The sequence below is a fragment of the Microcebus murinus genome, chromosome 15 (genome assembly GCF_040939455.1).
Source record: "Microcebus murinus isolate Inina chromosome 15, M.murinus_Inina_mat1.0, whole genome shotgun sequence".
NCBI lineage: Eukaryota > Metazoa > Chordata > Mammalia > Primates > Cheirogaleidae > Microcebus > Microcebus murinus.
Window position 1 is genome coordinate 17618604 of NC_134118.1, and position 288358 is coordinate 17906961.

At 39.2% G+C, this 288358-nt stretch overlaps 1 protein-coding gene and 1 long non-coding RNA gene across 5 annotated transcripts; both read left to right on the forward strand.

Moving 5' to 3' along the window:
* Nucleotides 1-2995: 2995 nt before the first annotated feature.
* Nucleotides 2996-166232, forward strand: RNF144B (ring finger protein 144B). Of its 4 annotated transcripts, none has more exons than XM_076010492.1 (8): nucleotides 2996-3125; nucleotides 98970-99170; nucleotides 128481-128585; nucleotides 140299-140359; nucleotides 154882-155086; nucleotides 157323-157467; nucleotides 161049-161138; nucleotides 162626-166232. In XM_076010492.1, exons 2-8 carry the CDS (start codon nucleotides 99006-99008, stop codon nucleotides 162764-162766), a joined length of 912 nt encoding a protein of 303 aa, XP_075866607.1. In that variant the 5' UTR covers nucleotides 2996-3125; nucleotides 98970-99005; the 3' UTR covers nucleotides 162767-166232. The 4 variants fall into 4 exon arrangements, with proteins under 4 accessions (XP_075866607.1, XP_012608993.1, XP_075866608.1 ...); XM_012753539.3 differs by lacking the exon at nucleotides 2996-3125 and adding an exon at nucleotides 70316-70414; XM_076010493.1 differs by lacking the exon at nucleotides 2996-3125 and adding an exon at nucleotides 70746-70814.
* Nucleotides 166233-228673: 62441 nt separating this feature from the next.
* On the forward strand, nucleotides 228674-234178 carry LOC142876327 (uncharacterized). The gene is made up of 3 exons (XR_012923221.1): nucleotides 228674-228828; nucleotides 231463-231625; nucleotides 233557-234178. It is a non-coding gene; the product is annotated as an uncharacterized LOC142876327 (long non-coding RNA).
* Nucleotides 234179-288358: the final 54180 nt, after the last annotated feature.

Below are 288358 nucleotides of genomic sequence, written 5' to 3' on the forward strand. Positions count from 1 at the left end.
CTCTGGAGACCCCAAATACAGGGAAGAACAGGAATTGCTGATTGTATTCAACTCCCAGTTCCAAATTGTTGAGGAAAGGCATGTGTACCCACGCCTTTGGCCAAGTGCTAGCTCTGTTGTTACCACTAAGCAATTTGGGCGAAGAGAAGTAAAGAGTGAGTTAAAATAAAAAGAGATGAAATGGAAATGAAATTATATGAAGGAAAATTGAGAAGAACCAAACTGAAATGAGAGACAGAAGGTAGCAAATGATCTGAAAAAAAAAAATCATGAAGAGAGTGATTTAGAGGTAAAATGTTTGGCTGGCCTCCTCTGGCTCTGCTCTCCTAAGGCCAACTAGCCTTTCCCCCTTCCTTTCACCTTTGCCCATTTGCTGTCAGGGTCAGGTGGGAAGATTTAGCAGGGGAGCTCCAGTGGTCCCTCCTAGTGGCCCTAGCACTTGCACTTTTCCTTAGGTCTTCTGAGTCCAGCCCACCATGGTTACAGAGAAGTGACTCAGCTCTCAGGGGCAGCCAGAGCTGTGTAGACCTTAGCAAACTTAGAGAGCATGGCCTAGTGGAAGTAGTGTGGACTTTTTTTTTTTTTTTTTGAACAAGAGCAGGTTACAGGAAATGTGGACTTTGATTTCAGACAGATGGGTTCAAATTGAGGAAGGTCATAAAATGATTAGATGGCAGAGTGAGTGATAATAGAAATAAAATGACTCTCAAAAGGAGAGGGAGCAGGGGTAGGATCATGCTAGTTTGCTGTTACATAGTAGGAAATTGGGGATATTAAATTTCCCTTTGATTTCACTACTCAGTTACAAATCAACATTCTTTTTATCCTTGAACTGGGTGAGATAGAGTCACTATATAAATATTTAGTAAAAAAATAAAGCCAACTTTTCTCTATCTCTAATTTCTATTTACCTCTATTGTTTCTTAATTGTTTGCCCTCACTGACCTTCCCCCTCCACATCTCCCTTCTAGGAAGGCTTGTCTCTTAGGGACTTGTTGCGGGACTGAGCTTAGAGCCCACAAAGGCAGGAGGATCTCAATGTTTGTTTGCTTTGTCCTTGTTAGAGCTCTTCTCCCTGATTTGTCCTCTTACTCTTGTCCCTATCTCCCATCCTCATTAGTTCTCCACCTGCAGCCAGTAGTCCTTTCTCAAACAAAAATATGATTTCATTATTACTTGGCCTATAAAATTTCAATGCCTCCCCACCATCTATGGAATAAAGTGCAATTTTTAAAACATGGCCTAGAAGACTCTACGTGATCTGGCCTCTGCTCTCCTCTCCAGCCTTGTCTCTCCATTCTTCCTCCAAGTCACCCCCCCCCATTCAAGAAAGGGTCCTCCAGCCATAGTGAACCTCTTTAAATTGCCATATTCTTTCTTACCTTTGGCTTTCTCTCCATATTGTTCCCCCTACTGGAAAACTCCTTCTTCTCCTGCTCTCCTGTTGCAGGCCAAATTCTACTTCCTCTTCAGGTCTCATGCATACTCCCCTCCCATGTGTGCCATCCTCCATCAGATTAGCTACTTTTAATGGCCTGTTTCTTGTCTACCCCCCTCCCCATTCAGCTTGTTGGGCAGGGACTTTGTCTTTCTGGTAGCTCTTCCACTCCCAGCACCCAGGAGTGTCATGCACTAGGAAGTGTTCAATAAATGCTGGCAGAAAGAATAAGAACACTAGCGCCTTCTTCCTACTTATCACCCCTCTTCCCCTTCACCTCTGCTCATATCAGCTCCGTTGGTCCTCTCTGTTGCGATGACTTATTTGGTAAGTTTATCTTCTAATACCTACCTCCTACCCAGTAGAGAAACCGGACAGTTTTAGTAAGTGCCCATTTTTTTTTCAGCCCTCAGATTCGAAAGTTATTTGATAAATTTAGAAATGAGAGTGGATTAATATGGAGTCACTTTAATACATATTTGCATTTTTCAAGGCTCTGGTCCAAACTGGTTAAGAAGTTAATTTCTATCAGCCTTTAAATCATAACATGACTGACTGTGAATAGTGCTATACTGCCTTTAACCCATTCTCTCTCTCTCTCTCTGTGTATATATAATTGAATGAATGAATGATTGAGAGAATAAGTGGAGTGCCATTTAACAGTTCACCTTCCACAGTCCCACTAGGGATTGTGTCACTGCCAGCTCCTGCATGTTAGCGATACGGTAATGGTTCCCAGATCCCTTCCTATCCTTATCTTCTATATTATTCAGCAAGCTCTGCCCATGCTAGTTCGTTCTCCATTAGAACGCTCTCCTTTGAACACATCCACCTGCTCCTACCCAGAACCCCAGCCTCAGAACCGAGTCTCTCCCAAGTGAGAACGGAGGCTCCCGGGCATGTTCAGTAACCAAAGCCAGAGTGTAATTAACCGCTCTCGTCCTGACTCCGGGGCCCTGACGACAGGTGGCAGGTATCAACAGTGCTGGCAAAAAAATAAAATAAATAAAAGACTTGCCAGGCCTTGTGCGGCTGAACGTATCCTTCCCGAGGAGGCCAATCTACCGTCCTGGCACCCGAAGTTCCAATAGTGGGGATGTCTGCATGGTACAAACACTAAAATGGAAGGAGTTATTTTGGACAAATGAAAGCGACTGGTTGGAGAGTCTCCGAGCTCACTCTCTGCATGCCTCTCAAGTGTTAAAAATGATGTTGTGGTCAAGACAAAAGAGGACAGAGGCAGGGGATGAATGTAAATGCTGCCCTACTTTGAACGTCCTTGGGCAGATCAAAGATTTTTTTTTTAAAAGGGCTTTCTAAAGTTGCCCGGCTCGGAAGAATTTCCAGGACCGCGTTCGCAGCGCCCTTCCCGAAGGGAGCGCGTTTCTGGGGGAGGCGCGCGCGCGCGGGCAGGGAGGCGGCGGCGAGGGGCCGCGGCGCTCGGAATAAACAGCGGCGGGCGAGGCGCGGCGGCGCTCGCGGGGAGGAGGGGAGCGGGGCGGAGGGCGGCGGGGCCGGGAGCCTGAGGCGGGAGGGCAGCCGGGGCGAGGGGCTGGTAGCTAGGAGACACGAAAGCCTTTGATACCTGAAGCCGCTGCCGGGAGAAGCTGGCGGCGGACCCGAGCGGGCGCACGCCCTGCCGCGCCCGGGTCCCCCCTCAGCTCCATACTCCGACCTCGCGCGCAAGGTAAGCAGGGGCGCGGGGTGCCGGGCTCGCCCTCGCGCTGCCGGGGCCCGCCGTGCCGGGGTCCCGCTCGGCTTCCCCACGGCTGTCACCTCCTCACCTCCTTCTGTCCCCCTCGCCCCGTCTCAGTCCTCACGACGCCGCGCTGACGCCCCGGCGGGCGGCCAGCCCGCAGGGGCTGCGACCCGCGTTTCCGCGCGGCGGCGGGCGGAACCTCCGCCTGCTCTCCACGCCCCACCCCTCAGTTTCTCCCCTCTCCCGGGGCAGCTCCCGGAGCCCCGCGACCCCAGCTCTGGGGGCTGGGGAAGGCGCTAGGTCCTCCACCTTCTCCAGGTTTGTGGCTCAAACACGGACTCACCTATTCCTCCTAGGGTCTGCAGTAATTTCCAGGCTGAAATGTCACAACTACTCTCCTTCCAGAACATACCTTTCTTTTTTTTTTCTTCCTTTACTATCCTAACTTTGAAAAGAATTTTGGCTATTGATCAAGGTAAATGTACCATCTTATTTTTTTCTATTTGCACCGGTTGAGGTTCTTTTAAGTATTGTGAGAAGTTTACAAGGATTTCAGGGTGACTGGTTGCTAGAACATTATCACAGGTTAAAGCAATAGCTAATACTCAGGAGCTGGGGGGAAAAAATCAGGCCCTCACCCTGAGATCCTGATTCAGAATTCTGGGGTTTGGGTGTGGGTGTGGGGGCGCGCACAGGTCTGAGCAAATTTAAAACACCTCAGGTGATTGTGATGGCTCCCCCTGCTCTAGTATCTGTAAAGTCCACGAGGGAGTGAGAGGGGCAGCCAATTTTGGTAAGCATCACTTGGAAATGTTAGTGTGAATAGAGGCTAAAAACAGAGTGAAAAGAGCGATAGCCAGTTCCCCTCAAGTTGATCAGTTTGGTGTGTTATCTTTGGTTCTGGGAGGGAAATTTTGGGAAGGGAGGGTTAACTGTTAATTTGAAACTCAAATGTAGGCTGGGGAGAAATGCCATACTTCTGGGAGACCTGGTTAAAGAGTTAGCTCTTGAACATCAAATTTTAAAATGTAAGAATTCCTTTACAAGTATTCTGGCGATGAGAAAGGACTGAGGCCTATTCTCATGAGAATCAGAAAATCTTCCTTCACTGCTCCCTTGACTGAGGTTTTGTTAATAATCTAATGCAGGTTATTGGCATTTTTATGTGTTGCTTACCTTAAGGCTGAAGACTCAAATAAATGGACTATTATCTCCAGGAACCAAGAGGAAGAGTTTTCATATGAATTAATTTAGATCCTGTTTGCACTCTTAATTATTTGAACCAAGTTCTTCTATCCTAAATTGATTAAGAGAATCTGTAAATTATATTGTATTTACACAAATACTAATGTTTCTCCATCTTGCCCTTTGTCATAGATGCACATCTGCTGCTTTTCATGTATCCATGTATGTACCTGAACCATATGTACCTATCAAACTATCAAAGGGTAACTACCAGGGAAAATAAAGATTTTTATTTGTCTATCTTTTGAAAAATTGAAGTGAAGGACTAATTTTAAAAAGTACCATAAAGTAGGCATAATATTAGAGTGTATTTTCCTTTTTGTGAAACCAGATGCCTGTTATGAAATAGGGATGATATTCAGTACTTGCTTTCAAGGATATTAAGGACAAGCTGGAGCCTGTCTGTAAAGTATTTTGAACTTTTAAGAGTCACTGTCTAGTTATTGAGTCAATGTGATTGTTTTCCTGGCAAACTTTTTCTCCTTTCTAAAATTAACTTTCCCCCAGGAAAAATAGTACAGATGCACATGATTCAGCCAACCAAGTCCAGCAAATACTGTTTGAATTTTTAAAGTGATACTAATTCATCCCTATAGATCTAGGGTTTGCAACGTATACCACAAAATATGCAGAAATACTCATTGCTTGCTGACCATTGCAAAGTGTTAGCTTAACAAGGGTAGTTATGGAAAGGGCATGATATTATGTTATACATTTTATTGTTTTAGGCAAAGCTATTATTATTTTCCTAAGATTTTTGTGTACGCATGTACACTGGATCTGGGACTTGCATAATTATATATATTAAAATATATATATATGTAACACATGTTTTCAATAGGAACAAAATCCACAATATTTTTCTCTGTGGTGGAGCATTAGGTTTTGATTACTTTTTCATAGAAATTTTAATATGACAGAACTAAGAGCTTCAAGGAAATAATTCCATAAAGATCTGTTTGGAACTAGAAGTCCTTTTTTAAAAAAAAGTTGTTTGAAGCCCTTATTTTACATGCTCAACCTACATAGAACAGTTCTTTGTGAATAAGGGTAGTAGATCCAGTTCTGGCAGCCTCAGACAGTGGATGATTAGACCCTGCCACTCTTCTCCAGACCTTTAATTTGGTCTGTAACTTGATGCTTCACTGACCCTACACTCTCCCTGCCACTCTAACTCACAGAGGAATTGCTGGCACTCTGGGTTGAATTTTTTCCCCTCCCATCAATTAGAACATGTTTGCATAGGTTGCAGAATGCAGTTACATTTTTAGCTCAGTATTCTAAGAAATACCTTCAGCCCTGAAGAGAGTGGTCTTAGTGCAGCCTACATCACAAATTGCCTGTTTCATTGAGTGATGTTAATTTCCCAGTGATTCAACTATATATAAATAATAGAGTTATAGAGTACTAAAATTATAAGGCACTTTAAAAGTCATCTAGATTTTAATCATTTCCTCCTACAGATGGAATATTGAAGTGCGTGCTCATAGCCATAATCCAGACTTTGGGAATAGATATTAAATTGTATGTTCTTTCAAGTTTTTTTTAGTGATGAGGATTTTGTTCATTTGAGGTGAATTTATTTATGAGTTCAGTAACGTAGCAATGATAGCAAAGTCGGTTGCAAATTTCAGCTGGTTTTCCAACGAAGAGTGTGGCTTTCAGGGCAATGCAGGTCATTCACAAAGGCAGTGAACTACTGTAAACTAGCATCCTAGGTTTTTCATTATGTTGGGTGGGGACTACTTGAACTGAAAGACAGAAGAGGAGTACCCTAAGACAAATGAGTGTAAAGAGAGAAGAAAGAGTAAAGTAGTGGGTATGTGAAGAACATGACTTACTAAATGAGCAAATCATTCAGGAATGGTTAGCCTTTACAGCCTGCCTTAGAGATTGTCATCTGAAATAATGGAAACCATTACTGGAGGTTCTAGCCCTCAAAACCCTACTTCAATAAGGCTTGCCCTTTGGAAGTCTGGTTTCTTGATGCTTTTATCTTTCAAGATCTTCTGTGTTGAAGATCTACTTTCCCAAGATTCTAGTGGTGAATATTTTTATTTTCTCACTAGTTTTATCAAAGAATTTGTTCTCATACATGGGCACTGAGAGAACTGAATTCAATTCAAGAGACTATATAGAAATAGAGAAGTATTCTTGCTATTACCACAACTTGCTACCATTTATTGAGGTACTTTACATACATTAAGAAAATATCTTCACAGCCTTAAGAGGTCGCTATTATTATCACCTTTTTATAGATCTGTGATTCACATAAGTTACCACTTCTATCAAGGACCTGTACCTCTTCTTAACACTACACTGTTTCCCTGATGAGTGCAAGCTGTTGAGTATGAGTCTGTAGATGATGAAATGGTCATTTCAGATATCTGAGATACTTCCTAATTCTGAAAAGACTTTATAAAAGTCTTTATATGTTTTTATATTTTAGTTTAAATGTATTTAATGTGTGAAACTAAACAGTCTTACATTGATTTAATGATCAAAGACAACTGGTACATTTAAAATATGTGTTCCAAAGTGGAATTCATCCTGAATAATCAAGTATCTTTAAAAACAAATTTTCTTTTTTTTTTTTTTTGTTTTATTTCGGCATATTATGGGGGTACAGATTTTAAGGTTTCAATAAATGCCCATTTCCCCCCTCCCCCAAAAGTCTGAGTCTCCATCATGACCATCCCCCAGATGGTACACATCTCACTCATTATGTATGTATATACCCGCCCCCCTCCCCCCTCCCACCTGCCCAATACTCTATTACTGTAGTACCTATGTGTCCACTTAGGTGCTACTTAGTTAATACCAGTTTGCTGGAGAATATATCTGGTGCTTGTTTTTCCATTCTTGGGAAACTTCACTTAGTAGTATGGGTTCCAGCTCTAACCAGGAAAATATAAGATGTGCTATATCACCATTGTTTCTTAGAGCTGAATAGTACTCCATGGTATACATATACCACATTTTATTGATCCATTCTTGGATTGATGGGCACTTGGGCTGTTTCCACAGCCTTGCAATTATGAATTGTGCTGCTATAAACATTCGAGTGCAGGTGTCTTTTTTGTAGAGTGTCATTGGATCGTTTGGGTAGATGCCCAGCAATGGGATTGCTGGATCAAATGGTAGATTCACTTGTATCACTTTAAGGTATCTCCATAGTGCTTTCCACAGAGGTTGAACTAGTTTGCAGTCCCACCAGCAGTAAATTTTCTTTTTTTTTTTTTTTGAGTCTTGCTCTGTTGCCCTGGCTAGAGTACAGTGGCATCATCATAGCTCACTGCAACCTCTAACTCCTCGGCTCAAGCAATCCTCCTGCCTCAGTCTCCTGAGTAGCTGGGACTACAGGCATATGCTACCATGTCTGGTTAATTTTTCTATTTCTTTATAGAGATGGGGGCTCGCTTTTGCTCAGGCTGGTCTTGAACTCCTGGCCTCAAGTGATCCTCTTGACTTAGCCTCCCAAAGTGGTAGGATCACAGGTATGACCCACTGCACCTGGCCCAAAGCAAATTTTCTTTATAATTTCATGAAATTTTGGTGATTCACAAGACTTCTATAATATGACTAATTAGCACACTCTCCATTGCTCCCTACAAGTGATTCTCTACTACATGATAACTTTTCCTTCAAGGCTTTTTAGAAGTTCTGTTTTTAGTGTCATCATCCTGCCAGAGCAGTTGTAAATTAAAATGTATACTACATTATTCAAATTTACTTTATGTCTTCTTTATATTACTTTTTTTTCTTTTCTTTTTTTTTTTTTTTTTAACAATAAATCTTGGTGAGAATTCTTTATATTACAGTTATAGTGTTGTATTGCTTTTTTTTGACAGTATGTATGTATTTGGCTATATTTTCTATGAATTTCATTTCAGAATAGGAAAGGGGTAGCTGCAAAATGTGTTATAAAAGTGAATATTAGTCTGAAGGGTTGAGTCATTGCTCTATATATTTCTAAGTCTGAGACAAATATAATTTAGCAGTAGAAGTTTTGCCTTTCATTTTATGAATTTATACATTTTAATCTGTTTCTTTTGGCTTTTGTTATTCTGCTTGATTGACATTCAGCCTTTTTACATAAAGAGGTGAATAGTTGCTTTAACCGTAGGAGTGAGTCTCGCACCCAAAGAAGGCTCTTTCTTTCATCACCATTCTTCCATTGCATTTATCTCCATATCCCTAAAGGCAGAGACTGTTCTCTGAATTAGGAGGTTCATAGAAAACTTTTGTGAACACTTTGAAAGGCCCCAGGTCTAGTTACATACAGCCCATGGCCACACCCTTGGCATGGTCCAACTTGCAGGTCTGCAGCTTGGGAATGTGACCAGAATGTTAATCCATACTTTCCCTTCACTCCCTTTTAGAAAGTGTATAAATGCCTCATGAAATTTTGCTTTAAATTTTCAAGCAAGTTCTTGTAACCTAATACTTTTCCCCATAATATTAAATTAGCCCAGATTTTTTTTTCTTTTAAAAGTCAAACTCTCCATTAATTAATATACTTTAATACTTTCTCACTATTTAAATGTTTTCTGTGAAACCATATGAATATAAAGAGGTAGCAGTATTTGGGGTATTGTATTTAAATTTGTTTATATTTAAGTTTATAAATAGGTTTATGAGAAGGGTTAAGAAGCATGTCATACATGTACCTTATTTTACGTTTTGGGTTGGGGAAATACAGAGGAATAGAAAGATGACTAACAAAACTACCTCCAAACCTAGGGATAACCACATCTAACTGACTTTTGTAGTTTTTATTATTTATTTATTTGTTTTTTTGAGACAGAGTCTCACTCTCTTGCCCAGGCTAGAGTGCCGTGGTGTCAGCCTAACTCACAGCAACCTCAAACTCCTGGGCTCAAGCAAACCTTCTGCCTTGGTCTTCCAAGTAGCTGGAACTACAGGCATGGGCGACCATGCCCAGCTAATTTTTTCTCTATATATTTTTAGTTGTTCAGCTAATTTCTTTCTATTTTTAGTAGAGACGGGGTCTCACTCTTGCTCAGACTGGTTTTAAACTCCTGACCTTGAGTCATCTGCTCACCTCGGCCTCCCAGTGTTAGGATTACAGGTGTGAGCCACTACGCCTGGCCCCTAATTTTGTAGTTTTTAAACTGTGAAAAAGTGTGTGAGCATATATGTGTTCAAGTTTTGTTGTTACAGAATTAAGATTTTTTTTCCTATGCATTCTTGTTTTTGACCCACTTTAAAAAAATTTAACAATATATCATTAGAATTGGCCATGCTATTGAGAATTTTTTTTTCACTATCTGGATTATACTATTTTACTTGCTCACTTTTCCTTTGATAGTTTGGAAGGTATATATCATATTTTTAAAATCCACTACCGCTGCCTTTAAGGTTTTCCCTAATCAATATATGCCTGTTTTCCCTAATCAATGCCAAGAAGAAATTGTATTTATTAACTTTCTTTCTCTAAGATGGGAAATTTGGCATATTTTCTACATCTTTTTTCCACCTCCCACATTTCCTAGTTTTTTGTTGATATAATCTAGGATTATTAAAATGAAATTTATAATTGTTATTAATAAATGCTGAAGTCATGCATTTTGTAGTTAAATAACTTTAGACAGTTTCTTGAAGCCTTATGCCCATACGGGTCAAGTTTATTTAGACTTAACTCTGTTTAAGTTGTTTGTTTCACTGCTTACACCAGTTTTTTTTTGGAGACAGAGTCTCACTCTTGTTGCCCTGGCTAGAGTGCCCTGGCATCAGCCTAGCTCACAGCAACCTCAAATTTCTGGGCTCAGGCAATCCTCCTGCCTCAGCCTCCCGAGTAGCTGAGACTACAGGCATGCACCACCATACTCGGCTAATTTTTTCTGTATATTTTTGGTTGGCCAATTAATTTCTTTCTATTTTTAGTAGAGATGGGGTCTCACTCTTGTTCAGACTGGTTTCAAACTCCTGATCTTGAGCGATCTGCCCACCTTGGCCTCCCAGAGTGCTAGAGTTATACAGGTGTGAGCCACCGCACCCAGCTTACACCAGTTTAAAAATATTACAATTCCTTCATCCATAGGTTCATGTCAGAACTCGTTTAAGTATATATCCAAGTCACTGTTTTAGGAGGCCATGAGTAGCTGAGAATGTCTTTAAGAAAATTTTTTCAGGATCCACTGTATAGATTAGAATGTTTTCCTATTTTTTTTACTTTATATTATATAAGATACTTGAGTCACAGACTTTTACCTCAATGTTTTCCATGTATTGCTCCATGGAATTCTATCAATTAGGGTTGCAGAAGAGAAGTTTGAGGACTGTCTGGTTCCATTTCCTTAGTAGTTAATATTTTTTTCTTCCTGGATACTTAAGGCATTATTTTCTTTTCTCTAAAAAAATTCTTTAAAATTTTTTATCAGACCATATTGTGGTGATCATCTGTTTTATTAATTTTTCTTGATACTTTTTGAGTAGTTTAGCTTTGAAAATAGAAATCTTTTTATAATCTTAGTATTCAATTTTTCTGATTATTCTTTTATTGATACTTTTCTTCTTGGAGTTATGTAGACATATACGTATTTATCTTCCATGTCTTTTATTAATATTTAGCAAATTTAATCTTTTTTTACCTTTTCTTAGAATATTGGTAGAATTTCCCAAGCTTATCATCTACTGTGATTAGATTTTTAGTCATTTCTGATCTGCTACTCACTACCTCTATTGCAACTTTTTACTTGGCAATGTTTTTGGTATCCAAATAGTCTTTCCACTGAGTCCACTAAGTAGAAAATCTGTAAAAGTTTATACTGTGCAGCAACTTTATTTTAGCAGACACCCTTTGTGGTAATTCCTTACAAACATCTCCTTCTTTTGAAATATACTGTTTTCATACACCTAGTGTTTGTTGTCTGTGTACTCTATCTTAGAGAGGTAATGTCTGCTAGTCCAGAATAAGGAGTTAAGATGGATACAGTGTGGTCCCCTGGCTGACTCCATGGTCAGATGAAAGGAGAAGAAAAAATTGAAATGTGTGGTTTGCTTTACTACTTTAGAGAGAGGGGAGGAAGAGCAAGAGACAGATGAGATTAGCGGAGGGATCTTGAACTCTACAAAAGTTTCTTTACTTTTAAGTGCCTGAACTTCATTAAAATAGAAACCTTTTGTTCCAGTGTGCAGACACTTTTATACATGATCTTATTTTATCCTTAAAACAGTTGCTTTAGAGTCAAAGAACCATGACCTTTAGATTCAGAAGGCTGTGGAACGGATACCTTCCTAGCACTAATAATGGAACTTTTTGCAAATTACTTTAGTTTTCTTAGTCTCATTTCTTTCACCTAGAAATCAGGGTTTGAACTCCCGGAAAAGGTAATATTTACCCCCATAGAGCTATAAAGATTACACAGGATAATTATATAGGAATTGTCAGAACACAGAATGATGATAGTAGCATTGCATGAGATGGCCTGGAGGGAGTGCGGAGCAAGGAGAGGCTTTCAACAATGAAACCCTGAGGACATAGAGAAGTCAGCTGAAGGAGACTCACAAGCAGTGGCCAAAAGGTAGGAGGAAGAGCAGGAGAGAGTGGAGTGGGGAATCAAAGGGAATATAGAAATTTAAGATGAAAAGAACAGTTATTTGTGCCATGTGTTATAAGGACAAAGAAATTTCCATTGGATTTGGCAATTAGGAGCTTAGTATGACCTCAACCACCATCAGTTTTAGTGGAGAGAAGTAGAGAGATAAAGGTAGAGAGAAGACTATAGTGGAGAGATTAATGACTGTAACTAAGATAGGAAAGTGTAAATAACCAATTAAAAAAATATTTCCTCCTTAGGAGAAAGGGAAAAGATAGGGAAAGGAGAGAGAGAGGTCAGTAGCTAGATAGATACTCAAGACTGGGGAATTGAATTTAGATTTGGAGGAATAGCAAAATTAAAAAAAAAAAAAATTAGGGACTGAAAGTTGCCAAGTTTGAATTTTTTTCAAGTAAGGATATTTATAAATATTACTATCTAATATTATTTTATTTCAGAAAAGAAACAAAATATTTACAATAAAAAGCTAAATAATTTTATGAGAAAGTGTCTCAGGGAAGTTTTTCTTTTCCTGCTTAAGATTTGTCTTTTTTCCTCCTGGGTTCAAGGTTCTATCTCTTCTTCTCCTTTAGCGGGCTGGCTTCATCAGTTGTTTACTCTTGCAAATATTTTCAACCTCTTTTTCTCTGTTGACGCTTTTCCAATGGCATATAAGTCCTCTTAAAGGAAGGACTCTTAAAAGAAGCATAGGTAATGAAGACCTAAGTGAAAGTAGTGGCAGAGGGGTGGGAGGAGAGGCTAGATGGGAGAGATGTTACATAAATAGCGTTAATAGGACTTGGTGACTGATTGGATATGGCAGGTGAGAGAGAGAAGGAAGAATCTAAAATAACTCCCAGGGATCTGGTTTGGGTGATTATGATACATGGTGCTCTCATAGAAAACAAGGACCAGAGCTGGAAGAATGAAAACTCATGACTTCGGTCTAATGTGCTGCAGGGTGTATAGGTCAGGAACTGTGACTCTGTCTTTGAGTCCTCCTCCTACATCCTAACTGGGCTCCCATCTCACCTCAACACCTCTAACCCATTGTTATTACTCTTTTTCATGGTTGGTGCTTAAACCTTGATTTCTGGAGTTATTTAACTATTGGGTGTTCAAACCCTGCTTCCTAGAGTTTGTAAGCCAATAGCATGCATATGTGTATGTGTGTGTGTGTGTATTTTCTTTTACTGAAAAAAAAATGTGTGTGTGTGTGTGTGTGTGTGTGTATATATATATATATTTTTTTTTACTGAAAAAAATGAGCCACTTGATAGAAATATGAGTATATATGTAATAAGATGTTAAAATGGGAGCTTTTTAGTTTCAGTTTTAGCTGTGGCTCAAGATAGTAGAGGTCACATTCCAAAACCAGGTAAGCACTCAATATACAGACTTGGAAAACGAAGCACAGGAGAATCAGCTTCAAGAACCAGGTTAGCTCATTGATCACTTCCAGCCAATAAAAGAGGTTGGAGAGGCCAAGAAAATCATGATTAGAAGTTGATTTTACTAGAGTTGATGATGGGTTTGAGTCCCCCTTCCTGGCCACCATGAGAGAAGCATGTGAGGTACTTGCCCCTTCAGCCGAAGTCTAGAGAAAGGGGTTTTATGCACCATTTGGAGTGTTTCATGTGTATCCCCCCACAGATTGGGAGGCATAGGGGAACAGTGATTCAGGCCTGAGAAATCTAAAGAACAAGAGATTGGTTGACTAGCTCCTCTGACAGTGGAACAAAAGAGATATAGTGCATTGTCCCATGGTTTGATAGAGCACAGTGTTCAGAGTTGTTTCCTAGGGACCAAATGTAGACCATATTGGAGAGTGAAGTGGCCTGGGGTCATCTCAGGTCATGTGGAAGGGCCTCCTGGACCCCAGCAGAGTAAACTGAAGAAACCCATAAGAGACCATGTGCAAAAAGGATCTGCAGGGGAAAGATCCCCAGGGATGGGGTGGACTCGGAGGGTCTCCGCTTCCCTTCCCCATCGCTACTATCTGACCCAGGGCTCAAGAGAAAAAAGTAAGTTTTAAGTGTGCCAAGCACCACATCATGAGCCTTAGATGATTGCATTTGTCTTAGTTAAGGAAGAACTTTCCTGCTGCCTCTTCCTCCCCCAACCTCATCCTCAGAATGAGGGATTGGTTTCTGATAAAATAAATAAATTAGCAATTTGCTAAAGAGAAAAGGATCCTTCCTTGTCCACTTTTCCTGCTGGTGCATGTGGCCAGTGTTCAGCAGGCTATCACCAAAAACAGAAAGAAGTTTAACTTTACATCAAGTTGGAAGAGTTTGAGTGCTATATTAGACTGGACACGTTGACTACAGAACTGATTGATTTTTGGCCTTGGAGATACCTGAAGTGTTTTCATTATTTAAGAAAACCATAGACTAGACAACTATTCTGAATTCTATACAAGGACAAGGGAAGAACCATCCCCACATAATAAAATCAAAGAGTGTATTACGGTTCTTCAGAGAAACAGAACTGATAGGAGATACACACACACACACACACACACACACACAGATAGATAGGTAGGTAGATAGATAGATAGCTATTTAAGAGGAAATGTGTTATAGGAATTGGCTCACATGATTATGGAGGCCAAGAAATCCCACAGTCTATGGTCTGCAAGCTGGAGAACTGGGGAAGCTGGTGGTATGTTTCAGTCTGAGTTAGACGGTCCAAGAACTAGAAGCTCTGTTATATGAGGGCAGGAGAAGATGGATGTCCCAGTTCAAGAAGAGAAAGAATTTGCCCTTCCTTTACCTTTTGTTCCATTCAGGCCCTCAAAGGATTGGATGATGCCCATTTATATTTCTGAGGATCTTGTTACTCAGTCTACTTATTCGAATGCTGATCTCTTCCAGAAACACCCTTATAGACACAACTAGAAAGAATGTTTTACCAGTTATCTGCGTATCCCTTAGTCATGTTGACACATGTGGATAACCATTAGAAAGAAGCAATGGAGAAAGCAGATCAAGTATTAATAATTTTCTTATTATACCCCACAAGTTCTGGTTGTACACATATGTAAAACCACCTGCAGTTTTTCGGGGATGTGTAACCACCGAAAGGAGAGAAGGGAAGGGCATAGATGGTTATTATATGAATTAAATTTATTCACAGAAATGTTACAATAACTCTTTTCTTAAAATTATGCTATCAGCATTTTAATCAGCCAATTAAAATATATATTAGATAATTTTAAACGAGGTTTACAGTTTTTTCCCTGGCTGGGGAAACGATCTGAGAGATTGCTTGTGTATAATAAGTACATAAGACATTTTCCCCTTCTGTTCCAGAGAGCCACAGAAGCAGTAAACAGCTAAGATTAATTGTTCACCATTTGTATTCTGCCATTGATCAATTGAAAAAGAAACCCAACAAATGTGTGTGTTCCTGTAAAACAGTAAAGATGATGCCCATAGCTAATAAACTCTAGAATAAACAAGAATGCTAATGGATTTCTCTTTTCAGCTTTTCAGAATTTTAAAAGGGCTTTATATTAGCTTTCAGATTACCTTCCCAGAATTTGCGATGTTGTTATTCAGTCAAAGTCTTTTAATAGTGAAGGAGTGACAAGGCGACAATCCAAATAACATGTCTATTAATGTGTTCCTAAAAGTTGAAAAGACAATTTGAAAACCACATGAGTTGCACATAAAGTATTTATAATGACAGAATGTGTGCAATTTATTCCATAGAAGTGGAATTCGGACCCAGAGATAGGATATTTGATTGGTCTAAAAGAGTGAAAGAAAGGCAATGATGTGGCATAGAGAGGTGACTCAGCCTTCTGTGGCTCTAAGGAAACCCTTGCTGTGCCTTTAGGATGCCAAGGGCAATGCTGTGTTGCCCTAGTGCTCTGCTGAATGCTGGGTACCATCCTTTTGGATGGTGGTAAGAGCAAGAGTGCTAGAGGTGGCCTGCTAGTAAGTAGTCCCCCCAACTAGTAAGTATGACTCTGGCATATACTGTCTTCTACTATTGCTTTTTCCCTGTGATAGACAAAATGCCAAGGTGAGACCCAAGATTCCTACCTGCTGGTGTACATGCCTTGTAAAGCAAGGGTCCCCTTTACTGTGAGTGGGACTTGTGAAGATGATGGAATAGCCATGATTACGTTCTATCACGTAAGACTCTGTCAAAGTTCACTGAAAAGAGATTCTCCTGCTGGCTTTGAAGGAGCAAGCTGCCATGCTGTGCGAGCCATGTGACCAGGACTCTAGAGCACTCATTAAGTTAGCGGTAAGTTGTTTTATGGCCACAGAAAACTAATACATCCCCCATTTTCTCCAGTCTACACTCTCAGATTTATTATAAGCATCACTGGAAATTCTCATTCTGTTTTTGTGTCCCTTCATATATTTCCCATTAAATTTTTTTTTTCTCTCTGTATTGTATCCTGAGCTTCCTTCAGATTAATCTTTAATTTCATGAATTCTCTCTTCAGCTGTGTTGATCAGTTTCTGTTTTGATAATACAGTATAACAAACAACCTGGAAATTGTTAGGGTGGAAAGCTTAGGTGCTCTTGGCGCTGGTGGAAAAAGGTTTATCATGCAGAGATTACATTATAAAAGTAAAAAAAAAGTTTATTCTTCTTAGAGGAGAGAGAGAGAGAGAGAAGAAAGAAGCGGGGAAGAGAGCAGGGATGTGGCGAGGCATCCCAAAGAAAGAGAAGGGGGTCCCAGCAGCGAGGCCAGTGGCTCACTGATTTTAAGGAGGACAAAGAGAAGAAAAAAATAGTGATGGCTGTCAGTTGATAACAAAAGCAGCAGCAGGTAGACAACAAAAACTGCAGGGATGTCAAAGTCCAACAGCTGGTTTCCTGCCTTCTTGGAGAAGGGATTATTACAGGAGATGAGACTCTGTCCTTGAGATATGGCTGAGGCTGTAGCTTGTTCTTTTGCTGTTAACTCAGGAACTCTGTAAAAGCAGATTCTCAAAACAAAAAAGAAAAAAAATACCAAAAACCAATTTTGAAGGAGAGAGATTTACATCTCTTTTCTGTTCATTCAACTTTTTCAGAGGTTGTGCAAAACAAAACTCCTGCAGGGTCCCTGTTAGTTAGATAACTCGTGGGATTGATCTTTAACCATTACTGGGGAAATTGTAGGATTAGGTGTTTTTTCTACGTGGGATTAGGTGGGATTAGGTATTTTCCTGTTGTTTTTGCAAGGCCTCCCCTTTCAGAAATCTCAGTGGCTTACAACAGGTATCCATTTCTTGCTCACGTGGCAGGTCAGTGGCTGCAGGTTGAGTGCAGTGTCTCTGCTGAAAGGCTGAGGGAGGACCGCCGCTCCTGTCTGGGATGTGAGGTTCTCAAGGTACACAATAGGGCTGAACAAAACTCACCATGCTTCCTAAAGCCTTTGCTTAAAACTGGTGTGCTTGTCATTTAGGCCGTAGTCCAACAAGTCAGTGGCCGAGCCCAACATCAATGAGATGGAGAACTAAATTTCCCCCAGGGGAAGATGAAAGGAATATTTTTGACTAATAATAAAATCTATTATAATTGCCTACTTTTTTCCCCCATTAACAGTATTTTTAGTAGATCTATATCTCTAATTTTCTTTGTGATCTTGTTTTTTTATTTCATAATGTCTCTTTCTTGATTTATGTGTTCTATTCCATCCCTGTCAAACATTTTAAAAACATTAAAATTCGTAGTGCTCTGTTATCTGGATTTTCAGTGGAGTAAGTTCTCTTTTTTGTTTCATCTCTAATCGCCCCTTTCTCAGGCTGGTTTATTTTGCTTTTGTGCCTTTTGACTGTGAGTTCATCAGCATGTGAGTTCTGCATATCCTGGGTTGCCGTGGTGTTCCTGTGAAGCAGTTCTGCATTTCCTCTGTCGAGTTGTACCTGTTTTCTCAGTTTTGGATCCAGTTTCTTATGTAGTTAGGATGCATTTGAAATCCTTCCTCCTCCCTTGAACAGGCTTAAATCTCTTATTTCTCATGAGTGTTTCTTTTTCCATTTATAGCCGAGGGTGCATGGCATGCTTTTGTCCTGTTTCTCCTGAGAGGAAGGTGGTATTTTTTAGTCCTTCCTCCCTCCTGACTTTATGTAAGGTGCTTAATTCCAGCTCCATGTGGTACATAAATCCCACACAAAGAGATGAATATCCTATTGCTATATTTCTTCTATGTCTTCAATTCCTCGTCAGCATTGTGGATTTTGAGTTTTTTGTTTCTGGAGGATTGCCCTTTCTAGCTTCCTACCCATTTAAAAAGATTTTGTTATATTTTATCCAGAGCTTATATGTGTTAGCAGAGATGGATGTGGGATGGGTGGGGATAAGGTGGGATTCCCAGATCAGCTCAGCATGCCTTATTGACTAGAAGTCCTTAAATTCGTTTTGTGACTCCTCCCCCCCAAATTCTATTTATTTTGTATCAGATCTACAGAGTACTTTGGAGGGAATTTGCATATTTAAAATATTGAATCCTCTCATCTATGAATCTGGTGCATATTTAACCTATAGTGGTAGCACTTTGGGAGGCTGAGGTGGGAGGATTGCTTGAGGCCAGGAGTTCAAGACCATCCTGAGCAAGAGTGAGACCCTGTTCCTGTCTCTACAGAAAATAGAAAAATTAATTGGGTGTAGTGGTGTGCACCTGTACTCCCAGCTACTTGGGAGGCTGAGGCAGGAGGATTGCTTGAGCCCAGGAGTTTGAGGCTTCAATGAGCTATGATGATGCCACTGTACTCTAGCCTGGGAGACAGAGCAAGACCTGGTCTCAAAAAAAAAAAAAAAAAAAAAAGACTTCTTTTTAGTGTCTTCCTGAAATTACTGAAATTATGCATTTAAAAGATAGGTACTGTATACTAATTTAGTTCTAGGTTTTATACTTTGTTCCTAGGTATTATTCCTGGCTTATTGAATAACCATGAGCAAATTATCTAATCATTTGGTTGAACTGTTTAATTACTATTATTTTACTCAATGGCTCAGTGAGTATAAAGCAACAAACTTAGTGGATAATTGATTTGTTTAATATTTTTATTTATAAGCTTAGTCTCAACGTATTATAGTGCAGAGATTTAAAATATACATTTATCAAAATTATAATGCATAGAAGTAAAACTTTATCTTATTTTACTTTTTTTATTTCAGCATATTACAGGGGTACAGATGTTTATGTTACACATATTGCCTTTGCCCCACCTGAGTCAGAGCTTCAAGTGTGTCCATCCCCCAGACAGTGTGTACTGTACCTGTTAGGTGTGTATATACTCATCCCCTCCTCTGCCCTCCCATCTCCCTGACACCCGATGAATGTTACTACTATATGTGCACTTAAATGTTGATCACTTAATACCAATTTGATGATGAGTACATGTGATGCTTGTTTTTCCATTCTTGTGATACTTCACTTAGTAGAATGGGCTCCAGCTCTATCCAGGATAATATAAGAGGTGCTAGATCACCACTGTTTTTTGTGGTTGAGTAGAACTCCATGGTATACATATACCACATTTTATTAATCCACTCATGGATTGATGGGCACTTGGGTTGTTTCTATATCTTTGCAGTTGTGAATTGTGCTGCTATAAATATTCTAGCACAGATGTCTTTTTTATAGAATGTCTTTTTTTCCTTTGGGTAGATGCCCAGTAATGGGATTGCTGGATCAAATGGTAGTTCTACTTGTAACTCTTTGAGGTATCTCCATATTACTTTCCACAGAGGTAGTACTAGTTTGCAGTCCCACCAGCAGTGTATGAGTGTTCCTATCTCTCCGCATCCATGCCAACATTTATTGTTTTGGGACTTTTTGTTAAAGGCCATTCTCACTGGAGATTAGTGATATCTCATTGAAGTAAGTAAGAAATATAAGTAAAAATAGAAACACGAACAGAATAGTAAACTAAATTAATATATACGATTTCGTTACTTGATGCATGCCAGAATCAGAATTTGTAAAATCATTGCTTGAAAGCAGGGAATTATGGAACTCTGAGCACGTCTGTTGCTAGACAGGGAGCTCAGCTTTAGGCAACAGACATTAAGTGAGCTGGGTGATCTTCACTGTTAGGCGATGGTAAGAGTCAAAAGCACAACTGAAATGTTAAGTTTCCAAAGAGGCCTTGCAGAGGCATCAGCGGAGACTCTGGATCAGAGGCCATCCCCCTTTCTAAGCAAGATATCTGTGAAATACTGTACAGATCCAATATTAAAGCCTTCTCACCAGCTGTACCAGAAGACGGAGACCATGTGTAGATCTTTCACTACAGTGCCACTATGTAATCAGTAAATTATTATTGCTTACAGAGCCTCATGGATTCAGTGCTATAGAGCTCTTTTCTCGTTGGCTCCATTTTTTAATGTAGTCACTTAGAGCTAGAAGGAAATGGAGAGATTTAGAATTTACAAAGTAAAGGTTTATATCAGAATCCTTTTTTGGAACATTTTCTTTCTTTTTTTTTTTTTTTTTTTTTTTTTTGAGACAGAGTCTCACTTTGTTGTCCAGGCTAGAGTGAGTGCCGTGGCGTCAGCCTAGCTCACAGCAACCTCAAACTCCTGGGCTCTAGCGATCCTTCTGCCTCAGCCTCCCGAGTAGCTGGGACTACAGGCATGCGCCACCATGCCCAGCTAATTTTTTTATATATATATCAGTTGGCCAATTAATTTCTTTCTGTTTATAGTAGAGACGGGGTCTCGCTCTTGCTCAGGCTGGTTTTGAACTCCTGACCTTGAGCAATCCGCCCGCCTCGGCCTCCCAAGAGCTAGGATTACAGGCGTGAGCCACAGCGCCCGGCCTTGGAACATTTTCAAAATACACATGACACCTAATTTAGTGTGGACGGGTTTGTATGTTTGGAAAAATTTCTTGGGTAATCTGATGTAGTCTTCTGATTAGGAATCATTTCTCTGGTCTAACCGCCTTCATTGTGTAGATGAGAGAGTTTACTTGGAAGAAAGAAAAATGCTTCTAATTTTTTTTTTTTTTTTTTTTTGAGACAGAGTCTCATTTTGTTGCCCAGGCTAGAGTGAGTGCAGTGGTGTCAGCCTAGCTCACAGCAACCTCAAATTCCTGGGCTCAAGCAATCCTTCTGCCTCAGCCTCCCGAGTAGCTGGGACTACAGGCATGCACCACCATACCTGGCTAATTTTTTTTTTCTATATATATTAGTTGGCCAATTAATTTCTTTCTATTTATAGTAGAGATGGGGTCTTGCTCTTGCTCAGGCTGGTTTCGAACTCCTGACCTCTAGCAATCCGCCCGCCTAGGCCTCCCAGAGTGCTAGGATTACAGACGTGAGCCACTGTGCCTGGCCAATGCTTCTAATTTAAGATTGCCTTGGTTAATATGGGTAGTTAGAAAAATTTAAGCTTTAATGATTCTATTCCTCCAGTTCTTTCTGAGCTTATGTTTCTCCACCATCAAGTTGTAATTTAGTTTCTGATTTAATGACTTGGGGATTTAGGTAGACCTTTATTTTCAAAACAAATCTCTGTTTTTCTATAATGTAGATGAATAAGCAATGCTCTACACTGTGTTTTGGGTTCCAGAATTGTGAGATGGTCTTTAATTATAATAATTCAAGTTGGTTGTTAACAGCTGCAGCAGAGAGACAACAGACTGACCTGCTCACTCCAATGCTGGAAACCATACTAAAGTTTGTACAGTGTCCATGGGGCAAAGACTTACCCCTAGCAGGAAAATAATTTTAAGACCCAGTAAGTTAATTTTATGTTCACTTATATCTGAAGTAATGAACAGCATGTGCAATTTACAACCTGGAATCATCCCCCATCCTGGACATGTTTAATGACTTTTCAAGTCAGATTTTGGAAACATGGTTCGTAAGTTTTGAGGCTTATGCATATATAAAAGTTTACTTTTTTTCAGAAAGGTAAAGCAGGCTCCTGTAGAAAACTGGATAGTGAAAGTGTCCTTTCCTTACATTGAACAGTGGGAAGAAACCCCAGAGAGAAATCTGTCATTTGTGAAAGAGAAAATAGTATGGTTCATTTTAACCTTAGTTCAGACCATCCACCTTAGTTTATTAGTAGCTAACCAGGGCTGTTTTTTCATTCATTAGGCCCCATGTTCAGCTTCCTTAATGCACAGATCAAGATATTTCATAACATAGGATCTGAATAAAGTATTTTGGATTCAAGTGACCTGCTTCATAATCTTCATAATTCTACCTTTTATTAGAATGGATTCACTTTTTAAAGGAAGTCATATTTTATATTTCACATTTTCTTTTATCAAAGAGGAGTTTATACTATTTTCTTTCCATATTATATAAAATAAAAGAAATTTCTATTAAGATTAGCCTTAATGATCAGGAATAAATGAATGCCCATGTCTCATCAGCTGGTTAGATAGAATAACCTTAGTTTAGGTAAAGTGTATGAGCTGATTCCTAAAATATTTATATAATTAATATAATAATACATAAAAATATTTATATAATTCTACACTGTTTTATAGAATTTACAATTCTCTCAACACTGTTAAGAAAAGAGACAAATATAAGCAGAGAGAAATAAATAACAAAAAGATGTGCATATAGACTTAGTAAAGCATAGTCAGGTCTAGAATGAACAGAAAACTTTTGCTTTGGTTAGGGAAGCTACTTCTAGATGTTAGTGTAAGATTCTTTGAGCAAGACCTATGCAAAACTACATGCTGTCATTCTTGAACAAGGTGAGATTTTCTGCTTCTGTGACTGTTAACAAAACCACAATAAAACAAAGCAAACAAAACAAAGACAAACCAACAAATAATCGTTTTTTAAAATTGACTTCTATAATTGAATGTTGTATTTTTTTTTATATCATTGAGTGTTGTATTTTTAAGAGAAATTATTTTGATTTCACTATTGCTAATGCAACCAGTGAAGAGTCCTCCTGTAAACACTCATAAATTCATGTAAGTTAGTACTGTAGGTCTTTTTTTTTTTTTTTTTTTGAGACAGAGTCTCGCTTTGTTGTCCAGGTTAGAGTGAGTGCTGTGGCAGTCAGCCTAGCTCACAGCAACCTCAAACTTCTGGGCTCAAGCTATCCTACTGCCTCAGCCTCCTGAGTAGCTGGGACTATAGGCATGCACCACCATGCCCGGCTAATTTTTTTATATATATATATATATATATATATATATATATATATATATACATATTAGTTGGCCAATTAATTTCTTTCTATTTATGGTAGAGACAGGGTCTCGCTCTTGCTCAGGCTGGTTTTGAACTCCTGACCTCGAGCAATCCGCCCGCCTTGGCCTCCCAGAGTGCTAGGAATACAGGTGTGAGCCACCGCGCCCAGCCTAGTACTGTGGGTCTTATAAGGCTAGATGAGACCTCAGAAGTCATCTAGTCTCACCCATTTTTTATTTTACAAATGAGCAAACTGATTGACCTGTTTAGGTTATCAGTTAGCTGGTGGTTGAACAAAGATTATTGTTGGAAGTTCCTGATTCTCAGTGACATTCTCTTTAGCTTTTTTGGCTTAAGATTAAAAAATTAGGCACTTAATAAACTGTTGTATATTCAATCAAAGAGGGTCAATGTCTACTTTTTTATGTTTCAAAAATATGGAGTGTGAAAGACCAATAGAACAGAATAGAGAATTCAAAAATAAATTCATATACCTACAGTGAACTTATCTTTGACAAAGATGCCAAGAACATACAGTGAGGAAAGGACAGTCTCTTTAATAAATGGTGCTGGGAAAACTGGATATCCATATGCAGAGTGAAACTAGACCCTTATCTCTTGTCATATATAAAAATCAAATCAAAAATGGGTTGAAGACTTTAAGACCTAAAACTATGAAACTACTAAAAGAAAACATTGAGGAAAATGCTCCAGGACATTGGTCTGAGCAAAGACTTTTAAAGTAATTCCCCCAAAGCACACACAACCAAAACAAAATTGGAAAAATGGGATCACATCAAGCTAAAAAGCTTCTGCACAGCAAAAGAAAATAACAAAGGGAAGGGGCAACTCACAGAATGGGAGAAAATATTTGCAAACTACCTATGTGATAAGGGATTAATAACTATTAATAGAATATATAAGGATCTCCAACAATAATAAAAAATCAAGTAATCCTATTAAAAATGGGCAAAGGATCTGAATAGACATTTCTCAAAAGAAGACATACAAATGGCCAACAGGTATATGAAAAAATTCTTGATATCATTAGTCATCAGAGTAATGCAAATCAAAACTACAGTGAGATATCATTTCCTCCCATTTAAAATGACTTTTATCAAAAAGACAGGCAATAGTGAATGCTTGGGAGGATGTGGAGAAAGGGGCACCTGTGTACAATGCTGGTGGGAATGTAAATTAGTGCAGCCACTATGGAGGATAGTGTGGAGGTTTCTCAGAAACTAAAAAAAAAACAAACGTATGACCCAGTAATCCCACTGCTAGGCGTATCTATCTAAAGGAGGGGAAATCAGGATCTTGAAAGGATATCTGCACTCCCCGGTTTATCGTAGCACTGTTCACAATAGCCAATATTTGGAATCAACCCAAGTGTCCATCAGTGGATGAATGGACAAAGAAATTGTGGTACATATACATAATGCAATATTTTCTAGCCACAAAAAAGAATGAAATCTTGCCATTTGCAACAACATGTATGGAACTGTAGGACATTATGTTGAGTGAAATAGGCCAAGCACGGAAAGACAAATCTCACATGTTCTCATTCATATGTGGGAGCTAAAATATTAAAAACAATTGATCTCATGGAAACAGAGAGTAGAATGATGGTTACCAAAGGCTGGGAATGGTAACGGGAGATTGGGGTATAAAGTGGGGGTGATTAATGGGTACAAAAATATAGTTAGATAGATAGTTAGAATGAACAATATTTGATAGCACAACAAATACAATTAGTGAGGGTATACCTTGAAATAACTATTAATAGAAGAGTGGAAGTAGAATGTCCCTAACACAGAGAAATAAATGTTAAATGCTTGAGGTGATGGATACTCCAATTACCCTGATTTGATTAATTCACATGTATATCTATATCAAAACATCACATGTACCCTATAAAGATATATAATAATTATGTACCCATAATAATTTAAAAAGAAATATTGTGTGTGGTAGTTATTAGTGCCATTCTCCAAATATTTCTGGCTTTCTGCCTTCTGATATTTCATTTCCTGACTCCCATGTGGTTAGATGGGATCTTGTGTCCAATTTGATTAAATTATTTGGGAGCAGAATTATGTGAAACTTCTTAGTAGGAGTTTTTTATTTTTTTAAATTGACAAAAATTGTATATGTTTATCATGTATAACATGATGTTTTGTTATATGTATATATTGTGTAATGCCCAAATCAAGCTAATTACCATATCTTGAGTAGGGGTTTTTAATCCTTGATATGAAACGCCCTAGGGCTCTGTGTGTGGTGGCTCTTCCATTGGCCCATGTCCCTGAGTAGTGATGTCATCATGCTCTGTTGAACCAGAATGGATATTTAGCCTGAGTGAGAAAGCCCTTTTTGTTTTAAGCCACTGAAAATTTGCGGTATTTAGCAAGTTACAAACCTGCTAAAGGGTGTTTTCTTGAAAGGAAGACAATGCTTCTAATTTAGACTGTAGCGTTAAAGGGAAATGAAGAATTTAGGAAGCATATTTGGCAATTTAGGGCAAAAAGAATGATATAAAACTTTTTGCTTATTGAGGGTATCTTTTTGTGGGATGTGTTTCTGTATTATTATTTTGATTCTCCACTTTTTAAAAATCACCTATGGTAGTAAAGTGTGCATTGAATTACTGTCAGAATCAATCTCAAAATCTTTTCAACTATTGTCATTTTAAATTACAGCCAGGATTCAGTAAATTCAACAGAGTCTAGGAATCTGGGTCCTAGTTTTCATCTTGACACCGCATGACCTTCAACCTGTCTGGGTCTCAGGACACTCACTCATCTATAAATAGGTGTTGAAACAAATCATCTTGAATATCTTTCTGGTTCTGTAATTCCAGGAAATCAAAGTAACATGCTTCTAGCTATTTTGGGTGAGGGATCTTAAACACAACTTTAAAATATAAGAACCAGGCTTAAGTATGTCTTGGTGTAACAATTTCAGGAATAATCAGTGCTTAGACTAAAATTTCAACTGTCCCACAACATGATATACTGTACTTTCAGAGTCCTATTTCTTTCGTGAGTACTAGCCATGATTTTTAAAAATATACTTCCAGGTTTTTCTGATATTTAAACATATTTTGTTGTGTCTACAACAACTTCAGTTCAAATCCGAGTCATGGCACCAAAAAAAAAAGAGAGAGAGAAAAAAAGAAAAATCGTATTTTCCTTGTACTTAAGAACTTTTTTCTTCATTAGCCTTCAGAAAAAGTTTCTCAAAGATGTAGCTGAACTGTGCTTCTCTTTTGTTTAACTTGCTTGTTTAGTATTTCCAACATTTCTTATAGAGATGAGGATGCCAAGATCTTTACCACTTTTTCACGAGATTTGCCAACTTTGTCTAAATTTACCTTTCTTTCTGAGTTCTAAGATTCTGGAAAAATACTGACAAGCTCAGCATTCGCCTCTTTTTGATGGAAGTGCAACAATGGCTGCATTTAAAGATCCAGCTATCAAGTCTTTCAGAATTATTTGTTTGCAGTCAACTTTGGGTGGAAGGTTCAAGTGACAAAGTCTTTAGGCTCAGTTGCCACGTGCTCTAATGTGTCACTGATTTTTCACTCTGTCTTTTTAACTTCTGTCTTCTCAGCCCAAAGTAAGCTGGCCACAGAGCCACAAAAACATAGCCCTTGGCCAACAGGTGCCCATGTAAATTATAGTAATTTCATTGTTAAAGGATTGGTAAAAGGACTAGATGGTCAATGAAAGCCAGTCCAGTTGTTTCCTTTTATGTGGACACTCTTCTGGGCTATTCGTTTTTTGCTTATTTTTGTACTGCAGTTCACTAATGTAGTTAGTATTGTAGCATGATACTCTATCTTAGGGAGATATTAGATGAAGAAACTTGCTCATAAGGATTATCATTCTTCTTGGTTATAAAATATACTTTTTACAGACTCAGAAACTGCCTGAAAATATAACCCTGTTCAATTTTACTGAGCTCCCACACCGTGTTTTAATTCAATGGCAAATGAAATGCTCTTTATGTAAAACTCAATTTTTAAGAAAGCAGAGCTGTGACATTTTGGCTGGTGTTACTTATTTTGCATCCCTCAAACATTATTTTCCTTTTCTGCCTCACCTGAGTCTTTATATATAAAGACAGTTTCAGTATACCTACCCAGAGAAATAAAAGTGACCTAACATGAATAACAGACATTATTCAGTCACAAGACTACTTATTGAGCTTAAAGTCCCATGTACAAAAGTACCACTCAGTGCCTTAAAAAGCCGGAAATGGTGATCTTAGAGATAAAATCTTACCATCTTAGACTCATCATCCTACCTGATCTTAAATAGTGACTAGTATGGTACAGTGCTCTGTTGGAGAAGGTGATTCAGCATCTCCAGATTTCGGTTGACTTTGATGAATGTACAAACCTCCAAGGCCAAGGTAATATACTATAAGCCTTCTGTATATTTGTGAACCACAATCTTCAGATTTCTGGATAGGTATGAGAGGTATGTGAGGTCAGGTATTTTAGTGACTCCTCTATGCCACAGCACTCAACCGAGCTAAGCCACAATCTGCATGTCACAACTTGGGTGGCTTAATCACTGAGGCATGCGAATGGGGGTGGGATGCAGTCACAGAGAATGTCCTGAAAAATGTCCAGGTTTGATGGTATGAGAGAGACATGCATTTTGTATGATTTTTTTTTTTCCAGAGGAACACTTGCTACTTTACACATGCTTCCTTAGCTTTCTAATAACCAGTAGTGTTTGCTGGATTTGTTATCGTAGCCATTTATCCAAGTCCAATGAATAATATCAAGAAAATCCTAATAATCACATTACTCTGGGCTTTCAGTTAATAAACCTGTAGGATTTCTCTTAGCAACTATTCACAAAAGGAATGAGCTGTATTCTTACAGTAATTAGTATTTGAGGTAAGTGCAGATTCTTTTCGTATACACTTGGGAGGCTTTACAACACACTTAAGTAACTGTACCTAGCATGCCCTAAGGGAATGTTGACAATAATAGGTCTGATGTTTGGGGGAGAAAATGTTTGAGCTCATTAAAGTAAAAGCAAATAAATGAGCAAGGAAACAATCATTCTTGCATAAGTGTTCTATTAACTTGTCTATGTTGGGCTCTGAGGGCAAGAGTGAGCCGATCTCCTGGCTGAGTGCTGGGTGCCAGCTTGCACCTGCTCCTCCTGCTAAGTGTCAGTTATGCAGAGCTCCTGACCCCTTTCCATTTTCAGAACAAGAATAGGACTAATTGTAGCATCAGGATGCAATGCATTCCAACATATATTTACTCTGAAGCAGTAATCTCTTCCACATCCTGCAAAGCATCCAAGGGGGACATATCTTTTGTCACATAGAGTATTTTTGACATTGGATATGAAACTCTAAACCTCAAATGTGCTGAAAAAATATACTTCAAATAACCCAATTTGTGTATAATTCACATATTTTAATAATGAACTCTGTGAGACATGCACATTATCTTATTACAGTGGAATTATGCTATGTTACCTTGTACTTAAGAAAATCAGTTTTAGAGAACATCTTCTGATAATGGTATTAAATATAATGACATTGAGTCTGAATCCACATCTGACCCTAGCCCAAATCATAAACTTGGTAAAGTTTGTATCTTTTTTCTTCTTTGTATTTTTTCTTTAAGTTTTCTCTTCTGTTCAGAAGTCTTTGCCCTCATTCCTATAAACTCCCAATATTGGACAAAGTCCCTCCTTAGCCACGTTAAAAAATCTGATCTCAAAATATCTGCACCTCCATGTTTATTGCAGAAACTATTCACAATAGCCAAGATATGGAATCACCATAAGTGTGTATCAACAGATGAAAGAATAAAAGGAAAATGTGGTATATGTACACAGTAGAATACTATTCAGCCATAAAAAATGAAATCCTGTCATACTTGGCAATATGGATGAGCCCGGAGGACATTATGTTAGTGAAATAAGTCAGGCACAGAAAGATAAATATTGTATGTTCTCACTCATATGTGAAAGCTAAAAAAATTGATCTCATAGGAGTAGAGGGTAGAATAAATAGTGCTCACTAGAGGCTGGGAAGGAGAGGATAGTCAGAAATTGATAAAAGGATACAAACTTATAGCTAGATAGAAGGAATAAATTCTAGTGTTCTGTAGCACCATAGAATGACTATAGTTACCAGTAACTTATTGTATGTTTTCAAACAACTAGAAGAGAGGATTTTGAATGTTCCCAACACAAATGATAAATGTTTGAGGTTATGAATGTGCTAATTACTCTGAATTGATCATTATACATTGTATATATACATTGAAATATCGCTTTGTGTCTCATAAATATGTACAATTATTACATGTCAGTTAAAAAATAAAAACCCAAGAATTACGTGGACAAACAGAGCTCAATATGGCTGTTTAAAAAATCTGACCTTCAGAAGGAATGTAAAACTAATACATGCAAAGGTGTAATTAACCAGTAATAACGAGCAGAAATAGAAAACTTCTAACTTTGATGCCTCGGGACTGACTTCATCTAATAGGGAAGTTTTCATAGTTTCTGTAGGACTTGGAGGCGCAAAACCTGAGTCTAAGTCCTGACTTGGTCACTCCATCTTCTCAGCTTCAGTTTATTACTTGGAGGCTGTCATGATTCTATGAGATGGTATGGGTTGGAGTGTTTTGTAAAACACGAAGCACTCTTACTCTGCAAGTGTTTCTAAAAATTGCTTTTAAATCATACAAGGAAGTCTAACTAGGAGGTCAAAAGTCTTGGGTTTAGTCCTGCTTTGCTACTCCCTAACCTCTGAGAACTAAGAAAAGTTTTCTAACCACGCCAGGCCTGTTTTCTTGTCACAGAAACCTCCAGGTTAAACCAGAGTACCTCTAAAGTCCAGTTCCATGAAGTAAAATCCTTTGCAAAGAACACACCATGACACCTAGAATCTGGAACATAGAAGGTGGCATGAGTTTGAATTAGGAGGTAAGTAGTGGAATAAAGGAGGTGATGATAACCAGTGTTGTCTTCCCAGAGGGGTGCTGATGGGAGCTACAGAACAAGTGGTAAGGGGGTCTGTGTGGCAGGCCCCTTAAAATGTGGAGGTGTTAGTTTGGATGAGTTCATGTTTTGGGGTGACGGTTGCAGGAATATCTGGGAGCTGAGTGAACAGGGATTATTAGACTTTGGTGGTGGAGAGGGTGCAGTGTTGTCATGTGGGGCTGCCAGGGATTTCAGTGGTCAGCAGCTGCAGGGGTGAAAGTGGCAGGAGGAGGAGTAGACCATGTCCGTGAATACAAAGATGACCTTCTTACCTTCTACCTTTTCTCTCTCCTGAATCCACTGGGCAGTGAGAGCAATCAATGTTGGTAAAATGTGAATCGGATGACTTCTCTCCCCTGCTTAAAATCCTTTAATGGCCTTCCTTTTATTGAGATTAACATATGCATTCCTTTTTTTTTTTTTTTTTTTTTTTTGAGACAGAGTCTCACTTTGTTGCCCAGGCTAGAGTGTCATGGCGTCAGCCTATCTCACAGCAACCTCAAACTCCTGGGCTCAAGCAATCCTCCTGCCTCAGCCTCCTGAGTAGCTGGGACTATAGGCATGTGGCACCATGCCCGGCTAATTTTGTGTGTATATATATATATATGTGTGTGTATATATATATATATTAGTTGGCCAATTAATATCTTTCTTTTTATAGTAGAGACGGGATCTCCCTCTTGCTCAGGCTGGTTTTGAACTCCTGACCTCGAACAATCTGCCCGCCTTGGCCTCCCAGAGTGCTAGGATTAAAGGGGTGAGCCACCCACTGGCCTCATATACATTCCTTATTATTAGCTTTCAGGCCCCCAAAGGAATTGGCACTTGTTTGTCTCTCTAATAGCCCCTACCTCTCTGTTCCATTCTACCTCTTTCTCTCTGAATTCCAGCCACTCTGGGCAGTTTGAAGTCACCAAGGTATACCTGCATTAGGCCCTTAGCATGTGCCATTGTTACAAGCAAATGGTCTCACCTTCCCATATGCACAGAAGTTAATACCATGGTACTGGCCTTTTGAGAAGAAAAAGGCTTTACTGCAAAGCCAGCCAGCAAGGAGACAGGAGGCTGGCCCAAATCTGTATGCTTGATTTGGGATCTGGGGCAAGTTTATGGGCTCAGAGGGCAAAGGAAAGCATTTAGGAGCATTGACTCGGCAGGGTCTGATTGGAGGACCATTTACAGGAAGGTACACTGAGGTGGATTTTAGCCTCAGATCTTTTGGGCCAACAGACCCCTCCCTTCTGGAAGAGTTCTTGTGTCATGTCCTGGTTTTCTTGGTTCTGAGGAGTAGAATCATGGGTTCTGGGTGTCGTTAGAGCAGCAGTCCCCAACCTTTTTGGCACCAGGGACTGTTTTCATGGAAGACAATTTTTCCATGGACTGGGGGTGGGAGGGGTGGTTTCGGATAATTCAAGTGCATTACACTTACTGCGCAGTCAAACCTCCCTGCTAATGATCACATCTGTATCTGCAGCCGCTCCCCAGCACTAGCATCACCGCCTCAGCTCCACCTTGGATCATCAGGCAGTAGATTCTCTTAAGGAGCGCAACCTAGATCCCTTGCATGTGCAGTTTATGGTAGGGTTCATGCTCCTGTGAGAATCTAATGCCGCTGCTGATCTGATGGGAGGTGGACCTTATGTGGTGATCTGGGTGATGGGGACCAGCTGTAAATACAGAGGAAGCTCCTCTTGCTTGCCCACCGTGCACCTCCTGCTGTGTGTCCCAGTTTCTAACAGGCCAAGGATCCAGTACCGGTCCATGGCCTGCGGATTGGGGACCACAGTGTCCCAGCTTTTTCTGTTGCACATGTCCAGGCTACATGACTTTCAGTTTTTGGCTCTGTTCTACCTACAAGGTAACTTGACATTTTATTACCAACAGAGTAGGCCCAATTTGGGTTGGTCCCATGGTTGCATTTTTTTCTCCACTGTCTTCATAGGGTTAGCTGTGATTCTTTGGGAGCTTAGCTTGACTGTTTCTTTTATTTATTTAAGTGTATTATGGGGGTACAAGTGTTAAGGTTACTTATATTACCCATGCCCCCCTCCCCCCTCGAGTAAGAGCTTCAAGCATGTCCATCCCCCAAACGTTGCACATCTTACTGTTGTGGTTGTATACACCCATCCCCTCCTCCCCCCTCCCACCCTCCCGACACCCGATAAATGTTACTCCTATATGTCCACTTAGGTGTTGATCCGTTAATACCAATTTGCTGGTGAGTACATGTGGTGCTGGTTTTTCCATTCTTGAGATACTTCACTTAGTAGAATGGTTTCCAGCTTTATCCAGGAAAATACAAGAGGTGCTATATCACCGTTGTTCCTTAAAGCTGAGTAGTACTCCATGGTATACATAGACCTCATTTTATTAATCCACTCCTGAATTGATGGGCACTTGGGTTGTCCTGCATGTAGTACTCTCTACCCCTTGTGTAAGCCCTTTGTTTCCTAAACAAGCTCCACTATAGTCTATAATTACTGTACTCTTACACAGTGTCTGACTAAAGAATTCTTTGTCAAATGATTGAGTAAATGAATGAGGAGTTGACATTCTTTTTTTTTTTTTCTTTTTTTTTTTATTTCGGCATATTATGGGGGTACAGATTTTAAGGTTTGAATAAATGCCCATTTCCCCCCCAGGAGTTGACATTCTTTTTTCCATTTTCTCTTCCTCTATCTTTTCTCTACTACTTATTTGGTTTTTTCCTGATTTTTGTCAAAGTCAATATAACTCACATAATTTTTTCTGATTATAAAAGTAATACATATCCATGCCAAAAAATTAAGTAATACTTGTGTAAGGAAGGAAATGAACATCACTGAAATTCCATCATCCAGAGAAAATCAGAACTAATATTGTATATGCTTCTAAAGTTTTTCAGTACAGATTAAAAATATATATATATACACACACACATAAGATGTGCTCATCACATACATGTTCTTTTGTAGTTTCTTTCCCCACTTGGTAACACATATGTATCATTTTGCCCCCTTTTGTCACACTTATTCCACTTCCATGTAGCTCAAATGTGAAACTAAAGTGTGTTTTGTTACCATATTTATTGAAGAATTTTAAAATCTGGTTCTTAATTTTCGAAAGCAGTTGAGAGCAATCCAAACGCTAACAAAACTAAGTTGCTTTTTTTTTTTTAAAAGGCTTTCAATTAGTCAAGTCTGCGCGTTATTCCCAGAAAGCTTTTCCTGCCGTTCATATTGGTGGCCTTCTTCTCTGCCTATGAGCGAGGCTCACCCTGCCTTTTCCAGGCATCATCCGGTATTTATCTTTGGTATAAAAAGTAACTGTTATTCTTGTCCTTCACTCAGCATTGCAGACTGGGCATTTAAATGCCTTGGATTGTGTGTTTGGAGAAGCTAACAGCTGCATGTGCTATTTCCAATACTCTTTAAGATCCACCCAGGATGTGACCATAGGAATGTTTATCATTTTTTTTTGGAGAGGGGGGGATAGATGTAAAATTGGTGAGTGATGTGCTGAGGTGAAAACTAGGTGAGAAATTCTTCAACAGATTGTAGGCTTACCATCTGATATTTAGAGAAAATTGCATTCCTTTGAGCAGCTCTCAGAATGCCCATCTGTCTGAATTTGGGGGCAGCCACGGAGAAGGGAGTATTTAGGACGCTTAGTAAGTGACATGGGTATGTCCCCAAGACAAACAATGAAGCAAACAAATCCCAGTCTCTCCTGCCTCAGGTATATACTGGGGAACAGCACTGTTGCATAGTCTGTAAATTATTAACCAGCCAACCATTCGACAAACAGAAACAAATGAAAAATCTCGATTTTTCTCTTTAAAAATGTTTGGATTGGTTAGGGAGCAATGGATAAATCCTTCCTTTCCTTGAGGCATTGAAATATACAGCTGAATTGTGTTTCTGGGTGCTTATATGCACCTTGAGCTCAATCAATAAATGATTCATCGGCCTTATTTTGACAGGATCTGGCTGAGAAACCTTTGTTATATTTTAATAGGGCCAATTTCACGGATTTTCTCAAAATAATTTGCAGCCCAAAGCCTAATAGAATATTAAATCTTCATTTCTGTTCTTTTCATCTAATAATATATTATTTTATGTTTCAGGAATTTTTTCTTTGGCAAAGGATGCTTAAAAGGAGAACTATTTTTCTTGGCTATACTTACCCATCACTGCCAGGTTTAGACCCTTATTTGTTTGTTTTGTTGTGGGTTGGGGGGGGCAAGCAGTTAGTATGTTAGCATTTTCATAATTACTTGATATAAGAATATATTTTAGGCTTGGAAGGATGTAGCAGATGCTATTAGTGCCCTGCCCACTTCCTTGAAGACTTTATTATTTGATTGTGCTTGAGAGTTCCAACTGCTAATATCTGGAAATGCTGGGAAATTAACACCAACCCCCAGAAGTCTTCAAGCAGTGGTTAAGGGGAGTTGGGGTGTAATTACTCCAGATTCCTCACCCCTTGAATGGGATGATTGTAATGGCAGTGTTTGCCTTCAGAGTTTCCTGCTGAAGTTAAATTCTAGTCATTGGCTTAACAACACGCCCTTAATTAGCAATCTTCCCTTTCCTGCTCCCCTACCAGGCATCCCTGTACTTCCCTACTGAGCTATTTGCAATCAAATCTTTGCCCTCAAATCAAATAAAATCTGTGGTTTGGGAGATACCTAATCTAAAACAAATCTCTTACCTTTCAGTAACATTTTAATCTATTATCCTGGGTAGATAAAAAAGAAGTCTTGGTTTAATCTACGTAACAGGTACTTTATATATTTTCACTATATGGTAGCACAGATTGCTAATTGTCTACTACAAATAACAAGTAACTACTGTCTTTGTTATTTTTCTTTTTGAAGGGAAAGCTTTTGTACATATAAAACATAATTGAAACAATTGAAATACAGTGAAAGCATCAGAAAAACAAGTACTAGGTTAAACACAATAGTATGATAAGAGTTCATAGGCTCAGTAGTGACATTTAGAGACAGAGAATATGTACCAAGTGCTAAATTTAGTGACAAAACTTACACTTTTATCGTTGCATTTCATAGCATCTTCTATATTATAAGATAGAGACTTAAAGAATTTGTAAATTTAGTGAGGTCTGAGGTCAAATACTGTTTCATTCACATTAATGCAAGAGCTGTACTTTATGATTTGCCCCTTAGTGTCCAGGATACCATTTAATGCAAAATAAGAGATTTTGCAGAACTGGAGATTACACAGACAAAAGGCTCATGCACTTGGAAAGACATGGGGTAAATGTGACTCTCTTAGGTTCTGTGGGGCCAGTTAATTGTTTGGATTTGTGGCTATAGTCTGGCCTCCAGAATGTGCTGGTTCTCCTGAAAATGCACAACCTTGGCCACATGGGTGATGGGGTGAGAGGTCATAATGGAACCAGATCCATGATCACTAATTGGAAACACATTCCATCTATGGTGAGTTTATAGCATGTCCTATTAATGTAGGGAAACACACAGCAGAACATGCCCTAGTGGGGAGTATGGGCTAAGACAGCCTGGGTGCAAATTCTTACTCTGCATGTACTGTTGTCTGGTGGAGGCTTCTGTAAAATGAAGATAACAGTATTTACCCTTAAGGGTGGTTGTAAAGAATGAATTGATAAAGCAATTCAGGCACAGTGCCTCATAAAGTAAGCTCTTGGTAAATGGTAGCTGTTATTAGGGTCATTTATTTTCCAAACCAGTACATTTCAAATATGAAAGTGGGTGCTAAAATAATACATATTATATAATTTGTATATTTTAAAATATAGTTTCTAAATTATTTACATTGACAGATAAATTAGTTTTACTATATGGCTAGGCCTATAAAGTAGTTCTATTTAAAAACTCTTGAAAAAGAAGTTCTTTCCCCAAAATAAAATAACAAATATCTGTGTACATTAAAGCAAAATAAAAAATAGAACCTTGATATTGTCTTATCTGAGTAATAAAAATAACAAATAGAATGATTTTTTTTTTACATGTTTACATGTTTAACCAGTTTTTTACTCATCTCTGTTTCTAATATGTCATTTTTCTGTCCCTGGCATTTTTTTGAAGAATGCATTTTTTCCTAGTATAGACTTATTTATAATTTTTCACGCCTGGAGTCTTTTTTGAAGTTGTACTTTATGTGAATAAAATTGCAATTGACTCTTCTCTGCAAACCGTAATATTTTTACTTGAGAAAAATTATCTCTCTATAAGAGCTATCTAGTGAAAATGGAGTGAATTCTGCTAAAAGGAGAGTATTCTCAATTCTAATATTTTTTGTATTAAAATGTGTAATTGGCTGAAATATAATTCTTGATTACTGTTTTTCTGTTTGTTTGTTTTTTGGCTTCCATTCAGAGTACCTTTCTTTGCTTTGACAAATATTTCTAGAAGACAAAGCTCATCAAATAAATTGTCTCCATTTATCGTTCTTTTGATGTTTCCCCAAACTGAAATGCTACAAATCATAGGCCTTCTTAATTTTGTTCTATTCCAGTGAACAATATAAAAGTTTCTCTCCCCTACCCCCCAGACAAATGGATATATTCCAAAGAGCAATTCTGGAATTTCAAAACTAAATCTTTTACAGGATTTGAGGGTGCATCATTGAACTTATTTCCTTCTTCCTTTATTGTAGTTGAGATGTTTCAGTGTCATCTTTGCAAGTTTTATTCTCAATAATTGTAATTCTCCAAAAGTTGAAGTTTTTCTGTGCTCCTTGAAGTCTTTGATTAAAATTTCTAGCTGATATTGAACATAATGTACTCTAAATCTAAAAGATTCATTTATGAAAAAGTTCAATATCATTTATAAAGGACACAGATTGATTTACTAAGTAGTTCCAACTCAGTACTGCCATGCTGAGTTGTTTTCTTTTTTAATTCATTATTAGCTTACAAAAATTTTGTTGTTTAGGCCAGGTGCAGTGGTTCACACATAGAATCCCAGCACTTTGGGAGGCCATGGATGTAGGATTGCTTGAAGTGAGGAGTTTAAGAATAACTTTGCAATTTAATTACTCAGCATATTCACTTTGTAAATTTTAACAAGTACAACTGCTGTTGTAATTGATACAGTAATGTGACTTCTTTGAATAAATTATGACTTCTGTTTATACTGTAAGCAATTCCATTTGCTCCATATCTTAATTTTAAAATGAGATACCTTAATTTAATAAGGTGTTATTTTTACCAAGATACCATTTTTTACCAAGATACCAAGAAATTCCACCAAAATTTTTATTTATATTATCACTGCAAAAACACTTTTATTTTAAATGTTGATATTTTAAACTAAATTTATAGTAAGATTCACAATTACGTAAAATGCTTTATCTTAGACTAAATTTCCAAAAGCTTTATGTTGATTCCATGAATTGGATTAAAAAATCAAACCATTATTAGAATTAATTGATCTTTATAGGTGAAGCTTTGATAACATTGACATAAAATTAGGAACAGTGAACTTTTCATAAAATTCTTCCCTGTCAGCATCAACATATTACATCTTTTGCTTCACTTTTTGTACAGGAACACAAAAACTTGAAATAAAAAATTGATAAAGTCAATTTAGAAGAACAATTACTGGATCTCAATGTTATGTATACACCTTCTACAGCTGCCTGTGATAAACCATAAACGACAAGTACATAGTTCTCAAAATAGGTACTAATTTTCTATGTAGATTATAATGCTGTTTCAGCAGATTTTGGGGTTTTTCATTTGGTTATTGATATCACTTTGCCCCCCATGGGTCCCCCTTTGGCAAGATGATCAATTTTGCATTCATCACCAACTTACTCGAAAATCGGAAATTCAGTACTTAATAATTTAGTAAGTGTAAATGCTCACTTTTGTGCTCATTGCTGTTGAAAGAATTTACTGCAAAAATAAAAAAGCATCATTAAACAATAACAACATAGTTGTAGATGTACATCATAGAAGAAATGACCAAATCATTATGGCCAGACTGGTTTCTCTATGTTCTAAGGCAGCACTCTCGGCCTCTTTTCCCTGCAAACGTTCCACATACCCTAACCCATAATTTCTCACGTATCTCACTGACCCCACCAGCTGTGCCTTGGCAGGTCGGTGCATCCTATAGGCCTGAGCACGGGCTATGGCAGACCTAGTTGGTACGTCCAAAGGGTGCAGGGCAGCAGCTGCCAGAGAGCTCTCTCCCTACCACAAGTACTGTCCTTGGATACAGAGCTGTTGTTGGAAGCTCCTCTCTGAGGGTCATTTTCTTTTATGAGCAAGGGCCCTGCTATCCTTGAAAGAAAGGTGTATTCCATTGTGTGTGGAAAGGATTGGGGGAAATAGAGATGGGTTAACACTAGCCATCTTTCAGATTTAATGACATGTTACAGTGACATCTTTGCTTTCTGCTCACGTGAGTCTTCATCCTAGGCAAGACCATGGTGGAAGGTGGAAATATAAAGCAGAGGGCGACTAAACCAATCCCAGCTTATTTGAGTGCAGCTATTAATGGTGATCCTCCATTAAAAGGAAAAAAAAAATCCAGGGGAATGTTAAACCAGACAGGATGGCAGAACAATAGGCCTAAAACAAGACTGTCCAGGGCAAAAAGAGACTGGAATTATTACAAGGATGGCTCATTATCTTAGAAGAAGTTTTTGCAGAGGGACACTAGAGGGCGCTTTAGACTATAATTGAGAATCTTCCTTTGATTTACATAAGGAAGCACATACTGCATCAGATTGATGCTATAAATTTAAGTAGTGAATGGTTTATAGAATCTTAGGTAAATCCACATCTAGGAATATCATTTGATATTCCTAGAACATGAACAAATTCAATACAAATGTATTGGTGTTTCCCCTCCCCATGCTGGAGTGGTTGTGATAATCCTATTTTTGGTTTACTTTAGATTTAAAAAAAAAATTTCAGAAGTGCACTTCAATGAACAAAACTGTCAAACATAGGGAATAAAAAAATGTCACACATTGGCAATGAGCAATGAAAATTGATTATGATAAACTGATTCAGATAACCTAAATGGTTCATTATGTTCTAGGTATGTTTCCTAATCCTTTTAAGTGTAACACATTTAATTTTTGTCACAGTCCTGTGAGATAGGCATTACTTTTATCTCTACTTTGCAGGTGAGGAAACTGAGGCACTGGGAGTTGAGAAGACTGCCCAGGGTCAGATGTCTAGAGCACAGAAGTTTATCTTCAGAGATGTGCTCTTAACCATTATACCATGTAATACAATTGTATGGCATAATAATTAATGAATAATATCTCTATGAATGAATGAATGAATATTGTGTTGCATAGATAATAAACATAAAGGAGGAGGGAAAATTTCATTTCATATTTTTTTTCTAGTGGTTGGCCCATTTATTTGATGACTCCCATCCCAGGACCCCAGAGTCCAGGGGAGGCCCCTCAGGTAATAAATTGGTAATAGATTTGCTGGCTCACCCCAAGGCTTACCTGAAAATAGTGAGTGGGGCTCCAGGCCACTCAGCAATCCAGTCCTTGAGAGTTTGGCCCAGGGATGGGATAGCGGAGCATGGGGAACAAGAATGAGGGGGAGTGGGGTCCACTTTGGGAGTAAACAGGAAAAATGCAAGGAGGAAAAGTTACTTGAGCTCCCTGGTAGTCTTATTCCGTGAGATAAAATCAGGAGACAGTTGAGGCTCTCTGTGTCCCTCTAGGGACTTCTCGGGGAGCCATGCCCCCTTGGGGTGACAAATGTGTCCACCCCTCGTGGAACCAGATGGACAGACACTGAGTTTCTAGGACTAAATCTAGTTGTACTGAGGAATGAGGTGGGGACTGGGGAGGAGTGCGTGAAGTTGTCCCCCTTGGTTAAAATTTGTTATATTTTTCTTTTTGTTGTGGTAAAATATACATAACATAACATTGACAATTTCCCCAGTTTCACCTGTACAATTCAGTAGCATTAAGTAATTTACAATATTGTGCAATTGTGTTATATTTTTCTTTTTGTTGTGGTAAAATATACATAACATAACATTGACAATTACCCCAGTTTCACCTGTATAATTCAGTTGCATTAAGTAATTTACAGTATTGTGCAACCATCACCACTGTCTATTTCCAGAACTTTTTCATCATCATCATAAATAGAAACTCTCCATTTCCCCCTCTCCCCACCGTTCTGCTTTCAGTTTCTCTGAGTTTGACTACTCTAGGGACCTCTTGTAAATGAAATCGTATAGTATTTGTCCTTTTGTGTTGGACACAAAATGTCAAGGTTCATCCCTGTTCTAGCATGTGTCAGAACTTTTATACCTTGTTGATGTTAGAGGACTGGGGAGGAGGTGGGATGAGGTGGTTCGGGCTTGCAACTCCTTTGGTGGTGGTGAGAGAAAATAGAGTAGGCGTGGAATGCCTTTTTCCTGCCCTCAAGAAATTCCACGTTATCACCTGGTGCTTCCTCCCAAGGCCAGCAAGCGGTGTGGTTGATCACGCAACAGAAAAACAACCCCCCCGCCCCTCAACCTGCCTCCAATTCCTTCTCCATACTGCCTAAAATACACAGACTTGGAGATTGGTTTGATTTAACAAGGAGAGAGAATTGGGGAATTGAGGTGGGGAGAAGATGCTGTCAATTACTGTATTATTACTTTATTTATTTATTGTTTGAGGCAGAGTCTCACTCTGTTGCCCCTGCTAGAGTGCCGTGGCATCAGCCTAGCTCACAGCAACCTCAAACTCCTGAGCTCAAGCAATCCTTCTGCCTCAGTCTCTCCAGTAGCTGAGACTACAGGCATGTGCCACCATGCCTGGCTAATTTTTCTATGTATTTTTAGTTGGCCAATTAATTTCCTTCTATTTTTAGTAGAGACGGGGTCTCACTCTTGCTCAGGCTGGTTTCGGACTCCTGACCTTCAGCGATCCACCTGCCTTGGCCTCCCAGAGTGCTAGGGTTACAGGCGTGAGCCACTGCGCCCGGCCTGTATTATTACTTTAATGTGAAGTCGAATAATCAGATCGTTTTCCAGCCGCACCCTTCCACTGAACTAATTAAATAGGAATTATGGCATTGGAGTGGAAAGTAGAGAAAGGATGAGGTTTTGGAGCACATCAATGGCAGGCCTACATGATACCATGTGAGCCCCAGGTATCTGGGGAGAACGGAGGACAGAAGGAGAGAAGAGAAACCTGGTATTTTGAAAGCCCCCAGCTATACTGGGTTCTAGTACCAGAGCGTCTAACAACCTTGCCCTAAGGGAAATGAAGGGGTGCTGGACGTGGGTGTTTGCAATGTGCCTTTTACCAGATACTTCTCCCTGGAGGTTGGCCTAATGCCTAGTGGTCTGACCCTTAACCGGGGAGTGGGGGGCCTCACATGGGAAACTTGTTTATACTGGGAAATGCTGTGTGGCCCTTGTCTGACCTGTGTCCACCTGACCATCAATCACTCTGGCCCTAGGAGCCCATCCTTGTGTCTCCCTGCTGTCCCTGGGAAAACCTTGGCCTGGGATAACCCCCTAGTTCTTTAGATGGGACGCAAATTCAATATACTGCCACTATAAGAAGTTCAAAGATTTTTGCTAAAACAGATCCTGGTCAGGGAGGGCTCAAGGAATTCAAGAGGGCGGGACTCTGTCCTTGGGGCAGGCAAAGCTGTATCAAAGGCCAGGCTGGGGGCAGGGGGAGAGGAAGGGAGGAGCCCCGTTTGTCCACTAGGTAGAAGAGATGCCTCTGAGTTCTTATCTCTGGCCACTGGCTTGAGCCATGTGGGTGTGGTGTAGAAAAGAGAAAGGGCAGAGGAGCCAGCTTTGCTCCTGCCAGTCTTAATCAGGACCAGGTGTGACACACCCCTCACTCACCCAGCTGCTGTCAGTAAATGCGCTTAAGGTGCCTGGCCCACCTGGAGATTTGGAAGGAATAGGGAGAGCTAGATTTCGCAGCCTCCCTCCCTCCTTTGCAGATTCTCTGATTATAGAGACGTGGGAGAAGTTTCTAGGTCTGACTCTGAGTCAAGCTGTATAAAACAGAATTTCTTTGTGGAGACAGTTCATGCTTTATTCAGCTGTAAGTTACTACGGCCACGACTCTGCAGCCTTGCCTCGCAGGTTCATATAATTTGACACCCTCATAGAAGGAGGGGCCTCCTCTCACCTGAATGTTGTTCTTTCCTAGCTTTTAAACATTGGATTGGTGGGTGAAAAGGAGCCAGTGTGGAGCTGGGAGACAGGAAGGAGGTTTCCAGGTCTGTGTTGTTGACCTAATTCTGTGTTATGTTTTCAGAAGTTGATGACCTAATTCTGCATTATGTTTTCACTGAATGAGTTAATTATTTTTATATCCTTTTCTGGTAAGTGAATTACCTTTACCACTTTCAGTTTTTCCATCTCCCAACTTCCAGTTCCTTACCACATTTTACAAGGACTCAAAAATTCACCTTTTAAGCTATTTTTCACTCTTTCAAGCAAGTAGGAACAATATTGCCTGCTTATTATTTGAACAGCAGCATTGCTGGTGGTATTATAAACACCCTGGTCTTGTAATTTGTATGAGGAATAAGTTAATATTTCTTGTTAAGGCATTGAAGGGGCTGTGTTCTCGGTGTTGCTTTTTAATATTTAATGTACCAATGGAATCTTTTTACTTTTATCACCTTCCTTGGGTGATTAAATATGCATCATCGGACCTGGCTTGCTTTCACCAACGCTGGAAACTAGTTACTTGTTTCCTAATGTTACATTCACCAAGTACTGTGATTACTGGCATTGTTTGTGTTTCAATTTCAATAAAAACATTAAAACAAATCACTTTAAAAATATATATTCTCTTTACATTTTGAAACTGTGAGGTTGGCTTGAGCATTTGAGAGACATTCTGAGTTCAAACTCTTGGGCCTCATGGTTTTTTGTTTCTAAAACTTGCCTAATTATGCCCAATTTCCACTGGTATGACATATTGAAAAGACCCTTTTGTCCTGTGTAAATTTGTTTTTTGTGTCTCTTCCCTGCTTTTCAGTACTAAAGATTAAGGATTAAGTGGTAATGGTAACCAGATTAAGCATGGCTTTTTAAAATTATAAGCAGAACATCATTGCCTGAAAATTATTTCCAAAGTCAGGACATTCCAGAAAGAATGATTCTGATGGCAGTATTAAGCTCTTGTTGGTACACGTATTGTGAATGCGACTGGTTTATTTGTGTGTGTGAAAACATGTTAGATGTAAATAAGTATATTTAGTGAATTTTAAAAAAAACAATTACCCCCCTCCTCCAAGGATAGGTCTGTTTTATAAGAAGTGATAAAATGAATACTTGGTAAGAAATTTTAAAACATTTAATGCCATGATTTTTGCCACATTAAATATAAAAATATGGTATTTGTGTTTTCCTTTTCCTGTTACTAAAGAGAAAAATAACTGTAGTGGAGAAAGCAGAAGAAAATTTATTTGGTATCTGCTCTTAATTGTATTTCTTTACTGTAGCTATATTAACTGAGTAGATTGCTCTAATTACATAGTTCATCTTTGCAGCAGCCTTAACTAATTCAGTTTAAAATCAGATTAAAACAAAACTTTCTTCTCCTTGTGTGTTCAAACCCATAATTTAGTCTGTTCTGAACTTTTAAAAGAGTGCTTAGCCTAACCAGTCTTTTTCTCCAACCACAATTTGATATAATTTCCTTAGAAAGCAAGAAAATTGTACCACATTCAAAGATCCTAGATTTAGTTGTTTAGGAGCTGTTTTTCATGATGGGGAGAATTAAACGGACCACCATGTAATATTTTCTTTCACCAAGTAATGGAGAGAGCTGGGGCTGGGAAACTAGGGGTTAGTCTTAATCAGCTCAGCAGGAAGAGTTAGCAAAGTTGGGATTTCCCCAATCTCTGACCTTAGCATTTCAGTGGGTCTTTGTTTTCATATGGACTTTTCCCTCTCCCCTATTTCCTTCCCTTCTTTTCTTTATACAGATGTTTAAAGAAATTGGTAATATTTAGATGCCTTCTGAACTTTAGCAAAGACATTTTCTTTGGGTTCAGTCCATTGGGCGCATTTAGTTCTGCTGTATATTCATCAGAAAAACCCTAAGTGGAACGAAGCATGCAAAGTCTTAAGTTATCTCAAATTCCTTCTTGATTTATTTCAGCTGTAGAGTTTCTCTTCCTTTAGCTAGTTAGAAAATTGGGGTCTTTGGCATCGGGAAGTCCCCAGGCCACGAAAAACTCCAAGTCCTGCAAACGAAACATCTTTCTACTTCCCCATATCGTTCCCATATTTGCTTTATGATTTGGTAACTATGGGAAGGAGGGGCTTTGGCTTAAGCAACTAGGAGAAGGAAACTCAGCTCTAGTTCTGCAGCATAGTGAAAAGGGAACATAACTATGTCAACTTGAAGATTTTTATAAAACAAGGGTTTGGGATATATATATATGATTTATAAAGAGGAAGTTTAGGGCCTAGTTCAAAATCTGGCTGAGCCATTAACCAGCCAGATGACCTTGATCTACCTAAGAATTTTTCACCTGTAAAAATAATAATATTTAATGTTTAGGGGGTATTGCAGGACTAACATACCTGTTATGATGTCTAACATAAAGTAAGTCCTTGGTAAGTGATCATTAATTCATAAATGTGTTTATTCATAAATAATTTGTCATGTGTGGGAAAAAGCAAGAAATAAACATTATAAATTTCTTTGTGGTTGTCTAGTTGAAATAAGAATGATGGATATTGTCTTCAGTATTAAACGGATAATTTGGTAGTATTGATACACTGGCGGCAACCGCCCTGCCTCCTGCCTGGTGAACTCCTGTTTGTCCTTTAAACCTTATTCTTTGTCACTGTCCCTGATTTTTCCAAGATAGCAATCATTCTTTCCTCGCCTCCATGTTGCCCTTGTTCTCAAGGCCACTCTTCTGCTGTTACCTTTATCTCGGAGTTCCTGCAGTCTCCCCTTGTGGACTGTGAGCATTTCAAGACAAGAATTATCTAATCTTCCCACCGCCTACCTCACATAGGGCCTAGCATAGAGGTAACTGTAGTTGGATTGCAATGGATTGAATTTGATTGAATCAAATACCCATGTAAAAAACATGGCCATGCCAGAATATTTGGGTACCAGCCAACTCTTTGAGGTACCTTATCTTACAGTCTGTTGATTCCAGGTGCCCAGTCTCGGTTTAGCACCAGATTGCACATCACATTTGATTTTTTTCAGAATTCTAATTGTCACTGCAGACAAACAATGTGGTGATATTCAGCTGCCAGCAGATGTCAGGTTTCTTGAGGTTTTACAGTTGGATTTGCTGTTCTCTGGGATACGAACAGCTGTATGGTTTAGCTTTCTGGAATTAAGAAAAGTTTGCCAATGTGACAATAGGGGACAAGAGCTCAGGTATAAGCTCAGGAATTGTGCTCAGATGTCAGAGGTTTCCTGGTGAGAGTGTTCAAATGGATTTAATGTTTTATCTTTAACCTGTCAATAGGGGTATCTTTATTTTTCAGCCTCTATTGATGCACAGGATTACTTTTGTGTCCTTCAGTATCGCTTTTAAGAAAGTGGGAATAAGTTATTCCACTTAGGTGGCAGTCAAAAGTAAGCAGCATTTTTAAACATGAGAAAAACCCATGTGCCATTTTTATGTACAATTTTTAAATATAATTGCTACATCTGTTAATTAGATTGTAGTTAGGAATGGTACCCAAACACTTGGGGTTTTAGTCTGGATGTTGGTTTTATTATATTATTTGCAGTCCTTTGGCAGACTTTGGTATTCTTGCAAGGGAGGTATAATTTGAATATATGTTCTTCTGCGTGGCTCTTTACTCTCTTTTTAGTGAGTCTATATTTCTTCTTTTATTCAAAAATTGACTTAACACTCATTTTTTACTGTCTGTGACCCACCAAGCGTGGGGCACTAGGCATGATCTCTCCCAGGTGAACACAATTAGTGTTGCATTGTCTGTATCTTTTTTTTTTTTCTTTTCTGACAACAAAGTCCAGGACAAGATCTGTATCGTTTTAAAACAATAGTAAAACTGACTAAAAGTCAGTCTACTTTTTAATATCAGCATGTACTGGCAATTCCAAACAAATGTCAGTGATAATATACTCTTCCCTGAGAAAACTCTTTTGTTGGCCTAAGTTCTAAACAATGCCCATGGTTACTATTGAGGTTTTTTAGTTTTTCTGGTTTTTTGTTTTTTTTTTTTTAGTTTTTTGAATTGCCAGAGCTAGAGTGCCATGGCATCACCCTAGCTCACAGCAACCTCAAACTCCTGGGCTCAAGTGATCCTTCTGCCTCAGCCTCCTGAGGCAGAGAGCTGGGACTACAGGCATGCATCACCATGCCTGGATAATTTTTTCTATTTTTAGTTGCTCAGCTAATTTTTTTTTCTATTTTTAGTAGAGACAGGGTCTCCCTCTTGCTCAGACTGGTCTTGAACTCCTGAGCACAAGGGATCGTCCAGCCTCAGCCTCCCAGAGTACTAGGATTACAGGCATGAGCCACGGCGCCTAGCCATGTTGAGTTTTAATAATGTGTGAAATCTACAAATGAACACATTTGTACCCTCCCCTCCCCTCCCCTCCTCTTCTCATCCTGTTGCCTGGGTTAGAGTGTAGTGGCTTCATCATAGCTCACTGCAACTTCAAACTCTTGGGCCCAAGTAATCCTCTTGCCTAACCGTCTAAGCCTCCTAAGTAGCTCAAACTACAGGCACACACCACCTCACCCAGCTAATTTTTCTATATTTTGTAGAGACAGGATCTTGCTATATTGCCTAGGCTGATCTTGAACTCCTAGCCTCAAGAGATTCTCCCACCTTAGCCTCCTAGAGTGCTAAGGTTATAGGCATGAGTTACCTTGACTGGCTCAATTTTTTTTTTTCCAATCATGAACATTTATTATCTCTCAGTTTCTGAGGGTTGGAATCTGGGAGTAGCTTATGTGTATAGTTCTGGTTCAATCTTTCAAGCCGTCACAGCCAAGGTCTTGGGCTGGGGCTGAGGGGCTGGAAGATCCTGTTTCCACTGCAGTCTGCAGCTCCTCATTGGCTGTTGGTTGGAAGCCTCTGTTCCTGGTTAGTTGAGCCTCTCCCTGGAGCTGTTCATTGTGGCATCTGGCTTCCTGCAAAGAGAGTAATCCACATGCATTTGTTTTGAGAGGAAGTTCCTAAAAGGTCAGAATTGTTTGAGCTCACTGCAGGTGTAGTTCTAGTCTCTGACCTCTATGTTTATTTAAACCATAAATTTGAAATAAACAGTGGTAGGAGTGATTGGACAGGTAAAGAAATCAGCTTTCTTCACTTCTGTTGCTCTTTGTGAACATGTAGAGTTTTGTGTTTAAAAGTTGAAACAGTGAAAGCAGAGTGTAAAGTCAGGGATAGAATTCCTATTGGTAAGTGTAAGTTTTAGCTCACACGGGACATATTTTATTGGATTTGAATAATGGCTTTAAAAGGAAAATGCATTTTTCTTTTCAAATTCTTGTTTTAAAGCAAAAGAAGGAATAAGAAAATAAAATATTTCATCAGTATGATTTAGTAGTTACCTAAATTATAAATTTTTTAGATATTTCACTTTTTTTTTTTTTTTGAGACAGAGTCTCACTTTGTGCCCAGGCTAGAGTGAGTGCCATGGCGTCAGCTTAGCTCACAGCAACCTCAAACTCCTGGGCTCAAGCAATCCTTCTGCCTCAGCCTCCTGAGCAGCTGGGACTACAGGCATGCGCCACCATGCCTGGCTAATTTCTTTCTATTTATGATAGAGATGGGGTCTCGCTCAGGCTGGTTTCGAACTCCTGACCTTGAACAATCCGCCCACCTTGGCCTCACAGAGTGCTAGATTACAGGCGTGAACCACTGCACCCGGCCGATATTTCACTTTTATTAAAATTTACTTAGTGACTATAATATTCATTATATATAGATAGATATTCATACTCATTATTCATATATCAAGATAGGCCTATATAGAGATATAAGTTCTTACCTCTTTATTCCAAAAATACATTAAAGTAATTAAAGATATTTACCTATTGATCCATAACTTTCTCCTTTTTTTGAATGGTAACATTTATTTTCTTTTTTATTCTTTGTGTTGTATGATTATGTGTATTGAATTTGCTAAAATAAAAGTGTCCCTGTCTATGCCTTTTTTCCTGACCCTTGTCATTGTTTCCTTTTATAATTATAATAAAAATAAGTTTGTTATATAGAAAAGGGTGGTGTTAAAAATTGATTTATGCTAGGTCAAATTTTCTAGGCATGCTACTGCTTCAGATAAAATTTTCCTCATAAACTTCACCATCTCTAATAACTTTGCTTGCACTCCTATATTTAGTCGAGTAAACATAGTCCTGCTTTTGTGTAACGTGTTTCTGGAAAACCTGTATGTATTCAGAATCTTTGGAAAACAGAGATATTTAAGTATACTTTTTGAATATGTAAGTTATCCATTTTCTATTAAACATGCTTACACCCTATTTACCTTCTCTCTCCTTTTACTCTTTGTTTTTATTTCAGCATGTTACGGGGGTACAAATGTTTAGGTTACATATGTTGCCTTTGCCCCACCTGAGTCAGAGCTTCAAGCATGGCCATCCCCCAGATGGTGTGCACTGCACCCATTAGGTGCGTATGTACCCATCCTCTCCTCCCCCCTCCCACCTGCCCGACACCCTATGAATGTTACTACTATATGTGCACTTAAGTGTTGATCAGTTAATATCAATTTGGTGGTGAGTACAAGTGGTGCTTGTTTTTCCATTCTTGGAATACTTCACTTAATAGAATGGGCTCCAGGTCTATGCAGCATAATACAAGAGGTGCTAGATCACCATTGTTTTTGTGGCTGAGTAGAACTCCATGATATACTTATACCACATTTTATTAAATCCACTCACATATTGATGGGCACTGGGGTTGTTTCTATATCTTTGCAATTGGGAATTGTGCTGCTATAAATATTCTAGTGCAGATGTGTTTTTTATAGAATGTCTTTTTTTCCTTTGGGTAAATGCCCAGTAATGGGATTGCTGGATCAAATGGTAGTTCTACTAGTAGCTCTTTGAGATGTCTTCATATTACTTTCCACAGAGATAGTACTAGTTTGCAATCCCACCAACAGTGTATGAGTATTCCTATCTCTCCACATTCATGCCAACATTTATTGTTTTGGGACTTTTTGATAAAGGCCATTCTCACTGGAATTAAGTGATATCTCATTGTGGTTTTGATTTGCAGTTCACTGATGATTAGAGATTTTTTTTGTTGTTTCTTGGCCATTAGTCTATCTTCTTTTGTAAAGTTTCTGTTCATGTCCTTTGCCCACTTTTAAATGGGGTTGTTTGATTTTTTTTTTCTTGTTGATTTTCCTGAGTTCTATATAGATTCTAGTGATCAACCCTTTATTGGATATGTAGCATGTAAATATTTTCTCCTATTCTGTAGGTTGTCTGTTTGCTCTCATGATAGTTTCTTTGGCTGTGCAGAAGCTTTTTAATTTGATCAGGTCCCATTTATTTATTTTTGTTGTTGCTGTGATCGCCTTTGGGGTCTTCTTTATAAATTCTTTCCCTAGGCCAATGTCTGTAAGAGTTTTTCCAAAATTTTCTTCTACAATTCTTATAGTGTGATTCCTTAGGTTTAAGTCTATACCATGAGTTGATACCATGAGTCTATACCACCATGAGTTGATTTTTGTGAGAGGTGAAAGGTGCAGATCCTGTTTCAGTCTTCTACCCATGGCTATCCATTTTTCCCAACACCATTTATTGAATAAGGATTATTTTCCCCAGTGTACATTTTGTCTACTTTGTCAAAGATTAGATGGCTATATGAGGATGGTTTTATATCTGGGTTCTCAGTCCTGTTCCATTGGTCTATGTCTTTGTTCTTATGCCAATACCATGCTGTTTTAGTTACTTTAGCCTAGTAGTATAGCTTGAAGTCTGGTAAATTGATGCCTCCCAATTTGTTCTTTTTGCTTAAGATCGTTTCTGCTATACAGGGTCTGGTTCCATACGAAGTATAGAATTATTTTTTCTAGATCTTCAAAAAATGATGTTGGTATTTTAATAGGGATTGCATTAAATCTGTAGATCACTTTGGGTAGTGTAGACATTTTAATGATGTTGATGCTGCCGACCCATGAACATGGTATGGTTTTCCACCTGTTTACATCCTCTGCTATTTTCTTCCTCAATATTTTGTAGTTCTCCCTGTAGAGGTCTTTTACCTCTTTAAATATATTCCTAGGTATTTCATTTTCTTTGTTGCTATTGTGAATGGTATTGAGTCTTTGATTTGGTTTTCAGTTTGACTGTTGTTGGTCAAATAGGAATGCTACTGATTTCTGTACATTGATTTTGTAATCTGAGACTTTGCTATAATCAATTCCAGTAGTCTCATGGCATCTTTGGGGTTTTCTAGATATAAGATCATATAATCAGCAAAGAGCAATAGTTTGACCTCTTCTGCCCCCATTTGGATGCCCTTGATTTCCTTCTCTTGTGTGATTGCCCTGGCTAGGACTTCCAGCACTGTGTTGAATAGAAGTGGTGATAGAGGGCAACCTTATCTGGTTCCAGTTCTAAGTGGGAATGCTTTCAAATTTCCCTGTTCAGTATGATGTTGGCTGTGGGTTTGTCATATATGGCTTGTATTATCTTTAGGCAAGTCCCATCTAGGCCTATTTTGTTAAGCTTTCTTATCATAAAAGGGTACCGAATTTTGTTGAATGTTTTTTCTGTGTCCATTGAGAGTATCACACGGTCTTTGTTTTTGCTTCTATTTGTGTGGTGATTTACAGTTATAGATTTCCATTTGTTGAACCATCCCTGTATCTCTGAGATGAAGCCCACTTGGTCGTGATGGATTATTTTTTTGAGAAGCAACTGAATTCAGTTTGCTAGGATTTTGTTGAGAATTTTTAATCTATATTCATGAGGTATATTGGTCTGTAGGTTTCTTTTTTTGTTGCATCCTTTTCTGGTTTTGGTATGGGAGTGATATTGGCTTCATAAAATGTGTTGGGGAGGATTCCTTCCTTCACAGTGTTGTGGAATAATTTCTGCAGGATAGGCCCCAGTTCTTCTTTGTAGGTCTGGTAAATTTGGATATGAAACCATCTGGTCTGGGACTTTTATTTTTAGGAAGGTTTTTTATTGCTGCTTCAATTTCGATACTTGATATTAGTCTGTTCAGGAATTCAGTTTCTTCCTGATTGAGTCTAGGGAGGCTGTGTGTTTCTAAGAATTTGTCCATTTCCTCCACATTTTCAAGTTTATATGCATAGAGGTTTTTATGGTATTCATGGATAATATTTTTTATTTCCATTGTATCATCTCAAAGAATTGGAAAAGGATGAACAAACCAACCCCAAACCCAATAGAAGAAAAGAAATAATAGATCAGAACAGAACTAAATGAAATTGATAACAAAAAACTATGTCGAAGATTAATAAAACAAAAAGTTGTTTCTTTGAAAAAATAAATAAAAGGGACATGCCTCTTTTTAAAGGAGAAAGAAGCAAGAAGCTCCCTTAAAGAGATATTCTGTGTTCTGAGCAAAAAATGTTAGATGCTTTTCCTACCCACCATATTCCTTGCTCTGAGCAAGAGAAGCATAGCTTCTTTTAGCCCTGCAATGAGTTTGTTCCAGCCTCATGGGTGCTTTCTGGTCCTACAGACAGTTTTAGAGGATGTTACATATCAGCACGTCAGACCTCTGCTTCCCACAACTCTGAAGGCTACCTAGCTAGAACCAAAACAATGAAAAGTTCTCTGCCAACGACCATCCAGAAACCAATCAGGCCAAAAAACACACTACTACCCTGATGTAGCCTGGGGATATGGTAGATGCATATCATACCTATTAACAGGCAAATAATATGTATGTGAATAATATGTATTTATTAAATGAATGAGCTCTTCACTGTTATTGTTTAAATCAACAAGGAATTTCTGAATGTCCCTTAGATTTGTTCCTAAGGCACAGTGTCATCAAGTTCTTGCAGTCCTTTTATATCTACAGTCTTGGATATGTTCACGTATTTACTTGTGAATTTTCCCAAATGTATTTTCAGAAGAACTCTTCTAATAGAATGGTTTGGGTAGAGTTTCTTTATAATTCAGTCTATTAATTCAGATTATGAAAATAATACCTATGATGGGTGCTTTGACACCTGGATATCACTATCATCCTGTCATAGGACAGCCCCACCCCCTATCTTTTAATTTCTCTGCTTTGTTTGGCACAGGTGAAATATCCCTATCCTTTGGCCTCTTCCCATAGTCTACTTTCTGCTGGATGGCAGGAAGAGTTAACCAGATATGCTCATGTGAGCAAATGTATTAGCCAAAGTGTGTGGCAGTGTCTCACATAAAACAAAGATACTCCCTGAAGGTGTTTACAGAGAACAAATAATGGTATGAATTTCAGGCTGGGGTCGGGGGAAGTTGTATGGTATTTCCAGAGAAAGAATTCTGGCTTCAGCATTAGAAAAGATCAGGGTGTAAATCCTGGTTCCTTAAATTTATTCACAGGTGGTCTTGGGCAAATGACCAGTGCCTTTGAGACTCAGTTTCCTCATCTCAAAAATGGGGATGATAATTCTGATTGGCAGGGTTGTTTAGATTAAGTGGATAACAGGTGGTAGAATGCCCAGCACTTTTTAGATTCTATTAATTGGCAGGAATAGTTGTGGTGTATAGAACCATTTTTAGGCTTCTCTGAAGTTACATCCTATATGTGAGTTTTTTGCCTAGAAAGATGATACAAAGTACTGGTTTCCCTTGGGTTAAGAGGAAAACTCTTTCAGTTGGAAATGGTACCTAAACACTTGGGGATTATTAGTCTGGATATTAGTTTTTATTATTTGCTTCCTGTAGGTTTTATTATTCTAAAATTATCTCCCTTTGGATTTATTGGCTTCTCTTCCAGTCTGTTACACTGATCACAGAGTAGTTGGATGGCTAAAGGGATGGGGCATTCAGTTGGAGCCAGGAGCTTTTCCCTGAAAGGAGGTCAATATTTACCTCTTAAATATAGGGTTGGTTTTATGTATGATCACAATAAAGGTAAGAAAGTATTACTATATTTTGGATGAGTTTCTTACATTTGCTTGTACTGGGTCCAATGACTACCCCAAAAGAGGCACACAATTACAAATGTGAATATATGTTAAAATGGTAAGCCTTAGGTTTTTCAACTTGAGGTAGTGGTGGGAAGGCTTTTACTTTCCCTTACATAAAAACATCCAATTGAAATATTAAGGAACTTTATTTACTTATTTTTAATAATTTTTATTTCAAAGTATTAAGGGGGTACAAGTGTTTTTTGTTACATCGATGAATTGTATAATGCTAAAGTCAGGGCTTTTAGAGTGCTCGTCACCAGAATAGTGTACGTTGTACCTGATAGTTAAGTTTTTATTTCTCCCCCTGCCCCTCTTAGTTTTCAGTGTCCTTTATTACACCACTTTATGACTCCCAGATTGACTGTTATTAGTACATGTAAATGCTACTGATTTATGTACACTGATTTTGTAACTTGAGGCTTTGCTGAATTTATTTATTAATTTTGTGAGTCTTTTGGTGGAGTCTTTAGGGTTTTCTAGATACAAGATCATACTGCCAGTAAACAGGGATAGTTTGACCTCCTCTTTCCTGATTTGGGTGCCCTGAAATATTAAAGAGCTTTAGAAGCCTCTGATAAAGACCCTGAGAAGATGATCTGGGCTGTTTATTAACCCACTAATCCAGTGTATTTACTTTCTTTGGGCTAAGGAGGAAAATTATTTTTTTCCTTAAAAAAGTAATATCTTCATTAAATGAAACAGGCTCTGGTATCTATTTTTAATTCATGGTTTTCTTTTTTATTTCAGCATATTATAGGGGTACAAATGTTTAGGTTATGGATATTGCCTTTGCCCCACCTGAGTCAGAACTTAAAGCACGTCCATCCCCCAGACAGTGCACATCACACCCATTATGTGTGTTTATACCCATCTCCCCCTCCCACCTGCCCAACACCCAATGAATGTTACTACTATATGTGCACATAAGTGTTGATCAGTTAATATCAATTTGATGGTGAGTACACATGGTGCTTGTTTTTCCATTCTTGGGATAGTTCACTTAGTAGAATGGGCTCCAGCTCTATCTGGGATAATACAAGAGGTACTAGATCACCATTGTTTTTTGTGGCTGACTAGTACTCCATGGTATACATATACCACATTTTATTTTTCCACTCATGGATTGATGGGCACTTGGGTGGTTTCCACACCTTTACAATTGTGTAATTCATGATTTTAAGTGAATGAATATGAGAGCTGGAAAAGCCATTTAGTTTGCCCCTGTGTTAGTTTCTTTCTCTCTAAAATGAGGGAATTGGACCAGGTGCTTGGACTTCTTCTGCCCTTCTGTTCTCTGATTAGGAATACAAATTGTAAGGATTAAATAACTCTGAAACATCTGTCAGTCACTCTGTACTCTTCAGATGAAGGTTGTCTGGCCCTTTGGAAAATTGTACACTTCTAATATTCAAAGGAAAGAAGTTGTTTACATTTTTATAAATGAAGGAAAAAAGCAGCAAAAGAATTTTGGTTTTTCACTTTTTTTCCCTTCTCCACCAGTAAATCATTGCTGATTCACTGAAGTTAAAGAAATGTTTCTGTGGGGTTTTTCCGGGTGACTTCCCTGGATGTTGTGCTTTGCTCTGATAGAATGTGCTATGTTAAAAGCTTTTTGGCCTTTCTTAAGCTATGCCCACTGGCAGCCCCACCACACTATTTCTGTAGGTTTTACTACAAATTTGCTTCACAAAGCTTAAAAAGGCAAAGCTCAAGTAGCCTGGAATTTATTTTTAAGTGACATTTAAGTTTAGACTTTCTATCAAATTTGACTTTCTTTTCTATTCTTTCAATTTCACTTAGTTTTTGCTAGATATTTTGGTGGTGACTTTGAGAGAAACATATTACCTCTTCCAAGAATTTACAATTAAGTTAACACATATGTCACATTCTAACAGTTTATCAAGTGCTTTACTCATAAACTCATTTAATCCTCAGTTAAACCAATTTAAGTCTCACAACATGTTTATAAAGTTAAGCATTGTTATAATTATCAAGTTTTTAGAGATTAGGAGACTGAAGTGTAGGAAGGTTATGTTAAAAGAAAAACTTTAGACAAATTAAGTTTAGCAGAGTTTAATTGAGCAATGAATGATTCCAGAATTGGGCAGTCCTCAAAATCAAAACAGATTCAGAGAACTCTGGCCTGCAATGAGGTCAAGCAGCATTTATGGACAGAAAATGGAAGTGAGGTACAGAGACAGCTGGATTGGTTACAGCCACTGTTGGCCTTATTTGAAGATAGTTTGGTCAATTGGCTGCCTGTGATTGACTGAAGCTTGGTCCTGTGGTTGGCTGAAACTCAGCTATTTGTTACAAAGGTCTACTATACAGAAAAGGAAAATGAGTCTTAGAAAGTTCAAGAAATTTCCTAGGAAACTGCAGCTGGTATGTGATGGCACAGTGATTTGCTCTGTAGTAACTCCAATAACACATTCCCAGATTTCTTAGATGTGTGTCATTAAGTTAAATGGCTTGCTTACATGTCTTCCTTTCAACTAAACAAGAAATATAAATGCTAGATGAATGTAAATGTAAAAAGACATGTAGGTGTTTGAGAGCCTAATCAAATTCCTTTATTTTTTTTTATTTTTTATTTTTTTTCTTTAACAATAAATCTTGGTGAGAAAAATTCCTTTATTTTTTATGGCTTGAGACAAAGATGTTTTACAAATGCATGTAAGTTTTATTTTTACTTTAGGCAACTTCCATTCTTTTCATAAATGTTTATAGAGCATTTGTTATGTTCCATGCAGTGTATTAAGCACAGTACTGAACAAACAGTGAGGGACATAATGAAATAGATCTTTCAGATACCGTGTGCTGTTTGCTATTATGGGGATTCATCCAATTTGGGGAAAGGTTAATTTAATTTCCTTAAGCCGATAAGTGTTTTCCAAAACATTTTTTTTTTTTTTGAGAATTCACCAGGTTTATTGCTCATGGATGCACATCAAATAATTCTTAGAAACAATAAGCATGTCTTTCATTTGGTACGCCTGAGAATGTACTAAACATTTGGTGGTGTTGCTTGCTTTGAAGATTCAGTGGGTTGCATGCAGGTATTGCATTGTTTGCTAACAGAGAAGTCATTATTAGTGTAGCACAGCGGTCTCTAACCTGTTTGGCACCAGGGACTGTTTTCATGGAAGACAATTTTTCCATGGATGGGGGAGGGGGGTGAGGGTTTGGGATGATTCAAATACATTACATTTATTGTGCACTTTAATTCTATTATTACATTGTAATATATGATGAAATAATTATAGAACTCATCATAGGTGGGGGACCCCTGGAGTGTAGCACATAAAAGAGGTTATGACTTTATAATGTATGAAGGAAAAATAATAGGTATGGATTTTAAGTAGGTTACACCAAAGGTGGGAAATGTGAGTGCAGTCTGCCTTGAAGAAATGTTAAATTATAAATGCTGTACACTATTTCCTGGATGGAGGAAATAAAAAAAAAAAAAGACTATCTAATTCCAAGTTGCCTGGTATGCATATTTTACTCAGCCCTACGTGCCCAGGGAAAATAAAACACATAGTGAAGTTTTGAAAAATAATAAAACTCTTCAATCAGGCTTTTAATAAACAATTTGATAATGCTTGCTTTGTACATTTGCAGATAAATCATGGTAGGAGCTCAATGAAAAAAAAAATGAAGTATTGAATGATTTTAAATATTTGCTTTTTATTGCTGTCAGTGAACATCCCTGCCTGTGTTTCCTCTTATTCAGTGGACTTTCTTTTAGGCATGACTATACATTACCTCCTTACCTGTTGCCCTCACTCCTGTGATGCTGTTACTCACACTTACCTAACTCACCTGCTCTTGGCCTTGTAAAGGGATACATGTCTCATAGCAATCCTAGCATCTCCATCTCTGTTTTGGTTAAGGGTGGGATTCACCTGCAGGATTTTGCCTATCTGCCAATTCTAGGTAATGCTTTTGGGCTCAGAGCTGTCCCAAGCCCACATGGAAAGACCCAGTGGCTTATATTCTCTAGGATCGGAGCTGTATAATCCTGAATATTCATGCTGCTGATGCAGGTTCTTTGCCAGCCTGTCTAGACCTTTCTGCTATGGTCTGAATTTTCATGTTCTCCCCAAAATCATATTGTTGAAATCCTAAACCCCAAGGTGATGGTATTCGGAGGTTGGGCCTTTGGGAGGTGATTAGGTCATGAGGGCAGAGCCCTCCTGAAGGGGATCAGTGCCTTTATAAAAGAGACTCCAGAGAGCTTGCTTCTCCTCCATTCTGCCATGTGCAGACACAAGCAGTCACTGTCTATGAGACAGAAAGCGAGCCCTCACCTTTCACCAGACACTGACTCTGCCTTGATCTTGGACTTCCCAGCCTCCAGAACGGTGAGAAATAAATGTCTGTTGTTTATAAGCAACCCAGTCTATAGTATTCTGTTATAGTAGCCTGAATGGACTAAGACTGTCCCCTTCTTAACTTCTCTAGAATTTGTCTTTGTGCATCTAATGTGGTTTCTTTTAGACCCTTTCTGTTTAGCTGTTAGGCATAGAGTTCCAGTACTGCTAAGGCCTCATTGTGTGCCCCAGGTCCTGGTAAACAGCATTGGACCACAGGAACCCTGAAGGTCAGGCAGATTTCCTTGAAGCTGAACTATAGCGTGGCTGTTCTTAGATGTGTTGTTCGGGATTGGCATTGTGTGGTGTCCCTAAACAGAGAGAGATAAGAAAAAGCAGCCACTCATCATTGTTTCCCCTAAAGACACAGTCTTTCTGGGCCACTGGCCAAATGATTAAAGTCGTGGGAGTAAGGCTTTGGGTTTGCAGCCCCTTTCTGCCTCCTGTACGCCACTCTTCAGGAAGAAACCTAAGGCGGGACAAAGAAACTGCTGTTGTGCTTCCCTGCACAAGTTAGAGACGCCAGATTTTCTTCAAAGGTGGCGTCGTGTCTTGTCATTCCTCAAAGTGTGTGGACGTCAGCCATTTGTCCTGACTTGTTGAGATTTGCCCTGAGAAGCAGTGTGTCTGAATGAAACTCCTGTGACCCTATGAGACCACAGGAAGCCCTGTCCTTTCTCTGAGCTAGAGATGTCCCCAGCTCAACCTCTTTTAGGTATCTTTCCACAGCCAGCCTCAGACACCCTCTGTCCAGCCTCTCTCGCCCCAACACGCACCCCCACAACTGGCTCTCTCTTCAGTCTCCAGCCTGCCAAATCCACTTGGAAGCTTTCTTTGGCTGCTCTCTTTGTTTTTTGCATAGCACTGTATAACAGTTTGATTCTTTCCATCACTGAGTAAGGCAGTGTAGCGTGTCCATGACAATGGGGATTATATCTGGCTCTCAGATTAAGTGAAATAATATTAGTATACATAAAGCCCAAACCCAGCAGTTGGTACACATGGTAGGGATGCAATAAACACTAGATTGCTTGATCCTTTCTGTTTTTTTTTGTTGTTGTTGTTGTTCTGGCAGCAAGCTATGTGTGAGCAGGCTCTTCAACTTTTGCTTGGTGAGCAGCATTATAATGTTATGGTTAGGAGAGTGGACCTGAGTCCATCTACTGTTTGGGTTCAAATTCATCCTCTAGGTGACTTTGGGTAACTTAGCCAATTTGCTTAACCTCTGTGCCTCAGTTTCCCCATCTATAGAGTTAGCACTTAAAACAGTTCCTATTCATTTGTGAACATTAGTTATATATTAAGTGCATTTAAGACCACATGGCTATTACACAGTGGTAAGTAAATATATATATATTTTTATTTTAGCATATTATGGGGGTACAAGTGTTAAGGTTACGTATATTGCCCGTGTTCCCCTCCTCCCTCAAGTCAGAGCTTCAACCATGTCCATCCTCCAAATGTTGCACCTCTTGCTCATTGTGTTTGTATATATCCATCCCCTCCTCCCCCCCCCCACCTGCCCGACACCTGATAAATGTTATTCCTATACGTCCACTTAGGTGTTGATCTGTTAATACCAATTTTCTGGTGAGTACATGTGGTGCTTGTTTTTCCATTTTTGAGATACTTCACTTAGTAGAATGGGTTCCAGCTCTATCCAGGAATATACAAGAGGTGCTATATCACCATTGTTTCTTAAAGCTGAGTAGTACTCCATGGTATACATATACCACATTTTATTAATAGTGGTAAGTAAATATTAAATCTGGGAGAAATATCCTGTTATGTTAGTAATAAAAGCAGGGCTGCAGAGGTTACAGCTTTATAAAGCTGTGGGCTTTTATTGCTATGCAGCATTAAGTGAGTGAGTTCCTTCTCTCTTTCTTTGGGAAAACCCAGGTCAGATGTGAGTTAAATTTGTGGAATGCGGGCTCCAAAACTAGGGTCAAAAATCCCTTGATGCAACCTTGCTGCTGCTTGAAGTTTCTGACTCAGCTGAGAGAGAGACATTTTTCCAACCCCATTATAAGAATCACCTGGGGCACTTGTAAGACACACAGAGTCTGAGGCCGTGCCCCAGACTTACTGAATCAGTTTTCAGGGAGGGACCTTGGAATCTGATATCTAACAACCCAAGCAAATAGTACCACCTGGAAACACTACACACTGAACACCTGGGAAGCTTTAAGAAAATGCCTGATGCCTCGGTCTCACATACTAGATATTCTGATTTGATTGTTTTGGGGGTTTTGGTATAGAAGTGTGAGGACTTTTTAAAAGAGCTTTTCATATGTTTCTAACGAACTGGGGTTGAAAACCACTAAAATATATATATATATAGAAAATATCAGACTTATGTCAGTATTTTTCAGTATCAGGGTGAGTGTTAAAAATGCCATTTTTTATAAGCCCCAGCCTGATGAATTGGGCTCTCTGGTAGCATGGGTGGGGTGAGGGTGGGAGAAAGGGGAGTGAGGCCCTGGAATGTGCATTTGAAACTGACTTTCCATATCATTCTTCTGCACGCTGGACTTTGAGAACTACTGGCTGAACACTGTTTTCCCTTAGTAGGGCATGTGTGAAAGTAGCTGAATGAATAATGACACTGAGTCATTACAGTACCTCCTTTTCTTCTACACCAATCTGTGAGAAACATGCTTATTCATGTCCTGAAGGTAAATTCAGTATTTTCTCTTTTGATTGGTATATGGTTTCCAGGTGGTTGTCTCATTTTTAGTACACATTGATTTGCACTGGCAGAAATTTATGGGAGTTCTTTTTGGTCTTTTGCACAGTCACATGAACATAACAGGTCAGATAATGAAACCAGGTAAACGTGCTGCGGAACACAGTTGACTGGTTGAGCAGGTTCAGTGCGGGGTGGCCGTGTTCTCAAGGCTGTTACGCCAAGGCTCCGAAGTCACTGGGTGCCAGCAGTGGGTTGACCTCTATTGTGCAGAAGGATGCATCAGGCAGCCGAAGCCTGATGGCATTAAACAGTTCCACGTTCAACCTCTCTTTGATCTAATTCATATTCGACTCACCAATCAACTCTGATAGTTGGGTTTCCCATGTAGCTTGTCTAGACTCTTGCTATTTAAAGTGTGGTCTTCTAACAACTAGGAGCTTGGCAGAAGTGCAGACTCTCAGGCCACACCCCGCCAAGCCCAGCATGTTGGGTTTGCCTGACAGTGTGGCATTCTGTTTTCCTATATCTTTCTCACTGATGTCTATTAGTATTTGTCAACGTGGGTGAATTTGACTAATGAAGTCATTGCTGAGCCTGTGAGGCTGAGAGCTGACCTTGGGCAGAGGTGAATTCATCAAGAGAATGTCACTAAAGGCGTGGCTGGTTAGCCTTCTTCAGGAGACCTCCCTTCTTGTGTGGTGCCCTTTACTTTCAGCACTGATGCCTCTATAGCTGCGTGGGGCTAATGTCCATTCTGGCACGTGTATGGCAATGAACTCGCCTCCTGTCCGGCTGCATGAGCACACTTCCTCAGGGCACTGTGCAGCCAGCTTGGACTTCAGCAGTGTCTGGGAGTCTCTGCAGGTGGTGCAGAAGGAGCTTTCCTTTTTGAAATTCTATAAGTTACTGGAATTTTCTTCATTTTAAAGAGTATTTGCGCAAGTTTAGGTTTCTAGCACAATTGAGAAAATGGTATAGAGTATCCCATACGCCCCCTGCCCCCACGCACGCATAGTCTCCCCCATTATCAACATTCCCCACCAGCTCTGGTGCATTTATTTTATCATGTTTTTTTTTTTTTTTTTTTTTTTTTCTCTGAGACAGAGTCTCGCTTGTTGCCCAGGCTAGAGTGAGTCCCGTGGCGTCAGCCTAGCTCACAGCAACCTCAAACTCCTGGCTCAAGCGATCCTTCTGCCTCAGCCTCCCGAGTAGCTGGGACTACAGGCATGCGCCATCATGCCCAGCTAATTTTTATATATATATTAGTTGGCCAATTAATTTCTTTCTCTTTATAGTAGAGACGGGGTCTCGCTCTTGCTCAGGCTGGTTTCGAACTCTTGACCTCGAGCAATCCGCCCGCCTCAGCCTCCCAGAGTGCTAGGATTACAGGCATGAGCCACCACGCCCGGCTCATTTATCATGTTTTAATTAACCGAAGTACATACTTCATTCAGAGTTTCTTCGTTTTTACCTAATATCTCCTTTCTGTTCCAGGATTCCATCCAGGATACCACGTTACATTTAGTCATCATCTCTCCTTAGGCTGCTCTTGGCTGAGTTTCTCAAACTTTCTTTGTTTTTGATGACCTTGGCTAAGGAGTAATTTTTAAACCTTTTTAGATTGTCCCTCAGTTCGGATTTGTCTGATGTTTTTCTCATGATTACATTGGGGTTCTGGGTTTTTAGAAGGCAGACACAGAAGTGGAGTGCCTTTCTCATCACGTCGTAGCAGGGGCAGAGACTTCCTCTTGAAAGACCATATTTTCAAATACAGCCACATTCTGAGGTACTAGGGGTTAGGATTCCAATGTGAGAATTTGGGAGGAGCATCAGTAAGCCCATAACACTCCTTAAAGGAGTCTTGGCTAGATACACATTGTTTCCAAGCATTAACTAGAAGGGACAATCATTGGTCATGCTCTTTAGTTTACCTTACTGACACTACCATCATTGCCCTGTGGCAATAGTGTGCCTCCTCTAGGACTGTGTAAGACAGGTGCTTGGGGGAAGGGACTTGGAAATAAGCCACTTTGCCAGGGGAATGAGACCACTGGGTACCCAAATGTGTATGGGGGAAGTGAGAGGAGTTTCAGGGCAAGCCGTATAACAGAGGCAGTGGGACATTAAATAGGGAGTTTGTAATAACCTACTTGCTGTGCAAGATGGCTCTGCCTGTTGCTGAAAATCATCATACTTGAGCAGCTTGATCATAAACAGAGTCTATAAGAATGACCTAAGAGTCAAATATATGTAAGAAAATCAGATGACTTATATTGCAAGGATGACTACTTTGCCTACCTGTCACTCAGTGTGAGGTAGAAGAATCTGTCTCTATTCTTAGCTTAGGGTTTTGTTATAAAAGACCTCCTGGCTTGATGCATATGTACTTTGCCTAGGAGGGGTATGAGTATTGTGCCTGAATACCTATCCCTTGATCCTAAGCCCAATCTTTGAAGCTAACTAAGTTCATTATGACCTTATAGACAACAGATCTTGTCAGTGAATATGTTTCAGTGTCTTCAGTTTATTCAACCACGGCAGAATGTAATGGTGTTGTGTTTTAGTACTTCATGTTTCGTGTTATACACTTGTCCTCTAAGGCCAGTAACAGCGTGGAACACCATACAAAAACGAGGTCGATTTGAGTGAAAGAGTAAAGGTTTGAATAGAGAGAGCCTGAACTACGTGGCTTTCTTCATTTGTGGTAGCTACTGCTATTAATAGTTACTTTTCCAGATTCCATTTTCAACTTGTCCTATAGCCACAGAACGGTAGCCCAGTGATAGGGCATACTTCCCAGCCTCCTTCGCAGCCAAGCGTGTCCACGTGATTACATTCTAGTCAATAAGATGTCGGTAGAAGTGTGGTGGGAAATTCCAGAAAGGCTATTGAACTGGGCCCTTCCAGAAAAGGTAGACATCCTTCTGTTTCTTTCTCTTTTATTCTTTCTTCCGGTTTCTGCTATGGTGGCTGGAGTTCCAGCAGGTGTAGTGGACTGTGCAGAGATCTTAAAACAGAAACCTGATGTCAGAATCACAGAGTAGGAAGCAAAACAGACTCAAGTCCTGAATGATTCAAGGAGCTGTACTAAATGCAGACTTGAAAAAAAACTCTTTAATATGAGAGAGAGAGAAAAAAAAATCCCTTCTATCTTAAGACATTGCTGTTTTGTTTTTTTTTCTTCTGTGATTTGCAGCCAGACCTAATTGTTACTTAATGAACCTTGGGTACACATTGAAATCATCTGGGGAATCTGTTTAAAAATACTACTGCCTGGACCCCACCTCTAATGAGATTCTGATTTTACTGGTTTAGCGTAGGAACCAGGCAAGTGTGGTTCTTAAAAAGCACCCTAAGTGATACTCTGTCTCCTCCAAGTAACTATTCTATTTGAAGAACTGTGGATTCTAATACCACTGCGGCACTTGTTCTATTTCTGTAGCTCTGTGAAGAACAGGAACAGTACCAGGGATAACCTAAAAGAGGACTAATTTGAAACAGTTTGTGTTTTAGCTATTGAAAACAATTTTGGGGATTTGAATGAGACTCAGAAAGCATAAAGATAATGATGCTATCCCTGAAGGCTGCACAATATGGCTTTACTTCTGAGGAAATGAGCGAAACTCCAGCCTTCCCACATTTCCCTTTTTTCCACCAAATTCAACTGTACCTCTCCTGGAGATTACAATGGGTTTAGCAGCACAGGGCTGGAAGGTAAATAAATATGCCTCTACAGGTAAACTGCACCTGAGCTGGATTGAGAGGGAACAAGGGCACCTTTAGATTTTTATTTTCCATGAACACAGTTAATGCTTGGATGTCAGAGGAGGATTGATGGGGAATAAAAGCCCAACCTGTCTTCTCAGGCTATGAATTATAGCTACTTGACAGTGATATCTCCCTTCCCTATCATGTTTTGTTAGTTCCATTCCTTTTGTCAATGTCTTACTGTGCTAACCTCTAATTTTATTTTATTAATATAATGCATAGTGATTATAGATCATTGCCTAATATTCATGACTTCATGTTTGTCAATAGCAACATCAAATTTTGTCATATGATAAGAACAGTCTGAGATATGAATATGATGTCAAGATTTCCTTTTCCAATTTCTTCTGGGTTATTTGGTACAGTGTTTTCTGTGGGAAGTCATGAGTAGGGAGAAGTAACTAGGAAGTGTGTGATCAATTCCATTGTGAATGTTGAAGAAAGTTGACATACTGTGTTTCATTCTTTCAGCAGCAGTTTCCAATTAAGCATCTTAATGATTTAGAAATAATTAGCATTAACTGATACAGATATATTATTACATTAGAAATGATCAGCAAGTTAGAAATGTACTGCTTTGGAAATATCAGTAGGTTAGAAAGAATGAGCAACTGTTGGCTGCAAGTAACAGAAGCATGGGTGAATTTGCTTTGTGCGAAAAGGAAAACTGATTAGGCCACATAATCAGAAGTGCAGGTGCAAGGTGTTTTAGGGGGTGATTAATTTAGCAATTCAACATTGTCATCAGGGACCCTGGATCTTTCCATTCTCCGCCCTGCCATCCTTAGCATGATGGCTTGTGTCTCCTTATGGTTGGTTGGCAAAATGGCAGCTCTAAGCAGCATATTTTTATTCAGCCATGGCCAGAGGCAGCAATATGGAAGTGGTCACATACTTTTCCCTTCTATCCCCTACAAGACTTTCCAATAAGGCCTTCAGCTGGTTTCCCTTCATAGTTCTTTGGCCAGAATTGTGTCACTGTCTTATTCCTAAACCATGGAGTGGCAGGAGGGATGGAAACACTGATAGAGGTGTACACTTCAGGTTTCCCCTTTCTTCTTTCCCATGCTAGGGAGGGGCCAGGCTTACTGGAACCCAGGACTATGGATGCCTGTAACAATTATGATTCTGTTGGCCACTGGTCACTAGCACTGATGAAGAATATTCATGGAGATAAGAGGATGCATGATTAAGCATGACATATTAATATTGAGACTATCACATATGTGCTTATGTTAGTGTAGCCTATAATTATATGCATGATAAGACATAATATGTACTATGTAAAATTATGCATACACAGTACTAGGATATATATTAATGGGAAAGGCAGATGAAATGACAGGGAACTGGACGGTGGGCTGTGGTAGGGGCAGAACTTGGGAAGTGACCAGGCTCTGAAGCCTTACCATGTGTTCCCAGCACTGTGGATGTTCAGTCTGCTTCAGTGTCATGGATATATATGCCAGCATCATTTCCTATTAAGACCCAAATTATTTCCAATGACTGTTGGTGCATATGTGAGTCTGCATAACTGTGTGTGTCTATAGGTATGAAGAAAGAATGGAGAGGGACTCATTTCATTAATATTTCACATTAACAACTATTTCTGAAAGATATTAAATGTAACTTCTGAAAAGCACCAACTTTTGTACATAATATTTTCTCCTACTGAGATTGATAGTTTGTGGGAAAATTTGCTTTGACTGCCATTTAGTAATTTATGTTTGTAAAAGCATCTATGTTGGCTTGTTTTTTTAATTGAACTACATCCATTTAATTCTGCTCTTTTATTTAAAATGCTCTAGTTCCTCCTTGTCTTTCAAAAGCCATTAAGTTTATTAGTAGCCTAGCTGTAGGTATATATCTAGATTATGTTGTGTACTCTAATGAAAATACAGAATCATTTTCATATTTGATTTGATCATCTAATGTAATTATTCCTCCAGAGTCTATCCAGTTAGCAAAAACAAGCACAATTTTGAATTATCAAAAGCTTAATAAAATATTTTTTCTGTTGCAAGTTCAATTATTTTTTTGTACTTTGCATTGAATAACTATTTAGGTTTCCTTAAAAAAAGAAAAACATATCAGCACATTCATAAGCTGGACGTACGCCCCAGGACATTCTAGGTTCTTAGAAAATGAGATCGGAAGTAGAACAAAGGAAGTTTTTCATTAGACCTGCCTCTTACTGGTTCCATGAAAGGGATAAAAAGGAGTACTATTTTACCCAGTTAGTAGCAGACTCTAAAACTTAGTTTGGGTTAAAATATAAATAAACTAAGTTTGATAATTATTATGTGAGAGATTTATTATGACTTACTATGGAAAAGTAACATTGCTAACATTCAAAATTGAAGTTGAAGTGGATACAGCCTCACTTAACTTTCAAAGAGGCTACATTTTGAGCCAGATCGAGTATGACCAATTTTTCCAGTTTGCCTGGGACTGAGAAGATTTCCTGAGACATGAGGTTTGGTCCTATCAGCAACCAGCGCCCATCCTGAAGCTATCTAAGGGCTCACTGAGAGTAGCCTCATTAGAACAAAAGACACTCCTATCACTTTTATCAAGACATTCCAAGAGTTTTTGGATTTCTGTGCCAGGACCCAGGGACAAAGAACAAATATTTAAGGCAAATTATACATTTGAACTCAGGGTTCAATCCCTTCCCTTCCCTTCTTTTCAATGGCCTTGTACTATAATTTGTCCCATCTCTCTCCAGTATCTTCTATCTCTGTTTTTTTACATTTCCTCTTAAATATGAATTAAAAACACATTTGATTGTTTCCACATCCCTCTCTAGGTACCAGTCTGTCTCCTCATCTTGCACAGTTAAGCTTCTTGGCCGGTTGCCTGCTTGCTATCTCCGTTTTCTTGTCTTTAGCTCACTTTTCAGCCCATTTCAAGCAGACATTCATCTCTTCTCATTTCTGAAACTTCTTTTGTTGACGTCGTCAACAGTGACTCCTAGTTTCACCAATCCAAGGGACCCTTTCTGTCTCTACCTTGCTTGAACTTTTACAACCGTTTGACTCTGTTCTCTTTGCTTCTCAGAATTTTCCTTTCCTTGGTTTTCATGTGCTACGCTCATTTGGTCCCTTGTTTTTCTTTCTACCATTCTGGCTTTTTAAAAAAATCCTTTTTTTAAATCTCTTTCTCTTCTGTTCATTTTTGTTTCTAGAAGATTAGGTTCTAAGCTTTCTTCATCTCAAGCTTGCATTACTTTGTAGGTTAAATCATTCACATTCATGGCTTCAGTAACCATAAATAAACTACTACTAAATTAGTATTTTCACAGACTTGTCAAAGAGCCTACATTTTCACTGTATAATTTATTTTGAATTCAGTGTACTTAAGTCTAGAGTCGTGTTTTTCCTCCAAAACCATCCACCCAATTGCTTTTGGAAGTAAACACTGAGTTATTGAACTCCCACACTTCCAACATCCTACAAATCCCCCATTCCTAGCCATTCTCTCTTTAGTAACACGTGCAGCTATTTACTTCTCTCCAACCCCGTTGCTACTGCCAGCATCATCTCTCACCTGTACTGTATCAGCCTCTTACCTAGAAGCAACTGCATTCAATTTTGTTTCCCTTTAACCTATTTCTACGTTGCAGCCAGGGTGATTATTTTAAAAATACAGATCTGGTAATGTCAAGTTGCCTAAAAAGGCTTTCCATGGTCTTTTAGTTCAACTGTCTCCTCCGCTCCCCCCCCCCCCAAAGAGACATGGTCTTGCTCACCCTGTCAAAACTTGACTGGGTGGAGTGCAGTGGTGTGATCATAGCTCCAAGCCTGGAGTGCAGTGGTGTGTGTGATCGTAGCTCACTCTGACCTCAAACTTCTGGGCTCAAGCCATCCTCCTGCCTCAGCCTCCCAAATCGCTGAAATTATAGGTGAGTGCTACTGCACTTGGCTAATTTTTTATTTTCTGTAGAGACAAGGTTTTGTTATGTTGCCCAGACTGGTCTGAACTCCTGAGCTCAAGCCATCCTCCCCGCTCTGCCTCCCGACGTATTGGAATTACAGGTGTAAGTCACTGTGGTTGGCCTTAGTTCACCGCTTAAATTTATAAATTCCTCCTCTATCATTGGGCCAACACCTTCACCCTAATCTCAAAACACTCTTCCTCAGCCTTTCTACAATCCAGCCCTGTTGAAGTCTTTAAATTCCTCAAACACGCTGTGCTTTTCTGCCTTACGCCTTTTAAACATGCAGTTTTCTCTGCCTTGCAACTCTTTTTTCCCTATTTTCTGACTTCTACTCATCCAGATCTCAGCTTAAATGTCAGTTCCATGGGGAGATCTTTCCTCACCCTGTGGGCTAGTAGTTGTCAACTCTTGGCTCCACATAACACAATCAGCTGGGAATTTCTTTTAAATCAATGATCCAGTTTAGCTGCTCTGGGATGGGATGTGAATCAGAATCACCTGGAGGGCTTGTTAAAGCCCATCACCAGGTGATGCCATGCTGCTGGTCTGGGGACCACACTTTGAAACCGTTGCTCTGGGTTAGACTAAGTTTGGACTCCAGGGAGGTGCTTCCGTAGCTTGTGAGCATTCCTTCTCACAGCACTCTTCACACTCTATTATTATTGCTTTTTAAAAATTGTCTTCCTTGCTAGAAAGGAAGGGCAATTCTTTCTTTGTGAGGTCAGGTGCCTGGGCTTTCTCATTTACCTTTGTATCCCTAGGGTCTAGGTCTGCCCTGGTAGGGTTGTTGTAGATTGACTTATTAATACATTTTTGAGGAATGCTCTGAAGTAGATCAAAACCCTTTTCTTGCCTGCCCTGCACATTTTCTGGAATTTATTTCTTGAGTGAAAGATCAGTATAAATCATAGTTTGTATTTATAAAATATGCATATTTATTATATATCAGTTATTGACTACTTTCTTTATGAAGCATAATCCTAGAAATGACAGATTTTCTGCCCTCATTCACAGTTTAACATGGGAGAGAGGCAAATATGCCAGTGATTGAGACAGAGTTGAGTCAGTGCTATAGCAGAGCATGGAAAGAAGACTATCTTGGGCCTACCCAAGTCCCCCTTCCAGACTGGCAGGGGCCTGCTGTGTTGTGTTTCAGCAACACCATTAGCCTCGGTGGTGGTGTAAAGAAGTATATTAGACTGTTCGATCTTTGAGGATTCATGGATGAGGTTCATCAGGCCCATGCACACCAGAAAATGTGCAAAATTTCATGTATACATAGTTTATGTATAAATGTGAATCTTTTGAGGCAAAAGCTCATAGTTTTGTTGTGTTTTCAAAGGGGCCTATGATTTCCATAAGGATTAGAACTATTGCCCTAATGAATAAATTGATGGAGGAGGGAGATGAACTGATAAAGAAGTGATCCTCTGGCCAGTTAGAGTCGTACTGGGGTTTCCCTGGGCCTTCCCCTATAAACACAGAAGTAATCTGTGGTAGATGATGCATTAAAAATATATTAAAGTCAACCCATATTTTGCATGTACAAAGATAACCCAGTAAAGAAACTTGGGTTGAGTAATTTTGGAAAGTAAGGAATTTAAGAAAGACAACTTTGTTATAAGTTCCGGTTTTTGTATGTAATCCTTCTATTAAGATATTTATAGCAATACCACTACTGCCGTCATGACTACTACTCCAGTGAATTCTACTAGAAGTTATGATTCATGCTTATTTCGTGCCAGAGGCTCTATGTATATTTTTCTGATTTTCTCAGCAGTTATACATGGTAGTTATTATGTATATTTTATAGGTGAGGAAACCAAGGCTCCAGTGGGCTAGGAAACTTACTCTAGACAGCTTGTATTCAGTTGGGAGGGGTGGTGCTACGATATGAATCTAGCATCGGCAGATTCAAAAGTCTATGCTGTCTTCATTGCATAATCCTGATTTACTTTCTGGTAATGTGGTTTAGTGAAGGTGTTCCTAGTTTCAAATAACTGAAATAAATTTGAACTAGCTTTAAAAAAAACCCAGGAAAATTTATTATAAAGACAGTGTTTTGAGGAACCTAAAGATAGAAATCCAGCTGGCTTCTAGTAGGAACTGGAACTGAGAACTAACTGAAAAGCCATAATTCCCTTTCTCTGACTCTTATCTTACTTCCCCTCTTGCACATCTGCTTTATTGTTCTCTCTCTGGCTTTTTTCCACTGCTTGTATAGATGATGGAATATGGCTGCTGCACAGCCTCAACCAAGCACAGAGATTAGCTGTCCCTAAATCTGAATTCCAAATTCCTGGTAGAGAAAATCTGATTGGCGCTGCTTCAAACAGACATCCATCCTGGGTCCAATCAGCTTTAGCCAAGAAGGCAGAATTACATCATCCAAACATGGCTGCCACAGGATTTGAAGGCACCATCCTTTACTGGTAGGAACGTCTGACTCTTGCCTTTTCTTACTCATCTGTTTTGGCTGTGGCCCAGTCTGTGTATTCTAAGTTACGTGGAGAAGTCTAAGAGTTTCCTTCCAGGTTTGACTCCTGATTTATAGTTTTTTCAAGAGTAAACAAGACCGGGACAGGATTGACTAATACATTGTCATGTCAGTGAGTCTCTTGAAGCACATCTTCATTATACCCCCGATCTCATTCCTTACCAGCCCAGTTGTCTTCGCTCTCTCTCTCTCACTGTCTCTCTGTTCTCTCTTTCTCTCACTCTCTTACAGGGGTACTGTTAGACTATCTTCTCAGAAGGAATCACCCACCTCCTCTGGAGCTCAACTTTTCCTTGGGCTACAGTGGGAATAGCTCCACTGACTCCATTTACCGTGTAAGTGAGTATATTCACTTATTCACTCCCCAACCCTGTTGTGCGTACTCTCTCTTTATGATAAAGTAGAGAGCCCTTTTCCCAATTGTCACTACTTATCCAGAGGCAGGTCCAATTACTCTCATTGGGCATACTGGGAAGAATAAATTCAGCCAGGGCTCTTAGGAACAAATGGTGGTCACCAACTCTTTTCTCAACTGAAGTAGTTCTAAAGGAATGAGGTCAGAGTTCAACACCCGGTTCTATACATGTATACTTTCCATAATATCTTTTCTGTAGCTATAAAGAAAAACAATGCAAGGGAAAAATTTGTTACATTTTTTTTGTAGGTCCAAACTTATGAATATTTAGTGTTTTAAAAGTTTGTTTTCAGGTCAGTTGTTCAGAGTGTGGAACTTATTTGACTCTGGAAACAATACTATATTTGCTAGTTGAGGTTTCTAGCCAAACTGTAAATGATCATTTGGCCTACAACATAGCAGATATGGTAATTGTGACCTTGGAATTTTCCTTACCCTTATAATTGGAGTCTGAACTCTTCTTGTCAATAGCCCTCAATTCATTCATTTCCTGAATAGTTATTCCCCTGAGCCTCTCTAAAGTTGGTACTTCCTGGAACTTCTGTTTTCTTTTACTCTAAAGGAGGTAGGGAGAGACATGGAGGTATGCAAGTGGACTATGGGTATGGGAGCCAAATATTGAAAGATGCAGGGATGGTAGAGGGTACAAAAGGAATGATAGGGCCGAGTAGAGAGCAATGATGTTTTTTGTTTTTTGGGGGTTTTTTTGTTTTTTGTTTTTTGTTTTTGAGACAGAGTCTCCCTTTGTTGCCCAGGCTAGAGTGAGTGCCATGGCGTCAGCCTAGCTCACAGCAACCTCAAACTTCTGGGCTCAAGCGATCCTCCTGCCTCAGCCTCCCAAGTAGCTGGACGACAGGCATGCACCACCGTGCCCGGCTAGAGTAGTGAGTTTTATGTCTTTAGTGATTCTCATAAAAAAGATAGAGGAGGCTGGAGAAGAGGAGTAGCGAGGGAAGAATGGCTGGCTGCAATTTTTGCTTAAGTGGATATTGTCTGCATTTAAAATATTTATTACCTTTTTGGTATGTAATTCTTTGAGTTATACTTCCCCTCCATTAATCTGCAGTGAATGAAGAATGAATTTTACAGCATTCCTCATTTGCTTAGCTGGATCTCTGAACTCACCTCCCTGGGATAAGGCATCATGACAGCATTGAAGCCCAGCCAGGTAATGGGAAGTTGTGAGCTGGCCTCTCCTAGCAGGGCTGTGTGATATAATCGCAGCGTGCCTCCTGCTTACGTGGCTTTAGCAGATGAGTTCATCCCCTTTCCTGACTTGGAACCAGACAAGTTTACATTCTCAGCAAACAGATGGACAACAAAATTGAAATAAGATCTTGTACTGAAATAGCCCTTGAGTCATACTCTTTGACTGCTCATTCCTATAGGAAACTTGCTCCTTCCTTTTTGCAGAAAGCCAGTGCTGAGAATTCAATGTACTCAACTGTTGGCCTCTCTTCTCAATGTGCGCTTCATATTCTTCTTCTTGATCAAGATTGGAATTCTGCTAATATAAGAATATTGTCTAATTTGTTTTGGCAGAACACCTGGCCTTTGCCTTAAGCAGATGTTTAAAAATAGAATTGAAAGTTTTGCATCAACCTTCTATTTTTGTCCTCCTTCCAAAAAAGGTCCTGACATGAGAAAAAGGGGAGCTTTGGTTTCACCTATAAATTTATTTTGGGAAGTGAGGGTTGAAACTCATTCGACTTGGTCATTGGGTTCTAGTGCAGGTCATGCCAGTCACTGTGTGACTTCAGTAAAGTCATTTCATTTTTTTAGTGCTCAGTTTCCTCATCTGAACAATGGGAAAGACAAAACCCCAACTGCAGGTTTGTGAGTATTAAATGAGAAGATGTTCATCATAGTACTTAGCTGAGACAACATTGCTGTAATAACATAGATTTTGATTAGTTTTCAGAGATTCAAACCATCTTTCCTCTATAACAAAATAATTCATATTAAGCAAGGAGTAATCAATTTACTTAAAAATGTACTAAACCAAGTGTATTGTGCTCAATGCCTTTCATTCAGTCCTTGCTAAAAATGAGTAATAATGTTCCCTCCTTTGTGATTTCATTCTCCATTTGATTTTGCATCTACCCAAAAGAACAAAAGACATTATATAAAAAAGACATCTGCACTAGAATGTTCATAGCAGCACAATTCACAATTGCAAAGATGTAGAAACAACCCAAGTGCCCATAAATACATGAGTGGATTAATAAAATGTAGTATATTCATACCATGGAGTTCTACTCAGCCACAAAAAACAGTGGTGATCTAGCACCTCTTGTATTATCCTGGATAGAGCTGGAACCCATTCTACTAAGTGAAATATCCCAAGAATGGTAAAACAAGCACCACATGTACTCACCATCACATTTGTATTAACCAATCAACACTTAAGTGCATATATAGTAATGACATTCATGGAGTGTCAGGCAGATGGGAGGAGGGAGGAGGGAATGGGTACATACACACCTAATGGGTATGATGTGCACCATCTGGGGATAGACACACTTGAAGCTCTGACTCAGGTGGGACAAGGAAATATACGTAACCTAAACATTTATACTCCTGTAATATGCTGAAATAAAAAAAATGTAAAAAGAAATAGCACCTCCAGAGGTTAAAAATATATACTATAGTCTACTTCAGGGCATGGTGTGGATCACAATGCCTCATCCCACACATTTGGGGGTATTTATTGCCATCATGCTTTCTCGTAAGAGATATAAGCTGATGTATGTCAGGAATATCACCAGCAATCTGAACTGTTGAACAGAAACAATCGGCATGAACTGGGCAGGCAGCCACCCACATGTACAGTGTTCTTTTGAGGATGATTATATCTGATTTCTGCTTGCTTATCTGTCTCCAGTTTTGACAGCCATAGGTATGTACTGCAACATATATGTTGTCCAAGGTCTGATAGACATATGTGTAAAAATTACAGGTTGAAAAGACTGGAATATATTTTTTTAAAGAATTCAGTAACACTATGTAATAACATTGTTCACTCTCAAAAAAGTTTAGTCTCTGTTGGTCAGCTCATGGATTACTTCCACCAGAAATGGCTAATCTTTTGGATTGTTTATTTTTGACATAACCACTGAGAAGGAGAGCTTCAGCCTGTGTGTGTGCCTTAGGTGACAGGAAAGGAGGACAGACACTTGACAAGGGCCCTGCAATTCCAGTAGAATTATCTGGGAACTTTGCACCAAAGTTTCTGTTATTTTTCTTGAGTTGTTCTCACCCTTACGTGGGGAGGTGACTGAGTCTTCTCTTCACGTCACCATTTCTTAGTTTACTATATTGATGTCTTACATGACTGAACTATTCATCTTTATTCACAGCACTTTTCAGAGGAGTCCTAAAATACTTATTTTGTCTTTTGATAAAATTTGGAAGTTTATATGGTAAGCTCTTGAGCCTTTTTGGGTTTAAGAAAGTACTTGAAATTAATAAACAATAAGGAATAAAGTTGGGGTTGACTTTCCATGATTATCTTTTATTAGAGCCTAAAAACGTTTATAAATTAGTAGTTTTAAAGTTTTTTAAAAAATTGAGTGCCTTGGTCGGAGAAATTTGTTTTCTGCTATCAGGAAAGCTTACCTCTTATCCATATCTCTAACTCTGATCATGCAGTTACTTATGCCTAGAAGGTCTTTCTTCCTCCTCCTTCCTGTTGATTTCCCACACTTCTACCTATTAAGTTCTCCTTGGTGATTTTAAACAAGAGTTCCTTTCTCACACCTGTAATCCTAGCACTCCGGGAGGTCGAGGCGGGTGGATTGCTGGAGGTCAGGAGTTCGAAACCACCCTGAGCAAGAGCGAGACCCCATCTCTACTATAAATAGAAAGAAATTAGTTGGCCAACTAGTATATATAGAAAAAATTAGCCGGGCATGGTGGTGCATGCCTGTAATCACAGCTACTCAGGAAGCTGAGGCAGAAGGATCGCTTGAGCCCAGGAGTTTGAGGTTGCTGTGAGCTAGGCTGACACCACGGCATTCACTGTAGCCTGGGCAACACAGCGAGACTCTGTCTCAAAAAAAAAAAAAAAAAGAGTTCCTTTCTCAGATGTGCTCATTTTGTGAGTCTTGTATCACCGAGGCTGATCTCATTTGAGTACAGAATCTTCAAGCCTCGGTGGGACTATACATTCTGGCAGTACTTTTATTTAAAATTGTTCTGGTCCCATTTACCTCAAGGGTTCAGTGCATCATGCTGAGTCCTTCTTGACATGAGAGATAAATCATTTTCTCTTGAAATTGTGAGTGGGCAACAGGTCTGCCTGAGTTACTAATGCTGCAGAGGAATTGAGATGCCAGGTTGGAAAAAGGAAACTGAAAGCAGGTTTTTGCTGTGCACAATTGGTTTATTTTGATTAAATTCCAAGGTGATACAATCATCTGACTATTAAAAATAATTAATTGCCTTGTTTTCTACCCAGAGATGTAGTGGTTCCAGATTTGCGAGTTAGAATGCATTTTGCAATGGGACGATGAAACATGAGCAACTGTTATTCTGATTTAATGTTTAGGGGATCAGGGCAGGTTACCTGTTCACATCACTGCAAGACATTTCAGGGAGCATTTCTTTGGACATTTGCAGTTTTCAAAACCCCAATGACTGGAAAAATCAAATTATTAACCTACTTGGCTAAAATAAAGTAAAACTATAACAAATACAAAAAGTAGAGATTTTATACATGATATTCCCTCTTCATAATCCAATTAAATTAGAAATCAATAACTAAACATAAAACCAGAAAATATCTACTTGGAAGTTAAGAAACACTTTCTCAGTCAAACCTCAGATCAAAGAGAAAATTAAAGAAAAATGATAGATCTTTTTAGAGAGCATTAAAAAAAGTATACTTTATACCCAAATCTTCAGGGGATAGCATTACCCAAAACTAATACTCAGAGGAAAATTGATAACAGTAAATATCTGTTTTATTCATGAAGAAAAGACCAGAAAAACACCTGCCTGCCCCCCTCAAAAAAACCTCCCAAAACCAAATACACAGAAACACACACAAACTAGTAAGAAGAAATGATAAAGTTAAAGATTAGAATTAGTGGAATAGGAAGAAAAGGTTAAAATAAGACAAAACACTGGAAAAAGTAAAAATATACAAGAGTAGGAAGGAGGAAACAGACACAATCACAAATGCAGGAGAGATGGAAATAATTATAAGAATTATACATGAAGAGTAGGTATAAAACTCTGTGGAAACAAATTTGAAAATATGGAAGAAATGGATAATTTATAAGCCAAATATAAATGACCAAAATTTATACGAGTAGCGAATTCAAACAGATTAATTATATATAGAAGTCCTAGCCTCTTATGTCCCATTTGACATTTGCAGTGGGTTTTTTATTTTTAGGAAAGTAGTGCTACTTAACGACGCATTAAAATAAGATGGGATGGTGGTCCTCCATCATACATATCAAGTTTTATTGTGGTCATGTCTAATAGTGTGTATGATGCTTGTGTTGTGAAGATTGTTTTTCACTTGTGCTTAAATTTGAAAGATGATGAGTATAGCCCCCTTTTTTCCCCTCAGTTCTTTCAAAGTGCAAGTTAACTGACACGTCCCTTTAAAGAACAGCATGCTGCAAAGTGCTTGCTGATAAAATGAAATATGTTCCTACATTGGTAGCTAAGGACAGCTAACTCATTCCAGTCCAAATGGCGGTGGGAGAAGTACTCCATGCCCTGTTGGCTACTTGGTGCACCAGTCAGTTGCGCCATGACCCCCACTGGGACCTGCAGAAAGTGGGGAGCATCCAGGCTGATCGTTGGTGGTTATCAGTTGGAAGTGTGTGAAGCCCGAATGCTCTTGGTACAGTGGTTTTGCCATTTTTTTTTTTTTTTTTTGCATGGTGTAAATCTATAGCTATTTATTTACTGTCTAACAAATTTAAAGTTTATTTTGGAATAATCTCTTTTGGCAGAAAAAGAGCTAAAAGGTGCAAATGTAATGAAAAATTAAGTGTGAAATCCCTGTTTCTCAAGGAGGTTGCCAATGGATGTGTAATTTACAAATCTATGGAAGCAGCATCAATATCTACTTCAAATGTTTGTAATTGTTTTAAGAATACTTTGCCCAAAGACAGTGATTTAACACATGCAAGCCACAGGAGGCATCATTACATTTCATTCCGTGAAGCATGACTTTTCATTTAGATCAAATGATTCTTCTACATCTGTTTTACCAGTTTTCAACTTTAAGTTTTCTTATGCATATATGAAAAGTGAAGTGATAGCTGTTAATGTGGTTGGTTCCACTAGCAGAAGAGGAATTTGCACACAGTTATGCTAGTTTTATATAATTATTATCAGAAGCTTCAAATAGAAATTCAGTTAAATTTATTACCTAAATGGTTTAGTTTCATCTAATTTATGGAATCCAAGTAATATTTTAGAAAAATCATCCCACTGAAGTTTAAATGTTTAATATCTTTGTGAATTCCATTGTCAATTTGGTTTAAAAGTTTGTCATCAAAAATAAAATCTTTTTAACAACTTTATTGGGGCAAAATTTACATATTAGAAATTTCACCCATGTTAAGCGTACGGTTTGATAGTTTATACAGGTGTATAACCATCACTACCATCCAGCTTTAGAGCACTTCTGTCACTCCCCCAACTTTATCTGTTGTCCCTTTGCAGTCAGTCCCTACTTTCACATCCAGCCCCAGGTAGCAGGTAAACTGAGTTTTTCAGGGAAAATGCCAATAAGCATTTTGGTAGGCACAATGTCAGAATATAAGCAACGGAATGGGTAAAGAAAGAAATCTATGCAGCAGAAATGTGCATATATAACTCATCATTTCTTTAAAAAAAACTGCAATAGAAATAGTTGCCAAAATTGACAACAAAATTGACGGTTGAAATTTATTTTTCTATATATGCTACATAGTTGAACTACAAAATTTTTGTGATGAAGCTGATTTGAATACAAAAAAATACTTAATGCAGTATGTGTTTTCTCTCTTTGAAACCAGATTTTAGAAATGTTTTGAGTCTTTGAAGAACTATGATGTTGCCAATCAGTACCTATTAATAGTATTGACCTGTTCCCCCTGCAAAGGAGTCCTCTACATTTTGGTTGTGTTTTGTTTAAAATAAGTTGGAAATTTGTAGTTGTAATAAGCAGGCAAAATGTTCAGCTTTTGACATTTTACAAGTTGCAGTTATGGAAAACAAGGCTTTCAAAGAGGAAGGTGTTAGAATTTATCCTTACAAACGCAAGGTAGGACCTGAGCAAATTAAAAGATAAGAACTCCAAACACAGACTATATGCAGGATTTAATTTCGAAATTATATAGTTGCGCTTGGAAAATCTGGACTTGTAGGAAGCATCTTTTGGTGGAGCTACTGTTTTTAATAGGATAGATTTATGTTTTCTGCCAGAATTCAAAATAGGCTGAAGTTTAGAAGGCCTATGATTTAAAGGTATCTAAATTTGGTGAAATAGCAAAAATAATCATGAATAGGCAATTTATTTGATGAGTTTCATTTGTGTAATTTTTCTAAAAAATACAGTATCTTTGAAAATACTGTGGCTTAAATATTTATATACAGTTGACGCTTAAACAATGTGGGGATTAGGGATGCCAGCCCCACCCTATGCAGATGAAAACCCATGTATAACTTTTGACTCCCCCAAAACTTAACTACTTTTATAATATTCTGTTGACTGGAAGCATTGCTGATAACATAAACAGTTGATTAACACATATTTTATATGTTGATGTGTTATGTGCTGTATTTTTATAATGTAAGCTAGAGAAAAGAAAATGTGAAGAAAATCATAAGGAAGAGAGAGTATGTTTACTATTCATCAGTGGATCATCATAAAGTCCTTCATCCTTGTCATCTTCACGTTGAGTAGACTGAGAAGGAAGTAGAAGAGGAGGGGTTGGCCTTGCTGTCTCAGAGGTGGCAGAGGCAGAAGAAACCCTGCACATAAGGGGACTTATGCAGTTCAAACCTATATTGTTCAAGGGTCAACTGTATTTCAATATAAAAGTAGGAAAATTAAGAATATACTCCATTTAGTAGAGTTTTCTCTGCATTTGTTAGGTACTGGAGCACTGAAGAAAGAGTATCTTAGAAAAGAGTCACTCGAAGGTGGAACCCATTTTAAATTTATTATTAAGACTATGAAGTGTGCCTTTGAAATAGATGACAGGAATACTTGCTTAAAAATTAAAAATACTATATTGAAAATATAACATTCTTCATAAAAATAGCAGTGGCTCAGTATCAGTGATAAAGTACTTGAAGATTTGCCAAGGATAATTTACCTTGTTATATTTTTAAGATTAAGTTAAATCAGTATAGAAAGTTTTTTAAAAGTTTTATTATGGAAGATAATTTTTGAATTGATCTATCTTCTCAGCCCACCAATATAATAAAACCAGTTATTTTGAAAATTAATGTATATTTTTAAAATTCTATCATTTTCAGTATTTGTTAGCATCTTCTTTCATTTTCAAAATGTCCTGGTTTGAATGAAAAATTTATGGTCCATCTTTAAAAGTCAGTTAATTACAGTGTTATTTAACCTCTTCCAGATCATAGAAAGAGATAAGTGTCCCCCCCAATTCACTTTATAAAGTCAGCGTACATTTAGTGCCAGTATAAGACCATACAATATGATCAAGAAGGTATTATTTTAGGAATGTAAAATTTGGTTTAATATCAGGAAATCCAGAAATTTAGTCCCTTAAATTGAAGCTTTAAAAGATGAGTGACATATGATCATATCAATAGTTGCTGAAAAGCCATTTGATAAAGTTCAGTACTATTCCTAATAAAACTCTTAAGGAGGAATAGATGGAAACTACTTAAATTCATAAAGACATCTGTGAACAACAAACTTTATTATGAATGGTGAAACACTGAAACCAATTGAATAAGGATTTAGATGAATGCATATGATCAGGATTTTAATTTATCATTATCTTTTGTGTTCTAGCAAATGGAACAAGATAAGAAGTTATGTTACTGATAATATTTACTGGAAAAGAAGAGATAAAACATCTTTTTTTGGTGTTACTGATATGATTGTGTATACACCATCAAACAGACTAAATTAAAGAAAAAAGCCACTCTAGAATTAATAAAATGTTTCGGGAAATGCCTAGATGCAAGATAAATGGATAAATCGGCATCTCTTCTTTATTTTACTGATAAGCACTAAGAAGTGGGGGTAAAATTTCCCTTATATAATATAAAACCATAAAAATATACATAATATATGAATTTCTTGCAATTCACAAATAGAATAGCAGCTTGAGTTTTCAAAAATTGCATAAAATGCCCATAAACTTTTATACTGTAAAAGAAATTAACAGTATTCTATTATATTCAAGAAAAGTATGAAAAATAAGAACACCATAAAGTCAGTATAATCAAGATAGCATTGGCCTAGCAGTAGACAAATAGACATTAGAACAGAATAGATTCAAAAATAGATACTTCAGAATATAGATGATATTTGATACATGTTGCAGTCCAATTCAGTGGAAAAATCATGGGTTTCTTAATAAATTCTTTCATAGATCTCTGGTTAAATTATAACAGGACTCATCTTAATGATATGAAGTTAATCCATTAATGGATTAAAGATAAATTTAAAAAATAAGACAATAACCATTTCATAGGAAAATCTAGGAAAACACACATATACAATCTAAAGTCTGGGAAACCTTAAGATGGCAATCCCAGATGCTATATAAGAAAAGACAGACATATCAGATATATGCAATCAAAAACCATTAGATGGAAAGAGTAATTTAAAATAAGTCAATAGACTTCACCTGTCTGGATGTCTGGAAAAAGTATTTGTAACATACACGAGTATTGCAGGAAAAGTGCTAATCACTATAATTTACAAAGAGCTCTTACAAATTGACAGGAAAAATATAAGCTATTCGAGAGCAAAATGGACAAAGGATGAGAGTAGATGATTGACAGAGCTAAGATAGATGGTGTGTGTGTGTGTGTGTGTGTGTGTGTGTATCTACCATACATGGATATGATTAAAGGGCACAGAGAAAAATGTTTAGAACATCCTAGGCTATTAACTTTGGTATAGGGGTTAGAGAGGGCCTCCTGTGAGTGGGAAGTGTGAAAAAGGTGACATTCTTCTCACGGACTACTGAGGGAGACAGACATATATTAACAAATAGAGTGCTTCATAAGTGCCACAGTTGAGGAATAAAGAGAGCTGGATTAGAGGAGGAAGGAAAGGCCTATGCATTGTTTTTATTTTTTTAAATTTTTATATATATTTTTTATTTCAGCATATTATGGGGGTACAAACGTTAAGATTACATACGTTGCCCTTGCCTCCCCTCCCCTCTCAAGTCAGAGCTTCAAGCGTGTCCTATGCATTGTTGATTTCCAAGATAATTACTTCCAACAAGTGACATAGTGACTTTATGAGATTAGTATAGGTCTGTTGGTTGGGCATAATATGAGGGTTTTTTTTGAAACAGAGTCTCGCTGTGTTCCCCGGGCTAGAGTGCCATGGTGTCAGCCTAGCTCACAGCAACCTTAAACTCCTGGACTCAAGCAATCCTCCTGCCTCAGCCTCCCGAGTAGCTGGGACTACAGGCATGCACCACCATGCCCAGCTGATTTTTTCTATATATTTTTAGTTGTCCAGCTAATTTCTTTCTATTTTTAGTAGAGACAGGGTCTCACTCTTGCTCAGGTTGGTCTCGAACTCCTGAGCTCAAATGATCTGCCTGGCCTGCCTCTGCCTCCCAGAGTGCTAGGATTACAGGCATGAGCCACCACGCCCAGCCCCATAATATGAGTTTAAAAGTTATTGTGAGGCCCATGGAAAAAGGTGCTTTGCAAAGACATGTAACATGACTGCAATGGTTGCTTATTTGAACCAACCATCATGTATTTAATCTGAATAGGATCCCTCTGTGGGGGAATGGGAAGGATCTGCTGCAGGAATGCTGTTGTGTAAGAAGGCCCTCTCTGAGATTCCATTTTGTTGGAGATGCAAGCAATGTGGTTGCATGGTTGTTGCTACAAGTCTATGGTTGTTGCTACAGGAGCTAAGCCCCCCAGGGGTGCTCCCTGAGGACCATCATGTGGCATGTGCTGTGGGCAGGTGTACTGAAACAACAGCCAACCCTCTCAAGATGTTCTCAGGAGCATATGGAGGACTTCAGATAACCAGTGGTAAATGAGGAAGGGAAATAGACTTTGCCAGCAAAGTCTATTTTTTCTCATGTAGGGTCCAGGACAGGCTCCCGTACACTGGAGGCACCTGCATTTCCCCATTCCGCTGCTCTCTGATCCTCAGATACTTCACCCAGCCCTGCCTTCCATGCCTTCACTTTCATTCCTTTGATCTGTTGCAGATGGTAGTATTTGCTAGCTCCATCTGGCTCCTGGTTTTACTGGGGAGCCAGGGACTTGGTGATTCACTGTTTGGTGGGAAGAGGGAGCAGATGGAGGGGAGGAAGGAGAGGGTAGGAAAAGAAGGGAATCCGCCATCTATGTCATAGAGAAAACTTAAGTTTTTAAAGGTATTTTTCAAAATAAAGTCCCATTGGAAACTTAACATCTATAATATTCCTATCTGTGAGTCATTTGGTCTCTGTTGGGTGGAGTCTTAATTTTAAGAATGAAGTTCCCCATCTGTTAAGCCAATAAATATTTTGACTTTTAATTCAGGGGAGTCCTTTTTTTCCATGTTGGATGTGGATGCACAGTACTGAGTGCTTCATTTCCTATAGACCGGTTAGTACCTTGGCTGGCATGACAACTTTGGGAACATTGTTTGAAGATTCCCCCCCAACCCCCGTCGATTGTCTTATGCAGGAATTTACAAAGAGCTCTTATATATTGACAGGAAAATTATAAGCTATTCTAAAGCAAAATGGACAGAGGATGAGTAGATGGTAACAATAGAAGGCTGTTCTACTGTATTACATACAAGCCTTGCAAACATAAGATTCTTAAGACTTTATTAACTGAATTTCTTATGGAGAATCTTAATTCAGGGCTATTGTGAAGTCCTTTTTTCTAGAGGGAGTTAGACGTTGAACCAGGGTGCTAGACTCCCTTTTCTCATTGGCCCTTAACCAAAGGTTGCTAGTGGTGTTATATAGGATGTTAAGGCTTGGGCAACTGAGTCCTCTGGAGGATTGCTCTCTCATTCAGCTCTCCATCCCAAGTCATTATAGGCTCTTGTGTGGCATAATGGCCATGGCAGTTTGAAATTATTCTGGTTTTTCCTGTTGGGTTCCAGTTGGTTTCAGCTTGCTCTGTAAGGTGTTGAGATGCCTCTTTTACATATGAAATAGAGCACAAATGACACATCTCAAGCTTTGTGAAACTTTTGTTATCAAACCCCAGGTAACTGGCCAATGTCTTTTGGGTCATATTTTGGTTTTCCTTATAGTTTGATGTCAGTTCTTTGATTGCCATGCCACCCTGAATGTATCTCTGGCATAGTTTCTATTATATTATTTTGTAATGTTCTTAGCCTTATTTTATATTGTGTCTTACTCTTAATTCTGTATGCAATGCACTCAATAAATGTTGAAAGAATGGTTAAGATGAACCCCATTAGATGCAACAAAAATGCAAATGACATTGTAGTAGCTGTTTGGAAGTGAAAAATGACCAAACTGTCAGTGGCAGAACACCACGACCTTTGCCTTACATCTGTTCCCATGGAAAGGGAATTGCACCTATTGCAGAAGCTGTTTTCCCAATACTTGGGTTCTTCTATCTGATTTATCAAAGTGGAACAAACCATTTTTGAAAAAAACCTCACATTTTAATGACAGAATATAATATGTCAAGTAAAAGGTATGTGTTAGTAACTCACATACTAAGGTCTAATAGAAGAGTAATTTCAAAAACAAATCTTGATTTTTCTTTATATTAACTAAAGAAAATAATTTTCCAAAAAAGAAATCTTACTTGTTGATTCTTTTCTTATGTAGGACTATAATGTATTTCATAATATATACCTGTTAAGTATTATATATTACATAGTATAGTATATGTTATTTCAGTATCTTACACATATAATCTAGTAATTATGTATATATTTTTTTGCCCCACATGCAGGGAAAACTATATGCTTTGGATTTATTTTGATTTTGCTCTTATATGACTTTAGGTATGTTATTAACTAATACAATTTGTATTATTTACCATTAATGTCAAGATTTTGCATTCCTTCTCTTTAGGAAGTTCTGGAATTCAGATTAGAAAATGATTCTATATTATAATGAAGTTCAAATGATTGCAATCTCTGGTGAACAATTTGTAATATTATATCATTGCCCAGAATTTGCTAAAAAATATTTTTATAGATTGTAGTGTCTGGATTTTATACTTCAGTCTGGGATATCAAATGGTACATTTATTTTTGTAGTCTAAAAGAAGCAATTCTTTCTTAGGCTTATTTGAGGACTCTCCTATTTTACCTACTCTTTAAATACTGCTATTCCTTTGGGTTCTCTTTTCTGCTCCTTTCTTTTCTGTTCCCTTCTTAGATGAATAACACTGAGTTCCTACTGTGTATCAGGCCAGGGCCATAGTGTACAGTGGAGCAAGTTGTGCACTGCGCATTCCTAGGAGGTTGTATTCACTGCCCCACTCCCCTAAGACTTGTGTAGGCATTTCTGTCTGTCAGACACTGTACTAGCTACCTTATGAACCTCTCATTTACCCTCACAACAACCTATGAGATGAATATCCATCATCATTCCTATTTTATGGATGAGAAAACTGAGTTTTGAGTATGTTAAATAACTTGCTTGAGGTTACTTAATGAGTGGGTAGTAGAGTTTGTCTATGTCCAAAGCCTTGGCTTCCCTCTGCAGCATCCACCATTTGTGGGTGATCTTAGCTCTTGGTAATCTCACCCATGGCCACCACCTGAATGCTGTCATTCCTAAATGGCTCTCCACCCCAGATCTCTCTCTGTTGATGGCCTACCACACAGGTCTTCCGGTATACCCCAGAGGCACCTCAGATTCTGTAGGACTGAAATTGAATCATCACATGATTTTCCTTACCACTTCTTTTCTTTCATTCCCACACTTCATGGTACCAGCAACCTGGGCTATTCTTTCTCTCTCACCCGCCACATCCAATCAGATACCAAGTCCCATCAATTCTGTTTCTGAACTCTCCATTGGTTTCCCTCCTTTGCATGCCAATTGTCACTACATTAGTTCAGGCCCCTATTCATTTCTTCTGAATGCATCAGCTCTGAATGACGAAAAGCTTCACCTAGTCTCATGTTTAAGCTGCTGTACTAGCTGTTTGCTCTGCCAGGTTCATCCTTCTTCACCATCCCCACTTGCATACTTGAAGCCTCAGATTTAAATCACCTTCTCAGAGAAGCTTCCTTTGATTTCTTTTCATCAGCTCCCTTCCTTTAGTTGAATTATTCTTCTCTATGCTCCCATGGCATATCATGTCATTTCACTCTCACGCATCACTCATCACCTCATCCCACAGCTGACAACTAGCAGTACCCTGATAATTGATTTGCTTGTCTGACTCCTTCCTGGGTTGAGAAGTCTTTAAGGAAAGAGACCTTATCTAACTTTATCTTCCTAGCACCTAGCAGCTTGTCTGGGAGGAAGGAGATCAATAAGTGCCCAAGGGAATAAACATTCCTTCACACTGCAGACCCCTTAGGCAGATCTGTAACAGCTGTTTGCTTGATAGTATAGCACTCAACATGTTTAGTTTTATTAAATTTTGACTGCAATTAAAAAAATTTTGCATGGTTGAAAATAATCAGTGACAAGGTTATTCAGTTTACAAAATGTTTGTGACAACAGGCAGCGTGATTATTGCTTAATCTATGTTTTTATCCATGTTGGCAGCAGCTTCTTCCCTTATCCTGTTAACAAGAGATTATAACTTAATTGACTAGTAATTTAAAAAGTAGACTCTGTACTGAACTTTGGTTTAAGCCTCTGAAGATTTGCATCAACACTAATAAATAACCACTTCAAAGGTGCTTTATTTATTTTTCCTAGTTCCCTTCCCCCAACAATGGTTACTATACCAAGAAAATTCCTTGAGGTAGATTATTTTAGAACCTAAACCTAAACCACTGCTAAATCTGAAGTTATACATCCTTCAGGGTGGTTTTCATTAACATGCACCTTTCTCATGTAACATATAATAGATTAGTTTTCACTCCAGCTCTGCCCCTGTCTGGTTTGGGCCAACCACTGAAATCTCCCTGAACATCAGTTTCCTTATCTTTAAAATTAGGTTGTTTGGGCTGAAATCGCTAGAAGGACTTTTCAAGCTCAAATATCCTTTGATTATGTTACTTTGAGTCCCTACTGTGTGGGTTCTCTTACCCTTTTATCTCTCCTAATCTTTTCTCTTCCTTCCCCACTAGTGGGCTGGTCCTAGCATCACACACATAGATACACTGTGTTCTTTGGCACTTAGCTTTGACCTAGAAGTTTTCTTCAACTTGGAGAGCTGAGAAGCAGTTTGCTTGTGTCGCTTGGAACTGTGCCTGCTGCAGCTACTTCTCTGGCATGCACAGATCCTTTTCACAAAGGGCTTGCGAGTCCCTTCCTTTTAGGAAGCACATTCCTGAGAGTGGTTGCAAAAGTAGAGTGAGGGTGCATAGTGAGCACAGAAAGATTCCTGTGTCAGAGTAGTGACATTTCTAAATTGCAACATTGGACGGATTTAGGTTGGTGATTGTGATCTGTGCGGGCTGGGGGAGTATGGGTTGTTATAAAGGCACTTGGCTGCAGCTCAGAGCTGCTTCTGGGTGATTTTGCTACATTCTCTTTAATTGAGGGTACAGCCAGGTAAATTACAGAGGACTTCAAGGGAAATCATTGCTTCATAAAGACGGGCCTGTATTTTACGAAGTAAACAAGACTGTTCCTGATTCGACTCACCTGCATTAGAATTTTTATCATTAGAAGCAAAAAGGACAAAATCAGATACAAGCCGTGTTTTCGATGGGCAGTGTCTTTATGAGAGTTTTCTGGGGAGGTGGGAAGTCAGGTCTGGGCTGTCAGAAGTAGAAGGAAGAGATGGGAAGGGGTGGGAAGAGGGGTGGCCCGCCGCGGAGGCAGGATACGCGCACAGGACAAGAGAGGCGGCAGGCGCTGAAGGCCAAGAGCTGTGAACCGTCCCCGTCCGGGTAGGCTGCAGGGCACCAAAGGCTGCGGCGGGGACACGCTGCTCGGGATTCCTGCAGCAGCCGTCCCAGGAGGAGAGGGAGGTCCCGGCACGCAGAGCGGGCGCCTGGGAGGCCTGGGTCGCGCCGGCGGCCGGGTTGGGACAGGGTTAAGGCCATCACCTGCGGCTCAAGTGTGACCCAGATGGGAAGTAGGAAGTGCGGCGCCTGAGCTTCCTGTGTCAATAAACGCGCTGCCGCCGCCGCTGGCTGCGCCCCACGCTCGCTCGCGCCGCGAGGCTCCCGGGCACCGCAGCTGCCAGTCACGGCGAGGAGGCGGCGAGGGACTCCTCCTCCTCGCGGCCAATAGGTCCGGGAGCGCGAGTCCTGTGGCAGTCCTGCATAGAGTAAAGCTGTCCGCCGCAGAGAGCTCGGAGGCAGAGGGGGAGAGAGAATGGAACGGCTCCTCTTCTTTCCCGGTGCGCGCCAGGGAGGCTGCTGAGACGCCCGGCGGTCCCCGCGGAGCACAGGTCTCCTGCCAGGTAGGTTGGGCGAGCCTTTTAAAAAGGCTGCAGGCATGGCAAGACAGGAATGGTGTTGGACGAAGGGAAGGGAAAAGGACGGGAGACTAACTGTGACACGGTGATTTGGGGCTTTATTTTCTGCACCCCCCCCCGCCCCCCAGTGCTTTAAACCTTACAGAATTGAATTCGTCCCTAATGCCTTAAACACCTGTTAACTTTTAAAAAAAAAAAAAAAACAGATGCCTTCGTGAAGGTAAACAGAAAGCAGCTTCATGTCTAATAAAACCGTCTCTATGGAATGGATTGTAAAATTCTAGATTAGACCACACATCCCTGTGTCTTAAGGGGAGACCAAAAGTTGGCATAATCTCGGATTATGCCAAATTACCTTTTGTTATTTGGAAATGCATAGTGATATGTTGACACACATAGCTATAAATAACATGTTAATCGTGGAATCTTGGCCATACATTAGAGAGATTATTTCATCAGGTAATTGCTGATAAAACAGAGTGAAACTCTGATTCTATGAGGGTATTCCCAAATTTAAGTTAAAAGGAAATTGAAGATTGCTGTTTAATAGTGAAAAGGTATCTTTTGATTATCTGTTCTAGGGCACCTTTGGCTTTTCTTATTAGTTTCAGGGATTCTGCTCTAAAGTCCGCTCCTGATGTGTCCACTCCTCACATTCAGATTTCTCAACAGTTAATTTCCCTCTCTGGGAAAATGTTCTTTATTCAGGTTTCCACTACAGACTGGCACTTTCTTATTGCTTTCCGCCACATGTATCTTATCAAATCATTAGCTCTGGGTCTCCTAATAGGATTATCAGTGTTTTTCTGATTTGGCATTTCTGGGTGTTTGTTAGAACACTGAAGATTTGAATTAAAGGACAATGTAACTAACATTTCTGAAGCAGCAGATTAGGGGTGTCTATGCCCAGAAGCAAAATAAAAGAATTTTGGGATGACTCAGTTTTTAGGGTGTGGGTAAGACGCAGAAGGAACCCAGCCAGTCTTAACTGAGTTTCTGGCTAATTAAAGTACTGGCTGCAACAGCTTTCACTGAGATGAACCTCTTGATCTCTGGTCCCTTTCCACATCTAATTTCTCTGTGGGTCCCTCCATCTCCTTATTTCATCCTTCTTTCTTAACCCTGGTCCTTTTCGTAAGTAGTAGTCCCTTCAGTATTTCTAAAACTATCTTGAGGATGACAGAAGGGGAGGAAAAGAAAACTCTATAGCAGATCCACAAAGCTACTTGGACATAATTGTATTATGAAATCCAAGGTCACAGTTTCACACAACTCCTGCCCCTGTCCTTGTACACCTTTGACTCGTGTTTTATTCTTTGTGGTGGGCATAAAGTTAGAAAAATGGTTAAAAAAAAAAAAAAGAAAGAAAGAAAAGAAAAATGCCTCTGTTTCAAAAGTAGCCTGTGATTAGTTGACTGTCTTGATGAGTGAAAAAATACAAGGCAAACATGTATAGTGAATGAGAAAAAGATGTCAAGTAGCAGAATTGGGTTGCTTGGCTTTTTATTTAAAACAAACAACAAAACTCAACCAAAAAACCCCAAACCAATCACCCTAGATAACTTGTTCCTACACTACTGTGCTGGAAGTAAGGTTTGACTGTGGTCAAACACTGTCCATTTACCCAGAGTTTTACAAATATTTACAGTCATCGATGCCAAATATCTTTGTGCTGAGCTCCGAAGAACATTCTCAGCATTCAAAAGCCCCATTCTCATGAATGGTTTCATTTCATTGGCAATTTGAAGGCATCCAGGCTTTCAAACTAGGTCAGCTTAAGACATGTCTTTTTAAAATAATCGGTTTTTGGGTCTCAGATTTATGAACCAGGTTTTTGGAGCCAAACTCTACAGAAAAAGTATGCTCTCTCTAGAAAGAAAAAAGAAAAGCTTATATTATCTACTTAGTAGGGCCATTTAGCTTCCTGGAAAACATTTTTCTCTTCAACAGTATGAATACTTTTAATCTGAGAAAGTATATTTAAATTTCCATCTTGAAAAGTAGGTGTTTTAGACGTGTAGAAGCATTTATGTGTATGTCAGAATCATTTCTCTGAAATGTTTCTGCTAATCCTGGCTTCCTTGTTTCCCCTGGCCTTGACTTACAACATTACTTTCTTGTTGAGTGAGGTTCTTAGTGTTTGAAATCTCCAGTTTGAGGTAGAGGTCAGAAATCATGCTGAACCCAGATGTTGGTGGAGGAACAAAGTCCGAACAGTTTTGGGAATAAGCCTACTTTGTGCAATTGATTATTTTGGATGTGGGAAAGGGGCCAAGCTGCCACACAAGTCATGCTTTGGTCTTCAGAGAGTATCTACAGCCATTGCTCCTCGGTACTGAGACATTTCTTTCAGGAATGCCTACTTTAATTTACAGAAGCTCTTTAGATACACCAAATTATCAATATTTTCAGCTTTTGAATGGCTGGAATGGAATATAGATGAGAACCAGGCCTTAAATATTTTCTGTCCTCCATGTACAATCAGAAGAGTTATCCACTCTACTTACTGTTGGGTGACTATTATTTGCAGGGTGCTATGCTAGATGCTGGGGATATAAAGATATGATATGGTCTCTGTCCTAAAGGAATTCTCATAAGCTTGGAAGTGACTTTGGACTAGAGTGGTAATTCCCAATTCATGTTGTTTTACCAGAGTATGAAAACTACTTTGATGTTTGTTATCTTGGTTCTTTTCTTTTCCTTTCCTTTCCTTCTTTTCTTTTCTTTTCTTTTCTTTTCTTTTCTTTTCTTTTCTTTTCTTTTCTTTTCTTTTCTTTTCTTTTCTTTTCTTTTCTTTTCTTTTCTTTTCTTTTCTTTTCGTCATGTTTTCCTGATGTCACTTGAACACTAAATAATTTGAAGAGGCATAAGAGCACATAAGATTATTTAAATATTTTAATTTATTTTTCACCTTTAGGTACATGTTCGGAGGTCTTGGACTAGTGTTTTATTTTTATTAACTTTGGCATTTGCTATTTACTTGATCCAGGAGTACTTCTAAACCCAGTGCATCGTATCGTCATATTTATTAAAAAACGGAAAACTATACATTAAAGAAAGTAAAAGTGACAATGCTTCTGCAACATGGAATGAAAAACTTCTGATTTATGGAATGAAAAACTTCTCATTTATGATCGGATCCCTTTCTTGAATTGAAAACACAACCTAAGTGAAATACACTTATTTACAGCTGGAGATACTTCTGAACTCATGGCTTGTAGTGTCTCTTAAGAAAATACTTAGAAAATAATGTCTCATTGGTTTCTAATTCCTCTGAAGTCATGAGTTTGAGTCCTAGCCCTTAGTCAACTTGTTCTTTGTCTTTTCTGGAAAGACAGAACATGACTTTTATCTCTTTGCTGGGCTTGTGGCTGAAGCCATAAACCCACAAATTCTCTTGTATATGATTATGTGAAGTCATCTGTTGACAGCTTCAACTAGTTTATCCTTTATAAGAAGGGACTGGGTTTAATCACCTAGCACCTAAAGTATGAAATCTGGGTCTTTGTGGGTCGACTTTGTTTCCTGCATTACAGATTCCTGTTACAAGAAATTGATTTGGCAAGGACATACAAAGACATACACACCCTGCACCTTGCTCAGCATGGGGTGGAGGAGATTCCTCTTCCAAACTGACTTTAAATTTGTGTCTAGTTGCAATTTCATTATGAAGCTCTTAACTTTCATAGGAGGGGGTAATATTTATACATACTTTTATTCATTTGGAGAAAAAATTTTGATTTAGGTATTCATGCTTTAGTGACTGCAGTTTCCAGATAATGTCTTAACCCAAGAAATCAGCCTGTCTCTAACTCTATGAAGCTCTCTGAAATACCACTTCTTCATCTATTAATTACATCATTGTCTGACCTGCCTCTGAGCGGTGTTTCTTTCTGCATCTGAGCTTTGTTGTTTTGCCAGGCAGGGGGAAGAAAAATATTCAGCAGGACTGTGGGAATTATTGTGGGAGGCAGGGGAACCACTGATTTAAAAAGGAGTGGGCAGGGCGCAGTGGTGTTGTTGAAGAGGGAGCCACCATGATGAATGTAAAGTTGCAATGCCAAAAATATCATTGAGCTGTTATTCTCATATTCACTCCTACCTTCTTTGATAAGTTTGTATTATTAGGAAAGCTGAGAATGGATTTCCACCTCTTGAGCCTTACCCTATGGTATATAATGAGAACATGGAAAGAAATATGCTTTTTAGAAAAAGGAACAGCATTTTGCAAATATTACAGTGACATCCCAGATGCCCTGTACTCTGTAGGGTTTGGAGTTAGGTTATCACAATGTCATGTACCTTGTTGGCCATGTTAGCATATCTCCTCCAATATATATTTTGTAGGAAAACATTAAAATAGTTGTAATGGACTTTATTCATAACCTAATTTCAAGCAGCAAAGAGACTGTTCAGAAAACAATTCTTGCTAATATTGAAGATGCTTCTCCTTCCTGTTGGAGTGTCTATTTTTTTTTACCCGCAAAAAAGGTTAATAGGGAAATATTTGCATATTAGTTCCATTTTTAGAAGATAATAGTCTCCAAGTCACAAAATTATTGCCATCCTAGAAACTGTTGAGAGGAAGATGTTAAAACTAAGGACTTGTAGACCCAAGTGCTTTTTCATTTCTTCCTTTCCTTTGAATGAAGCTGGGAAACAGTGGAGAAAACAGAAGTCCCCTCTCCCATCATGTGAGGCAGAGTGATAAACAGTGTTTCATAACACTGCCACCTCACAGGGCCTGAGGAGGTAAATATTTACTTCCTCCCATCTAAGAACTAAATATCTCCTAGGTTTGCCCATGCTAGGGAATATTTTCGAATCTATTTTATTTTCTCAAATAATGATAGAATATTGTATGTGTGATGCCATGTATGTACTCATTGGCCTTGAGCATTATTCTTTTAAAAAGTGATTACATAGATGTAAAAATATACTTGAACAATTGCATTTTTTCTGACTATAGGCGACGCTGCCTATGCTTCCATTTGCTCAGGTCTGACCTCTTACGGTACGTTTTTAACTGTTGTGCCCTGGTTCATCTTGTCCCCAGATGGCCAGAGAGCTGGTCAGAGATGGAACCAGGGAGTAGAACCCCAGCACTGTCCAGTAAGGAAGGAGGTCTGCCATAGGTCCTTGCCTTACTTCACACCAAAATGCAATGTTCCCTCTTGCTCCTGCACCATTCAGCAGGTCTCCCTCCCATTCCAGATTGTGTTGAGGGTAGAACTCCAGCAAATGGCTCGTGGCTGATGATGGTCAGCACTTTATTAGACGCAGTAGGTACCATTTGGGTCACTCGTAGTTTCTGTTAGGAACATGAACCAGTAGCTAAATAAACCAGTCCACTGGGCCGAAGTACCAAGATCAACACAATACTAATTTTCAGATTGTGTTGCGTGAAAGCTGCTTGCCTTGCATGTCGTCTTTTAGGTGGTGTTGGGAGAACTTTCTGAACAAAGCAGAGGTGACACCTTTAGATTGCTGCTTTTTTCTGCTCTATTGGAATATTAGACAATATTTTTCCATTGTACAAGGCAACACTTCAGCTTCACCTCCCCACCACTTACCCTTGCTGAAAACTCTTCCCTGTGCTAGTTCCTCTCACGGTCACACGTTCATGTCTGCTGTTCCAGCTACTTCACAGCCATGGCTCAGTGTCCTGCGAGGGCATAGAAACATTTTGAGAGTATTCATGTGTCTCCTCTTCTGTTTTTTCCCTTGAGTAACTCTTAGTTAGAGTCTTAGAGCATAGCCTGGAATTAAGACCTCAGGGCGGATCATCTGGATTTTTACTTATTTAACATTTTGTTACATCAGTAATATCCAGTGGATTCATTTTGGTAGCTTTCTGTTTCTCTTAGTCTCTTTAGTTGTGCTTTAGCAATTTTTCTGAATGTTATACTTTTTGCATAATGATGTAAAAATTCCTAAATAACTAGATACATATCCTAATAAAACATTATCCTTTCAAATTCCATCATCCTTTTGTGCAAGGGAATAACTGTTTTGATTTTGGATAGTCAAAATAGGCCTAAACTACGCTAGTTTAAAAATACTTTGAATGTTAGCTCTCCCACCCTTGCATTTTGGGAGCAGATTGCTTTTTCAGGCCGCCAGCAGAATATGAAAATTCCTTATACATCCTGTGCTTCCAGCACAGCTTCTGAAGTATTCCTTTCTTTGGCAATTCTAATGAAAACACATGAGGGGAAAAAGTGACTCTCCTTTTCCTTCCTATCAGATAGTACTTCTTGTATAATGAGCACTTTATAGTTCAGCAGACACATACAACAGGTAGAACTGCTGGTTCTCTCTTCCTGGTGATTTGGTGCAAAATCAGATTTTTAGAGTGGCGTTCCTTCCTTATATGACCCAGCCAACCTGTCCTGATTTATGGTTAGTGTATATGTATGTAAGCAAGTGACACCTGCCACCGACCTTGGAAAGTTTAAAGCTGAGGGCAGCTGTCAGGTTTCTCTTCTTTCCAGCATACCCCTTGCATTCTCTGCCCAAATTCTTTTCCCAAGAGGTTCTTAACACCCAATGAGAGGCACAGTCACATCTGCAATAACTGTAAGAGCCATTATGATTGCTACCTTTTAAAAGCAAGTGGTAAGGTGGATAATTCAAGTCGCTTTCTTATTTTAGATAAAAATGTGAGGTATGAGGAGGAACGAGTTGAGCAAGCCCCAGTGAGAGGGAGTTAGCATCTCTCTGGAATGAAGACTTTTCTCACAACCTGGAGGGGAGTGGGTGGGAAATGCCTGTGCTCCCTTGAAGGTGTGGCCCCATTGGAGGGACAAGAGGAGCTGGGAGCAGTCACCAGTCCTCCGAGTTTCACATCATTTACTAAGAAGTTTGGGTGAGGGGTAAGGGGTAGGGTTCTGTTGTGGTTTGATTTTGTAGGTACTGGGGGACATAAGTGAAGAAACCACGAGGAGACCTCGGAGCTGTCCACAGACATCTCAAGTGTGGGAAATTCATTAGAGGCTGTTGGGATTCTCCTGTCTACTCCTCGAAGAGCTTGATTTCCAATCAATCAGTGGTGGAAGGATTTCTTGTTTGATATTCCGTTTTGAAGAAGTGTTTGCTGTGGGTCATCCATTTTGTTCAACATGCATTGTTGATTTTGCCCAAAGTGAACAACTAAAGGGCTGGTTTTCAATTTGTGCATCATGAAGCCTTGGGCCTCTGTGATGATAGCCAGGAGGCTGCTGGGGGGGAAGGGTCAAGGGGTGCTGGCACTGTGTCTCCCACTATTGAGCCGGCACTAGGCCATCTTAATCTCTTTTCTGCAGTGGCGGATTGCCTGAGATTTTTGTTCTTATAAAATTTCATTGCTGAAAATTGTTGGAAAGCCATCACTTTAGGGAATTGGTGTTACTGTACACAGAAAAATAAATCTTCTTTTTGAAGATTCGTTTTGGATTGTTCACATTTCAGAGATGAAATATGGGACTTCTTTCCTCTGTCTCACGGTCACAAGTCCTGCCTGTAGGAATGCTTGGAATTTTTTAAAAACAAAATGCGTCTCTGCTATGTAAAAGGTTTTAATATCATGAAAATATTTTTTCACATAAAATACATATTTTTGTATTTTTTATAATTTTGATTTCATAGCCTATTGGCATGCAACTCACAAACTAAGGAGTGTAAACCCTTATGTATATGACAAGAGACAAGATGATGTTTCAGATGGCCTTTATTAACACAATTTCTAGGTCTGCCTTAAAAAGACAACAATTTCTAACAGATATCTCATTATAAGTATCCAATTGTGGATAATAATTGAAGTAGTAATACAGGTATCCAATTATGTTTCTGCTTTTCAAGAGTATCCAATTAATTTCTAAGAGGTATACAGTTATGCCTTTGATTTTCAAGAGCACATTAAAAATTTGACCTGTTTAATGTCTCCTTCTAAAAAATAATATAGAGTGAGACTGTGAGAGACACTTGGCTTTCTTGAAGAGTACCCAGATCTCTTGCTCGGTTGGAACAGCAGGATTGGCAATTCACAGCAGCTTCCTCCAAAGGGCTCTTCAGGGTAATTGATGTTTGGGTGGGGTGCTTCTGGCCTGTGTCATTTCCCATCTTCCCTACGCAGGAAATATTCACTGGCTACATTTCTTCTTGTTTCAATTGGGATTTCTCTTTTTTGAGGGAAAGATATTAAATAGTTCAGAATATATTTTATGAGAAGTGTTGAGAAGATAGCAATTGGGTGAAGTTGGTATGTGCACTATGAACTGGGGAGTCTTGGAGAAACAACTAATGATGGTTGTCTGAGCATCAACTGGGAAGAGAGAAGAGGTAAAAATCATTCATTTTTACTCCTAAGTTGACCCTAAAGACAGGTCTTTTTTAAAAACTCAAAATCCTGAATTTGAAGTGCAGGTCCATTTGAACTGAATTTGCTCTTGGATGTTAGCTCCTCAGTAGTTAATGGAAGAAGAACACTGTCTTAAACATTACTGGGCCTTTGCCAAGAAAGATCACATCTTCCACATGGAAACTAATCACTGGTTAGTGTCCTGTTGCTATTGAGAGCTCGGCACTTGTCCACGAGGCTGCCAGAAGAACAAGGACATGTGGTCGAGGAGAAGGAAAGAGAAGTTTATTACTTTGCCAGCAAAGGAGGAAAATGGTAGACTCTCATCTCAAAATCCAAATTCCTATACATAAGCAGAAATACAGAGCTTTTTAAAGGGAAGGCCCTCAGTTCTAAGCTATTATTAATGAATCTAATTGTCCCATCCCTGCCAAAGACAAAGCCATGATCTCTGCCCACCTGGGAGGCCGACCCAGACCTCTGCTGGCCAGGTGCTGGGCCCGGGATGGAGCCGACAGTTCAGTTGAGCTATCTCCTGTAACACAAAGAACAAAAGACGTTCCCCTGTTCTTCCCAACTACTTGCCAGAAGCAGGGAATGCAGACCTCAGTTCCTAAAAAGAGTGGGGGGAGTTTTACAGAGACAGAAAACATCTTTTGCCATTTTTTTCCCCAGGCCATTCCCTCTGTTTCATATTCCCCGCTCTCAATTTTATGCATCTATATCTATGGGAGCAGGGGCGACTACTCTGTCACACTGTTTAATTTATTTTGAATCACATCTTCTACTGCTATTCAGGGAGGAGGTAGAAAACCTTAAACACTTTGGGTTACTACAGTTAGTAAATATTGACTCTTTCAGGTATGACATTAAGAAAGTTAATGCTGGCCAGTTGACAAGTAAAGATGTCATTGGTTTTTTCCCTTTCTTTTTCAACTAATCCAATTTGGGGTTTCCCCCTTGTTTTAGTACTTTCATACCTATATATTGAGACTAAAGCCAATGTGGGGCTTATGTAAAGTAATTTCTTTTGTCCAAAAATTGAGAAGAAGAGAATCTGGTTTTTGTTAGGGGAGGGATATTTGCAATGATTTCTATGGCAGAATTTATTAGAATTGGCCAAACTCCTTAATAATGTAAGAACTTTAGGATTTTGCTTTTATTTAACCAGAACATGACATTTCCTGATGTGATATAAAATATGAATATGCAGGAAGATTATTTTTATAATTATTTCACTCCTTTTAAAGATTCTGAATAAAAATAATCTAGTAGAAGGACTTGGCTATAATTTTTATTTTCCAGTATAAAGATATCTTTTCCTATGTCATGCCATGTGTGGGGACAAATTTTATTCCTGTACAACTTCAGTGACCTCAAAGATAGCCATAGTCATGGATTTGCACTCTCATTCTTTCTTTCTCCTTCTTTCTTTTCCTGCTTCATCCCTCCTCCTATAGTATTCACTCCTGAGGCAGCTCTGGAGGGATGGATCAGGCACTGGGTTTGGCCTCAAAAGATGGAGGTTTGTGCTCTGTTATGCCATGTACAAGTTCTGGGAACCTTGGCAGATTACCTGACTTGTCAGTGCCTCAATTTAATCTATAATGCGAAGAAAATAATTATGGTTGCAAAAGTTTAAATGAAATAATATATGTGAAGGAACACAATGAACACTAACACCCTACTTAAAAAATTATTTGGGGGAAATATATATAAAATTTATGATTTGAGTCATTTCAGGTGTATAGTTCAGTGATGTTAAGGATATTCACACTGTTGTGCAACGATCACCACTGTCCGTTTCCAGAACTTTTTCATCATCCCATGCAGAAACCCATTAAACTCTAACACTTCATTTTCCCCTCCCATCAGCCCCTGGGAACCTCTATTCTACTTTTTGTCTCTATGAATTTGACTGTTCTATTAACAGGTACTTCTTATACGTGGAATCATACAGTATTTATTTTTTTTTTCTGTGGCTTATTTTACTTAGCATAATGTCTTCAGAGTTCATCCATGTTGTAGCATGCGTCAGAATCTCCTTTTTATTCCATTGTATGTATGTAACACATTTTGTTCATTCTTCTGGCGATGGACATTTGGGTTGCTTCTACCTTTTGGCTGTTGTGAATAATGTTGTTATGAATTCGGATGTACAAATGCCTCTTTGAGACCCTGCCTTCAATTCTTTTGGCTGTATACACAGAAGAGGAATTGCCGGATCATGTTGTCATCCTTTGTTTAACTTTTTGAGTGAGACTATATATTTAAATATTTTTTGAATCTGTCAAATTTGGTGTTACAGTGATGAAAGTCCTAAATGATGTGCTTATTCATGGTAGTATTTCCCCCACACCCTCTTTATTAAGATATAATTGACAAATAAAAATTGTATGTATTTGTGGTATATAATGTGATATTTTGATACATCTATACATTGTGAAATGATTAAATCAAGCTCATTAACATATCAGCACTTCACATTTTTTTTTATTTTGTGGTAAGAATGTTCAAAAATCTCTCAGCCATTTTCAAGAGTACAATTTATTATTACTAACTATAGGCACCACATTTTTTTTTGTGGTAAGAATGTTCAGAATCAGCTATTTTCAAGAGTACAATTTATTATTACTAACTATAGGCACATGCTGCATAAGAGATCCCAAGAACTTACTCATCTCATCTAACTGAAACTTTGCACCCCTCACCAACATCTCCCCATTCCCACTGCCCCTCACCACAGTGGTCTTCTAATTTCCATAGCACATGTGATATGCATCAGCACAGTGAGGTCACCTTTCATTTCGGGACTTCAGGAACACCTTACCAAGGTAGCAAGCTCTGTAGCCCATGGGTCTCAGAAATGCATTAGCTATACATTTGGAGATCACTGAGGGTGAGAATTTTCTCTGCTGGCACCTACTTGTGTTGGTTAAACAATAGCTCTATCAATGGCTATAATATTTTCTGCTTTGGATCTTTCTGTAGGGTCTGAGGAGACTGAAGAAGGCTGAAGACAGGCTGATGGGCACAGTTGGTCGGCTCCCCTGTCCCACCATGACTGCCGAAAATCCCGCGCCTGGAGACCTGCCTTTGGCCCCCCTAGTCACTTGCAAACTCTGCCTGTGTGAACAGTCTCTGGACAAGATGACCACACTCCAGGAATGCCGGTGCATCTTTTGCACAGCTGTAAGTTTTCCTGAATGCTTTCATTATGAGCAAATAACAAAGGGAAAAATTATGAAAGTACAAGATACATTTCTGTGGCATACTGAGAAGCCAGAATTGGCCACGATGTGAGCCTGCTTTGGAAAGGAATCCGCATTTGGGTATGTTTCCAGATAGTATCCAGAATGGTAAATCCAATGTTTTCTTGTTGTTAGTAAGCATAATATATGTTTAAAATTTAATTATTGGTTGCTTAAATAGTCTTTCTGCTCTTAAGTTTCTAGCTAAGGAACAAAACAGAGAAATTGGATATGCATTAGTTAAATACCATCTATAAGAAGCTCATCAGATATTTTGAATGATGGAGAAATCAGGTAGCAATTTACTATGCTGATTTTTTTCTTTCATATTCTTGCTCATCTCCTACAAAGCACATGGTGTAAATTATTTTACTTTGTCATAGCTCCTTTCGTTCTATTTTCACAATATGCTAAATGCTTCTTATTCTATATAATAAAGAGAACACTGTAGATCTGTAGGAGTGGGCTTGTTTCTTTTATTGTGACACCTGACATCAATGCCTGTGACCTTTACTACAAGTGTCCTTGAAGGTTGGTTGGTTAAGGATAGATAGGAAACAGACTGAGTTCCTATACGATTCAAAGATGACAAAGAATAATATTGTTTGTTCATTTATTCAGCAAATATCTATTGAGCCGCAACCATGTCCCAGGAACGGTTCTAGGCACTAGGATTTATCAGTCAGAGAAATAAAACCCAGCTCTGATTCTTACTCTTAGCAGCTTACACTCAATCAAAGAAAGTTATGCAAGAGTGCAGGGCTGAGAGGATGTTGCAGTTTGAAGAAGGGTGGTCAGGAGTAGGTTTCACTGAGGAGTAATATTTGTGCTACATCTCCTTCCTCATCTTGTCTGTATGTGTTGCTTTATAGGAAGTGAGGAAATGGCCTTGTCATCTCAGAGCAACTTCAGTTTGCTTTGATTTTGCTTTGTTTCTGAAGGCCGTCCTTCAAAAATGATTATTTCTCTGACTTTCTAACACATGTTTCAGACCCTTGCTAATCCTTGAAACAAATGAGTCAGAAGCAACATTTGGTGAAAACCAGGATGGAAAATTTTCCCTGAGGGTTACTGATGTTTAAAGCAGGACATGGAATGCAGTTTTTGCTACGAGATTTAATAGTGCAGAATTCAAGTTTGTGCGTCAGGGTTGGGTAAGGAATACCCAAGCAAAGGTTGTATTTCATATACAGGAGCTAACACTGTCATATTATTGTTTCAATTGATTTCAGTTCCTAATTAAAAACAGCACAACTGCTGCTCATTTCTCCTTCAGTGATTTGGGAGGAGGTGTTAGTACAATCAGATTATTCTGTCATGTAGATTCATATTTTTTCATTGTTAGGGAGTGCTCAAAAGCAGGAAGTCAAATGGCTTGATATTTTTGGTATCCCTCCAATTTTGAAACTTTTTACACCTAAAAACATTAATCTTCCCTGGCATCCTATTACCGTATTACCTATGATCTACCAAAATAGTAAGCTGTGTGTGTGTATGATTACATTAGTGTCTGTAAATTTGTGGTTAGAATCAGACTCATTTGAAATACTACTCTAACTTTTTTTTTGGTTAGAGATTTACTTCTTTTTTTAAAAAACAAGTTTTAAAAATGTATCTAATATCTTTTGCATTTTCAAGGCTGAAAAGAAATTTGTGACTTTTTTTTGATATGCCACATAGTACTAATTTCCATTCCAAATAGGATTGGATGATATCGCCCAATTATTGGCTTGGAAAGACTTCTTGTGCATACTATATATTTAAAATAGTTTTAGGGTAGGTGTGGTGGCTCATGCCTGTAATCCCAGTATTTGGGAGGCCTAGGTGAAAGGATTGCTTGAGGCCAGGAGTTTGAGACCAGCGTGGGCTACATAGTGAAACCCCCATCTCTACAAAAATACAAATAAAATAATATTAGCCAGCCTGAGTCAGGAGGATCATTTGAGCCTACTTTGAGGTTGCAGTGAACTATGATCACACCACTGCACTCTAGAGTGGGTGACAGGCCGGGCACGGTGGCTCATGCCTGTAATCCTAGCACTCTGGGAGGCCGAGGCAGGTGGATTGCTTGAGGTCAGGAGTTTGAAACCAGCCTGAGCAAGAGTGAGACCCCGTGTCTACTATAAATAGAAAGAAATTAATTGGCCAACTAATATATATATAAACAGCCAGGCACGTAGTCCAGCTACTCGGGAGGCTGAGGCAGCAGGATTGCTTGAGACCAGGAGGTTGAGGTTGCTGTGAGCTAGGCTGATGCCACAGCACTCACTGTAGCCTGGGCAACAAAGTGAGACTCTGTCTCAAAAAAAAAAAAAAAAAAAAGAACATAGAGTGGGTGACGGAACAAGACCCTGTCTCAAAAAAACCAAAAAAAAGGTATTACTGGTTTTACTAAGGATCTTGTCCACCTTGTCCCCAGGGAATGTCCAAATGTAATAGTTCTCTTCCTGCTAAATTTGGTGCTATACTCGTATATTTTCATGGATTTAATAAAGTATTAAAAACATTCTTTCTCTGTCCTGTTTTCTCTAAGAGGTATCCCTGGCCATTTTTCTGTGAGCTTGAATTCTTTTCGTTTCTGAGATCACTGTGCTCCATTTCCAGCTCTACCCCAATTCAGCCTTGTGATTGAGCTCAATTTCTAAAAATGAAGGTGCTGGGACCCTTCACAGTGCTCCAGATATGGTGTGCATTGTAATCTGGGAGTGCATAATGGACAGAGGGGGTGAGTCTGACTTGACCATTGAGTGTTGACCAGCCCATTCCCTATTTTTAGGCAGACCTGGCCTTGAAATTGGTGCCCTGCCCCCAAGCATGTTCCATGGACCACCAGCTCTGTGAACTGAGGTAGTCCTTGAATAAACTGTTCCATAGTCAAATTAGCTTGGAAACTGTGATGTTCTCTGTTCCTTTCTTGGAGGGATGTGATGCACATTTGCATTTTACAGGCTCTGTGAAATCCATGGTTAAAAGGAAAACAGGGGAACCCCGTTTAAACTTCTGGTAACCATGCCACCTTTTTCAGTGGAATACCTATTAACTTGCCCACAACTGGTACTCTGAGGAACACTGTGTTAAATGATTTCATGTAGGTGATTCTTAGTGTAAAGGACATCCAGAGAAAGGAATGTGATGGACGTTGCTTCAAATTAACTGTCAATATTATCTAGTTTGTTGTTAAAGGATGTTCAATCTGTGAAGATGGTTTTTGTTAGACTTTTTTGCTCAGCTTTAATATGTAGAAGAAAATATAAAGCAAGAGAAGCTGAACATATAAGACAAAAATGGGCATAGCTCTGACTAGCATAACCAAAATCATAGATCATCAGATACATTACTGAGTCAAAGAAGTTGATATTTTGGGGTTACAGGGAGAGAGGTGTGGTATAATTATTTGTTCTATTCTGAAGGTTAAACACCTCAGGGATGTTAGTCTACTAACAATATGCCAAGATATCTGTCTGTCTCTCTTTTTTTGCCTGTAGATTTAAATAAACCAAATATGAAAATTCAAGCTTTCCTTTTCTGGCTTTTGCAATGTACTCTTTCAGATAATGCTACACAATGTTAATTCAAGTGAAAGAAAAAATTCACAAAAGTCAGTTATCAAAGTAATGGAAATTTGTAGGTTTGCTCCCTTGTGGACAATATTTGCCTCTGATTTATTTTGGAAGCAGTTTCTTCCAGCCATGAATTAAGGAATAATGAAAACACCGTTGTTGCTTGTTTTTATAACCTAGATAATTTCACCTGAAAAGAATTGGTATGTTGGGCATGGCCTATTTACCTTCCAGATTAAAGACAGGATGTGCTAAGCAAAAAGAAAATAAAGTCCAGCCATATTCTTGCCTTTTTTCCATTACATTCTGTTGGCTGTAGGTAGTTAGAACTCCTTTTACTATTCATTTCTCTGAGCCAAATGGATTTTCCAATGTTTGAAAAGTGTGAGGAAATTTAAAACTTTTTAGACCAAGCCCTTCTTTCCCTTGGGGCCTGTTGTGTGACCTTTAAGAAAAACCCACAGAGGGCTTGGGAGACTGTCTTAGTCCATTTTGTGTTGCTATAACAGGATACCCGAGACTGGGTAATTTATAAAGAAAAGAGGTTTATTTAGCTCACAGTTTTGCAGGCAGGGAAGTCCGAGGGGCATGGTGCGGGTATTTGCTCAGCTTCTGGTGAGGCCCATGTGGTCGAAACATGGCAGAGAAGTCAAAGGGGAAGCGGACACGTAAGAAGAGACTAAACCCCATTGATAAAGCTTCTGAGCTTTATAACGACCCAGTCTAAGGGAAACTAATCCAATCTTGCAAGAACTAATCCAGTCTCGCCAGAGTGAGAACTCACTCACTACCATGAGCACGGCACCAAGCTATTCATGAGGGATCTGCCCCATGGTGCAGACACCTCCCAGTATATCCCACCTCCCAATACCACCATCTTGGAGATCAAATTTAAACATGAGGTTTGTTAGGGACAAACAAACCATGTCCAAACCATGGCAGAGACATTTACAGTTTGGGAAGATTTGCATTATGTATGTGTACACATGCATGAGTGTGCACACACATGGGTTGGTAACTTATAAATGAAGTAAAGAACCTGCAGTGGTTCTTCCTGGGTTCTGATACCTGCATTAGGAGAAAGGAATGCCATTTTCCTCTTCTTACCTCCACTCCTCCCTTGCAGTATAGTATAATGGTTAAGGAATGCAAGAAGACTCAGACTCAAGTTCAGGCTTTACCATTTAATGATGTATGATTTGGGGCAAGTTTTTTGGCTTCTCTAAACCTTAGTTTCCTCACCTCTAAGAGGGAGAGAGAGGAGGGTTTGGTAATACCAACTTTAGAGGATTTTAGGAGGCATCAAATAACAATTCCATTAAAGCATCTTGCACAGTGCCAAGCCCATAGTAAGTTGTTATTATTCCTTTATTTTGTAAGTTACATCAGAGTACTGAACTGTTCTGTTTCTCAAAAATGTTTTAGAAAAAAGAAATCCTACAAAGATTTTCCAGGCTACCTTAATAGCCTGGAAAATACCCCCTTTTATAAAATGCAGGTTCTGTAGGTTTTTTCAACCTCACTACTGTTCTGAGACACATGGAGATTAGCAGTTAGGAGAGAGAGAGAGAGAGAAATTTTTCTATTGGATTGGTTCAAAGTGTGGCTTACAGCTGGATATTTAAACTGAAGATCTGGAGTGGGACTTAGAGGGGAATAAAACCAACACAACTTTGAAAATAAATCAACAAGCACATTTATGGTGGGTGTAGAATAGATTCACATGACAGGGTATTTCGAACTACCATTTAAGAGCTGCTTACTTCAAAGAAGGACATGATAGTATATTACTTGTTGGCTTGATATATTAGTCTAGTATCATTTAAAGTACCTTTTATTGAGAATTCTCTAGAGCTGCAAGAAAGATTGAGGCATCTAACTCCAGGTCAATATCACAGAACGATTTTCTGTCCCTGCTTCTGGTCACGAGTCCTGCAACCTTTCCCCCAAACTTTTAAATTCACCAGCTCTCCGGATTCCCATGTCTTCCATTACTGTTAAATGGACAGAAATAAATCCTGCCATTTAGTAAAAGTAAATTCAAAGCACTCTGTTATTCTATTAGTTTCTGGTACTAAAGTATACGTGCTTGCAAGGTTGGTTTTATGTTTTCCCTTAACTTTGCTTTGGGTGGACAGCAGTAAGTCAGTGACTTTATCCTCACCTTTGTGAAATAACTTCAATATATTTGCTGCTTCTACCTATTTAGAGATTTCATGATAATGCTATGATGACTTTTGTGTTTGTCAGTCAAGTCCTTTTCTGGTTTAAAATGCCCATTTTGATACTATATTTTTTTTATTGGCAACCAAGTTACTAAGGGTCAGATGGCATCTGTGGACTAAGAGCAAATAGTAACAACATGAGAAATGGATTAGAGATGACTCAAGGAGGAGCTGGCTTCTTGGACCTATGATCTCATCCATGCCTAATGCTCACCACTTACTTACTCAAGGAGAATAGTAAAATGTAGCAAGAGTGGAAAGAGCAGCAAAAGAAAGCCATACTATTAAGGCCCTTATGTCATTGTCATAGCATCATAGTCCTAGAATTGAAAAGGACCTTAGATCTTCTAGTTCCCTCACCCTCCTAATGAAAGAATTCCTTTTCCTGGATGCCAGTCTGGTTTGGCATTTAAGAGAATAGGTCTTAATTCTGGTGGCTTCAGCTTCATTTATGCGACAGATATTTACTGTGCCCGGCACAGTTCTGATGGTTAGGATATAGTGGTGAACAATCAGGTCAAGGCCTGGTTTTCAAATAGTTCGACTTTTAGTGCATGACACAGATGCTAACAAGTAAATACAGAAGTCAGATGATATGCGCTCTGGAAAAATTAAGGTAGGGTGAGGGGGATTAGGGAGTGTTGTGGGGAAGGGGGTTTTATACTTCATGTTAGATGGTCAGGGAAGTCCCACTTGAGCAGAGACCTGATGGAAATGGGGGACAAGCTATACAAATGTCTGGGAGAAGAGGGTTTTAGGTAGAGGGAAACAGTGTGGAGGTCTTAAGCTGGGAGTGTGCTTGGTATGTTCTGATACAGCAAGGAGGCCATTGTGGCTGGAGAACTGTGTCTTTGTGAGTACGTGTGTATGGCAAGCAGTAGGCAAGCAGTAGGAGATGAGGGCTAAGTCCCATGATCCATGTCTGCAAGCTGAGATTCAGGAGAGCCAGTGCTGTAGTTCCAGTCTGAGGCTGAAGACCTGAGAACCAAGAGAGCCGATGGTATGAGTCTCAGTCTCAGGGCAGGAGAAGACCCATGTCCTACCACAAGCAGTCAGGCAGAGAGAGTGAATTCTCCTTTCTTGTGTCTTTTTGTTCTATTCAGGCCCTCAATGACTAGATGATGCTCACTACGATGGGGAAGACCATCTATCCTACTCACTCTGCTGATTCAAATGCCAAACTCATCCAGAAACACCCTCACAGACACAACCAGAAATGCTGTTTAGCCAAATATCTGGGCACCCTGTGGCCCAGTCAAGTTAACACCTAAAGTTAACCATGGCAGTCACGCTTGCTGCTGCATAGAGAATAAACTAAATGGGCATGGGGAAAAGCAAGAAGACTACTTAGAAGGCAATATAATAATCCAGGGCAGAGATGATAGTAGTTTGGACCAGCAGGTGGTGGCTGTTAATGTTTTTGGGCAGTCTAAGTCTTCGTTTTCTTTCATATAATATAGGGATAATAATCAACTCATAAGATAATAGAGAAAATTGCAGTAGATAATCTAGATAAAGCACTAAGTACAGTACCTGGAATACAGCTAGTATGTGTAGCTGTACTCTTTTTAGTGTAGTCATCTAATTTTTGACTAAAAACCTCCAGGATTGGGACATACCATAGTACTGAATATTTAATTATTAGAAATTCTAAGTCTAAACTCTCTTCTGTATTAATTCGAAACTTGTTTCTGTATAAATTCCAATTATTAATGCTAGTTCTGCTTTTTAAAACAAAATTTTTTAGAATCTAATTTTACTATTACTGGTTGAAATCTAATTTTACTTACTGACTTTATAATATTTGAATGAAGGCTCTCTTTCCATTAAAGGGCAAAGATTAGATTATTCATTAAAAATTCTCCCACAGTGCTCAGCCCAGTGTGGGAAGTCGTGAGCTATGCAGGGCAGTCTTGACAATTAGCTCTAGCTCTGCTTCCAATTTCTGTCAATAGCTTTATGAATCTGAGAAAATCATTTATCTAGACTTTCCCCCTTTGTGAAATGATGGCTTGGTTTGGGATTTTTCTAAAACAATTCATGAGATTTGTTTTTAATAGTTCTCTCTTCTTTAAACCAAGGCTCTTAATTATTATACTTTAATCAACCAAATCATTCTCCTCTGGGAGGTTTCAGTTTGCTAAGGGAATTATATACTTAAACTTATCGGTTGCTTTTTTTTTGTTTTTTGAGATAGGGTCTTGCTCTGTCACCTCAGCTAGAGTGCCATGGCATCATCATGGTTCACTGCAACCTCCAACTCCTGGGTTCAAGCTATCCTTTTGCCTCAGCCTCCTGAGTAGCTGGGACTACGGGACAGAGGCACACTGTCCTGCTAATTTTTTCTATGTTTTGTAAAGACAGGGTTTCAATTTTTCTCAGGCTGGTCTCAAACTCCTGGCCTCAAGCCATCTTCCTGGCTTGGCCTCCCAGAGCGTTAGGATTACAGGTGTGAGCCACTGTGTCTGGCTTTGTGCACTTGAGTATAGGATCTAAATGTGAAGACAGGGTTGGGGAGGCTGGGAGAGGGTGCTGAGCTCAGGTGGTGATGTGAGCGATGGTAGTAACTGTAAAGACAGATGAAGCTTCCCTTAATCACCTGTTGCTTACCTCCTGCTATATGTGCTACCCCCTTCCCTATTCATGAAAGACAATTTTTTCATGCAGGGGGTGGTGGGTGGGGCCTGGTCCCTAACATTCCCACCTACAAAGCACCTTTTGGACTGTAGGACTAGCTCAGGCCCTGGGTGCAGCTGTATTGTTGGTTGGAATCTCCTTCTCTGCCCAATTGCTTAATTTTACTACCCTCACTTCCCCATAGACATGACTTTGGGGAGGGTACACTGCGAAACTCTTCTACATGGAATTCTCTGTCTCAGAATCTGTTTCTAGGAAACACAGTTGAAGACATAAATGCATGAATTATTATTTTTCTTCTGATAAAGCCCCTAGCTGTGTAGTCCAGAAAAGTGTTTCCTTTCTTCCCTCTAAAATGAACATCTCGAATTTTACAGGGTCTTTCTTTCCTCCTCTTGTCTCTAAGTTAACTAATAAAATGTAGGGAGAAAATACTTAAGTGTGTTATATTCCTGCTTTAGTAGTATGTTTACACAATTCTATGGAAACTGGAATACTCTTTTATTCTGGTGGATGTCTTTGAATGTATGTTACCCATTCGGAGTGGGTATGTTAACCAAATGTACTTTATTTCCTCCCCTCCTTGGGTCAACACGATTCTTTTGGGACAAACTTCACTTGCATAACATTCTCGACATCGATCATAGGATCAACAAGTATTTCCAGCTTTTCTCTGTTCTCTGAGAAAAGCATATGGTATCAGGGTAGGAGGTGGTGCTATAATATGAAACAAGATTTTATTTATTTTCACAAAGTTATAAAAATATGGAAATCCATGCTTATATGTTGTGTAGACTTTCTTTTGAAAGCATGCCTTTGCCAAAGTTTTATTCTTCAAACCACATTTCAGAATGTGTTAGGCTGGCCAAACATGTAAACCGTGACCAGAGAGTATGGGAGAACTTTCTGCTACATTCACTAAGTCACTGAAGTTTATTCTTTCCAAGTTTCACTCTTATTCCATTTTCCTCTAAGTCTGTTCCAATCTTTGTCTAGATTCTACTAATCCATTTGGTACTACTTACCAAAGTAGTGCTCATTATGGAGCAAATGGCAGTCATGAGACATAACCAGTCCTGCTGTCATGGGGGCAGCAGACTCTGTGAAAAAGGAAGTACAGTGAGCATATGGGAAGCCACCTACACAAGATTTGGGGGGGTCAGGGAAGGTTTCCTGAGGGCTGGTACTGAAAGATGAGTAGGAATTGCTTGATGCCCATCTTGGTGGGCTATGAGGGAGAAGAGTGCTCCGGATGGAAAGTCTTGTATGCCCTGTTTAAGTTGCATTATGGTGCCACTGGAAGGCTTTGTTGGGGAGTGAGGTAGGGAGAATGGCTTTAGTATAGGGTGGAGAATGGACTGAAAGTAGGCAAGACTGGAGTAGGATGGAGGAAGCATGGCAGGTTGGGTGAGAGCTCGAACAACACCGTCATCAATTTAGGCTGTATATGTTGTGGTGGACTACAATTTTGATATCTGGAGCATTTAAATTATCTTTATGTCCCCAATTTCTCCTTTTTTATATCCATTTGGGGTACTGTCAGATTTCTTAAAATGTTGCTTTCAGAATGCCACTACCATTATGAAGGATGCATGTGCTCTTATTTGAATCCTATTCCTTTGTGCTGACATTCAGGTTCCCCTGCTAACTGTCACACAGTGCCTATCCAGATCACCTTCTGCTGCCTATTAATATGAGCTAAAGCATACCTCCTTGTCTCCTTCTTCCTAGAATACTTCTCTCTCTTTCTTTTTTTTTATTACAGCAGCTTGATGCCTGCCTATTGATGTTTCATTACCTGGTCAAGGCACACCTACGTTCATTATTCAACAAATACTTATTTTGACAAGCAGTAGGGATTTATTAATGAAAGATGCAAAGATGCACAGCATTGGCTACCCTAGTATAAAATGGTCATTTCTTCTCTGAAAGCATTTAGCATTTAAATTGAATTAAATAGAAGATTTCATAAAATATCTGTATTGCCTTATCTTCTTGCTGTTTGACATAGATCCATTTTATCTTTCTTAGAGTTAAAGCTCACGGAGGGAAGGGTGAGAAGAAACCCAGGAAGGCAGTTAGGCATCACAAGTCATCATTGTTGCCACAAGAATAGCAGCTAGCATTTACCAAACACTTATTCAGTGCAAGGCATTGTTCTAAGTGTTTCAACTCATTGTATCTGTATAGTAATCCAAATCAGACACTAAAAAAAAATCCTTATTTTAAAGAGCATGAAGTTGATGGACAGTAGTGACTTGTTTGCTAGTGTAACGGTTTTTTGGATTACGTGTCTGTATTTTCAGGCCCCCTCAGCCATTCCAACAAACCATTCACCTAATTGCCAGTTTCTAAAACGTACTTGGGACAGGCAGAAGGTACTGCTCGATTACCACATGGCTAGCTGCTCTGGTATATTGACAGTTGACTTTATTTCTACACAGTTTGCCATAACTTAAGGTGGGAAGTGTATAATTTTAGTTCCTCTGTTTATCTCTTTGTAGAAGTAGGACACAAGTGAAGGGCTCCCACCAGAAGAGGCAGCAGGAAGGCCTCCGTGGCTGATGGCTGAATTCTCTCTTTCCTTCAACTGCCAACCCAGAATGGCTTTCATTCCTAGACTGAGACTTCAGATACATGCAAAGTTTTTGGTGGCCAATGTCGAATACATTGATGGGGGTAGAGAATTTCATTTGAAGTATAGTAAAACCTCAGTGATCTTTCTCTCCTTCCTATCCCATTTTTCCTTGTTCTCTTCTTTTTAATTTGAAGATTAATTTTAAATTATAAATATAACACATGGTGATTTAAAAATATAAAACAAAAAGCTCAGAAAGTATTGAGTGTGTGAAGAATTCACCTGTACCCCCATCCAGGCTACAAGCACAAGATGGATATGTAATTCATACACATTACTTAATAGAGATACAGGATCTTTGTGTATAGAAGCTTTTCTTTAACTTGAGTTTTCCAAATTTAACTTAGTATATTGTAGACATATATTTCTGTGTAAAAATATATGGACTTGACTTTTTAAGTGTTATATAGTGTTCTATGTTGTGTCTATATCAAATTCTATTTAACTAGGCCACTCCTAATAATAGATTTTAATGGTTTTTGCCAGTTCTTGCTGTTATAAATGAAAATTCTTGTACCTATATAAATGTGAAAATATCTCTTCTTAGGATGTTTTAGACATAGAATTGCCTGATCAAAAGGTATGTACAATTTTAAATCAACATATGTTGCCAAAAGTACCTTCTCAAACTGTCGTACCAGTTTAGCAATCCCACCAACAGCTTAGGAAAGCCCACTCTTGTGAAATTCTGGGTATTTTCAAACTTTCACCTTCTCTAATCTGATGTCTGAAAAGAACATATCTCATTGTTTAATCCATGCTTCCTCTTTTAAGGAGGAAGCAGATTGATAGCAAAAGAAGCTCATTTCATGAATCTTTCTTTAAAAAATATGTAGTATATTTAGTGCCAGTACTGTTTCAACTGATTTTGCACCTTGGTGTTCACAATATTGTCAAGTTAGAAAAAAAATGGGCTATATCTAGAAAAATATGTTACACATAGCAGACATGAATGAATGGAAAAAATGATGTTTACATTGTTTAATGTAAACATGTAAACATGTTACATTGTTTACAATGATGATCTTAAAACAGTGGGAGATGCCTTATCACACAAAAAAGTTTACATTTAGTGACAAGCTGTTACTAAGTAGGAAAAGGAAATTTAAAAACTTTAGGCAAGTTGAAAAAAGGCTGTGAGTTAATTAGAAAATTCAGTTAATTCTAAAATCCCATTTTCTGAACATCTCGGTTCGTCAAAGATTGGTTATGGAAGGCTTATGCTGTGGATACCACTTGGAATCAGGTGAGACACAGTCAGTGCTTCATTTCCATGGAAACAAACAGCTCTGGGTCAACTGAAAGCCTCAATAGTTTGTAATCATTTCCACCCCCCAGTAAGGAGGTCCTTTTGGTTTGACTCTTCTGGAAAATGTGTGTGAGCTATTTACCATGTGAACATAGGGTGTTTATTCAATCTCTTTGAAACTCAATTTATTTATCTGTAAAAAAAAATATCAAGGAAGTAAAAGCAAAGACATCTAAGTATCTATCATGTAATGTGCAAGGGTACTATTTTTTTTTTCTTGCAATTTACTCTTACCCTCCAGTTTTAAAGGTAAAGAAACCAATGCAGAGTTAAGTAACTTGCCTAAGATCCATACTCAATTCCTGGATCATAGCATTGTTTGCAGGAAATAAGAACAACCTCTGTGAAAATATATAATGTACTGCCTGGCACATAGTATGTACTGCCTAAGTTTTATTTGTTCTCATCAACAGTGGACGAAGGCCCGTGTTTAGATTTTTATGACCCTACCTGTAGTCTCTAAAGCTTGACAGTAGCCTATATAATGCAAAACTGACAAGTGATTACTGACTTTGTATACAAAAAAGTTTAGTCAGCATAAAGCAAATGTAAGGAGCAACTGATTTAAAATATCCAAGGAGTTGTTCAGAGATCAGAGAATGTTTAATCTGAATATAGTGGTGGCCATGGCCCCAGGTTAAAGGGATTGAGCGGTGTGCTATGAACTTTCGACTGTGTGACTTGGGGCAAGTTATTGGAGGAAACCAAGGCCGAGAGATTAAGAGATCTGGTTTACGTAACTGAAAGCTCCCAGTGCATCTCTAGTGTATTTTCGGATGTTGAAACTGAAGTCAAGGTTCAAGCCCAGGCCTCTGCCTCAAAGACTGATATTCTCCCCCCACCTGGTCTGTGGAAGTTACTGGTGTTCCCAAGAAGATCTCAATCTGACAGTGGTTTCCAAGTGATTCCCGTGTGCTAAGGGTGATTAATGCACGGGTTGCTCCCGAGCACAGAGATAATATTTTATAGCTGAAACATCTGCTTTTCCTAGGTAGTGTGTTAATTACAGGTTGTTTTAATCTGGAATGGTGTCTGAGAAAAACTTTGTCTGTGGCTAACAGCATTGATAACCTTCAGAAAGAACAAGTAGTATTTTCAAGTTGTAAAGATTCTAGTGTTTTCTCATGTTTTAGTTCTAGTAACATGGAAATAATCATATTGAGAAAACAATCAGGTATGTAAGCATATGGATTTACTAAGAGAAAGCAAGCATGACTGTGTCTCAATTAGACAGTTTAAATCTCAACTCCTATGTTTATTAGTCACGGGAACTAGGGCGGGTTGCTCAGTTGCTTTGTGTGAAATAAGGGTAACACCAGCCTCAGAGTTGTTGTGAAGGTTACATGAGGTAATTTTAAGATGCATACCATAAACAGCATAGGAGTTTGACAAATACTCTCATTCTTATCAACTCCTGCCTCTCAGATAATGAATATTTTAGTTCTAGGCAATCAGTTCTCAAAGTATAACCCTCAGACCAGCAGCACAAGTATCACCTATGAACTTGATATATAATGTGTTTTTTAAAAAAAATTTTATTCAGAAATTTTACAGGAGTACAAATGTTTTGGTTACATGGGTTGCTTATTTATTGCTTGAGATAAAGTTATAGGTGTGCCCATCACCTAGATAGTGTCCATTGTACTTGTTAGCTTTGGTTTCACCCATCCCTTCCTCCCCCCTCCCACCTGCTCAATTTCCGTTGAGTTTCACTGCATGTAAATTCTTGATCCCGACCCCAGCCCCACTGAATCAGAAGCTTCAGGGATGGGCCTTAAGATCTGTATTTTATCTCATTCTCCAGCTGATATTGATGTGCTGGCCTAGGGCATTTGCAGAGTGCTTTATTGACAAAGCATATATTGATTGCTCATTTTCATGTGCTTTGACGTGTATGTGCACTCTCTGTCTCTTTTGTGACCACTGACACACATTTCTGAAGCAACTGGTCACATGACTTTGACTTATGACCCTTGCCTTGATAGCCTAGTTTGCTAAAATATGGTGCTTAACTTAAAACATTTGGAAAGTGGCAGTTCAAAGATAGTAACTAGGTTAGATTTTAACAAGAAAGTAGAGTTAGCAGCATTCTCAGGTATGTAAGCATATGGATTTACTAAGACAAAAGGAAGACTGGGTCAAATTACAGCAATTAATATGGAAAAAAGAAGCAACAAATGTAAAGTCCCCTGACTTCTAGCGACTTGCTTTTTAGAAAATGAAAAAAAAATTCACAGTTTTGCAGACTAAACCCTTGAGGAGATAAGGAAGATAAGGTAAGGTAAGGAATAGTTGGAGTTTTGATGCAATCTAAATTATAATTAGAAAGATTCTGATTTTGCTATGGAGTAATTGAATGAAGTTGTTTCAAGTTAATTTTAAATAAAATTCCTAGTAACCAACCTATTCATTGTCTAACTTTTCTACTTTTTCAGAGTTCAGGTTTCTTGTATCTAATAGATTCTCATTGCAAAAGAGAAGTTGGACAGTAGTGATGCTGTTACAGTTGCTCTACAGGGAATGATGGTTACAAACATGGCACTATCAGTGTAGAATGGTCCTACACCTTAAGCAACCTCCTCCTTGCAACTTCTGGCTTATTGATGTGAACTCTTTTGCATGCTGGCTTTATAGGTTATACACTGTTAGAAAAAAATGTCGATGATGAGTTAGCTTTATTCTCTCATTGGTACAGTATTAATACTCTTTTAAAATTTCAAAAATTTTGGTAGTCATTAATATTGCTACCATTCATTTTAATTAGCAAGATATTATATCACTAATTTATTCAAACTCTGGTTTAAATACTGAGGCAGATATTGGAATTGTATTTAAAATACAATAGAGATGATTTCTGTTTCAAAGAACATTAAAATCTGAGATTCAATGAACAGTATAAATTTTTTCTTTTGCCTTTTAGGTTGAAAAAATTGTACAACAGTCTGTTATGAAACTTTTCATACGTACAAGAAGGTGAAAGAATTTTACAATGAATACCTATACAGATACCTTGGTATCTGTGGAGTATTGATTCCAGGCCACCTCCCGTCCTACTGTGGATAGGAAATTTGAGAATGCCCAAGTCCCTCCTATGAAATGATATAGTATTTGCATGAGCCTGTGCACATCCTCCCATATACTTTAAATCATTTCTAGATTACTTATGATATCTAATACAACGTTAAATGCTATATAAATAGTTGTTTTTAAAATCTGTGTATTTTTTATGGTTGTATTTTTATTTATTTATTTTTTAACATTTTGTGTGCATGGTTGGTTGAATCTGTGGATGTGGAACCCACAAATACAGAGGGCTGTGTACCTACTGCCTCTTGGATTCTGTCTTAGTCCATTTGTGCTGCTATAACAATATATCTGAGGCTGGGTAATTTATAAACAATAGAAATTTATTTGTCACCATTCTGAAGGCTGGGAAGTGGAAATACCAGATCAAGGGGCCGGCAGGATTGGTGTCTGGTAAGGGCTGTTCTCTGCTTCCAGGATGGTGCCTTATTGCTGTGACATCTGGAAAGGAGGAATGCTGTGTCCTCAACGTGGGGAAGGGATCGAAGGACAGAGAGCGCCCTTCAGCCTTGAGCCCTTTTATAAAGGATGCTGATCCCGTTTTTGAAGGGGGATAGCTTATGACTTAATCACTTCTCAAAGGTTACACCTCTTAACACTGTTGCATTGGGGGTTAAGTTTCAACCTGAATTTTGGAGGGGGCGCCCGTCATTCAAACCAGGGCAGATTCTAATGTTAACTTTTTACTTTATCGCTTGTCAGTTCATCCATTTATCCTGCTGTCCTTTGCATGGTGTAGTTTTAATACTCTCTTTGAATTTTTTAGTAAAGTGTTAGGTCCCCATTGTGGTTGTTTAGATTGGGTTAATGGTTCTATTTTATTCAGATAATTTGTATTATCTGTGTAGTATCTGTGTGATACTGTCATGAGGATGGACGGATAGCCCTACCTTATGGTTGACGGGTTTCTGGACCTTTAATTTGGGTCTTGTTTGTTTGTGGCTGAGACCTTGTGTGCATTCTTAGAGATTCAGAGACACTGACTAAGATTTCAAGTAGGGACTCTAATAGGAGGGGGAAGAAGAAAGTAGCAAATGAATTCAATGGAATCTGCCTGTGCTTAATCCAGAGTATGCTTATTCTCACTGCCAGTGTTGGGCCTGTCCACTAGGGCTTTGGTGCCTGCTGAGGGCTTGCAGTTCTGAGGGCTAATGTTTCTTTGGAGGAAGTAGAAGGATGTAAAGTTGGCAGGCCTTCTTGTTTTCTTTCTCCTGGAACTATCAGTTGCTTTTCTGGGTATACTGTGTCATAAAATAGCACCTGGCCCAAAGGGATCTCTTTGGGCATAGTATAAGAATTAGGGACTTCCTCTGCTAGTAAAAGCAGCACAAGAAGGACAAAAGGAAAATCCTCTGAAAGGTCAATGGAAGATATATTGAATTACTTGTTTTGGAAGCTGATCTTTCCAATGCTAGTGCTGGTTCACTGCTCCAATTGGAATATTCTTCCATTTTAGCAGATTTAATTGGCTTCCTTGTGAGGACTGGACCAAGCTGCAGCGTTTCCAATGGGTTTCTCTTCAGAGATATTTCTGTGACTGAGTTTCTTAATTTAGATGTTTCATGATCACTTGAGATAAAGATAGAAGTGTTCGATTACTCTTGCTTGGTGAGAACTGGAGGTACTTTTGATTGGAGTCCAGATTTAATCTTCCATATGGAATGATTATTCTAAACTTACAAGGTGGACCTTAGTACCCTTTTCCAGAAAAAAGTAATGGCATTATTTTGGGCTAAAGTATTTAAAGGCTCTCAATCAGAGTTCTAAATTTTGCATATATAATTTCCCCCTTAAGCTTCCTTCAGTATTTCTTGTGTAACTAGCTGAATGCATGTATTCTTTATGGAGATATTAGTTAGAAAAGAATTCTTCCTTCCTCTAGAGTTCATGTTGCTTAGCATTATTAAATGACTTATAAGCAGTGGTGATGGACATAAAAGTATCTTCCCTGATTAGAATTGAGGGTGTAGATGGTACTGAACTCATTAGTGATGCTCAGACTTGTTTGTACCTTGGAATGACTTCAAGAGTTTAAAAATACTGATGACAGTTCAACAAGGTTGCAGAATACAAGGTCAGTATACAAAATCAATTATAGTTCTATATACAAGTAAAGAATAATATGATAATGACATTAATAAGAAAACAACTCCATTTATAGTAGCATGAAAAGGAAGAAAATATTTAGGGATAAATATTGAAGTACAAAACTTTCTGATAACTACTAAACATTCTTGAAAGAAATTTAAAAAGACTAAATTTGAGTCTGAATTTGGTAGCTAAAAAAAAGAAAGAAAGAAGAATAAGTATAATAAAAATTTAATTTAAAAAAAGACTAAATAAACAGATATCCCATGTTCATGGCTTTAAAAACTTGTTAAGGTAGCAAATACTCCCCAAATGGATCTACAAATTCAACACATTCTTTATAATCAGAAATTGCAGAAATTGACAAGCTGATTCTAAAATTCACATGGAAATTTGTGGGACCTAAAATAGTCAAACAGTCTGGAAACAGAACAAAGTTGGATAAATTGTTTCTTGGTTTCAGAATTTACTGCAGAGCTACAGTAGTCAAAAGAGTGTGATACTGTCATGAGGATGGACGGATAGATCTATGGAATAGAATTCAGAGTCTAGAAATCTTCATATTTATTGTCAGTTGGATTTCAACAAGGGTGCCAAGACAATTTAAGGGGGAGAGGAGAGTTTTTCAACAAATGGTGTTGGACAACTAGATATCCATTTGTAAAAGAATTAAGTTAGACTGCTTCCTCACACTGTAGATGAACATTTACTAAAAATGGACCATACACCTATATATAAGGGCTAAAACTATAAAATTCTTAGAAGAATATATGTGCATATAGAAAAATTTTCATGACTTTGGGTTAGGCAAGGCATTTTTAGATATGACACCCAAACCATGAACAACTACAGAAAAAGGTGAATTGAACTTTATCAAAATTTAAAACCTTTATGCTTCAGTGGATTATCAAGAACGTTAAAAGATAGGCCAGGCATGGTGGCTCACGCCTGTAATCCTAGCACTCTGGGAGGGTGGATTGCTTACGCCCAGGAGTTTGAGGTTGCAGTGAGCTATGATGATGCTACTATACTCTAGCCCAGGCAATAGAGCCAAGCCCTCTCTCAATAAAAAGAAAAAAACAGAAAACCCACAGGAGAAAATATTTGCAAATCCTATCTTGTAAGGGACATATCTAGAATATATAAAGAACTCTTACAACTCAGTGATAAAAACACAAATAACTCAGTTAAAAATGAGCAAAGGAATAGACAATTCTGAATAGATATTTCTTCAAAGATGATGTACAAATCACCAATATGCACATGGAAAGATGCTCAAAACCATTAGCCAACAGGGAAGTGCAAATTAAAACCACAGTAAGATACCCCTTCATATACATTAAGATGTGAAGAAATAGAAGTTAATAGGTTTCAGTGAGAATTTAAAGAAATTGGACTCCTCAAACACTGCTAGTGGGAATGTGAAATGATGCAGCTGCTTTGGAAAATAGTCTGGCAGAGTCTCAAAAGTTAAAGATCGAGTTACTATATACTTGCAGTCACCAACCCCTGGGCCACAGACTGGTACAGGTCCATTGCCCGTTAGGAACCACATAGCAGGAGGTGAGCAGCAGGTCAGCAAAGTGAAGCTTCATCTATAATTACAGCTGCTCCCCATTGCTCACATCACCGCCTGAGCTCCGCCTCCTATCAGATCAGTGGGGGGTATTAGATTCTCATAGGAGCATGAACCCTACTATAAACTGCGTGTGTGAGCGATCTATGTTGTGCACTCCTTGTGAGAATCTACTGCCTGATGATCTGAGCACCGGGGAGTGACTGCAAATACAGATCATCATTAGCAGAGAGGTTTGACTGCACGGTAAATGTAATGCACTTGAATCATCCCCAAACCACTCCCCCACCCCTGCCTGGTCCATGGAAAAATTGTCTTCCATGAAACTGGTCCCTGGTGCCAAAAAGGTTGGGAACCAATGCTATATACCATATCTACTGCTAGGTATATATACCCAAGAGAAATCAAAACATGTGTGTACATGAAAACTTGTTCATAGCAGTGTTATTCATAATAGCCAGTGGAAACAACTCAAATGCCCATCAACTGATGAATGTATGTGTAAAATATGGCATATCCATGCAATGGAATACTATTCAGCAATAAAAAGAAATGAAATACTGATACATACTATGACATGTATGAACCTTGAAAACATGCTAAGTAAAAGAAGCCAGTCACAAAGGACCACACATTGTATGATTTGATTTATACAAAGGGTCCAGAATAGGCAAATTATAAGACACAGAAAGTAGATTGGTGGTTGCCTAGGGCTGTGGCATGGAGGATGTGGGGAAGAAATGGGGAATAAGTACCAATGGGAACAGGGTTTCTTTTGGGATTAAGGAATGTTCTAAAATCAAATCTAGTAATAGTCCCACACTGTGGATATACTTAAAAAATATTGAATTATACACTTTGGGTGGGTGAATTGTATGTGAATTATATCTAAGTAATATTTATTTATTTATTTATTTATCCCTGGGTCCTTCCCTTAGAGAGTCTGAATTAATTAGTCTGTGGTGTGGCCTAGACATTGGACTTTTGGAAGTCTCCCCAGATTATTCTATTAAACAGCTAATGTGAAGAATCTTGGTCCTGGGTCTTGGTACTTAAAAGTGTGGTCTGTGTGCCAGCAGCATCAACAAGACTTGGGAACTTAAATGGAGGGCAGAATCTCAGACACCACCATACAGCTACTGAATGACAGTTGCATTTTGGACAAGATTCTCAAATGACTTGAGTGCACATTCAGGTATGAGGAGCATTGTCCCTGAGGGAGTTGAATAGTGAGGCAAACAATGTCATCTTTGACTTTCCCTGCCCTCCTGTTGGCCCACCCCTCCTCCTCCTGCCCAGGCCTTCTGCTTAAGGCCACCCTTCCTAGTAGTGCCCCATAGTATCCAGCATTTCTGGTCCACAAAAATGTGTCAGGATTAGATCTTTTTCTTTAGAGCACTGCCCTCTGCTAGGGAACACCTGGGCTATCTGAATATGTTCTCCTGCCTTGGTCACTGTGGTTGGTGACAGGGGCATTCTAGAGATAAGATTTTAACCAAAGAAATATAAAGGTTGAAATTTCTGATAATGTTGACAGGTGTAGTGAGTGACAAGAATAATTTTTTAGGGATACAAAATTATGTACACCTAATTCTAATTATAACAAGTACTACAAAGGAGAAATAAAGAGTGCTTATAATCATGGAAGGGTTTTAAGCAGGTTGGAGAAAGAATCAGACCTATGTTTTTATAAAGTTCATTTTGTCTGCAGTGGGAAGAATTAATTAGAAGGAGGTAAAACATGCAGAAGCCCAGCAAAAGGGAAGAGAAGCCCAGGCAAGAGGGAATAGCACTGGGGCCTGGGGTGATGGCAGAATAGACTGGAAGAGGTGAACAGTCCTAATCAGTATTTGGGAAAGGTGGTGATAGGACTTGTGGATTAATCATTGTGTGACATTACGTTTCGTAGAACCTTCTACATGTTTTCCTAGGATCGTTCAGAGAACAAGACAAAGTTCCTGTCCTTGTAGCTGACCTTCTAATTTCGTGTGTGTTGGGTTTGAAGTTCCTGTGAGCCATCTTAGGGTTAGCATGTTAAGTAGCCAAATTGACATAGAGGTTCGGAGCTCATAGGATGGGCCTGGTCTAGAAGGCTAAACTTGGGATTCATTGATTTATTAGTTGAGATTCAGCCAGGAAAACGGAACTCGTTCCATGTCTTTCAAAAAAGGAAGTTTAATAAGGGCAATTGGTTTTAAAAGGTGATGGAAGGCTGAGAAGCCAATAGGACATGAAACACCTGGATACTGACTACATCTGGAAGCCACTACCGCCCTGGGGACTGGAGGGACACAAGGAGAGGTGGGGCTGTCCGGGGAGAGCTAGAGTTTTACAGGAGCTGGAACCACAGGGGAAGGGTTCTCTCCAGGAGGAGGGGCAGATGCAGCTATTGCTGGAGATCACAGGAAGCAAAGGGACTGGGAAGAAATGTCCTGGCTCCTTCCTTCCTCCCACCTTCCAGTCTTTCAATAATGCCTCCCATCGGCCTGTTCTCCCTGGGACTTGGGAAATACATTCTCTGCATTACAGAGCAGAGAAGTGGGAAATAGATGACCTGGGAGTAAATAGGCAGTAGACCAGCACAACTGGCCCTATCCAGTCAATGAGGTGACCCAGGAAGAAAATATAGAGAGAAGAGAGTTTAGGTCCCAGCCTGAAATTCTGGCATTTAAAAGTTGAGTAGAAGCTGGTGTGGTGGCATGAGCCTGTAGTTCCAGCTACTCAAAAGGTTGAGGCGGGAGGATCACTTGATCCCAGGAGTTTGAATCCAGTCTGAGAACACAGTAAGACCCCATCTCTCAAAAAAATAAATAAAATAAAGAAAGAAAAGAAAAAAAGAAATGAATAGAGAAAAATGAAAAAGATTGAGGAAGAATGAAAATCAGAAGAGTTTAGAATTCTAAAGACAAGGGAAGAGAAGGTTTTGAGCAGGTGGAAGTGGTTAACTATATTTGATACTGCTGAGAAGTCAGGAAGGAAGACATGTGTACTGGGTTTAAGTGACATGGAACGTCTACCATTTCAGTTAAGTGGTAGGAGAGGAATTGGGATGGTGTCAGTGAAGGACTGAGGGAAGACAACTTTTTCTAACATTTGACTGCGTAGAGTTGGGGAATGAAGAAAGCAGTATATAGCCAGGGAGAGGTGTAATGGAGGGCTATTTTTCTTTGCTATTTTATTATGATTTTCCTTTGATTAGTTAATTGTGAATATATTTAACTGCTGAAGAAGGAGCTAGTAGATAGGGAAAAATTCAAAACATAGGAAAGAAAATAGATAATCAATAGGTTAATTTCCTGGAAGCCAGGAGGAAATGGGAAACAGAAAATAGCAGAGTTGGTTCCTATGAGTCAAGGAAGGAGAAAGGTAGGACGGATGCGTGTGTTGGGGGTTTATATGTTTCAGTGATTGGAGCTGAAGAAGTGGCCACAAAGTGGGTAAAGATTGAGTATCCCCTCATCCGAAATGTTTGGGACCAGAGTGTTTCAGACTTTTTTGGATTTTGGAATGTTTGCATTATATTAATAGTTATTGGTCTAGTATCCCTAACTTGAAAATCTGAAATCAGAAATGCTTGAGCATTTCCTTTGAGTGTCATGCTGGCACTTGAAAAGTTTTGCATTTGGGATTTTGAGATTAGAGATATTCAACCTATAAGTAGTAGATTCAGACATCCAGCTCCCGTAAAAGCCTGAGTGTCTTCCACTTGCCAGGTTCTATGGTAGGTGCATCTAGGGGACATGAAGGGGAGCAGATGTGATCCAGACCCTCAAGGACAAGCAAGTCACAGGAACTTGCAATGCAGGGTGCCAAGCACTACGTTGTTCATGTACCTGTGATACTTGCATCGGGGGTTAATGTCTAAGGTAGTGTTAGGAAGATTGGCAAGTAAGGAGAAAAAGCCAAGTCTTCTGGAGAATTGGGGGAGGGTAAGGAGGGTTGTATCATTAATAAAATTCCCTTTGGATAGTCTGATATTCTGATAGTCTGATATTCTGATTTCCCTGAAGGGAAAATGCAATACCATCAGCCCCACTGCCACTGAGAATCACTGTGTTCTCCCTCCTTTTGGTGGATTTATGTGGCTTCCTTTTGAAGGGGAAAATCATTAGAACCTCAGTACTAAGCCATTTTAAGATTACTTTTATTAGAGTCCTACTAAAACTTACATAAACATACAAGGTACTGTATCAGCACACTTAGGTATACATCTCTTAGTAAGAGCACCAAAATAAATGTACAAGATGAGTATTGACAATAATTGCAGGCCAATAAAATGTAAGTTAACATGAATGTGATGGGTAATGTTTAGTTAGCTTCAGTTAAGTCACTTTTTTAGTTAGGCTTGAGTTTGGCATATTCCAGTAAGTAAGTGGAAATTCAGTGATCCTGCCACTCTTTTCTGCTGGAATCAGTAAAAATCTTGACTTTTACAGTTTTTACTGGGCCCGGGTTCTTCCATTCTTTTTTTGTCTGCCTGTGACAAAGAAAGGATCCCTACCTGGCAAAGAAGGACAGCACAAGCGTGAACATGGCAGTTGGGTGGAAATAAAGAGTTTCCCAAGATGGTCCAGAGCATGGTTTCATCAAGATCATTGAATAAACATAAAATGGGAGAAATCTTGCCATGAAGAACTCTTAGACTCCCAAGAATACGGCTTTGCACCCGGTGTGAAAAGTCCAATGCCAGCTGGGTGTCAGGAGGCTATGAGGGCAGGTAGGCTTGGTGCCCTCCAGACTGGGAGGTGCAGCAGGGAAGACTCTCATTCCAACAAGAGAAGCTGAAGGATGAGAACTGTAAAACTAAGGTCTCTTTTAAACTGTGCTTATTTATGGCATCTTGTTTGAGTTGGGGCTGCTTCTTTTTAATTGCTTGGTGTCAGGTTTTTCTATCAGTCCTTAGATGTCCTATGTGGTTGGCAGACACCTAGGAGAGAGAAGTTGATCCCTATCAGTAATCCCATATTGGTAAAAAGCCAAGGACTCTGAAAAGGGTTTCATGGGGGGGGGGGGGAATATTTCCTACACCAGGAATCACTTTCCTGCCTAGCTATAGATTGTTGATTTATTTGAAGTTTTTCAAACCGCATGCTTTTGGTGTGTCGTCTTTCGAGTTGGGAGAGATACCATCTTGAGTTGTACTAATAATGTAACTCAACCGTATCCAACAAAGAAGGCTTTCTCCTTGGCTCACGTGTAGAGATCAGAGTCTGAAGTGGAATTAACAGAATGTTGGCCTCAATCGGAGATGTTATTTAGAACACACTGGAGACATTGTGATGTAATTGTGTTCAGAGGCAGAGAAATGTTAGTCTACGTTTTATGGAATATCCATTTCAATGTACGCATTGTACCTGAGTTATAAAAAGCAAAACAGGCGCTCCAGGCCTGTCTGGGGTTTGGCCTTTAGGTACTTTCCCCCATCACCTTCCTTTCCACTCTGGGTTGAGCTAGGATGAGAAAACCTAGGTCAGTAGTTTATCAACTTGGCTTCAAACCAGGTGGGCTGCCAGGCCTCCTTTGACCTCAGGACCCCAGCACCTGTGTCCAGAGGCATCCACGATCCTGGAAGTCAATTTAAACTTTAACTAATGGCACCAAGCAGTGCCTTCCTCCCTACTGTTCTCTCCCCAGCCCTCATGAGGCCCATCTCCAAGAGGCTTCCATTTCTGCATGCTGCCTTCTGACTCAGAACCATCTATTCCGTTCTCCGATTATGCTTTGTATTTGCATACCTCTTTTTACTTCTAAGAGTATTTTATGTATTTACTCTAATGAGGGACTCTCCATTTACCTGAGAGCAGGCTAGACAAGTGGTATTGTCCCAGTCTATAAACGAGGGCACTACATGTAGCTAAGGAGGTTAATGACATATCCAAGAGGCAGAGGAGACTTCAGAGCTTGTACTTCAGTCATGATCATTGGAATCCAGTTCTACTACTCTTCATTGTAATGCTTTTTCCCCCATAGGAAAAAAACAACAACATTTAAATAGGTATAATCTAGTGACAGAGGAATTTATAGTAAGTTAAAAAAACATATATATATATTTCCTCCCCACTCCTGTAGTTTATTCTTAGATGTGTACATAGCAGCTTTATCTTAACACTACCGTGTCCACCATAATAGATGAGAACTTCTTATATGAAGAATGCCCATGCCTCTGGTACCCTGAAAACTATCACCCTTGAAAGGAGTCTAGGAGAAACCCCTTTCTGAGAAAGTTCCATTGTACATAATTCATAGATTCTCGGAGTTGGAAGAGACAGTATGAGTCATCTGGTTCACCATGTGTTTGGTAGTTAAATCCTTGGTTAGATTCCTTCTGGATCCTTAAAGGGTTGTGGAGTGAGTTTGGTGAACAATCTTTGTTATTATACATGACCCTTCATGGCTTAAAAATACTTCTGTGTTCTACCAAACTAAGTAAAATGTTGACTATTCAAATGAAAAAGCTATTTCTTTCTTTCTGGGGTCATTTGGGCTTCGAAATGTTCCATTTGAAACATTTCTCTTAGACGTTGTTAGCTGTTAAGAAAATTACATATTAGGGCAAGGTGGCTCACACCTGTAATCCTAGCACTCTGGGAGGCCGAGGTGGGTGGATTGCTCAAGGTCAGGAGTTCAAAACCAGCCTGAGCAAGAGTGAGACACCCCCATCTCTACTATAAACACAAAGAAATTAATTGGCCAACTAATATATATAGAAAAAAAATTAGCCGGGTATGGTGGTGCATGCCTGTAGTCTCAGCTACTCGGGAGCCTGAGGTAGTAGGATTGCTTGAGCCCAGGAGTCTGAGGTTGCTGTGAGCTAGGCTGACGCCACGGCACTCACTCTAGCCTGGGCAACAAAGCGAGACTCTGTCTCAAAAAAAAAAAAAAAAAGAAAAGAAAAGAAAAGAAAATTACATATTAGATACCTGTTTAATGGAATGTACTTTTTAAAATGTTACTAAGTGATGGTAGTTTTCTTTTTTTTTTTCTTTGTGTGTTTCTCTGTCTTTATTTCCAAGCTAGATGCCAGTTTCCCCCTTCAGAACTGTTAGCCACTTACCTGTGTTTGGTTTGTGTAACATACACCTGGTGTTCTTGTGAATGTTTTCCTTTCTCTTGTGCTTTTAGCCAGAGGTATTGAAGAAAGAGAGGGAGGCTTTGAGATTAAATATTTTAGTGAAAGATAATGGAAGGCATATAATGAACTCGAGGCTCTTAAAAATTCAGTAAGAAGCAATAAGTAGGACTGGTGGTTTCCTCTCTTTGCCTTTGAATAGGAATGCATCCCACACTGATGGAGCAAGTGCCTGTGCTGTAGGGTTACTCAGCAACAAGCACTTAACAAATCTCTATCTGGAACCAGTGTTTCTTAGAATTAAAAGCAAAGGGTAAACTCTGTAGTCAGTGTATAGTGCTCTAACTTCTCTACTAAAATCACGGCCAGGAGTGTGCTTGTGGCAAGTTTCAGAATTCGTTAGATGTTTTGTGGTTTGCAGTGTACCTAAGAACATTACATTAGCAAATGGAACATCCATTATAAGCTCTTAGGGAGGCTTGTATTTCTGTTTAACAAATTTGCTTTGTAAGTTGAAATGAAATTTTTGCCTATGAAGACTCACATAGTATCTTTAGTTCCTATTTAACAATCTTTTTCCATAAACCCAAATAGTTCTAAGGAGAGGTTTGCATAAAGGCATGTGGCTATTCTGTTACAAATATCTGTTCTGTCTACACAGCTTCTCCACTGTGAGTGGTTTAACTGGTCCCCTGAAGGGAGTGGAGAAAGCATAGCTCAGAAGGCCAAAGGATTAACATTTTCCCACAAAGTTTTTGATAGAAAGTCTAAGACTAGGAGAAGAGGAGTAATAACATGACCTAATAATCTGCAATTTGCAAATTTACTAAGGGCTTCCAGGATATAAAATTTCACATATGCCTATGTGTGTTAAACCCTGTGAGGTAACCATAACAGGTATTATTGTCCTTATTTTTAAAAATTAAGGGAAGCAAGTCTTGGTCATAGATCAAGTCACTTCCCATTGCCACCTGTTAAAGTAGATCTGGGTTTAGAACCCAGAAATATCAGGATCTCAAGTTCATTGCACCTTGTTTTCCTCTAGTACCTTCCCCTTGAGCCTGAAGACCATACATTTTCAGTCTTTTTACTTAAATTTCTTTAAGTGGCAGCCTGGGGGTAGGGGAAGGATCAAGGCAGTAACACCAGAACAGGTGTGGCTCTTGGGAACAGGATGGACAGGCTTTCCCGTTGTTGATTCATATGTCTCTTGGTATGACTCTCCTTTTTGTGAGCTGTCTTTACTGTTCTGGGGTTTTGTCTGTCTATCGAAATTCTTCCCCATGTTTTCTTGCTGCTGCTGTCTTCAGCATACCACTGTTCCTGGTACTAGAGACCGTGCTTAGCACCGTAAATCCTAGAGCAAATGATTGTTCACCCTTCTCTTGAATAAGAAAGTCAAGGTTAAAATATACTATCTCTACTGAGGTCAATCATGAGGGAAGAGTGACTTGATAGGACCTCTGCTCCCAGATGTCTTTCATTCCTCACTTTATGCTAAATCACGAGCATTTTCCCATGTCCTCGACTGTCATTTCAAAGCATTTTCAATGATTCTGCAGTGTTCCATGGCATAAATTTAGCAAAATTTATTTGTGTTCTTCTATTTTGGATATTTAAGTTATTTTCTAGTTTTGCTATGAACATCATAGAAAAAATTGACTCCTTGGAGAAAGACAACTATTCACTGCTTAAAGAGATACAAATCTAGTTTAATGATTTGCCCCAATTGATCCATCAGTACATTGTAACAGTTGTTTCCATCAGATAAATACATGATTGTTTTTCTGAAGTAATACAATAGTGACATTAGTTTTATTTTCAGAGAGGAAATGAATAAAGATGATTAATGAAAGGAAGAGATTTCATAATTATGTCTTCAGTATTCTGATCATAGAATTTTATTGAATGGTTTATGCTTTTATAAAAGGATGGTACAATGGCAATATTTTTAATGTAGTAAGCTGATACATAAGTGTATAAATTTGAAACATCTAAACCCAATTATAAGTAATCACTACTTTTTAAGAGTCATTACTTCATTGACTAGCTATATATTTTTGGTTGGGTATACTCCTTAAACATTTTGAGCTTGACTCTTTTGTGTCATGCATATTGAAAAGGGCTCAGCAATTAAGAGCAAATTAGTAGAAATTGAAGAGCCAACTTTTGGATCTTTTAGAGTTTCATTTGCTGCCTTTAGTTTCCCGTGGGTGTGTGCAGATGGGTTGGGAGGGAGAGGGGGAGGCGTGAGAGGTTTCTGCAAAGCTGTAAGTCCCTCTCCTGCCTTCTCAGTGGGACTCATGTCTCTACCCACCGCCCAAGATCCAGACACAACAGGCAGTGAATGAATAGACCAAGTGTGTTCTTGGTGTTCTCCCCTTTTCCTCTCTGGGTTTCTGTTTTTCTGTCCAATTTCTTCTTTCCCCAGGTGACAAGTACCTTTTTTCTACTCAAACTTCCTCAACATGGCACCCGCCAAGGCCCATATTTTGGGGGAGGGCTTATTCTCCCAAGTTGTCTTTGCCATCTCCAATCAGCAGGAAGTCACCTGGCTTTCTAAACTTAACATTATCTTCCCCAGGTGTCTTTGCTTCTAAGTGTGTTCCTAAATAAGTCACTGCCTTACTTTTACTTTGCTTCTGTTTGGCTAGCTCAGTGTGAGGGTCACAGAGTTCTGTTTGGTTTTTGGGAAAAAATTTGACGGAGAGGACTAGTAGGTACAAGTGGAATTTGAAAGTCACAGAAGTTTAAAACAAAAAGTAAGAAGGCCTTGCCATTGGAAATGAGTGTTTCTTCTTTTCTCAATCCGTGGTGGGGGAAAGCATGCAGGAATCTGACTTGAATAAACTCTTAGGATGAAGTCATGCACAATGAATCACCTGTCTCTGCATTCTTTCCAAAGGATGGCTCTTAGCATTCACACTTGTGATAACTTATGTTTGCTGAGTACAAGAGCCCAGGACAGCCAATTAAGGAAGAAGAGGCAGTGGCCAGTTCTGTTAGGTAACCTTTGTGCTCCTGTAATAGGGTGGGTAATTGTCTTTTTTCTTCTTCACTTCCAGTGCCTGAAACAGTATATGCAGCTGGCAATTCGAGAAGGATGTGGGTCTCCCATCACTTGCCCAGACATGGTGTGCCTAAACCATGGGACCCTGCAGGAGGCTGAGGTATGTATGGCTGCATAATCTTCCCTTGATGTTATTTATTAGTATCTTGACTCTTTATGTACCTCCATACCAGGGAGTCTAGCAGTGAAATACAGTGATTAACTTTATAAAGGAGTATTTTATTGCTGCATACCTTTGGATTCTTTATACAAACTGTTAAAGCTGTCATTTAGCTCAGTTCTGTTTATATTAAACCATCCTGAGTATCGAAGAAGCTCTAGCAATAGGCAAAGGTGCTAGAGATCAAATTTATCAAACATGAGGTTTGGAGGCTGAGTAGTGAGTGGTCTTGTGATTTTTATTACCTTAAAAATAAATAGATTAGCCACAGTTACAGAAAACATAAATAGCTCTGACTCGAGGGGGGAGGGGGGCATGGGCAATATACATAACCTTAACATTTGTACCCCCATAATATGCTGAAACAAAAAAACCCACAAAAAATAAAAAAAAGAACAACAACCAAAAAAAGAAAACATAAATGATTTTGATTTTACAGTGGTAGCCTGAATTGAACCATTTCCAAGCATCAGAGAGAGGCCTTTTCGGTTGATCTGTATTGGGAATCAGAAATATCTTTCTTTTTTGAAAGAATTCTTCTCCCATTTTCTTAGGACTGTGATTTAACTCTTTCTTTTGTTTATTCAATCCCTGGTCATTGACTCACCCTTAAATCTGCCTTTTTATCTTCAGACCCTGTTCACTTTAAATCAGAGTATAATAAACTCTTGTCCATTCTTAGGGGGTGTGTGAGCCTCTAAAGATGCCCCAAGAAACAGATGAAATAAATTATTCATTCAGCAAACACAGAACACCTGCTTTGTACCAGGCACCCTTCCAGTTGCATTTGTAGCCAATATACTATCCAATTCTCTCAACAAACCTCATGAAACTGAGTCTTACTTTCTGATAGGGAACCTGAGGCCCTCAAGGTTTAAGTAACTTACCCAAAAATGTATATCTAGAAAGTAGAAGAGATGTAATTCTAATCTAGTTCTTTCTAACCATCATAACTACATGGCTTTAAGAGTAGAACCGGGTAGGCAAAGACCTGGTAACTTTTAGCTCAATAGCGTGCATATGTGTGTATGTAGAAATATATGTGCAGGTATGTATACTGTACATGCTTTATGAATATATATGATTTTATATATATCTCCTTTGCTTTGTAAGCAAAGTAGTCAGAAAGATGGTATAGATGATTTCTAACCAATCTGTATCTGGGTATCCTGTGTTCAGTTTGTGGAATACCAGCTGAGCGGTACAAGTGAGGTAGAAGTATCTTGGAGGGATGCATAAAAAGAATACATAATGGTTTAAAAGTGACTCATTTTAAGGAAATCATGAAATAATTTTTTGTATCAAAAGGTAATATTGAATATGTAAATCCTGTGGTGAGAAATATTGTTCACTTTTGTGTGGGTAGGATAAAAGGAAATTATGGTGTGGGGGGGAGAATGAGACTAGCTATTAAGAATATTGTTGATCTGTGTCACTTAGAAATTGTTTTTCTTTATTTTTTATTTTTTTGAGACAGAGTCTCGCTTTGTCGCCCAGGCTAGAGTGAGTGCCGTGGCCTCAGCCTAGCTCACAGCAACCTCACACTCCTGGGCTCAAGCAATCCTCCTGCCTCAGCCTCCCAAGTAGCTGGGACTACAGGCATGCACCACCATACCTGGCTAATTTTTTCTATATATATTAGTTGACCAATTAATTACTTTCTATTTATAGTAAAGGCAGGGTCTTGCTCTTGCTCAGGCTGGTTTCGAACTCCTGACCTTGAGCAATCCGCCCGCCTCAGCCTCCCAGAGTGCTAGGATTACAGGCGTGAGCCACCTCGCGCCAGGCCAGAAATTGTTTTTCAAATGAGCCTCTGGTGTTTGGAAGCATCTGTTTCTGCGTAATCCTTCCAGGAAAGATGCTTCCTTTTTGACTTGCTCCTCTGCTGTCTGAACGGTCAACAAGTGTTAATAAAGAGCGCAGAGTGTGCCGGGCCCTCCCTCAGGCTAGGAGAGAGGAGAATAAGGCAGGCCCACCAGTGCCCTCCTCGTGGAGCTTCTGATCCAGCAGACATTAAACAGACAACAAGTCTGATAGTTAGAAAAGTGACATGCGAGAATTGGGGCAGGCAGTAAGAGCTGTGTCTGATGTGAAATCTTATTGAATTCACGTATGGAAAATCTATTAAACGTAAATGAAATGAATAGTCTGGTGAAATTTCAAAACAAGCCTATGAAATTAATCAGAATCCTATACTCTAGACCGGGGTCCTCAAACTTTTTAAACAGGGGGCCAGTTCACTGTCCCTCAGACTGTTGGAGGGCCAGACTATAGTTAAAAAAAAAAAAACAACTATGAACAAATTCCTATGCACACTGCACATATCTTATTTTGAAGTAAAGAAATAAACGGGCAGAAACACCCGCATGTGGCCCTCGGGCCGTAGGACACCTGCTCTAGACCCATGCCGTTCAATCCAGTAGCCACAGGCCACCTGTGGCTATTTAAATTCGATTAATTAAAATTAAATAAACTTACAAATTCAGTTCTTCAGTTATGCTAGTCAGTAACTGATTTTAGGTATGGAATGGCCATGGTGGCTACTGATTACCAGATTGGACAGCGCAGCATAGAACATTTCCATTATTGCAGAAAGTTCAGTAAATGTTAGCCATCAGCCACTGACATATGGGATATTGAATGTCAGGGCTAATGCATCCAGACAAGTGGATCAAGACTGGCTATAGTTTGTCTCACAGTTGCTTAGAATAGAGCTTACGTCTTCTGATTTTCTTTGTATAGATATTTTCTCTTTGTATTTCCCCTCTCACTCACACTTTCCTACTTATGGGTCTCTTTATTCAGTTTTACCCTAAAAGCAAATTTTACTTTTAGGCCATATGTTAAAACCAAACAAACCCATAATGGCTCTTTAAAAATTACAAAGTCTATTAAAAAAAAAAAAAACAGAACAAAAACGTATTCCAAACTAAACTATGGTATTTCTTAAATTTTCTAAAGTCTATTTTCTCATTAGATGGGTGAGAAGACCCACCATGACATTAAGTGGCCATTTCCATACTCATAGGTCTTGCTGTGAGCCTCACCAAAGATGGGCATAAATGTGCAGTAATCAGATGTTCTTAACTAACTCACTACTTTTTTTTTTTAAGTGGTAAAAAACTATGATGTTGGTGATTGCTTCTCATTTTGAACTGAGAACTCAATAGAAGGTTATATTGAAGATATGGGTAGCTTCATCTGTTTATGTGGGGCTCTTCCTTTGAGAGTCAATACCACACACACATGAACTTGGGCTGTTCCACCTTCCTTTCTAACTTGCTTTGCATCAAGATTCCATCACATACAGTTATTATAATAATACAGAGTTCATAATCTACATGTTATTGAGTATATTACAACAGAGCTCATTCTCATTATGCTCTTCTGGATTCTATATCCATGACTATTACTTCCCTCCACCCTTTAAAAAGTGTTTACACAAGTAACATACGAATATACTTAGCTTGTTAAAAATAATCCTGGTTAAGGCTGGTTCCCTTTGTCCTGCTGCTATTTCTGTTATGATACATGATTCTTCATCATTCATTGTCTTACAAAATGCATTTAAGTCTAACATTTTTTTTCATCTTCAAAGGGCACTGGGAATTGCAGATCTTTTCTCTGAGTGCTTGCTTGTATAGCTCTGGCTTACACTCTTGGCTGTGCTCCATGTGCCTGCCTTCTTGATGCCTCTAAATTGGCTCAGCTGTGGCCTTGCCTCTTAACTCTTATCTCTTAGAAATAGCCTCATTAGTGAAGCATTTAATGCCTAGTTCAAGTACAGTCAGCACTCGGTTTCTATGGGTTCTGCATCCATGGATTCAACCAGCCACAGATCAAAAATATTCAGAAAGAAATTGTGTTGGTACTGAACATATACAGGCTTTTTTTCTTGTCATTATTCCCTAAACGATGCATATAACAACTATTTACCTAGCATTTACATTGTATTAGGTATTTTAGGTAATATAGAGATCATTTAAAGTACACAGTAGGATGTGCATAAGTTAAATGCAAATACACTGGGACTTGAGCATCTGAATATTTCAGTATCTATGGGAGGTCCTGGAACCAAGTCCCCCCAGAAACCAACGGGACTATTTCTTAATGTAGGAAATAGTAGAAAATGGCAACTTCCCCTTCAGCATCATGGAAGCTCACGAAAAACTGACTCTGGAGGACTTGTGGCTGGAGGTGAGCCCCCTGGGAGCCAGGAGAAAGTAAAACTTTCCTTCATTGCATCATCTGGTACTTTCAGCTGTTGCTCCGTGGAGCTTTTCCAATGTACTTGATCTAGGAATCTTGTCCAAAATGGAATTATGAAAGGCAGGACACAGATTGTTTATGCTGATAGCATTACTTCAGGCACAGCTTTTGCTTGAAGTTAGTAGCCCTGTTAAAAAAAGCTGATGTCTAATTTAAGCAGTTCCCGTCTGGTGTTATGGAAGCAGCATACCGTCACGTCTGGGAGAGCCTGAACCACTCGTCTGGGCCGTGTAAAATTTGAGGGCTGAATGCATAACCCTGTCTGAACAGTACCTGCCGTTACATGGCCTGAGAAATTTCACTTCCTCCAGCTGCCAGCTGGTGGGGGAAGGCAGGGAAGAGCTTCTCACCTACTAATCCTCCTTCTGAGTCCTGGGTCCTGAAACGGCCAGCCTGCCTTTTACTGCTAGTGCCACAGCACGCATCAGAGGAAGGGTGGGTGCAGCTGCCAAGAACGGGGGCTCCAGAATTTCCATAGGAAGGGATTTAGGGTGGACCACTCCGGAGACTTGGGCTGGAGGGATGGAGGGGGTGGGAGGAGGAGGAATAGAGTACTAAGGAATTTGAAGTTACATTTGCAAAATAAATACAGTTTTTACTTAGGTTGCATACTTATTTAGGGTGGCTTTGGGAAAGGCTGCTAGATACAGGCATCCAAGTGTTCTCCCCAGATCTTCCGTTAACACTTCCTCTACCTGCCATCTCTTCTTCTAACATTCTTCCTTCCTGTTACCACAGTGGGAAGCTGGGGCAGAGGAGGGATGAGGATGTTCCAGCCAGAGGCCATATTCCTGTCACTGTGGTTTAAGGATCTGAATGGGGAGGAATTAAGTATGTCTATAATGACGTTTAGCTGCAATGTGTGTTGGCTGGAGAAAAGTAAGATTTTTGGGGACATGGGAGATAAAGAAATCCACCAAGCCAGAGTTAATAAATATTTTTGATGTTCTCAGCTGATTTTTTGTTTTAGAAAGTTTTTAAAATTTTGTTTTAGAATGTATTTAAAACATATAAGTGGAGAATGAGGACTCTGAGATTCTTCTTTAAGGACAAATATAGGAAAACTAAGCAGGGATGGGTTGCATGTGTCGCATGTATGTACACGAGTCCATTTTGTCTGTGGATGGGTTGAGGGAGAAAAGGCAGGGGATGAGATGGGAAGATGATCTTGGTTTCCCAGTATAGTGAGACTTCTGCAGAACATGTGAACAAAGAACAGGCAATGCAGCCCTCTGCAGTAAACTAGGAAGAAGATCACTGGACCTGGAATTCTAGTTCTCTCCATCTTTCACTTCCCAGGGGTCCCTGCCTTCTGCCTCTCACAAATGATGCCCTCTTATTTTTTCCAATCAGGATTTGTCATCTAGGATTTAGGTAAGGGGACTTGAGCTTCTTTGTTTTGCTCAGGTGAATGGGGTGAAAATGCCATTTTTCTTCTCTGTTAGGAGGAACAGTTCTTATTTTCTGGCTTGAGATAGAAAACGTTCTTAGTTTCTGTATTAGTGTGATTAGACATTGATCCATAGGGCAAGGATTGTTTCTCCTGCTTTCACTTTCACAAGTAACAACAGCTCAAAAATTGCCAGAACCTTGGCAGGTTGTAATGATCGACTAGCGGTCAATTCCATCTCCACACGTACTGATCTGCTTTTCAGATGCTTAGCCTGTTTCTTTAATTTTTAAAAAGTAACTGTACCAGAAATGTGATTTAAAGCAGCGGTCCCCAACCTTTTTGGCACCAGAGACCGGTTTCATGGAAGACAGTTTTTCCACAGGTGGGGGGAAGGGGAGGGGGAGCCTGTGTGACCAGTATCGGACCAGTATCAGACCAGCATTGGTCCAAGGCCTGGGCATTGGAGACGGTAGATTTAAAGGTCCAAGCCTAAGTAATGTCTGAGTGCTTTCCTCTTCTGTACTGGCTTTTCAGATTCCAATGTGTAATACTTCCCTGAAGCTGATCCCTAGCTATTCTTTCAACCATTTTATTTTCTTAACTGAGGATTAGTTTCCTAACCCAAAAGCAATATATATTGTGTTTATTAACATTTCTTATGGGAACACACACCACTCTCAGGCGCCACTGTCTGCCCCTCTTTTTCTTTATTTTTTTGTAGGGTTAGTGCTAATGTAGATGGTGATGCATGTTCAAATGTTATAGTCATCGGCTGGGTGAGGTGGCTCACGCCTGTAATCCTAGCACTCTGAGAGACCAAGGTGGGAGGATCGCTCAAGGTCAGGAGTTCGGGACCAGCCTGAGCAAGAATGATACCCTGCCTCTACTAAAAATAGAAAGAAATTATCTGGATAACTAAAAATATACATAGGAAAAATTAGCCAGGCATGGTGGCACATGCCTGTAGTCCCAGCTACTCAGGAGGCTGAGGCAGGAGCCCAGGAGTTTGAGGTTACTGTGAGCTACACTGCTGCCACGGCACTCTAGCAAGGGCAACAGAGCCAGACTCTGTCTCAAAAAAAAAAAAAAAATGTTATGGTCATCGTTAATACAGATAACCAAGGGTGTGTCTCACTGCTCATTTCTTCTCAGTTGTGGATGTTAGCCATGTCCATGTATAGCGGTGACTGTAGCCCTACATATAGGTAGACTCTAACTTCCCTGCTTATGCTCTGCTGTAGGTGGGAGGGAAAAAGCAAGGATATTCAGCAGTACTGGAGGTTAAATAACAATCCTCGGGGTCATTTTTATCAGAAACAAAAACTAAAAAAAATAGTGATTGTGGATAATAGGTTGGCTTTTTGTTATTATTGTTCTTATATTATTGTTCTAATTCTATTAAAATGAAACCAAATTTATTTTCTCTTTGAATTAAAGTTTTTCCTTTCTGGAAAGAATTTCTAGAGGGATGATGAGGAGGAAAGGTGGTCTTTTGTGCTTGGATAGGAGGGGAGAGAAATTTCTGTTTAACAGGCAAATTGGCACAAATTTCAGAAAAGAGATATCAAAAATAACTTTAAATCAAGTTAAAGACTTTTTAGTAGTTGATCTGAGGGATGTGGTCTCTTGATAGTTGATAAGATACTTAGCTCTGCTTCTAATACTTGAATATTGATTTAGTTAGTAATGGATTAGAACCCACTGAATTAAATAAATATCAGTCTATTCTGAGCTAAATAAAAAAAAAATGAATGAATAAATAAATAGGGGAGAAGAGATAGCTTTTTCTTGCACTAGAATTCAAATCACCAAATACAGAATGAATGATGGAAATAGAAAATCATTATTAAGTAAATATCATAGTAATAATTATTTTTGGCAAGAATTATTAATGGATACAAAAACTAGTGAGCAAAGGTATGACGAGAAACAGGATTTTGTATAGTCTCCAAGTATCTCCCTACAAGACATTTGTTGATTACAAAGGGTGGAGAAACCTGGCAGATACCACCTTTAACCAAGTTAAAAAGTTAACATCCCCAGTAATGAGACACGCTATCCTTGTGCAGCTCCCAGTGGCCCCAAGGTCACGTCTGTGATATTCTTGCCAAAAATGCACAACCTGAATCTAGTTATGAGAAAGCATCGGACCAATGCAGTTGGGGAACATTGTACAAATAACTGGCCTGAGCTATCTAAACACATCAAGGTCATGAGCAATAAAGATAAACTGAGGAGCTGTCACAGATCGGACGGCCAAGGAAACACGGAAGTTAGATGCAAGGTGATAGCCTGGATTGGATCTGGACAGAAGAAAAGGCCTTAGTGGGATAATCTGTGAAATTTGAATAAGGCCTGAAGATAATTTGATTGTACATTTCATTATTTCAGTATTGAGTATGGTTATATAAGGTGTTATCATTAGAGGAAGTTGGGGAATAGCATTTAGGAAATCTCTATACAAATTTGACAACGTTTTGTAGAATGTTCTGGTGTGATTTTGAATGATCTAGAATTTTTTTTTTTTTTTTTTCAAAAAAGAGGATAAATGCATATCAAAAGGCACCTCTTTATACTCTTTTACTGTTCTCTAGGATTGTCAGTCTAGCAGGTCAATTTTAGAGTACTTGTGAGTATCCTCAAAAAAAATGGATTGCAGCCCTTTTACCTGTGGCCTGATTGAGTGTTCCAATAATCATCTGAACACAGTTACTTCAGTTTTGTAATGGTAGAAACGGAGGCATTGAGCAATTGTGACTTAGCTCTAAATGGCAATAGAACCAGGAATTTAATACTTTAGATCATTTGTTGTTATTCTTTTAACGAGGTCTAATTTTCTCTCATCTTAAATTAAAAAAATGTGATGGAAACATTTCAGAAAATTAGCTCTAGTCTGCAAAATCCAACAGGCGACAAGAGGAGTAGATCCGTTTTGAATTCAGTATGTATTTATTACCTTCAGAGCAATTTAAGTTCCCTGAATTTAGCTTCTGTAGGTCCTTCCTCATTGTATGGCAAGGCTTTCAGCCCATTGCTTACCCATGGTAGCTGTCAACAAGTACATGGAGAAGATGCAAGTCTAATCCCTGGGGGCTAAGGAAAGGAATGGTGTGTTCTGAAGGTGATCTTTATTCCAAAAGAATCAAATAGAAATGAGAAGTGATGGAATTAACTTTCTGTGATAAAAATTTCAATAGAAAAATTGATTTACCTTGTTAAGTCTTAATTCCATACAAATCTTTGACTTCTAATAAATAGGAGATCTGAAGTAGAGTACAAGACAAAAAAATTAGAGACCTATGACTTCCCTGCTGGTAGTAATATGCACTTTGATGACATTTATGTTTCTAATTTAAAATTAAACATCCATATCTACTGTTGTTGACTTTTTATTACTGCATTAATTTCTGTCATTTTCCTCATTAGCATTTCATCTGTGTCTAAAACATCTTCTGTTTTCCTTGTCTTCCATCAGCTGTATTTGACACAGCTGTTATATATTAATGAGATTCTTGTCATTGAAAAATTAGAATTTTTAGGGGCTGATTTTGAAGGATTTAAAGTAGATCTTCATCCATTCACAAACTATTTTAGATGGGGGTGATGAGTTGGGTACAGGAATGTCCCATAGATTCAAAGACTTCAAATAGCTTGTGGGAACATGGTTAAAAATAGCATCATAGCTGATTAAAACTATGGTGCTCAATTGGTGGTAGTGGTCACCAAGGATTGAGGGGCTGGGGGTACACCCACATCTTAGGGATGTGGTAAGCATGGTAAAGGGGAAGGGTATACCTCTAACTCTTCCTAGGGAGAGGCAAAGATGTAAAATGTAACCAAAACGTCAAAAAAAGGAAGGAAGGAAGGAAGGGAAGGGAAGGGGAAGGGAAAGGGAAGGAAGGGAAAGGGAAGGAAGGGAAAGGAAAGGGAAAAAAGGAAAGGAAAGGAAGGAAGGAAGATTTATGGGGTGTCAGACAGCAGGTGGGATGGGGGAGGAGAGGATAGGTGTATACTTATGTAATGAGTGCGATGTGCACCAGATAGAGGATGGACATGCTGATTCCGGCATCCTCAAACTACGGCCCTCGGGCCACATGCGGCCTGCCGAGGACATTTATCCTACCCGCTGGTGTTTTTGCCTCCGCTGCCTGTCCTGCTTAGCAGCTGACTCGTCCCTGGCCCACAGTGCGCATGTGTGGAATGTGTGCCGCGCTCTCCAACGGCCTTCCAATGGTCTGACGGACAGTGAACTGGCCCCCTGTTTAAAAAGTTTGAGGACCTCTGCCTAGAAGCTCTGACTTGGTGGGGGGGAGGGGTGGCAAGGGCAATATATGTAACCTTAACAATATTTGCACCCCCATAATATGATGAAATAAAAAAATTAGCGTCATAGAATATCACTGTGGTCTCTTGGGCCCAGTTGATATGATCCTCAAGTCATGTTGACCCAAAAGTTGAGGTAGCATTAGGTTATTTTTCTTCCACCCACATGTAGCAGTGACAAAGGCAAGAAGTCAAGTCTGGTTCCTTAATGCCACTCATCACTCCATTTGCCTGAACTTTCTGTCCCCAGCTCTGAATTTTATCTGAGACACATTTGCCTTTCAGGAAAGATGTTCAGGTGGTATTATAACAGATGAACAAAGCTGGCTTTCAGTATAATAAAAGTCTAACCATACTTTTAAAAGAACAATGGTAAAATATATATAACATGAGATTGACCATAATTTCTTTTACAAGGATTGTGGAGGAGCTTTCATTTAAGGTACCTGATGAAAATGCAACACATTTTGGGGGGCAAAATGTCTTTATAATTAAATTAAATTTATGTTTTACCATACTTTACTTGGAATAAAGAAGACTGAACTTCCTTGTTTTGTGGCTCTTTAGACATTTTAACTAACTTAGCTTGATCCATTTGCAAAATAAATAAATGAGATGATTTTTGTAGGGCAGAGGATTAGATTTTGAATGCATTTTAAATGTATTTTATTTGTTAAATACAATTTTAGCTGCATCATTCTCTTGCTCCAGTTTTCTCAAGCAGACTTCCTTTTGTTAGTAGCAAGAACTAACTTCTATCTAGATATATTTTGTACCAAAAAAGTAATAGTTTAGAGTTGAAATTGACAAGGCTAAGACTGTTTCCTGTATCAACTTGCTGAAAATCTGGAAGGCTCATATCAAATCCTTTGATTTTTCTCAGTTATAAATCTTTTAAGCAACGTCAATATACTTACATCTTGACGTCAATGGAATTAATATTTTTAGAATGCCAGTTTAACAGCAGTTAGTTTTTCCTGCATCTGCCTTTGAAATGCAATTTAAAAATGATTAATCTGAAATGTCATTTAGTTAGGTATGAATCATTGTTGTTTACTGGTAAACCTTTAGTTCATATTGCCATCTGAAATGGAAAAGGTAGTCTAGCCACAAGAAATGTCTTAGGGTTTGAGATAATCTATGTGTGATAACTGAGGGTTCCATGAAGTGATTTTTGTCAAAAGAAATTATTTTTAGATTATTTAAAAGGTACTGTTTCCTAGGTGACAAATGACATTTTCATAATTCCTGTGGCACTGTCTACCTGACCTTAGTTTTTAAGGATTCCAAAGCTAGAATTATAATCTTAAAAAATTTTCTTAAATGAATGTGGAGAGACAAGGATCATCTGCCACATATGAACATGAATAATTTGTCAAGTCCAAGTTGTCTAGTCCTAGTACCCACTGATCAAAGAATGGAAGGTGATGGCTGTGTTTTGTGATTGGTGCCTTGAATGGTAGAATGGTGATTCCTAGCGATGGTTGAGGAATGGGGATGATTTGAAAATTGCTGCATGTGCCACTGCATGAACAGTGTAGAGAAAGAGAACTTTGCAAACAATTGGCATAGAGAGAATATAAGTAAAACCGGGAAAGGAAATCACAAAAGGCTGGTAACTCTTGGCCCTTTGATGACTGAAATCTCATCTAATATCTCTGGTTTCAGATTGCCTGTTTGGTACCTGTGGATCAGTTTCAGCTTTATCAGCGATTAAAATTCGAACGAGGTATGCACTCTTTTTTTTTTTTTTTTTTTTTTTAATCCTGATAGTGATTGTGGTTTTACATGTGTCATTTTTACCCGCATGGGAGATTAAGGCAGCTGTGGGCTGTCAGAAAAGCCGCAAGGGTACTCCGAAAGGGGGAAACTGTAATTGCAACATAAAATTTCCTTTCAGCCACAGCCAGAAAAAAAAAATGCAGACTAGCAGGAAATGGAGCTATCCTTATGTTGTTTGTTTTGTACTTTTAATTTGGCTCATGTGAGAAAGGTTTTGCAAAAGTTGGATGGTTTTATAATAACAGCAATAGAAAAGAAAGTGACTCTCAAAATGTGTTTCACCACCAATTTTCCCACTCTCAAAGATCGCTTTGAAACATGAACCGGCCCAAACAATTTTACTGTTTCTCAATATTCACCATTTGTTTTCTGATACTACTTTTGTAAGCATAGTGATAGTTAGAGAGTTTGGATCTGTTTCATTCTAATGTGAATTTACAATGCATTAGACTGATTTTCTTTCTCACTTTGGACTTGAAGTAATTTATATAGCTTTTCTATTCACATTGTCCATTTATCTGTAGGAATTATATTATTATATTTTCTACTCCTTTTAGGCTTTTTTTTTTTTTTTGAGACAGAGTCTCACTTTGTTGCCCAGGCTAGAGTGAGTGCCGTGGCATCAGCCTAGCTCACAGCAACCTCAAACTCCTGGGCTCAAGCAATCCTTCTGCCTTAGCCTCTCTAATAACTGGGACTACAGGCATTCGCCACCATGCCCGGCTAATTTTTCTATATATATTAGTTGGCCAGTTAATTTCTTTCTACTTATAGTAGAGGCGGGGTCTCGCTTTTGCTCAGGCTGGTTTCGAATTCCTGAGCTCGAGCAATCCACCTGCCTCACCCTCCCAGAGTGCTAGGATTACAGGTGTGAGCCACCATGCCCGGCCCCTTTTAGGCTTTTGATAGGTCTTTTATAGGAGCCCTTTCCCTCTTGCCATACCCTCATATATCCTTGAGCTACATGGTCTATTTTTTAGCATCTGAGAAGTAGGAGAAAAATTGTTTCCCCTAGAACTCATAGGACTGGCATAATCTCATTGGGTATACGAAAAACTCTAATCTACCATGGGCATACAGTTTTCTGATTGCTGATATTTAAATCTGGATTAATAAAGCCTAGAGGTGAGGGTAGGAGGAAAAGTGAACATTTATCTGTCATATGCCAGTAAGTTTGGTAAGCACACTTACCTTTATCTCATTTAATTTTTACAACTACCCAGATAGATAATTCTACAAGAAAAAAAAAGAAAGAAAACCATGTACAGCATCAAGAGATACAGAGTAAGAACACTTGTTGGGGATTCATAGGATGGCACTTGCTCCTTTAGACCAAGATCTGGCTTAGTCTTAAAGGCTAAGAACACTGACATTTTTTTCAGCAAGCTGAAAGATGATTCACCTCTCATGGGTGGATCACTTAACTAAACTCATAAGACTGATACATTGAGTTGAATTTACAAAAACAAAACAAAACAAAAAAACGTTGGACTGGATTGTTTGAATTTCAAATGGCAGGTACATTTTTGCCCTATAGAAAGATCTACATGGGAGGTCAGTAAATAGAATGTTGTTGAAAATGGAATCAGAACTAGGGGTGTCCAGTGAATTGACTTTTAGTGGAAGGAAGACATAGTCTGAAGTAGCTGTCCCATGTGGATTCTGAGCTAACTTGAGAAATTAATGATGGGGTTAGTTTCTAGTGGCCCTCCCTAGTCTGTTCACATGGGCTGGTTAGATTGAGCATTATAGCACTATATACTGATTTATCGGATGTGATAGGTAAAGATGATGAAGGCATCAAACACCTGCTCTGCCATTCCCCTGCTTTATCCTAATATCCTCCGTTATAAAACTCAACCATAACTGGAATGTGGACATTCCCGGTATTCGGCCCTATGAATGACCAGCTGGTAGCAAGTACCATGATTTGATGGCTTTTACCTGGAGAAAGTCTAAAGAGTTAGGTTGGAAGTAAATTTCATTGGCAGGGATGTAAGACAGAATTGTAGATATTGCTGTTGCTCTGAAAAAAATGTAGACTCAGAGTAGATGTAGCCCTGTTTCTTAGTTATACAAATTATCCTTAGTTCTGTCCAATTCTTATTGCCAAGTTCTTTTCTCAGTCTTTAGTTTGTTGTCCAGTGTGTGAATTGTCTTCTGCTTTATATTACATATTTGATTAGCTTGCCTTTTATGTCTTTGTCTTCATCTAAGTCTGTGGGGAAAAATATTTTGAATAGGATCACACAAAAATCATCACCATGCACAAAGCAAAGAAGCACTATTTGGCATTGGTTGGTTATTCTATCCACTTTCCATTCATCTGTGACTTTTCCATTGGCTGCTACTATATTTCTGGGTTTCCCTTTCTGTGTCAGCCTTCCAATATTAACAAAGAAAAAGGAATGCTAAGTTTTCCATGTGTTAATGATCACTGCTTTTCCTTTCTACTGGTTCTCAAAGTACATGTCTGATGATTAATGCTAGAATTTTACTTGTCTCTTATTTCCAGAGTCTACTTTTTCAAAATAGATTTTTTTTTTGAAAATTGGGTTAAGGTTATCCATCTCTAGTTCTTAAGCACTTTTCCTAATTTTTTTTTTTTTACCCTGTTTTCCTTTCTATAACTGCGAGTTGCTTCAGTTCCTTGCTAGGTTGATGTGTCTGGTGTTCGATATTTGTATTATCCTATAACGATTAGGAACTCTTACAAATGGGATATCATGTTGTTCTCCTTCATAAAAAAGTGAAGTGAAACAAAAATTTGTTTTTCTAGTATCTGTTAATTCTACTCTATTCACTCCTGTATTTGATATGTGTTTATTTATATAATGAGTATCTATCCTATGCTAGGTACAGTTACAGATGCTTCCTCAAGCTATGGTTGCATCTTTCTTTGACAGCCCTTTCGTTCTCAGCATTCTTCACAAGGCTCCTTTCATTTTGTGTCTTCACATTTATGAATTTTCTTAAAATTTCAGAGTATTACGGGGGCACAAATGCTTTGGTTACATAAATTGCCTTTGCACTGCCCAGCAAGTGTGCCCATCCCCCAGGCAGCATATACTGAATCCTTTATATGTAAATTTACCCATCCCTTCCTCCCACCTCCCACCCGCCTGACACTCTATGAATGCTACTTCCCATATGTGCACGTTAGTGTTGATCAGTTAGTACCAATTTAATGGTGAGTACAAGTGGTGTTTGTTTTTCCATTCTTGTGATACTTCACTTAGAAGAGTGGGCTCCAGCTCCATCCAGGATAATACAACAGGTGGTTCATCATTCTTTTTAATGGCTGAGTAGTACTCCATGGTATACATATACTACATTTTGTTAATCCACTCATGTATTGATGGGCACTTGGGTTGTTTCCACATCTTTGCAATTGTGAATTTTGAGATGAAAGTCTTGCTCTCTTCCCCCGGCTAGATTGCGGTGGCGTCATCATAGCTCACTGAAGCTTCAAGACTCCTGGGCTCAAGTGATCTTTCTATCTCAGCCTCCCGAGTAGCTGGGACTACAGGCGTGGGCCATGAGGCCTGGCTAATTTTTCTATTTTTAGTAGAGATGGGGTCTTGCTCTTGCTCAGGCTGGTCTCCAGCTCATGAGCTCAAGCGATCCTCCTGCCTTGGCCTCCCAGAGTACTTGGATTACAGGCACGAGCCACCGTGCCTGGCCCACATTTATGATATTACTCTTTGTGTTTGATCTCGCTTTTTTATTTGCCCTTAGTGAAATGCTTCCACCCCAGCTTTTGTATCTGATCATAAAAGTCTTATCTTATCAGCGCTCCCTATGTAGTTATTTGGTTTCTTTTAGTGTTTTTCCCTCTTCTTAAGACTGTGTGATACTTAATGATCTTATCATCTGCTCAGTTTTATTTTTTAACATTTCCCATCTCTCATTAGTCTACTAAAAGAGTTTGATTTCAGCTGATAATTAAATTAGCTTGGGTGTATGGTGTTTCCCACAATAATAAAAATTCATGTGATGTCTTTTCTGGTACAGCCTCACAATGGTGGAGAATGGCAGAAAAACCGCCGCTGTTAGTGGAGAGAATATTCAACAGAATAAAAGGCAGACTCCACATATTCAATGTTGATGGTGCCAGATGGAAAAACCAAGGGTCTTGGATTCAGTTTTCGAAAACTGAAAATAATCGCTGGGGTCTGACACAGCCCTTAGGTCTCATGGCAGTTTTAATTTTCCAGAATTTTCCTATTTCCCAATAATTGTCAGAATACAGAAGCAGAAAATAGTTTTAAATATCATTTCCTCCCTTGCATAATTTACATGAACAGGCGGAATCTGAAATTGAAGTAGCCGCGGGGCTTTATTTCAATGGTCAATTCTACTTTCCATAAGTAAATTGCATTCAAGTCTTTGAATGTGTCTATCTCTGATGTAAGTCTGGCAGAGTTAATCACTTCTAAATCATGTTCATTTAAGTTTTGAGGGCACTATTATTTGGGGGCTGACTTAAAGGTCCCTGGTTTCTCATTTTCTAGATTTCTGAACTTACCCTGTCTCAAAGCTACATGATGCTTTCATGGCTGCTGATGCAGAAGAAATTGATTTAATATGCATCACTTCACTTTCTTCCAACTGTGGAATAGAAATTTGAAGGGAGGAGCAGCTAAACCTTAAACTTTTTGGATAATTGTGCATTTTCTATGTGTATATAATAATTGTGTTTCCTAGGCCAAACACCGGGAGGTACAATTGAATTTACAATAACAGTAAAAAAGAGCATCTTTATAAATATCCTGTGATTCCTGTGGGAGCTTCACTTCATTTCGAATTCCTCTGGGATCACTGGTGTGGACGAGAGAATGAAGAGACAGCTCTTCTTCTTGCGACAGCAATTTGACTGCCACCTGCTGTCCATCAGTTTGTTCCTTTTTGGTTCTGGTTCTGGGCAGTCCTGCTAGACCCCAAGGCTGCAGTGTCTGATGCCCCTTCCACATTGCTTCCTTTTCTACTAAATAGGGCTCTAGGCTCCAACTGTGGTGCACCCCGTTCCATGAGGTATACAAAGCAAAACTGTGCTCTTAATGGCATACTGGAATTTTAATAGTATTTAAAAAAAAAACAAAAACAACTCTTTTACCTTTTATTGACTTTTACTTGAAGCTGTTCTTCTAGGAGCAGCTGGGCCGAAGGGTGTTCTGAAGGACAGATGCCATGCTGCACTCAGATGCTTTTTCAGTGGAATCTGGCCAGACTTGTATGTCTGGATTCCCTGTTCCTTTGGGGGAAGCGCTTCTTCAAGAGTGCCCTACACAAACATCTCTCAGGGTTGTTGTTACTATTCTCTGGAAATACCCAGATGCAGGGCTGAACAACATAGGACCTTGACATATCTATCTAGTACCATTATCTTTTCTTACCACAGGGACTTGGATTGCCAGTCCTGTTTCCTATACTTCTGTCATGTTGCTTCATTCATTGATTCAACAATTACAACATTCCAGGCATCTTGGTAGATGAGTGGTTGTCAGGGAGGGGTGGATTTATCTTTCAGGAGACATTTGGTGATATCTGAAAATAGTTTTGATTGTCGTGACTGGGAGGTGGGATGCTACTGGCATCTAGTGGGTAGAGGCCAGGGACGCTGCTAAACATCTGTGCACAGGACAGCCTCCAGAACAAAGAACTGTCTGGTCCAAATGTCAATAGTGCTGTTATTGAGAAATCCTGCCCTAGATGATGGAGATTCAGTGATCATCAAGACAAGTCCTGCCCTAAAGGATCCTGATGTATATGTCTGTGTGTGTAGTGGGGAGTAGATAATAAATACAAAGTAATATTAGATAGTGGTATGTACCATTTATATAAATAAAGAAGGGTAAGGGGAAATAAATAGATGAGGGAGGCTGTTTTGGATAGGATTTTCATGGAAGACCTCTCGTAAGAGGTTATATCTGAGGAAAGACATGATTTGAAGTGAGCAAACCATGTGAGTACCTATAGGAGGAACATCTCAGGCAGAGTTAAAGGGACGTACCAAGGCCCTGAGGCAGGAACAAGTTTGGTTTCTGTTTGAGAAAGCAAGGAAGCCCATGTGATAAAGCTACGGTGAGGAGAGCGTGAGTCATAGGAGGTTATTTGGGAGTAGTGGTCAAGGGCCTGATCACATAGATTGTGGTGATGAGGTCTAAGTGTGAGGAAGTCATTGGAGGATTTGGATCATGGAGTGTTGTGATAGGATTTACATTTTTAGAAGACTACCCTGGCTGCTGTAGGAAGAATGGATGGTAGTGGAACAAAGTGGCAGCATAGAGATTTATCAGGAAGCTATGGGTAGTGATCTAATCCAAGATGGTGCATTGGATTATATGTTAAATGTAGAAGTACTGAAAATCACCAGATTTGGAATATATTTTGAAGGAACTGGAACTGTTCCTGGAACTGTCAGGATTTCCTAGTGGAGACACATTTGGATATATGAGTCTGGAGGTAAGTGGAGAGGTCAGGACCAACAATGTGAATTTTGGAGTCATCAACATAGAGGTTGGGTTTAAAGCTCTGACGTGGAATGAGCTCACCTAAGAATAGAGTGTAGATAAAGGAACAATCTCAGGATTGTGCCCTGGGACACTGTAGGTTTTAGAGATGGACCCAACAAATGAGACTCGCAAAGGATGGCTAGAAATATTAATCCAGAAGCTTGGCGAAGATAGTGTTTGGAGAGTGTCTACTGGATAAGATGCTATTGAGAAAGTGGGAAAGGTAAGGACTGAGAGTTGGAAACAGAGAGGTCTTTGGTGACCTTCATAAGTGGGGTTTTAGTGCAGGGACAGGGAAGTACTGACTTGGAGAGGGTTCAGAGTATTATAAGAAAAGGGAATGCAATGAATATATTAAGAAAACCTTTTTCAAGTTTTTTTCTTAAAAGGAACTCATGATCCTGCAGAAAGGGATGATATAGAAGAGGGAGGGGAGGTAATTGCAGAAGCAAAATCCTTGAGAATGTGTGGGGGGATGGATTTCAGTGCTAGGTAGAAGGATTGGACTCACTATGGGCAGGTTCAGCTCATCCTATCAGAGGGGAAGGTGGAGAGGATACAGGCCTTGGATGGAGGTGGGCTAGTAGATGTGATATGCATGGGTTCTCTTCCGACTGCTTCTGTTCTCTTCTAACTATTATCATAATAGTTTTTAAATGTTTATTTCTCAAAATCCATAATATATAGTCAAGAGAGAAATTGAGGAATATACAAAAGTAAAAAACGAAGTAACTATCCCTTTGCCCAAAGATTAGTTGACTTGTTTTAGCCTTAATGTGTTTAGCTCTGTTTATTTATATTACATGTATATTTACTAAAAACAAAGACCATACTTTGGCCTTTTATTTATTTGATTTTAAAAAGTTGACAGATAAAACTGTATGTATTTACTGTGTACAGCATGATGTTTCATAGCCAACAAGTATATATACAAGGTGGAAATGACTAAATCTAGCTAAGTAATAGATGCATTGCCTCACATAGTAATCATTTTTGTGATGAGAACATTTTGCATCCACTTTCTTAGCATTTTTCAGGAATGCAATATATTATTAATTATAGTCACAATATTGTACAATAAGCTCTAGCAATTCTAACCAAATTAGTAGTTACCCTGTTGAAAGAGCAAAAAGTATACATGTGAGCTGAGAGGATCTCTACCATGAATCAAAAATAGAGAAGACAGAAAAATTATGTAAGTATTCTTTGTGCCTCCAGTCCCAGAGGTACCTAGGTACCTTTTTTTCTCATCCGAAAATGCCCCTCCTGAGTTTCTATAAAAGTGTGTGGCTGTTTGAGAGCAAGGGATAAATCTCTTTAGTCTTGTCTGTGTCGTCCAGTAAGAGAAATTGAGTCATTATTCCTTTGAATGTTCTACCTTAACTCCTTGTTAGCTTAACTTTATACTTTAACACAGAAATAAAAAGCTGAGAGGACTTTCGGAAATTCGTCTAGGTTGGTTTCTTTCCCCCAGAATGGTTATTTACTCAGCATTTAATGGTTTAGCAAGAAGATAGTGCCACAACTCCTTAGGTAAGTATATTTGACACAACCAGGGTAGTATTTAAAAGCTTCTTAGGACCAGCTTAATAGCCATGTGAAAAAAAAAAAAATGTGTCCAACAGACACGTTACATAAACAAATGTTACTTTAATGCTATTGTGGGTGCTCTCCTGTATTGATGGACATTTCTCCAAGCTTTAATCATGTCCGATTCTAACTAGCGGTGCCTTCTTTTTTAAAAAATTATTTTAAAGGGGGGCTCAATCAATGGTAGAAAGGGGACTCAAAGTAGTAATTGGTTTGAATGCATAGATATCTGGTCTTTATTTTCTCCTCTGACCCTCTGTGTGTATAAGAGGAAAATTCTGATCTGCTGGGGTTGGCAGGAATGTAATGAGTGTGTCCCTTCTTATTGGTGTTGTGAAAGGTGCCTAAAAGCCTGGTAGGGAGAGCCAGAAACAGCTACTTGTGACATACTGTGATTCTGAGTAGAAGAAACAGCCTGTACAGGGTACTCCTGTACTTCACTGGAGGTGAAGAGCCCAGACAGATGTACAAGAAGCAATTAATGAACGGTAAATTAGAATATATAACCAAATGCCATGTACTCTTAAGAAGAAGATGTGTACACATGTGAGTTTGACTTCATGTATATATACCTATCTGTATATGGGATGTTCAGAAAGTATTAATAGGTTGGTCAGCAAATTCTCTTCTTTTTATGCTGGGCAAGTTTTGCTCTTTACTTTCCCACTCTGCTCCATATTTGTCTGCGCTGGATGTAGGTTTTATATATTAATATGTTTACTCTCAATTTGGCCTGTGTTCAGTGATGTGTTGGGAAAGTCTTTTGAAGAGGTGGGGAGGAACAGCTACGATTTGTCATGTTTGTCAGTTTCTAAGGTGTGAGTACTTCCAGCATGGCTGATTTTAAGCTACCAATGTGATGTCACTGAACTTGGAGTGGGAAGAGATACAGTTGGTTCTCGAGGCAGCAAGAACCCAGACTGCCAGTGTTCTTGCTCAGTGTTTCTTTGAAGTACAGAATCTTGATTCTGATATCTGGAAAGAGACTATTTTCTCCCTTTTATACCTTTCAAATGCTGCCTGCAGAGTTGCTACCCCAGGGATTTTTTTTTTTTTTTTTTAATCTCTGTTTATGTGGTGCTTTAGCTGTTTTTAATTTAATCTCTTTGTGTTTTATCTCAGCATGTGTTATCTGCTTTGTTCTGTGATTAGTAGGGACTAATTTTACCTCCTGATTTTGGAGTTGATTAAACTTCATTGTGGATACTTGGATAAAAAAGCATAGCAAACTTTCTGTATATAACTATTAAATATTAATATTTCTTACCTCTACTCCTGAGAGCTGCTCACAGATCTTTGTAAATAATTTCATTTTTATTATCTTTGGTATTTATTGTCATTTATTTGCATTGCTTGTTTCCTTGTTTTGGGGGTGCTTTTTGACATTGTTTTTGATTTAAACATCTCTTTCCCTTTTCATACTGTGAGGTTTCTGAGGAGGAAACCTCTATCGTTCATCTTCATATGCCTAAGTTCTCTAACAAGTACCTGAAATTAGTCATTTGTTGAATGAACAATGAATAATAGACCTTTGCCTAATTTTTCAGTTTTATAATCACAAGATGTCATACCTGGAGAAAATATTTGGAATAATTCAAATTTAATTGAGAGTTGAGGCTTAGTTATGGCATGAGTTCTATATTCAATAAAATAGGGGAGAAATCTGGAACTAGGTCTTGAACATCATCTGTGGATGGGAGCAAAGAAAACAGCATTGGTGATAAAAGAGGAGGATTGTGAGAGGAGAAGAGAGGAAAAGGCAGGGTCTTAGACATGAAAGACAGAGTTACAAGAAGAGTATCATGTCAGACAGAAGATGGATTGAGAAACATTTGCTGGATGTGACCAGAGGGATGTCACTTGTAACTTTTAGAGAGCAGTTTATTAATGCATTGAGAGTAAATTGCTTTATGTCAGTACTTAAGGAAGATATGAGTGCATAGGAATGAAAATTAGTGAATATGGATCTGTCATCCAAGGACTAAGCTGAGATAGGAAGTAAAATAAATGTTTGTTATAGAGAAGCTGTAGAGTCCTAGAAGGGATAGTTATTGCTTATTTTAATGTTAGGCAATTTTTTCATTGTTGCCCTTATAAGGTTTATTGTTGAAATGCTACATGTAAAGTTCCATGTTTTGCCAAGTCAACATCTTTCCAAATATGAAAGCCTTAATTTGAGGTGGATGGAAATCTATGGTCTAATATGGATCATAACATACTTTCAACACCAGAACTGATATTGGATGATTTTAGTGTGCTATGCACATCTGTTGATGACAGTACTAGAAGAGAATGAAAATAAATTCCAATGTAAGGCAATTCAAGATGGTATTATTAGTGTATGTGCTTTAAGTTAATTGTTTGCACAAGAGGATATCTATGCTTTTGTAAAACCAGAAGTTACTATTTTAAATCAATAGATAGCATCCCATCACTGTGTTGAGTAAATTGGAGCACATAAATAGAATAAGAAAGAGCCTTTCCTACAGTCTAAGGAGAGAAAGGCCGTCTCCATGAAATGAATAGAGGGCAGCAATTAACAAGATACTGATTCTGTGATCCCTAAATTAAGGCAAGCACATAATAGAAGATAGTTCCTTTAACAATGGGTAGGCTAGTACTCAGTAAAAAAGAGAGGATTTTTAGGGGAAAGGAAAAGCATGGGATGAGAATTGTATAGATGAAGAAGAATGTACAAAAAAGGGGAAATGTGAATATGTTTCAATGTTGTAAAAGGAAATGATTTTCCAGGGGACAGCTTAGTTCCAGAATTATTTTATCAGTTTATTGTTTGTATGCCAGATTGAAAGTAGCTTTTTTAAAACCAGTTTTTAAAAATTATGAAAGTAGGATTTACACCTTTTTAAAAAAAAAATAATCAAGTTTAGTGATAAGGTAAATTTTGCCTTCTCCCACAACCCCCTGCCCTTTACTCAAGGATAACTGTTATGTTTCTTTTACATTCTTCTGGAAATGTTTAAAAAAAATATATATATATATATATATATATGTATGTATATTTGAGACTGGTTTTCACTCTATTTCTTGGGCTGAAGTACAGTGGTGTCATCATAGTGCTCACTGCAATCTCAAACTTCTAGGCTGAAGCAATCCTCCTACCTCAGTTTCCCAAGTAGCTGGGACTACAGGTGCACACATCATGCCCACTAATTTTTATCTAGTTTTTGTAGAGATGGGGATCTCACTGTGTTGCTCAGACTGGTCTTGAATTCCTGGCCTCAAGCGATTCTCCTGCTTTGGCCTCCCAAAGTGGGAGGCAGCTGGGTGTGGTGGGCTCAGGCATGAGCCCACCACACCCAGCCTCAACACATATTTCAGATATACATATTTTTATAAGCATTGTTCATTTATATTCCTGTAATCTACTTTTTTTCACTTAACAATATATCTTAGAGGTGGTTCCATATTGTCGTTACATTGACTTACCTTATTTTTTTAAAGCTGCATAGTGTTCAATTATAGGGATGTATATTATTTGTCTGCTCACCTATGTAAAAACCTTATAGATCTGGCATAGTGTGTTAACTTTTTTAAAAAGTGTATACATTTTTATTATGCTACACAAGGTTTTCTACAGGGTAATATATGTGGTTGTATATTTTGTTTCTATTTATATGCACACATTTCCCTGTGCCTCATATTTAGAATGATAAAATCATTGGTTTGGAAAACTTTTAAAGGTCATCTTGGACATGCTGCTTTAATCCCTTTGATAAAATATCTGCCACATGGAAGGAATAGTCTTTGTTTGAATCGAGAACTTGCTCACAATTATGGGACAGACTTGATAGTTAAAATCTTTCAGCTGCAAGGAACAGAATGCCTGAAACAGCAAGGGCATTTAATTTATCTCACACACGGGAAGCCCAGAGGTAGGCAGTCCTGGGTTTGGTTAATTTAGTAGCTCAACTTTGTGGAATCACTTAGGTTTCCCTCAGAGTTCCAAGACTATTGCGATGGTCCAAGCATCATCACTTCATACAGCTGTGTTTGAAGGAGATGCAGACAGAATAGTGATTCTTCCCTGTGTATCAAGGAGGAGATCCTGTCCCAGAAGCACCTTGGTGGACCTCCCCTTCCTTCCCATTGGCCAGAAGTGTGTCACATGCTCAAACCTTAGCTGCATGGAATTCTGGGAAAGCATGCCTCTGGATACTTCAGCTTCTATAGTGATAGACAGATGTTCTTAGTAAGGAAGATTGAAAGGAGTGGGGAGAGATGTTGAATTGATACTCTACAGAGTTGGCTAGAGTAGCTAATTTCATTTTTGGATAATGAGTCAAAATCTACCCCTTGGCAACTTCACTGTTGGTCATAATTAAACTCTATAAGCCATTCCTAAAGAACAAGACTTCTAATGAAGGAAATATGTAGAAGTTGTAATGTCTCCCTCCTTCTCCTTTCTCTACACTCCTTTGCATGGTCCTTTGTATACTGTCATAATGGTGAAAAATATAGGAGATCACTGTTCTCTGTGCCTCAGACTCTACCCTTGCTTTTGCATTGGATTTTGTGCCATAGCTGCACTAAGATTTTTTCTTTATAGCAACTCCTCAAAAACTATAGTTACTCCTTTATTTACTGTTTTTGCTTCCATTGTACTATGTCAGATACCTGAAATGATAAACTGATAGAAACAAGTCGCAACTTCCACCAAGTAGTTTGAATAGATTAGAGTTACAAGGACAAGTTGCATCCTTGTATCTTTTTAAGGTGATTACTTAGGATGTTGTAAAATTTAACAGTAAAATGTACCTTAACTTTCCCTTGCCTTTCCTTCTTTTTCATCAAACTTTTAAAAGACCTCTGATTTAGAAGGGACGGTAAGTACATATTTGATGTGGGAGTCCTTAGCTCTAAGTTACATACCAGACTTCATTTCTTTGGACTTAGTATTTGTGAAGCAGTTCTAACATTTTGGAGGAAAATATTAAATGATGTATAATAGAAATAAAAAGCCAAGACCTTGGATCCTCTGTGTATTACCATCCCTTCGACATCCCAAAGTTTTAGGGACTTTAAAAGGTCCATCTCTCTTGGGGTCTGAGCATCTGCCAATCATAGGGTTGCCCCTTCTGATTATATTTGTTCAAGGGCCCATCATTTTTCAACCCCACCCACTAGAATTATTAGGTAAGACCATATATTTATAGATGCTATTTCTGAGCACAAACTTATAATGAGTTAGATCCAATTATTTCATTTTCTAGTTGAGATAATAATGGAGATAACGTTTACTGGAACATTTCAGACTTTTCCCCCCTGACATTGAATTTGCAAAATTATTAACTTTAAAAACTAAACTCCCGCTTAATATTTTCATTTCCTTTTTGCACCACCCTTTGAATTTGTTTGCTTCCTGTGTGTAAATTTCTAGGAATCACAAGCCCCAGGAGGTTTAAAACTAGAATCTTACCAGTTTAATATTTGCAAAATATATTAGTTCAGAGAAAAAAACTCTGCCCCTCAAATAACATCATTTTTCACATGGGATGTTTCCTTAAAAGTCATATTATATGGAAAGAACATTGAGCTCTATTACTGAATAGAAAAGGGAAAACTTAGGAAGATGTGTAAACACTTGAATAGATATTTGTCCACCCTCTAACTCTATCTTCTTTTTGTATGTCATATGGACCTAGCCAATGTGGTATGACTGGCCCTCTTTTTGTGGCTTGCGAAGTCCTACCTTTTGTATTTAGAGCATGTGGGCCTTTTACATATTATCCCTAATTAGCACATTGGTAGGCCAGAAGAATACCCAGACTGACAGGTAGTCTGACTTCTTGGCTAAACCACACCAGATGCTGTTTGGTCCCTAAACTATTTTGATTCTTTTTTGTTCTTTAATTTCCTGTGATACAATGGAAGAAACTTCCCTACCTATTTCTCAGTGCCAAAAGGACAAAATCTTTTGTGAAAATACCCTCTCCCCCCAGCTTTGGTTGGTTCTTCATGTTCAATTATTTTCCAAGATAGTACCCAAATAATTGTATAAAGTCCTTGAGATCTTTGCCTGTTTTGAGTGCTCAAAGGTGAGAAATGTTTTAAGAGAGTTACAAGTTTGGGTTACAAAGAACACTTCTAATCTGTTCATAAAGACAGTGGTGACCTTAGCAGGTACATCCATTAGTACCTACTCTGAAAACCGTGGCAGGGCTGAGCAACCTTGTGGATGGTAGGTTTGGATCCATTATGAAGACTAATAGTAGAAACCATCACCCTTGGTTGTATTATATTTCCGTAAATGTTAGTCTATAAAAGAGGATAAATGAAGTGAAGAAAACCTCAAGCTTGGATCAAAGGCAGATAAACCATCACATTTTCTTTCTTTACACTTTAGAAGTTCACCTGGACCCCCACCGGACATGGTGTCCTGTCGCAGACTGTCAGACAGTGTGCCCTGTTGCATCAAGTGAACCAGGACAGCCTGTGATGGTCGAATGCCCTTCTTGCCACCTGAAATTCTGCTCCTGTTGCAAGGATGCTTGGCACGGAGATGTCTCCTGTAAAGACAGCCAGCCTATTGTCCTGCCAACAGAGCACAGGTAAGTAAGAAAACTCAGTCTTTGGCATTGTTCACTAGTTTCTTAGAAGCTCAATATATGTTGCTTGAAGAAGGAGTTACCTTGTAATGGTGTTTAGAGATTGGTCTTTTTCCTGCAGAACTTCCCTGAGAAATGTCTCAGAATTGGTAAGTTGCTAACAAAGAATAACCAAAAAAAAAGCATTTCTAAGAGGGATTTTAGTTATTTGCTTCAGGAGAATCTTCCAGATACTGCTATAGTTAGGGTTTGCATGAGTTTTGTGTTCTCTTTAGGTAGAGAGGCGTCATGCCCCACTGATTCTCAGGAGGAAGTCATGCGTTGTCCTCAGCTATTTTTTAGGTACGGTGTCTGCCTACCATTGGTATATCTTGTTCTTGTTGTTTGCAAAGAGAGACAAATTATTTTCTTACTGACTAAATTGCCAGCTCATGAGGTGTGCCAATCGTATCAGAAAGAACACAGCAATAGAAACAACAGCCCTGTAGTGGAGTACAGTCTTAAATTCTAGGGAGAGAGATTCTCTCTTAATACTTTATGCTCTGAAAAGGTGGTGCCAATGTTGAGGTTTTGTTATGATGAGAAATAATTAAATCTGTACCTTTTACTATGGAGGGTTTTGATGGCAGCAGCAGGGCCCAGAGTGAGAGACCTCTGTGTTTGATCCCTTGCTTTGCTCGAGGCGATGGCTGTTCTGCATCAGCAAGAACAAAATACCAGTGTTATAGTCCAGTTGGCTTAATCACCCAGTGCCTTCAGAGTATGTAGAACCAGTATTCAGGAATAGTAATGCTACTTGGCTATGATGCTGTGCTCGAATCTCAGAACAAACAAACGAAGAGGAAAAAAATCTAATGCACATGGGAAGCATGTGCTCTTAGCCAGATTTAAACCAGTGCTGCCTACGTTGTCGCTGCCATAGTAGTAAGTTCCCTGGGTATCACAGGGCAATGCGAAGAACTCAGAAGAAGAGGATTTGAGTGCTGACATTATCACTTGGTCTGTGTGTCCTCATACGAGTCTCTAAGCTTCTGTGAGTCTGTTTCCCATTCTGAAAAAAAGGGGAGTTAAGATACAGATTGAGCATCCCTTATCTGAAATATTTTGGACTAGAAATGTTCAGATCTCAGATTTTTTCGGGTTTTAGAATATTTGCATTATACACTTACCAGTTGAGTATCCCTAATGTGAAAATCCAAAATCTAAAATGCTCCAGTGAGCATTTTTTTTTTTTTTTGAGCTGCATATCAGAGCTTAAAAAGTTTCGGATTTTGGATCATTTGGGATTTGGGATTTTCGGATGAGGGATGTTCAACTTGTGGTAAGTGTCTCACCACTATATAAGGTTATTGTTGGTACCAAATCTGATCATACATTTGACAACACTTTGCGAATTGGATATCTCTGTGTGCTGGGTGGTGGTTTAGAGGCACAGTAGCTGAAGTGTAACCCAGTGCTATATGTCACCTGCCCTTCCCTCCCACCCCAACTTGTATGGCTTCTTCTTTTGTGTGCCCCTTTGGGCTGTGAGCCTGTACTTGTCTATTCCTGTGTTTGGAGAAGGTCTTTCAGTGGTATTTCAAAGTATTGATTATCGAGGCTCCCTTCTCCATTTGTTTAATGAACAGACCATTAGATAGATCTGCAGGCCCCAGCCCCGGGCTATGGACTGATACCAGTCTGTGGCCTATTAGGAATGGTCTGCATAGCAGGAGGTAAGTGACAAGGGAAGGAGCAAAGCTTCATCTGCATTTACAGGTGCTCCCCATCACCACCTGAGCTCTGCCTCTCCCCAATCCCCCAGAGTCCATGGAAAAATTGTCTTCCATGAAACCGGTCCCTGGTGCCAAAAAGGTTGGGGACCACTGAGATAGATTATCTATGCCTGGTTTGGGTCCTTAGCTGGTTCCTCTGTTGTATAGCCGACTCCTTGTGCTTCTTATTCAGGCAGTGTGTGCTCAGGGAATGACATATTAATTTGGCAAAATAATGAGTTAAATCAGCTGTGGAAAGTGTAATTATATAATTCACTCAAAGCCAAAATACATAAAGATTCCTTCTTGTTTGACTTATCTGCACATCTAATAATCTGTGTCTCTCGTGTTTTACCCACACCCTGTTTCTGTTGGAAGTGAATTAAGCACGGACATTAAGGGTTCATTACCTAGCTGTCAGGAGCCCTGGGAATTTAGTTGGTGACCATCAGCTGGATGCAATTTCTCATCCATTTTGTTTCTAGGGCCCTCTTTGGGACAGATGCAGAAGCCCCCATCAAGCAGTGCCCAGTTTGCCGGGTTTACATAGAACGCAATGAAGGCTGTGCCCAGATGATGTGCAAGAACTGCAAGCACACGTTTTGCTGGTACTGTCTGCAGAACCTGGACGTAAGTTCCACCTGGGACAGTTTTGTCGTCTGGTCTTTCTTATACTGTATCTGAACCTCAGCTAGTATCATACAGGGTTTCCTTTTAAAATATTGAGGCTACTTTTATCCTGCAGAAGGAATTTAGTTTTCTTAATGATACTTCCTAAGCCTGTTACTTTAGCTATCTCTAAACCTCCTTAGATTCATCACCTTAGCTTTAAAGGAAAGCTTTGGATTTAGGGGCATTTCCTGTTTTTTAGGCACTGTCTTACTCTATTATGTAAATGATTATTAGTGTCTTAGTTTTATATTGCTGTTGTAACAAATTGTCACAAACTTATGTCTTAAAACAATGCAAACTGATTATCTTATCGTTCTATACATTAGAAGTCTGACATAGGTATTACTGGGTTAAAATCAAGGTGTGGGCAGGGCTACCTTCCTTTCTGGAGGCTATAGAGGAGAATCAGTTTTCTTGCCTTGTCTACCTGGTGGAGGCTGCCTGCTTTCCTTGGCTTCTGTTTCCCTTTCTCCATCTTCAAAGCCAGCAACGTCACATCTTTCAGGCCCTTCTTCTAATAGTCATTGCTCCCTCTGACCACAGCTAGGAAAGGTTCTTGGCCCTTAAGGGCCTAGGTGATTAGATTGGCCCTATCTGGATAACACAAGATAATCTTCCCCATCCCCACGTCCTTAATTTAATCCTTCTTGCAAAGTCCTTTTTGTCACATGAGGGTAACATATTCACATGTTCTAGGGACTAGTCTGTGGACATCTTTGTGGGGGGGCAATTATTCTTCCTACCACATTGTTTTCTTCTTTTTGAATTTAAAGGAAAATAAACTGTTCAAATCAATGGTGTCTCTTAACTAACTGTCTCTTCTCGTTCATTGGCATGACAGTGGTATTGCTTCAGCTCTGTCAGTGCTCCCTTTCCAGATCAAGGGGCTTGGCCTAGTTATTATTTCCCCCCACCATTCATGAAGCAAGTATTTTCAAATTTCGGTGCAGTTTCATTTCAGCCCTGTGTCCAGGACAGTGGTAACCTCAGAGTTAAAATGTGCTCTGAAGGATTGCTGAGGTCATACTCCAATTCTGGTCCTTTAAAGTTTGGCGTAGCATAAGTTGTTTATAGATATTCCTTATTTTGGCAGCTTGGACCTATAAACTCTGTCCATATCGGCGTAATCCCTCAGTCATGGTTGAGTTGCCGTTCTTTTCTCGGCCCTTTGTTTTTGTTGCCTGGTTTGCTTTAATTCGATTTGTGTAGTGCTTTAGTATCAGACACACTGAGTGAGTGAGTATGACGTTAACATGTGATGTCTTCTGGCCACCACATGCCTGATTTTTAACTAGAAGTTAGATAAGTTATGTAAGACGATGTGTACGAATAGGAATCTTAATCAGCTTGATCTCAGTATTTTAAGAAATATAAATTGAGGAAAAGAAAATGGATATTTTAAACTCTAGACCAGGGGTCCTCAAACTTTTTAAACAGGGGGCCAGTCCACTGTCCCTCAGACCGTTGGAGAGTGCGCACTGTGGGCCCGGGACGAGTCGGCTGCTAAGCAGGACAGGCAGCAGCGGCAAAAACACCTGGTGGGCTGGATAAATGTCCTAGGCGGGCGGCATGTGCCCCGCCCGCGGGCTGTAGTTTGAGGACGCCTGCTCCAGATATTCAGCAGTGTAGGTTGAAAGAAATGGTTTTCATTTTTTAAAAAATGGATTTATTATATATAGCCCAATGAATTACAGTTACAATTGATATTGAAGACCTGTCATGATTCGAAATGAGCAATATTCTGGACGAGGATTCGACTGTACACAACACATGCATTACACATGAAAATGAAATAATTTTTGTTTTCCTTCATGTTTAACCAGAATATTTAATTGGGTTCATGTCCACAAGGAGGCTGAGGCCATGAGGTTTTCTTTAGGAGGCCAGAGTATAAAGGAATAAATATGTGCACCAGATCTCCATCCTTTGGCTGAAACATCTTTGGGGCGCATGGTGTTGCAAAGCACACGCTGTTCTGTCACTTGTACTGTTCTGGTGCTTGAGATGAAATGCCACAGCTGTTAAATGGCTGGATACACAGACTTCAAATGTTGAAACATCTTTTTCTGGTCACTGTTTTTTGAGATCCCATTTTCTCTGTGTTAGCCAGGGGCATTGGCTTGTTGGTAATGATGTTTTTCTCTCTAGGCAAGTGGTGTTCTACGTCAGATGGTGCTGTTGATCTCTGTTTACAGGAAAGTTTGAGAGCATGGGGCTGGCAGTGGGGTGGTTGTCTAAAATCCAAGCCTGAGACAGACACCAAACAGAGAGATTTTTGAGTGTTGTTGGGGTGTTGAGTTTGTTCCTGCCTTGATCATCCCTGTAGTTTCAGAGGACAAGGTATTCTTAATCATCTGCTTTTGCAAACCTATTCCCATCTCTAGCCTCAGAGGCTTATTCCTTTCACTCATCTCCTCTCTCTCCTGTGACTTCAACTTCCATTCAACATATTTATGCATTCAACTGTGTCCCAGTGAGCCTACATCTTTTCCTTGCTGCCCTCCCCCCTTCCTTTAGAAGCCAAGCTTCAGAAAAGCCTGATCACCTGTTTCTGTCGACGTTTACTATCACTCAGTCACTGCAGTGTGCTCCGATTACCACATAGTCAAACCCTGACCGAATTCTTCCCCAGGTTTAGAGTGATTTCTTATCGGTGACATCCAGTGGATACTTCCATCCCTATCTCACCTAGATTCTCCACTCCATTCGACATCGTGACCATTTCAGTGACTTCAGTGAAACTATCCATTTCAGTGATACTATCTCTGCTGGTTTCTCTTCTACCTTTCTGGCCACACCTCAGTTCCCTTTCCCCCAGGCTCTTCCTTGACCCCTTCTTAAATGTTTGTGTCTTCTTTGCTTTGCTTCTCAGTCTACACCTCTTTGCTTCTCAGACTACGCACCTTTCCCTGGGTAATCTCATTCTCCTCTACGGTTTCTTCCACCCCGTGTACACGGATGCCCAAGTCTTTTTCCCCCGAAGTCCAGATCTGTGTAATGAGCTGCCTTTTGAACAGTACTACTTGGATGACTCAACTATTTCTCAAGTTCAACATGTCCAGACTTAACATCTTCCCAACAAAATCCATCTCTGTGTTGACATTTGTCTCAAAGCCACCGACTTGTTTCCACCCATCAGGTGATTTCTTCTCCCTGTTTCTCCAGCTCATTAGTTGCCTTTTTAATATCTCATGACCCTAACTTCCTCTCCTCCATCTGTCCTCAGTCACTGGCATTTTCTCTGTCCTGGTTTGTCACATACTCCTTCCACTGCCTCGCTCGTGGCCCTTCCCATTCCATAGTGCCTCTGCCAGAGCCAGCTTTCCAAGATGATTGGGTCAGGTCACTACTCTTTTTTTTCAGAATCAATCAAGAGCCTCACAGATTCTGATGTTTTCACTCGGTGACTTGCAAAACTACCCAGATATTCTAAAGATTATGGAGTTGGAATTCCTAGGGGGAGTCATTAATATCACCAGAGAGAGACTTTGCTTCCACCAGGTGATGTGATGACTGAAACCTCTCTCTTTGTTTTTCAGAATGACATTTTCCTCAGACATTATGACAAAGGGCCATGCAGGAATAAACTCGGCCACTCGAGAGCGTCAGTGATGTGGAACCGAACACAGGTACCCTGAGCTTAAAAGGAGCATGGCGAACCAGAATTGTGATCGCTTAAGGAGCCCACTTCTTCATGCTTCCCACTCTCTTCCCTTCTGATTCAGCCAGCCTGGGAGGTCCTGGGGGAGGGCTAGGGAAAAGTAATGGGGCAACCACCCGAAGTTAATTCATGAGCACAGTCTTCTTGAGGACAGGTTTGGGGGACAGGGGCACAAGTGCAGCCAAGCCGTTAAGAGTGACCTGCAGGCCGGGCGCTGTGGCTCACGTCTGTAATCCTAGCTCTTGGGAGGCCGAGGCGGGCGGATTGCTCAAGGTCAGGAGTTCAAAACCAGCCTGAGCAAGAGCGAGACCCCGTCTCTACTATAAATAGAAAGAAATTAATTGGCCAACTGATATATATATAAAAAATTAGCCGGGCATGGTGGCGCATGCCTGTAGTCCCAGCTACCAGGGAGGCTGAGGCAGAAGGATCGCTCGAGCCCAGGAGTTTGAGGTTGCTGTGAGCTAGGCTGACGCCACGGCACTCACTCTAGCCTGGACAACAAAGCGAGACTCTGTCTAAAAAAAAAAAAAAGAGTGACCTGCAAAATGCAGGCAGATGTTCTTTCCTCGTGAGAAACTTTCCTAAAGCCCTCTAAGGCACATTAGCTATCAAAGGCAGCACTCTAAAACCCAATGGGCCCCCGCTGGGGCTTGGCTTCCTCTGTACATGCCATTGTGTGTTTATGTGGCTGGTTCAAAGGGAGTCATGGTTTATTTTTAATAGTGCTTTATATGTATTAAAGGCTGTGTTCTTTTTGAGGGACTCAATGCTAATATCTTAGTAATCATAATTAACATCCCTATGAGACAGTTGAGGAAACTCAGGTAGAGAGAGAGCCAGCACCAACAATTCATAATGATCACGGGCTTGCGACAGCTTTCTGTTAGCATCTGGTTTATTCTCAGCCTTGATTTAGTCCTTGGTGTCTCCCTGGTTTGTGTGCAGTTCACACCATTGCTGAGCACTGGCTAAAAGGTCCTATAAATGCAATTGTTTTATGTGCCTGAGATGGTGTCTGAGCCATTCTGGCTACTATACCAAATTACCATAAAGAGGGAGATTAAACAATAGAAATTTATTTCTCACAGTCTGGAGGCTGAGAAATGCGAGGTCTAGGTGGTAGCATGGCCAGGTTTTGGCTCTCTTCCTGGCCCCGAGATGGCCATTTTCTTCTGTGTCTCCACGTGGTGGAGAGCCTAGAGAAAGGAACAGAGCTCTCTGGTGGCTCTTCTAGAAACACTAATCCCATCATGAGGGCCCTGCCCACATAACCTAATTAACTTCCAAAGGCCCCATCTCCAAATGGCATCACTTTGGGGATTCAGGCTTTCAACACATGAATTTGGGGTGGGAGGAACACAAACATTGGTCCATAGTGGGTGGTGTAGTTGGAATAAGTATACATATAGAAAGATTTAACTGCTAAAATATGCTTTTCTTCTAAATTTCCAGGTGGTGGGGATTCTCGTAGGCTTGGGCATCATTGCCTTGGTGACTTCACCCTTGTTACTCCTGGCCTCCCCGTGTATAATCTGTTGTGTCTGCAAGTCTTGTCGGGGCAAGAAGAAAAAGCACGACCCATCCACAACCTAAAGATCTCCACGTTCATGTGCCACAGATGTCTGAGTTACATGAGACAGCACAGTGATAAAGCCCCACTTAGTGATGTTGCCTCCTCCTCCTTGCCAAACTTTGGAAGTGCCTCTGTGTCCAGACTTTGAACCTGCCTGCCAGCCTCTGGTGTCAGAAAAGGCCAGGTCCTGGGTGCGAGTGTTCCTGTGTAACAAGAACCGGGCTCTGCGGTCCAGGCTGTGTCTATGGAGCATGTCGGGAGCTTTGGGTTTGCTTGGGAGGAACTGACACATCATCATTTTATCATCCAAAGGATCCCAGTGGACTTCCAACTTCCTGCCAAATTCAAGGAACCCGAGTGAACATTTGATATAATAAATGCGTTGTCATGGTTGGCAACATACAAGATAACTGAGAAGCTAGAGTCTGTTCTGTGTCGATTTGGCCACCATGAGAAACCCAGGGGAAACCCAGTGTAGGAGGGGGAAGGATAAGACTGCAAAAGGAGAAATTCGCAGAGCTGTAAAGCAGGCTGCTTATCTTAGGAGTCGATGTGGTGGTTGTGCCTCTGCCGGCTAGTGGGTGTGTTGTTCCCGATGTTCCCACGATGACTTGGCAGGAGCACAATAGGTTTCTCCTTGTGTGATCTCGGCTTCAAGCAGGAGAAACTGCTGTGCGGAGGGAGTTGTCCCTTCCCAGTAAAAGAGTTGCAGCTTGTTAAACAATAGGGTCTAATTTAGTGTGTCTCCCTTGGCAAATAAAACTTTTTTAAGGTGTCCACATCATGTCTTACAGCTGGTAGCTGCGATCTGCAAAATCGTTTCATATAAAATGTGGGTAGAGTGCTTAGAGGTTCAAAACCTTCATTATAGATAACAGGGACCATTCTTGGGCTCTGTGTTCACGCACCCAACAGAGTTGAAATTGGACCTAAGAGGACCCGTCTAGGGTTAATATTAAAGTTCATAAGTACGTCTAAAATCCAGATGACTTACAGAACCTAGAATTTTTATCCATTGGGCATGCATGGATATACCCAATAGTACACACAAAATAAAGATTTACTTAAAAGTCTTCTGTGACTAAAATGGTTTATTATAAATCACCTTGAAGATTTTTTGCATATTATATATGTGAATTTTGGTTATAAGTTCATAACTTACCCAAGGGTATAGACTCATAAACATAACTCTTTTAAACCAATACTTACTATGATATCGTGCCAGCTCTGTTTGTAAAAACACTAATTGATGAATCAAGTTATTTACACGTTTTCAAACACAAATCAGAGCAGCTCTATTCTCAGCATAATTTATTATTGCTCTTTCAGCATCTGTCAGGACAATTTGAATACTGTGTACAAGGCACTGATAAAACAGCAACAAAGATAAGTAAGAAATAAAATGGAAATGCTTTATATATTTTAAATAGTTTAGATTTATATCATCTCATTGTGGATTTTTCCCCCATTATACTTTTAATCAGATATGAATAAACGGGTTTTGAAAAGACAAACCTTTTCTCCAATGACAGGATTATTACATAGTTGCCATTAGCAATGCAGCCTGGTGCTTCATGACACCTACACTAAATGTGGCTGGAGAGTTCTTGAAGCCAGGGATACCATGTCAGGAACTATCCAGGACTCATGATATTTTCTAAGGTCACTGGGTAACTAGATTATTACCTTGCTGCTATCCTGAAACTATGATTAAAGGATGACGCTTTGCTTATGTAATGGGATGTATCCTAAGTGGGGATGTGTATATGTAAGGAACTCTAATTCACATGTATGTGTTGATGTCTGATGTATGTGTAGTACATCTATTGGTCATGTACATTTTTATTTGCAGTTTGTATAGAACATAGATGAGAACTCTGGGAAAACTTTTGAATGGCAACCAACCATAATCATTTTTAATCATTTATTAGGAATTTCTTAATATTAAGTATCTTTGTTTCCCTTTGAAACTCTAAGCACTTCAGAAAAAAGAAAGCTCTTCTATCAGTGTATTTCATATAAGTGTACATATATTTGAATAGTTAATTTGCTTTGTTTTACACATAGCCTACTGCCTCATTGCAGGTAAAGGGCATTTATAACTGCTCAGGGGATCACAGGAACTGAACTGAAATTGAATCTTTGTCACAAGAATGTCCGTAGTGGCAACGTACTCCTCCATTAGTAAACTAAGTTTGGTTCCACAAAGAATCTTTAAACAGGGGCTGATTTCAAGTAACCTAAAATGCTGTGTTATCAAAAGAAAAGGTCCCAAATTTGGAGTAAAGGTAGAAGAAACTATGCTATTTGCTTGGCAAATTGAAGAAATTTGCCTTCTCACAGAGATATAACAGAATTAGTTACCTTTTGAGGGTAGGGCAGGGCTTGGGAGTGTGGGTTTTTTGTCAAACTGGTTTTAAATAACTGGATTCAATTTTTTTTTGTTTTTAATATTGAAAAGTGCCTGAAAAATGGTAACTTCTTCCTTAAATAGCTAAATGCGTGTGAGATTGTCAGAATCAACAGGAATAGGTTGATAGGTTCTATCCAAACATACCTCTTGTGCATCAAAGGGCATGATGAAAGCCGACCCAGAGGGTTTGTTTACAAAGGAGAGAGCTGACAACTTTGATAACAGAGGCTGATATTTTGGGGTTTGGATAAATAGCAGTAGAAAGAGTTTAACCTTGTCTCCTTTCACTGTCTGCCCGGTTTATCCTTTCCTAGTAATTCTCTTTCTGTATTAGAAGGAAATATGGGTCTACATAAGGATGTTTGGATATTGTGGCAAAAAATCTTTTTGTGTTTGCAGTGGTATTGGCCATTTGAAATAGAAATCAAAAGTCCTCCACCAACTTGTAATCTGGGTGTAATGACCCAGTATCCAGATGTACTGTGGGATGTATTAGCACAACATCTTGCCAGTTGCCCCCCATCTAGGAAATAAAGTGAGGAAGGAAATGTTAGAATCTTAGGCATCCTATTTGTTCATGCCATGGGTATTTGCTCTGGACTTGAAATCTGTACTTTGAAAGAGGCCTTTGAAAAAAACAAATAGTTCAGTGTGAATTTTCTTGTGGCTTGCATCATGAAAATCTTACCTATCCAGGTTTGCAAATCTACATGTTTTGTTTGAATGTAAATCACTGTTTCTAGAAACCCCACATTTTTTCTTAAAAGTTATTCAGATCTCAATATATTTTACTTTAGCTTTCCCTACACAGTGCTTCTAAGAGACTTTTCTTTCTGTTCATGAATAGATGCCTTTCTGTGTATAGAATCATATCTGTATGTGTAGTTTTAAGGTCAATTTCAGAAATGCCTTAGATGAATGACATTTTATATAGTTGTCATCTCATGTTGATTCATGATCCAGGAAGTTTTGTTATGTATTTAAGAAAGTGCTATTATGTTATATTTTTCTAATTCTTTGGGAGGAAAACAGCTGTTTTAGTCTGTCTAGCCCCAATAAATGTGAGCAGGAAATCAAGTGTGTTAACATTTGTTGTGCTGCACAATTCTAGACACATTCAGTATTATCCTCTAAGAACCAACCAAATCACTATTAAATCCTACGTTCAGAATTTGAAAAATGTTCCAGAATTTGCAATGCTATCTATGGAAATAATTCTTGCGGCTTTATTTCTTAAAAGAAATGAGGGCAAGTGTAATGCCTTTATTTTTTGCAGACTTTCTTATTATACGTGTGATATTCCACATTGCCTGTCACAGGAATTGATCATTATCCAGAGAAATAACAATGCAAAATTCTAATACAAAATGCTGCCAGGTGTCAAATCCATTAGTTCTGTAAAATGAAAGTTGGACTAAATGCTTTCTAAGGTCAGTTCTAACCTTCCAAAAGTCTGTTAGAGGAATGTGGTTTTTTGTTATAGGATTTTTAAGAAAAGATTTACATTAGAGGGTTAAGGTCATTTCCATTTGATTAGTATTCCAGGCAGGACTCGCCTAAAGTTGAGTGCCAGGAGCTAGTTAACAACTAGAACTTGTGTTTCTCCAAAACCGAAAAGCTCTATACCAGTGTCAATGCCTTTTAATTGAATGTTATGTGCTTCTAAAATGATACCTCAGTACAAAGGTTTACAATTGACTTACAATTCAAATTTCATTTTCTAACCATTCTGTTTGGAAGAAATCAATAAGATCATTTAAAAACATTTTTGCATTATGGTTTGTTAATTTTCCTAATCATCTCCTAGAATGTCAACATTATTTCATTTTTAAAATGCGCTTATTGTGTACTAAAACTTGAATTTGCATTCCCAAAGAAATAGCGAATGAATCATTTTATATAGCAGTGATTTTAATCAGTGCCCTAACCAGCAGACTCGTTGCAATGTAAATTACGAATCTAGTGATTTGGAGGAGCATGGTAATTAGATTTTTTTTTTGTAATTCAATTATTTTTATCTGTTAGATAGTAAATCTAATTTTTCCTTAGACCCTAAAGATAATATAAGAGATGAATTTCTTCAAATAATTTGTTAATAGCAATTATAATATGTTCGTATATTTTTACATAAACTATTTAAAGGACTTTTAACACCAATCCTTTGAGATAAAATGAGCAGTTGTTAGATCAATTTCATAGAGAAAGCAATGTTTTGAGTTCATGTCTTGCCAAAGGTCATAGTATTGATGAGTTTCAGCCAGAAAAAGAATGCTGGCTTGAAAGTATTTTAATGCTCTTGCATCAGTTGGTAATTCCTAGCCTGCCTACACTCCCAAATCTGTGAGTCCCAAGGGAACTCACTCCCCTCTCAATTATCTGCATCACTGGAGGCAAATGTAAGAGAATAATTTATTATTCCAAATCATCATTTAGAGTCTCTGTTTTGGTGTGTCTGACAGCAAAGGGCAGATGAGCACCCCCAAAGGTCAACCCCTGTTGCTCCCTGGGGTTCGGCTGGAGAAGGGCAGGTCATGGGAGGGTGACTCATTAGAGAAATAACAAGGTGGTGTGCATCTGACTTGCTAATGTCGGAAGCACAATTATAGCTGAATCTATATACTTACTCCAAATGCCAAAGTGCTTGCCTCTCCCTTACAAATACAAATTTCATTCTCACAGGTTCCTTTTGATGTTTACAATCAAGACTCAGAGCGATCGTTAACTCAGACCCAGATCCTTTCCTGTGTTATTAACATTACCAAATTGTACTCGGATATGTATTTGTGGCCTGCCATTAAATAAATCAACTGATGGGCAATTTCAAAAGCCAGGAATGGGGCTCTCAATAAAGCACTTAATTCCCGATGTGTATAATAAAGAAGTTGTGCTTTGAATTCCATTTTCTGCATTTATGGTTTTCGCTTTTATCAGTGCCATATTTGTCCTCAGTTTTGCTTTGTTCTGGAATTCAAGCTTTTCATGAGAAGGAAATTAAGTATACTGTTAGTCATTTTGTCTTGTAGTTCCTTAATGACCTGGCATGATTGGAAGGGGTATATTTTCTTTTGCAGGGGGGGAGTAGAGGGGTAGGTAAAATTAATTTTATCAATAATTGAAATAAAATGAACATGAAAGTATTTTGAAGGTTAAGTTGAGAGACTTCTAATTACTGACCATCCTGGACTCATGTTTTGAAGACAAGCCAATTCATTTAACTAAAAGCAAACAAGTCCAGAAGTCCACATACTGCCCTGCATGGCACATCCTGAATTCCAACCTGACCCTGGGACTTCGGCACCACAAGGGGACGTGAACAGGGTGCTGGGAGAGGGACGGCAATTCCAATGTCACCCTGGGCACAGAACAAGCGTGCAGTGTCCTCTGCCCTCCCTGCCCTCTGCCAATTCAGGTGGTGTGGTGTTGGGGACAATCACCTAACTTGCAGTAAGATGGCTTCAGTTCCAGGTCTGTCTCTGCTCTTGCCTGCTGGTGTGGTTGTCATTTCATTGCCATCTCAGGTCAGGCTTAGGAGGATTGGGTGAAATCCTGAATGTCAAAGGGCTTCTAGGTATTGTTTGTTAGAGAGGTGAGAGGAGAGGGAGCCGTTGGGTTGGGTATGCCTGTGGTTGTCTGTGTGGGTGATCAGCTTTTAGCCAGACACTGTTCCAAAAAGAGAAGTGGGGGCAGGGGGGATCGGTTCTGAGATACATTTCAAGCTTCTGAGTGTTTGTGAGGGAGGTGTGACACCCTCCTCCCCGTCAGTTAATATCATGTCCTTTTTTTTTAGATTTAGAAAATATTCCTTTATGTCATTTTTGCACAAAGAATTATTTCACAATAATGGTTATCTAATTTTAAGCTCAATTAAAATGGGGTGGGTGGAATGAGAAATGCAGAATTTATATCAACACAATGATTTGGGGGGAAAGGTTTATTGTAAAAACCTGGCATTTACACAATGTCTTATGATATACAAAGTATTTTCAAACACTGCTTTCTGCTCTTTATTAATATCTACTCTCTAGAGTAGATATTGTCTCACCCCCAATTTACACGTGGGAGATGAGACTGGGGGCTAGGTGACATGGTCATTCAGCAGGTTAGTGGCAAAAGCTAGAATTTGAACCCACATCTTGCATGAACCAGCTCAGGACCTGTTAGTATTATTTTAACTTTTTTTTAGAAAAGCAACTTAAAACAACATATTTGGCCAGGTGTGGTGGTTCGCACCTGTAATCCTAACCCTCTGGGAGATCAAGGAGGGAGGATTACTTGAGCCCAGGAGTTCACGACCAGCATGAGCAAGAGTGAGACCCTGTCTCTACTAAGAATAGAAAAACTTAGCCAGGCGTCGTGGCAAACACTTGTAGTCCCAGCTACTCGGGAGGCTGAGGCCAGAGGATCGCTTGAGCCCAGGAGTTTGAGGTTGTAGTGAGCTGAGATGACGCCACTGCCCTCTAGCCTTAGCAACAGAGTGAAACTGTCTCAAAAAAAAAACAACCAACAACAAAGAAACCCAACGTATTTATTACTTCAGTTTCTCCAGGTGAGAAGTCTGACATGTGGTTGAGTTCTCTGTTCAGTCTCCCTGGGCTAAAATCCAAGGTATTGGTTGGGGCTGTGTTCTTCTCTGGGGTTTAAGGTCTTCTTCCAAGCTCACTGGATGTTGTCAGAATTCAGTTCTTTCTCACACCTTCTATGTGGCCACTCCGTCTTTAAACCAGCAATGGCTGATTGAAACTTTCTTATACTTTGGGTCTTTTTGACATCCTTTTCTGATACATCTCTGACTTCCTTTATTTTAAGTTTTAAAGTGGCTATGGGAATATTCTGTTCTGTTTCTCTGCCCTGTAAAGACAAATGGTTTGCACAGGTGATAGAATCAGCTTAAAGAAATCATAAACCCAGGGAAGAGTTAGCAGCATCTAACAGTTGATTTAAAGTTGTGATGAAGCCTGGTATAGCCAAGGAGTCAGCAGCAACTCTGCTTTTGGCTGGTGTCCTTGAGGGGTTCACTTGGTCTATACCTTGGACAGATTTTCCCAAATGGACTCAGAAGAAAACCTAATCTTATCTTTCTAAAGAAATCCTCAGAAGATTTAGGATTGGATTAAATCTTGTGTTGGGATTTAGGAAGGACAACTCCCTTCAAGAGCTGGTTTTAAGTACAGGATGGCGTTTGGATTTGAGTTAACTAGTGGGCCTATGCTCCAAAGTCAAGGTCATCATCTCTTCCCCTCTCTCGCCCCCAATACAGGAACACTGACCTTGAGCAGGTGCTTTAGATGTTTTAAACTAGAATAGCCATACTTCTGACTAGCAATAAGATTGGAAGGAGGTGTGAGGGCTTGATTAGTCCCTTATGGTCTTGGACAACTTACAATTTCTTTTGGACTCAGTTTCCTCATCTAGAACATTAGGAAGTGATTGTTTTCTAGGTTCGGTTTAAATCTAACATTCTGACTAAGATGGAAAAAAATCTCCATGCCCCTCCCCGCCCCCCACCCCAGCTACTTATGAATGACAGTAGTTAGCACAGGGGAATTCTCCTTATTAGACAAAGAACTGGTAATTCCCAGAAGCAGCTTCCAGGTGCTGAATTTTGGATAACTCCAGAAGCACATAAAGTATATTATCAATATACCTAAAATGAGCAAATTAAAAGACTGTTTAAACTTCATGGTTTGTCTACAGCTTTTGGTGGCTGAAAAGAGCTACAACTATAGTTGCTTAGGGCAATTTCTAGGGACATATTTCTTCTAGTATCTATATGAAAAATATCAGGACCTCAGTATCCTTATTTGAAAGACACCATGGACTATTCTGAGTGTGTCGGTCTAAGTGGCTTGGTATTGACTAATGCAATATACATTGTATATCCTGTGAATTGACTTAAGTTTGAGGTACATATGTACAGTTGTTAATCAACAGTATTTAGGATAGTTTATATATAATATGTGTATATATAGGTGTGAGTGAGTAGAAGATAGAAAGGCACATCTACTTAGGTACAAACAAATTTTTATTCAGCTTAAATAATGAATTTTATTTTCAAAAGTAGAACAGAACTAATTTTGGACTTCAAAAACAGTTAATTAAAAAATAAAATTTACTGAAATACTCAACAAGCGCTTTAAAAAGTTTTTGATGTTTGAATTAAAATGTGCTTATTTTTCCTTGTATTATTTAAAACCCACACTAAGCTGTTCTCACAGACCATTGCTCCCATTGTGACAGAAATGTTTCCTCATAGGGCTTTTAACATTCAAATAATTTTAAGTGGTATACTAAAACCCATGCCTAATATTTACATCTGATGCCACAAATATAACCAAGGAAGTAAAACAAAGACTTGGAAAAAAATCACCAGGCTAATTGCCATTACCCATTTTAATGAAAACAATGTGTAGATCGCATCCTAAAGTAGAAATGATGAAAAGAAATGGAAATTATTGTGTTCTTTCCCCATTTGCTATTCATAATCTAGGGGATATTTCCCAAACATTTCCACATAAACATCCTCAACTCATGTAGGAACGTGAATTCCCCCCGTGGAAGGAAGAGAAGAGGACTGGAAACACTGTCCCAAGCTAGCTGCTGAGGGCTAAACACTTATTTCACATCTCCTGTTTTATTTTTAAGTGTTATTGTTCTAAAAATTCGTTTACAAATGATGCTCCATATTATTTTGATTTCATTTTAAAGATAACATTTGAAGGTACTGAAGTAAAGTTAACTTCTTAAAGGTGGTGCATCTTTATCTTGTACCCTCCGCTACCTCCAGCGTGCCTCTGAGGTGCACGTACATCCTTTGAGAAGCTGACAGCTGAACTCGCTGAAGAGCACAAGTCTTATTAGGTTGTCATTCTAAACACTAAGCATGTATTGAATGCCTTCCTTTTTTTACATTTTTGAATTTTTAATTATTGGTACATCATAGTTGTATATCTTCATAGGGAACATGTGATGTTTGATACAGGCATAAAATGTGACTTAATCAAATTAGAGTAACTGGGATATCCATCACTTCAGGTATTTAACAGTTCTTTGTGTTAGGGACATTCCAATTCTACTCTTTTAGTTATTTTAAAATATACCCCAACTTATTGTTGATTATAGTTACTTTGTTGTGCTATCAAATATTGTCCATTCTATCTAACTGTATTTTTGCATCCATTAACCATCCCCACCTCCCCACTACCCTCCCCATCCTCTGATAACCATCATTCTGTTAATACTCTTTATCTCCATAAGATCAATTGTTTTTAATATTTAGCTCCCAAATATGAGTGAGAGCATGTGAGATTTGTCTTTTTGTGCTTAGCTTATTTCACTTAACATAATGTTCTCTAGTTCCATCCATGTTGTTGAAAATGGCAAGATTCCATTTTTGCAGCTATATAATATTCCATTGAGTATATGTACCACAATTTCTTTATCCACTCATCCATTAATGGCCACTTAGGTTGATTCCATATCTTGGCTATTGTGAATAGTGCTGCAATAAACATGGGCGTGCAGATATCTTTTTGATATACTGAGTTCCCCTCCCTTGGATATATACCCAGCAGTGGGATTGCTAGGTCATATCGTAGTTCTATTTTTAGATTGTTGAGGAACCTCCATACTGTTCTTTATGGTGTTTGCACTAATTTACGTTTTCACCAGCAGTGCACAAGGGTTCCCCTTTTCCACATCCTTCCCAGCATTCATTATTGCCTGTCTTTTTGATAAAAGTCATTTTAACTGGGGTGAGATGACATCTCACTATAGTTTTGATTTGCATTGTTCTGATGACTAATGATTTTGAGCATTTTTTCATATACCCATTGGCCATTTGTATGTCTTCTTTTGAGAAATGTCTATTCAAATCCTTTGCCCATTTTTAATTGGATTATTTGATTTTTTCCTATTGAGTTGTTGGAGCTCCTTGTAAATTCAAGTTATTAATCCTTTTCAGATGGATAGTTTGCAAACTCCCATTCTCTTCCCCTTGTCAATTGTTTCCTTTGCTATGCAGAAGCTTTTTAACTTGATGTGAGCCCATTTATCCAGTTTTGCTTTGGTTGCTTGTGCTTTAGGGGCTATTACTTAAGAAGTCCTTGCCCCGACCAAGGACTAAAGTGTTTTCTCATTTTTTTGTGTAGTTTCATAGTTTCAGGTCTTAGATTTGAGTCTAAATGCATTTCAATTTGATTTTGTATATGGTGAGAGAGGGTTTAGTTTCATTCTTCTGCATATGTATATCCAGTTTTCGCAGCACCATTTATTGAAGAGACTGTCCCTTCACCACCTTCTGTTCTTGGCATCTTTGTTGAAGGTAAGTTCACTATAGATGTGTGGATATATTTTTGGGTTCTGTATTCTGTTGCATTGGTCTATGTGCTAGTACCATGCTGTTTTGATTTCTACAGCTCTGTAGTATAATTTGAAGCCAGGTAAATGTTATTCCTCCAGTTTTGTTCTTTTTGCTCAGGATGGAATACCTTCGTTTTGCACAAACAAATGTGCAGCAATTAGTTGCCTCAACTGGCTCAGTTCAGTTTAGGAGAGAGAACACATTTGTCTGCAGAAAGATGGATGACCATGTCAAGTCATGCCTGTTGCATACCAGGTGAATTGCATAGACAGGTGCTATGAGCCTGTAGAGAAGGAGAGACATTGTTGAAACTTCTCAATTAGGGTTTTGCAGAGATGGTATGTGTATCAGGGTGTTGAAAGATTGCTAGGATGGTGATTGGCAAGGGCATTGCTGAGAGGGATATGATGAGAGCTAGGTGGCCTGGGGGCTAGAAATCACTGAATAAAACTGAAACAAAGCACTTGTAGAATTGGGGGGGAGGGGAGAGAGAGAGAGAGAGAGAGAGAGAGAGAGAGAGAAAGTGCCTGGAGTGTCAGGCTCCTGGGTTGGTGGGTTCTTTTTGTGGTGGGGAGCCATTTCAGAGTTCTGAGTTTGGAGACTGATATGTCCTAAGCTACATTTTAGCAGGTTGATAAATCTGACAGCAAGTAATGTGTCAGTTTAATTGTAAGGGGGAAAGCTGGAAGTAGCAAGACAAATTAGGGAACGGTACTACAATAGTCCAGGTATCATTTAATGAGGGCCTGATCCAGGGTGGTGTCTGCAGGGAGGGTGGGAAGAAAATGAGAAAGACCTTATATAAAACAAACACAAAATTAACAACATTTTGATAACCATAGCATCCACAAAACTAGTGCTTTTGAAAAGTTTTCCACTGTAATGTTTCCTACTTGAATATATTACTGTATTGGATCTTAAAACCTCTGTACAGTTGCTATCAGTCTTACCCAGAGCCAGCTTAGAAAGGGTTTTGTTAATGTGAGGCTTACTCATAGGACTCACCCTTAAATCATTTTTTGGAACAAAACGAGAAATAAATAAAATTACTCATAGGGTATGATGAAGGAGCAGCCAGATTGAATGCATAAAAACTGAGTGGGAGATGTATTTCTACTTGGTTTTATAACTTTAGTTAATTCTTACGGAAGTAGGGGGACAGCAAAGTTTCTTACAGCAACGCATTGATTCGTGTTTAAGAAATGCTTTCAACACAACTACCTTCTCTTTTTTGGGGGAAAGCCAGGAGCGCTGAAGTATGTAACTAACTTGACAAAGACCGGAAATGGAGCTGAGTTCTGAAAATGCTCTGAGGAAGTTAGTTGACAACGTTGTTTTTGTTTACTTGGAAAGGAATTCCCTTTGAAAGTGCAGGAGGTGTGTCTTTCCCCTCAGCTGCCACTCTGTCTGCTCATTAGATAAGCTGATGCAATCTGATGTTGTGTACTTCCATCTTGTATGCAAAGAACAACGAAAGCCTGTAGTGCTATCACTTAACAATTTTGTTATAATTGGTGATTAGCTCATCCTTATTAGACTATTCTTTTGCCCATGCCCATGGAAACCATTTGCTCTCCGTGTGTCTGACAGAGTGGCCGTTGGAGCCCTGCTTAGTATGATTAAAACCCAGAGACCAGAGAAGAGAGAGGAGGAACGTTGTATTCTGGCCAAATTGGCCTTCTGTTAATCAATATCCATTACTTTAGAAGGGGAAAAAAAGGAAAAGCTGCTTATAATGATCAGAGACTGGCATAGCATTCACTGTAATAAATAGTGTAAGAAAAGCTCAGCCTCCCTAGAGTTCTTGTGTGCTAATCAGTAGATGCTCAGGGAGGAAAAGTGAAACTTGGAGAAGTGCTTCCACAGTTTTCCTGAGTTTTCCCATAGATGTCATTATATGCAAATGTTCCTCTCTCCAGTTTGTTAATACATATGTTGTATCGAGAGGGTGAAAATTTTAAGAATTGAGTCAGATCAAGAAGTCTTTTATAATTAAAAACAATCTCGGAATCTCAGAATGATATTTTTATCTGGTTTTCTCATAATTGTTTCTTAGTTGCCAGATATTCATCTATTTCTTAGCCTTTTCAAACAATGCGTTCTTGGATTTATTGATTTTCTTTTTGCTTTCTAATTTATTAATTTGGTTTTAATCTTTATTAATTTTTTCCTGTTTTTCTTACTTATTTTTTTAATTTCCCCTTTTTCTTTTTGAGACAGGGTCTCACTCTGTTGCCCCAGCTAGAGTGCGGTGGTGTGTAGCATCATCATAGCTCACTGGAACCTCAAACTCCTGGGCTCAAGCCATCCTCCTGTCTCAGGCTCCTGAATAGCTGGGATTATTGGCACATGCTGCCATGCTCAGCTAATTTTTCTATTATTTTTTTTTTTAAGAAATGGGTCATGATATGTTGTCCAGGCTGGCCTTGAACTTCTGGCCTCAAGCACTCCTTCCAGTTTGCCCTCCCTAAGTACTAGGCTTACAGATGTGAGCACTCAGACCTTGCCCTTTTTTACTTCTTGAATTGAATGCATCACATATTTTCATTCTTGTTTATTTAAAACTATGAATTTTACTTTTAGTATAACTTTGATAGTCCCCAGTAAATTTTAATAGATACTATCATTGTCTGTATTTTCTACAAAATAGATAATCATCATATTGATTTGTACTTTCACCAATAATGCTTTTACTTAGGTTTTAGTTTCCAAGTATATTTTGTTTTTCCTTAAAAAGGTAACAAATTCTAATTTTGCTTATTTTTGCATTGGGGTCATGTTACTTGTGCACACTTGAATTGGGGAATTTACTCATTTTTATTTGTTGAAAAAATTAGAAAATATTCTGTAAATAAGTATTTTCTCTGAAGGGTACAAAGGTTGACATATAAATACTGAATCTTGCTCATCCTATTATATAATTCTATTTGTCTTTGTTTAATATCAGTCTACTTTACATGGGAAGAAGGTGTTAGCCTCCCCCTATGCCTTTAATTTTATCAATTTCCTTGTATTTCCAGTGTTTCTTATGTGTTTTAAAAGTATTTCAATCAAAATAACACATTTTATAATGAACATATTGTTAGTATATTTTGTTAATATAAATTTAGAAAATATGATAGTATAAGATAAAACAAGAACCTCTGACCTCTTCTTTGTATCTTTAATAGACTCTCAGGCAACCCCTTTTAAATATTTTGGTTTCAAATTCATCTGGTGGTGCCTCTGCTTGTCTATATCGTATGTATACGACACACGTTCTTATTTGGGAAATTCATTTTGATATAACTATAATATTAATTGATTTCCCACCACGAGTTATGAGAATTAAGTTCACTTATACAAACTCTCTCTACCTTCCCCACCTCCTGTCAATATTAAGTCATTATTTTGATTTCTTTTCTTGGCCACGTTTCCAATCTTAAAACTAAGACGTCCCTTTTTCTTTCCATCAACTGTGACAGTATCTCTTGACTCTCCAATTTATAAAACAAAGCTATTAGCATTCCTATCCTTTCCTCTGCCTCTCCTTCCACTCCCTCCCATTTTAATTTGTAAAATCTATCAGTTGTACTTTGATTTTTTTTTTTTAATGTAAAAACAGGAGAGGAAGTATCAGTATCTGGAACATAGTAAACTTCCGTCAAATGTTTGCTATCAGGCTGGGCGTGGTGGCTCACGCCTGTAATCCTAGCACTCTGGGAGGCTGAGACAGGCAGATTGCTCAAGGTCAGGAGTTCGAAACCAACCTGAGCAAGAGCGAGATCCCGTCTCTACTCAAAAAATAGAAAGAAATTAATTGACCAACTAAAATATATATATATATATATACAAAAAATTAGCTGGGCATGGTGATGCATGCCTGCAGTCCCAGCTACTTGGGAGACTGAGGCAGGAGGATTGCTTGAGCCCGGGAGTTTGAGGTTGCTGTGAGCTAGGCTGAAGCCAGGGCACTCACTCTAGCCTGGGCAACAAAGTGAGACTCTGTCTCAAAAAAAAAAAATGTTTGCTGTTAATGTTATTTTTATTATTATTAGCAACTGGACAGTGCAATTACTTTGCATGATACTATAATGGTAGACATATATCATTATAAATTTGTCAAAACCCACAGAGTAAGGCCGGGCGCTGTGGCTCACGCCTGTAATCCTAGCTCTTGGGAGGCCGAGGCGGGCGGATTGCTCAAGGTCAGGAGTTCAAAACCAGCCTGAGCAAGAGCGAGACCCCGTCTCTACTATAAATAGAAAGAAATTAATTGGCCAACTGGTAGATATATATAAAAAAAATTAGCCGGGCATGGTGGCGCATGCCTGTAGTCCCAGCTACTCGGGAGGCTGAGGCAGAAGGATCACTCAAGCCCAGGAGATTGAGGTTGCTGTGAGCTAGGCTGACGCCACGGCACTCACTCTAGCCTGGACAACAAAGTGAGACTCTGTCTCAAAAAAAAAAAAAAAAAAAACCAAAAAAACCCACAGAGTATATGACATCAAAAGTGAACTGTAATGACACCATAGACTGTGGGTAGTCATGACTTGTCAGTGTAGGTGTGACAATTGGAACAAATGTACCACCCTGGTGAGGGATGTTGATAACGGGGTTAGGCTATTTATGTTTGGGAGCAGGAGATATATAGGAAATTTCTGTACCTTTCTTTCAATTTTGTTGTGAACCTAAAATTGCTTTGAAAGAATTAAATTCTTTAAGAAAAGAGGGAAGGGAGGAAGAATAGTAGGTAAGAACTTTGCCTCTAGAGCCAGTTTATTCCTATGTTTGACCCATTCATTACTATCTGTGTGACCCTGGGCAAATTATGTAAACTCACTGCCTCTTTTTTTTTTTTTTTTTTTTAGTCTGTAAAATGGAAAGAAGAGTTGTGTCTGCATTCAATATCAGGTACCTAGTAAATCTCCTTTAATGTTTGTTATTATTATTTTTGTTATTACCAATACATTTCAAGGTAGATTGTATTTATTTTCTACCTCATATATAATTCGATCCTTTACACTTACATTGTCAATAGATTGATTCTAAAAGTTGAAACCAAGTAAATATTTTCATTTTATGAATATCTAACTATATTCATTATAGAGTTAAGCTGTGTGTTATTTTTATATTTCCTTAACTAGAGACCCACTTAAGAATAAGGAGAATGTTGAAGTAGATTGTTCTTTCTTATACTTCACTAATTGTCCAAAATGCTACATTTTTGGACCATGCCTTTGTTAAATAGTTTTTTGTTTATCCTGGATTTTCTGCTTGCCTTTTCTTTTTCTAATTGAGAAAAGAAACATTTATCTTTATTATTACTTCATGATTACTTTTAAGATTCCTAATTATTCTATATATTGCTTGCAACTTGTTCTATCCTTTGTTTCAGAATCCATTGTAGTGATGCTCTAATTGGTTAATTTCTTTTATATTGGTACCATGACTTTCTTGTATAGCTTTTTGCTTTTCTCTGGGTGTACTGCATATCTTTTTTATTGCACTTGTGATTCTGTCATCTATCCAGGTCTTTCCTCTTCTCAAATCCTGTCTATTAAATGGTGTTTTCCCTTTGCCCAGTGACTTCCCACCTAGAGCCCTCCTTCTTCCTGCCTCAACCTTTACCTCTAGGTCAGTTTCATGGCTCTTGTGCTGGAACCTCCCTTCTCTGCTCCTGGTTCTGGTTTACTGTTTTCTGGATACCATGTCTTTTTTTTCTTTGGCTTATTCTCTTACTGAAATGTGTGTGGGAGGCAAACTTTCTGAGTCCTTGCTTGTCTGACTTTTTTTTTTTTTTTTTTTTTGGTATTCTTTCACATTTAATTAACAATTTGGCTGAGTATTGAATTTTAGGTTGTACATTATTTCCCCTCAGAATTCTAAAGACATTAATTCTGTATCTTTCAATATCTAGTTAGTTTGCAGGGGATTTGTTTTTCTCTGTTCTTAATTTTCACGGTAATGTTTATAGCCATGAGTCCTTTTCCTTCATCCTGCTTATTAGTTGGTAAATCTTTTCAATTTGAAGACACACTTTTTTATTAAGCCCTGGGAAACTTCCTTTTATTATTTCTTTGCCCCCATCTTCTCTTTATAAGAGCTCTATTAAATACTGAATTCTCTGAGTTGATGTCTCACTATTTCTCCGATGTTTTTCATCTCTTTGTCTTTTTGTTCTCCTTTATGAGAGACTTCCTCTATTATTACCTTTTATTTCTTGCATTAATATTTTATTGTGTACCTTAGCAATCATGTTTTTAATCTCCAAGAGCTCATTTTTGTTTTCATATTCCCCTTTTCCATGGCATCCTGTTGTAGATGCAATCTCTAACTTAATTTCTCTAAGGATACTAACTAGAATTTTACTTTTAAAAAAAAAAAGTTCTTCACAGTTCATTTCTTTTGTGTTATAGGCTTCTTTCAAATGTTTAATGTCTTTTGAATACTTAGAATGAGACAATTGAATAGTCAGCAGCTCAGTGTATGTGGTTGAGTTCTGTTAAGGTAGGCTTCTCTCCAAGCTGAGTGGTCGGGACATTTATGTTTTGTACCATAGCCCTCTGAGTGCTACAATTAGGAAGGGCTTTCTCTAATGTGCCAATACCCACACTAATTGCCCTAGTTTTCTCCAGACATTTTATTGATTTTCTTTTGAAAAGACCATTTATTTATTCACATATTTTTGGCCTGGCAGAAGAGGAGAAGGCAGATAGAAAGGTGCCGTTGGCTGTTCCTTATATAGACTTTCAACCAATTCCCCTGTTTTTGTGTCCAGTTTTTACTGTGTTATACATGCTTCTTCCTAGTCCAGATCCTCTTTTGGGTCTGTAAAGTGAGTTAATTCCCTCCATTGCAGCAGCACCTTCTCTTCCTTGTTTATATATTAGGTGGCTACTTTCTTTGCTCTGCTTTATTCCTTGGTCAATGTTTTTTCATCTGTGGTCTATATTCTAGCAATTTATTAAACTCTCTCACCCACTGATGGTCTACTATCATCATTCTTTATTTGGGGAGGCTTTTACCTTTAAAAATTTACTTCTATAATTATTATGGGGTTTCATAGAAATAGAAGAGATACTTATAGTTCTTCAGATCTACCGTTCTAAAATGGAATTCTGTTTTATATAAATTAAGCACACATGCTGTGTTGTTTGGTGCAAATATGTTTGTGACTGCTATACCTATACTTAAATTCTACCTTGTACAAAAATATAATTATTCTCTTTTGTCTCTTTTAATGCTTTTAGTCTTGAATTTAACTTTGATATTAGTATTACAGCATTCATTTTCTTTTTTTTAACTGCTCTCATTTTCAAATCTTTATTTTTTTTTTATATTGATTAGATAATACAGAGCATTCTCATCCATCCTTCCTTGCATGTAGTGTTCTCCATTAGCACATCTTTGCCAATTTCATGCTAAGGTAAATAAAACATCTGATCAAGGTAGAGAATATAATTTCTAGAGGATCAGCAGGAAAACTTCAGTAATAGTACTCACAGGAAAGTATAAGTTCAAGCCAATCTGAAGAAAGAGTCCAGTATTAATAATGAGGAAGGCTTAATATGTTCCTATCTCAGAGCTATTTTAATTATAGAGGGTCCAATTGCTTGAAAATTTAAAGAATACATATTAATATGACTTTGGAAAGAAAGAATACATTAGTTATTTTACCTTGGACAAATTGCTTATAAAGCTCCTACTAAGAACTTTGCTGGGTATATGGGATACATAGACAAATGAAATAAGAACTATGCCTCGAATATGCTCTAAAAATGAAGAGGGAGAGACATGTAACCAAATAATTTAATACAGTGTCCTAAAGTGATCAGTTTTCCTTTAGTGTGGCCCCAGAAAAGAATCCAAATAATTGTGGCTCTAATTTTCTATCTTGACTGCAAGGATTCTTGTAGAAGATGTGCTAAGTCTGTGGTATTGTACCTGGAGAAACACTGTTTTACTTTCTTAAAATAATGTCCTTTGTACATGTGAGTGAATTCAGAGATGGTACTCAGGTATATAAGTCAGAATCTATCCAGAAAACAGAAACTACATAGTAATTAGAATAAAGAAACTTTAATAGAAAGAATTACTAGCCATATGGGATTAGACTAGTGGGAGATTGGCTAGTAAAGAAGTAAAGAGAACTCTAAAGAATTCAGGAATCACAGACACAAGGAGCAGCCATCTAGGGTGGAGAGAGAGAGAGAGCACCCAAGGAAGAGGATTTCCTGTCTCTCAGGGCTAAGATACAGACTATCTCACCGACTCAGGGACACTATCACTGCATAGTGGAGGATCCCTGGGATGCTGGGTTTGTTGAAGTTGCTGGACATCTCCTCTCTCAGGTGCTGGGGAAGCCATCCACAGGGAGATACCATGCCTTGCAATTCATTGCAAAGTTGCTTGAGGGGATGTTGGGGCAGCTGCTGGCCGTGGAATGCTGCTGGCTGCCATATGCTACAGGAGCCAGTTCACTGCAGGAACTGTTTATTATAGGTGTCAGGGAACAGAGAAGCCAGGTGTTGCAGGAACCCAGTGCCAGAGAAACTGGGTGCTGTATGAGCCTGGGAAGAGGAGCAGACCAGAACCACAAAGAGAGCAATACCCTTACTCCTCCAAGGACTGTCCATCTCCCTCCACTGACAAAGCTTAACATTGTGCCAGCTGGCAAAAAAGGACAATGTAAAGGGCCCACATCTATTTTTAGAGAACAGGCAATGAAGGATAGATTTCAAGCTTTGAGGCAAATAAAGTCATAACTGATACACCAGGATAGATTTGTGTGACTTTCTCTAAAATGGATCATCTCTTTGAAAATTCACATCATAGTTCAATGCTCATCCCTTGTGTTCCACTGATGGCCTACTGGTTTTCTTACTTTCAGTATTTGCTTAAAAAACTTTTGACATTTCCATTTCAACTTTTCTCTTGAAGACTAAAATTCAGAAACTTATCTGGCTTCAAGGTGCTGTTTCTCTGCCCTGATAGAACAATGACATTTTGTGGTTTTTTTATTTACAGAATTCTAGATTTGTGAGTCCATGGTTAGCTAGCCCAGCCACTCACTGCATCTTTCCATAATAGCTCTGGTCATCATTACCTTTCTCTGGTCCCTCCCTTCTCATTATAAGCTGTAGCCTTAGCCTTAGCCTTCTTGACAACCCAAGGAGTTCAGGATTTCCTCTAGGTGAGAGCTGGAATTAGTTTTATAATCCCTCAGGATTGATTGTGATACTCCAGAAGTATTGCACAGAATGGAGCACATTCCAAATGTGGTGTCTAGCATAATATTGATATCAGACAGATTCACTCCCTATAATCAAGATATTGTGTATTTCCTGGCAGTTGGATTTCAGGTCTTTTGCTCTATAGACTTTCTGTTTCTTGTTTTTGAGGAAGTTTAGCAGGTGATATGGTATAGTGTGGAGACACTTATGTGTTAAAAGCTACACTGTGACAGATTTCAGTGATGGAAAAACGGGACGGGGGAATCTGTGGTTGGCAAGTTGAGTAAGTGGGACTTTCAACAAACACAGAGGGCAAGTTATTGATGTCTCAGAACACGGAAGATGGTAGTCCTTACAAAAAAACACAGTGAAGTACGCACTGAAAGAACAAAGGAGAAACTCAACAACGATCGATGACTAAGGATGAAAGCACGTTCCAGAAACACTGACCCAGCAAAGGCTGGCAGAACCATAGAACTGAGCCCAAACCTCCTCTTTGGCATTCTTTACAATGCTTGGGGAATTCTTTGGGAATCTGTACGTATCCAGTAAGAACTGAGATTTTTTTAAGACCTTTTAGCAGTGACACATAATCTGAAGAATTCATGCTTGCCGCATAATCTTATTTTTTGATAGTTGTGATAATAATGTATCTGAAAGTCCACTATGTGCCAGGTGCTTTGGCATTATCCTTTAAAACAATATTTACCACCACTAACAAGGTACAAGTTATAATTTTTTTTTTTTTATGAGAAAAATGTGTCTTACAAAGTGCAGATAACTTGATGCGTGGTAAAGCAGGGCCAAGTTTGGGACCTGGGTCTGAGCTCTGCCAGGGCAGACATCATAGCTGTTTTGTTCACTTGGTGCCCCCAGTGGCTTGGATAGTGTCTTTCACATGATAGGTTCTCAGTAAATATCTGCTGAACGAATGATTTCTGTATCTGAATGCTTTCCATTCTATTCATTATTTCATATTGATATTATTTAAGAGTTTGGGCCATGGCCTTCCTATTTCTGTATAGCAGATATTCCAATGGGTTCTGAGACTGGGAAAATATCAGATAAAGGTAATAGTTTTGGACTGGTGATCTGGAGGTCCTTGTAGGAATGGGCAATTGGCTGAGGCTGGCATAAATTTTATAGAAGTCATGACAGATCTATGGAGATAAATCATCATTTAGTAAATGGTTTGTCTTTTTTGTTTTTGATTTTTAGAGACAGGGTCTTGCTCCGTCATCCAGGCTAGAGTGCAGTGGTGTGATCATAGCTTTCTGCAGCCTTGAACTCCTGGGCTTAAGCCATCCTTCTACCTCAGTCTCCTGAGTTGCTGGGACTAGATGCGTGTGTCACCAGGCCCAGCTCATTTTTAAGTTTTCTTTTGTGGAGATGGGGTCTAGCTATATTGCCCAGGCTGGTCTCAAACTCCTGGCCTCAAGTGATCCTCCTGCCTTGGCCTGCCAAAGTGCTAAGATTATAGGTATGAGCTACCACGCCTAGCCATTTAATAGATTTAAGTCTGTTGATACTGAAATTGCATGCAAACTTGTACTGTGTATTTATTTTTCTGGAAAGAGTGTCCACAATTTTTAGGGGTCTGTGACACTAAAAAGATTAACAGTATTCACTGGGAATACTTATCATTTAAATTCTGGTAAATAGTTTTTTGTGTAATGTTGGAATTACAAAGAAGCATTGTTTTTGTTGGTTTTTATTAAAAGGAGAAATTTCATTTTTCCCTACAAATAATGGATTTTAAAGTGTTTTTAGTTATAGTTGACATTTCTGAGCTTTGGCCTGGGGCATATCTCTTATTGACAAGCCTAAGTCCCTTATGACATTGAAGCCCAGACGAGAATATTAATTAATTTCCAATTTACTTGGAGGCAGGATGAAAATAAGTTGGTCTCTCCTTCTGACCACCCAAGCTGCCAGTTGCTCTGAATACTTTTCCTTGTTTCTTCATGTTTTGGATCCAAACTAGCTAAATCAGGGTCTTTTAGAGGTTTTCTCTAAATAAGCTAGTGAGCATTTACCTATATCTAAACAAAACCCATTTGCCTGGCTAATTTTGGCAATCAAAGCTCCGTGGCCGCTAGCAAGTTTGCTTCTGCTTTGATCTGGGATGTGTTTGACAATATATTTTTTGGCTGCTCTAAAGCAGACTGCCAATTAGATCCAAATGTGTCAGAGAGACTCAGAGAGGGTACCAGTGGCCAAGTTTCCATTAGCGGTTACTACTGATTGATGCTCGCAGCATTCTGTTCATTTAGAAATAGAAACCTATTCTCATCTTTAATCTTGGGGTTGGGAGTTGAGGTAATGGGGAGGAGAAAGTTCTAGAACACAATTAAGTCTCTTAGTATTTCTCAGCTTTTAACTGTTGTTTTCCCTTTAACATAGGACGGACTCAGAATATTAGGAAGTTGTGATTCTCTTGTTCAGGGTAGGGCATGCTATTCATCTTCTCAGACAGAGAAGGATTAAGGGAAAAGGGAAGAAAGGTACGTTTATTGCCAAACAGCTCTGTGCCTGCAACTGTGTTAGATGCTTTCTTTCACCTGTGAACTCATCCAGTTCTCTAACAACTCTGGAAAACAAGCATTAGTATTCTGCATACTGTTGAGGAAACTGCAGCTCAGGGAAGAAAAAGACATTATTCCGTATTGTGCACATTAAAAGTGGCAAAACAAATTCAAAGAGGCATCTGTTGGCTTCAACATCCTGTGCTATTCCCACTCCACTGTATAATAATGTAAGTGATTACGGTGTTAATCCTTCTAGTACTAGAAAAGAGCTTTACGAAAGCCTTGAGTGCACAATGGGAATGGGAACTATTCTAGTCTGAACAGCTTATTCAGACTAGCAGCTTACCTGTGAGTCACCAAGGACCAATACAGAAAGAAAAGAAAACAAAACAAAAAACCACAAAAAATTAAGACCAGGAACCTCATTTCTAGATTTCAATCTTTGCATTAATACTTACAAATGGGCTGATGTCCCTCACCCCCTGCAGTCCTAGATTATACTTTCTAGAAACCAGAGCCTTGTTCTGAGAAGTAAACCGTGCCAGGGGAAAGACTGGAGGAGAAAAATGAAAGGCAAGCCTCTTTTCTTTGTAATGAGTCATATTGTCTGCACTTGGATTTTCAATGACACCAGCCGGGATGGTTTCTGCCACTCTCTTAAGAAGGATCTTAATGACAAATCATAGGGTCAGAATCTCATTTGTGGTACCAATTAATTCTGGAAACTCCAAAGTGCATTCATTTGAATTTATGTTTAATTTTTTTCTTTCTCCTTCATGCTTATTTTCTAGGGATGTAATTTTATGTTTGAGATTGCATTGCACAAAAGTTGGTGAAGTATGCTTTACTACAGCTCTTTTTAGGTAAGAGACGTTTATTTAACTGTGGTGTACAGCCTAGAGCAGAGGTTGGTAAACTTTGTCTATGAAGTGCTACAGAGTAAATATTTTAGGCTTTGTAGGCCATATGGTCTCTGTGGTAACAACTCAACTCTGTTACAACATTGTAGTGTGAAAGCAGCTATAGATAACATGTAAATGAATGACTGTAGTTGTGTTCCAATAAAACATTATTTACAAAAACAGGAGAGAGGCCAGATTTGGCTTGTGGGCTGTAGTTTGCCAAACCTTGGCCAAGAAAATATGTCAGATTTTTCTATATATGAGGCACCCACTGCCAAGCACATAGTAAGAGCTCAATAAATGTTTTTAAGTAACTGAATACATATGTAAAGCAACAACAGAACTTGTTCCAGGCTTTATAACTAGAAACTATTATAAATTAAGAAAGGAGTTGCTAGGAGTAGACTTCATTGATAGCTAGAAGCATAAAGCATGAGAAGTTAGGGACTCAGGAAATTGCAGGAAAATTTTCATGCAGAATTCAAGCTTCCTGACTCTATTCAGTGCTGTATTTACTAAGCTCTTTTGCTCCATGGAAAAGTATATTACTTTATTATTTATTCTAAGGAAAGTTGCTTCTTCCACAGAGAATAATGTTAATTTCTGCTGTATCAGATAAAGTTCTCTGGGTTGCCACAAGTAGAAAACCCAATTCAAACAAGCTTAAACCATACTGGGAATTTGATGGCTGATGAAACAGAAAAGTCTAGAGATAATGTAGGCTCCAGGCAAGCTTGTCTCAGTCACTCACATTTACTAAGGACCCAGTTTCTCTTTGCCTCCTTGTTCTTCATTATCAGACTCTACCCTGTCGGACACCCCTTAAGGTTTTTTGTGCTTGGGAATGGTGGAGTGGGGAAAATGAATTCCTCAAACTTCTGCTGACCTTGGCCCATTAAAGTAACAGAGCACAGATAAGAATAGACTAACATGTAGCCTGGCTTGGGGATGGGGAAACAGAATGAAATTAAGCAAGTCAATGCAGTATTTAGGAGTCTTGAAAACTGGGCACAATCCAGAGAGTAGATGCGTTCTCGGGAGAGAAATATCTCCCAGGGTGTGCAAGGGCCTAGCAAGTTTGCTTGGTTCAAACTTGTTCAGTCACTGGAGTGTAAGGAGAAGGAGGGGGAAGACAGGGGTGGATGGACAGGTAGGGAAGGACCAAATCCTGAAGACACCTGGAGAAGTCAGCTTGCCTCGCCAAGATGATTGGGGCATTGCTGAAGAATTCTGAGTAAGGAAGTGATGCGATCAGACTTAAATGTTTAAAAAATTACTCCAATTGCTTTGTGGAAGGAGGTTCAGGGACAAGCAGGGAGAAAAGCCATGAATCTGATATAATCAGCTGGAGGTAGTGTAGAGATGGTGGGTATGGGAAGGAGGGGGAGGGCACGAGAGCTATTTAGATGGAACCAACCCCCTGGTTACAGGAGAAGTGAAGCGACCAGAATGACTCTGGGCTTCTGTCTCAACAGCTGGGTGCATGGTGGGGCCTTAGACTATGATAAGCAAACAACACATTTCTATGCACTAGCTTTTGAAGGCACAGACGTGGGAGTCTAGGGTGTGTTGTATATTTTTCCAGATATGCAGGATGAGGAGGACCTGAACAGAGGTGGCAGTCCCCAGGTAGTATCCTAGTTGCTCAAGTCAGGGTGGGGTCCATGCAAAGGTCTGCAACCAGTTTGCACCAATGGCCCGACTGCCTCTGAGGAGAAGTGTAGAGCCCTGGCCAGATGGAAGTCAGATGTAGCCACAGAGCCCTGGGCTACTCGGCCTCTTCAAATACCACCGGGTCGAAACCATCGTGGAGGGCAATGTGTCCCTGTTGTCTGACCTCCTTGGCTACTTCTTACTAATGGAACATATTCTAAGTGTCAAAACCACTGTCAGTTCTCAAGGGGGGAAAAAAATCCCTCTTTTGCTTTTGTAAAGATCCTGGCAGGAGGATGTACCATGTACAAATGCCTTGGGCATCGTGGCAGGGAGGGCATGGAGCCCTGCGTCCATCTGGGACTCGGCCAGGCCCCACAAAGAGCACTCACCAAACCCACAGGGGGAGAGAGAGAATTGGAAGGAGCCTCATCATTGTTCTGGCATTGGGAACATATGTCAGGAACATTGTTCCAGCCACTGCAAAAGAGCTCCCAGCATTGCTCGTTGGCCCAAATCATGTGTTAAATTGGTGACAGTGGCAGCTGCAGGTCCAGCCTGTGAGTGACCATCGGCAGGGTGGGTGGCTGCTCAGGCAGCAGTGTGGGAAGTTACAGCTTTGTAGGACACCATCCCCCGCCCCAGGAGCTCAGCTCAGTGCCCCTCCAAAGATCTGGATGCAGGGAATTGAGGGTGGGAGGCACGTGGAACATGTGATTGACTAGAGATGGGCTCTTTAGTTAGACAATGCTTACGGATTATGGCAAACAGGACTCTAAAGTGAAATGCAGTGTCATTCTCATTAGAGGTCCAGGAAGTCTTTGAAAGTTTCAGCCTGAGTGAGTTGCTTTTCAGGTAAAACCAGTCCTTAAACCGTAGCTGAATTGGGAGCTCAGCAAGTAGGCGGATGTGGCATACACAGAGAGGAAACAGCCACGGAGGGTGGAGAAGAAAGCTTTTCCGTCTCCTAACTTCTCTCCTCTGGATCCTTCTGTTCTTTCTTGTCTCTTAAATGCTCTCTCCGGATATTATGGCAAAGAAAGAGGTCCCTGGGACCTGGTTTTAGGCACAAGTGAACAATTTGGTAAGAGGACTTCAGTTCAGTTCAGCAGTCTGCGTCGAATGTTGGCTATGGGCCGGGCATTGTCTGTGGATGACGGTCAAAGGAGGGGTACTAAAAACAAGACACGGCCCGTGCTCCTGAGGTACTCAGGGTCTGTGGGGGAAGACGGCATCTTTTAAAGTAATCGTTACACAAATCAGACTGTAGTAAGTGCTTTAGGAAAGGCATAAAGAAGATAGAAAGACAAGCAGAATTATTCCGACTAGAGACCGAGAGGAGGCTTCAGGAAAGAACCGACATGGATGGAGAGAGGGTGGACAGTGAGAGATAGAGAAGGCCATAGAATGTTCTGAAAGGAAACGTCCCCACATAAAATCTACCAGATGAGTGACAACATAGAGCTACTTGATTAACTTGCTTCTCTCAGGGTATTGGAATTTGGGACATTTTCACAGTTAGGTAAGTTTAACACCTGACTGGGAGTCTGAGACAGGCTCCACAGGGGCTGCTCCTCGCTAAGGGTGGGGCATTCCCCGGGAACAGACAGCCACAAAGGCCTCTGACCTTTCATAGTTAAATGGCTAAGCCAGAGAAGAACGCTGGAGCTTTTCCTGGTCTGTCTTTCCTTAGTTAATATTTATTGAGAGTCTTTCCTGAGTGCTGTGGAAACCCCCTGGTCACAAGGAATGCGCAGTCAGAGGGAGGAGATACAGAAGTTGATTTTATCGCTTAAAATACAAAACTGACATTTTTCAAAGACCCTTGAAGGTACTGAAACCACTCCTCTATCAAAACATTCCTCTTAGGCCTCTATGCTATGTAAGCCACGACAACAAGAACAGGCCTTCATGAAGTCTTGCTTTATGTAGTTTTTGAGACAAGCTTTTCTGAAAACTTGACTAAATTATACACTCACCTCATTTCGATTCAGCAACTGTCTCTGGAGATGATTCAGTTGGAGTGTTCTGTGGTATTTTCAGGGTCAAAAAAGCGTATCCTAAGAACAGTGGGGAAAGGCAGAGGTGATCCTACAAGCCTCACAGAAGAGGAAATGTGAGGTGGGAAGTGTGGATAGGGGCAGGAATTTACATTTATTGAATAATTTTATCCACCGGGCACTGTGCTGGGTACTTTATAGGCCATGTCTTAGTCTTCAAGATGCTCTGAATGAAATAGGTGGTATCTCTATGTGATGATGAAGAAACGGAGACTCTAAGTGGCTGAGTCACTCACCTGAGGCCCACCTACCCAGCACTGATGCAGCCTGATTCACAGCCCAGAATCCAGGGCTTACACTACCTGCTCGGCTGCTTCCAGAGAGTGCTGCTCTATCACAAAACAAACAGCGCTGTTCTTTCATTGTGGGAATACCAGGAAAGGAGAAAGTGCAAACAGTACTACCCCATCAAGTAACCTTGCTGCTGCTAGGCTAAAACTTCTCAAACTTTTTCGTCCAGCCTTGTAGTAAGACATACATTTTACAGGAAGATCCAGAACAGTTTTATATGCAAAATTTCAAAAGTTTAATGAAACAATTCTTGCATTTACTGCATGGGAAGCGTTGTGGATTTCTGTTGAAGTAATCTGTTCTGTTGGTTCAATTAAAAAATAAATGCTGATCTGATCCCAAATCTGCAAATTGGGGGTGGCTAGCATAGTGAAAGCACTGTTTGGTAGTAACAGATTGGAGATTTGTTTCTAGCTTTGGATAAAGGAATTTTGAGAATCTTTTTCCTCTCTTGCATACACTCCTCTAGCTAAGGACCTGATGTTACCCTTTTATGATTTATTTTTTCCATAAAGGCTCTCTGGTTCGATTGTTCACAAAAGAAAGTGGTAATACTATGTGACCTCTAAGAGCCTTTCCCTTTACTCATGTGTAGGGCTGCACCCATAACATATTCTGCTTCTTCACTTTCCCGTGGACAGAAGGCTGTAGTGTAGCCCTGGATCTGGCAGAGTTCGGAATGTGAGGAAGCTGACCATGTCTGCTTTTGAAAAATCTTTCCCTTGTCTAGGTCAGGATTAGAGGTTTTCCCTTATGACTTCTATCTGTGAGTAAAAAGAGCTTTTAAAACAGCACTCTTTTACTTCAATCACTGCGATTTTTGCTAGGGTTGGGTTCCCCAGTGCCATCCACGTGGCGTTCAAGGGGGTTGGGGAGAAAGGTAATATTTGGTGAGATGGGCTTTACGGTTCGACTCTGGGAGGCTCCTGCCTGAAGATCAGCTTCCCAGATCTGTGGAAAGGACCTTACAGGAAAGATCTTCTGGAAGCCACTTTGTGTAGTCTGGAGGACCAGGCAGACGTGAGGAATTAACGCTGTTAGATGTGGTGCTGAGTAAGAGAAAAGCCTTCGTCCCGATTGGAAAAGATGGCAGGCATTTCCTGGACCCAAGTGGGGACTGTTAACAAATTGTGGCTCTTTCCCTGGCCACATAACGTTGTTGCTCTTTACCTGACCCACAAATCAAATATTTATGGATTCCTCATGATATGCTAAGTATTGTGCCAAGTTTTTATGGAGGCTGAAAACAAATGAGATGTGCGCTTGGCACTTTCGGTGCTTACAATTGATCTTCTGGGAGAACAGAAATGAGAAAAAAAAGTGAAAAGTCTTTGAGGGCATGTAATTCAGTGCTGACTGGTGAGCCGCAGACCATGGAGAAAAGCTGAATGGTCCGGCTAGTCAGAGGAACTCAGACCTGTTTTGCGGTCTGTGAAGGAATGTCCACATTAGAAATTAGAGAGAGCAATGAGGAAGCAGCAGAGGTCTGTTTATCTGGAAAACTCTACTCAGTAATCTGTGACCCTTGGGATTTATTTCAACTTCTTTGTGGTATTGATTAAATGCCACAAAGAAGGGCTCAAGACAGCCCATGCACTATAGTATCCACTTAAGGTCTTGTTAAGAACTTAATTGAAGGATCGTGATTTCTGCGTCTTGGTGTCTTAGTCTGCTCAGGCTGCCATAACACAGCTGCAACAATAGAAATTTTATTTCTCCCTGTTCTGGTGGCTAGGAAGTCCAAGATCAAGGTGTTGGCAAGGCAGGTTTCATCCTGAGGCCTCTTCCCCTTGGTTTGGTGGCAGCTGCAGTCTCACTGTGTGCTCACGTGACCTCTTCCTTGAGAGAGCTCTGGTTTCTCTTCGTCTTCCCATAAGGGCATTAACCCCACCATGGGGGGTCCACACTCATGACCTCATTTGAACCTTCCAAAAGACTCCACTTTGAAATACCAACACATTGGGGGTCTGGGCTTCAACATATGAATTTTAGAGGGACACAAACATTCAGTCCATAACACTTGGTATGCTCAAGTTGTATGATGAAAGGAGAAAGGGAAAAGCCAGAGTCCCTACCTCTTCAGCCCTGTTTGAGCTTTGTGCGGAACAGAATGCATCCTAGATACTTTGCCCCTATCACTGGATGTGTTCAGTTCTTCTGAGGTCACACGGATTTCAACATCTTTGTCACATTTGAAATCAAGCCTCTGAATGTTAATTTGGAAGGCTACCATGCACCAATTTATGTGTTGAATGTTAAGGGCTCTTGGATGCATGCATTTGAGAAATGTGTACCTTGTTCTACAAATCATGTAACTTACCCATCAGCTTCCATAATTAGTTTAACATATAGGTAGTAGAGAGGCTACTGCTCAGTTCCTTCCCAACCAACTACCTTAATGATACTTCCTCCTCCCCATCCTCTTGGTTCTTCCATTTAGTATTTCCAGTGTCATTTTCCTCCTATTCGACCCCTCTCCTCTGCCTCTTCTTCCTTGCTCAGGAGGACAAAATAGCAGTGAGTTGTTTGTTTTTTTTATTTTTCTGCCTCCGTACCAGAAGGAGCCAGACCTGATATATTCATTTGAGATAAGCCAGGCTAGGCTGTAGTTAAATGTTTGTAGAGAATGTTCCAAGGCAAACAAAGAGTGGGGGTTTGGACCAGATGAGTGCCCTCTGAGTAAGTATCAGAAGAGGCCTTTGTCCTGGTGCTGGGAGGGTGGTGCTTGGGCTATGGAGAAAGAATCCCACGACTTCAGTAACAGCCTGTGGCCACTGGGATTCTGCAGCTTTTCTGCCAACTAAAGCAGGCTACTGGGCAAATGCCAACTTGGGTGAACCCATTTTCAACATTAATTTTTCTTAGCAGCGTTGAGTTTCTTAAAGTGGCATGCCAAGGTGGCCCTTGGAAGCATGTCTATCCTTCTGATGAACCAACCTAAGTCACATCACTCCGGATATTAATGAGGATATCTACATAATTATATGCAATCATAGAAACTTGTGGATGGAGGGGCCATAGGGATTATCTTGTCCATCCTTCTTGATTTCAGGTAAGGAAAGCAAGGCCCCTTTGGTAGTGTCTTTTGCCAATCAGCAAAAGAACTGAGCCTATATCTGAGTTTCCTTACTCTCACTCAATTCACATTTCTGTTGACTGTGCCTCAATTTGGAAAGTCTATGCATTTGCATGTATGTGTGTGTGTGTGTGTGTGTGTGTGTGTGTGTGTGGTTGAGATAGGCTTCCTTTGAGGATAGCCCAGTATTTTACCAAAATACTGGAAATTTTATAAGCTCATTGTTTAATAGTCAGGGTTAGCATTGACTTTGCCTCTCTATCATAGTTAGTTGCAGATCCAGAGGTGATAAAGCTTAGAGCTGTGGTTCCCAACCCCTGGGCCACAGACTGGCACTGGTCAGTGGCCTGGTAGGAACTGGGCCACATAGCAGGAGGTAAGTGGTGGGTGAGCCAGTGAAGCTTCATCTGTATTTACAGCTGCTCCCCATCGCTGGCATCACCGCCTGAGCTCCGCCTCCTGTCAGATCAGCAGTGGCATTAGATTCTCATAGGAGCACGAACCCTACTGTAAATTGTGCATGTGAGGGGTCTAGGTTGTGCTCTCCTTATGAGAATCTAATGCCTGATGATCTGAGGTAGAGCTGAGCCAGTGAAGCTAGCGCTGAGGAGTGGCTGCAGATACAGATTATCATTAGCAGAGACGTTTGACTGCACCATAAACGCAATGCACTTGAATCATCCCTAAACCATCCTCTCCTGCTCCCCTCCTCGTGTGTCCCCTTTCCATGAAAAAACTGTCTTCCATGAAACTGGTCCCCATTTCCAAAAATGTTGGGGACTGCTGGCTTAGAAAATGTGCTGGGATAAAATCTCTTAAGTCAACAACACTAGGACCATGTTTTGTTCAGGGCACTGAATTTTGTTATTTGGGGTCAGACTGAAACATTGGCTTTCTGTAGGCAGTTTTCACGGGCAGTGGTATGAAGAGATGCCCTGCCTTCAGGCATTGTGATATAAATTGTGGGAGCGAAGGGTGTGCTATTAGACAGAAAGAGAGAAGGAGTGGGCAGTGTAGCCAGAAAGGAAATGGCATTTATGATTTGTGTCAGGAAATGTATATTTTTCTCCACCATGATATTTTTATTGAAATACTGACCGTTTAACATCTTAAGGCTTCTTCTGATAATAAGGAAAATAAATATTAATTAAGGGTATGTTTTATGCCAGGTTATATATTCACCAAATGTCCTTTGACAGGAAGCCAGGAAACCAAGCAGCCTCAGCTGTGCCACTAAGAAGTTAAGTGCATCCAACTACTTCTTGAATCCCAATTTCTTTATTGGTGTCATGAAGAGGTGAATTAGATGACTTCTTGGGTTCTCTCCTAGCTTTGAAATTCTAGATCATTGCTCAGAGCAAGATCCCCTATTCCTGAAACCATTCTGACTTGCTTGCCTATTCTGCCAAACAGTGCAACAGACACTAACACAAACAGTCTAGAAGTTTCCAGTTTGCTCATTAACACCCTGAAGATCTCTAGTCAGGGGGTGCCCTCCTTCTCCTATCGAAATCTGATGATGAAGATTTTGCAATCTGGGGATGGTTGGGATATCCCGAAGACATCTTGCCCAAAGAATTCTTTCATCCCCTGTCTTGAAGTCTTGCTGTGTCGCAAGTGCCCAGCTCAGTGTCTGGTACCGTGTGGCTGCCCTGGGAGTGTAGCCCGTCTCTCACTAGAACCTCTTCCCAGGCGGAGATCCCAGAGGGCTTTTGACTAATATTTTTGATTGTTCGAGGCAAAACTTTAGGTGGCCTTAAATGAAACTGGTCTGGGAACATTCTCTGATGGCTCAATGCTCAACCACCTCATTTTTGGGCCACAGATCAGCCTTTTCTGGCTGCCTCCTTGAAGTGCTGCTTCCCTTAGGCGGCTTCCTTAGAGGGCTGCCTTTCTGAAAGTCTCTGGAACTTGCCTATCATGTGCTCTGTTCACTCAGGGTTCTAACCACTCGTCCACAAGACAGTCAATGATTTCCTGCCTCTAATCTTTTACACACACACACACACACACACACACACACACACACACACACACACACACACACACACACAGTGGTGAGGGGAGTGATCACAGGCCACAAACTCAGTCTGTAACAAGTCAAAGAAAAACAATAACTTTATAGTTTCAGCCAGATGCTAAGGAAAATATTGGATGGGTCATTATGTTAATAATAATAATCATTAAAAAAAACGGTGATGCCTCTTGGAATGCTCTAGAGGAGAAGATGGAGACAAAAGTGCCAACCAGATTGTTTTGTGCAATAAAATTGAGGGAATGTGAGTTTTCTTGAGTCATATCTTGGCAGAAAGGTGGTGAGGACCCCTGGGGCTATAGGAGGAATGGTGGTAGAAAACTCTATTTGGATATTGAAACATTAAAATTGTTGATGACAAAAAAAAAAAAAACCCACACACACACAAAAACCAACAACAATCAAGGAGAATCCTTTGTGGCAGGGCTGAGAAACTTCAAGAACAAGCATGCCTATTAACCCTAAACTTTTAGTAAAAGTTTGTTCCATGAAGTAGTGGTGATAATGTTACTCTGAGTGCTTGAAGGCAACATGCCTCTTGGATACCTAAAAATATTGGGGAGGGCAGTGGACATAAGATGGTAGATCATAGTAAAAAGGGTGATCCTTGGTAGATTTGAGGGCATTTGTATTACATAAATGGGACATCCACTCACACAATTATGTGCAAAATGATCTGGCATCATGTGACGCATTGGATGAGGCTGTGTATTTCCGAACCATCTAAGTCCATGGTTGCACATTAAAATCCCATGTTGAAGCCGGGCGCGGTGGCTCACGCTTGTAATCCTAGCACTCTGGGAGGCCGAGGCGGGAGGATGGCTCAAGATCTGGAGTTCAAAACCAGCCTAAGCAAGACCTTGTCTCTACTATAAACAGAAAGAAATTTATTGGCCAACTAATACATATTTAAAAAATTAGCCAGGCATGGTGGCGCATGCCTGTGGTCCCAGCTACTTGGGAGGCTGAGGCAGAAGGATCGCTTAAGCCCAGGACTTTGAGGTTGCTGTGAGCTAGGCTGATGCCACGGCACTCACTCTAGCCTGGGCAACAAAGCGAGACTCTGTCTCAAAAAAAACCACAAAAAACACAAAAAAACCCATGTTGAGCTTCAAAAACTACTTTGCCCTGTCTACTTCCAGAAACGTTAATTGGTAAGAGATGAAGCCCAGACATTGATGTTTTTAAAAAAGACCTCAGGTGATTCTTAATGTGCAGTTAGATTAGAGAAAAATAAACCAATGATTTTAAGGTGAGTTGCAGCCAAACGATTTTTACTGATATCTATTTTTATTTTAATTATAGAGAATGAAATGTAGTCTGTGAGGTACTGTCAGAAAAAAAATCATTCCCAACATATGTTTATAAAACATTGAAAGTTTATACTCCAAACTGTACCACAGTGTGTGTCAGGGGCATGGTGATATGAATAAAACATGGAACCTGGAATCTAGTTTTGTTTCAGACCAGCACAACGTATTAAAAGTTTAATAGGACTAATCATACTGTCTGCCCACCCTACCGCACAGTGTTGGAATTAAACAAAGTGCTAATAGATGCAAATATATTTGATAAAATTAGAAAGATTTATACAAGTGTGGGGTATTGTTTTTGTTTTTTTTGCAGTCCCATTTATGAAGGATTGTGTTTATGTGTGCATATGTGTACTTATAAATATTTATATAAATATGTATTATGAAATATGTGTATTTATAGGTACATATGTACAGAAATACATATAAATAATGTCTTCACATACATACATATGTAGACAAGGTAGCCACTGGGCTCCTGGAAGAAAGGGGGTGCCTAGAGAGCACTATGCACACACAGAGAAACCACTCAGCCACAGGTGCTGATAAGCCCCAGGACAGAGCTACCTGCAGCCTCACCTTTGTGCTGTTAGGATTTCCTGATACGTCCCTAAGGATGACCAAATAAGCTTCATGCCTTGTTTCTGTTTCTGTCCTTGGATGACATCTGTAGAAATTACCTCCAGGTAAGGGATTGTTGTCATTGAGGATCTTTAAGATGAAGACTACCCTTCCAATGATTAGCAGAGACACAAGATGGAAATAAAAGATTTTATTATTTATGGGCCCTGGGGTGTACACAGCATGCCCAGAGTCCACACACGCGGAGGTCAGGGAGCACGTGAAGAGAGAGAGAAGAATCTAAGGACCAATGACGTTACGAAGTCTAGGGTGTTATCCGAGAAGGTTTCCTGAGGGGAGTTTGAATTGCTGGGTTTAGTTAGAGCAAGCAGGCAAGAGGTTACTCTGTGCCCAAGAGGTGGCCACTGTGACACATGTGCACAGTCCATGCAAATGGGGTATGGGGGTCGGCGGGGCCAGTCCAGCTTTCCTATAGCTGTCCCATAGGAAAGTGTTCACCAGGAGAACATTGAATATGGCAGACATCTGGATCAACCACATTGAAAAACTGGCTAGGGGTGGGGGTGAGGGTTGTATAGAACTGGAAACTGTGTCAGTGGTGACTGAGTCCTGCTTCTGGTATGAGAAAGCAAAGTTTATATTCCAAATGAATGCTGAGGCAACAAAAAAATTATAAGAATTCGCTTTATGGCTATAACACAGAGGGTGGCATGGGGACCGAGGTGCCCCAGAGAATCATGGCCACTTTCCCAGCTCTCAGACAAATGCATTCATGTGGGTGCAGCAAAGAAGTTTATAGATGGGCCACTGCTAGGAACGGGCCCCCCTCAGAAGATGAGGGGCCCTTCTCAGGAGGTCTTTTCAATTCTCCTCGATCCCAGGTACCATCCTTCCCCATGTTGAAACTCTCAGGGAAGAAAGGAGTTCTGGGCTTTCCATCCCTGTTTTGGGGCAGGGAATCTCTCCCATGGCCTCAGGTTCTCCTCAGTAGGGGAGGATTGTCAGCTCCAATAGGCTGGTGTGTGTGTGTGTGTGTGTGTGTGTGTGTGTGTGTGTGTGAGAGAGAGAGAGAGAGAGAGAACAGGTAGATGAGAGAGAGAGAGAGAGAGAGAGAGAGAGAGAGAGAGAGAGAGAACAGGCAGACCCGAGGGAGCACAGCAGCTCTGGAAGAAGAGTCTAATGGGAAAAAAGGGTGTCAGTGGGTGTGCTGCTAAGTCACATTAAGGGAATTTGGTAAAAATGCAAAAGTGTTTGGTGGGTCCCTTTCTCACACAACAGCCTAGAATGCACCTTCCACACAGTGTGTCCTCAGGGAGGATTAAGAAATTTGGAGTCAAGGACGTTGTTTGGGATCCTGATTTCTTTGCTTCCTAACTTATTTTCTCCTCTATCTTGGGATTTTTCCAGATATCCAAGGTCTCTAATTGAAGCTGGGATAAGGGAAGGTTACCCAGGGTCTTGCTCAGCTCAGGATGCAATTTGTTTCAATCATTTAAGGGAATCCAAGAGGGAGTAATGGCCAGGGGTTGAGACAGAACTTCTACCTTCGTTCTCCCTCTCTCATCCCCAATAGCGAGATCGCCACTGCTGGCGCTAGATGTGATTCCCTTTGGTCCCCGTGGAGAGTCTGTGGGCCTGGAGGAGCAGATGTGGGTCACTAGGACATTTTCATGGCAGTATCACTCTGTTCTTCAGGTTCCTTTTCCACAGCTTCCAGAAAGCTCTTAGTGTTAGAAGGTAGTTGCTCTTGGACCTCTGGGAGAAAGTGGTCTGTGTTTAAGTCTCAATCCTGCTCCTAGTCAGCCCTGGGACCCCAGGCCATTTGCTGCATGTCATCTCCCTCCTTTGGCCTGTTGAATGAAAGCACTTTGTCAACTATAAAATAGTACACAGAGTTAAAGTATTATTATTAAGTTCTGGTGTGTGCATGGTGGCTGGCTTGGTTTCTGTTGAGTATATGTATATATGGAGAAATAACTTCAACATTAAGGGCCAGAAAATTTAAAAGTGTGACTGCTGAGGGGCATGGAGGGAAGAAAAGAGCACAGTGCATACATTTCACAGAGTGGGGTCAGTTGCATACACTAGAGGGAAGAAGCTGGGAGGCAGGAAGAGGAAAAGCTGGCTGGGCCTTATGTTAAAACCTAGGAGAGATGACTTCTCTGATGTGAGGAAGTGGTGATTTCAAAGCTCTCTCCCTAAGGTGGCTTACGTTTGACCAATAGGGATTCTTTTCTTTGGATGAAACACCATCCTTTCACCACAATTCTCATTTAAATTATAGATGTTTCTGGAAGGGGTAACATATTAAGCCATCTATTCCTTTTCTTGTTCATTTTCCTACGGGGAAGCCTGGTTAAAATTGGCAGCACAAGATTATCTGGGTGGGGAAAGTTGAAACCAGGATAGGAGACAAGAGAGAGATTTCTGAGATTCTTTTCATTCTTCACAATTTTGCTTAGATTTCAGTTTCCCCGGCAGGGCGTGGGGTGGGGTGGGGTGGGGAGGTGGGTTTGCTGAGCAGGTAAACTCCAGGAGTACTCCAGGGTGTCTGCTAAGACTGGAATTGAGTCAGGGATAATATGTTAACAGAGAGCTGGGAGGGCAAATCCCTGGTTTCCAGACCTGAATAGCACTTCTGTTCCTTCCCTGTGTGCTACTGAGTGTGTTGGCCAAGCACAATGGAAACACAGCATTCCCAGGCAGAGCACCTTGTGCTTCTGCAGAGAAAATGCCTTTCCCTCCTCAGCTTGTGTCACCCTGGATGCATTCTGACCTCAGAGGGAAACGTGTGCTAATGCTAATTAATACATAACCCATCGCAGTTCACAAAAGCCTTTCAAAGCCAGCATGGCATTCGGTTCTCGCACATTTCTCTCAGGCAGCTAGATGAAATTCTGAGTCTAATGAGTGGAGGAGGAAGTGGGAGCTCAGAATTGCTTAAGGTTACTCTCTTGGAAAGTCATGAAGTTGCCTGGAAGCCACAGGGCTGGCCCTGTGCTTTAAATCGCACTGTTTGTCGACAGTAACAACGGTGAGAGCTTCTCTTGTGAGAATATCAGTTTGTTTTTATTTCCCCAGCTCTTCTCTGAGGCAAATAACACCTATGAGGGCCAATGTGAGGCTCGGTGTGTGAAATGCTAAGAAGACTCCCTGAGGAGAAAGGAGACGTTGTAAACCGAGCGCCTGTGCGGTTACTCTTGAGCAGCAGTTTTCTGGCGCCATCTACTGCTGCATTGAAGTAATGGCCGATGAATGGCTCTTGGTCATAGAAGGACGATGGTTGTAGCAAAGTGAGTTTGTTGAGTGACACAGCTGAGTTTTCCTCAAACTAGGGTGTGCGGGTCCTTGTCCTTATTTCAGTGGTTTGTGAGAATTTTGTTTCTTTAAAAATTGTCTCCTCAGCCATAAATTGGGAATGAAATAATGTCTTTTGTAGTAACTTGGATGGAACTGGACACCCTTCTCCTAAGTGAAGTATCTCAAGAATGGAAAAACAAATACCACAAGTTCTCACTAATAACTGAGAGCCGAATGACAGGCATACATGGCAATAAAGTGGTATAAAGGACATTGGAAAGTAAGAAGGGGAGAGGAGGGAGGGAGAGAGAGGGACAAAAACTTATGTATCAGGTACAGCGTACACTATCTTGGTGACAGGCACACTAAAAGCCTTGACTTCAGCATTATGCAATTCATCCATGTAACAAAAACACCGTATCCCCTTAACAGTTTTAAATAAATAAACTAATTGGATTTAAAAATAAATAAATTTAAAAAATTGCTCCCACAGATATACTTAGGGCTTTTGAGGAAAGATCTGAGGTACAAATTCATAGTAATTCTGTCTTATTAATTATACTCAGGAGTAGTAGCATGTTAGGAGGGTAACAGAGAAAAAACACTAATTACCCCAAAGGAGGGCTCCCACTGCTAGACTCTGAGCCACCTGAGGGCAGAGACCAGTTTAGTAATCTTCATACGCTAACCTAGCACACACCTGCCACATAGTAGGCACTGATAAAATACATGATCACTCCGTCACTGATGGGACGATTTCGGCACAGTGGTGGCTGGATGAGGAAAATGTACTCTCATAGTCTTCTCAGGCAATGAGTGAGCTATGCAATTCTTCTCTTATTTCCACAGAGCCCAGTGGCCTGAGCATGGGGGTTATACACCTCTAAGAAAGGGCTAAATACCAACCTAATCCTTTTGTAGCGACAGGGCTAGATTTTGTTATTAAAGGAGAGTCAAGGAATATGAAAAGATGAGAGCATTTAAAGCAGAGAATGGAGAGGATGTGAAGAAATCCATTTGCAGGCCCCATCCTCAATACCCAGGATTAAGATTAGAGACAGAGCCTCGAGCTAAGGGATGGGGCTAAACTTAGACCTGTTCCTCGAGCAGGAACAAGTCTAAGTTTAGAACAGTTTCCACTGGGGCACAGATTCCTGAGACACATCTCTTACCTCTAAGAATGAGCTGCAGAAGGGATACTTGGAAACACATAGTTTGCTCTTCAGCCTTCTTGCTCTTGGTAACCTCAGGTGAAAGACATCACCAGACATCCTTAGCCCTGGATGTCACCAGGCTACTTGTTGTGGGCTGTGGGGAGGTCACGGAGCAGCATCTGCTAATGTTCAATGTAACATCCACGTAGAACGGCACATGCTTCCTGAAATGGGAATCGATCTAATGAGGCAGAGTCTACAGTGATGATGTTTCCCTTTCATTTTTTTTTTTTTTTTTTTTGAGACAGAGTCTCGCTTTGTTGCCCAGGCTAGAGTGAGTGCCGTGGCGTCCTAGCTCACAGCAACCTCAAACTCCTGGGCTCGAGTGATCCTTCTGCCTCAGCCTCCCGGGTAGCTGGGACTACAGGCATGCGCCACCATGCCCGGCTAATTTTTTATATATATATCAGTTGGCCAATTAATTTCTTTCTATTTATAGTAGAGACGGGGTCTCGCTCTTGCTCAGGCTGGTTTTGAACTCCTGACCTTGAGCAATCCGCCCGCCTCGGCCTCCCAAGAGCTAGGATTACAGGCGTGAGCCACAGCGCCCGGCCTTCCCTTTCATTTTTATTTTATTTCTACACTCACTTTCAGCATCAGCTATGAGTGTGAACATGTATATGAGTCAAAATATGCCTTTACATGTGACTATTTAAAGGAAACTATAGTTAATTTTTTTTGAAAAGCCAAGAATCTTTTTGCAAAGTAAATAATCATCACGCAGTTCAATTGATAATCTATGACTTAGCTAGGATGTGTTCATTGAAAGCTCTCTGTTGTTAAATACGTGTTGTATGGTTAAGGGAATATAGAAGTACATTTAGTCTTTGACCAAGAAGTGGATTGGCTGGTAAGTCTTTATGGAGGCCAAAATGCATGTTTCTTATTTATAACATTATAAATCATGAATAGGTTCCCAGATCAACCCTCTAAAATCAATTAAATCTATGATGTAGATGAAATAATAAAATTTGTAACTGAAGTAAAAAGAATGCTGATAGAATAATGAAAATTATAAATGAGATAAAAATTTTAGATAGAAATATATTTTTAGTTCTCATTAAGATGTTTGAGTAAATGTAGTGTTAGAGAAACATAAAGAGACCGTTGTAAAGCTTGAAGGACTCCAAGAATTTGGGATGTTGGTTGTACTGATTCTTGTGCCTAATTTAATTTAAAAACATGTAGCTTCCTCTCTTTGAGTAGATCTGTACTCCAATAGCTTTTACTTACCAATTAAGCAATTTCTGCCTCAGATTAGAAAGAGAGGGACTAAGAAGAGATTTTCCTGGACTTAGTGGGTAAGATCTAGGAGATAAAGATGGAGGATAGAGTTGGAAAAAAATACGTATGGGTGTCAAAAAGAGATATCCTGGTCTGCAAGTAGATTACTGACCTGTTAAGTAGAGAAATTAAGAAAATCAACTCATAAGAGTTTGCACAACTTCCCTGATTCCTGAAGGAAGAGAATCTGTGTTCACTGGGGTTTCCACGTTGACTGACAGTTATGTATTTAAAAGGAGAATGGCATATTGCATGTTTGATGACTTTTGAAAAGTCATTTGCAAAGTTGTTTCTTTCACACAGCAACACGATACAGTGGTTTGGTAATGTAAATTTCAATTCGGAGATCTTATTCAAAATCTAAATTCACCCTCCACTCCTCAACCCCCTTTAAAGTTGCTGTTTTTGATTCTTATACCACCTGTGAAGAGCCCAACATGGGCTTCTCAGGGTGACATCCCATAAAATCCTATGGCAACCAAGCTTTCCATAACAAGTACCCAGCTGGCTTTCTGTCTCTATATATGTCGTCTAACAGGCAGGCAGCTGTGAGTCATCAAATACATATTGGGGCCATTTGGGAGATCATTTTTATAAAGATGAAAAATGTGTTTGAGTGTTTATTGGTGTCGTCACTTCAGTGTGAGATAAAGAAGTGCCATCAAGTGGCACAGTGGGCCCTTAGAGCACGGTCCTGGGACCAGACTCTGCAGCATCACTTGGGAACCTGTTAGGAAAGCAGTTCTCAGGCCCCACCCAGACCGACTGAGTCAGAAACTCTGGGAGTAGGGTTCAGTAATCTGCATTTCAGTAAGTCCTCCTGGCGATTGTGATGCAAGCAAGCTCAAGTTTGAGAACCACTGGGTAATATGCAGATGAGGTCAGGAGAACTAAGGAAGTAGGCCAGGGAAAGAAGCCAGCTCAGGGCAACTCCCTCCAAAACACTGATGTTATTACGTGGCTGAAAGCAATCTGAGTATTAAGAATGACGTTGCTCAGGGTTAGGAAATGAACCAGGCACAGCCAGAGGGAGAGAGGGAAAGGATGAGGTTACTACTGCTTTTCTCTTGAGGTTGAAGCTGAGAGGGTTGATCAGGTCTGCAGCACCTTATCCAAAATTCCAACATCACAGAAGCTCTGAAAATCAAGAATTTTACTGTAAGTTTGGCACCACCTTCTCTCTCCGATGCACCCCAGATTTTTAATTCCTTGAACACAAAGCCACAGCTTGAACTGCTTCGAGCAACAATACCTTACACAGAGCTCTGTGTGCTGAATGAATGGAAGAGACCTTGTGATAAAAAAATATAATCTGGGAGATGCAAGCAAGCTCCAGTGTCTAGGGTTGAGGGAATTCTCTTTTGCCATCTTCTTACTACACCACTGAACTCTCAGAGCAAGGACCAACTGGAAGAGAAGGTAGAGATTATCCTTCCCCCCCACTTTTTTCTTTTTAAATTAACTAAATTTTATTTTGAAATTTTGATTTTATTCGTTTTTCCATAACCTGCTTTTCCTATTTAATCATCGTGTCTCTTTTAGTCTCCTCTTGGCTGTGACAGTTTCTCAGACTGTTCTCGTTTTTTTGACGACCTTGACATTTTTGAAGAGCATTGGTCAGGTATTTCGTAGAATTCTCCTCTACTGAAATTTGATGTTGTTCCCCTGATTAGACTGGGGTTGTGGGTTTTGGGAGGAAGGCCACAAAGGTACAGTGCCATTCTGATCACATCACATTAGGTGCTGTGGATCGCTTGTTATCTGTTTATATCATGGTCCCAGCCTTGGATCCTCCAAGGTGATGCTTAGCTCCGTATTCAGAGTGGAGTCCTGGCTGGCTCACCTGTGCCGGTCTACACACATTTTGCCAGTGAAAATAACCCAACTCAAACTTAACTGGGTAAAGGAATTTCTTGATTCACGTTACTACAAAACCCAGAACAATGGTTTCAGGCAGAGCAGGATCCAGGAACTCGATCATAGTCATTCAGAATCTGCCTCTTAGTATATTGGCTTTGTTTCTTTTGGCTTGCCTCCCTTTTTACAAAATAGCCCTCTTCACATTTTAGAAAAGGTGATTCCTAGACACTTCAGAATCTTTGATCCTCAGAGCTAGAATTTTGGGGAAAAAGAGCATGCTTTTTCGTGGAAGTCCAGCAGAAGCCCCAGGAAAAGGTTTCACTGGCTTAGTTTAGATAAGTGGCTTATTTGAGCATATGGGGCAGGGATGCCCTGCTGTGCTTGGCCAGCCTGAGTCACACGCCCATTGCTGGAGCTGAGGGAACCGGGCCAGCCACACCTAAAGCGCACACACACACACACACACACACACACACACACACACACACACACACACTTCTCCTCCTGTCCCCAACAGTCCACACGCTCCGTAAGAGGAAGAATTTCCATTTTGTTCACTTTATCTTGTGCCTACATCAGTCTCTGGCTTCTGCTGGGTGCTCATGAACAATCTGTTGAATGAGTGAAAGACAACACAAGCAGATTAAATAAGAGAGGGAGTGAAAGGGCAGATCACGAAAGAATGAACTGGTAGCCTAGAGGACATCAGTGGCAGCTCTGCTGAGCACATCCGCCATGCTGGGGCCCAGGAAACAGCTGTGCCCTGCACAATGCATCTGTCCTCCTGCCTGGCAAGGCCTTAGGACCTCGACTTCTAGACCCCTTTCCATAGGCAATCTTGAGCCTGCTAGTCACAAGATATGTGATCTTAGACAAAGCATTTACTTTTTCAGCCTTAATTTTTCTATCTGTAAAATGAGAATTCTGTGTTTCTTAGCTGATAGGGACTAAATGCTAGATCTTGCATAGAGCTCTTAAGAGAGTCATACACACAGAGTGTGCTCAGTAAATGCTTGCTTTTCTTGGTTGTGGTATTTGTGGTAATACTAGGAGATGTATGATCTGTTGGAGGTTTTATAGAAGGGATTTATGCTCTGGACTGGACATTGGGCAAGATGGTGACTCAGCCTCTTGTTAATTCTAAGTCAGTGGCTTTAGTTGTCAATCTGAGTGGAGACTAATTTTCTTTTTCTAACCATAGCAAAGCTCACTCAGTGGTTTGCTTTGAGTAGGGTATTTTTCCTTAGAAACATATACAGGTAGTTTTGCAATACAGCACAGTGCAGTGGTTAAGAGCATGAACTATGAAGCTAGAACACATGAGTTCATTTTTTGACTCTACAACACACAAGTTGTGACATTGAGCAGTTATGAAACCACCCTCTGCCTTGATTATTTTTTTCATATTTAATGTGGAGCTAATAGTAAAGGGGCTAAGCCTACTGTTCTCAATTTTTCTTAGACCTTGTAGGTAGATACCTGTTTGGGCAAGCACACAGAGTGGGCGTGTCACCAATTGTCATGTGACAGCCCACCTATTATTATAATGTCTCTGGACAATTAAGCAAGGTGGTGCCAATGAGATTGTAAGTACACAAAGAACTGGATGATAGAGCCAGCTGATGTGGCTAACTAATGTTAGTTTTTGCAGCCATATAAAGCAATTATGCAGAGTTTCGCAGTGACAGGCCTTCCTGCAACCCGGCAAGCTCTCCCCTTGGACAGGCAGAATGCCATTGCCACCAGCCTGAGCACATCTCTTATCGGAAACGGAGGAGATTTGCAAATTCTCCCTGCCCTAGCCTCTCCCCAACTTGATGTTCTTTATGAACACTTGATGAAATGTATTCTTTGAGCTCTGTAGTACACTATGGTCTTTAAGCTTTACGTGTCAGGATATCCAATTCTAGCAGGCCTCCAAACCAGTCATTCATAGGATCACTTTAGTTCTAGGTAATTGTGGAGTGAACATTTCTTGTTTCTCTGACCATGTTTTAATCATCCTCCCCCAAAGAAGATAAAAATAGCTAATCGGTGAATGTGAATCTACTGTGCTGTGTACAACACAATGGGTAGTTGTTAGGCCGCCAAAGCGAGACTCTGACTGGCTCTTTTTCTGCTTGTCTTATAAGCGTGTAGGAAGGGCGAGGGAGTTAGCCCTGCCTTTCTCGGTTACGTAAGCAGACTGCACAGGACCTTTCACCAGCACCTGGCAGCAAGGACTGGGGACCTTGACTACAGGCTGTCAAGTCCAATTTTGGCCTCAGAGCTATGGTTTTATATTATGTTTTTAGAGAAGATTAAGTATCAGCCATTGGTAAAGCTGATATTCTGATTGCAACTTGAGTTAGTGAACTTTATGAATATTCTGATAGAATTATGAAGAGTGGAAGAGAGGCAGGAGGGGATATTGATTCTCTAATCTCTAGCGCTTTGAGATGGACAATAAAAAAAATTAAAAGTAGTGAGGAAAACACAGTTTGGGGAAATGATTCATTGAGTGGTAAGGCTAATTTGAACCTGGGTGTTTGATTGAAAGAGAAAAAAAAATCCACGTCTTAAAAATTCCAATTGGTGTTTTAGTTACTTTGAGGTCAGCGTATCACCTCCCCTCTCCCACATCCATCTATCCATCCATCCATCCATCCATCCATCCATCCATCCATCCATCCATCCATCCATCCATCTATCCATCCATCCATCCATCCATCCATCTGGATGGTGATGGTATCTAGGAATGTACAGATATAATGAGAGGGGCCCCTGCATCCAAGGGGCAGAGGTCTGCGAAACGTTCACAACCATCTTCCATGGTTCAGGATCTGCAATTCTGCATGTCAGGGCCATGCGGAAGTGGGAAGCACACATTGCCCTCTCTGTGAGGTGTCTCTCTTTTCTTTGATGCATCTGTGACATTTCTTGAACCAGAATTCACTTCAAAGATGAATTGATTGAAAGTCATTAAGTTTGTAGCTTGTGCTGTGTCTGCAGGCAACATCTGGGTAGTGACAGTAAAATAAAGAGAAAAAGCAAAAAGCAATTTCTCCAAAGGGTAGTATTCTTCCAAGAGGTTAACGAAGAATTTTTCATGCATTCCAGAGCTGTGGAGCGGCAGTGCATTGCAACATGCTTTTAGAGCCTGCCTGTCCCTGCTGTCAAGGTCCTCCTATCCTTGACATCCCTCTGTGCCCATCAATATAGTGCACAAATAACAAAGGTGGTAGTAGTTTAACTGACCCCTGCTGTGCCCTGAAATTTTGGAGTAAATTGCAAGAGGCTGCTTTGGCTTCCCTGGTACAGGAGAACAACCTCCATTCCCTGCTAACCATGTCTTTTTAGGAGGAGGCAAGGACTTGTCGTAGGGGAAATCAAAGCTGAATTGAGATAATTATTAAAGAACATTAATCTCTAAGCTCTCCTTCATTCCTTTTCTCTAGACTAGCATGGGTTCTCCTGAAGTCTTTCTATACATCTATTTCAGTATTCAGGCACAAATTTCCTCTTGATATTCAACTAAGGGTAAGCATGATACTTACAATGTTTATAGTATTTTAAAAATCTTTTTAATTAGTCTTTTCATTAATCATTTATTTTTAAAATAATGTTTCCATTACAGTTTGAAAAGATTATACAATCATTATCAAAATTTGGAAGTAAGAGAGAGTGAAAATTAAAACCTGATAGATGTGAAATTGCTATAGTCCAGTTGAGGGCTCAATTCATCAATCAGGTTGCTCAGGGCCAAAAAGACTTTTTATTTTAGATGTATTTCTATATTGCATTTACCACATTAAAAAATATCAAATCATTATCTATAGTTTCACGCCACTGTGCCCAGCCCTTTGCAGCTTCTTTGAGGTATAACTGACAAACATTGAACTACACATATCTAAAGTGGACAACTTGATGAATTATGTATCTATATAGCTATATCTGTGACAGCGTCTCCCAAATCATGTGAATGAATGTAGCTATCCCCTGCAAAAGTTTTCTCATGCTCCTCCTACATCTTTAGGGAACCACTGCTTTCTGTCACTGTAGATTAGTTTGCAGTTTTGAGAATGTTAAGTAATCGGAGTCTTATTTTTTCTGACTTTTTTCACTCAGGGTAATTATTGTGAGATTCCTCTATGTTGTTTTGTATATCCATTGTTTAGTCCTTTCCATTGCTGAGTAGTGTTCCCTTGTAAGAATATACCACAATTTTTTAATCCATTTACCTATTGATATACATTTAACTTATTTCCAGTTTTTGACTACTGCAGGTGAAGCTTCTATGAACATTCATGTTTGTCTTGTGTGGACATATACTTTCATTTTTCTTGGATAAATACCTAGGAGTGGAATGGCTGGGTCATATGGTAGGTACATATTTACTTTTTAAGAAACTGGTTCCCAAAGAGGTTGAGCCATTTTATATTTCCACCAGTAATGTAGGATATTTCCATTTGCTCCACATCCTTGAAGACACTTGGTATGGTCAGTTTTTTTAGTTTTAGCCATTCTAGTGGGTGTATTGTGGTGTCTAATTGTGGTTTTGGGTTTTTTTTTTTTTTTGAGACAAGGTATTACTCTGTCACCCAGGCTAGAGTGCAGTGGCAGGATTATAGCTCATTGCGACCTCAAACTCCTGTGCTCAAGTGATCCTCCTGCCTCAGCCTCCTGGGACTACAGGCACATGCCACCACTAGCAGCTAATTTTTTTAAAAAAAATTTTTATAGAGACAGGGTCTTGCTATATTGCTCAGGCTGGTCTTGAACTCCTGGCCTCAAGCTATCCTCCTGCCTTAGCCTCCTAAAGTGCTAGGATTATAGGTATGAGCCATTGTACCTGGCCTGTGGTTTTATTAATACTTTGTATTAACCCAATGACTAGCATTGTTGAACATCTTTTTGTATGCTTATTTGACATTTATATATCTTCTTTGGTAAAGTGTTAATCAAAATATTTTGCCTTTTTAAAAAATAAAGTTGTGTTGTTATGAGAGTTTTTTATGTTTTCCAGATACCAGTCCTTTAACAGATTATTTGCAAAGATTTTTTTCCCCAATCTGAGGCTTTCCTTTTCTTTTTTAAAATGGTGTCTGGATGAAGTCCAATTTGTTGATTCTTTTCCTTTCTGTATCCTATTTAAGAAATCTTTGCCAAACTAAGGTCACCAAAGAGTTTTTCCTGTTTCCTTCTAGAAGTTTTTTTTTCTAGGAACATCAGGATGAACTATTGCTCTAGAAGCTTTATAGTTGTAACTCTTATATTAAGATTTATGATTTATTTTGAGTTAATTTTTGTATATGGTATGAAATAAGTTGCAAAATTCTTTTTTATGCATATGGATATCCAGTTGTTCTAGTATCATTTATTGAGGAAATTACTTTTTCTCTTTTAAATTATTTTGGTACCTTTGTCAAAAATACTAAACATGTGGTTTATGCTTTATTCGAATCCATTTATTGATTTGTCTATTTTTATGCCAATACCACACTGTCTTGATTAATGTAGCTTTGTGAAAAGCTTTATAAGCCCTGTATCTCCTTTCACAAAGTTGTTTTAGATTTTTATGTAAATTTTATAATCAGCTTGTCAATTTCTATCAAAAAATACCTCCTGTGATTATGGTTGGGATCACATTGAATCTATAAAGCAGTTTGGGGAGAACTGACATACTATATTGATGTCTCTGATCTACGAACGTAGTGTATCTCTTCATTTATTTAAGTCTTTAATTTCTCTCAGCAATGTTTGATAGTTTTCAGCATACAGGCCTTGCACATCTTTTGTTAGATTGATTTTTATGTACATATTTAATATTTTTAGATTCTATTGTTTTAGAATTTGTTGTTTCCATTTTTGGTTGTTTTTTTACCAGTATATAGAACTTTTTTGTAGAGTGACCTTTGTGTACTTACCTTGTAACCTTGTCAAGTTCACTTATTAATTCTATTAGTTTGTAGCCATGTAATCTGTGATAAACACAGTTTTATTTCTTCCTTTTAAATATGGATGCTTTTCATTTTAATTTATTTTTTCCTTTGCATTGAATAGATTCTCCAGTATAATACTGAATAGAAATGGTGAAAACAGATATCCTTGCATTGCTCCTAATCTTAGGTGGAAAACATTCAGTTATTCGCTATTTAGTATGATGTTAGCTATTCTTACTCATTTGTGAGTGTGTCTTTTATAGTATATACACACATTAAATTTTTAATAAATGATATATTAAGTGGAAACCCAGGAATAAGAAATTATCTCCTCTCCACAAACAAAGGATTGTTTGACAAAGAAATCTTGGCGAACCTTACAGTTCTTTGATCCATCACTGGGTGCACATATTCTCCGTCATAAAGAGAGTTTATACTTCTCAACTGGAGGAAAGATTTATGAAATATGCCTTGGTTTATGGTATTCTAGATCTCAGTTATGGAGTGAGATTTTCTTGTTCAGGATTGCCCATCTCCAACCCCTGACATTTTCCTCCCAGGAAGGCATCCAACATTATGAGGATACAGGTGTCTGAGGGGCTAGAAAGAAGAAATCTGCTTCATAGTAATTCTCAGGGCATTATTATTTAAATTTATAGATTTAAATAGATATAGAGAATATAGATATAGAGAATCATGGACAAATGACAATGATAGGCAGGAAGGCCATAAAAAACAAGATTTGAGATAGAATTTGAACGCATAATTTTTGAGAGGTGATTAGTATTTCTAAGAATCTTATTGAAATTCCAGATATCTGAATTTTCTCTTAAATTCACATGCCTCAAAAGTTTTGACAAAGTCCAATAAAGAAGAAATAACCTCAGGGGCATGTATTAAATTCTATCCACCAATACATATGTGCAGAGCCATACTTAAATTTTACATGTAGAACTATCCCATACACTGAAGTTAATAAAAGATATGAAAAATTAGGAAAATAGGACTAGATAATAAATTTAATTTTTCTCCCCTTTTTTTGCAGGCAAAATTTCTCAGGTTTTTTTTAAATATCTGACAACATCATGAAAGAAAATGTCTTTTCAACAATTTTTCTTCTATAAATTCACTTTTCATTTCATGCTTCTGATGAAAAAAAGGGATAAAAAATTCGTAAAAAAAAAAGCCCATCTAAATGGTAAAATATTCTAATAAGTAAGAAGCATTTTTAAGATGCCAGTGATTGAGTTAACAAGGGTGGGTGTTGGCCGCATAGGATGGAGTGAGCCCAGGAGGGTTATCACCTGGCTATGAGGCTATTACCATTGGCTCCATCCTAGGTTAGGATTGTTGGGATTGCTTAAGAGCAGGGGTGAAGGAAGAGTTTCAATTTAGAGCACACATCACCCCCTACTCCAGGATCTTTTTGAGACCAATGGAATGTATTAAAAAGACAGCTTGCAAACTGTGAAGAAGAGCTTGTAACCCTTACAGAAGAGAAGTTTTTAAAAATGATTTTTTTGACTTATAGCACAAGTAGTATGAGTATTTTGGGAGACAAATTTAAAAGCATATCTTACCATCCAAGTAAACATAAATACATGCACATATTATTTTTTAACATGCAAATACCCACATATTTTAAAGACAATGGAAATCAATATAGATATTTATCATTTAAACTTGTTTTGTCATACACTTAAACATTCAAATTAAATTCAATTTTTCATATACTTAAATATTCAAAATCACAATTATTAATATTTTTGTAACATTATATCACATGTACATAATTATTTAATCAATTTCCTATATTTAACAATTAAGTTATTTCTAATTTACAATATTACCATGACTGTAGACATTGGTATTTTTGTGCTTATTTGAATTATTTTCTCATAACAAATTGCCAGATATTAAAATATTGGTGAAGGGTCAAAATAATTTTGAGATTTTGTAGGTATTGACAAATTGCTCTCTGGAAAGTTTGAACCAATTTAGTCTCTTGGTGACAGTAGGTGACAATACTTATTTCATCACACAATGGACCACAGTAAATATTATTTTAAAAAATGTATTTGTCAAGCTGATAGAATAAAATGTTATCTCTGTTTCATCTTGCATTTCTATGGTTACCAGTGATTTTGGACTTTTAAAATATAAACATTTTAATGGTTGTGTTTATTTACTTTTTTATAAATTACCATTCTTTTAGTCGATCAATATTTATTGATTGTCCACTGTGTGTGACACACTCTGCAGAAGGTGTAATATTTACTAGCAAACAAGAGACAGGTGGTCCCTGCCCTAACGGAGCTTAAAGCTTGGTCAAATCCTTCCACTAATTAAAAAAAATTAGAATAGTTATCTTCTCTTAATGACTCATAAGATAGAGTTATATTAAGCATTTTAACTTTTTGTCATATGTCTTTCAGGTATTTGCTTTAGATTGTCTTTTACATTTAAATTTTGTTCTTGGTGGTTTTTGACGTGAGGAAGTGATATAAAGAAATGTAGGAAAATTGGTTTCTCTCTCTCGTTTATTTTCTTCTTCTATCATTGACTAGAAAGGTATTCTAAATCCTGGATCATGAATTCACGTATTTTTTCTAGGTCTCTTGAGTATAGCTTTTAGTTTAATAATTTAATGTATCAAAAATATATATTGTTGCATTTTGTAAGGTGGTGATTTATCTTCCCCCTGAAATAGTTAACTCACTATTTTAGCACCATTTATTAAATAACTTTTCCTCCTACTCAATGATTAATCATGACACCTTTATCATATACTAAATTCTTTTTGAGTAGATATGTATTAGATTCTATTTCTAGGTTATTTGATTCCACCATCAATCTTTAAATGTGTACAATATTACATATTAGAGTGTCATGATATGTTTTATTATCTGGTGGTAAAAGTTCATTTAATTTCTGCGAGAGTCATTCAACCTGTTGTAGTAGCTGCTGGAGTTCAGCCTGATTCATGGGGTTGCATGGTTTTTTATGTAAAGATATGTATGTTAAATCTTTAATTTTTTATATGGGTTTTTTTTCCTTTGGCCATACTGTATCACATGTTGTAAAAATTTGGATAACCCAGAAAAGATCAAAGGAGAAAATAAAAATTGCCCCAATTCCATCACCAGATATAGCTATTTAAAATATTTTGAATTTTATACCACCAGGCTTTTAGAAACACATATGATACATTTATTTTTTATCACCCTGCATGGGTTGTGCCTTTTATTTCTAACAATAGCTCAATGGAGTATTTTCTATGTCACTACATAAGCATTTTATTTTTATTTTAAAACATTATTTTAATGATTTCATATGACACAAAGGGTGTATTATATTTAATATCAATCCTTAAGATTATTTGCAGTTTTCCCTATTTTAAATTGTGCTGTGATTAACATTCTTGAGTGGTAGGATGGAATTATATTCTCCCTCTCATCCCTTCTTTTTTTTCTTTCTCCAACCTTGGTGGAAACAGATCTTTGGGTAAGCGGAAGAACAACTTTGATAGCCAAAAAGCATCAAACTCATCTCCAAAACCTGTTAAGAGGAGCGGGGAATGGTGTCATGATTAAAAGATGGAATCCTGGTGTTGGATTGTTTTGGCTTTGCTTTCCTAACTGGATCGTCTTGCCTATTAACTGGGGATTATATTGTCATAAGAAGGAAATATAAATTTCTCAAGTCTGTGCTTGACAAATTGAAAGTTTAAAAAACTACCAGTTTATATTATGATTCATATTAACAAGAGGAAAAATTCCCCCCTTTTTTCTTGAGGATGTTCTACTGTGAAAATTCTGATGGGACTGAAAAGCCCCCGTTAGAAATTCATAGAATTTCGAGGATGTGCCTGGCTACTGGGTAGAGTTGAGAGCCTGTGGGGAGGGCAGGCAGCTAGAAACATGAGTTTTCCTAAGGGAGGAAAAGGAGGAGAAAGATCAAAGAGAGAAGAGAATTTCCAAATAGGTACCTGAGGTGGAGTCGGTATTGAAAATCTCTGGGCAGGTATTTGATTATTCCATACAATACATTTCTAGAAAGAAAATTGCTGGGTCAAAAAAATAATCAATAATTTTAAAGCACTACATTTTCTGCAATCCTATTTGAGTCAACCACGGCTCCTGAAGCATGCCACACTGTCTAGCCGTGTTTGGAATCGGAGGCTGAAAATGGAAAATGTGTTGAGAGGCTGCCATGGAGGTGTGTTGCTAAGACATCCCCAGATCATGATTCTTACACCTGTATCATGTGTTTTTCCCCCTCTTCAATTTAGTGCAGAGTAATATGAAGAAGTTTAATTAAGAGAAAAACTTCCCATTTATGTTTCCTGTGTTTAAAAGGTATCTTACAAAAATATAATGGATTCCGCAGAACTAAAGAAATAAATATAACTAGGTTGGGGAATGTCTCAACTTGTTGGGGTTGGAATTAAACTTGAAATGTTTTTGTGCTCTCAAATCTGCTATGTAAAACTTTTCCTGCTGGCTAGCGGGCTTCGATACACTGCGTCTCAGTCCGGGTTCATAAATTTTCAGCTATTTGACTATTATAACAATCACAGTGACTGTGTGATAATTATAACAGTGAGTGTCCTAAGACTTACTCCTGTGTACTTTTAGACTTTATGTTGTATTCAAGCTCTCCTTTACCACGCTCTGCTCTGCTCCATCGTCATCTCCTTTGTCCCCAGCGTCCCCTCCTCTGGAAGCCCTGAGAAGAGAGGGCTGTGTTAGTTCTCACACACCTTCTCCTCCTTCCTCTTGGCACTCACCACTGTGCTGTGAGTCCTCTGCTCCAGGGCTCTTTCTGATAGCACGATTCTTTCCCTGGTTTTGGGGTGGGTGACCACATCCTCTCCAGCTTATGGAGAAAATAGCTTGTTATTTCTAAACAACTAATATTGAACTCCCTCGAAAGGTGATCTCTAGTCACCTTGCAGTTTTTCTGTTACATGGACCAGGAGTAGGAGGAACGTTGTATGTTGGGTGGAGTTGGTAATGCTGCTTCTACTGAATCAGTCTCCCTCAGGACGCTCTTTGTAGCAGTGGCTGGCTACAATGCCCGGTGGGCCCTAAATGTAGAAGAAAGTAGTCTACTTAGAGACTTGTTCTCTCTGTGGGTCTGAGTTACCCGTTCAGTCACTTACAGTATCTAACATCATTAGAAATTGGGAGATTAAAAGAAATAAAGTAAAAGGAGGGAGAGATGAGTACACAAAATGTGTATCATTGGTTCTTTGAAATTACTGGCGACAGATTCAGAAAATTGGCTCTGAGTTTTCTTAACACAGAAAGAAAACACCATCAATTAGAAATTTTATTAGTGTATGTGTAAAGGCAAAAAAAAAAAAACCCAAAAAAAACCCCACAATTGTTTTGGAGAAGTAAAACTTTTCCTGGTGCTGAGTTAAACTGCTCCCTTGGCCCTTGTACCCAGAACACTGTATGCACCGATCAATGTCCTCAACAATATCCTCAAAGTCAATGCGTCACTTTTTACATTTCATGATGTGAACCAGTGGTGCCAACTTAAAATGCAGTCTGGCGACAGCAGTTCTAAGATAGAGGAGAACCAAACAATGACATGGAGACTAGATAAGCGGCACTTTGACAAAATAGATTGAGCTGAGCGTAAATCTTGTACCGAGAGCAAAGAAGAGACTGCTCGACAGTTCTCTATAAATATTAAATGTTTCAACTAGGCTTTGATAAAATTAAGGATCAGTGACTGCAAGGTTATCCTTCAGTAATAGCTGAAGAGCAGGTGAGCCACGTTCCGGCTGAGTGTGGATACACATGCTTAACATTTAGCTAAAGCAGCAAGTGCGTTTGACAGTTTGTGAAAGTTGGGGCACCTAATCGGACACAAGCTGCCAGGAAAGCTCCCCAATTTCCGTATGAAATGGGTGGAGCCCAGGCAAGGCTAAGACACTTTTTGATTAACAGGTTCAGTTTTGCTCTAACACATAGACAAATGGACAAACGAAGCCCTCAATTTCTATCCACAAGAAACAGTCCAATCTGCAGGTTGGGACCAGATCTATATAAGAACTGTAGATTGAGTTGATATCTTTTATGTATGCTATTATTTTTCGTTCATTCAGTAATAAGTATCGTCTAGGTGTTTGGCACACACTCTCTTAAAGTGTCACATGTCTTTTTTGTTGTTGTTGTTTTTGTTTTTTTGAGACAAGAGTCTCACTGTGTTGCCAGGGCTAGAGTGCCATGGCATCAGCCTAGCTCACAGCAACCTCAAACTCCTGGGCTCGAGCGATCTTTCTGCCTCAGCCTCCCGAGTAGCTGGGACTACAGGCATGCGCCACCATGCCCGGCTAATTTTTTCTATATTTTTAGTTGGCCAATTAATTTCTTTCTATTTTTAGTAGAGATGGGGTCTCGCTCAGGCTGGTTTTGAACTCCTGACCTTGAGCAATCTGCCCACCTCGGCCTCCCTGAGTGCTAGCATTACAGGCTTGAGCCCCTGTGCCCAGCCTGTCGCATGTCTTTTAACAAATGGATGCACAGAGCAGAGCTACTCCTTGTGAGGAATCGGCCAAACTGTATTTTGATATTGAAGAGGTTTTCACATTTAAAAAATTTGGAAACATTGCCAAAAGCCAAACTGCTATAATTTTAGCTTGAAAAATTTTAGAGAGATGTTACAAAGCATTTACTTTGACCATAAAAACAAAACAAAACTAAACAAAACAAAAAACCAAAACAAAACTAGTAAAACTCCCAATCATGTGTCACTTTCACGTTTATTCCTCGCTGTTGAAATTCGTCTGCCCAATCAGTTGCCTTCACAGAACCACAGAGAACAACCTGGAAGGTTAGTGATGAGCTCCACCTCTTTTGTCCCAGCTTCCCTAGGGGTCCACTGAATGTTCACAGCATTGTCCTCTGGAGTGTTTTGCTCATTTATTACTCTGTTATCAAGGGCACTTAAAGTAGAAACTGGTTGGGAAAATCTTCTGGGATTTGTCCTACAAACTATCTAGCTTTCCTTCTGCGATCTGCTGCTGACTTCTTGGCTTATCCTTATCTCTTTCCCTAGAAGGAAAAAGGCTTTCTTGGCTGTGGGAGTGCCAGAAGAAGTTCCACACTTGGCTTTCCCTCAGCAAAAGGCCTGAGGAATCTTACCCAGGTTTTCCAGTTAGTACCTCCCAGCATGGAGAATAGATATATCAAGTTGGTGGGTACCTTCCATTTTTTTTTTTAAGTGATATTTTGAAATCTTGAGGCATTTATCTCTTGAGGTCTCTATAGGTAGGGAGAAAGCATGTCTAGCAGTGCCATTTTTGCCTGAAGCTGTCACTGGCTTTTAGGTCCCCTTCCTCCTTCTCCTCCACTTCCTCCTCTTCCTCTTCTTTTTCTTCCTTCTTCTTCTTATTATGGAGGTGACTTTTTAAAAAGCTGCAGCCAAGGTCAGGTTGTTGCTATTTTGGCAGGTTCCCTGTAATTCCCAAGGGTTCCAGTATCACTTTTTAGCTGCAAAGTTATATAAACTCTGCTATTTTTAACCTCCTTTGTCGAAATAGTTCAACAATGCATCCACTTTCCTCATTTCCACAGCATTTACCTGGTTTAAGCCACCCTTGCCACTGGCCTAGAGAAGTTTATGAAAACATTTTATGAAAGAATATTTTAGTGAGAACAAGCTAAGTGCTTTTGCTGTATTTCCAAAATGACTTCTAAACAGAAGAGTAACAAATATTGTAGGACCATAAATTCATTGCCTTTCACTATTCCTGAGAGTTCTACTCTTTCTTAGGTGAAGTAAAGATATATAAACTTCTTAATCCTTTGGTGTTGTCTCTATTGGAAAGGTAAGCCAAAATAATATTTCAAGATTTCTAATAAGATTCGAAATGGTTAGTGGCCCATGGTATACATATACCATATTTTATTAATCCATTCATGTATTGATGGGCACTTGGGTTGATTCCACATCTTTGCGAGTGTGAATTGTGCTGCCATAAACTGCAAAAATAAATAAATAAATAAATAAAATAAAAAGAATAAAAAAAGGTGATCTAGTATCTTTTGTAACAACCTGGATGTAACTGGAAGCTGTTCTTAATCAATTATAGCAAGAGTGGAAAAACAAACACCACATGTACTCAGTACTAAATTGGAACTAATTGATCAATATTTATGTGCACATAAGGAAGTAAGATTCAAGATAGGTAGGAAGGGGAGTAGGTGATAGGTAAATTACACCTAACTGGTACAATGCACACTAACTGACTGAAAGCCACACTAACTTTAACTCAAACTGCACAAAAACAAATTATATTATGTAGTCAAAACTTATGTACCCCCATACAATTCTAAAATAAAAAAATAGATAAAAAATAGAAAACAAAGATTAGAACTGGTCATCCAAAAGAGGCAACCCACCACCCAAAGAAATATGAAATGTAATAAAATTTTCATTTTTTTGTTTTTGTTTTTAGTGTAAACATAATAAAACACTATGTCTTTTTATATGATTCTATTTTGTTTTTGTTTTATTCAGTAAACCTTACATAGCACTTAGTATGTATCAGTCTCTGTCCAAAGAATTGACAAATATTGACTTATTTAGTAGGTGAAGGATTATTTAATAAGTGAAGGATTTTCCACTTTTTAGTGGAAATCCTTCATACTCCCATTTCCCAAAGATGACTGTGCTTAGTCATGTGAGATATTTTGAAAAAAGCTTTTCTTTTCCTTGAACATATATGTTTCATATTGTTGTTGCTACAATTACTATCATCATTTTTAGTATAATAGAACAATGCTTTTTTGCAATTTGCTTTTTCACTTAACTGTATGTCTTGTACATCTTTTTATATGGACACATCTAATTATACATATCATAGTTTTCTGTTGCGTGAATAAGCCCTAGTTTATTTATCCATCCTCGTACTGAGGGAAATTTATGCTATTTATAGCTTTCACTAATAAACTTTGCCTAGTATGGAAGTGCTTTTGAAAGCTAAACTCCTAGAAATAGAAATACTGGTTTAGAGGGCATCAATAGTTTATAATTTCAACATATTATCAAATTGTTCTACAATATACATCTCCTCCAGAAATGTATTAGTGTAGATATTTTTTAATACCCTTCTCAACACCAGATATTTTAAAGTAAAAACAATTACCAAATTGTTAGACAAAAAATAATACATAATATACATATTCTTGAGGTGTTAAGAAGAAGAAAGAGAAAAAGGAAGAAGGAAAAAATTGAAAGGTAATATTTACAACTAATGGAGGAAAAACATTCATGTTGAAGTTTAGGTGACTAAAAGTGTGGACAATTTTAAATCTCAGTATTTAGAATACTTGAAGTTCAGTTGTTCTTAGCAACTGTACACACGTAAGCCTGGCATTTTTTTTTTTTTTTTTTTTTTTTTTTTTTGAGACAGAGTCTCACTTTGTTGCCCAGGCTAGAGTGAGTGCCGTGGCGTCAGCCTAGCTCACAGCAACCTCAAACTCCTGGGCTCCAGTGATCCTTCTGCCTCAGCCTCCCGGGTAGCTGGGACTACAGGCATGCGCCACCATGCCCGGCTAATTTTTTATATATATATCAGTTGGCCAATTAATTTGTTTCTATTTATAGTAGAGACGGGGTCTCGCTCTTGCTCAGGCTGGTTTTGAACTCCTGACCTTGAGCAATCCGCCCGCCTCGGCCTCCCAAGAGCTAGGATTACAGGCGTGAGCCACAGCGCCCGGCCAAGCCTGGCATTTTTTAATACTGACTTTATTATGTAAGCTGCACTCGAGAGAAAGTAAGCTCCAGTGCCTAGCACAAAGCTGACAACACAGTAGGCGCTTAATGAATATTTATGTCTCTTCTTATTTTCTGGGGGTGCCCCTGGCAAACAGCAGTAATGGATGGCAGACCTGCTGTAAACCATTTACTATTTACTTTCCAAGATCATAGTTTCAAAAATTAAGGGCAACCCATAGTAATTTATGTGGTTATTAATAGAGGAAAGTGCCTTATGTACAAGTTTTCAATTTATTGACTCTCAGCTCCAAATTCACCCTTTTTTGTCCTGCTTTGTGGTAACAAAGCTGGTCCCTATAAACATTTCTTCTTTCCTAGTTAGCACAATGCCAAGTTTTCCAGAAGAGGGCACTAGAGAAACACCACTGCAGGAGGAGGGGGGCTTGTCTTCATGCTTTGTGTGTTTTCTCTCTTTTGATTCTTATGGAGTGGCTGCCAGTGGCACCCAGAACACCTAGTGCCACTCAACCTCCAGCAAGCTGTGCTCACACCCTGCCTGGCAGTTTTCTATTTGTCTGTCTCAGCCATGGTTTCCAGCTCACCAGTTGCAGAACAGCTCTGGCCAGGGGCAAACTAGAGAACTGTGCTGCCATCCACTTGGTTTCCTGCTTTCCACCTTCACCTGCTGGCACCCCCATGGGAGGCTTCTGGATGGCTAGTCCTGACTCATACTTTCTTGCTTGTTGCCCTTGGCCCACTGGCTATGGATTCGCTCTGGCCCCCACTGTGCACCAGCAAACTTCTACCTCATCCAGCAGACCACAGCCATACTATCTCCTACAAGGTCTGTATCTCAATCTTGAGGAGAAAGCCCCTTCTAAGTTTGGTCCTTGTACTCTCCTCAGTTCCAGCGCATTCACTAGATATCTCTTTTATTCCCTCTTTATCTTATTACTAATTAATAATGCTTGATACTTACTTTTCTCCAACTCACCAGAATATGGGCATGGGTTCTGTCTCCTGATTGGACTCACATGGACACAGACTTGGTAATGGGAATGGTCTTAGGAGACAGATACTCAAGGACTGCATTTGAGGATTGGCTCTTGGAAGTATTAAGACTGAGATCCTCAGTGGGAAATAGGATGCTAGTTATCCCAGACATGGAGATCCCAATTCATCAAGCTATCCGTGATCAACTGTGCTCAAGGTCCAACTGGGGCAAGGGCCTCGGAAGCCCAAGTGGCTGTTGCACTCGACTGTTAGGAAGCAATGTTGACTACACGGACTGTGGTATGGGATAGATTGTCCTGAGGGTACTGGAATAATTACAGAAAGAAAAGGAGAAGCTCAGGTTCTTTAACTTTCAGCTCAAACCACGGTCTGAGAATTATGGAGCTTCCATGATAGACTTAAAATAACTTCTTTTTTTTTTTTTTTTTGAGAAAGAGTCTCACTTTGTTGCCTAGGCTAGAATGAGTGCCATGGTGTCAGCCTAGCTCACAGCAACCTCAATCTCCTGGGCTCAAGCGATCCTTCTGTCTCAGCCTCCCAAGTGGCTGGGACTACAGGCATGTGCCACCATGCCCGGCTAATTTTTTCTATATATATTATTTGGCCAATTAATTTCTTTCTATTTATAGTAGAGACAGGGGTCTGGCTCTTGCTCAGGCTGGTTTTGAACTCCTGACCTCGAGCAATCCGCCCGCCTCGGCCTCCCAGAGAGCTAGGATTACAGGCGTGAGCCACTGCGCCCGGCTTAAAATAACTTCTTATTCTTAGGGTAATAGGTCTTTTATTGTTGAAAATGAAACACAAAATTTAATTGTGCAGATTGCTGAACTTAATCGCAGCTGAATTCATACTCTTGCTGATTTCTTATGTAATGGTTAAGGCATTGAATTGGAAAGATTGGAATCTTGAAACGTGGAATGCCCAAACATCTTTTTGGACTCAGATGAAATTGACAATCTCAAACCCCTAAACTTACACTTTTATTCTCCCTTATCAGTGAGAGTAGTTTGTTCTCCTGGGTGTGAGGAGACTAGCCTTCCTTTGCTTTGAAAACTTTTGTAATAACCTCACCAGGAGCAGACACCTTCCAAGGCATAGCCCTTTCCTAAAGATTCGCCACAACTGTTGCTAACAGATATTTAACTAGGGTCAAATCTCACATGCTCCAAGCTGATAGGCGCACACTATGACTTAAGAGGAAGTAGCCCATCAGTTGAAAGAATTCCAAGACTTGGTCATAAAATACGTATCAGTAGAAATCTGAGGAACATGTGTGGGAATAGATTCTAAGGGTGTTAGGCTAAGAAGGGTAGAATATAACTTTAGATAGAATGGAATTAGTTGATATGGGTGTATTTTCTAGAAATTCCAGATATAATATGTCAGTTTGAGCAGCCAGAGGTGTCTCTAACTATTTACTTGGTTGATGGATTAAACTAAAACTCAGTGGTGGCTCATAATTAATGTGGTTGAGATATCAAAGCAACCCTAGCAGAGAGGCTTAGAGAAATAGAAATGTTGGAGAGGGTTTTTTATGTGACCTGCCATGAGAGGGCTCGGAAGACTTTTCAATTCACGAAAGTATTGAGAAGTACATTAGTGAGGGGAATACCTGCACCCTTGGAAAGCTCCCTTTGTATCGTGGGTTTCACCTTGGGGGACGCTGCCATTGTGTGCCATTTTTCTACCTCCCTGAGACCAGTTCCCACATTCACCTGCCATGGTGCTAAAAACAACCTGACAACTCAAGCTATCTCAGTGGATTACATTTGGAAGCTGTACTGCTCAGCTATGGCCTGCAGTCTCTTAACCCGTTCAGAAAGACAAGGGTCTCCATCACGACTTTCATTTTATTAACACACTCTTGATGTCCCTGTTCCAATTAATAGTCCTTATGCAAGGTGGCTGTTGCCTGTTCTACCTTGTCAGTGAGGGAGCTTAGCTAATCAACCCTTATTAATTAGTCACTATTATGTACCATGTACCAACAACTGTTTTCACTAAGTGGCAGCAGCACTAATTGATGGGGCCTAACGAGCCCCTCCCTAATAACAAGTAAACACCACGTCTCACCTCTGTGGATGATCCCTTATAGATGAAAGCTACCAGGGGAAGGCTGGGACAGGCATGGGATGGTGGGGTCTAATTTGTTTTTAACTGGCTTTTAAGGAGTTGTTTAATTAATATTGGATCAGCACATTTGAAGGCTTGAACAGGTGCAAACACACACTTGTAACCAGCTGTGTAATTGACCGCAGTGGAACAAGCCAGGGCTGAGCAAGCAGACCTCGCTAATCACCTGCTCACCTCCAACCTGTGGCTGGCTGTAAAAATACCTGTTCTTTTTAGTGCAGGATTCCTCGGATCTGTCTGGAAGGCCATGATGTATTGGGATGAGCTGAAATTTTGGGTCTTTGAGCAAACATTTGTAAATGGATTCATCTCTACTCACCATACACCAGAAATATTGCTGCTCCCTTTTTGTGGTTTATTTGTTTTTGTAGCCTTCCTAAAAATCTGGGGACCATGTGGATAGGATAGGGGTGCTTCTCATCCTTGATGGGGTTATAGCTTAATGAATCATTGTAAATTGAAAATATTGTTAGTCAAAATGCATTTAATACACCGGGTTTAGCCTAGCCTACCATAAACATGTGCAGACATTAGCCTACATTGGGGCAAAGTCATTTAATACAAAGCCTATTTTATAATACAATTTATTGAATATTATACTGAAAGTGAAAACCAGAATGGTCATATGGGTACTTGAAGTACATATGATTTCTACTGAATGTGTATGACTTTTGTACCACTGTAAGGTTGAAAAGTTTCAAGTCAAACCATTGTAAGTTGGGGACTGTTTGTATATGGTGGTGGGTAAATAGGTCTCAGGGTTTAGATCTCAGAGTCATAGAATTCCAAGGTTCTAGGAGCCTTTAGACGCAGCTATTAATATTTAGCCCAGGGGTTGGCAAACTGCGGCGTGAAGCCAATTCAACCTGTGACTCGTTTTTGTAAATAAAGTTTTATTGGAACACAGCCACATCCTTTGGTTTACGCAATGTCCATGCTGCTTTTGTGCTGCAGTGGCAGAGGTGGGTAGTTGTGGCAGAGACCATATGATGTGCAAAGCTGGAACTATTGGCTGTCTGGCTCTTTACAGAAAAAATTTGCTGACCTTTGAGATCAAAGGTCTGATCCATACCATATTTTTCAGATTTTGTTGTAAAGTTAAAGAAATTGCCCTTTAAAAAAAATGTTTCCAAGGAGCTCACAGTCTAGTGGAGAAGATGAATACCCAAGATACATGTACATTCCTTGCAAATTGCAATTTCTCCTTATGTGAAATCTGATTATTAAAAAATTTACTTCTCAATACATTTTATTTTCTAGCATAGTAGATTGGGATCTATGCTTCAATCTAGGTTCTACTCAGTCTCCATTATAGGATTTAACTTCAGTGTGTTATATATTTGTTAATTTGTTTATTATCTGTTTCCCTCACCACAGTGCAAGCCCCACAAGAGGGAAATGTTACATTTCTTGTTAACATGTCCCCACTAATAGCCTGGAATATACTGAATAAACAATAAATATGTGTTTTATGGAATCTAAGAAGCCATCAGTTGTAAGTTGTACCCTTATTTTATATATCACTGAGAAAGAAAATGTACTGCCAATTAATGTATAACCCCTACTGAGTATGGTTGATTAAAAGACACATCCTTGTTTTAGAGTTGTTAAAATGCGAAGCCATATGCACTTTAAAACCAGCGAATAAGGATCATTGTCAGGTAGGTAGGAGAAGTGGTGATCTTATGATAACTTTCAAGATCTCAAAGGCATTAACTAGCAAAGCTGTCATACAAACTCTAATTTTCTCTGGTTTCAGAACCCATAACCCATTTTTGTTTTTGCAACATCATGTTGCCTTTAAATAAAGACATTTCTTGCCCCCATTATTTTGAGATAGGGTCTTGCTCTACTGTCCAGGCTAGAGTGTAGTAGCATCATCCTAGCTTATTACAACCTCAAACTCCTGGGCTCAAGCGATCCTCCTGCCTTAGTCTCATGAGTAGCTGGGACTACAGGCACACATCACACCTGGCTTATTTTTCTATATATATATATATATATATATTTTTTTTTTTGTAGAGATGGGGTCTTGTTCTTGCTCAGGCTGGTGTTGAACTCCTGGGCTCAAGCAATCCTCCGGCCTCGGCCTCCCAAACAGCTAGGATTATAGGTGCGAGTCACCACGCCCAGCCCCTTTTTCTAATTATGAAAAGTTTATGTCTGTATGTATTCCTATATTTAATATTTAGATATTTTTGATACTTAAAGAGATTTTGCCAAGATTTAGTATCTTTTTAACATGTTTAATTACACAAGTAATACTTGTTTATAGGAAAAACCATGGGAAAGTAGTGATAACCAAAATGAAGAAAATGAAAGATTTATCCACCGTCCTGTGCCATGACCTTAAAAATCACTGAGATGAAAAACAATCCTCCTTCACTACAAAGTATTTTGATTAAGAATATAAGCTTAAGTGCTCGCTCAGAGATAGGTCTTTAGACATGAACTGATAGATCATTGGCCTAGCATTTTATCCCTGGACCAGAGTATTAGTTTTAGGCCTTCTTGTGTGGGATCTGTGGTTTGTTTTATTTTCTTTCCTAATGAGCAATTGGACTAAAAGATCAGGTTTAATTATAACTAGAGTCCCTTTCTGTTTGTACATCACTGCAGACCTAATTGTAGGCTGGCATCCCTGCTGTGGCCTGAGTGGTCATTAGCTTGCTGATAATGGACTATTCTTGTCAACAAGGCCTCATTAACCATTGTTTATTTATTTATTTATTTTTTTCAGCGAAATGGTTGTAAGGGTTTGAACTTGTGATCGAGGATGCGCTGGACTCGTAGTGCTAAGGGAAACTTGACTCCCACTGTGACGTTGCTAGAATCGGGGGCTTCTGGCTCAGACACGTGATGATATCCAGGGATAACCAGGGTCTCTGCTGCAGCGTTAGGAATGTGATGTGTCGGGAAGAATCTGACCCGGGAGAGTCAGAGGGTGGCATTCCAGTCCCAGCTCTGTAACGGAGTAGCTGTGTGACCTTGGGCCAGTTGTTTCGCTTTCTGTTTCCTTAGTTTCCTCACCCAAAAAACGAGAAGGTACCACTCAATGAATGGTGAGATAACTTTTGCCAATAGAAATATTACTAATTTCCCATAGTGCTTGTGCAATTCTTTTTTCTGCACTGGTGATTTTATCTTCTTAGGTTATACACTAGAGGGCAGTGGTACATTAATATTTACAAACTACATAGGCGCTTGGTGCTGCAGTCAGCGTAAGTCACAGACATTTGGATTAGGAAGGGATGTTATATAGTCCTTGTTCAGAATATAGGAAGATGTTCTGTAGTATCCCCAACTGATATTTTTCATGCCTCTTTTGAATATTCCTAGTGTTGGGAACCTTATTTCATAAGACAGCTTTTTCTCTTCTTAGTTCTAGTTATTAGAAAGTTCTTTCTTCAATTAAAGAAAAACCTGCTTAACCTATAACTTATACCCAGTGGTCCTGCAGCATTGCAGGAAACTATTGACTCTTTGTTTTTTTTTTTTTTTTTTTTTACAGCATTCTAGATATTTTATAGAATTGTATTCCTGAATAATTATACTGATCATTTTTTGGGAATTGGAATTGTATACTCCGAATGTATTATCAACTATGCATCAGGCACTGTACCAGGCATATTCTTTACATTATTTTGTATAATTCTTACAATAAGTTTTGGAGGAGATTCATCTTTATTTATCTGTATTTTGTTGAAGCTCAGACCAACATCACATAACCAATAAACAATGGAGGTGGGAGTTGAACCTAGGTCTGTTTGATTAAAACCTCCTGCCATTGTTCACAGCACAATGCCTCCTTTTATAGATGCAAAGACTTAAAACCCAGAGAAGGTAAGCAACTTGTTTGAGATCACACAGCTAAATAGAAAAAGAGTAAGAACTAGATTCTAGATCTTCATGTTCAGTTTTTCATTGTCCTAAGGCACAGTACACTCAAGACCGTTGTCATTTCCTTCCCAAGTCCTTTTTTCTAGGTGTTAAATGTTCCCGGTTCTCTTTATTGTTATTCTAATGGTTTCCTTGCTATTCTGTTATATTCTGTGAGCATACTCTTAATTTGCTACATCTTTTCTAAGTTGTAAAACTCAGAATTCAAAACAGGGCTCTGTCTGAACAGGACAGAAGTCACTGAGACTGTATTTCCTGACATTTGGACTTAATTTTCCATTAACATTGTCTAAGGTTGCATTAATATTTGAATATAACATTGGCTTATTTCAAGTATGAGGTCAACAATATCCCTTGTTCTCTTTAGTTTTAATTTTTATGAAATGCTAGAATGAGACGAAGTGATCCCGTTATATTCTTATTGATAGAAAAAATCCTTTTGATCGGATGAAGAGTCCTTCTGAATTGATGATAACCTAGAACAAATCCCTGGGTTCTTAAGATATTCAAGGAGTGTGAATGTGAAAATATTTTGAGTTTCTGGGATGATGACTGGATTCACTTAGACATCAATGTCCCTGTTTGTTTTTGCTTTCCTGCCAGAAATGTGCACTTGCTGTGTGTGGTGGACGTTTGTTGTTCTCTTCCTGCCTGTTATCTTTTGTCATAGCATGACCTTGACATCTCATTAATGAAGGCTATACACAACCCAAAAGGAGTGGTTGATCAGGGGACCTTGCCCTTCTCTAGCCAAGAGATGGGTGTGGGGACCGAACCTCTCTGTCCCAGGACTGGGAGCCTTGATTTGAGTAATACAGAATGGAAAATGACAGAGGCTGATTCACCCTCATGACACTAGTGCCCCTGGGCAAGCTGTCCATTAGATCCTGCCATCCTGATCTTGTGATCTGACTTTTCAACATTTCCTTTGATCTCTGAGTCACTTAATATATCATTCCAATAATTGATAATTGATATGACACATATAAAACATATATGCTGTTTTTAAAGTCAGAATCAGTTTCTGATAATTGCAACCAAAACAATCCTCACTCATATATTGATCTTTGGGTTATATTTACTTTCACTTTTTTTTTTTTTTTTTTTTGGAAATAACCTTATCAGAAAGTTCTAGCCTTCCATGACATAACAGAATATCTCATCTAGACGACAGTTTGTTGATCTAATATCACATCAATTGTAGAAACTTTTCTAACACATTATTGGGATTGAGGTTTTTAAAATATGTCTGCTACATCGAATGCAATAGATGTATTCTGAAAAACTCATGGTAAGTGAAATTTTATAAATTGACTTTGCTAAGGGCAATTGTCAACCAAAAATTCAATGTTTACATTCCATGTTGAATCTTTTAGAATGCTAATCATTCATTTATTGTATGAATTTAAAATTTGATTAATTTAGGTTTTTTTTTCCAAGAGGGAAATGCTTTTATGTTTTCAATTGAATACTTATTCATGTTTGGAAGCTATTAATATGTAATCTTGGCGGTGATGTTGTGTCTCTATTTAGGCAGTGTTTTCTGTACTATAGGCATAAACCCTGGTAGCAACAGGACCTTTTTGATCATTTGTCTTACTGTGTTCTCATCTACAAACTGGACATCTCTTTCATGTGGGAAAATTCCAAATTCACTTACAGTTTTATTTCTGGCTTTTTGTGCTTCAGATTCAGATTCTCAACTTTGCAGGAAATATTCGCTGAGTTTGAAGGGCACGTACAATTCCACGTGACATTCTCAAGCCAAATAATTGATCTCACAGGGCAATATTGAGAACATTGTTTACTGCATTAAAAATCTCCTCTTCAGTGGTCCAAGGTGGACATTTCTCCCTCATTTCAGTACAAAGAAGAAATGTGTTTTTCCTAAGTCGCTGACTTGCTCTGCTGTCACGGACCCTGTGACTCTTTTGCGGTTGTGACTACAAAGAAGCTTCAAGCCAAAATTGTGGCCTCTCAGGCTCAACTCACGGCTTCGTTTTACCACCCTTATTTTTCTCCTGCCTCATTATTTTCTTTCTTTTAAAAATGTTACCTTGTTGTTTTACCTTACTGTATCATACGCATTTTGGGAAGCTCTGTAAATTCTTTGTTCAGTAGGCAGTGGCATAAATAAATGAAAACTAAGCACGGGGATCCATTCCATTCTTCCATAGGCCTCCTGGGGCTTTTGTTATTCATCTCTTCATTGAGGCATCTTTAAACTGCCTACCTCTGAGGCTTAAAACTTGGAGCTAGCTTAAATCCTCTCTATCCCTCATTCCCTGTATCTAGTTAGTCCCTAGAAGTTGTTTGCTTTTGCTTCCATAATAGTGCTTACAAACTGGAAAAATAAAAGGGGAAAGATGGCCATCTGTCTGGGAAATTTGTGGACAGAATTTGAAGAGATGTATTGATCTGCATCCCCCAGATCACTGATATTTTGGTAAAATCAGCTGCGGTCCTCCAGCCCCCATCTCTTCTATCCTTTACTGTCTTACTTTGATTATTTTACCTGGATTAATTTTTCATTGCCAGTCATCTGGATGATTGAAACTGCCATGTAATTGGTTTCTTTGTCTTTAGATCAGTAATTTGAAAACTTGAGGATGCATCAGAATTCCCTGGAGAACTTGTTAAGACACAGATTTCTGGGCCCCACTGAGTTTCCGATTCAGTAGGTCTGGGATGGAGCTTAAGGGTGTGCATTTCTGGCACGTTCCCAGGTGCTGGTGCTGGTGCTGGGCTGAGGATCACAGGGCTGAGAACCCCTGTTCTAGAGGGTTCTAGATGGTTCTCTTCCTCCAAGCTACATGCTGCTCCCAGGGTACAGCTCTTTCAGGAGGTGCTTCTTTTCTCAAAAGTCTTCCATGGTCCTTCTTTGTTTATTGAATTTATTTTCACATTTCAAATGTTCTGCCTATTACTCAAGACCCTGAATGATCTCGATGCAATTTGTCTCTTTTTTTGCGTGTTATTTCCCCCTAGTAATGTAGTACTTTTTTCTTCCTTCCCTCATCCCTATTTATTGATGATCAAATCATTCTCCAGGGCTCTACTCAAATGACATCCCCCTCATGAAGCCTTGCCTGATATTCCCAGAACTGAGAGCCAGCCCTCTTTTGTTCTCTTATAGTGTTTACAGACTGATGCCTATAATTATTAGTGTAGTTGTCTTATCTCTTCCATTGAATTTAGCAAACTCCAAAACAAGGATCAGGGACCTCAGGCACTATCGCATGCCTTTCACATGGAAGATCTTTAAATTCACCTGCCTGGATACTATTAATATATGGAGATTTTGGGGTGGGGGTATAAAAGATGAATGTTATTATGAAACACTTGTAGAATTTTCCTGAGATCCCATTCTTTGTGGCAAAAACCATAGCATTGCCCACTTTCATTAATATAAATGAAATATTTCATAAAACATAAAATAAGCAAATAAAATATAAGGACCCCAAATTATCTCATCATACCATGGGATTTCAACTGAACAGCAATTTTTGTCTCACCTTGATTATTGCCAAGGTTTATTAATTAAATATTATGACCTATTTATGGACCAAATTATATAGATAGCAATTTGTCATAGAAGTATACCCTTCATTTGCTATTAAACAATTTGTAAGTAATAAACTATTCTACTTGTATATAAAAAATGAATAATTATATTAAAATTGCCTGGCCACAGAACACTGCTTCTGGTATATTAATAGATGCTACATGTTTAAGGAAGTTTTATATCAAATGTGTTTAAAAAATTTTAGATTAAATTATGTTAAATCTTATTGAAGTGTAAGACTCCTCAGAGTCTGTATGTGCTGATGTGTTTTAAGAATCTTTAAAAAGGCGGGATACAATATTTAGTATTTTTCAAAGTTCTTTTTGTGTTTTAATTATTTTATTTTATTTTAACTTGCAGAGCAGCTCGTAGTGATAACTCCCCTTGAATCACACTTTGGGAAGCTAGGTGCAAAATTCCTGTGTGTGTGTGTGTTTGGAAAAGAGCCAATTGCCATTGCTACTGGTAACACTAAGCATTAGACGTGCACACGCCTTCACCCATGATGCAAGTGATACCCAAGGTAACAACTTCGCATGCACATTTAGTGGATTTCTTTTGCAATTTCTCTAATTCCTCTAAGTCACTGGGCAAGAGTTTCATTGAGGATGGATCAGGGAGGTTGCCGGCCAAAAGACTCAGTTGGTTACTTCATTTGGCTGCAATTGGTTCTTACTGCCAGCATGAGATTCTACTCAATCTCATTGCCTAAGCCCAATGCAGACCCTTGACAGAGCTCCAGCAAGACATCTCCTTTTATAAGTCTCTCTGGAAGACACTGTGTTCAGATAGCAATTTAAAGCCAACTACTAAAATTGCTGGTTATTATAAGAGGTTACATCAAGGCCCTGGGAAAGCAAGGATTTCTCTGCCATGCGATTTGTTTGTGAGGCGAGGGTTTGTTTTTCCTGAGGTCATTCTCTGCATTCCTTTGTGGGTGGGGTGGTGGTGGTAGGGAGGTGGCTGTGTGGATTGGTATTGACAGAGTAAATACCTGTCTCTAGCCAGCGTTTTTCTACTGGCTTTCTGGATGATTACCAACTCTACATCTCATCTCATTCTATCTCTCTTCTGACTGTCAATGAAAAGAGAGATGCCTTTGGCTACTTTGTGAAACTTTTTTTAAAAGGGTAGCAGCAAAGTCCACTCTCTTTGATGTCTTTACCTTCAGCCAATCCCAAATTAGCAGCATCTTTTGCGTCTCAGTAAGGTCTGCCTTTTTAAAAATCTACAAGTTGAGTATCCGTTATCCAAAATGCTTGGGACAAGAAGTGTTTCAGACTTCTGATTTTTTTCAGATTTTGGAATACTTGCATATACATAATGAGATATCTTGGGGATGAGACCCAAGTCTAAACACAAAATTCATTTATAGTTCACACACACCTTATACACATGGCCTGAAGGTCATTTTATATAACATTTTTGATAATTTTGTGCATGAAATAAAATTTTGACTGTGTTTTGACTGTGATCCATTGCATGAGATTGCATATGCAATTTTCTGTTTATAGCATCAATGATAGTGCTCAAAGAGTTGCAGATTTTGGAGCATTTTGGATTTTTGATTTTCACACTTGGGATGCTCAACTCATATCAAGATCTTCTTTGATGTTGACTTGCTTATTGTCTTTGAATAAAATGTAATATAGGGAAATATTTTTTGATACAACAAGATTTCTTGTTGTCCAAATATCCAGGAAGGATATAATATCTCTTTTCAAAAGTGATGGCTTTATAATTTTACTAATTTATTATCTTATTTTTCCTTACTGTTAATTTTGTACTTTGCTCAACTCAGAGGTTTTCTTCCTGAACCATACAGTTAATGTCCAGATAGCTACTATGACTCCCTTAATCACTGGGCTAAGGAGCATTTACTAAAGTCTTATAATTATTTCTTCTGACTTAGATATGAGGTCTTCTTTCATTATGTTTTAACTGTTTTCCCCTACTACTGGGGCCCACTGTCTTACTGACTGGTTTTTGAAGCCATGCAAATTAAATGCCTCGAGTGAACATATTGTTCCAGTTTGATGGAAAATGACCAAACATTCCTGGGCTCTGCTTGTAAATCAATGACCCGGCCACAGTCCAGATTTTAAAATTGCCCAAGTAGAGATTAAAACATCCATCAGATTCTCATTTTGCTTTCGGAGTTTCATAAGGTTCACATGATCTATTGAACATGAACATATCTTGAGATCTCATATACTTTTCTCCAGTATTCTAGGTCTCCTCTGGTCAGCCTTTATTCTTCAGTCCCTGTCCTGGGGTGCCTAACTTTGCAATCTAACGATTAACTCCGAAGTAGATCTGCCTCTTGCCCTGTTTCCTAGCGGTGGTAAAATAGTGGCTGGGCATCAACCACGGAAGAGTTTTCTTTTCAGAAGTGGAAACAACAGTGAACCTGTCAAAATGTGGCTAACGTGTCCTTGTCTTCATGACATACAGATGGCGGAAGGAGAGGCCAGCAGAAAGCGGAGTCACTCCCCTTGCTGAGGGGGCAGAGCCAGCGGCTGTCCGAGGGGAGGTGGCTCTGGCTGCAGCAAGCAGTGGAGGGAGGTCGAGGCAACCATGAGAGAGAACCCAGCCTGGGGACACCAGGGGCTCGTTTGTCCTATTTCAAGCTCCAGGATCGTTGCACCAGAGTAAGAGATGGATAAACTCTACCTCCATCTGTAGCTTTCCAAAAACACAACAACAAAAGGTGCTCCAGGGAAGCCACTTTTGCATCTTTCCTGGGAAAGCCTCTGTTTTCTCCAAGGTTGTCCTCAGGTTTTCTTGAATGAGAAGGGGTCACTGCCCAGGGCCCTTCCTGAGTAAGATGTGTTTCTCAGAGCTAAAAACCCAAACCAAATAACAAAAGCCCACGCAGGACAGCCGTTGTGGAGAAGCTCTGGGGGACTTGACGGGGCAGGTAAGTTCCTTTAGAGCTTAGCTCAGAGAAGAGGCGAGACACTTGCTCTCTAAAAACTTGGGTCAGAACCACCCACCTTCGCTAGTTCCCTCCACGGATGTCATGTGTATGGAAACTCTCTTCTTGTGGCTGAAAACAATCCTAAAGAAAGTCAGCATCCACTGGGGGTGGGGTGGGGTGGGGAGGGGGGTGAAGGGTGGGGGAGGAGAAGAGGGGGGGATGTCCCTGGCCAGGAGGCCGGAGGTGCCCCAGGAAGCTGTTTCCTCTGAATAGTTAAATGGCTGCCTCTCAACTTGCACAATGTCACATTGAATTTGAAACAGGGAACTTTTTATATTTTTCCCCTGATTGTGCTGGCACCTGGCAGATGCCTATTTACCACAGGCATCAATACACATAGTAATCAAAGGAAATCAGAGGCACAGATTAGCAACAGCTGCAAGTCATTAGTGACAGACACGGGAAAGCACAATTCTGCACCCAACTTTGAAATAACCAATATGAGTATTTCAGAGCACGAGGGTTACCGCAGGGCACTCGCTACCACGAGAGCAGCCAAACAATAGCTGGGCTTGTCTCTCCCGAGAGTGCTCTTCTCAAAGGCGGCACCACACACGCCATATTATAAACCAATCAATCACATGGTATTGGTCCATTGAACGTTAGCCCTTCGCAGGGTCCACGGGCCCATCTGATCCTCTGACCGAAGGCTGTTGAACTGAGGAAACCTCTAGCCGGTGGGAAACCTTGTTATTTGTCGCCTATCACAATTTTTGCGGGTGGGAGTTTGAGTGTATTTCCTGGTGACTTAATTACATTATTGACCTAGTTGGAAGGGGGCATATAGAGGAGAAAAGAAGACGTTCCCCTTTCCCATTTAATCTCATGTTTTCCACATTTCTGTTTGAAAATCAGCTGTGATTGATAGCTGTTCCCCCAGTAGTTACATATTTTCATTGGCAGAACTAACCTTAGCCTACTCCAAAAAAATACTATTCAATTTTTAGCTTTTCCCTAATCAATTCATTCAGTGCCTCAGTGGAATACAAGTTGGTCATTTAAAAATTTCTAGCTGTTGCCTGATATGTCCCAAAACAAATTTAGCCAGCACGGGCTTCTATTTTAGACCATCTCTGGAAACGCAGATTTACTGTACAACTGGGTAATGGCTCAGAGATAAACAGACACAGTGAGCTGCTGTCTGATTAGCAGGGCTGGGCAGAATTTAGCATTATATATATACTACAATAATTGGACCATACGATGGAGATTAAATTGTTCTCATCCCCACATATGGTCTCTTCTTTCCTTACTTGATATTAAGGCTGGATTATTATTTGCTATTTTAGAAAGTTCTCCTTTTCCCTGCTCTCCCTCCTCAAAAACATCTTCTCAAAGTTTTTCTAAAAAGTCTTATCAGTAACTTGCTTTGAAGATTAGGATAAGAAGGGACAGAATGCTGCCTTTTATCTAGTGCAGAGCCAACCGTTAAATATCAGCTCTTTAATAACAAGTGATACTCTATTATTTTGGAAAACAGCTTCCTGAGAACGTGGATTCCATGGGGCACCTGGCACATCATAAGCATTCAGATGCATGTCATCATAGTCACATATGCTGTTTTTTCCACTTTCTGTGGACAGATTATTCTATACTTAACTAAAGACCATAATTTCTAGGCTTAGGGAGATTTCATTTCTTGGGGTCATTGTATAAGAGAGCAAAGGCATGGCATATTATTTAATTTACTAATTAAGTCAGCTCATATTTCTTCAGTGTCTACTACATCTCAGGGAATGTTTTATGCATGCGGATACAGCAGCAAAATTAACAGATGACCTGGTTATAATGTACTCAACTGATGGTGAGGACATAGGCAGTTTATATCTGAGGTGGCAGTTTGACTACACTTCTTCATTGCATATGCCTTCTCTTCCCTCCCTCCCTCCCTCTCTCCCTCCCTCCCTCCCTCCTTCCTTCCTCTCTTCCCTCCTTTCTTCCTTCATCTGTCCCTCCCTTCTTCTCTCCTTCCTGCTCTCCCTTACTTCTTCCTTTTCTTCTTTCTTTCTTCCTTTCCTTCCTTTCTTTCTATTTTCCCACCTCCCACTCTCTATGCTTTATCCATACTTTATGATTTAGACCTTAGAGGGACAAGGGCAAATTTAAGATTATTTAATTAAATTAAATATAGATTTTTGAGTATTAATCTGTATTAGTTAGGATAAAGCTTATACACCAAATAAAGCCTCAAATTTCAGTGGCTTAGTACAGTAGAAGTTTATTTCTTGTTTGTGTAACTGTCTAATGAGGGTGTTTCCTATTGGTGGGAGGCTTTCTTTAAACAGTAACTCAAGGTCTCAGACTCCTTCCATCTTTCCAGCTGATACAAAGGGAAACAGAGTGTGGAAAAAGCACAACCATTTTTTAACCAACCTGGCCTGAAAGAGGCAAATGTCACTTCTGTTCATATACCATGGGGAGAACTGCCTAGATGGCCCTACCTGGATGAAAGGGGGCTTGGGAAATTCTTAGTCTTGTGCTGAACAGACACATTGAGGTGACAATTGTACACCATAGAAGCAGGAGGACAGATTTGAATAAACACGATCATGTGTCAGACACCATGCTCATTTCTGGAGATAACAGATGGGCAAATCATCATCCTTTAGGGTGGCAAGAACCGCAGAGGTATCCAACTGACAAGGCAAGATATCCAAGTACTAAATTAAGTCACAGATTCAGGACCAAATAATTCACTCAGAGATGGACTCAAAGGAGAGACTGTTGACGCAAAGCAGAGAAGAGGAAGGAGAGAGTGTGGCTGTGCCTTGGGCAAGAAGAACTAGAGCAGGAATGTGAATGTGTGCTGGGAACTTGAGGCCCCAGACACAGGTCTTCTGATCCCACTCCTGTCTTGCATATTTCATTACATTTTTGCAGGAAAACTGATTTGTAAAACTTCAGAAGTCATATGTGACTTTTTAAGATGGGAGGTGTTTGCTTTCTAAGAAAGGAAGACATATTCTTGGCAGCCAGGTTATTTTTTTATTTATTTATTTTTTTTTTTGAGACAGAGTCTCGCTTTTGTTGCCCAGGCTAGAGTGAGTGCCGTGGCGTCAGCCTAGCTCACAGCAACCTCAAACTCCTGGGCTCGAGCGATCCTTCTGCCTCAGCCTCCCTGGTAGCTGGGACTACAGGCATGTGCCACCATGCCCGGCTAATTTTTTATATATATATCAGTTGGCCAATTGATTTCTTTGTATTTATAGTAGAGACGGGGTCTCGCTCTTGCTCAGGCTGGTTTTGAACTCCTGACCTTGAGCAATCCGCCCGCCTCGGCCTCCCAAGAGCTAGGATTACAGGCGTGAGCCACAGCGCCCGGCCTGGCAGCCAGGTTATTTACTGGACAAGAACGAGTCATCTTACAAAAGAGGCACATTAAAACGAATCAATCTCCCCATCTGACTTCAAGGTTGATATTTCATCACATATCTAAGGCTCCTTTCCTTTTCCCAATGCTTGTAGTAGCCAATGTGCTTTCTCATAACGTCAGAGAGAGTTCAAAGCTCCAGATACCAAAAGATGCTGGGGTTGTTTCAACTGCTGTCGGCGGAGAGCACCTTGCACCCTCCCAGTAAGCCTGGCCTAGGACATGTTCCAAGAACTGTGTCCTTAGAGGATGAATGTGGGAGGGCAGCTGTAGGACACATGCAATGCCTTTCCCAAAACTTTTAGTAACCAGAATCAGGGGGCTGGAGGAAATCACAGAATTTTGATGTCCCTGTATGCATGGCTTATGCTTATCTATAGCATTATTAATTTCATAATGAATATTTGCTTTACTTTTTCTTTACATGGACTCAAGCTAGCTAGCAAATGTGATCATCCTTTTCTATACCTACTTTTATGTGAAGAGAGACTAGCATAGTGAAGTAACTTTGTATGCTTTATTTATTTACTTTTATTTCAGAATTTTGGGGGGATACACATGTTTTGGTTACATAATTTGCTTTTGTACAGTTTGAGTCAAAGTTGTAAGAGTGCCCCTCACCCAGTTAGTGTGCATTGTAATTGTTAGGTGTGAATTTACTCATCCTCTCCACCCCCTCCCACTTACTTGCTTGTGCTTGAATTTTACTTCTATGTGTGCACGTAAGTGTTGATTGATTAGTTCCGATTTAGTATCGAGTACATGTGCTGTTTATTTTTCCATTCTTGCAATACTTCACTAAGAAGAATGGCTGTATGCTTTATTAATTAACCTAAGAAATATTTAATAAACATCTACTAAAGATCGAGACTGTATCTGGGTCATGGGGTGGAGGTGAGAGGGAGATAGAAATATGGGTAAACTGAGGTTTTTGCCCTCATCTAATAGAGAAGATGCAGCTATATATAAATAACTCTGATACCACAAAGAATGTGAAAGATTTCAAAAGGAACGGATGACAGGAAGGAGAAAGAATTTGTCACTGGAGAACAACAGGGAAAGCATATTGCAGTAGGTGTCCCGCGAACTGTGTCTGACTTTGTAACTGGAAGGAGGTTAATCTAGAAAGAGAAGATGGAACTGAGATACGGAGATGAGTAAATATAAGAGGGAATGTTTGAGGGTTAGAGTCAGGGCTGCATACACAGGGTAGGGGGAGAGGGAGGGAATGTTCACACTGGGACCAGGCTGCCTAGGTGCTTGAATACATGGTTAGGGAGTTGGGATCTAAAATGGGAAGGGTCTATTTTCAATCTTTCAGGCAGAGAAGGTATTACCCAGATTTTATTGATAAGGACTCTGAAGCTTAGAAAAGTTACCACAGATAGGACCAAGGTTACATGGTCAGTTACTGCATGAGGAAGAAGAGGCTCAGGATATCTCCAGATATGGTTTATGCTACCAGGTCAAAGAGAAGGTCTGAGGATAAAGGACAAAGGATACGAGCCCTCCTTGGCTCTGTGCAAGAACAGCACACTTCCACTTCTCTCAGTGGAAGTCACCTAAGTGTGAACACACTTAGGGTTCTTTGAAAAAGAGATGGTACCCCCATCCCTCCAACTTGAAGCTTTGGTTTATATCTTTTTATATCTCTAGCTCTGTTGCCTGAGCTAGAGTGCCATGGCATCAGCCTAGCTCACAGCAACCTCAAACTCCTGGGCTCAAGTGATCCTTGTGCCTCAGCCTCCTGAGTAGCGGGGACTACAGGCATGTGCCACCATGTCCTGCTAATTTTTTACATATATATTTTTAGTTGTCCAGCTAATTTCTTTCTATTTTTAGTAGAGACAGGGTTTTGCTCTTGCTCAGGCTGGTCTCGAATTCCTGAGCTCAAACAATCTGCCTACCTCGGCCTCCCAGAGTGCTAGGATTACAGGTATGAGCCACCGTGCCAGGCCTGGCTTATGTCTTTTTAATTTTAATTTTTTTGTTTTTTCTTCTGCAAGTGCAGGTCCAATTATCCTTATTACTTTGGGAGTCATTGAGAGTTCCATGGGTTAGAAGGACTGCTTATAAAATAGAAGTACACATGATGACTATCAAAAAGAAACCTTTTAAAAAAAAAAAAAAAAAAAAAAAAAAAAAAAAAAAAAAAAAAAAAAAGAAACCTTTTGAGAGAATGAAGAGGCAAAATTTACTAGAGCTTGAAATGGATTAAGTGCTGTCCAACTGGCACTTTTTTTTAAACCGAAAAATATAGAATAGGAAATGCTAGAAGATTTCCTTTTTAGAACTTGGTAAAAATTATAGCAGATGAACATTAGGCAAAATCAAGGGGGGATTTTGCTCACATATGAAAGTTTATAAGAAATCTAGTTGAGTCTGGTTTCAGTATTTGCTGAAGTTTGTGGCTGTGTCAACAAAGATGGGTTAAAGTAAGCATATTTTAGATCCTAAACAGAGCAGCCTCACAGCCTAGAATAGAGAGTAGCTTTAAAATGCTTTAAAATGGGTTTCCTTTTCTTTCCTTCCAGCTGTGCCTAGTGATAGGGGAAGATGAACTTGGCATGTTCTTTGCACATAGCAACATTCATGTTGCTATCCTCACTATCCCCAGGGTAGGGAGACACATTAGATTTCCAAAACCTTAAGTCCTTTCAATCAGTCGATAGGGGAGTTGGGGGAAATAGACTGAAAGAAGCTGCATGCTCATTCAACATGGCACTTCAACACCTGAAACATTTTAGCCAAATTCTCCAAAATTAGAACTGACAGTCTCATCAGTAAAACTGGCCAATGAAATGGAGCAGTGATTAAAATACCCTCACTGGCATTTGCTCCTGCATCTTTTGGCCTGTTTTGACCACTGCTATTTTTCTAATACTCTGGAGGCTATAATTGGAATAGTGTGGAAAAGGGCATGAATACCCAGGTGAACTTCTTCATTTTACTTGTGAGCCTTCTTGATTTTACATATCACTCTCTAACCCTGATAAGAACTGTATTTATTTATGTATTTGATTAGTCTTCTGAGCACCTAGGAGGAAGTGACCTTCAGTTACCCAAGATCCCTTTGTTGTATATCTATTTTCTCTTTGATGCAAATTCAATTTTCTAAAGACTGGGTAGGAATTTTGATCTTCTTTTCTTTGTAAAATTCTCTGTATTTATTGTGCTTAATAATTACTGTAATATACATTTTTATAAGACGAATACTGAATTTTTCTTGAAATGTTTTGTATTTATTTTCTTCTTCATTTTTATGGCTTGAATCAGGGAAGTTTTGCAAAAATAATAATTTTCCAAATCTATTTCTGATCCTATAAGAACAAAGCCTACATTTTGAAGGTAAAGGATTTTTAGATAGTCTTAATATCAGGAAAACTTGTTAACATTAGCAGAAAAGTTAATTTCACAGAGAAGATTCTGAGATGATGGTAGAATAGGAAGTACCAGGAATCAGTTTCCCCAACTAGACCACAATTGTACTGGCAGAATATATTTAATGTAACTATTTTGGAACTCTAGAGTCTGTTGAAGGCTTGCAACTGCCAAGGGAAGTCATAGATGGTAAATTGTTGTTATTCAGTCAATTTTAGCTCTTAGCACATAGCAGCTACTTGCCCCCTACCCCCACCCAGCCCTATGGCAGGCAGTTACTCACTTTTCCTGAAACAGCTTGTATGCAGCTTATAGGAGCCAAGATGGGCAAAAAGGTCACTGTCCTACAAAAATCAGGGATTTGTTCTCTGACTACTGATTGCTGCTTCTGATCACAGAGGTGCAGACAAAAGAGGCAATGCCATTGTTATTGCACCCGTCCTCACTGTTGCAAGGCTCTTTCCCTCTGGCTAAGTGACTTCCAGAGGATTTTAAGGGCCAGAACTCTTTTCTTCTCCTTTCACTTTTTTTTTTCTTTTTCTATTTTTGGGAATTAGACATTAAAGAGTAAGACATTTATAAGCAACCATATATATGAGAGAAATTAGAAACCTGATCATTCATACCCAGAGAAAGGCACAGGCTCAGAAAAGACCTGAGAAAACCTTAAGTTTATACCTCAGGATGATCTTTGGTACAAAGACAGCCTATAGCAATACAAGCAAAAACAAAATGATGAAAATCGGCAAACCCTGGGCAAAGGAGAGAATCTGATTTCCACAGGTATCACATTATTAGATTGAAATGTTGGTTTTCAACAACAATAACAAAAAACATCACAAGGCATATAGAGAAACAGGAAAGCATTTCTTGTTCTAAGGGGGAAAAAAAGTAAACCAACAGAAGCTGTTCCCCAAATAGACTTGATTGTGGATATACTAGAAAAAGACTTTAATATCACTCTTAAAGATGCTCAAAGAACTAAAGGAAGACATGGAGGAAGGAAAAAAATGTATGAACAAAATGGAAATATCTATAGAGATAGAAAACCTAAAGAGAAACAAAAAGAAATTCTGGAGCTGAAAGGAACACTAACTGAAATGAACAATTCACTAGAGGGATTCCAAGGCAGATTTGAGCATGAAGAAGAAAGAATCAACACACTCAAAGAGAGGACAAAAACGATCAAATCTCAAGAACAGAAAAGACTGAAGAAAAACGAACAGGGCAAGGGGAACACTGGGACACCTTTAAGCCGACCAACACTCACATTGTGGAAGTCTCAGAAGGAGAGGAGATAGAAATGGTAAGAGAGAATATTTGAAAAAATAATGGCCAAAAACTTCCCAAATTTGATGAGAGATATGAACATAAAGTCCAAGAAACTCAACAAACTCCAAATAGAATGAATTTAAAGAGAACCATACTGAGATACATTTTAACTAAACTTTTGAAAGCCAAAGACAAAAAAAAAAAAAAAGAAAGAAATCTTGAAAGTATCAAGAGAGGTGACCCATCCCATGCAAGGGAACAGCAGCGAGATTATTAGTATATTTCTCAGCAGGCACTTTGGAAGCCAGAAGGCAATGCACTGATGTATTTATTCAATGTGCTAAAAGAAAAGACTTGTCAACCAAGAATCTTTTATCTGGCAAAACTGTCTCTCAAAAGCAAAGGAGAAATTAAGATATTCCCAGATAAACAAAAGCTGAGGGAGTTCATTTCCACTAGACCTGCAGCACTGCAAGAAATGCTAAAGGGAATCCTGCAGATTGAAATGAAAGGATCTTAGATAGTAAGTTGTATGAGGCTGTATGAAGAAATAGATATCACAGTAAAGGTAAATACATGGGCAAATATACAAGCTAGTGTTGTAAAAATGGTTTGTAATTCCACTTCTTGTTTTCTACATAATGTAAGAGACTAATACAATAAAGAAGCAATTATTAGTCTAAAAGCTAGTATTATTATAACTTTTGTTTGTAACCCCATATTTAGTTTTCTACATAATTTAAGAAGATAATACACTTAAAAATTACTACTTTATGTTTTTGACACACAAAGTATAAAGATGTTATTATGTGACATCAACAATTGAAAGGAGAGGGGACACATTTATATATTGTGAAGTTAAGTTGGTAGGAATCCAAATTAGAATGTATAATTTCAGGATATTAAATGCAATCCCTATTGTAACTACAAAGAAAATAGGATACATACAAAGGGAAATAAAAAGTTTAAACATTTTACTATAAAAATCAACTAAACACAAAAGATGACAGTAATGCAGGGAATGAGGGACAAAAAGCTATATGGTGTATAGAAAATAAATGGCAAAATGACACAAATAAGTCCCTCCTTATCAGTCAACTTTAAAAGGAAGGAAATTCTGACATATGCTACAACATGGATAGATACTGAGGACATTATGCTCAGTGAAATAAGACAATTAAAAAAGGACAAATTTGGTCAGGCATGGTGGCTCATGCTTGTAATCCTAGCACTTTGGGAGGCCAAGGCAGGAGGATCTCTCAAGGTCAGGAGTTTGAAACCAGCCAGAGCAAGAGCGAGACCCATCTCTACTAAAAATAGAAAGAAATTAATTGGCCAACTAAAAATATATAGAAAAAATTAGCCAGGCATGGTGGCACATACCTATAGTCCCAGTTACTTGGTAGGCTGAGGCAGGAGGATTGCTTGAGCCCAGGAGTTTGAGGTTGCTGTGAGCTAGGCTGACGCCACGGCACTCACTCTAGCCTGGGCAACAGAGCAAGACTCTGACTCAAAAAAAAAGAGGACAAATTCTGTATGACTTAATTAATATGAGATATTTAGAGTAGTCAAAATTATAGAGACTGAAAATAGAATAGTGGTTTCCAGGGCTGGGGGGGAGGGAGGAATGGGGAGCTAGTGTTTAAAGGGTATATACAGTTTCAGTTTTGCAGATGAAAACAGTCTGGAAATGGGTGGTGATGATGGTTGTACAGCAATATGAATGAACTTCAAATACCACTGAACTGTACACTTACAAATGGTTAAGATAATAAATTGTATGTTACATGTATTTTATCACAATAAAAATTGGAATAAAAAGCTAACATAGTAACATATTGTTCAAAGCTTTAACACTTTCCAAGTGCTTCCTTGTGTGGTGTATCTTAGAGTTGTGTCTGCAATGTCTACACAGAGCTAGGTGTGTAATAGACATTTAAAAATAGTTGTGAAACTGGGGACAGAGGTGCAGGCAGCGGCAGAGATGCAGGCTGCAGAGTGGACTGGTTCCGGGGGGGACAGAGGCAGATCTTGCGGGACCCCCTAGACCCCCTGCCATGTGTGGCCTGGGAGCTTTATCTAGATCTGAAAGGGAGGGTTTATCCCAGGAAAATGGGCATCATTCATATCGGGTGTATCTGGACCCCTGGGGAAAGTCAGCCTAGCTCAGGAGCGGGGGATGGGTGGGCAGGATTTAGGCGTGCTTAATTGAAAGAGATTTTCAGGTTATTATACAAAGCACCGAATTCATTGTTTTATGTTGCTCAACCTAACATAATATCTTTGGAAAATCACCATGCTATAATCACAATATTCTCACAAGGCTGTGTGTGCACATGTCTGCAATGTGGCTATTAAAGATGGGAGAAAGTCTGAGGAGACTATGCCAACTAGAAAATGCCACGAAACCAGTGCCCTGGGGGAAACTGTGCAAGAGCACTGCTACTGGTGACGCAGAAGTGTGATCTGAACAAGGAGCAGAGAGAAACGGGACAGGCAGAATGACAACAGTATGGGTTTAGTAGGACCCGTTGAAAATGATTGCAGAAGGAGCAGAAAGTTATAACCTAGGAATACCGCACTCAGCATTGTAACCTGAAGTCATTTTGAGAATAGAGAAGTGATCGGTTTGAATCTACTTGCTAAAAACTAATGAAAGTGGGAATTGATGCTAAGTGTGTTTAGGCTGCCAAAATACCATACTCATTCTTGTTAGACGTCAAGGTTTTAAATATCTAATGATAGGTAGGGGTGAAATATCACACAAGATTGAGATTCCGTTTCACCCAAGCCTGTCTCATTTGTGCCAGTATAAGTTAACAGGACATCGAATATCCTTACAGATTAGAACGATATGCTGAACAAGAGCTACTTTGGGGAAAAAATGCCCGTTTGTGAGCAGGAGACCATTTGCTTTACTGTGATGTCTCCCACTTGATTAGGTTGATGTCTGGGTTTCCGACTCCTTCTAAGGCCTGACAGAGGATTAGATCACTCATTTCCAACTGGTCATTTCTCTCTGTGGATGGGAGAATCAGTGCTAATTGATACTTTTTATATTTAATTACACTTAATTTCTTCTGTCTGGCTGCCCTGAAACCAAGAAGAGGAAAACAGTGTTCTACATGCAAATCTTCTAACATAAACATTTCTTAACCTCATTTGCTTCAAGACTGGCCCAAATATAGAATTCTTAAGATAAAAGCTGTTTAAAGCAGTTTCTTATCTGTATTCTGATCCTATCTCTTGAGTCCCTCTTTCTGGAAACCAGCCTTGAGATTTTTGTGCTGGGAATTTGCTCATTTTCTACCTCCCTAGCACCCAGCTCTTCTGTATTTGACATTGATACAATCATTTCCCAGTCCTGTTGTTATCTTGTCTACACTAATTCCATAACCTTTAGGTCCATCTTTCTTCCTTTGAGCCACCAGGCACAGGGCTCTGCTCACAGTGTTCTTCCCCAATGGCTTTGGGAACATCACCCCTCCTTCAGAATCCTGATGGTTTCCACTTCCTTCTGGATAAAGTTCCCTAGCCGGTCCAGGTTTATTATTATTATTATGACTTTCTACTATTCCTCTGTGCCAGTTAAACTGTTTTATTTGCCCTTTCTCCAATGTCCTGCATTTTTCCCAGCTAGAACACTCTTCCACCCCCATCCCCCAAATCCTTCCACCACTCAAGAAGCAGGTCCCATTCTTCCTCTCTGGGATGCCAGCCCTGACCACCCCAGAGTGATGAGATCTCTCTCTCCTTTAACATCCTGGGAGTTTATTGTCACGGGCATTGATTTGGCTATCTAGAGAGTCAACCTAGGGAATAGAATAGAAAGGAGGTTTTTGGGAAAAAAGGAAAAGAATTCCAGTGCAAAACTCTGCTACATACAGGTATGGGGGAGTTCTGATAAGTTTATTAATCTTCATTGATTTTATTCCTAAAATGGAGACAAACTACTCTGTCTACTTTTCCTAGTTGTCATGAGTATTAATAAAGGTAATATATATGTAAAAGTCCATGTAGTCTGAAAAGTCTTATATAAGAGTATGTTATCGTATCTGCTGTTAGATATCTGTTATTGAATTGACTCGCTATAAAAACCTTCTTTTGTTATTTAATGCTTCATATATCTATGTTTAATCAGTATAACTCACTTTGCCAGCCACAGAACAAACATAATGATACCACATATTATTTTCCAACTCATGGCTTGACCTCCCCCCATCCCCTCTGCCTACCATTATTAACAGGAAGTCTGTTATCACCCTCTTGGCATTTCCCAGCACTCCCATTCTCTAACTGTTTAAGAATCAAAAGGTTTACTTTATTCGTTCTTTATTTGGTTCTTACAAGGGAAATCTTGCTGTTAAAAGAAAGGCAGGGAAAGAGGATAGGAAATTCTAGTGAGTTTCCTGCTAGAATTCTTCTAGCAACCTTGTGAGAAATCTATTATTATTATTTTACAGACAAGGGAGCTGAGGCCCAGAGCTGACTTAATTTGATAAGGAGACAGTCAGTAAACCCAGATTTCTGGCTTCAAGGTATTTTCTTGCTTTTTTCTCTTTATGGAGAACTTAAAAGACAAACTTAGTCTTCTTTTCTGGAATGGGAGAGATGTTCTGATCTTTGGGAAAGGCAGAGGAAGGGGGAAGAAAAGGAGCTATCTCAGGTTAGGATGGGCTCCTCTTTTCTTTCAAAAACTGTAAGCCAGAAATAGACAAGGCCCCCAATCAGCTAGTGTCTGGCTTTTGTGTTCAGACTGTCTGTCTGCTTTGACCATAATGTCCTGTGAGATGTCCTCTAGCTTATTCCTGCTATCTTTTTCTTCCATTTCCAGAAAGCAAAACTCATTAAAAAAAAAAAAAAAAAAAAAAAAGGTCTTTTGTTTAGGGTCTGAAGTCAAGTCCAAATATAACAGGATCCCAATAACTTCCCCCACCCGCTAGGGTTTAAAACCAAATTCCCTCTGCCCAGATGGCTGCTACAGAAAGACAGAGCGTTCACCCACTGCTTCCTCCTTTTGTTGGCTGCCCCCTGATTACAGCTAATGACTCCCAGCTGTACTGCCTCCAAAGACTTGGGGAAGATGAATCTTTAAAAAATAATTTAATAACTAGACTCCTCCAGGGATGGGTGGGGCTGATGCCAATCCTGTTGGAGTACTGCCTCATTCAGAGTCTAGCTGGATGGTGTGCCTTGGAAGGGGAGGAGAGTTGCTATGTATGTTTTGAAGCCCTCTTGATGTGCCCTGTAAGAATCTGATTGATTCTATTTTCTAACCTCGGTTGAAAAAAAATTCATTTCCAAATACTTAAAAAAAAAGTTACATCTGTGTAACATAGACTTCAGCTCCAACACAGAGAATTTCAGAGAATGTCTTTTAGAGCTATGATTTTATCCAAATCAGGTATACTTTAGGATCAGTATCTTTGGAATATTTTTAAATATGGTTATATCATACAAATAAGTAGGTGTCTACAGGATTTTAAAACTTGGAGTTTGCATTTTCTCTTTGAAATGCCAGGTTCTCTGAAATGTTGACTTTGAATACTATGAACCATCAGAGAGAAAAATCAAAGCTCAAAGAACGTCAGTCATGAAAACTATCCAGAATGTTCTTGTAGAGATTGGTAAGTCGTTTCTTCTTTCTCTTTCTGTTTCCCCTCATTTTCTTCCTCCTCCTCCTCTTCCTCTTTGTTTTCTTCCTCCTTTTCCTCTTGATCTCCCTCCTTTTCTTTCTATTCTTCTTCAACAACAATGACAACAACAACAACACAATCTGAAAAAGAGGGGGAATGAAAGAATTTTACCAATCTGAAATTTCATAATTTTCTTATTTTTTCTAGAAGTGTTCGATGGTATTTGGGATCCCACCTCCTCCATCAAGTGTTCTCCTACCTAAAGCTATAGACATAATTTATTCCATACACCCACACTGAACATCTCCTGTGAACTAAACCAGGTGCTGAGGCGAGTTGCATAAATATTAATAACTCATGGCTTTCTTCATGTCCTTTCAGAGCATTGACTGAATCAATCACATTCTTGAGCAACTGATGACTCTGTTGTCTAGTTCTGTGATGATTACTTTGGGGAACACCTTATCTTCCTGGAAGGTAGTGTGGGAGTTTACTGGAAAGAGCATGAACTTTGGAGTCAGAGCTAAAGTTTGAATTGTCACATTGCCCGTTACTGAACCTTTCTGAACTTTACCTTCATCCTCTGTAAAATGGAACTTGCAAGATCACTGTGAGGAATAGCATCCTTTTGGGATATGGGGAGGTTGTTTATTATATTTATTATTATTATTCTTTCAAAATATTAATTAAAGGTGTACAAGTGGTTTTTTTGGTTCATCAATAAATGTTTATTACATGATCAAACTAAAAAGTTTCTGCACAGCCAAAGAAACAGTCATGAAAGTGAACAGACAACCTACAGAATGGGAGAAAATTTTCGCATCCTACACATCTGATAATGAGCTGATAACTATAATCTACTTAGAACTTGTGAAAGTCAGCAAGAAAAAATCAAATAACCTTATCAAAAAGTAAGCAAAGGACATGAACAGAAACTTTTCTAAAGAAGACAGAATAATGGCTAACAAACATATGAAAAAATGTTCAACATCTCTAATCATCAGGGAAATACAAATCAAAACCACAATGAGATATCACCTATTTCCAGTAAGAATGGCCTTTATCAAAAAGTCCCGAAACAATAGATGTTGGCATGGATGCGGAGACATAGGAACACTCCTACACTGCTGGTGGGACTGCAAACTAGTTCAACCTCTATGGAAAGCAATATGGAGATACCTTAAAGCAATACAAATAGATCTACCATTTGATCCAGCAATGTCATTACTGGGCATCTACCCAAAAGATCAAATGATACTCTACAAAAAAAGACACCTGCACTCGAATGTTTATAGCAGCACAATTCACAATTGCAAGGTCATGGAAACAACCCATTATTTCATTCCTTTTTATAGCTGAGTAGTACTCCATGGCGTGTGTGTGTGTGTGTGTGTGTGTGTGTGTGTGTGTATCACATTTTCTTAATCCACTCATGAATTGAAGGGTGCTTAAGTAGCTTCCACACCTTTGCAATTGTGAATTGCACTTTTGTGATAAATATTTGTGTGGAGGTGTCTTTTTGATTAAATGACTTCATTTCTTTGGGATAGATACTCAGCAATGGTACTGCCGGATCGAATGGTAGGTATACATTTATTTCTTTGAGGAATCTCCATATTGTTTTCCATAGAAGTTATGCTAATTTGCAGTCCTACCAACAGTGTGTAAGGATTCCTTTTTTTCTGCATACATGCCAGCATCTATTGTTTTTGGACTTTTTAATAATGGCTATTCTAATAGGGGTAAGGTGATATCTCATTGTAGTTTTAATTTGTACTTCCCTGATGATTAATGATGTTGAGCACTTTTTATATGTTTGTTGGCCATTTCTCTATCTTCTTTCGAAAAACTTTTGTTCATATCATTTGCCTATTGTGGGTTTCTATTTTATCTTGTATTTCCTTGAACTTCCTTACAATCCATGTAAGAAATTCTTTATCTCTCATTTCAATATTCTGATTTTGGTTGGCATCCATTGCTAGAGAGCTGATGTTCCCTTTTGGGGGTGTCTTTTTGCTCTGATTATTTCCTTTGCTATGCAGAAGCTTTTTAATTTAATTTAGTCCCATTTATTTATTTTTCTTGTTGCTATATTTGCCTTTGGGGTCTTAGTCATAAATTCTTTGCCTAGGCCAACCCTTATCTAAAAGGGTTTTTCCTACATTTTCTTCTAGAATTTTTATAGTTTCATGCCTTACATTTAAGTCTTTAATCCATCTTAAATTAATTTTTTGTATATGGCAAGAGGTCCTGTTTCATTCTTCTGCCTATGGCCATCCAATTGTCCCAGCATCATTTATTGAATAGGATATCCTTCCTCCAGTGTATGTTGTTGTCTGTTTTGTCAAAGATCAGGTGGTTGTAGGTGGATGGTTTTATTTCTGGGTTCTCTATTCTGTTCCATTTCTATGTCTCTACTTTTATACCATGATGCTTTGGTTACTATAACCTTGGTAGTATAATTTGAAGTCAGGTAATATGATGCTTCCAGATTTGTTCTTTTTACTTAAGATTGCTTTGGCTATTTGTGCTCTTTTTTTGATTAGGATTATTTTTTCTAATTCTGTGAAATATGATGCTAGTATTTTGACAGGGATTGCATTGAATTTGTAAATCACATAGAAGAGAAAGGACTCAAATAACCTCAATCAGAAATGAAAAAGGAGGCATTACAACTGATACCACAGAAATACAAAATATTCATGAATACTATGAAAACCTCTGTACAAACAAACTAGAGAACTTAGAGGAAGTGGATAAATTCTTGAAAACATACAACCTCCTAAGCCTGAATAAGGAAGAAATAGAATCCTTTAAGAGACCAATAATGAGCACAGACAAATTCTATCAGACCTTCAAAGAAGAACTAGTACCCATCCTACAGAAACTATTCCATAATATTGAGAATGAGGGAATCCTCCCTAACTCATTCTATGAAGCCAGTATCACCCTGATACCACAGCCAGGAAAGGATACAACAAAACAAGAAAACTATAGACCAATGTCCCTTATGAACATAGATTAAAAAATCCTCAAGAAATACTAGCAAACTGAATTCAACAGCACATCAAAAAGATAATTCACCATAATCAAGTGGGTTTCATCCCCAGGATGCAAGAATGGTTTAACATATGCAAATTAATAAATGTGATTTGCCACATAAATAGAAATAAAAACAAAGACCACATGATCATCTCAATAGATGCAGAAAAAGTATTCAATAAAATTCAGGATCCTTTAATGATAAAAACCCTTAACAAACCAGGCATTGATGTTTGGAATAGAACTGAGATACAAGAGATGAAACCATCAGCATATGGTAACCTAATCTTTGATAAAGCAGACAAAAATATACAATGGGGAAAAGAATTTCTCTTCAATAAATGGTGCTGGGAAAACTGGATAGCTACATGCAGAAGATTGAATCAGAATCCCAAACTCTTACCTCTTACAAAAATTTACTCAAGATGGTTAACAGATTTAAACCTAAGGCATGAAACCTTAAGAATCCTAGAAGAAGATGTTGGGAAAACCCTATCAGACATTGGTCTAGGCAAAGAACTTTTGAGGAAGACCCCTAAGGGAATCACCGTAGCATCAAAAATAAACAAATGGGATCTGATCAAATTAAAAAATTTCTGCACAGCCAAGGAAACTATCATTAGAGTAAATAGACAACCCACAGAATGGGAGAAAATATTTGTTCTCTAAACTTCTGATAAAGGTCTAATAACAAGAATCTATCTAGAACTCAAAAGAAATAACAACAAAAAATCAAACAACCCCATCAAGAAATGGGCAATGGAAATGAACAGAAACTTCTCCAAAGAAGACAGAATAATGGCTTGCAAACATATAAAAAAATGCTCAATATCTCTAATCATCAGAGAAATGCAAATCAAAACCACAATGAGATACCACCTAACCCCAGTGAGAATGGCTTGTATCAAGAAATCCCCAAATAACAAATGCTGGCGAGGATGTGGAAAGACAGGAACAGTCTTACACTGCTGGTGGGACTGCAAATTAGTGCAACCTTTGTGGAAAAGAATTTGGAGATACCTCAAGCAGCTAGAAATAGAAATACCATTCAATCCAGCAATAGCATTGTTAGGCATCTACCCAAAAGAGCATAAGACACTCTATTATAAAGACATCTGCACCTGAATGTTTATTGCAGCACAATTCACTATTGCAAGATCATGGAAACAACCCAAGTGTCCATCAATTCATGAGTGGATAATCAAAATTTGGTATATGCTCACTATGGAATATTACTCAATTCTAAGAAATGACAGTGAGCTAGCACTGTTTATACTATCCTGGATTAAGCTTAAGCCCATTATCCAAAATGAGGCGACACAAGATCAGGAAAATGGGCTCCATATGTACTTTCCATCAAATTGGTACTGACTGATTAAAACTATGGTGCTCAAATGGTGGTAGTACTCACCAGGGATTCGGGAGGGGGAGATCCACATCTTAGGGAGGTGGCGAGCATTGTGGAGGGGGAAGGGAATACCTCTAACCCTTCTTAGGGAGAGGCAAAGATATACAATGTAACCAAAATGTCAAAAAATCCAAACAAACAAACAAACAAACAAACAAACAAACAAGTTTATCGGGTAGGGTGCAGGTGGAAGGGGGATGGGGATGGGTGTATGCTTACATAATGAGTGTGGTGCGCACCACCTGGAGGATGGACACGCTTGAAGCTCTGACACGGCGGGGTGGGGGGAGGGATGGCAAGGGCAATATATGTAACCTTAACAATATTTGTACCCCCATAATATGATGAAATAAAAAGGAAAAAAAAACAGGCATAGGAGGAACATACCTTAAAATTATAAAAGCCATATATGACAAACCCACAGCCAACATCATACTGAATGGGAAAAAGTTAAAAGCATTTCCCCTAGGAACTGGAACAAGACAAATGTGGCTACTGTTACCACTTCTACATAGTATTTTTTTTTTTTGAGACAGAGTCTCACTTTGTTGCCCAGGCTAGAGTGAGTGCTGTGGCTTCAGCCTAGCTCACAGCAACCTCAATCTCCTAGGCTTAAGCAATCCTGCTGCCTCAGCCTCCCGAGTAGCTGGGACTACAGGCATGTGCCACCATGCCCGGCTAATTTTTTCTCTCTATATATTAGTTGTCCAATTAATTTCTTTCTATTTATAATAGAGACGGGGTCTCACTCTTGCTCAGGCTGGTTTCGAACTCCTGACCTCGAGCAATCGGCCTGCCTCGGCCTCCCAGAGTGCTAGGATTACAGGCATGAGCCACCTCGCCGGGCCCGCTTCTACATAGTATTGAGAGTCCTAGCAGAGCAATCAGGCAAGAGAAGAAAATAAAGGGCATCCAAATTGGGAAAGAGGAGGTCAAACTATCCCTGTTTGCTAATAATATGATCTTGTATCTAGAATACCATGAAGACTCCACCAGAAGATTCCTGGAATTGATAAGTAAATTCAACAATATCTCAGGATACAGAATCAATGTACACAAATTAGTAGCATTTCTATATACTAATAGTCAAGTGGAGAGTCAAATCAAGGACTCAATACCATTCACAATAGGTACAAAGAAAATAAAATACCTAGGAATATACTTAACAAAGGAGGTTGAAGATCTCTACAAGAAGTACAAAACACTGATGAAAGAAATTACAGATGACACAAAAAAATGGAAGGCTGTTTAAATACATCCTGTAGGCATCCTTTTTAATACAGTCATGTGTCACTTAACAGTGGTGATACCTTCTGAGAAATGTGTGGTTAGGTGATTTTGTATTGTGGGAACACTGTAGGGTGTCCTTACATAAACCTACATGACAGAGCCTACTACACACCCATGTTATATGGTATGACCTATTGCTCCCAGGCTACAAACCTGTACAGCATGTTACTGTGATGAATACTGTAGACAACTGGAACACAATGGTAAATGTTTGTGTATCTAAATAGGTCTAAACATAGGGAAAGTATAATAAAATATAGTGTTATAATCTTATGAAACCACTATTGTGTATGTGGTTTATTGTTGACTGAAACATCATTACACAGTGCGTGACTATACTCCCTTCCTTCCTTCCTTCCTTCCTTCCTTCCTTCCTTCCTTCCTTCCTTCCTTCCTTCCTTCCTTCCTTCCTTCCTTCCTTCCTTCCTTCCTTCCTTCCTTCCTTCTTTTCTTCTCTTTTCTTTCTTCCTTTCCTTTCCTTTCCTTTCCTTTCCTTTCCTTTCCTTTCCTTTCCTTTCCTTTCCTTTCCTTTCCTTTCCTTTCCTTTCCTTTCCTTTCCTTTCCTTTCCTTTCCTTTCCTTTCCTTTTCTTTTCTTTCTTTTCTCACTCTGTTGGCTGGGTTAGAGTGCTGTGGCATCAGCATTGCTCACAGCAACCTCAAACTCCAGGACTTAAGCAATCCTACTGCCTCAGCGTCCGGAGTAGCTGGGCTACAGGCATGTACCACCATGCCTGGCTAATTTTTTCTATGTATTTTTAGTTGTCCAGCTAATTTATTTCTATTTTTAGTAGAGACAGGGTCTTGATCTTGCTCAGACTGGTCTCAAACTCCTGAGCTCAAATGATCCACCATCTCGGCCTCCCAGAGTGCTAGGATTACAGGCATGAGCTACTGTGCCCAGCCATGACTATTCTTTTTATTTGGTCTTCATTATTATACTGTCTACTTATTCTGGATTTTCTACAACAGCCTCAATTTTTGTTGGGATGTTTTTATAATGGTAATTTGTTAGAAAATTATCTAAAATTTAAGTGTTTAATACATAGGCATGTAAACAGGAAAAACAAAATTTATCAGACTTACATGACTAATTTTTGAGCCAGAAAATATGACAATATTTATCACAGTTTGTGCTATATAAGAGTATAACATGGTATAGTTATTTAATATAGCTATATAATTATATAACATAGTATAGTATAATTCCAACTCGGACCATGTTTCTTAGTCTATTAGGAAATGCCAGAATATTTCATTGCACTTAAAGACCCTTGTTATCCTCAATGGGTGACATAGTGTTTTACTCATAAAGATGCTCAATAAATGCATGTTGGATTAAGTTGTGTTTGTGAAAAAAAAGTTGCATTTGTGAATTGAATGATCAATCTGTTTCCAGGCAGCAAAGGAGCATGCAGTTTTGTGATACTTTAACCTGAGAATTGATTGGCTCCTGAAAGCTTGGCCTCATTTTATGTAAAACAGACAAATTCTTGAGTTAAGACTTTGTGGAAATGACCTTTCTTTGATTTACCTTTTGTCAAGGGATTTAGGTGATGGACACAGTTAGTGTGACCAACTAGTCCTGATTTATTTAGGATGCTTCTAGTTTTAGCCCCGGAAGTCCTGCATCTCAGGAACTCCCTAAATTCTAGTCAAATTGGGATGTTTGGTCATCCCAGTGGAAAGTGAATTTGCTTTTCCTGAAGATATGTTTAGATTGTCAGAAAAAGTAAAATATCATCTTAGGATTCATTATTCTGCAACTTCAGGGGCAAGGGTCATTAATTTCTCATTCATAACTAAGAGACAATTTCGGAAACACTAAGGTTGAGCACAGTCTTGAGACATATTATATATGTAACAACTTCCCATATATACACATATATAATACTTCCTTTGACTAATTTTATATATATTATATATGTATCTATACTTATATATAAGTATTACATATATATTTATAAATATATTATGTATTTATATAAGTATGCATAAGTTTTTATATATAAATATGTATAACTGTAAGTATATATAAGTATGTGTATATGTACATATATATAATCAGTCAAAGGAAGTTTTCATAGTGCCTTCAACTTGCTCTAAAGGATAAGATATAGGGGAATGTGGACTTCCATTATAAAGTGTGTTCATAAGATTTTCACCTTATTTCCATTGTATTTTAATCTTCACAGTAACCATGATAGGTAGATATCATTAAACCTATTTTGAAGGTAGGAAATTAAGGCTTAGAAGGGGTAAGTCCTTTTCAAAGATCAGTATCTTTGGAGGATTTTCCATCATTTTTATATTCTATAAAGGATTAAACGCTTATAAATTTGAAACTTTGGTGTGCCAGAATTTCTTTTAAAATTTTGGCTTAGAAATATCAGATTTCTGAAAAGTTGGCTTCTAATACTTGCCCAATTCAGCATTCTTTTCTACTTTAGGATACAATTAAGCATGCATAGTATGTCTTAATGAAGCAGAGTCAATTGAAGAGGCCCACTGTTTCCTTAAACTTACTGCCTAGCCCCCGAACGCTTAGAATGCTGAGAAATCTTTAGCCTGATTCAAGGGCTGACTCTCTTGAGCAGGGGTCCTCAAACTTTTTAAACAGGGGGCCAGTTCACTGTCCCTCAGATCATCGGAGAGCCGTTGGAGAGTCCGGCGCACATTCCACACATGTGCACTGTGGGCCTGGGATGAGTCAGCTGCTAAGCAGAACAGGCAGCGGTGGCAAAAACACCCGGTGGGTCAGATAAATGTCCTCTGTGGGCTGCATGTGGCCCATGGGCCATGGTTTGAGAATGTCTGCTCTGGGGAATGGGTTCAAAACAAGCAAAAGATAACTTACCATGAGAAATGTATTTAAGATAAATTTATTTAAGATTTCAATGGTATCTCTTATTTCTAAATATGTTATAAAATCCAGAGAAAAATGTTGCATAGTATTATGAATGGCTACTATTTTTGCCAGCTTACTAAAGGGACAGATATAGAACTTAGCTCTCTACAGAAGTAACTCCCTCCTCCCTCCCTCCCTTCCTTCCTTCCTTCCTTCCTTCCTTCCTTCCTTCCTTCCTTCCTTCCTTCCTTCCTTCCTTCCTTCCTTCCTTCCTTCCTTCCTTCCTTCCTTCCTCCTTCTCTCTCTCTTTCTCTCTCTCTCTTTCTTTCTTTGTTTTCTTCTTTTCTTTCTCATTCCCTCACTCTCTTGCTCCTTTCCTCTTTCCCTTTATTCCTTCTTTTTTGTCATTTGGGAGGGGTGTGTGCCTTACATATTTATCATCCAATTAAATCTTACTCCCCTGGTTTTAGGGGGAGCATGTGATCTAGATATGGCCAGAGTCTCTCAAACAAGAATTTGAATATTCAGTGTAGACACTAGGGACAAAAAGCAACAGGAATTAGGTCATGTGGTGGCCAGGCCTCAGCTGGTCAGTCCCCAGAAGGTCTCCTGCTGCTTCCTCCTGGGACTACCCATGTTTTTTTCCCCCTTCCTAAGGTCTGTTGATTACGTCTTCTATAATTTGGTGAGCTATCTCATTATCTTTCCAATACATTAATTTTTTTGCTTATTAATACATTAATCAGAGTTAGTTTATGTTCCTTAAGACCAAAGAACCTAAAAGACTAGACAAACATTAATCTTAATCTTTACACTAATTATACTTAGTAGTCATTATTCTTCACATTTTACAGCTGAGAAACTGAAACTTTGTAAGGATTTGAGCAAATCAAGATCATATAGTTAGAAGGAGGCAGAACTGGTAGAGGAGGTCATAGTCAGTTCTACATGACACCCAAAGCCATATTGCATCTATTCTGCTTTAATGACTTAAAAGTGAAGGAAAAACAGTTGGAAAAAATATTTGCAATGTTTGAGACAATTCACAAAGCTTAACAGCCTTAAGATAGAATCCTTAATAATCAATGACAAAAAGTTAATGAAAAAAATGGGCAAAGGACATGAATATCTATTTCTGAAGAATTACTAATAATGTCTCATACATGTGAAAATGCTTTATCTCACCAATAATACAAAAAATTAAATCAAGACAATTACCATTTTCAACTATTTTATTGATTAAAAATTATAAAACTTTTTGGCAAAAGTTTTGTGAAAACTTTTCTCACATTAGAAATATTTATCATAATGTTATTTATGACAGCAAAAGTAAGAAGCAAACTAAATGTTTAATGATATGGAAATGGGAATAATTGAGAAAAAGTTTATGACCTGATGTTAAGTTTTGTAAAAGCTGACACCTTCCCTTTCCTCATTCTTAACCCACCTTTTCCCCCAGCTCTACCATTCATTCTATTCCCTACTTCTGTGACTTTGATTTTTTAGATTCCACATGTAAGTGAGAACATGCACTATTTGTCTTTCTGTGCCTGTTTATTTCACTTAGCACAATGTCCTCCAGATTCATATATGTTGCCACAAATGACAGAATTTCCTTTTCTTATAAGGCTGAATAGTATTTCATTGTGTATATATACCACCTTTTCTTTATCCAGTTGTCCGTTGATGGATTCTTGGGTTGCTTCCATATCTTGGCTGTTGTGAATAGTGCTGTAATGAACATGGGAGTGCAGACATCTTTTCGACATACTTATTTTAATTCCTCTGGATATTTACCCAGAAGTGGAATTGCTATGTTATATGGTAATTCTATTTTAAATTAAATTTATTTAATCATTCTGCATTGTATACATATATCAAAACATCACATTGCATCCCATCAATATACACAATTATTATTTGTCACTTAAAAACAAGAACTAATGGAAAGAAATTTTAAAAAGTTTTAGAAAAGGAGGAGGCTATTCACTCACTCAACAACAGTTTTTGAGTATGCATAATGCACCATTCTGAGTATTGAGAGACTGCAGTGAACAATGTAAATAAATATATTTATGATGTAGGTATTATGATCATTACTATGAATAAATATAAAACAGAGTCAAGGGGACATAAAGGGATGCACAGGAGATGGCATGTGAACCAAGAGCTGAATGAAATTCAAGAATAAGAAGTGCAAAGATACAGGTTATATCCATGAACTATTCCCATAATAATACTGGGTAACAAACCACTCCCAAACCCAGTGGTTTAAGATAAATTAAAATAACTTATTAACTCCACATAATTTATTCTCTCTGAGTAAGGTAGGCAGGATTTAGTTGATTTGGCCTGGGCCTGGCTGGGCTTGGCACCAAGTTGCAAATTGTGTCCAGGCCTCCATCATGTGAGTCTTATCCTTCTCAGACTAGCAGGTGAGCTGGGGCATATTCCTCTCATAGTGACGATAGAGGCACAAGAGGGTACATCCCACCACACAAGCATATTGCAAGCTGTTTTTCATGTCATGTTTGCTAACATGTCATTCACAACACAAGTCACATGAACAAGACCAATATCAATTGGATAGGGAAGTATATTCCACCCAGAATAGGAGAGGTAAGGAAGTGAATATTTGATGAATAGTAATCCAAAAAGTCACATGGGAGTGGAGCATCCCAGACAGAGAAAAGAGCATGTGCAAAGGTACTATGTTGGAAGCAAATTGGTCCAACAAGAAAGCTAGTGAGGTTAAAATAGAACAGGCAAGCAAGAGAATGAGAGGAGATGATACAAGCAGGTCTAGATCACACAGGGTCTCTGAGGCTAACCTTAGATAAGGAGTTTAGATTTTACATGAGGGCAGTAGGAAGCCATCCAGCCATTGGAGGTTTTCAGTAGACAGATGATCATCTCATTTACATGTAACATGACCCTCATTTTATATAAAAGGATTTATGTCTGTGTAGAGAAAAGACTGAAATCTAGATATAAATGGTAGATAATTATTAGCAGTGTGATTATGTATCATTTTATAGTGCATTATTTATACTTTGTTATAGTTTAAAAATATTGAGAATAATCATGAATTTGTTTTACAAACAATAAAAAACATTATTTTAAAATAAAAAGATTTCTATAGGGACCCCATAGAGAAGTAATTGTCAGGACACATCAGTAGTCTAGTAAGCCACTTTCAGCTCTGATTTTGCTAGTCTTTACTCTTGGAAGAGCTGATGAGTTAAAGTCAAAATTAATTGGACTTGTTTTGGTATGTATATACATATGACCTTTTATTTTATTATGGAATATTTCACACATAAGAAAAGTGTAGACACCAATGTCATAAAAGTTCATGTATTTACCACCCAATCATATAATACAATCTTGCCTTATTTGCTTCAGATCTGTCTCCTTCCCAAGTTGAAATCTTATAGATATAGTTGAAGTCCCTGTAACTAACCAGATCTCATTCCTTTCTCACAGAGGTGATAGCTGTCTTAAATTATTTATGTGTATTCATATTATATGAATCACATTCATATTATATGAATCACATATATTTATGTGTATTCATATTCATATTCAAAATATTTATGTGTATTCATAAACAATTTATAGTGCTGCTTTGCCTTGATTTCCATTTTTATTACATGATATATTTTGTGCTTATCTAACTTCTCATTCACACTCAAGTTTATCATACGGGCATGGGGTATTGGGGATAGGAAAAATAAAAACACTGGAAAACTCGCTGTTCTTATTGAGAGTCATCTACTTTTCTTGAATAAACGCTCCCTGGAGTGCTTCAAGCCTTTGGCTAGCTTCCAGGGTTTTGAAAAAGTTGTTGATTCTGACAATTTGGCCAATGGTCTTGTTGCTTTTATGGAGGAGAGAATTTTTACAAGTTCTCCCCAACTATTTTCACTCACATCACATTTTGGTTGATAAAAATTTTAAATACAAAATCAAAATCAAGTATTAACAGATAAGATGAGGTAATGGAAAATTTTTTAGTCTTTTTTCAAACAATGTGAAAAAATTAATGTTAGTTCTGTCTTTCAGAGGAAAAAGAGTTTTCCAACATGTAAAATTAATAATGCCACTCTTTTGTAAGTTACCTGATGCTTTCACCTCACAGCTCATAGAAGCACCTCTTTCGTGTTTATTTTGGCCAATCTGATGACTATGTGTCTTGGTGTTTGCCTCTTTGTGATTAATCTCCCAGGAGTCTTTTGAGCTTCTTGTACTTGGATATCTAGACTTCTAGCAATGCCAGGGAAATTTTCCTCAATTATTCCCTCAAATAGGTTTACCAACCCTTGTGTATTTTCTTCTTTGCCCTTATGGATGTCTATGATTCTTATGTTAGGCCTCTTTACATAATCCGCTATTTCTTGTAGACTTTGCTCGTTCCTGTTATTTCTCTGCTCTCTTTGATTGACTAATTTAATTTAAAGGTGTTGTCTTCAAGCTCTGAGATTCTTTATTCTGCCTGATCTAACCTATTTTAAGGCTTTCCACTGTTTTGTATTTCCTTGAGTGAATTTTTCATTTCTAGAAGTTCTGTTTGATTTTTCTTCAATAATTCAATTTCTTTAGTGATTTTTTTCATTTATTTCTTGCATTATTTTTGTGGTTTTTCTTGTGTTGGGTTTCTATTTTATCTTGTATTTCCTTGAACTTCCTTACAATCCATGTTAGAAATTCTTTATCTCTCATTTCAATATTCGGATTTTGGTTGGCATCCATTGCTAGAGAGCTGATGTTCCCTTTTGGGGGTGTCCTTTTGCTCTGATTCTTCTTACTTCTGGAGTTCTTCTGCTGATTCCTTTTAATCTGGAGCAGCTGTTACTTCTTACTTTTGGATTTTCTTTGGTTTAGTCACTTATAACTTTGACTCAAATGGTACAAAAGCAATTTATGTAACCAAAACATTTGTATCCCCATAATATTCTGAAATAAAAAGATAAAAACATAAAAAGCCCTCACAAATGCCACACTTTATAAATAAAGCATGTAAAAAAATGCTACTCTTACGCATTTAGAATTCCAGCCTACTGTAAAAAATAAAGCCAATAGTAATAAACAAACTTTGATGCAATCAGGCAAGGGAATGTGATCAAGGAATGCTGTCATTTAAACAATGGGTAGACAAGTGGAGGAGTACCAGAAAAGGAGACTCAGCCATATTGGCTAGGAAACTAAGTTATAACAGCATTAAGTCAAAGAAAGAAAGAGGATTTTTTAGTAAGAGAGAGCAACAATGTTTTATGTTTTGAGATGTCAAATAAAATAAAAATTAGGAGTCCATTGGATTTGATACCATGGAAATCATTGATCACCTTATAGAATTGTTTGGGTAGAGTTGAGTGGCGCATGCCAAAGTGATGCCAGATTGCAGTGCATTAGAATTTTAGGACATGAAAAATAGAAACTTTGACTCTTGACAATTTTTGGACAAATTTGTCATGAAGAGAGGAGAGAGTGATGTTGTTGAGTTAGAGTGGGAAGGAAGTAAATGGGAGAGTTTGAAAATTTGGAGACATTTGAACATGGTTGATTCTAATAGGAAAGAAGGACTTGACCATACAGATGAGATACACCCAATTATGTAAAGTCCTTGACCAAATCAGAGACGACAGAACCTGCAATGCAGAATGAAGAATTGCCCTTAGATAGAGGGATGAAAGATGGGTATGTATGTTTTTTTAGTTTTTATTTTTTGCAACTAAAGGAGTAGATGGTTTCTATTTCTCCAAGAGGTCATCTGACAGAAAAAAGACTGATGGTGGTGGGGTGTTGTGGATACCTGAGAAACTTTGAAATAGAAATGGAGAATGGGAGAGTTTGGCGATAAGGATGGTATGATTTTGGGGAAGATTTCAGGGGCCAAGTGAAGTCATTTTGACAGTGAATTTAGGGTGATTTCAGTTAGCCTGGGTGGAGAATTCCTCTGGTAATACTCAGCAACATGCAAGGCATTCATTGAGATCTAGGATATTGAATTCATATTGGGCTGGGATTTTGTTAGGCTGTTGTTAACTAGAAGACAGTGGTTCTCTCTCTAGGTTAGGACTATGAAAAAAAGATAGTAGGGCAAGAAAGTTCTTAAAGACTAGCAAGAGAGTGGTTGAGATTATTAATCACAGAATTGTAAATAAAAAAGGGAGGAAGTGAAAATGAAGCCTAGAAGGTACAGAAAAAGGAGAAAGTAAAGCAGTAAGTGCTCCAGAGGTTTCTATAGGACTGAGTAACAACCCATAGGCTGCAAAGTTCAAGGTCAAGCGTGGTTTATATTAATAAACAGTTTATATTAATGGGACAATTCAACAGTTCTTAGTGATGTCAAGTATGGGAGGCTTCTACAGACCAAATATTTGTTCCCCTCTCAAATTTATATGCTGAAATCCTAACCACTAATGTGATGGTCCTAACCACTAATGTGAGAGACCTTTGTTTGGTAGGTGATTAGGAAATGAAAGTGGAGTCCTCATGAATGGGATTAACGCCTATATAAGACAGGCCCTGGAGAACTCCTTTGTTTCTGCCATGTGCGGACATAGTGAGATGACAACTGTCTGTGGCCCAGGAAACGGGCTTTTGCCAGATGCCACATCTGCTGGCACTTTGACCTTGGACTTCCCAGCCTCCAAAACTGTGACAAACACATTTCTCTTGTTTACAAGCCACCCAGTTTATGGTATTTTGTTGCCACAGTCCAAAGGGCCTGAGACAGAGTGGGTAGCTAAAGTGAAATAGAATATGAACCTTCCAAAATCATGAAATAAGATTGGCTATGAAAATAATACAGTCACTCAGGATGATGGCAGAATTTAGGGTGAAGAATTCTATGGCTAAAGAATTCAATGAATTCAGCTAATACAGTGACACTAATGTTGAAATTTGAGCCTGGTCCCTGGATTACACTTTCCCAAACTACACTCAGTGATGTTCTTGCCTTAATCTTCCCATGTTTACCACCTTCAGTGATACTATAGTGATTTTTAGAATCTCTCCTTTAACTGACTACAAACTCCTTTAGGTTTAGAGGTAGTGTCTTAACTATAACTGTATAACTCAGATTACTTTATGCCAGAAATGTAATACATTTTATGTTGGTTAAATGAATAAGAGGAAATTAAAGAAAAAATAGGCAGCGTTTTGGAGAGTAGAGAGGCAGATTCTCCTTTCCCGGATTGCAGATTTAGACTAAAACATGTCTCGTTCTCTCTCCTCAACTTCAGTGTAAACAGTTAGACACATATTTTTAAAAAATTAGAATAACATCTAGAGACTTTGATGAAACTGGATAAAAGAAAAAGGCATTTTTCAGCATCGAAACTCAGAGTGCCTTGGTATCAAGTACAAAACTATCAAAGAGGATTTAGTGTGATTCAGATTTTAAATGCTTCCTCTGGATTCACTTTCCCCCCCAAAAGCCAACAAGCAACTAAGAGAGAACAATATCAATACGGAGAAAAATTAAAGTCTGCTCTCATCTGAATCTTTTACAATGCATGCGTCTTTAAAATCTGTCCTTGAAATGTCTAAGCTTCTTAAGAATGAAAATTGTTTTCCATATGGTCTGACTGGTCTTTTCCTTAGCATTTTTGCTCACTTAACAGAAGTGGTATTAATGCTTTGTACTTAAGAAAATGATGCAAATGGAGAATGACACACACACACACACATCAATCATATGAAGTCCTACATTACACAATTTGTAAATGCAAATTTTTCTTTCTTAGAAATCTAGGAAACCAGAGACAACATGAAGGATGAGGATGTAGTAAATTGAATAAAGAAAAGGAAGCACATTTAATTCTGTGGCCTAAAGATACAGCCAGGATTTGATTTTTATTTTCGTGGATAAATTGTATTTGTCTTTGACATAGTCTCATATTCCTTTCTACAGAGTAAGTGGGCTTTGATAACTGTTACTGTATTAGCCCCTGTGGTTGACCTTTCTGGACAGGGGAGTGTGCTTTTCTTTCTTTGATATCCATGTGAGTACCTCCTGATGCTGCATGTCAGTTCAGTATTTAGTCTAGTGCATACTAATAGCTAGACACACCAGTTGACATTTCTCATTCCTTTCTCTATCTGTTGGTACCTCTGCCCTCTTTTCTCCCAGGTTTGCAGATTCCTTTATAGACCCTTGGCTGCTCAAAGTCCAATGCTGGGATGCTTCATGAAGGCTTTCCCTTCTCCAACGTGCTTTGCATTTCATTGTCTCCTTCCCTTCCAAGCCTTCCATTACAATTTCCCTTCCCTTGTGATCAATGAATTGATATATGTTAATTACCTGCTCTGGCTTATCACAGTTTGGCTCCAATGCTTAAAGAACTTATTCTTTAGTTTGAGTCAAAGTTTACCTCATAAATAATCATAAAAAATCAGTTAAGGGTCAAATTACATCACCCATAAGAATAATTTTTCATAAAAAGGCACAGCCAATATGGGCTATAGTAGTTAGAAAAAGATTAATGAAATCCAAATGCACCAGTATCTGAAGATAACGTGTTAATGTTCTATTTCACAATTGAATAACTTACTGGAATAGTCAGAAATTAGTGAAATGAATATTTATGCATTGCAGGGAGTATTTTTGGTCAAAGCTACATATGCCCCTCAAATCATTTAGTTTCTTAAATAGTACATTTTCCTTCTATAAACTGAAGGCTTACAACCCCCAATTTTTGAGGATGCTATGCAGAAGCCAAGACCAAACATGCACAGTGGGGTCTCCATGAGGGTTGACTGAAGATGAAGATGACTCCAGTGATGCCACCCTGAGCACCCGAGCCTTTGGGTGCCTTATGTCTGTAATTTGGGAAGAAGCTGCAGACTAACACTTTTCAAATGCTTGGAGCTCCTCTAATTTTAATAGCTTTTCAGTGACAGGAAGAAACAGACTTTATTTCTGCAAACCATTTTCCAAGAATTAGACCTGATACTTCTGTTCCCTCTGGCAGACCAGTTAGTCTGCCACTCTCTCTCTCTTTTTTTTTAACCTAAATTTGATTTTTGAAGGATTTAATCTCATTCCCTATCACAACATTATTTTTCATAACAGCAGGAAGAAATTTGATAAACTATTCTAGTTTCTTACATTTGTGAATTTAATTCCCACGTCGTCAGAATGGGCTTCTGTCGGGAGATGAAACCAGATGCACTGAGTTGTTCAAGTCTTAAATGTCTCTCCAGCTTGTTGAAGCAATTGCATTAAAAATCTTAATAAATATGGTTGCCGCCTCTCTCGCTCCCTCTGTGTGTTCCTGCTGCCGTTATACTATTTACACTTGAGCTTTTGCCACATCTGGTTAGAACTCAATGACTGCCCTCCCCACTCCCCCTATTTTAAGTTATTATCTCCCTCAAGGTTTCTCTTCCATGCATCGAACTTCTTGTAATTCTCTTCTTTGATTGAAAAGAGACAGAGTGGTGTAGCAAGAAGAGTGTGGGTGTTGGTCCCAGAGACTCTTGGGTTTGCATCCTGGCTCTGACATTTGCTCAACGAATGATTTTGGATATTTTAGCTGTTCTGACACTCAATTTTATTACATTTACCTTGAAGAGTTGTTAGGATTAAATAAAATAACCCATGTAACAGCATATGACACAGTAATTTGCATATAGGAGCACTTACTCTGTTTTTTTTTTTTAATTTTTTTTTACCTTTATCTTCATGAATTGGGCCATCATAAAGAAACAGCAATTTCTTAAAGAAGGGCTTATTCTAAACCTAGTGCTATATTCTACCTACACCTATAGAGACAGCTGTTATTTAAGTCCCATTCTGATTTCTTAGTTATCAATGTTTCCTATATTATTTGTATTATTACTTTTTATCCATATAGCATTTGATGCTTATACTGTGGTGTTGTGTTTTTAATGTGCTTTTGTCCTGTGCAGCATACACAGTCTGAAATTCATCATTCTGTATGGGGCATTGCTTATATGGTCTGCTTATTCTAAGCCCCACAATCACAACTGCAGAGTTTACTTTGTCAAGAAATTCAATTATAACAGAAGTGGAGCTCTTCAACCTGGGATTCTATGAAGGCAGCAGAACACATCCATTGAGCTCCAAGGAAACATGGTAGCAGCTTTGTCTGAATTTTTCCACTTCTCCTCTTGGAAATTACACAGAGCAGTCAATTGAATGAAAAAAAAAATTCACAGATTCCATTTTCAGTGAAACTAGGAGACTCAGAAAATTCTTGAATGACAACTTATGTACACATGTAGCCAAAAAGCACTTGAGGCCAATGGAAGCGGGCAGGAAGCTGCGTGGGCAATGGTGATGAACAGCGAGAAAGAGGTGAGTCTCCGAAAACACTGTCTTGCTCACTTCCCAAAGGGGAGGGCCCCATCCAGAGTGGCAGCTGCAGTAAGCAGAGATGAATTCAGGGTGACCAACTCGACTCACTTTGCCTGGACCTCTCCTAGTTTTATCAATAGCACCGACAGTCCTGTGTCCTAGGAAAGCTCCCCAGTCCTGGGCAAACTGAGATGTTTCTCACCCTGGATGAGCTGGAACAGAGTGTGGCATTGACAGGAGATGGGAAGGGCCTGGGGCCACGCAGGTGGAAGACTGCAGAAAATACAAGCCAAATGCACCAACAGAAACAGAGGATGCTACCTTGGAAGGTAGGAGATGTGTGCCATGTGGCAGTGGCTGGTGAAGAAACTGGGTGACCACAAGAGGAGGAGCCACTTTGAACCCTAAAGGCAAAGGGAGTGTGGCTGCACAGAGGTACTATTTTTAAAGTAAATGGTCTGTTGCAACAGAGGAGGAGGACGATGAGCTAGCTGTGAAGCTTGGAAGACTCGAAGTCCTCAGTCCTTCCCTTCTGTCCCCTAGTATCCTTTATAAAGCTGGTCCAGGAAAATCAAACTCACTCAAATATGAGTAACAAAAAGAGTTGGCACAGTGTCTAAACAGAGATCTATTGAACTGTGGAAAAGAATAGCAACATTTTTCCTATAGAAGAATGAAATGTGCCAGAACACTATTGCCAAGAAGCAGATAAAACTTGCAACTTAACATCCCATGAATTAAAAAGAAACTTGATGGAGTAATAACAACTATTAATGGAGGTATACAAAACAGAAACACGAGGACTCAGGACAGGACAACAGGGGATGACGAACAAATGAAAAGAGGAGGTGAAAGGGGAGTTGGCTGGAATTGTGAAAGACGTAAGAGAAAAAGTCAAAACTATTTCAGAAGTAAAGACTGAATTAGATGGAGTATGAGGACAGTAAGGGACAGTAAGGGACAAAGGACATAGATATGAGAAAAGTGAATGAAATGAACACGAGATACAGAGGCAAGCTGGGCGCGGTGGCATGGGCAGCTGGGGGTGTCAAGGTGAGAGGATGACTTGAGCCCAGGAGTTTGAGGTTGGCCTTGGCAACACAGTGAGATCCTGTCTCTGAAAAACAAACAGAGATAAAAAGAATAAGAGACAAAATTATGGGACTAACACACAAGCAAGAGATATCAAATACATACACATGAAGTCTCCCAAGAAGAAAACCAAAAGAAAAGAATAAATATTTAAAAATATAATTCAAAGAAACTTTTCTAAAGATAAAATAAGGCATGCATCTACGTATTTAAAGGGCTTACAACGTGCCGGGGAAAAAATTAATCTGGTAAATCCAACAACAAGACAAACCCTAAAATGATTAAAGAGAGGATATTTTGGGTGAGCAGGTAAAAATATTTAGTCATTCAGGATGGAATGAAGTTGGGCAGGAGTCAGATTTTTCTAAACATATAATCAACCCCAGAAGGCAGTGAAACAATCCCTATAAGATATTTGAGGAAAGAAAGAATGAGCCAAAGATTTTATATAGGGCTAAAATATCTTCCACGTCTGAAAGATTCCAGAAAAACAGTTGTGAATGTGCAAGAACACAGAAAACATTATTCGTGTGAGCCTGTTTTGAGGAAATGATTAGAGGATGCACTCCCGCCGGCCAAGCAAGGGCCGGGGAAACTTTGGAGAAAGAACTGGCAATGAGCAGTGAAACTGCAGATTTCAGTCCAAAGCGAAAGCGAAAACCCCAGGGGCACAGCCTGAAGGCAGCCGAGGGGTGGGACCCAGAATATATCTGAAAGGGATGAACCTTAATTGGAGATGAGATGTTTCCTTCACTGGATAAAGGAAGAAGGAAGGACTGGTTAGATGCAGGGAGATGGTTTCTATTTTCTTTGTGAAGCAAAGGTCAAGTCCGTTCACTGAAAGTTGGCGGCCAGGACTGGGGTAAAGGTCAGCAGTATAAGGAAAAAATGTATGGAATATAGTGGGAGCTCAAGCTTCCTGAGAATTAGAGTAGAAATAGGTGTAAAAAGAGTTTGTTGTTTAAAGAAAATCTGCAATGAGTCTTTTAGTTACAGTGAACTATTTATTACAAGATGTTTGAATTTATTTATCCTGTAAATTGGATGTTGAATAGTAAATGGGTTTAATGCAAACCCATTTACTTAGTTTCATTTTTCTACTATAGTACTATAGTAGGAGATATTGGGTGTAAGGGGTGTCTTCCTGATTGCACCCAGTCTAGGACTCTGGTCATTTTAGGTGTTCGTTCAGTAAAAATTTGGTAAACTAACAAACCTATAATATCATAGGAAATACACCTGTAATATTCCATTCTGCTTAATATTTATTTTCTAACACTCATTCCTAAAGATCTGCATGAAGTGAGTCTTCTTTTCAATAATCATTTAATTTTCAGGCTCTGAGAAAGTAATATATAAACTTGAAATTCTTGGTGAAGCTTGGAATAGAAATTTCAGTGAAATTTATAAATATTAAATTGTACACATTTCTGACTTGATAGGTCAAGGTATAATATGTGTCTCAATTTCCCTCATCCAGAAAGTTCAGTGAATTTTTTTTATAAAATAAAAAGCCATGTGTGGAAGAGTACATGGAACACTGTGTTCGTAAGTCATACTCCAGGTGAGCTAACCAGGTAAGGATTCAATACCAGGTATGAATTAAAAAAAGGCCACTTGCTTAGTCATTGCAGGATCATTAAACGATTAGGCACCACAGAACTGTAAGACTATACTAACCAAGGGTGAGAATAAGAATTATTTTCCCTGGGAGCTTTACATGAACTATGATTGAATTGTTCCCTTACTGATATGTTCAAAGCAGTTCCAAGTTTCCTTACCAGTTTCCCACTGACCCAAAGTGAATTTTCCAAAGATATTCTCTCAGTTCAAATGCAATTAAACTAACATACACTACACACCATTGTCCCTACAGAATTTGAGAACTACACACTTTATTTTTACTGTTAATTTACTGGGAAAATGTCATTATCCAAATATAACACACTGTTCACAATTTTTTGTGAAAGAGAAAACACTTGAGGATTAACCAACATCAAAGACAATTTATAGTTGCCAAATTATTACCTATATAAGTAAAAAGAAGGCTGAAATGATGAAAAGTAAGCAAAACAGGGAAGAACTGAAGAAAATTTGGATACTCTATATATGTTGTATAATTTATCTCTTTAGTGAGGAAAATTTCAGAATGACAATTCAGAATATCTGTAACAATAGCTATGGCTTGGTATGAAATGGTTCTGAGGCTAAAGATAAAAGGATATTCTAATTCAACATGAGACAGCCCTTCCACCTTGACATTATTTTGCTTTTTGAAAAGTACCCCAGTTCTACTATCCCCATGTTTTGGGGGGATAAGACTGATGTAGCTGAAAAAGCACAGACTTTGGAACCAAGCAGAACTGGGTCCCAATCCTCACTGCAGTATATACTAACTGTGAGACCAGAATATGACAATACCTTCTTTATAGGATTGTTATTAAATATTACCAATAATATGAGCAAAGTACTTAGAGTACTGGGCACATAGCAAGTACATGATGAATGGTAGCTATTCTTATTATTACTATTTCATGGCAAGGAATTTTATTAGGGTTAAAAAAAAAACCTCACAGTAAGAAAACATCCACAAATCTCAAACAGCCATCTGTTTTGAGCAACATTCATGCTATGAAACTCTAACTCACTGAAATGATTTAGACACTCTCTTCAAACTCACCATAATGAGATCTGGCCTGCACCAGAGAAAAGCCATTAATGACCTAATTGTCAAATCTGATGGCCTGTTTTCAGTCATCTTTTTATTTATCCCCTCCGTGGCATGTGCTGCTATGGACTATTCCTTATTCATTCATTTGGATTCCTCAACAATGCTCTCTCCTGGTTCTTCTCTTATTTCAGGCTTTTTTCCTGAGGCTAAGATTTTGAAGGGGGCTTTTCTCCACTTCCTCCTCTCATTTTTCTGTGACGACTTCCCTTAAGTCTGCCGGGCAGAGTCAACACAGTTCAGCAAAGCTTTATTCAGTCACCTGTATGTACTTGCCCTTCTTCTAAGTGTTGGAGTAACAATGACATACGACACTGGCATGGGGGAGCCTTCCTGTGCTTACCCAGATTAAATTCTTCTCTCCTTCCCGAACACACTGGAAGATTATGCTTCTTAAGCTCTCGTGGGAGATGGGGCCATGTAACCAGTTCTAGCTGTGAAATCTGAGTGTAAAGGATGTGAATGCAAGTCATGGGCAGAGGCATTGAAGGCCCAGTGTGCTACTTGCTGGCTCTTTCTTCCGAGGATGTCGTGACCCAGGAGATGATGTGCTGAACAGGCAGCATCACAAGGTTGAGGGAGCCGGGTCCCATGATTACCAGATGAAGGGAATTCCTACTGACTTGCATCAGATTTTGCATGATGAGAAATAAACTTGTTATGCTAAGCTGCTGAAATCTGAGAGTTTGTTTCTGTACCCTGTTTTATCCTATCTGCTCCTAAACTGCTATAGTAGTTTAAGGAAATATGTATATGGAAATAGATACTACCAAAAAAATGTACTGAGGTCTATGACAGGGTAATCACGTGATATTTTTGGAGCACTGAGAAGGGGCAGTGAACTCATTCTGAGAAAGGAGTGTTTGGGGAAGGTGTGACTTCCTGGTTCTACTTCATCTCTTCCCATTCTTCCTCTTCATCCCTGGACCCAACTTAGGACAGCTGTCAGGGGTCACTCTGAGCAGAATTACTATGAGCAAGATATCAAAGACTGAGCACTCACTTTTTCTCAGTGCAGATTGCTGATACCTGGAGTTTTCTTTCATGCTATGATGACTGAAAAGACCAGATAAGACACTGTGGACATGCAGTTTCCTGATTTTTTACTCAGCACTGCTCAGACTAAAAAGTCAGCCGAGAAGCAACATCTAGCTGTATCTGAAGGCTCTCTTGAATAAGTCTTGAATTAACTCTTTTATATTTGTCTTATTCTTTTCATTTATTTCTGCATTTTTTGTCTATGTTCCTAACACCTCATACATTTCTCTCTAGACTTCCCCTTAGGTAGAACTAATTCGAAAATATGCTGCCACTAGTTATTTTGTATTCATTTACATTTTACTTTTTCTCATTACAACGTCATTAATATAAGGTTTGCATTGTATCACCAGGGAAAAATGTCAGTTTAGCTCTAAATTAATTAAACCTTTACCTCTACTTGGCCAGAGTTCTTCTGGTATTATGTTTGCATCAGTTTTTAAAGTTAAAAGCATGTGAGCCATTGAATAGTTATGACTTTTTCTGTTTGTTTTTATTTTCTTTCCCTCTTCTCAAGGTGTAGCTGTCCTATAGTTTTTCCAGTATTTATTAATGAAATTCTTTGATAGCTTCCCCTTTTCCCACATACTGGATTTCTTTTCCTCTGATCAACACTTCCACTAAGCTGTAGGTTATATGGGTGAGAGGACACCTGAGATGAATATGGAAGATCTAGTATTATTTAGCCAGGTGAACAAAAGTTAAAATATCATTCCAGACAGAGCATGGACATGAAACATCGTGGAGGTATTAAGGAAACTACAGGTAATTTGATACTGGAGGCATATATATTAGGACTGGAGGCGTCTTAAAGCCTCATTCCTGATGCTGGAGCTGGGCTCCCCAAGTGTTGGTTAAGCCAGAACCTAGAATTAGATTCTAAGGGTTTCTAAGAGTTGGTATAGAATGTTCATGCCCAAAGCAAACACAAATTCCAAGAACTGGAGGATCAATCTAGGTGAAAGTCTGTTAGACGAAAGTCTAGATTCAACACAAAGATGAACTCTAAATAAATGCCAAACTCAGAAGGCTTGAACTGGCATCCAAGTTGAGGTCATACAGCCAAAATTGTAGAGCCAGGGGAAGTTGAACTCAGAGTCAGGTGTGGATCACTTAAGGGGGCAGTGAAACCTAGTGGGTATTTGTGGCTTGTCTTCATGAACTGGTGGGTTCTAAGAGGGACCTCGATGGAATCAGGTTGTGTTTCTGGCATAGGGCAGGGCAAACATAGCAGGTAAGATTGGTGAAAGAGCTAACAATCACAACCTGGAGAATTTTTAGCTAAGGGACTTACAATTTATTTTATAGGCCATGTGGCTCAAGGAAGGAACGAGGAATGGTCCAATTTACACTGATGGTAGCCTTCAAGCAAGAGTAGGGAGGTTGGACTAGGGGAGAGTAAGGCAGGAGGCAGGACAATTCACTGGTTAAGAGGTGATTGCAGTAGTTCAGGTGCAAGAAGAGGGAGCCAACCTAGGGCAGGTTGTAAGATGGTGAGCGTTGAACATTTACTCAAGGATGGGTAAATTGAGAAGGTAGATTCAATAGCATGTTTGTCTTATTGTATGTATGGTGTGAGGGAAAAGTTGAGTTGTGGATTTCTAGGTGGTTGGCAGTGTCAGCAGCAGATATAGAGAGGTCCAAGGGAGAAATTTGTCTCAAGAAAGATGTTGAGTTTAGTTTTGGACATGATGCTTTTGTGGTTCCTACAGGATAGCTAGGTGCAGTGATTGCTGGTCCATTGGAACTACTGGTCAAAAACTGCAAGAACAGAAAGTGTAGAGAGAGTGATGATGCTATCAGAGAAGGGAAGTTCTCACCCAGAAAGAAGATAGTTAGAAGTAATCTGAAATTCTAGATCCCCTGATTTTAGGTTAAAGATGTGAGAAAAAATACCTGGAAGGAAAGAGAAGGAAGACTTTAAGGGCCAGAGTGGTGGGCTGGTCTTGAGTGGGAAAGGTGGCACCTTCATCCACTGGGTCCAGCCAGGCCTGCATGAGAATACAGGAAAACAGATACAGACTGTTGATGAGGTGTTGGGTAAAAATATTGAGGGAATTCTTTTTTGCATAATTAAGAGGCATTGTTTTCTACTACACACTAGAGCAGAGGTCAGCAAACTATTTTCCTGAATGGCTAGATCACCAATAGTTTAGGTTTTGTGGGCCCAAAAGTCTCTATCAAAATGACTCTACTCTTGTTATAGCACAAAAGTAGCTATAGAGGTGCCTTAAACAAATGCCGTGTTCCAATAAAACTTTATTTAAAACAGGTGGTGGGCTGAATTTAGCCTGCAAGCCATAATGTGCTGACTCCTCTATTACAGGGTTGAGGTTTAGGCTGAAGGTTTGAAGTGGATGTTGTAGGTTTGGATTCATCTTTTTTGGGTAAATGGGAGAGGGTGAGTGCTGATCAGCAATGAGGAGGAGGAGGACACAGGTGGCGCTAAGGGGCCAAATGCCATTAGAAACGGTGTGTGGGCTGTGGCTCCATTTACACTGTTTTGCAAGTCTCTATGGATTCTGAGTTACTCCCTTTCTGTGATCTCAGAGTGTTGCTTGTATTTCTGGCTAATCAAAGGCGTGTCTCCCCCTAGACTGTTGGACATTTTGACAGCAAGTTTCTTGTCTTACTTGTTTTTGTAATGGCCCGATTTTCCTCAGTTTCTGGCGAAAAATTGCTTTTTTTAGTGGTAGGCATTTGCCACTCAACCTCCCTGCTGCACAGCCAGAGCCGCTTCCTGAACCTGGTTCATGTCGAATCCACCCAGGCCTGTCTCGTTTTCTGAGGACTGGTGACTAATGTGGTGACTGTTAGCCGGTCAGAGGAGCTGAAGTCATACAGCAATTATGGCTCCACACACACATCCACTGTTTTATCTGTCTCCCTCCTCCTCCCCCTGCATCTTCCTGTCTTTGGAACAAAAAAATTCTCTGACTTCACATGGCCAACACAGCTGTCCAACCGACTGCAAACACAGAAGTGAATGAAGTCAGTGAACAGATGAGTCATTGCACAACAGTGTCATTTACATTTGCCTTCACCCTCCCCCACCTGGCCCTCACTTGGGATTTACTGCTCCGGAAGTAGCTCTTTGCCACATCTCCCAGGGCAATGTGCAAGGAAGAGTCTTTTGAGGGAGGGAGTAACTCACTTAATTCTTAGTCCACCTAGCTGAGTGACATCATTAATATCTGCTGAAGAGAGGGTGGGGCTCAAGAGGAGTAGACAATTGGCTGAATGGCCTAATGGTGTTTAAGTATTTTCTGGAAAAAGGACATACAACATACAATTTGAGATCCAAATCCATACAATTCAGTTATAGCCTAATAATGTTTCTTGAGTCATCACGTGGAATGAACCTATAACCAGGAAAGCTCGTAGGAACCAATGCTAGTCTCATTCCCTGTAGCTGTCGTCCATATTAATTCACAAGTCATGAAAGTGAGCACCTTGCAGGGCAAATGGCACTACCTGAGAATCCAAGTTGGGGGCTGCTAGTTTTTATCATGATGGTTCTATTTGAATCAATGTAGGCATAGATTTAAAATTAATAAACAATTTTCGTGCTGGGATCTCTGTCTTTCTATCATGAATTTCTCCTATCTTGAGGATGATGCCATTCATAATATGGGAAGCTTACACTGGTTGAAATTTGTCTTAGTTCTCATGTTGGCTGTCTTTCCTGTTTTTCATGCCGCTGGTCAGCTTTCTGTAATCACAGCTCTCATATCTCCCTCTCTCAAAGTTCTCTCTCCTCCTCTTTGTAACAGGCTTCCCAGGGGACTGCAGTTGGATTCTTAGGCCAAGGAGGAGAGACACAGACAAGACCAAAGCTGGAGGAGCAGCTGCTGGTCCACCCGCTGCCAAGGCTTGGCAGCAGGTTCCTGGGGAAGCTGTAGGCACCTGGTTCACACAGGACCAGCACAGCTGGTCCAGACTTTGCCTAGCAGAGTATGGCTTCCTTTGTCACCAAAGTGACTGGCCCTGTGATCTTGCTACAGCCTGCTGACACCGAGAGGGACACAGTGAAAGCAGTACACCTCCACGGAGCAGGTGCAAGTCACATTTCGCTAATGAACAATGGGCACTTTGCACACAGGAGGCTTTGATCTGAGCTCTAAAAAGCCCTTCTGTTGGACAGGCTGTTGGCTGAGGCAGGTGGCAGTGAGCAGCATTGGGAAGAATCCTTTATCCAAGTGAGTCAGTGCAAGAGCTATCATCAAACAATACTGGCAGAGTCAAGCACTCTCATTCCCAGGGATCTCCTTGGGAAAAAGCAATGTGTTTATGGGAGCAAAATATTCACGAAACAACAGATCTCCATGACTGGCAGATGAAGTCCAAACCTCCATCGCCACCCCACCACCTGTTACCACCACACCAGTATGCTCTCTAGCCCTAGCCCATGCCGAATACTTCTAGTAAACACAGAGTCCAGTAATTCCTCTAGTCCATCAGTCAATTGATTATATAGTCGAACCATCCCACAAATGAAGAAAACATTTCTTCTCTATTAAACTTAAATCTATCTTCTACCCATTGGTTTCAGTTCTGCCTTTGGGAGTGACACAGGACAATTCTACTTGAAGAAGGGGGCAGCCACGTGAGACCACCATTTCTGTCTATTTAAAGACCACTCTTGTGACTTCCAGGAAATGTTCATAGGGCCTCTTTTCACTAATTAAAAAATCAAAATTAAATACATAAATTAAAATAAATAAATGTATAAATAAAAATAAAATAAGATAAATGGCTACCTTTATGTACTAAATAAATGGTGCCTTCCTCCTCCACAGTAAACTCCAAGCTTCCGTGAAAAATACTGTCTCTTCCTACAAAAGTCAGCAGAATTGCAGGCATCTTATGGTGAAAGAGACTGTAGCAGTCATTTTGTCTAAGACTTCATTTCACAGATGGGGAAACAGAGGCTCACTGAGGTGAAGTCACATGGTAATTCAGAGTGGAGACAAGAGGTCCAGCCAGTCTGGGGCTTGCACCTCTGTGTCATGTTGCCGTGGTGCTGCCTGTGATCAAGTGTAAGAATGACTATGGTTCCGTGAAAATCATCCACCCCACTCTTTAAGCACATAGGACTTCCATGGTCTCACCTTCCCTTCCCCAGAACTTGCTCTCAGAGGATGATCTGATCTGAGGCGTCAGGTGCATTTCAGCCAATGGGTGTCTGTTCTTGTGAGTATTTGAATTCTTTCCTCTTGCTTTTCATTGAGAAGTGCAGAGTGTCGTGTAAGGGACTTGAGGCTTCATGAGGTGGGTGGGGGAGGGGCAGTGAGGGGGAGGGTAAGGAGGGTATGTCCCTATAAGGATAAGGTCTTCTTGGGGTAAGAACTGGGGCATCTCGAAGCCTATAAGGACATATTCAGTATTGCCAATGCCAGACAAACACAGGAGCGTCTCTCTCCACTTGAACCCCTATGAGCACGAGAATCAGGAGACAAACCCCAAAGAAGGAAACCAGCACAAGAAAATTATTGCTCAAAAACTGGATATGCCCCAAAGCCAGGTGAGTTCACAGCAGTGAAAACGTAATCACACGGTCACTTGTCCATGGATCTGTATAGCAGGGTAACACCGGTACAGCATAGACACTGCACCTGAGCTCAGTAGGTACCATGCCAGAGGCAGGGGGAAAGGAGGCAGATACCTCATTGGATGTGTGCAGCTGAAAGTTATGCAGCAGAGACGCTTACAATAAGAGGGGTAGGAGTGTGGAGTGGGAGGGTGCAGGAAGATTCCCTTGGGAAAGGTAGAGAGACTTGGGTTCAAAGCCTAATGTGGGAAGCTGTTGTGTCAGCATAGGTTTTGTGCCTGAGAAGGTTTTCTGAATTGCCATTCTCGGTTAGGCTCAGAATAACCTTGCAGAGAGACAAACATCACTGTTTTCCAATCCTGAGTCAAATCTTGGATCAGACGCTCGTTTGGGTGGATAATCTATGGCAGATGAACTGACTCCAGTGGTCACCCTACCACCTAATGTGCCTTTTCTGCACCTCAGGACAGGCTCAGGACCCAAACAGTGTCAACCTGGGGGCTATCACACCTTTGTGAATACAGCTGATCAGGGCTAAGTAAAGCAGGGCTGAGGCCAGGCACAGTGGCTCCCGCCTGTAATCCTAGCACTCTGGGAGGCTGAGGAGGGCCGATCCTTTGAGCTCAGGAGTTCCAGACCAGCCTGAGCCAAAGTAAGACCCTGTCTCTACTAAAAAAAAAAAAATAGAAAGAAATTAGCTAGACAACTAAAAATATATAGAAAAAAGTAGCTATGCATGGTGGCGCATGCCTGTAGTCCCAGCTACTCGGGAGGCTGAGGCAGGAGAATAGCTTGAGCCCAGGAGTTTGAGGTTGCTGTGGCTGTTACTATAGGTGTTGGTAACACTGCAAATTTTCCTCTTTTTCTTATTCTCTAACCTTATCAAATCATCCCACATATCATATTCCCTGGGCCTAGCTGTTTGTTAAGGAACTAATCAATTAATTTTGCAAGAACATTATGGCTAATTAGAACATAATGTCATTATGTCATTTGGCATAGAAGTGGGAATAGCAAGACAAGTGAATTTACTCAAAGGAATGGGGAAATAGAGGATCAGAGTGTATGTGAGTGTGTGTGTGTGTGTTTGTGTATTTACAGGAGAGAGAGAAAGAAAGGGAGAGAGGGAAGAAGAGGGAGAGAGGAAGAGAGACAGAGAATTAACCTGAAAAAACTATCCCTCCATAAGCATTGGAGGATATAATACAGATCTCTATGTCTCTTCAAGTTCCTGACTTCTTTTGCCACCACTAGACAGTATTGTCCCTAAGTGGTTTGCCTTTTGTGTGGTTTTCACCACTGCTAATGGTTTTCAAGAGTGCTCTACCCTTAACAACCTTATTTTGCCTAATCAATTACATTTGAATTGTGGGATTATGTTTTCCATTTTTTTGTTCCAATTTGTTGTTTTGAATTCACTTGGCATTTGCCTCCATTTAAAAAAAAGTTTTTGAGACTGTAAATCTTCCCTTAGCACTTGAAAAATATGTAGTTGGGTCAACAGGACAGCCCAGTTTTGCTGCTTCTATTTTTTTTTTTTTTTAAAGTGAATTTATTTTAGAGAGGTGAGTTCTGCTCGGTCACCCAGGCTGGAGTGCAGTGGTATCATCATAGCTCACTGCAACCTCAAGCATCTGGGCTCAAGCCATCCTCCTGCCTCAGCCTCCCAAGGAGGTGGGCTCCATGCTTTCTTCTATTATTGATTTGACCTCTGCTCTTCATTCAAAAATCTCCATAGCAGATTTGGGCCCTTGAAGTCCTAAATGTCCCTGCTTTTCTACCTCTTGGTGAGCCACAGCCACTGCTTTCTTAGACTCTAAGTTGATGAATGTCAAGTCTTTCTCTCATGGTTTCCTTAGAGGTTGGGAGAGGTGTGAGATGGTGATTAGATCTACTTACGGATTTCACTGTTTCCACTAAAATTTTGGTTTCAAATTCCTTTTACCACTTAATATTACATCGCCCATGTCTTCTTCTTCTTTTTTTTTTTGTTTCTTTCACAATTCTTTTATTTATTTTCGCTTTGCGATGGTCGGAAAGTTTGCCCTGGGATTTGCAACCTTTATCCTGATGTTTTGCAATTTGTATTGTTTTGCAACTTGTATTTTGAATTTTGTTGCAATCCCAAATTGCATAAATGCCTATTCCAGCCCTCAGGATTGAGGTTTATAAATCATTTAGATTTACTTATTGACCCAATTCATCTCCATTTTCAACAGAGAATCCATTGGTTAAAGTGCGTGACCAGAAGACAGTCCCTAAAAGCCGTTCTCGTCCATTTTTGACTCACTGCTCAGTTTCTTATTGTCCCCTCAGTATGGTTCTGCTTGGTTCTAGTCCCTCTTGCAGAGAGTTTGGGGACAACTAGAGAAGAATCTTGAAATGCATCATATGATAAAAAGATTTCAGGAAGATCATATTTCATTTTTGTGGTAAAAGGAGACAGAGTAGAGTGAGGTCTCTTGCTCACCTGCTGAACTCTAGTCTCATGTTGTACACAAAATTGTTCTTAGCTTTTTGGGCCTTGGGATACCTACTTAGAATCCCTGTAGCATTTATTTTTTTCATTTCCCCTCTGTTAATTGGAACACTGTATTCTCATCTCCAATCAGCCTGAAGTCCTTGCAAAGGGAGTGACTGTGTCCTGTTTTTCAGCATCAAGCACAACACATAGTCTGGGACACAATGGGCTGTCAGTATTTATTTGCTGAACAAATAGGTAACTATGATTTTTTTGTCCCCAGTGCTATGTATAGTAGGCATCCAATAAATGTTTATGATAGTTACTAAAAATGTATTTAAAAATCATTGGCTATTTACACAGCTCCACACTTTTTGGTCCATGTGAAACCTGTCCATTATTCTTTGATTATACCTAATTCTTAATTTTTGTCTATTGGAAACCAATATAAGATAATTGGGATCGTTCAGTTTTTTGGAGCTGAGCATGTGAGAACTAGACTGTAAGGATAGACTCAATACCACACTGAATATGTATTTACTCATAAACATGGCTAGGATAAAGAAGAAAGGTGGAAAATCATCAGTTTGTGGTATCTGTACAGAGAATCAACTTACCATGAAACTTTCTCTGATGTGATCCTTTACATTGGTTAGTAAATCAAGCAGCCCACTGCTAGATCTCTGGAAAGGTGGTGTTTTCCTTCTTATCTTGATGTTAGATAATTTAGGCTAACTCAGTGTTATCTTGAAAATATAATGATTACTTGAATATAAAATCATAATAAGATGAGTACTTTAACTGGTGTTCCCAATAATTAATTATTTACTTGAAGCTGGATGGGGTAAAATTCAGTGCTTTTGGGCAATTCTGTTGAAAGATAATACCTTTGTATTTCAAGTGTTGGTATAGCTGCCCTTCTGATCTTTTAACATATGTATCTGCCCTTCTCACTTTTTCTCCCAACCCTGCCCCAAACACTCCTTTGAGTAAAATGTGAAACAAGCTGTCATCTTCTTGGATGAATTTTAAATTAAATTGTAAGTTACATCAATAGAAGTATCTGCAGAATTTTGGGTTGTGAGAGTAATAGAGAAATAAGTACGTTGGGTACCTGTCACATAGTAGGGGTACAATAGCTATGAGCTTTATACATGGATATTGATATTGAAGACACCAATATAAAAACAAAGGCAGCAGCCAAAAATCATTATGTGTAGACCAAATTTGAGTGCCTCCATGACATGACGGAATAAAAGTGACAAAATGCCAAGTGTAGGAAGTAATCCCAAATTGATACATTCTGCCCTTCAGAAACTCAGAGAGAACCTTCCAGAACACACCAGAGCTAAATGGACTCCAACTTATGGTTGGAGCCCTTCAAATGACACATTGGCCTCGAAGCCTTGTTCATTTTTTCTGGTCGAGCTTTTATTCTTTTTTATATTAAATGTTTATGCTGTTGAGGTTTGGGAAAGTAAAGTTTTTCAGACAAAAGAGCATTAGAACTAAAGCATTAACCACGGATGCCCCTCAATTTCCCAACTGTCTCATAGTGCTCACACATTGCTTCTAGGCTTTTATTTTTCTATGATTTAAAAACCAAGTGAAAAACCAAAAGTTTCTTTTTTGGGTGAAAGGAATGAATCCCTCATTCCAGTGCTAGGTTTCTTTATTCGATTAGTGGAAGATGCTCTCATTATCTTGCCAACCACTGGGTGTGTTCACTCAAAATTAGTCTACACCATTACTAAATAACAAGCATCCTCATTATGATTGTAGAGGGTTAGCTCGAAAAATTGGGTCTTGACCTTGTGCCCCATGGACCTTGTGCCCCATGGACCAGTCACTTAGAAGCAGTTCCATAATCAAAGTTTCCCCATTTAAAATGCTCATATTGAATTCTTTAGAGTTCAGCCTTGATATCATTAGCTGAGTCTTGCTGCCACCTCTCAGGAGACAGAGGCAAGCTCTTAAGTAGCATTTGTCCTAATTATCTTGTTTGTATCAACGTCCCCAGAACTTTCATTTGATTGGAACAGTTCCTTTTCCTTTGTTTTGCCTGCAGCTCCCAGAATGATTTGAACTTCTGTTGCACGCAGAGTACCAACTCCCTTCTGGACATGGCTTTTCACTTTGACTTTTCTCTTAGTTGTAAGCTGTGGCTACAGAACACTATAAAAACAGATTCAAAAATTCAGCCTGACTCTAAATTTACTTTTCCATTCTCTCCTCCCATGACTCCCTTTCAAGCAGGACTATTTCCCCCCCATATTCTCCCCTGGGTGCCTTTGCTCACATGGTTGACTCTGCCCAGAAGGTCTTCTTCCAGCTTGGCATATTTAAGTTTCTAAACATTCTTCCATGATCAGCTGGTATTTCACCTTCTCCATGACGTTCTTCCAGAGGCTGTAGCTGGAGACGTACTCTCCTTTGCACTCCCATAGCTATTCCGTGACTCTTTAGCGGCCACCACTGTAGTCTGCAGTGTTACCCGTACAGTACGAGCCTATAGTGTTTATCTTTTAGTAGATCTTGGCTGTAAGCATTTTAAGAGGCAGGACTCTGCTTCCTTGATGATGGTTTCCAACCAAGAACTCTGTTGGAGAAGTTGCTCGAAAAGGTTTATTGAATGAAGATATAAATGTATGTTGGAGTAAAATGATGTTTGCCAGACTGTTTTTTCCCCCATCTTCATCTGGATTTTGAAAGTACGTAGACACGGACGACTGTATCGTGCAAAATAATTTCCCTCACTCTCAAGATAAGATATGTAAACCAGCAAAATCATAAGTACGAAGAAGTGCACGAGTGTTTGCAGATGCATGCGTGTGCTTGGGAGGAAACATAAGTTGAAGTTTTGCCAAACTGATTAAAAAATAACAATAATCTCATGGTGTGTGTGGCCAATTATTTGATGCATAGTATTTTGTGTCCTGGGAATCGATGTCTCGGTGTTCTCTAAAACCTGAGAGATGTGTCATCCCTTTAAGTCTGGCTTCAGTTCAAATTTCTCAGACTTACAACTCTGCCCCTTAAGAGCCACCTCACCACCGCTGTTGGCTCTTATTATATTTTCTGGCACTGACACATGTGCTTTGACTTTTTTTTTTTTGTCTATACAGAGTACACAGTCACATCAGAGAACTTTCTCCAACTTCTTTCCCCTTGGTACTCACTAATTCCAAAGTACTTTTATAGTTGAAGGAAATAGTTCTACACCCTCAGAGTTAGATTTAATTGCTGTTTCACAAGCTTTCAATAAAATTCTGCTTTCCTCTTTGGAAATAAGGGATCTTTATAGCACAAATCTTTCCTATTGATGAGTACAATTTCAGTAGTAAATTTAGATATAAAGAAAAAAATACTATTCGGAAAAGTGATACACTGCCCGTAATAAAGTTATTTATAACAAGAAAATCCAGAGAAATAATACTCAATTTTTCTCTTCAAGGAACCCAAGGCAGCAACAATGAAAAATGCTAAAATGAAAGAAACATAGTCCAGTGTCGTAAGTGGTATAGTATAGGTATTAATAAAAAAATACAAAATGAGGCATTTAATAGAATCACAGGAATATTGTCGTAATTGGTGAGATAATGTATTTAAAAACTTGGAGATACCTTGATGAAAGTGAAAGTACATTCCTGCTCAATGGGAATATCAATGGTAGCTACATCATAGATTTATTTTGTGGGATAATTAACTTCATAGAGATAAGGCATTTAGAATACTGGCTGGCACATGGGAAACTGTCAATATGTGCTAGCTATTTTCAATGGTCATCTCTCACTGCTGAGCTATTTCAAAGCTATTTATAAATAGTCACTATATTGCCACCATTTCCCAAGTAGGGGGAAGGACCTGGTAATAGTCATTCCAAGTGTATAAAACATTCATATGTTGCAATGAAGGATTATGCGGCCTAGAACTCTGGAGTTATCACTAATAAGAAAAATCCTTAAGGTTTTTTTCTCCTCCATTACAACTCAGCTAAAAGAAGAGACAGTTTGTATCGAACATGCTGTCTGCACACACAAAGTCTGATTGACTTTCAGAGGCTCACATAAATTAAGCAGCTCTTGGATGATGCCTAATATCAACTCTAATCAGTTAATTCCCAGATCTTTATAAAAACTGCCACGTAACTTTGTGCCCACATGAATGACAGTTGCTGTGTCTCCTCCACGACCCAAATCAGACCTAGGGTATGAAAAAATAAACGGAGTGCTTTCTTTATTGCCACATCAACTAAATAAAATGACTGCCTGATTTTGGGGGTGTTATGGTGGTCACGGATACTGTAGGCATACTCACTCACTCTCAATTTATTTTAAATGACACAGCAGGGTCAGGATGGTACCTGGGAAAATCCAGCTGTGCAACTTTGGACCAGTTACTACCAAAGCTGGGCATAAATTTCACCCTCTAAAATCAGAGTGTGCCCCTACTGTTCCTTCCTGAACTAAAAAGCTGCTACCTTGTAAGACAGTATCACATTATGGATCCCACAGTAACATGGTTTGGCACTCACTTGAAAGTTTCTATTAAAAGGAATAGTTGAAAGTGTGTGTACAACAAAGTGCAGAGCATCGCTCAATGTTGATTTGTCAAAAGATTACAATTTAGCCCTTGAAATAAACGTTTCCCAAAATAACAGCATTTGGGAAACTTTGAGCTCTGTTTCAGTCCTTTTCACAGGAACTAAGAGGTCTTTCACATTCTGAAGGCGGAATACTGAGTAATAGAGGAAACAAGAAGTCCTCAGTCTCCCTCGCTCTGCCTGGGGACCCACTGGACTATTATTAGCATGGGATACAAAATAGATTTGGTAAACATTGGAAAAGTCTTGCCAAGCAGCGTCTCAAAGACATATGGTCTTTTGTAAGTGCCATGATCATTATAAACAAGCAAGATGTTCTAATTAAGGAGAAGTCTTTGTAAGGCAACTCGTTCTATAACTTAGCGTTGAGGTTCTGAAACAGACGGGCAAAAAACTTTGGGGGTTGGGTAACCCTTATTCCTTCTTTTCCTCCGGACTGTTAAGGCTGAACTGGAGAGCTGCCATCTCCACTTTGACCACTAGAGGGAGGGCAACTACATGGAATTACTGCGCCCGGCGGTGGTTTCCAACGCAGGCGTTCACTCCTGTCTTCTCTCAGCCGTCTGCACAACCGGTCAGCGAATGGTAGAAATGAATCTTGTTTAGCTTTTTGAGAGTGGTAATATAGGGAATATTTTTCATCCGTGCATATTAGCCCCATCTTTTCAGTTCATTTGTGGTTATGGTGTGGCTATTATCTTCCCATCTTTGCAAATCCTTTTAAGCAGAGTGCAGATTTGATTGCATGAGGGCATAAATGACCATTCTTCTAACCTACCCTGCCTTGATGCATACAGTATGCCTGGATTTTCCACTACAGCATTATCTCTTTTGGGTTAAGTTGTTGAACCTTTGTCACGATTTCATGAGCTAGAGGTTGGACTGGAAGAACTTGCGTAACCCTTCCAACCCTAAATTTCTATTAATATGATTCTATATCTCTTCAATTGGGGGATGAGCTCCTCAGGGGCGAGGAAGGTATGATTTACTTATAACGCCTAGTACAAATCCCTTAGCAAATGCTCTCTAAAGAGTCAATGATTAATAAGACTGGCTGGTTTATGTGATTATTTACCATCTAGAAGCACCTATAAAGAATGGGACATAGTTTTGATGCTCAAGACTTATAATGGTATTTCTTCAATATTTTTTTAAACCTGTTGAAACTCAGGATGGTAATGATTAAACAAAATGCTCCAAAGAGTACTCCTTTCCTCCTCACTGTAACCAACAGATGTACAAATTTATATACATCATAAGCACACCCTACACACACACATGCACACACACACAAATTCAGGTTCTAAGGCAAAAATCTTTACTGAAAGACTTTATTCTAGAAAATAAGAAATGGTGGGAAAAAAGTCTTTCTTATACTCCTAAAGTAATAACAAGGAATACAATAAATAAGAAAACAGAACTTTTTATGATTCACTACTGAGAGAGGCATTTATAGATCTTTTATAGCATCATATCATTATAATCATAAAAGGTAGACACTTAGAAATAATTTAGAGATGATAGTGATGTTATAAATCAGCCTTACTTGGTTGATTCTTTTTTTTTCTTTGAACAAAGGAAAAAAACCAATGCTGAACAGCTGCACAGGTGGTTATTGGTGTGTTGAGACCAGAACTCAGGTCTCTTTGTTTCAAGTTTATTCTGTTACATCTTGCAGTAGAAATATCAGTATAAGCTGTCCCTAGCATTGAGAAGTTGATCTTTCTACTAAGTTCTGAAAGCCAACTATGTACGTATTGAAAATCTGGAAAGGAAGTTCAGTTGGAAAATATTACTAAATAAGAAATGAACTAGGACACAAAAAATAAGTCTTCTATAAAGAGAAGATTTCTAATAGGAAACTAAAATGCCTAAAAATACAGTATGGAATGAGAAGACTTTGTTGTTACTAATTTAGAGCCATTAATAACAAAGATGTAGGACATTAAATAAATACTTGGTTTGTATCTTGCATTTGGTTGAGTCACAGGAAGAACTATGTATGAATGAAGACACAGGGTAGACTTGAGGCTGCTGTGTCTTTAATGTGATACTGTCCCTTTAATTGAAATAATGTAAAAATATCAAAACCTACCATAGTAATCTGAATACTAATAATTGAGTTGCTGTCTCTGTTTGGTGAGACTACAAATTCAATTAATTCCAATGGTGATTCCAATAAGCTCTTTATGAGTCTAAAGGGATTATTAACAATGCAAAGTTTGAAAGATTGAATCACAATAACAATTTCTTGCAAGATTTTTGAAGCTTTGAGGAGGTTTGCTTTCATGGAAATAATCATCTATTAACCTAATGCAGTAGAAGGAAAGCAGCAAGCTGGGAAGAGTGGGAGCAAAGGGATGAGGGATAAAAGGTAGAGGAAGGCATCATGTGCCTCATTCTTATTCACGTGCCAAGCTTAAGTGTGAGCTCCATGCCAATGTCAGGTTGATTTTTCCCCCCCTTTCAGGCTGACCTTAAAAGGATAAGTTTATTTAAGCTCCATTTTGTAAGACTGGGATATTTGATTGGGGCCTTTTGGGGTCCGCGTGTGCAACTGTAAATAAACTGACTTAGTCTCTACCTAGGCACTGGGCAAATGTGTCTAATTGGCAGATGTGGTGTTGGTGGTGGCATTGCTGTTAGCGGTGAAGGGTCATTCCATGATCTGGAACTTAAAAAAATAACAAGAATAATTGAGAAGGTTTTTCAAAGAAAGTAGTAGCTAAGTGTCTACTGATTTAGTAAGTGATTACTTTGGATTGAAGCATTAAGTTGTCATGGGCAGAATACTCCCATGTAGGCTTCAGTACAGACTTTAAGCTATGGATGGCCAGAGGCAAAACTCATTCTTAGCTTGAGTCTTTATACTTTTGTTTTATTTAAAAAAAATTCCAGGTCATTATGCCTGAATTGAATGATTCTTATATTTCATAAGAAGCTATCAGGGCCAACATTTTTTGAGTATCTTATTACATGGTGTAAGGGTTGTGCTTATCCTTGCTATAAAAATACCTTCTGCAACTCATATCGTCACCTTTCCTTCTCTTAGCCTTGGCAGATACACGTATCACATCACTCCAAGCTGGGACGGGTTCCCTCTTGTTCTGCTCTTGTACGAGTCTGAGCTATTTCTTCAACCCCCTAATCCCAAGGACGGGTCTCATGCACGCCTGCACCCCGGCTTTTTGGCCACATACTGACATAGTCACTGGCTACGTCTCTCTTTTTCTGGACTTGATACTGCCAACTTGCCACGCACCAATTCCCCTAGGCTCAGAGCCAGAAGGACCTCTCGTCTGCTCTGCTGGCATCCTCCCATGACTAGTCTGTTCTGATCCAGAGGTCTGGGAGCTCCTTAGCACGTGGGGAAGGGCTGGGAGTTTCTCTCCCTACTTAGAGAAGGGGTGGTAGAGCCTTCGGGCAGAAAGCTGTTCCAATGGCTGTTTCCTAAATACAATCAAGTCCTTTCTTTATAGCCCTTTGCTGTGTTCTTGCTTCCCAAAGACTCCTTTGCTTTATCTGTCCAGGATTAAAGTGGTGCCTTAGGCAGTCAAAGACCATTTTCCTAAGGGAACATTTAGGAGGCCTTTGAAACTTCTGCTGCTCCACCCTCCACTCTGCCCAGTGCTGTGGGTCACACAGAACTCACTGAGGTCGCTGTACTTTCACTTCCACCAAGTCTGGCTTCCTTCCTGCTGGAGGGCAGTCACGGAGCTGGGGGTGGGGGTTGGTCTGAGCATTCTGGAGCGTGGAACTGTTTTCTTACAGTGTCCTTCTTTTGAGTCACAGGGAGCAGAATGAGGTTTAAAAATACCCATTATACCTTGTGATGTAGAAATGTCACAGTTGGGCAAGTTTGACTAACGATGAGAAGAGAAAATGGAAGATGAGGGTAGGAAGAAAACAGACTTCGTAGGTCTTGGGCAGGGCAGTTAGGTCAGCCTGCTCTGCTAGGCTGTGGGTTTTCTCCTGGTTTCTGTGAAGAGAGTCAGATTTTTATCACTGAATTTCTATTCTGGTCCCTGGAATCAGAGAATGGAGAGGGAGAATTTCTCACATGCCAGGTGAGCTCTTCTGTTTTCACCAGGAAATAGGTTTAGGAGCAGTTTCAGCATCTCCCAGCTATTGTTCTTTCAAGGTTCCAGAAAGAGAAGAGGGAGGAATATGAAACCAGAAGGGAGGGGACTCTGCCTGCCCCTGGAAGGCTGTCCCACTGCCAGAGCCATTG

What these genes read in the sequence shown, in the direction of transcription:
- RNF144B (XM_076010492.1), top strand. Translation starts at nt 99,006, where the DNA reads ATGGGCACAGTTGGTCGGCTCCCCTGTCCCACCATGACTGCCGAAAAT. An exon ending in GGTGCATCTTTTGCACAGCT is followed by an intron (nt 99,171 to 128,480) that starts GTAAGTTTTCCT and finishes CTTCACTTCCAG; the next exon opens with TGCCTGAAACAGTATATGCA. An exon ending in ACTGTCTGCAGAACCTGGAC is followed by an intron (nt 157,468 to 161,048) that starts GTAAGTTCCACC and finishes TTTGTTTTTCAG; the next exon opens with AATGACATTTTCCTCAGACA.